The sequence below is a fragment of the Takifugu flavidus genome, chromosome 7 (assembly GCF_003711565.1).
Source record: "Takifugu flavidus isolate HTHZ2018 chromosome 7, ASM371156v2, whole genome shotgun sequence".
Classification (NCBI taxonomy): Eukaryota; Metazoa; Chordata; class Actinopteri; order Tetraodontiformes; family Tetraodontidae; genus Takifugu; species Takifugu flavidus.
In genome coordinates this window covers 3,254,245-3,496,239 of record NC_079526.1, presented here as the reverse complement: position 1 = coordinate 3,496,239, position 241,995 = coordinate 3,254,245, and the positions used below count along the sequence as shown (strand labels likewise).

The 241,995-nt window shown below is 44.5% G+C and overlaps 27 protein-coding genes and 1 long non-coding RNA gene across 51 annotated transcripts in view; 11 read left to right on the top strand and 17 right to left on the bottom strand.

The window, feature by feature from the left end:
• The first annotated feature begins 1,150 nt into the window (after positions 1–1,150).
• Positions 1,151–22,466, top strand: wwc3 (WWC family member 3). 3 transcript variants are annotated; one of them, XM_057038006.1, is made up of 24 exons: positions 1,151–1,698; positions 9,584–9,693; positions 9,846–10,046; positions 10,408–10,484; positions 11,781–11,860; positions 14,110–14,239; positions 14,459–14,608; positions 14,736–14,809; positions 16,218–16,466; positions 16,540–16,629; positions 16,721–17,226; positions 17,257–17,280; positions 17,366–17,486; positions 17,581–17,661; positions 17,980–18,066; positions 18,271–18,466; positions 18,590–18,760; positions 19,403–19,521; positions 19,591–19,738; positions 19,813–19,977; positions 20,306–20,398; positions 20,478–20,708; positions 20,783–20,910; positions 21,714–22,466. In XM_057038006.1, the coding sequence occupies exons 1-24, from the start codon at positions 1,553–1,555 to the stop codon at positions 21,778–21,780; spliced, it is 3,444 nt and encodes a 1,147-aa protein (XP_056893986.1). In that variant the 5' UTR covers positions 1,151–1,552; the 3' UTR covers positions 21,781–22,466. The 3 variants fall into 3 exon arrangements, with proteins under 3 accessions (XP_056893986.1, XP_056893985.1, XP_056893987.1); XM_057038005.1 differs by having other exon boundaries at positions 1,153–1,698; positions 16,721–17,280; XM_057038007.1 differs by lacking the exon at positions 1,151–1,698 and adding an exon at positions 2,414–2,529 and having other exon boundaries at positions 16,721–17,280.
• Positions 22,467–23,013: 547 nt separating this feature from the next.
• On the bottom strand, positions 23,014–27,408 carry traf3ip2l (TRAF3 interacting protein 2-like). The gene is made up of 10 exons (XM_057038015.1): positions 27,273–27,408; positions 26,546–26,638; positions 25,445–26,088; positions 25,308–25,350; positions 25,162–25,226; positions 24,987–25,084; positions 24,838–24,906; positions 24,646–24,759; positions 24,494–24,568; positions 23,014–24,381 (listed from the first exon to the last, which is right to left on the bottom strand). Exons 2-10 carry the CDS (start codon positions 26,587–26,589, stop codon positions 24,235–24,237), a joined length of 1,299 nt encoding a protein of 432 aa, XP_056893995.1. The 5' UTR covers positions 26,590–26,638; positions 27,273–27,408; the 3' UTR covers positions 23,014–24,234.
• Positions 27,409–27,451: 43 nt separating this feature from the next.
• On the bottom strand, positions 27,452–40,222 carry LOC130528522 (chromodomain-helicase-DNA-binding protein 1-like). 6 transcript variants are annotated; one of them, XM_057038010.1, is made up of 22 exons: positions 40,110–40,222; positions 36,521–36,623; positions 36,240–36,352; positions 35,801–35,904; positions 35,576–35,687; positions 35,454–35,485; positions 35,291–35,372; positions 35,036–35,198; positions 34,721–34,876; positions 34,522–34,614; positions 34,340–34,436; positions 34,178–34,251; positions 33,883–33,993; positions 33,392–33,506; positions 33,086–33,239; positions 32,812–32,992; positions 32,573–32,715; positions 31,663–31,754; positions 28,846–29,153; positions 28,538–28,615; positions 28,106–28,454; positions 27,452–28,004 (listed from the first exon to the last, which is right to left on the bottom strand). In XM_057038010.1, the coding sequence occupies exons 2-19, from the start codon at positions 36,558–36,560 to the stop codon at positions 29,084–29,086; spliced, it is 1,932 nt and encodes a 643-aa protein (XP_056893990.1). In that variant the 5' UTR covers positions 36,561–36,623; positions 40,110–40,222; the 3' UTR covers positions 27,452–28,004; positions 28,106–28,454; positions 28,538–28,615; positions 28,846–29,083. The 6 variants fall into 6 exon arrangements, with proteins under 6 accessions (XP_056893990.1, XP_056893992.1, XP_056893989.1 ...); XM_057038012.1 differs by having other exon boundaries at positions 28,846–28,995; XM_057038009.1 differs by having other exon boundaries at positions 28,538–29,153.
• LOC130528524 (chromodomain-helicase-DNA-binding protein 1-like) lies at positions 39,494–42,196 on the bottom strand. The gene is made up of 7 exons (XM_057038016.1): positions 42,042–42,196; positions 41,677–41,787; positions 41,189–41,300; positions 40,883–41,036; positions 40,609–40,789; positions 40,370–40,512; positions 39,494–40,222 (listed from the first exon to the last, which is right to left on the bottom strand). Exons 1-7 carry the CDS (start codon positions 42,085–42,087, stop codon positions 40,106–40,108), a joined length of 864 nt encoding a protein of 287 aa, XP_056893996.1. The 5' UTR covers positions 42,088–42,196; the 3' UTR covers positions 39,494–40,105.
• Positions 42,197–42,245: 49 nt separating this feature from the next.
• Positions 42,246–44,409, bottom strand: LOC130529052 (chromodomain-helicase-DNA-binding protein 1-like). The gene is made up of 8 exons (XM_057038948.1): positions 44,386–44,409; positions 43,845–43,948; positions 43,621–43,732; positions 43,499–43,530; positions 43,342–43,423; positions 43,087–43,249; positions 42,771–42,926; positions 42,246–42,491 (listed from the first exon to the last, which is right to left on the bottom strand). The coding sequence occupies exons 1-8, from the start codon at positions 44,407–44,409 to the stop codon at positions 42,343–42,345; spliced, it is 822 nt and encodes a 273-aa protein (XP_056894928.1). The 3' UTR covers positions 42,246–42,342.
• A 1,827-nt stretch (positions 44,410–46,236) lies between these two features.
• Positions 46,237–49,397, bottom strand: sft2d2a (SFT2 domain containing 2a). Its single transcript, XM_057038916.1, has 8 exons — positions 49,197–49,397; positions 49,030–49,119; positions 48,754–48,839; positions 48,572–48,653; positions 46,926–46,961; positions 46,781–46,839; positions 46,675–46,704; positions 46,237–46,586 (listed from the first exon to the last, which is right to left on the bottom strand). Exons 1-8 carry the CDS (start codon positions 49,260–49,262, stop codon positions 46,547–46,549), a joined length of 489 nt encoding a protein of 162 aa, XP_056894896.1. The 5' UTR covers positions 49,263–49,397; the 3' UTR covers positions 46,237–46,546.
• Positions 49,398–49,918: 521 nt separating this feature from the next.
• tmem45a (transmembrane protein 45a) lies at positions 49,919–53,922 on the bottom strand. The gene is made up of 7 exons (XM_057038915.1): positions 53,705–53,922; positions 51,779–51,982; positions 51,480–51,689; positions 51,196–51,380; positions 50,975–51,117; positions 50,775–50,876; positions 49,919–50,605 (listed from the first exon to the last, which is right to left on the bottom strand). The coding sequence occupies exons 2-6, from the start codon at positions 51,972–51,974 to the stop codon at positions 50,780–50,782; spliced, it is 831 nt and encodes a 276-aa protein (XP_056894895.1). The 5' UTR covers positions 51,975–51,982; positions 53,705–53,922; the 3' UTR covers positions 49,919–50,605; positions 50,775–50,779.
• A 1,294-nt stretch (positions 53,923–55,216) lies between these two features.
• On the bottom strand, positions 55,217–59,340 carry lnp1 (leukemia NUP98 fusion partner 1). 4 transcript variants are annotated; one of them, XR_008951544.1, is made up of 5 exons: positions 59,059–59,340; positions 57,706–57,951; positions 56,374–56,472; positions 55,519–56,171; positions 55,217–55,413 (listed from the first exon to the last, which is right to left on the bottom strand). XR_008951544.1 is itself a non-coding variant. In XM_057039397.1 (4 exons), exons 1-4 carry the CDS (start codon positions 59,242–59,244, stop codon positions 56,004–56,006), a joined length of 699 nt encoding a protein of 232 aa, XP_056895377.1. In that variant the 5' UTR covers positions 59,245–59,340; the 3' UTR covers positions 55,217–56,003. The 4 variants fall into 4 exon arrangements, 2 of the variants coding, with proteins under 2 accessions (XP_056895377.1, XP_056895378.1); XR_008951545.1 differs by having other exon boundaries at positions 55,519–55,788; XM_057039397.1 differs by having other exon boundaries at positions 55,217–56,171.
• Positions 59,341–61,304: 1,964 nt separating this feature from the next.
• On the top strand, positions 61,305–68,987 carry tomm70a (translocase of outer mitochondrial membrane 70 homolog A (S. cerevisiae)). Its single transcript, XM_057038579.1, has 12 exons — positions 61,305–61,611; positions 62,458–62,631; positions 63,952–64,078; positions 64,178–64,287; positions 64,366–64,514; positions 66,060–66,267; positions 66,359–66,493; positions 66,597–66,704; positions 66,782–66,898; positions 67,064–67,161; positions 67,243–67,365; positions 67,437–68,987. Exons 1-12 carry the CDS (start codon positions 61,378–61,380, stop codon positions 67,588–67,590), a joined length of 1,737 nt encoding a protein of 578 aa, XP_056894559.1. The 5' UTR covers positions 61,305–61,377; the 3' UTR covers positions 67,591–68,987.
• A 355-nt stretch (positions 68,988–69,342) lies between these two features.
• On the top strand, positions 69,343–77,023 carry tbc1d23 (TBC1 domain family, member 23). Its single transcript, XM_057038773.1, is given in 20 exon segments — positions 69,343–69,411; positions 70,173–70,284; positions 70,632–70,737; positions 70,996–71,121; positions 71,124–71,199; positions 71,282–71,405; positions 71,496–71,620; positions 71,816–71,862; positions 71,937–72,040; positions 72,113–72,229; positions 72,311–72,403; positions 72,501–72,671; positions 72,748–72,790; positions 72,872–72,978; positions 73,082–73,224; positions 73,526–73,570; positions 74,171–74,259; positions 74,326–74,461; positions 74,541–74,735; positions 75,227–77,023. Coding segments are annotated over 20 exon segments (2,082 nt in total). The 5' UTR covers positions 69,343–69,373; the 3' UTR covers positions 75,312–77,023.
• Positions 77,024–77,437: 414 nt separating this feature from the next.
• Positions 77,438–80,806, top strand: nit2 (nitrilase family, member 2). Its single transcript, XM_057038782.1, has 10 exons — positions 77,438–77,558; positions 77,673–77,791; positions 78,243–78,363; positions 78,753–78,841; positions 78,918–79,011; positions 79,087–79,161; positions 79,236–79,314; positions 79,528–79,626; positions 80,020–80,075; positions 80,180–80,806. The coding sequence occupies exons 1-10, from the start codon at positions 77,531–77,533 to the stop codon at positions 80,281–80,283; spliced, it is 864 nt and encodes a 287-aa protein (XP_056894762.1). The 5' UTR covers positions 77,438–77,530; the 3' UTR covers positions 80,284–80,806.
• On the bottom strand, positions 79,342–82,845 carry LOC130528943 (ICOS ligand-like). Its single transcript, XM_057038779.1, has 5 exons — positions 82,283–82,845; positions 81,871–82,194; positions 81,187–81,474; positions 80,934–81,110; positions 79,342–80,682 (listed from the first exon to the last, which is right to left on the bottom strand). Exons 1-5 carry the CDS (start codon positions 82,425–82,427, stop codon positions 80,594–80,596), a joined length of 1,023 nt encoding a protein of 340 aa, XP_056894759.1. The 5' UTR covers positions 82,428–82,845; the 3' UTR covers positions 79,342–80,593.
• Positions 82,846–83,579: 734 nt separating this feature from the next.
• gtpbp6 (GTP binding protein 6 (putative)) lies at positions 83,580–86,572 on the top strand. Its single transcript, XM_057038774.1, has 10 exons — positions 83,580–84,222; positions 84,397–84,534; positions 84,612–84,682; positions 84,760–84,890; positions 84,991–85,061; positions 85,181–85,339; positions 85,421–85,629; positions 85,708–85,856; positions 85,928–86,080; positions 86,153–86,572. Exons 1-10 carry the CDS (start codon positions 83,886–83,888, stop codon positions 86,277–86,279), a joined length of 1,545 nt encoding a protein of 514 aa, XP_056894754.1. The 5' UTR covers positions 83,580–83,885; the 3' UTR covers positions 86,280–86,572.
• Positions 86,573–86,658: 86 nt separating this feature from the next.
• On the bottom strand, positions 86,659–89,010 carry si:dkey-66a8.7 (PI-PLC X domain-containing protein 1). Its single transcript, XM_057038781.1, has 6 exons — positions 88,783–89,010; positions 88,401–88,537; positions 88,003–88,131; positions 87,778–87,933; positions 87,514–87,697; positions 86,659–87,439 (listed from the first exon to the last, which is right to left on the bottom strand). Exons 1-6 carry the CDS (start codon positions 88,862–88,864, stop codon positions 87,189–87,191), a joined length of 939 nt encoding a protein of 312 aa, XP_056894761.1. The 5' UTR covers positions 88,865–89,010; the 3' UTR covers positions 86,659–87,188.
• Positions 88,548–89,454, top strand: LOC130528947 (uncharacterized). Its single transcript, XR_008951462.1, has 2 exons — positions 88,548–88,869; positions 88,985–89,454. It is a non-coding gene; the product is annotated as an uncharacterized LOC130528947 (long non-coding RNA).
• A 309-nt stretch (positions 89,455–89,763) lies between these two features.
• Positions 89,764–93,424, bottom strand: plcxd1 (phosphatidylinositol-specific phospholipase C, X domain containing 1). The gene is made up of 7 exons (XM_057038780.1): positions 93,069–93,424; positions 92,809–92,938; positions 92,247–92,389; positions 92,043–92,171; positions 91,234–91,389; positions 90,586–90,766; positions 89,764–90,437 (listed from the first exon to the last, which is right to left on the bottom strand). The coding sequence occupies exons 2-7, from the start codon at positions 92,924–92,926 to the stop codon at positions 90,193–90,195; spliced, it is 972 nt and encodes a 323-aa protein (XP_056894760.1). The 5' UTR covers positions 92,927–92,938; positions 93,069–93,424; the 3' UTR covers positions 89,764–90,192.
• A 1,516-nt stretch (positions 93,425–94,940) lies between these two features.
• On the bottom strand, positions 94,941–101,511 carry jade3 (jade family PHD finger 3). 2 transcript variants are annotated; one of them, XM_057038768.1, is made up of 11 exons: positions 101,319–101,511; positions 99,464–99,523; positions 99,305–99,387; positions 98,995–99,152; positions 98,713–98,903; positions 98,392–98,603; positions 98,128–98,295; positions 97,951–98,067; positions 97,310–97,768; positions 96,085–96,202; positions 94,941–96,013 (listed from the first exon to the last, which is right to left on the bottom strand). In XM_057038768.1, exons 2-11 carry the CDS (start codon positions 99,510–99,512, stop codon positions 95,196–95,198), a joined length of 2,373 nt encoding a protein of 790 aa, XP_056894748.1. In that variant the 5' UTR covers positions 99,513–99,523; positions 101,319–101,511; the 3' UTR covers positions 94,941–95,195. The 2 variants fall into 2 exon arrangements, with proteins under 2 accessions (XP_056894748.1, XP_056894749.1); XM_057038769.1 differs by lacking the exon at positions 101,319–101,511 and adding an exon at positions 100,801–100,824.
• Positions 101,512–101,671: 160 nt separating this feature from the next.
• Positions 101,672–106,002, bottom strand: rp2 (RP2 activator of ARL3 GTPase). 2 transcript variants are annotated; one of them, XM_057038777.1, is made up of 5 exons: positions 105,882–106,002; positions 103,783–104,451; positions 103,181–103,295; positions 102,812–102,897; positions 101,672–102,733 (listed from the first exon to the last, which is right to left on the bottom strand). In XM_057038777.1, the coding sequence occupies exons 2-5, from the start codon at positions 104,431–104,433 to the stop codon at positions 102,650–102,652; spliced, it is 936 nt and encodes a 311-aa protein (XP_056894757.1). In that variant the 5' UTR covers positions 104,434–104,451; positions 105,882–106,002; the 3' UTR covers positions 101,672–102,649. The 2 variants fall into 2 exon arrangements, with proteins under 2 accessions (XP_056894757.1, XP_056894756.1); XM_057038776.1 differs by having other exon boundaries at positions 105,640–105,959.
• On the top strand, positions 105,985–122,500 carry slc9a7 (solute carrier family 9 member 7). Of its 2 annotated transcripts, XM_057038770.1 has the most exons (18): positions 105,985–105,999; positions 107,153–107,572; positions 108,667–108,869; positions 108,949–109,026; positions 110,434–110,510; positions 110,585–110,697; positions 110,792–110,897; positions 111,140–111,281; positions 111,871–111,976; positions 112,572–112,660; positions 112,996–113,109; positions 113,302–113,413; positions 114,105–114,258; positions 115,449–115,511; positions 117,135–117,198; positions 117,948–118,030; positions 118,727–118,832; positions 120,352–122,500. In XM_057038770.1, exons 2-18 carry the CDS (start codon positions 107,314–107,316, stop codon positions 120,589–120,591), a joined length of 2,109 nt encoding a protein of 702 aa, XP_056894750.1. In that variant the 5' UTR covers positions 105,985–105,999; positions 107,153–107,313; the 3' UTR covers positions 120,592–122,500. The 2 variants fall into 2 exon arrangements, with proteins under 2 accessions (XP_056894750.1, XP_056894752.1); XM_057038772.1 differs by lacking the exons at positions 105,985–105,999; positions 115,449–115,511 and having other exon boundaries at positions 107,002–107,572.
• On the bottom strand, positions 115,817–126,944 carry chst7 (carbohydrate (N-acetylglucosamine 6-O) sulfotransferase 7). 4 transcript variants are annotated; one of them, XR_008951459.1, is made up of 3 exons: positions 125,527–126,944; positions 117,093–117,296; positions 115,817–116,104 (listed from the first exon to the last, which is right to left on the bottom strand). XR_008951459.1 is itself a non-coding variant. In XM_057038775.1 (2 exons), the coding sequence occupies exon 1, from the start codon at positions 126,821–126,823 to the stop codon at positions 125,558–125,560; it is 1,266 nt and encodes a 421-aa protein (XP_056894755.1). In that variant the 5' UTR covers positions 126,824–126,943; the 3' UTR covers positions 122,755–124,022; positions 125,527–125,557. The 4 variants fall into 4 exon arrangements, 1 of the variants encoding a protein (XP_056894755.1); XR_008951460.1 differs by having other exon boundaries at positions 117,093–117,293; XR_008951458.1 differs by lacking the exons at positions 115,817–116,104; positions 117,093–117,296 and adding an exon at positions 122,755–124,022 and having other exon boundaries at positions 125,319–126,944.
• Positions 126,945–127,002: 58 nt separating this feature from the next.
• Positions 127,003–134,607, top strand: tubgcp5 (tubulin, gamma complex associated protein 5). Of its 3 annotated transcripts, XM_057038766.1 has the most exons (24): positions 127,003–127,221; positions 127,520–127,736; positions 127,836–127,889; positions 128,101–128,209; positions 128,313–128,409; positions 128,491–128,570; positions 128,873–129,008; positions 129,122–129,239; positions 129,343–129,432; positions 129,515–129,608; positions 129,704–129,962; positions 130,133–130,335; positions 130,437–130,552; positions 130,995–131,263; positions 131,340–131,538; positions 131,646–131,834; positions 131,903–132,085; positions 132,150–132,234; positions 132,312–132,432; positions 132,520–132,671; positions 133,460–133,585; positions 133,703–133,791; positions 133,916–134,016; positions 134,156–134,607. In XM_057038766.1, the coding sequence occupies exons 2-24, from the start codon at positions 127,603–127,605 to the stop codon at positions 134,200–134,202; spliced, it is 3,051 nt and encodes a 1,016-aa protein (XP_056894746.1). In that variant the 5' UTR covers positions 127,003–127,221; positions 127,520–127,602; the 3' UTR covers positions 134,203–134,607. The 3 variants fall into 3 exon arrangements, with proteins under 3 accessions (XP_056894746.1, XP_056894745.1, XP_056894747.1); XM_057038765.1 differs by lacking the exon at positions 127,003–127,221 and having other exon boundaries at positions 127,387–127,736; XM_057038767.1 differs by lacking the exons at positions 127,003–127,221; positions 127,520–127,736; positions 127,836–127,889 and having other exon boundaries at positions 128,297–128,409.
• A 1,722-nt stretch (positions 134,608–136,329) lies between these two features.
• On the top strand, positions 136,330–152,455 carry cyfip1 (cytoplasmic FMR1 interacting protein 1). The gene is made up of 31 exons (XM_057039418.1): positions 136,330–136,567; positions 139,823–139,943; positions 140,115–140,204; positions 140,501–140,578; positions 140,666–140,767; positions 140,859–141,040; positions 141,286–141,382; positions 141,532–141,660; positions 141,777–141,881; positions 142,185–142,276; positions 142,460–142,577; positions 142,800–142,922; positions 143,007–143,132; positions 143,205–143,371; positions 143,981–144,128; positions 144,582–144,735; positions 144,955–145,111; positions 145,240–145,336; positions 145,512–145,588; positions 145,750–145,858; positions 145,936–146,055; positions 146,152–146,351; positions 146,651–146,738; positions 149,842–149,985; positions 150,096–150,186; positions 150,486–150,616; positions 150,692–150,764; positions 150,851–150,945; positions 151,056–151,294; positions 151,358–151,505; positions 151,829–152,455. Exons 2-31 carry the CDS (start codon positions 139,827–139,829, stop codon positions 151,991–151,993), a joined length of 3,762 nt encoding a protein of 1,253 aa, XP_056895398.1. The 5' UTR covers positions 136,330–136,567; positions 139,823–139,826; the 3' UTR covers positions 151,994–152,455.
• On the bottom strand, positions 147,161–149,319 carry LOC130529326 (fibronectin type III domain-containing protein 9). Of its 2 annotated transcripts, none has more exons than XM_057039423.1 (2): positions 148,844–149,319; positions 147,161–148,078 (listed from the first exon to the last, which is right to left on the bottom strand). In XM_057039423.1, the coding sequence occupies exon 2, from the start codon at positions 148,005–148,007 to the stop codon at positions 147,393–147,395; it is 615 nt and encodes a 204-aa protein (XP_056895403.1). In that variant the 5' UTR covers positions 148,008–148,078; positions 148,844–149,319; the 3' UTR covers positions 147,161–147,392. The 2 variants fall into 2 exon arrangements, with proteins under 2 accessions (XP_056895403.1, XP_056895402.1); XM_057039422.1 differs by having other exon boundaries at positions 149,135–149,319.
• On the bottom strand, positions 152,372–155,900 carry nipa2 (NIPA magnesium transporter 2). Of its 2 annotated transcripts, none has more exons than XM_057039420.1 (6): positions 155,629–155,900; positions 154,786–155,019; positions 154,388–154,444; positions 153,985–154,075; positions 153,608–153,768; positions 152,372–153,528 (listed from the first exon to the last, which is right to left on the bottom strand). In XM_057039420.1, exons 2-6 carry the CDS (start codon positions 154,922–154,924, stop codon positions 152,876–152,878), a joined length of 1,101 nt encoding a protein of 366 aa, XP_056895400.1. In that variant the 5' UTR covers positions 154,925–155,019; positions 155,629–155,900; the 3' UTR covers positions 152,372–152,875. The 2 variants fall into 2 exon arrangements, with proteins under 2 accessions (XP_056895400.1, XP_056895399.1); XM_057039419.1 differs by lacking the exon at positions 155,629–155,900 and adding an exon at positions 155,102–155,256.
• A 156-nt stretch (positions 155,901–156,056) lies between these two features.
• On the bottom strand, positions 156,057–158,235 carry nipa1 (NIPA magnesium transporter 1). The gene is made up of 5 exons (XM_057039421.1): positions 158,006–158,235; positions 157,850–157,897; positions 157,649–157,739; positions 157,372–157,532; positions 156,057–157,297 (listed from the first exon to the last, which is right to left on the bottom strand). The coding sequence occupies exons 1-5, from the start codon at positions 158,124–158,126 to the stop codon at positions 156,804–156,806; spliced, it is 915 nt and encodes a 304-aa protein (XP_056895401.1). The 5' UTR covers positions 158,127–158,235; the 3' UTR covers positions 156,057–156,803.
• Positions 158,236–158,994: 759 nt separating this feature from the next.
• herc2 (HECT and RLD domain containing E3 ubiquitin protein ligase 2) lies at positions 158,995–193,626 on the top strand. 2 transcript variants are annotated; one of them, XM_057039417.1, is made up of 91 exons: positions 158,995–159,231; positions 159,995–160,102; positions 160,884–160,977; positions 161,062–161,193; positions 162,276–162,498; positions 162,634–162,734; positions 163,334–163,475; positions 163,578–163,682; positions 163,769–163,940; positions 164,063–164,236; positions 164,462–164,650; positions 164,758–164,909; positions 165,104–165,261; positions 165,362–165,475; positions 165,553–165,804; positions 166,494–166,687; positions 166,821–167,021; positions 167,216–167,444; positions 167,565–167,689; positions 167,756–167,934; positions 168,082–168,266; positions 168,363–168,518; positions 168,616–168,801; positions 168,925–169,095; positions 169,213–169,316; positions 169,555–169,705; positions 169,811–170,025; positions 170,114–170,246; positions 170,413–170,540; positions 170,633–170,828; positions 170,899–171,032; positions 171,209–171,382; positions 171,478–171,614; positions 171,721–171,872; positions 171,966–172,157; positions 172,242–172,429; positions 172,539–172,731; positions 172,834–173,013; positions 173,101–173,285; positions 173,464–173,611; positions 173,811–174,007; positions 174,098–174,328; positions 174,656–174,794; positions 174,942–175,088; positions 175,242–175,384; positions 175,481–175,748; positions 175,830–175,972; positions 176,198–176,296; positions 176,371–176,539; positions 176,631–176,756; positions 176,875–176,983; positions 177,405–177,544; positions 177,631–177,821; positions 177,916–178,021; positions 178,148–178,239; positions 178,318–178,493; positions 178,748–178,859; positions 179,298–179,379; positions 179,491–179,725; positions 179,886–180,063; positions 180,215–180,296; positions 180,418–180,589; positions 180,665–180,809; positions 181,334–181,559; positions 182,040–182,211; positions 182,510–182,696; positions 183,604–183,747; positions 183,827–184,018; positions 184,491–184,644; positions 184,739–184,846; positions 184,932–185,063; positions 185,237–185,395; positions 185,590–185,708; positions 186,019–186,144; positions 186,249–186,404; positions 186,506–186,820; positions 186,954–187,168; positions 187,304–187,481; positions 187,607–187,768; positions 188,207–188,298; positions 188,385–188,524; positions 188,622–188,809; positions 188,894–189,091; positions 189,197–189,280; positions 189,566–189,707; positions 189,783–189,977; positions 190,203–190,315; positions 191,621–191,811; positions 191,892–191,997; positions 192,070–192,282; positions 192,442–193,626. In XM_057039417.1, exons 2-91 carry the CDS (start codon positions 160,031–160,033, stop codon positions 192,712–192,714), a joined length of 14,478 nt encoding a protein of 4,825 aa, XP_056895397.1. In that variant the 5' UTR covers positions 158,995–159,231; positions 159,995–160,030; the 3' UTR covers positions 192,715–193,626. The 2 variants fall into 2 exon arrangements, with proteins under 2 accessions (XP_056895397.1, XP_056895396.1); XM_057039416.1 differs by having other exon boundaries at positions 171,206–171,382.
• A 2,187-nt stretch (positions 193,627–195,813) lies between these two features.
• On the top strand, positions 195,814–222,562 carry oca2 (oculocutaneous albinism II). Of its 2 annotated transcripts, XM_057037766.1 has the most exons (24): positions 195,814–196,552; positions 197,512–197,763; positions 200,199–200,294; positions 201,174–201,359; positions 201,484–201,541; positions 202,048–202,120; positions 202,200–202,357; positions 202,437–202,519; positions 202,865–203,018; positions 205,473–205,544; positions 205,652–205,717; positions 206,027–206,083; positions 207,089–207,213; positions 208,290–208,428; positions 211,099–211,231; positions 212,314–212,461; positions 212,590–212,647; positions 212,728–212,836; positions 214,818–214,945; positions 215,259–215,318; positions 215,861–215,965; positions 217,073–217,166; positions 217,876–217,969; positions 221,726–222,562. In XM_057037766.1, exons 2-24 carry the CDS (start codon positions 197,522–197,524, stop codon positions 221,811–221,813), a joined length of 2,526 nt encoding a protein of 841 aa, XP_056893746.1. In that variant the 5' UTR covers positions 195,814–196,552; positions 197,512–197,521; the 3' UTR covers positions 221,814–222,562. The 2 variants fall into 2 exon arrangements, with proteins under 2 accessions (XP_056893746.1, XP_056893747.1); XM_057037767.1 differs by lacking the exons at positions 195,814–196,552; positions 197,512–197,763 and adding an exon at positions 199,877–200,078.
• An 8,481-nt stretch (positions 222,563–231,043) lies between these two features.
• The window catches only part of LOC130528429 (gamma-aminobutyric acid receptor subunit gamma-3), a 33,158-nt gene continuing 22,206 nt past the window's right edge, over positions 231,044–241,995 (bottom strand). The window contains exons 4-9 of one of the 2 annotated variants that reach the window (XM_057037779.1): positions 241,745–241,965; positions 240,003–240,085; positions 237,909–238,046; positions 237,664–237,816; positions 236,057–236,256; positions 231,044–235,362 (exon numbers count right to left, since the gene is read on the bottom strand). In XM_057037779.1, the coding sequence (XP_056893759.1) occupies positions 235,084–235,362; positions 236,057–236,256; positions 237,664–237,816; positions 237,909–238,046; positions 240,003–240,085; positions 241,745–241,965 (1,074 nt within the window). In that variant the 3' untranslated portion in view covers positions 231,044–235,083. Of the gene's footprint in view, positions 235,363–236,056; positions 236,257–237,432; positions 237,456–237,663; positions 237,817–237,908; positions 238,047–240,002; positions 240,086–241,744; positions 241,966–241,995 lie in introns of those variants that run through there. The other variant, XM_057037780.1, reaches the window with a different exon arrangement.

Below are 241,995 nucleotides of genomic sequence, written 5' to 3'. Positions count from 1 at the left end.
CACGCACGCATGCACACACACACACACACATACTGGTAATACTACTAATTTAGTCATTTGATTTTTGCCCTAATGCTAGAGAAGTGTATAGTATAGTACAGTACAGTATAGTATAGTATAGTACAGTACAGTACAGTATAGTACAGTACAGTATAGTATAGTATAGTATAGTATAGTATAGTATAGTACAGTATAGTATAATATAGTATAGTATAGTATAGCTCAAATTTGAGGAAAATTATGAAGGAAAAGTGAATCTTTGAAAGACTGTTGTAGTTTCTATTAATGACCGATAAAGGCGCCAATGCTCCTGTAAAGACTGAAAAAATATTTCAATTAAATATTTAGATATACAAAAAAGTATGACACTTATATATATAATAATAAGACTCAGTCATATATGTTTAACACACTCCTCGATGTGTTCTAAGAGAAACGAGAGCGTTTGAATAGTGTCTACTTGTTTTATAGAAATTAGACCAAAATACTTGCAAAAAGACTCAAAACTACAGAATCACACAGGGTAGGTGGGTCAGTCACGTGATGTGATGAGAGACAGGGATGGTCAGACCGTTTTTCAGACTACACAAGCTTTATTCTTGTATTTGAAAGTTTTTTTTTTTTTTAACTATTTAATAAAGTATTCAAATATTAAATAATCCCAGCACAGCATGGCGGTGCCCGTGTTAATCCAGACCTGCGACACATGCTCAGTAATCTGTCAGTAATCTGCGGGCTATTCCTTTCAAATGTAACCATTTGCACCTGTGGATCCGCTGCTTGTTCCAGATCAGAATGTAAACAAAGAGCGGATGGTTCAGATTATTGCTGCAGTTCCCATAGCTCCCGCTGGGTGGCGCTGCACCACTAACATAAACCCACACTAAAGCACCAAACCGGTTTGACTCCGCTAAAGGGATTTAAATCACAGTTGAAACGGCTCGAACCGAATTCCGATTCATTCCTAGCACGTAAAATAGCACCGCGGGCACATTTTACTGTGCTCATAATCAAATACGTTAGGTTAACCAAGAGTTTGTTTGAAATGACTAACTTGACCTGTCCCCCCCCCGCCCCCGCCTGTCCACCATTATTGCCGACTGAATTGTTGCAGACTGTTTTATAGCGTTTGTTTCTAGCAGGACGGCGAACTTTAATGACAGAGTCGGGCTCCGAACTCTTCCTATTGGGCAGCAGCTCGCTCAGTCGTGCGTCCGACCGTTTATGCAAATGCGCCGTAGCCGAATATGGACACGGAGGAATGAAATATGGTGGAGGAGGCGAACATGGAGGACCGAGCACCGTGAGTGCGTCGCGGCCGTGTGTGCGTGTGTTGTGTTTTTTTTTTTTTTTTAAGGGGGGGGGACAGCGAGATCGAACGTGGATGTACCTCCAGCGGGACGTTTTCAGCCGGTGGAAAGTTTTGGATTCGGTTCTCCAGCGCGCCGAAGTCGAGTTAGTTGTAATGCTGTGAGGAGCGACTGTATTTTTTTTCCGGGGGGGGGATAAAAAGCAGGGCAGAGGGCTCCAGCCCTCTCAACATCCCGACACGATGCCGTGGGTCAGCGGCAGTAAGCGGAGGGAGAGCTCGGAGCTGCCGCTGCCCGCGGGCTGGGAGGAAGCTCGGGATTACGATGGCAGAGTCTTTTATATCGACCACAACACCCGGCAAACTTCGTGGATTGACCCCAGAGATAGGTATGCTCGAGGCCTGGGGGACGCTGGGAACACTGGGATCGCACTCACACGAACTGGTTTAATTCAAGCTAAACTTGTTTTTGCTGGCAGATGTCAAATGAAGCCAGTTGTGTTTGTGTTCTGGGGGCCGGGGGAGTCCCCCCCCCACCCCCTGCACCATGACACTGCGGGGATTCTGGGTGTCAGGATGGATCAGATGGGACCTGGCAGCAGTGGGGGGCCTCCCCGCCTCCCCAGGCTGTTCCCATGAATGCAGGGGATGGATTCGGCCATGGTCACCTAGGGTGCAGCCGCTGCATCACGTTTTCCACTAACATCTTTCCTTAACCGTCTGATATTGTCGCGGCGGCGGGGCCGGCGTTCTGGTGCGGGTCATTATCGTTTCAGCTTGCCTTTAAAAAGTCAACCTGATGTCTGTCTCCAGCCTCTCAGTGTGGCTCCGCAGATTTATGACTTCCAGTGACCTGAAACATTCCTGGTTCGTGCACATAACACAGCGAGCTATTGTTATCCAGCGCTTTTCTTTTTCATACTAAGACACGTCCAGTCCTGTAGTGTGTGTGTCTGTGTCATTTAATGTTGCAGTTCATTCCATGGTGACCTTTTTAAGCGTGTGTGTGTGTGGTTTTTTTTTTTTTTTTTACTGCACTTGATAATGCAGTTGAAAACTCCAACTCCCAGAAATCTTTGTGAAACTATGTCAGGAATGCTAGTTGGGCCACTGGGAAAGCTGCAAGGATGTGCTTTTTGTGGGGACTGGGATTTCACCAGCCCAGGAGCAGGCTCAACCAGGCATTCACGGCAGACTTTGTGAGATTACTGGGAATTATGGTAAGTATTTAAACTGGGCTGCTTGATGGAAAAACAGCTCGGCGTGTTTGTGGCGCTGTGCGAAGCGCACTCGTCTTGAGCAGATAGCGACAGTAGCCGAGTGTAATCTAGATAAGACATTACACCCCCGCCCCCTCCGGGGGACTTGATTAACCATTGTTGTGTGAGCTGATACAAAACTCATAAGAATACCCTTCTGAAAACACAGCTGGGTGATTTATTAGATCTCTCAGTCAGAGGAATGTGTCCTGTCACCACCTGATACAAACCGTCCCAATAAATCGCATCCCAAAGTTGAGCTTGTCCTGTCCTACAACGAGGACGTGAAAATGGTCAGCTGGTGCGTCCTTAAACAAGCGATTTCTCCCCGCCTTCAGATAAACGGACTGTTTGGTGCAGCTCAGGCCCGACGTAGATGGCGGGAGCAGTGATGACAGGTCTTCCATACACGTCCCACTGTTTGACAGATGTCCTACGCTTGAGTCAAAGAGGGGTAATTTCGGGATTGTTGCTGGGTCTCCAGCGCATGTTGTTGCAGGCCTTCATTGTGGTGGCTGACATGCGTGTAGGCATACTCCAACCACGAGCTGCACGAGATTTAAGAGATACGGTGATTGTCATCGGATTCTTGAGACGCTTTTGTGCGGAATCGGCGAAAGGAGCCTCCGCTAGAGAGAGATAACCGGTTAAACGGATCCAGTTATTAATTTGGGTCGTTGGCTGACAGAAATTCTGGGAACACACGTAGCTTTCAGGAATGACACAAAAAAAACGAGGACATCCTGTATTGAAGAGCTCTTTTCAAACTTTCTTTACGCCTGAATTTGCTCGATTTCCTGATGGGACGCCGCTGATGAAGTCCACTGATGTTAACGTTTGACATCCCCCTAAGTGATTCAAATTCTTGACCTTCGCTGTTGTGATTCACAGAGACGGAGGACGGTGTCTAATTGATCGCCAGATCTCTGAGACGTGAACTTGCTGAGCACAAAGGTGATTGTCAGTGCCGCTCTGCCATGGAGCTGCGCAGCAGCATAGTTATGCCCCTCAGCTTCAAGCCTTTTGACGGCGAGGACCGCCGACGTGTCCCGGCCCCGAGGGCGTCCCTGCCGCCTCCTGGGAGAGCTGAAGTGTTCAGCGGGGCTGTTTTGTTACAGCGGTATGAGCGTTATGTTAGGCATGGCCACGCTAATGCCCGGGGGCCCTAACTCGCTGGCGGCCCCAGACGGAGCAGCAGAACAGAGGCAGTTCCCACGTGTCTGCCTCCTCCTCTCCATCACGGGCCCTGCAGGCCTCCTTTATTAGCTCTGTTATGCAACAGCCACGGCCGGCCTGCCGCTCAGCAAAGGGAGGCCTTTATATTTGGTCACAAAGCACACCAAATTCAATTATTCTGGAAAGGGTGAGCTGTGTTTCCAGCACCGAAAGGTTATTCACATGCGCTGAACCCCGCTGTTATTTTGCTTCCCCCAGTGTTTTCATTATGACGGCTCTTTTTTGTCTTTTGGGTGATGATGGGGGGGAAGGTCACCGGCACGCTATCGCTCCGTCCAGTGTCATTTTGCCCTGATGTCGTTTCTGTGTCCTTATTCTTCCATTCCCAGTATGCCTTTGCCCCCCTGTAAACACCTTTACCACGACGCTCTGCAGCATTAACTAATTACCTGATTGGCAGTTGGGGCCGCGGGTCGGCTCTCACGCAGCTCCGTCCAGCTGACAGAATGTAGGTTGGCTTGCGTGTGTTTTTGTATATATATTGTGAAGAATGCTGCCTAAACAGGACATGCCATACTCAGTGGAACCACCTCCAGCCCTGGACCACCATTGTGTTTTTTCCCCTTCTAAACATCGGCCAATTCTTATTTGAAAAGAAAGAAAAATACGTCACTAACTCTACACATTTGTATGGGTTTTTTTTTTTTTTTTTAACGTGAGCCATCCAAAAACAGCCCAGAATTGTCACGAGTTACCAGTCAAACCAGTCTGCAGCGTCTGTTTGGAGGAAAAAAGATATTTTATGACGTGGTTTCAACGGGACATTCTCATGGATATTAACTTAAAAAGACTTGGTGCTGCTGTGGAGGATTTAATCTGAAAAGAAAACAAATTAATTATGAATTTTGGTCATTTGTTCAGTTCCTTCCAACATTCTTAGCTGGGAAAAGACGGAAGAAAAAAGGAATTTCACTAATCAGTGTTGGGAACGAGGAGCAGTGATATGACCCGAGTGGTCGGAGCTGCAGGAACAACTGTCAGCGCCTTTAAAATTCAAGTTATTATGGGATTCTTAGTGTTGCTGCCAACGCTGACGCTGGATCTTCATTTGTGATCTGTGAAAATCTTTGCAGTAGAAACTATCGCGGTCACATCTGGACTTCAACCGCTTCTCACATGAGTATTTTTTCAACCATATTTCCGTCGCTACGAAGCCGTTCGGCCCCAGTCGGTGGCTAAATGAAGGCGACGCCTCGATGTTTTTAAAAGACGCCTCCCCGCTTATGTTGTTTTGAGCGTTCATCGGGGACATTTGGTGATTTAACATCGTGGTAATGTGTCCACCGAGGTAGATTAGTTTTATTAAAACATTTTAAAAAAATGGCGAGGGAATGACATAAGCTCCATTCACACGTGCACCCGGGAGGATTTGTAAGAGAGTTTTTCCAAAGCTGTCTGTTTACACTGGCAGCATCGGGCGAGACTTGATGTAAAACATGGATGTAAATATGGGAGAGTCTGGGGGGCTGGATGGAGAGGTGGGATTGAGTGGAGAACTCGCACAAAAACCCTCCACTTGGCCTTGATGGATCAGCTCAGCATTGAAGGGGCTCCCAGGAGCTGGGAGGAGGGAGCCAGTGTGATTGAATCAGGATTTAAAATGCTGTTCACATAGAACTCAGGATTACTGTGCATGTGTGAAAAGGCTGCTAATGGGCCCCTTCAGCTTTAGACGATGTCCTCCAAACCTGATCAGATGCACGAGGAGTCTCATTGGGCATTTCTATTAAAATGCATCCTGATGCTGCACATGTGTGAATGGTCCTCATAGCTGTGCGCCCCAGCTCCGCCCTGATCACAAATACAGCACTTCCCATGTGTCCAGATGCCATCTAAATGTACCCAGAGCTGTCTGTCTACTTTTAGGAGACCTATTTCTATAAGAATCGTCACATATCGGGAGACGCTGGGCTGGTGTCCGTCTGTCTGCTGCTCTGATGCTGCGGAGCGTCGGAGAGGCTGGACATGAATGACATTCCTCCTTAAGTTGTTTTTACGTTTCAATTTTAACACAGCGGAATTTGGAGACGTCCGGCACCCCTCTGCAGAAGAGCTAACAGTCGGAGCAGGTGGCGTTGGCGGCGCTTTCCAGAGTTAAAACGGGAAAGTGCAGAATGGCTTCAGAAGTGACGACGCTGCTGAAACGCGGAGTCGATTCCTTCGCTTTTTGGGTCGCTCAGGTTCTCATGTCCAGATTTCTCCCAGTTTAACTTGACGGAGCGTCGCTGTTGCCCCTTCTGCGCTTTGCTGCCCAAGAGACGAGGCTGAGGTCGTCGCGGGAGGCTTTTTGACCCCAGCTTTGGCTGAATTCAGGAATGTGGCAGACGCTCTGTTTACCCTAGCGAACCATACCATAGCGGACAGAGACGTTGAGGAGCTGGTTGATGACCACACCAGACTGGGACCAGTGGCCCAGACTCCAGTTGCGCATGCCATTCCCCTGAAGCGGCCCGTCAAGCGGGCACGGACGGATATGGCGCAGATAGAAATATCTTGTGGGACAGCCCAGAATGTCAAAGATTATTCCAGAATTAGCAAATGTCTTTGACAACTAAATATATTTGGCCGCGGAGCTGCGCGACGCGACAGGGCGCTGCAGCATTGCAGCCCCCCACAGCTGAACATGCTTGTCATTCTGTCGGCCTCTTTTTCTGCTTCCTCCGCCACTAAAACCGGATCTCAGCGAATGTGTAAAATATTTCACTTTGCCTGTCCCCAACTTTAATGTGAGTATTTATACCAAAATTAAAATAGCCCCTTTTACCGAAGATATATTTAAATCTGAATATTCGGGCAGCTGCTGGAACGAAAGGCACAGACGGAGCTTCACCATTAAGACACTTGAGAAAGTCCATTTATAGCAGAGTTCTGTCTTATCAAACTCAACCATATTAAAGGCATTTATTGTGCTTTTTACTCCTTTTAAAACAGTGTCTCAAAATAATGAACTCTTGGTCAAAATGAATGTGATTTAATAATGTTAATCTTAATTCTTTAAAGTTCAGGGTTGAATAACGACAATAAGAACAGGATGCGAAGTTGTCATGGTGACCAATGCTAACATCAGTAGGAGATTTGGAGAAAATGGGCCCCAAATGCCAACCTCGAGAGCAGAAAACGTAAAATAGCAAAGTATGAAGTATGAAATCTGGCGCGATAACCGGGCGCAGCAGTCACACCGACGCTCGGCGACATGACGAAACAAGTTCAGACTCTTTCGCTGGAGCGTTTTATTGACTTTAAACAAACAAACAAATTCAGGTCATTAAACCTCAACAGGCTAAATCACATTTGAGAGTCAAATCAATAGTTTTAGCTATTTTAAAGGGTAAAGTCCTGAAAAACCCAAGAGTTCACAAGCAACCCCCATCCACACACACACACACACACACACACACACACACACACACACACACCCGACTGGACTGGACTAAGCCTTTCAGGTGAAGATGCCCCTGTTCACTCAGGATCACCACGGGAATCAGCCAGTCACCTGACTGTGAGAAAGCCCAGATTGATCAGACCTTTATCAAAAAGCCATGTTGTTTCGAAGAACCCACCGTGTCCATCAGTGCTATTACCTCACGTTTTATCTTTGGTACCGGGCGGTTCTGGGTCACCAGACTGCTGATGTGTGCTGCTCTGGCTCAGCACGCCGATTGTATTCTGAGCCTCCAGAGCTGAGACACGACTCCAAAAAAGCAGCGGCCGTTGTCACAAGACAGCGTAACAAACCAAACAGTCAGGTCTTCAAATTCAGATTGTCCAGACAGGCTTCTCCTCTCACAGGGGCAACGGGAGGGCAGTTGCTGACGGCGCCGACGCCAGGCTTCACTCCTCGTCATCACCCAGTTTCCTTCTTATCGTACATCAAAAGGTCTGCGGTGTTACACGGGTTAACTCTGTTGTCTCAGAGCTAATCTGTGCTCTCAGTGTCTTTACGTTCGCATATCTTCAACAAACACTTAAAGCAGTCGGGACTATGCCTCTGTTTGCTTTGTCCTTGTGTTTGGCTGCATGAACAAGGCTGGTGTGAGAATCTCTTTTCCACGCTGTCACCACGCCACTCTTGGTGCAGTTAAGCCGTCTAGACGGCCCCTTTTTCTGGATTATGTGTGACTTTATTGCAGAGCTGGAACGATACAATGATTGATTCATCCAGTGGCTTTCAAGCGGAGCTCTCTAGCAGGGTCACAAGATGAGTCTGAGGTCAGGAGATGATCAACGTTTTTTAAAGGGAAAGAATGGAAGCAGTCTGCTCGTAAATTCTGTCTGCTGTTTCGGACGGTTTGTTCTTTCAAATACCTTCATGCCTGTAAAATCCAAGAAGTTCTTGTGGTGGAAGAACTGGCTGTTTTTGTTAAATGGCAGTTTATTTTTAACTATCATTTTTAATGTAATTGCACTCTCGCAAAGTGGATTTTATCGTGGCTATATAGCGTCCCATCCCAGCCCCCTACAGACTGAAGCACAGAGTTGCGTTAAGCTGATTTGCTCTCTGTGATTCTCCATCTGCTAGTTCTAAATATGACACACCTCTGATGAAGTTTTGGGTTCATCATATGAGCCTGGTCCTGCTCAAGGTTTCTTCCTGTTAAAAGGGAGTTTTTCCTGGCCACTGTTGCTTGGGGGGGGGGGGCAGGATCTGGGTTTCGGTAAAGCACCTCGAGACAATTCTGATACCAACAGACGTTATAACATTAACTAAAGATGAGCTGAATTGGGAAAAGTCTAAATGAAGGGATGTGTTTTGTGCTTAATATTTAATATAAGTTTTATTGCACTTGAAATCAAAATGAACGCAGCAAATTTGTGGCTAAATCTATGATTCATTAATGAATCTTAAGTACATGACCCATAATTCTGTAACACAAAGCAGCGTGTTAGTGGGGCAATCTACTAAAAATGTGTAAAATACAGAAGGAGTTCATAGATTTCTTTTTTTAATTATTTTTTTCTCTTCTTTCATCATCATTCAGTCAGTCAGTCTTTGGCAGCGTTCCTTTCAGAAAGATCCCATTTAATTTCATATGACAATAGACTGTTGATGTCCCTCTTAGCTGTGGTCGGAAGGCTCAGAGTCCTTGTACAACCTATGAGAATTTCCCTGACTAAATTGGGTCAGAATGTGTCTCGGTGCCTCCGTCGCCTGAGGAATGTGGTGCAGAATGCAACAACAACTCAGTAGGTCGTCTTTAAGCCGCCTGCATGCGTACGTCTGTGGACGCGGGCCTCCTGTCTGCATTGTGGGCATACTGAGGGGCAAAGGTCACTGCCACGGGGCCCAGTTTAGTCTCTGCCGACTGATGGTAATCAGGGAGGTGTACCCGGCTGTCATCAGAGCCAGTTTCCCAGTTCCCACGTAGCGTATCTATAGAATAATCTGGCATTATCTGCTTTTTGAGTAAATGAATCTTTTTGAAGGCGGACTCGGTCACATATTCCTTCACTGGCCAAGAACCAGTGACCTTATGGTGTCGCCTATATGACACACGCGGAGCAGATGTTATCCTGTTGTATTAATGTCTGCTTACGTGCGTTTTAAAAGCTGTCGAACACCACAGACCACGTATTTGTGCTTGGTTGATTTCCTCTTTTATTACTTTTTCAATTGGGGAATTAACACAGAGAAACTAAAGTTTGGGAACGAAAGCATCTTTGTAAAAAATGCACACAGATGACCAAACATGTTCGTTGGGTTCCGGGTTCTTCCTCCTCCGTTAACGCTGCGTCACCGCGATCAGTGTTGGATCTGCTAATGACCTTTAAATGGTTTCAGGATCACCAAGCCGCTGACCTTTGCAGACTGCGTTGGCGATGAACTCCCCCTGGGCTGGGAGGAAGTTTATGACCAGCAGGTTGGAGTTTACTACATCGACCACATCAACAGTGAGTACAGCTCCACCTGTTCGTAAGACCAGTCAAGAGACCGCTTGATCGTCCATCCAGACCTTAGTTAGCCGAAGCTATGCTGCGTTTAAACATATTTTTTTATTTGAAATGAGATTGAGAGGATGGATGGATGGATCTCCCCTTCACAGAGACAACCCAGATCGAGAACCCGCGCACTCAGTGGCGGCAGGAGCAGGAGCGGATGCTGAAGGAGTACCTCGTGGTGGCCCAGGAGGCCCTTGAAGCCAAGAAGGAGATGTACCTGGTGAAGCAGCAGCGTTTGGAGCTGGCTCAGAAGGAAATGTTGCTCTTCCACGAGCTCTCTGAGGACAATCGCTCCGTCAGCAGCGGTAGGTCACGCCGACGCTGTCCAGCTGTGTCTCACAGCAAGGTTTAAGGATGAGAACAGTCTGAACCGTGAGGCCCCGGGACCAGTTAAGGTGACCTCAGCTGAACTTATTACCTGCACTATACTATTGGTGTGCTTTTAAGAACTGGTGTGGGGGGGCATTTCTGGGGGGGGCTCCATTCCCCTTGTTGTCACCCCACCCTGTCTTTCATGCACCTCCACCCAGTTTACCCTCTGACTCCAGCCAGCTGTTACGCTAGTGTCCAGGGGGTGTCCACGACACCGGACACCCTCTGACCTCACTGTAAAATCACCAACTCGCTGCTGATCCCTCCGTGTCCTGTGTTTTCGTTTCTTCACAGCACTCTCTGGCTCATCCACGAACGCGAAATATGACCCCGACCAAATCAAAGTGGAAATAGCTTGTAGACGAGAGCGGGTAAGTCATTACCAGAGGAGAACAATGGGCTGCAGAGAGGGGCCCTTTAGGATAGAAAAAGGACTTGGGTGTGGCCCCTACAGGATACTGTGGCTCTGGCTCAGGGGCTTTGAGAGGATGAGGATGAGATCAGCATCAAAGGGTCAGGCAGAGGCTAGGTCACTGCCTCACAGGGGCCACGGTGGACGTTATTCGTCCCAACGACCGCGTGAATGAGGCTGTTTCCATCATGAAGTCTGAGAAGCTGACCTTGAGGTTACAGCACATCTGATGAATCCATGCTTCTCGGACGAGTCGTTCAAATTTTTGGGATTTAAATTCACCGCTAAGAGCCACAACAGCCATAAATGTGGGCGTAATTACGGCTCGGTGGCATTCGCAGGGCCCAGACCTTGGATTTTAAACTGTTTGATCCAGTTAAATCTCCCCAAAATCCCCGCGAGAGATTTTAAATCGAACATTTCCTCCAGCCAAACAATGCGTTTGATTCCACTGGGAACGCCGCGGCACAGTTCAGAAGTATCTGCTGAGAACACAATCCTTCTCTATTTTTAACATCGTTGTTCACAATCAAGCCAGACAGGAAGTCGGACACAGAAATCGGGTGCATTTTCAAAATAAAACGCACCTTACACTGACAGATTTAACCAGCCAACTACCTATTCATACTGAAAGATGTATTAAAAATAGTTTTTCAAAGACCCACTCTGGATATTGGCGTCACCGATGGTTACGCCTCTTGGATTAATGTATTTGCTAAGAATTCCCAGACCGTATTTTCCTCGCTCCCAACAGCTCCTCCAGAAGGAGACATGGGGAAGCTGAAGCGTCCACAGTCCTGCTTCAGCTTTGCGGATGCATCAGCGCCCGTCTGTCCCCTCTCACTCTCATCATTTATTAAAAAGCTCCTTTGAGATTTGAAATTGCAGCAGCAGCGCTTCTAATGGCTGCTTGATTATTGCTCTGAAAATGACCAAAGATATTATTCCACTCAGTCGCGTCCTTTAGTTTGGCCTCTTTTCAACTCTCGGGGTGGCTCACGGCTTCCAGAAATATTAGAACATCTCATCGCAGACATTAAAGCGTCCGCGTGTTTCAATGCAAACGCCGGCGCGTTTCTGGCCCGCTGCACAGATTTTATGCTCCGTCTGCGACGCCATAAAGATGCTTGTTGTGCCCCGGTGTAACCGTAGCCAAGCATTCCTGCACAGTCATGACTAAGCGCTTTTGGCAGGTAGTGGTGAGAGAAGCCCATTGTGCGCCATGGTAACCTGCTGCTCGGCCTTGTGTCCACAGCTCTCCAGACTGAAGCAGGAGCTGGCCCAGGTGAAGCAGGAGCTGCATTACAAGGAAATGGGGGTGGAGACCCTGCAAGAGTGAGTGTTCCTCTACTTCCCTAACCTCGGCCCACCCTTCCTCACACGGGCACCCTCTCTTTCCTAAAACACCCAGCTCTGCGGCTCCCCGCCCAGCAGCCTTTTCCCTTCTTCTTCTGTCTTTCCCACAGGATTTGATGTCATCCTCAATCTTTAATTCTCTCTGGTTGCGTCTTATTGTCCCAAACAAAGTTAAATCTGGAATCATTCACTTCAGAGGTTTGAAACACCGATTAATCTTTAGTTTTGTACTGCAGAAGTGACGTCTGATTTTACCGTAGCTCGCGTTGTTATTGTAGCACACAGCTGGGGGGGGGATAACAGAATGGTTCTAAAATTCATGTTGGAATTACAAGCTCCACCTTTTGGAAAGGGGAAAAAAGTAAGCGTTTCAGAAAAGAAATGGGAGGTTTTTTTTTGTATGGAAAAGGGGGGCTCCACCTCAGGAAGAGGATGCACCAGTGGAGTGCAGGGAGCCAAAGCTCAGCCTGCAGAGGAAGTTGCTCCACGCGAGGGGAGGGGGGGGGGGGTGGGCCTGAGAGCAAGTTTCAAAAACACAGAGATATCTGGCAGCAAATTCCTTTGCACTTCCTGAGTCCTGCCGAAGAGTCCCTTATCTCTTAGATAATATACAACTCTAGTGATTCCCAGAATAGCCGGCAGAATATACAGCTTGCAGAAAACATGGCCGCATCCTCCCCTGTGTGTGTGTGTGTGTGTGTGTGTGTGTGTGTGTGTGTGTGTGTGTGTGTGTGTGTGTTGTGTGTGTGTGTGTGTTGTGTGTGGTGTGTGTGGTGTGTGTGTGTGTGTGTCCTATTGTTTTCTCTGTTGGCCTGTAGATCTGAAGCCAGAAAGGACCCAACGGCTGTTGTTTTTCCAAACTCAGCAATATAGCCGATTGACCGGGTCAGATCGGTTAAAGCGGCCAAAATTGTCACCGTGTAACTTAAAAAAAAGAACAAGTGAGGGAATTTTGTGTGGGTGTGTGTCCACAAATGTCTGCTCAGGTCTGACCGTCACACACGTCCAAACATTTGCTTCTGTGTATCTATTTCTTGTGTGAATTGGGAATTTAAAGAATACAGGCGACATCAGACCTGGGTGCTGGGGAAGGGGGGGTGTGGGTGGGGGGGGTTGGGAAGCATCTAAATTGCCAGGCTGTGCCAATGGGTGGGGCGGGACAAAGCAGACCTTGTTTTGGGAGGAAAAGGCAGGGTCGGGTGGATGAACAGTACCTGCTGTTGTAGGAGAGTGAAGGAAGTGGGCTGCGGTGAGAGCGGGGGCCACGTGCCAGGCCCCGCGATGGAGGAGGCACCATGCCGCCCCCCCGTCCCACCCCCCCACCACACACACGCACCCACCCAATCCCCTCCTCATACCTTAATACCCACAATGATGTTAATGATGTTTGTTCTAATCTAAAGAGACAATCAAATAATCTGAGGGGGGGGACTTTTTTTCCCAGTCTTTCCACATTTAAATACCGGCGGCTCCATTTACTGGGCTCTTACATGCAGTGGCAGTATTTTATAACTGACTGCAGATGAGAAAATACCACACGAGCAGCTCTTGATCGTTACCTCCCACACACAAATACTTCAGACGTTCCTCTGATGCTCGACCGTGTGACTTATTTCCTGCTGACCTGGTCCCAATATAACGCCCCCACCCTCTTACCAGTTAAGTGAGCAAGAAATGTCCTCTTTCGATTCCGGAGTCATGCGCAAACTATAAATGGATGAATGCATTTTTAGGCAGCACCCAAATAAAATCCTTTTTCTGAATAAGACGAGGTATTTTAGCACTCAAATGTTGTCTGGGGGGGGGGGGGGCACACAAAAAAAACAACCTAATTTTGATGTGTTATTGTAGCAGCAAGCAGATGCTTGTCCTGTCATGGTTGGTATTGTTGGTGTAATATAAGTTTAGGTTTATATCCTTTCCCTACCTAAGAAAAGCGAGGGGAGTTAAATTACCGCACAACACTTTACGTGCTCAGGGGGATTTTTAAATGTCTTTAATTAGTTTAAAACTCTGATTAAACAGAAAGGAGGGAAGCCAAGTAAAGGGAATCACGAGAGAACATCCCACACAAACTCATTTGTACTATAATTCTATGTAATTGACGCTCACGAGAGCCCCGGAAGACTCAAGTCCCATATAATAACCAGCATTTGTGCCTGTTTCACTTTAATTACCCTTTCATTTTGATTGATGGGGATTGGTCAGGCGTGTGTTTGTGGTTGCAGGATCGACAGGAAGATGTCCTGCAGCCAGACGAACTACAAGCTGGACGAAGCTCAGGCCATCTGCAGCGAGCTGTGCAGCATCAAGAAGGCCATCAGCACCGGCGAGAAGGAGAGGCAGGACCTCATCCAGGTACGGGCCACCTCACCTGACTCCTCAGACACTCTCTGCTGACCTCTAGTGCCAGTTCACCTCTGCAGATGCTGCTGTGTCACAACAAAACACATTTGCGTTGTGGACTCTGACACAAGTGATGACTGACTCTGCACTTTTAGAGCCATTTCACACTTGAACTAACTTCTTTGGCTCTCAAGGATTGTTGGTTTATTTTATGGCGACTGTGTCCCGCAGAGCCTTGCGAAGCTGACGGTGAACTTCCAGAGCAGCTTGTCTATCTGCGACTCGGCCAGCGAGGTGGCGAACAGCACTGGAAGCGCTGGGGACTCGTGCAATCTGCAGCAATACTGTGACACTGGGTGTCAGACTGACATCATGGGAGAGGTAGGAGGCGCTGCTGCAGCCCCTCGCCGGAGAGGAGCTAAGCCACGTCGCTATATTACCTCCATCCTTGCAGATTTTAGTCCTCCTAAACATCCCTCACTGACTTCTTTTGGTTCGTCTCTTTCAGTACGGTCCCCAAGATTCCTCACATTTGTTAGACAAAGTGAAAGTCAACTGGCAATATGAAGAAGCTAAGAAAAAGTAAGTTCTGCTGGTCATCCTCGGCCGTAGAGCTGTGTCAGCAGGCGTGACCCACTCCCGAGTCCTGCCCGCCCCGGCAGGAAGGCGCGTTATGTGTAGTATTGGCGCCGGCGGCCGTGGCTGCCGAGTGATGTCTGGCCAGGAATGACCTGGGTGGTCACATTCTTCCCTGGCCACACTGATGCTGCTGCTGCTGACTGTGCTGCCTTTGTGCGAGCAGCCAGAGAACCTGCCGCCCGCCGCCCGCCTCCATGCACGACCCGATTCTCCCCAAGGCGGTTGAACGCAAACACGCCCCGGTTAAATATATCCTCACTCGCACTAAAGTGCCGCTTGAATCGAAGAGAGGCCGGAGTCCTCGTCAATAACTCTAGGCGAGTGTGCGCTCCAGCTGCGAAGAGTCGCCCTGATATTATCCAGGACCGAGCTGCTGCATCACCAGTGCATGACATCAGGGTGGGAAGAGACCTGTGGAAACTCGCATTCTCTGTCCCTGAGTCACATAAACAGAGTTAGTTAATCAGAGCCGAGGCCTGGCTTCAACTGCCACGCTGACTCAGCAGCCGCAGGTCGCTGCAGCGAGCCGCCGCTATCAGAGCCGCCGCTATCAGAGCCGCTGCGTCGAGCGTCTGATTGGCTCGGATGCGCGGCGTTGCGTCGAGCGGATTCTGCCGTGTTGCTGCAAACGCCGAGGCCGTGGTTAACAGGATCCCGAGCGAAGACTCGGCAAGACACAAACACGTTGTCAACAGGTCTGTTTATAGACTGATACAGTCACATCATTAGTTAGTGCCTCAGAATTCTATTTACCAAGAAGTGCCAAGACAACATTCCAATAACATCATGGCCCCCCAAAAAGTTTAAATTGAAGTTAGAAAAATGTGAATATTGGGATTTTTTATTTTTTTTTGTGATGCATCAATTTGGTCTTATTTACACATAAATGTAAGAAACTTTTTTCTTTATTAGGTTCTATATAATAATGTTGATATGTAATTTGTTGCTTATAACTATGGGTAAAAACAAATTTGGGATATTGAACACAGCTTGAGAGGACAGTCTGAGTGGCTACAGACATCTGTGTTTAATGTTGAAGTTGTGTAACTTCAAAAAAACGAAATCTAAACACATCCTTTGCTGCGGCGGCGTTCTCTCCTTTCTATACCAAAATCGAACCAGACTCATCGGCATCCTTAGGTTCTCCCTATCCCCCCCCCCAGCCTGATGCCATCACCTGCTACCCACGAACCGCTGGAACGATGGCGTCTTGTGTTTGGGAGCTTAAGCAGAACATTTCCTGGTCTACCTGCATAACATCAGGATGCCGAGACACATTTTCTATGGTCAAAAACCTCTTTTAGTCTTGTTTTACCGAACCTCGATTGTCCGTTCTTTGCCGTCCCCGTAGAGTGCAGAGTATCCAACATCAGCTTGCACAGCTGGATAGCGAGAGTTGGTCAGGACGGGCCGAGGCGGATCGGGATCGAGACTTCATGCAGCTCCTGCGGGAAAAGGAGGCCCTCCTGCAGGACATCATCCTGGTCAGCAAACAGCAGCACTGTCCGCAGACGCTGCTGCAGCTGGAGGAGGAGCGCTCCAGGCTGGAGGAGGAGGTCCAGAGGGCCCACAGCTCCCAGAGCCAGGGGGCCAATCAGAGGTGAGGACCACGACAATATGTCTGGCTAAGGCTTTCTGAGGGTCACACCAAGCACCGGTGCGTCTCATGACAGGATCCTGCAGCAGGAGAAGAGGAGAGTGTTGCTGAGGCAGCTGGAGGAGGCCACTCGCATCACCACGTACCTTCACACCCAGCTGAGGAGGTGCTGCTCTGGCTCCGGCTTCTAAATGTCCATTTCTGTTCTCCACTGTGCCTGTATCTTCTCTGAAGCACGTTTGCTCCTGTTTCTGCAGTCTGTCAGCCAGTTCTCTGACTGTATCCTCCAGCAGCAGTCGTGGATCTCTGGCCTCCAGCAGGGGGTCGCTGGCGTCCAGCAGAGGCTCTCTCAGCTCCATCAGCTTCAGTGATATTTATGGCGTGCCCCAGTACGAACGCCACGACCCCGTCGGGGAGCCGCTGGACCCCCACCTGCGTTATCTTCTGCCACTGGAAACCATGTCCAGAGACAGCTCTGTGTTCAACCCTGAGCCCCTGAACCACGGCAAAACCAAGCGTTCTCACGACACGCCGCAGTCCCTGGCCTCCCTCTCCTCCCGTTCGTCCCTGTCCTCCCTCTCGCCCCCCAGCTCTCCCATGGACACGCCCTACCACTCTGCCCCCCCGGACTGCCCTCTCACACAGATGACAGAGGAGTACATGGAGCAGGCAGCCCGGGGCCTGTTGGAGGGGCTGCGGGTCCAATCGCAGACGCTGTCCCACGGCGCCATGCTGAGCGACGGCACGGTAAACGTGCATCAGCTAGACAACAAGAGTCACCGAGACAGCGGGCCCTCCGGGACCTTCACCTCTGCAGGCAAGTGGCGTCCAGCGGAGGCTTTTGCTCATGGATGAAAGGATCTGCTGACTAATGGTGCGTGTGCACTGTGTGTTTGACTCAGGAGTCACTCTGAGGTGCAACAGTGGGAACAGGAGTGGCAGGAGAGCCAGGAGGGTCTCAACAGGCGTGTCTGAAGACGCTCTGGCCACGGACAGTGGGGTCTTCGAGGCCTGGGGCAGAAGGTGAGAGGAGGGCTGCTCCGATGGCTGCACCCAACACACCGAAGAAAGGCAAATGAACCCAGAACGCGACTGTTCGTTTTCTTTTTCCCACCAGAGCTGAAGAGTCTGATGAGGTGTCCTACATGAAAGAGTTGACCTCTGTGAGTGAGCCCACCCAGATCCAGCTGGGGCTGCTGTAAGTTACTTACAGACTCTGTACAACTGCTAACAGGTTGAACAGCATGTTCACACCCATGCATGCATGACAAAGACAGCTTATCAAACTCATCCCAATTTAGGTTTGCATTAGATTGGCTGAAGGGTGGAAAAGAACCAGAACTAACGAATGACGCTGCTTCCTGAAAACTGACAGAATGTGTGTAGGAGGAGTTATTCACTAGTGATAAGAGACGGATGTCTTATCAGATTTTAGATTGCAAATGAGTAGCTCTTCTTCTTTCCATTAAAATATTGGGGGGGTGAAACCAGTAAGATGACTTTGTGTATCTTCCAGGTGGGAGTCCGGCTCGCAGTCTCTGCGACTACATCTGCTGCAGCTGAAAGGTTTAAGCAGGTCTAATGTGAGGGACGGCCATAAAGTGTGAGTTTCTCCACAAGGGTGAATTAAGGCTGCGTTTCTGCAGACACACACAAGTTCCCCTGTGTAGCTAAAGACAAAACTCATAGATTTCCAAAAGAAATAAATTAACCATACTGAGGAATTGGGGTTCCGAACCCAACGCTTTGTTTTGCTTGTTGCTCCGCCTGTAAAACGAGGTACCGCGACTGTTCCCTGCCTGTGCAGGTACGTGAAGGTACACCTGCTTCCACTGGACGCCAGCAGGGCCTGTGCGTTTTACTGCTGCACAGCGTTGGAGCCACAGAGCCAGATGAGTTTCAATGAGGGCTTCTGCATTCCTGTCCCAGCTAACACCCTGGCGGTGTGCGCTCTGCAGCTCTCTGTCTGCTCGCTGGGACCTCAGGCTCAGGAGGAGCTACTGGTAGGTCCGACAGCCTGGCCGTGCAGGCCTTTGGGGCAGCAATTTGGACAGAACAGGACTGTTCTTGGACAGCCCGGATGAAGTTTTTCCCTGCATATAGTGACTCTTTCTGTGTTTGTGAAGGGTACAGCCCAGGTGAGCCTGGCAGACTGTGAGGGAAGCGTGGAGATGGTTTACCACTGGCTGCGAGTGCAGATGCTGAGTGGGCCGGAGTTTCCCAAATATGAACAGAAGAATCTGAGCCACCGCAGACACCATGACAGCCAGGAGGATGAGCAAAGGCCCAGAACGATGGTAAACAAATACACCGAACTCATGATGATAGTCGGAAGGTTGTGTTGAAATAAGGCCGCGTATCATCATCATCATTGTGATGAAAATGGATGTTGCAGGTTTACAGTAACAAAAAAATTTCAGTTTTTCTATTGCGTGCGTCAACGCCCTCACAGTTAAGTACAAATACCAACACAGGCATTAGTCACCTGAGAGCTGGGATCTGATCCCAGCAGGCTGAACTAACCCAACTGGTCCTGTTGTGTAAATAACAGTGCTGTTTATCACGCCGAGCGTTGTCAGCGTTCCTCTCTCATACCCGACATTCTGGTGCATCACACGAACTTACTCGCAGTCAAAGCTGCTAGCATCTACCGCCCTGTTAGAGGGGTTTATTTTCAAGGTCTTAAACCCAAAGAGCTTTTAATTTGTGTAATATTTTCTGGAAGTAAAAGTACGGTACAGATTTCTTCTCACGTTTATATTTTGCTATTGGAATATCTCCCCTCCTGTAGAAATGGGCCGCAGTGGATAAAAATGCTTTGTGAAACACAACCAGTTGTTGTAGAACTTGTGAGACTTGGTTAAAGTTAAATGTTGATTAAAACTACTAAAAGTACTGATCAGAGGGGAGGAATTCAAGCTTCCTCTGTGATGTCACAGGACACTGTATGCAGTCTGATGTCGCGCGCCACCGCCACCCACATAGAGGAGCGAGAGTCGGAGCTGGAGCTGCAGAGGCTGGACAGGAAGGACGAGCCAGGGGAGAGGTCATCGGAGAGGTGCCAACACCCACCTGAGCGCAGGTCCTGCCGTCTCGTGCACACAGTTGATAACAGGGTGTTTTCCAGGAGCTGGCAGGCAGAGTCGGTGGACAGCGGCTGCAGCAACAGCACGGCGTTCGCAGGTGCGTGCTCCGAAGGTCTGTGCGGAGAGGGCCTCTGCATCGCCACTGGGGGGCGCTGTAACCGGAGCGTCGGCAAACTGTCCGCGATGAAGGTAACAGTCGGCAGCGCACATCTGAAAACACGCCAGCGGCCACACGCGTGAGGGCGTCCATCTTTGGGTTGCAGGTGGAGAAGGCCACCATGACGGAGGGTTTGTTCCCAGAGCCGGTCCGAGTCCGGCACAAAGAGAGGGGGGGGCGCTGGGGTCATGCCTCGCCCTTCATGCGTGGCAGCACCATCGTCCGCTCTCAGACCTTTTCTCCCGGTGCGCGCAGTCAGTATGTCTGCAGGGTGAGTTATTAGTGTAGCTTTGCAGGCTTTTCATGCATTTTCCTGCGTCCTATCTTCTTTTATGGTCTGGATGAGGTCTTGTATTGAAAATGAACTGTTTCTGATCATTTTGCGGCAGATAGTAGTCATGTGGAAGTGCACCTAAGCTAAAGCACAAAGCAAAAAGGGCGCAAATCCATCAGTGAACAGCAGATTCTGAATTTAGTGATTCAGCTCAAAGACTGTCTCAATAGGCTGAACATTATTTAACAGTGTGAGGCTTAAAATGAATCTGCCTTATTACAGTTCAGCGTTTCTGTCCAGGATTAAGGTGCATTTTGTCTTTCAGTTGTACCGCAGTGACAGCGACAGCTCGACTCTCCCCAAGAAATCGCCTTTTGTCAGGAACACTTTGGAAAGAAGAACGTTGAGATATAAACAGGTTCAGTCTTTTATTTAGTCTCACATTTGTTTCGGGAAGTGGTAAAAATCCAGTTTCTGATGTATTTGTGTGCGAGCAGCAGTCCTACCGCTCCTCCCTGGCTGAGCAGCCGACCCGTACCTCCCTGGACCTGGAGCTGGATCTCCAGGCCTGCAGGACACGTCAGAGGCAACTGATGGAGGAGCTGAACACTCTGAGGGAGCTCAAGCTGCGACTGGAGGAACCACAAGCCAGGGAGGGGCCCGAGCTCCCCCACTGGGCCCTGAGGGACGAGCGATTTCGCTGCCTCCTCAGAGAGGCCCAGAGACAGGTGAGTTTGCAGGTATTTTACAAGATGTCCGCCTCAGCCTGCAGCACTAACGCTCTGGTCCCCCCGGCTGACAGGCCAGCCAAAGCAAGCAGGAGCAACGGCAGGAGGAGGCGGCAGAGAGGAGGCTGAGGAAGGCCTCCAAGGAGGTTCTGCAGATGAGGGGGCAGAGCCAGAAAGAGCCTCTGCCGGTGCAAACGTTCAGGTGGGGCTTTCGATGTTTTTGATCAGTGTGAGGGAATAACTTCTGTTATCACAGCGGGGAGCCGTGACGTGGCCCAGAGCTGCGTGGGTTCAGGAGATGACCACAAAATTAGCACCCACTCGCAAATCCTATGGTTGATAATACGATGGTGGCTAAATTGCACCAAATACAAAGTTCAGCTAAAGGTACCACGTTGAAAATCTGTTAGCCTTGTGAATCAAAGTAATTGTTCTGTTTAGACCTGCAGACATGTAGCGCATCATCCCAGCCAATCTGCAGTGTTCATATCTCCTAATCGGGGTCATAAAAATATAATCAGATATAAATGTTTGACTTAAAGGTCAAATTTTGAAAGAAAACAGTGAATAGCTTATTTATAGCCCTCACAAAGACACACACTTGTCCTTATATCTTTCTGAGGACTTTCATAGACACAATGCGTTCCCCAGCTCCCTACCCTTACTCTAACCCTCCCAACTAACCCCCCAACCCTGACCTAAACCTAAACTCAAATCCAATTCTAACCTTTAAACCAACTCCTAACCATCAGTCGGTGCTTTGAAGTTGTGAGGACCAATCAAAATGTCCTGACTTTTGCTAGAAGGATGAGTATTTTTTATCAGATGTAGTTTGAGCTATTTCACTGCTGCTTCGAATGACCTTGAAGTCACATATGAGGGTTGAGAGGTATTTGAAGATCAATGTAAGACGGAAGGAAGTAAGAATAACGTCTAAAAACTTGCATTTGAAAGCCTTTCAGTGTTTGAGGCTTCAGAGGATGTTGTTGTTTTCCTGGTCTGCAGAGAGAAGATGGCGTTTTTCACCAGACCAAGGTTCAACATACCTCCTCTCCCCGCCGATGATGTTTGAGAGCTCGTCTCTGTATGATCACACATGAAGTAAACGTCAAAGTGTTGGAGCTGATGAAGTACAAAGTTGTTTCCACCGAGGACACAAGCAGGGCGACCCAGATGTTGTCGATGATTAGCAAGGTTTCCACGCGTTCAGAGGTTTGAGCGCGGCCCTTCCGGAGATGAACGCGCAGATATCGGCTGTTGGTTTCCTTTGTGAGGAAGACGCTCTTGCCAGGAAGCGCTTCTCTTTACTCCTCTGAGTCGCTCCTGTTGTTTGTGCTTAAAGAAAAACCACGCGCTGGAGGACGGGAACAAGAGTTTGGATAAATTCACCGTACTGTAACTTATTTTATAGTACCTTTCCTTGAAGGAAATAAAACGATAACGCTTTCTGCTTTTCGTGTATTTTGTAGCTTTGAACAAATAGCACTTGCAATGTTTTTACATACAGTTAAATGGAATTATTGTCCTTTTTCCCCCCCTTTACCTAATTCTTAAGAGTTATTTACATAAAAGGTCACTTTGTAATCCACTTTTATTACAGATGTCTTTTGTTATGTTATTAAAATTAATATTATTTCATGTACTTTTCAATATGTGGATGAATATATGAAACACTGTATTCAGATTTTTTTTTTTTAATGATGTCTGTATGAACATCTGCAGTGTTACCTCTCGTGAAGATAAAGATCATTAAACCACGCCGTGATGGTGCTTGTTTTAATTGCCTCGGGCATCAGCAGCCGTTCACTCAGGATTTATTTCGCTCTTCACGCGAATGACCACTTCCTGCACTTGCAGACCTTTTCTGCCGGTTGCAGCCTCAGATGTGATGTTTCCACCAGCCAGGAACGTGATGACCCATTTCAGTCAGTTCTTGAGAAGTTGCCGTGCTCGGCAGACGCACGTCAGCTAATACGACATCCTGTTTGAGGTTTTCACTTGCACACAAGCCGCCAGTATCTGGAGACTCGCTCCTTCTCAGAATGCTCGTTTACAGCGTTGGTGGTTAATCAACCTCGAGAAGCAACTTTCAATACACGGAGTCATCGCGTGGATTTAAGCTAAACTGTTATTACAACCTGTTATTGTGGTGACCAGATCAACTGATTGTGTACCTGTAGCGTTCTGAATCCCCCACAATGTGCATTCTGGTCATATGACCCCATATGACATTAATGATTCAGTGAAAAACATGTACTTTAATTGCATTGTGTTTTGTTTTTCTTCATTAACTGGTGCCAGCCTGTTCTATTATATTTGGATGTTTATTTCTCAATTTGATATTAAGTCAATTTAGGTGGCAGGAAATTTTTAACAAAGTAACAAGATAAACAGGCTAAGAAATAAGAAAATACCCCACTGAGGGCAAATACACAAATGTGAATAAATCATGTTTGTTTTTTTTACATAAATTACTGTAATGTCTAAACCTGTCCATTCTCCCTCATAAAAATGTTGCGTGAAAGCCATTGCCTGAAGGTCTCCAGGTGAACCGGTCCCAGGTCTCTGCTTGTCTCAGTTTAACTGTCATATTTCACTTCTCAGAAAGCGCGCTCAAACACACCTCAGTCATACCCACGGAACACACCAACACAATAGCAACAGGTGACGAGCTGCATCTGGGCAGAGCTCAGCTACAATGAGTAATGGTTCATGTGTCATACTGTAACTATCATAATTTTGCTCTGAGGCCAACAGGCCTCACAGGAAACCAGTGCGAGGGGGTGTGACGCCAAACGCTGCAGCACATTTTCCTGGGTCACACAAATTAATGATCCATGTAAAATCAGAATTACAAACTAGTTACTGGACTTTGAGCCTGATGTAATCGGGCTAAAGTAACCGCCCCTTAGTTTTAAACAGTTCCCGTAATTACATGTTTTATTAGGCGTCATGAAAACCCGCGCAGACAGCTTAAATAAGATAATCAGTAAAAGCTGGATTTGCATTCAGACACAAGCTTTGTTCACCAGAGAAGCCGAACATCAAATATAATTCTCTCTATAGCAGAAACGTACAACATGGACAGCTGCGTTGGGCTAGTCTAACGTTGATGACACAGCATCTCAAAGCAGCTGTGCACCTGTGTACATAAGCTGATCTCCTTATTGACAAAGATGAATGAGTCCGTGCCAGTGTTTGCCAAAGCCACCAGCGGAGATTGCACTCCAGCCAATTACAGACCAGCGTACAGCCGCTATAAAACATGTGTACATGAGTAAAAACACTGATGTGTCCAACCTTTCATTAAAAAAAAAAGAAAAAAAAGACAGACAGTCTGCAGACACTGGTTTTCTGAGAGGAATGTTTACAGTGCGGCAAAAAAAAAAAGGGACAGTTTTACTTGTTTTACACCCTAAAGCATCAGTGGATGAGCGATGCCAGTCACAGTATTTTATATTCATGTCATAAATCAGATTCCTCGCACCACTTTATCGCGTTTCTTTTTGGTTCAGGTCAGATATCTTTAGATGGGAATGGAGATGATGGTTGGGAGCGGACCAATAGGGGGCGGGTTGTACTTCTCAACCCTCATCAGCCGCCGCAGAATATCCTCCCGGTCTCGGGGCCACCTGTAGATGTGCGTGTTCTGAAGCCAGCTGGGGACGTGGCACTGAGGAGCACAGGACGAGTGTGAGGGCATCGTTGTGAAACAGCTAGCAGCGAAGGGAGGACCGCCACCTCTGCATGTCCCCCCCTCTCCTGCGGTGGAGCTCAAAGCTTACCTTCGTAGCCCCGGGGAACAGGATGGGAATGAACCTGAAATTCTTGCTCCCATTCTGGATGAACTCATTCTGGAGCTGCATCACACAGACGTGCAAAAAATAAACAGAGGGCAGACGGAAAGGTGCACAATTCAGCCTCCATGGCTACAAACCTGTTTATGTATATAGACAGTGTTAAAAGTCCTCTCGTCGTTGGCCAGAAGAGGCGAGGCGGTCACCGTTTCATAGTACTTGGGGCTGATGATGATGATGATCAGATACCCCTTCTGTGTGAAGTACACAACACCCTTGTTACTACCGACGGCCCTCGTTTGCTGCCGTTTACCAGCGTTTGATGTTTTCACCTCGCTGAGGAAGCGCTCCATGAAGTCGATCTTGCTGATGCTCCTCAGCTGCTGCTCAAAAACATCAATCTGGAGACAAATGAAGGTTCCGGTCAGAAAACTGTAGACCTACATCATTAAAACAAACAAACAACCAAACATATCCATACATGCGTGTCAAAGCCGTTGTGTCGGAGCAGAGCGGCGAAGTTGATGACATCATTCACATGTTTTTCGTTGTCCGCCTCGTAGGTGATGAAAACCCGCCCTGGATTCCAACAAAGTCAATGAATGATGTTGATGGTATTCAGCGGTTCAGTAAATGATCCAACGATTAACTCTTACTCTGCTCCAGTGACAGCGGCGTGCTGTACGCGTGGTTGTTCTGCTTGGACGGAGATTTGTGACCCCTGCATGAGGTTAAAGTTCACATTTAGTCCGAGGGACCTGTGATGTCATCCAAGAGGCTCAAGTATGATCAAGATACTCACATTTGGGTGCATCCCAGTCCAGGAAGTAGGAAGTTACCTGGATCTAAAAGAGAAAAAAGAAACTAATATCTTATGTGTCCTAATTCCAGTTAGCTGTAAAGGTGGGCGTCCTGTTGGCTAAATCGCAGCAGACTTACAGCACGTATCGTTCGCTGGGTGGTGCTGCGGCCACGGGGGTTTGTTGGGCGCCGCTCTCCTGGAGAAGGCCTCTGCAGGGCACTGTGCACAGCAGCCAGCACCTTGAGGCGGGCACGAATATGGAGGCAAGTTGTGATGGCGCAGGTTTGCTGAAGGTGGGTTGGAGCACAGGGACAGAGGCTGTTCTAGGCTGCTCGTGTTCGTGCTGCCAGGCAGGGACAGAGACCTGCACCCCGACAGGCAGTCGCTTCCAGCAGAGCTGGGAAAATCCATCTGGCTCAAATAGGAAGGCAAGCTTTTGGGGTACCCCGACCAGCTGCTGGCAAAGCTCGGGTGGAGCCGGGAGCTGTTGGCCTGGCTGGGAAACGGAGTGGGTTGGCCGTAAGCAACAGCAAAGCTGTGGGAGGAGGGGTACGAGAAGTAGCTCGGGCCAGGCGGCTGGAGATTGAGGTAGTGACCGCGTTCCGCATCCTGGACCATCCCGAAGGACGAGTCATCTGCGAGGGTGGGATGTTCTGGATGGATGCTGTGGTCTGTCGGAATAAAGGTGGGGGCTGGCCTGCAGACATTGCTGGCTTCTTGCCCCAGAGTGCTCATGGTCTCGTCATGCTCTTCGGGCAGGTTGTAGTGACTTTCCAGGTACCTGCTCCAAGAAAAGCTCAGTCAAACACACGAGTCCAAGTAGGCTGGTTAGCAGAAGAGCTGCCAGAACAACTCCAGCGCACTGTGAGAGTGCCCTTGAGCAAGGCCCCTGTCCGGGGCTCACTCTGACACCTCAAAGACTGCATGTGCATTTGTTCTTCGCAAGTTCATGAACTAGTGTTTGTTTAAAAAACAGCAGTTTTCCCATCCTGGGGGATATAAATGTAGCATTATTCCTCCTCTGAATCCCGGGACACATGTCCTCTAACTTAGGGACATCTAGAAAAGCCGAATTGTGCGGCGTGACCATATCGACTTCCTACCCAGCAGCCCAAACATGAGCAGATCTCAACTCTCAACACCCATCAATTTAGAATTAAAACTAATATTAAACGCTTGTTTTACTGCTGTCTTCCACCAGAAAGCAGGGTCCGGAAGACAAAGGGCCGTTTTCTCACCTCTCTGGCGCTGAAGGAGCGGAGACCGACGTCGTCATCATCATGGGGCCCCTCCGACATCCATGTGTGTCCGCTGTGAGTGGCACCAAATATCTGCGGTGGACACATCAAAGTCTCAACAATATCATCCCAGAATTTACGCCTGCCCACGTTGCTGTCGCTGTGCTTTTTGATTCACACAGGAAGCCATTTAAAAACACGATAAAGTGTCTCCCACACAGGGGACTTTCCTTCAGCAGTTGACATTCTCACCCTCCTGAACGAAGTATATATTTATATATATAGTGTGTGAGAGAGAGAGATTTAAAACTACACTTTTTAACGCCATCAGTGGGAAAAAAGTTGCGTTTTACGCATTAGACACAAACATTCACCATCTCGTAGTTTGACACAAAATGGGACGCGTCATATTCAAATGTAATATGAAGTGAGGGCTGTAAAAGATTAGTTTGCCTTCCATAAAAGCCCTGTAAAGTTTTTTGTAAAGCCCTGTAAAGAAACGTAGCTTTCCGTGTATAACCTCTACACACAGCATTTATGACGTACACAACCACGATACAGTGATCCACGCCACTGAATTCAACTATACGCGTCATTTCGTGTTTAAAAATGAGATTACATGTTGATTATTGTCGCTAGTCCGTCTGTGAACAGATTACGTGCTGATTATTGTCGCTAGTCCGTCTGTGAACATGTCAATTTAAAAAGGTTTAAAACAAACACAAACCTCCAACAGGTGACGCAGCTTCTTCCGCGTCGTCAAATTTACTGTCACTCGTCCTAAACACGGCAGAGAAATGTTGCAACTCAGCTGTCGATCTTTTTAATGGCGACCGAAGCGCCTCCTCTGTTCAAACTCCACCTTTACGTTTTACTTTACACATCACGTCACTCACACGCAGTGAATTTCTAAGGGAATTCAAGCTGGTTTATTTTTGACACAGATCGAAGTCACCGTTTCAATTTTCAACCTTCCTCCCTCTGAAGTTATTGAAAGTCCCCTCACAACAACGTTCTGCGTCAAAATCAATGAGGCTGAGGGACTTTTCCTGGTTCTTCCTGATCCACCCATCACAGGTGACACTTTGCCCTGAATCGCCATTTCAGGCTAGCGGAATGAAGTTGACCAGTTGCCCCTCGCCTGCAGCTGGAGCTTACCCGCTTTGTCCAAATTTGGTTTTGAAGCAGCCCACATATTGCACAATCACATATTCTAACATAAAAGTTAACCAGGCACTGATTTCAATGGAGTCTTCTTAAAATTTAGAAAATAAGTGGTTAAAATCCTTGTCAGGTTCTTTAAAATGTCACACAATAGGATCACAGAAGACAGTGTTTACTAAAGAAAAAGTAGGAATTGTCCAGTGTGGACGTTTCGTTGCTTGAAGAAGCAGACTTCCAACCAGGCCGTCGTCATGGCGCCAGCGTGTGGGTAACGCCGCACCAAATCCTTTAGTTCCTGTTAATGCAAATCAAAACAGATTAAAAAAAATAAAAGCTGCTACCGGGCTCTTCATTCATACGAAAACAGAAAGACCCACAGGAAACATCAAAGCTTACCTGCGTGTGGACACTGTTGTCCACTGTGTGCGTGACCTCAGGAGCTCCTCCACGTCTCCATCAGAAGTGCTGCAGCTAAGGCGTCAAACACTTGATGCATGGGAGGCGAAGCATGAAAAAGATATGTGATAAGATAGCGGGCCGGTCGCTTCCTCTCTGATGCTAGCAGGTTGTAGAAAAACACGTGGACTCCTCTCATGAAACTGGGCAGCTTTGCGGAGCCCCGAGGAACAGGCCAGCAGCCAGATGCCGCCTCTTGTGTGTCCTCACTCACGCTGCTTGAGCTCTGCGTGTGTGGCGATGCCGAGGTGGTTCCCTGGTGTGTTTTGCCGTCCTGCTGTGATCGTATCTGCCAGCTGAGTTAAGATCAAACCTGCACCCTTCAGAAAACAACAGCTCTCGCTATCCTTAGCAGACAAATAGCAAAGATACATGAAGGTGGGGATGCCTCTGGAAGCCAGGTGCTTCCTGATGAGCCTCTGTGTCCGATCTGAGGGAGATGCACACTCGCTTTGGGAAGGGGGAGGGAGAGAGAGAACTGAGAGGCTTAAAATATTAGAAATATTAGCTCATTTTTTTGCTGCCTGGAATGAATCATGAACGCCTGTAAATCCTTCCAACAGCTTTTCAGCAACTGCTTGTGCCTCCAGTTAAGCCACGCCCACCACGACGCAGTCTCCCTGTTTACCGACTGCACAGGGAGGTCTACACACTCCGGGTTGTGAGCTTGAGTTTCGTACCTTTGCTCTCCTTAGATGCCACGTTAATCGTCTTCAGACCTTTGTCCAGAGCGCTCAGATGAATCCCAGACCGACTTACGTGATCTTGGCCATCTGATCTGGACTGTTTGTCATCTATGGGGAAGAACAACACATTCCCTACATCCAAATCTGAAAGAGACATTAAGTTGGCACATTAGGGGGCTTCACAGGTGTATGATGTATAACTGATAACAAACCTTTCACCTAGCCTGCCAGTTCATACTGCTAACGTGGTTCGTCGGATCTCATTTCCAGGGCTGTAAACAAGCCTCCATTGCCCCAACAGCCTGAGTTGTCAACAAAATAAACCCCAACATAAATTCCCAAAGCAGTATTTGTGACCACGCTGCCTGTAATAATATAAGCCCGTGCAGATCTGCATAGCAACACAGTGGATGATGATGGCGTCCCCCTCAGTGCTGTGAGGATGAGTGACATCCCCCAGGACGTAATGGATGCCCAATTCTGTCGAGCCCACATTGCCTAACCTTTCTTCTGTTTCTGCTTCTTCTTCACTGTCCGCAGGTGGCAGTGACTGTGTTCTGTAGCCACATGACTCCCAGCATGCCATTCTGCATGATAAGAAGATATGCTCTCAGGATCTACGGCTCAGTGAGATCCTCCTGAAATTGGTCTGTTCTGGGAAGTTTTGAAAGCCTGCAAACCTCACGTCTTAAGGGGCGAGACGTGCACAGTGAGAAAGATGAAGGTGGGAGTGGTGCAACTGGGAAGAGTGACCAACATGAGCCCAAGCGGCGATTGCTAACAGAGTTTTGTGCTAACCAAGCCTTTTAATAGGAAGTGGTCCATAAGACCTTAAGTACCACCAGTGGGGCATATTAGAATGATCCTCAGTTTATCTACTGTTGAACTACCGGTACTGTGGGGGAACCTTCTGAGGGACAGCCTACATCTAGCCCTCATGAAAGTCACCAACGACATCCTCCTCTCCTCAGACTCTGGCCTCCTCATAGCTTCACCACGCTTGACGTTACTGCAGCCATAACGATTTTCTGATGGTTGCTTTGTGTTCTAGGTACCTCACAAAAGGTTCTCTTTACTTCGATTAAGGAAGGTCTCCTGAAAAGCACTATACAAATAAAATGTACTACTAATATCCTCCCTAATATTAGAGTCCTGCCCTCACAAAAAGGTCTGGCACAAAAATGTGAAGAAAAAAAAACTTTATCTCTCAAGTTTTTTGTTTTTTTTTAAATTTATTTTATTTGTTTTTTAGTATTCTTACACCACAAACTAGAAAATCTTGAAAACATGATAAAAATTTACACTACTCTCAAAGAAACATGACAAAAACGTACCCTGTTACGTTGACGTTTAGCTTATAGCTGCGCATAATAAAAGTACCACAGTGATGCCAATTGGGCTTCCGCTGCTCATACTGACGTGTTGAGTTCGTCTGAAAACTGCCACTGTTCTCTCCAGACTTCATCATCAATAATGACACTTGAGGTGGGCGGGGAGGCGCATTAAGCGGACACTGCAAGGCCTCATCTGGATCCTCTCTACTTTTGTTTTCTTTGCTTGAAAACTAAAAGGACCTAAGCTGGCTTCCTCATAGCTTCGTCTGCAGGAATCATAAACAGGAGTATTTAAAAACAATGACAATAACGGACACACAGTATCTAAAGACGGCAGAATTCATTTCCTAAAACTGGGGTTTTATTACGCCGCTGCTTTATTAAAGCTACGTCAGCCCTATAAAACACCAGGCACGTTTGCTTTGTCTGTGCTCTAGAAGGATGGCGGAGACAATATCAGCTCCGACTCCGCCACAGCTCCGGCATTCTGGAGCACAGCGCAGCACGTGCACAGAATGGACCCGCACTTTTAAAATATATTTGCATGTAAAATAAACCCAACACACAATAAATAATCCATCAGCTTGACATTTGTATTGAAATAAAGGAATCGCAAATAGTGGAGGCACACAGACTCAACGGGAACAGATTATTCGTAATAATGCCTCCTTCTGTGGCTCCTTTATACACTACAAAGTGGTAATGTTGAGCGATTCTGTGTGAATTATTAAAGCACCCCGACACGTTCTTCCCGTCTTTAGTGAATGCAGAACAGTAGCAGAATAGTAACCTTAACTGTTCAATGAATTTTAAGCCCATTGACTTGGTAACGCAGACCCCAGATTCTATCTGCTGCTGGTGGAGGTCAACCACATTGACGCACTCGTCGTATGCACAACGTTCCTTGCAGAAGTCGGTGCGTTTCAAGTGTATCAAGTGAATATCACAATAACACAATATTGATATCATGATAGCAGCTTCCTTCATCTTTCTTCCCTGCAGTACATGAACATGACCCCAAACACAATTGGGTTTTGTGTAGAATGGTCAATATTTGCATCCCGCTACCACAACAACCCAACATGTCCTTTCAATTAGACACCGGATCAAATGAAAAAACCTTTCTAAAAGGGGCGAATTTGTAATTGAGTCCTAATTCCTTATGTATAGCCCACCGTCTCAGTATGGTAAAGATATGTAATAAATATTAACTCATCACACTAATCTGGAATTTTAAACTGGGAGAAATAGATGAGATGTGAAACCCATTCAGTTTTCACTCTTAACTGACGTTATCATTGATCATCCAGTGTCCATTCGACACAAAGCACCTTGCATTTATAAGTTCTACACTGAAAAGGTTGCTACTGTTGAGACTGTGTGTCAGCTTTAGAGACTAAGACCACATGAGATCCCTTTGGTGGATCTTACACAAATGATCAAAAATAGAGAACAGGGTAAGAGAAAATAAGCCTACTTTTTGTTGTTTATCTTCTTCTGCACATTACGCCTCTTTGCTGTTGGCTCATCTCTTTCTTGAGACTCCACATATTTCCTCTTCTTGGGATTCTTTATAGTTAAAGAGTGTACAACAAAAGGAGAAACAAAAGGAAAACTTTAAACATCTATAATTTTCTTCTATATTCTCTAAAACAGGGGTGCTCAATACACCAATCATCCGTCCCGTCACTTGATTGATATACAGGGCAGCCAGTCAGATGGTATCTGAATTCTTTTGACACTTATGTCACTGGGCATGCACAAACAATGGCTCTAAGTGCAGCAAAGCTAACAAGCTAGTCAGTTTGTTACCACTAATTTTTCGTTTTCGTTATTTTCTCTCAAACTTCAGAAAGGCTATAAAAATGAGCAGGGGAGCTGGACCAATTAAGAAGAATCAAACTTTGTTACAGAATGGGAGGAGGACTTTTTTTCACAATGACATTTTCAAAGTGCGTTTGCCTCATCTGCCAGTCTACCATCGCAATACAAAAGGAGGTAAATGTGGGGCGGCATTTTCGGACTGTTCATGGAAAATACACCAAATTCCTGCCGAAAAGCGAGCTGAGAAAGAGAAAGGGGAAGGAACTAAAGCCCCAGTTTTAGGGACAGCAGTCATTTATCACAATGGAAAAAATGTACAGAGTTAATTATGTTGTGTTGTGCAACATATGTGGTTATGCAACGTACATCAATATAAATTGTAGGAATCCTCAATATATTTCTAAAAAAATATAATAGGTTCATCATTTTGGTCATTTCATAAGTAGCTGAAAAAGTGTGAGCACCCCTGCTCTAAAAGAACAAATGGTTGAGCCCAGACAATACTTTACACGATCAAATAAAGGCAGCAGCAATAATGTGCTGAGGATAAAGACGACACTTACAACAGTCCTCTGGCGCAGAGTTCGACTCCCTTTTGATTCAAGGAACTCAGCCATCCATTCTTTCATTACCATTTGAAACAGCACTTTGTCTGCAGCACTGGGAACCTTACTATAATCTTTCCCTTCAAAGTAGTACAAGTGATCTGAAAGATGAGACAACAGAGAAGAGTAAACAAAGGAAGTCCATTAGCTAGTCGGGACAGGGGGAAATGGTGTAAACCAAAAACAAGAAAACATACTCTGCCCAGAGCTGGAGCATTCCTCTTCCTCTGAGGAGGATGACAACCGCCTGGTTAAATCCTCATCCACCCACTGACCATCACGGGATGGTCCCAAGATCTTCTCCAGGTTGAGTTTTTGTACAGAGCTCTGTTCTGATGACAAGAGCTTATCCAGACCAAACGTCAAGATCTCGCTGAGCTGAAGAGGATCAGACGCATTAAAAGTCACAACTGAGCTCCCTGTAATCATCAACGTGTTGAATTCAGTGAATAATTGTGTGAATTCATCAACCTGCAATCCAGCAGAAGCTGACTCAGCCTGCTCCAGCAAAGAGAACCGTCCATCCTCGATGACCGTTTTGGTGAGGTTCAACTTGGACACAGCTCTGCAGTACATTATTTCCTCCACAGTGTCTCTCCCGATAAGGCGGATAATTTTTACAGGTCTAGAATTTGTTACAGTTTTGATATTTTAGACTTTAGATTGTGAGAGTAGATTTTAATAAAATGCTCCATGTCAGGCTGAGGTCTAGCCGGGGTTGACAAACTATTTAGATACAACTATGTATCTCTAACTATTGTTAGTCATGAGCGTCACCTGTTCTGTCCAATCCTGTGGCAGCGTGCAGCCGCCTGCAGGTCATTGTGAGGGTTGAAGTCACTGTCTATGAAGACGACCGTATCGGCAGCTGTGAGATTCAGGCCCACTCCCCCTGCAAAAGACTTTTTTTCTTAATAAGGCATTTAAAAACTCTTCAACTGCTCTTTGTTCAAGATTTCCACACCAACAATTACAATCTCCGGCATGTAATCCGGTTTGTCTCTGTAAAGGCTGTTGGTCTTATTTACACAAGAGTATCAAACGGCTCTAATCTCATCCCCCATCTCTCAACTACTGGTGCGGCCTCTGCTCTTACATTTAAAAATTCACAGCACTTTACAGGAGTTATGATGACTCAAAACAGTAGAGTATGCTCAAAATATGAAAGATGGATGATGTATACTGTATAATAAGGTTAGGATTTCACTCTAAATGTGGTACAAATTCATTCAAATGTATTGTATGACTCAGTTTAGGATTTAATTTACCTGCTTTGGTGCTGAGCAGAAATGCAAAGATGTCATTGTTGCTGAAGTTTTTCACTGCTTGGTCTCGATCCTCCCCACGGATGGACCCATCCAGACGCTCATAGCTGTAATCTGTGATAAACACAAAGTTGTAAGAGGGGAAAAAACAGAGAACCGAGAAGCTGGAGTTTGTTCAAGTTAAAAAATAAATACAGATTAACCAGAACCAGTAGTATAGTTTAGTCTGGGATGCATAACATCCCTCCTTGGCGGAGATAACAAAATTTGAATCAAAAACCTGAGCTTTCCTTTTTACCTTTGTACTCCATGTAATCCTCAACTATGTCCAGCATCCTCGTCATCTGAGAGAACAGAAGGACTCGGTGGCCTCTTCAACAGCAAAAATGAAAAGGAAAAAAAAAATTAGCTCAGAATATCACCAGGGGGAGCCAAATCACACGCAGATGAGTGAACTAACTTTTTGTGAAGGACACTCAGGATGTTGTTCAAAAGGGAAAGTTTACCGCTGGCTTCAATGAGATGCTCCCCCATCTCAAAAGGTTCTGGTTCCACCCCTAAAAACACATCAGAGAACGATAACATCTCAGCATGGTTTCAGCATTGCCTCTAGTTGCACTGGGAACCTACAATGTGTCTCACCGTCAAACAAGTAGGGATGGTTTACGCATTTTCTCAAGTTTATCAAGATGTTCAGAAGCCGGTTCTTGTGGCCATGATCATTTTGAAATGCCTCTAAAAACAAAAATGCAATATGATCTCATAAATTTATATAAATATTTTACTCCCACCATAAGACAGCCTGTATAGACCACAGTACAGGAGAGTGAACACATCTCACCCAGATCTTTCATCAGAACGGCCTTGTAGTATTTCTTCTGAAGTGCAGTCATGCCATGATAGATCACCAGCTCCATCTTATTTGGTACTTCAACGTCCACTTCTCCCTTGACTCTACGAAGCAGAAAAGGCTCCAGGCGCTCCTGCAGCTCAGCAGCTGCATACAGAGTAACAGGTACATGCCAAGTCAGGGGTAATTGTACTTATCAAACTTTGTATACAATAAAAAAACTACATACATTAAACTATACCATCTCTCTCTTTGTACTCAAAGTCTTAAAGTAATGTAGAATATCCATTATTTCAGTCAGCTTACCAAGAGCAGGCTGGTGTTGTAGATTAGAGTACGATGTGATGAAATTATCTGTGTTATCTGCTTTAAAGGTTGTGGGCTGAATGAAGTTCAGTAAGGAGTAGAGCTCCTGCAGGTTGTTCTGAATGGGTGTCCCGGTCAACAGGAGCCTGAACTTCACTGAGAACTGCACGGATGTAAAACAGAGAGGAAGGTTTGAAAACTCTTTAAAGATACAAAGACATAAAGAAGTTTCAGTTTTAAGATGCAGCTCATCACCGCTTTTAAGGATTGGTGCAGTTTTGAAAACTGATTCTTCAGCCGGTGTGCTTCGTCTACAACAAGCACTGCCCACGTGAACCTGAGGAGCAGAAAAGACAAGTAGGTTTAAATGTTGTTATAGCTTCAGAATAATTCACAAAGTTTAATTGCCACAACACACCTTCTCAAGAACGAAGCATCCTTGAGACAAAGCTGTGAATCAAACATACATACTGATAAAAGTCTATTTCAATATTCTGTAAATTATAAGATTAAACTTTTATCATTGCATAAACCACTGACCTCATATGTAGTGAGCAGAACGTCAAACCTCTGTGAGTCCATTTCTGTCTGAAGTTCAGCCCGTCTCGCTTTGTCACCTTTGTAACACAGTACCTTCAGGGAGGGGGCAAATCTGGAATCAAACACATCACAATTAAGGTTTTATACCTGTAGTCCAGAGCGTGAGATAAATATCAACAGAGCAGATTATGGGAAAAAAAACAACATATGTGAATGTAACCCTACTTGAACTCCTTTCTCCAGTTCTCTAGAACAGACAGTGGACTCAGCACCAAGAACGGACCCTTGTTCCGAAGTGCTCCAGACACATATAGCAACAGAGAGACCGCCTGTTGATAGATTATAATGTGTTACCATGTATGACAACGTTATAGGCAGAAGCTAACACATTTGATAACTGATAACACCAAACACCTGAGGAAAAAACAATGTTATTGGATTTTATAAAATTTCACAGACAAGAGAAAAATCAGTGATTACAGTACAAACAACAATATCAGTAATAATAATAGTTGTAGTAACAAGATGTGGCCAGTAGTCGGTCAGAAACGGAAAGGAGAGCTCATCTGATTGGTGGTAGGTTTAGTGGACGTTATTAAAAGCTACATATGCCTAAAACATTGTTCTTGAGGTGAAAAAATAAATACTTCGTCAGAGATCATACCTGGCATGTCTTGCCTAAACCCATCTCATCCGCTAAAATGCATCCCCGCTGTTTCTGGAAACACTTTGATAACCACTGGACACCATCCAGTTGGTAAGACTTCAGCTGGATCCCTGTGAGGAGAATAATATTTGCACTTATATTGTAAATGCAATTTTAAACTAACTACGGGCTACTACGGAATTTTGACAGACAAAAAAACCAACTTTTTAATTAAGTTTAGCACTGTCTGCGGCCTTATTAAAAAAATGAAGTCATAAGTCAAAAGAGCAGCTCCTTACCCCTTAAACCCCACCTCTCCAAGGCGCTCTGATTGAACATTTCGTTTCACTTCCGGAACGTGTCACGTGAGTGTCACGTCACAGGGCCGCGCGGTCTTCAAATCTACAAATAGATATAAACAAACGCATTTATCGATATATCGCAAGCAAAATAGGTTCCTTATAAAATGTTCACATGTTAAATTGAAGGATGTAGTTAATACTGTATCTGTATGCTCACGATTGGTTCGCCAAGATGTAGTGAATAAAATATCGATATTCGGTGACGGAGTTCGATATCGGCTTCGAATCACAAACTAGTTGCTCTAGAAGGGGGGCCACGCAGCAACGTTCTCTTTTGCAATTTTGAATTATTTTAAATTAGATTAATACTTTATCTCTCTCTGTGCGACGCAGCCACTACTGTTTCAACGAAGCATATATTGCTTATGGCCTCAATGATCTTTCTTTGATCATTTCTCCTTCATCTAATGGCTTTGATCCCACGTAAGAACAGGCTTTTATGTTGCTCAAAGTAACGAGAACGTTAAAGTAAATACACCTATGTGCTTTTGCATATTTTGTTTGTATTTAGTAAAACATAATGTTTATCTGTACATATCATAAATTTCTATTAAAATATCCCAAAGTTCTATTGTGTATGCTGCCAATGAATTGACCACATTGTAGTGAATAAAATACAATACCGATATTCGGTGACGGAGTTCGATAGCGGCTTCGAATCACAAACTAGTTGCTCTAGAAGGGGGGACCATGCAACAACGTTCTCTTTTGCAATTTTGAATTATTTTAAATAAGATTAATTCTTTATCTCTCTGTGCGACGCAGCCACTGCTGTTTCAACGAAGCATATATTGCTTATGGCCTCAATGATCTTTCTTTGATCATTTCTCCTTCATCTAATGGCTTTGATCCCACATAAGAACAGGCTTTTAGGTTGCTCAAAGCAACGAGAACATTAAAGTAAATATGCCTGTGTTTTTGCATATTTTGTTTGTATTTAGTAAAACATAATGTTTATCTGTACGTATCATAAATTTCTATTAAAATATCCCAAAGTTCTATTGTGTATGCTGCCAATGAATTGTCCAGATTAAGGCTTTTTGTAATTTATTGGTAGTTTTCTTTGACTGATGATGACCTCAGTACTTTTGCTGAACATATAGACACAAAATGACCTACTTGACCACAGAGAATACATAAAATCCACTGCTGATGATTCCAATGCTCCCTTGGTGTAAGTCAAATGCTGCCCGCTCTTATGGGTTTCAGAATGTCCCTGCTTGGCTATAGTGACTGACTTGTCAAAGTTGGGCAGTTGACTGGGTTTTATTGTAGTGCTGCCCCTCTAAGCAACAAGGAAGAAGACGCCTCTGATTTGCCACCAGCCAACCACATCATCACTGCCGTAATCATCCATGTATCAGCTCTCAGCTTCTCAAAAGAGAGTTTTTACTCACTGAAGAAACAGTGACATCCCTGTTGTGTGTTGCTTAAGAATCCCTTTGATTCTTCCAAAATGCCATAATTCAGAGGCAAACTTGCACTGCATCCGCAGCTTGGCTAGACCATACCCTCACTGGTAGAAACTCGACCCAGATGCAGCACACTAACAGTGGAGGTGTAATTGATACAAAATTTTATTGAACAAATGTCCAGTTCACAGAAAGATGTAAAAGTAATTCCAAAAGAATCCTCTTTTCGACAGGGAGAATATATCCGAAGTTGGGAAAATCATGTAGACAGAACCAGGAGCAGGAGAGATTAGGTCAGGCAAAAAACAAAGTGGTATACTTGGGCAGAGACCAGACTGGCAAGGCCAGAAACAGGCAGGGTTGTTACTGGGAATTGAATCCAAAAATCAATGTTCGAAAATCAGAGATCGAGCCTCAAATAACCTGGCCAAAAGAGTGTTGAATTCTGGGGCTAGATGGGCTGAAGACTGGGGGAGAGTCACACGTGTGCTAGATTGCCTTGATTAAAGAGGAGCAGACTGACAGGTGATGATGAGTATGATGAAAAACCAGAATCCACTGAAAAACGGATCATTAAAAATTGACATTTGCATCAGCCTGCTGAAGAAAATTTCTCAGCATATTGATGCCAAACTTTCCTAGATTAAGTAATAAGTTACTGTGTGACATTATACCAAGAGAGGACATTAAATAGATTAGTTCTTCATGTTCACATAGTCTTTACATGGTTCCTATGTTAATCGGGCTCTTGTTTTAAGATTAAAAATTAATTTTGTGTAGACAATTTAAGTTTATTTTATACAATTTGTTATTTGTTGTAAAAGTAAATATAAATAGTATATTACAACAAAGAATCATTCTAGATTAAGCTCAAGTTTCTGCACATTTTTGTTTAAGATAATTTTTTTGTCAATGCTTTTTAGTATTAAAAGAATGCAAGTGCCTAGTTTTGATCTGACCCCTAGGAATACTATTGCCTATCCCTATTGCACTTTTTTGTTTCCATTTGTCTTATCCCCTCTGATGGAGAGAGGTCTGATGGTTCATCGGTTAATGGTAATTTTAATAACTGATATTGTTGCAATTAAAACAAGACAAATTATATCATAATGTGTCTGTGGTTTTTTTTCTTTGTGCAACTCAGTCATTTTCATTGGTCCAAATGAAGTGCACTAACTCAGTGAACACAATATCAAGGACCTGTCCCAATAACTGCCCAACCCTAATGGTCAGACTATTACTTGTGGTGGGTATTTATGCACTGTGAAGTAACCATAAAAATAACCTTCCACCCGTAACTTCAGATGTGGCCTTTAGACAAACTCAACCCCATAAACCAATTCCAAAGGGAACTTGCACAGACATTGGATCACAACTACAGGGTGATCCCCGATTTTTCACTGCCTGGTTCATAAACTGTGACAAAAAGAGAGGGAGGGGAGTTCAAGTATTCTAAAACAATTTAATTACAAAACATGAGCAAACCAATTGTGTGACGAATCAGTAGTGTGCATGTGTGCAATATGGCAGCAAAAAACACAACAGCCGTGCCAATGACAATGCCAATGAGGATTTTTTCAAAGTTATTATCCCTGCAACCACAACGGATGAAAATGACCATGAACACAATTTGGGTTTTTTTCATATAACTATCAATATTTGCATCCCACTACCACAACAACCAAACATGTCCTTTCAAATAGCCACTGGATCATATTAAAAAAAACTTTTGAAATGGAAAAAATATGTAATTGAGCCCTAATTCTTTAGGTATATCCCACTGTCTTGGTATAGTAAACATGTAACAAATATAAACTCCACTAATTTGTAGTTTTTCACAGGGAGAAATACATGAGATTTGTAACCCATTCAGTTTTTACCCATTAATGACATTGTGATCAGCAAGTGTCTACTCAACACAAAACACCATGCATGTAGGAGGTTCTACACACTTAAAGGGCTACTACTGTTGTGACTGTTTGTGTGTTGACGGAGGCTAAATACCAGTGTCAGATAAAGTGGCTCAATATTTTCTGTTCTCATTTTTGGGCTCCTTGGGGGATCTAACATAAATTACCAGAAATAGATAATAGGATAAGAGAATTAAAGCCTACATTGTGTGGTATTTCTTCTTCTTCTTCTTCACTTCAGGCCTCTTGGCTGTTGGCTTATGTTTTGTTTGAAACTGCACATATTTCTTCCGACTGGGAATTGTCAAAGTTAAAGACTGTGAAACAAAAGAAAAAACAAAAGGAAAAATGTAACCATGTACAATTTTCTTTTATATTCTTTTAACGACAAATGATTGACAATACTTTACACGATCAAATAAAGGCAGCAGTAATAATGTGCTGAGGATCAAGACGACACTTACAACAGTCTTCTGGCGCAGAGTTCGACTCCCTGTTGCTTCAACGAACTCAGCCTTTTGTTCTTTCATTACCTTTTGAAACACCACTTTGTCTGCAGCACTGGGAACCTTACTATAATCTTTCCCTTCAAAGTAGTACAAGTGATCTGAAAGATGAGACAACAGAGAAGAGTAAACAAAGGAAGTCCTTTAGCTTGTTGGGACAGGGGGAAATGGTGTAAACCAAAAACAAGAAAACATACTCTGCACAGAGCTGGAGCATTCCTCTTCCTCTGAGGAGGATGACAACCGCCTGGTTAAATCCTCATCCACCCACTGACCATCACGGGATGGTCCCAAGATCTTCTCCAGGTTGAGTTTTTGTACAGAGCTCTGTTCTGATGACAAGAGCTTATCCAGACCAAACGTCAAGATCTCGCTGAGCTGAAGAGGATCAGACGCATTAAAAGTCACAACTGAGCTCCCTGTAATCATCAACGTGTTGAGTTCAGTGAATAATTGTGTGAATTCATCAACCTGCAATCCAGCAGAAGCTGACTCAGCCTGCTCCAGCAAAGAGAACCGTCCATCCTCGATGACCGTTTTGGTGAGGTTCAACTTGGACACAGCTCTGCAGTACATTATTTCCTCCACAGTGTCTCTCCCGATAAGGCGGATAATTTTTACAGGTCTAGAATTTGTTACAGTTTTGATATTGTAGACTTTAGATTGTGAGAGTAGATTTTAATAAAATGCTCCATGTCAGGCTGAGGTCTAGCCGGGGTTGACAAACTATTTAGATACAACTATGTATCTCTAACTATTGTTAGTCATGAGCGTCACCTGTTCTGTCCAATCCTGTGGCAGCGTGCAGCCGCCTGCAGGTCATTGTGAGGGTTGAAGTCACTGTCTATGACGACCGTATCGGCAGCTGTGAGATTCAGGCCCACTCCCCCTGCAAAAGACTTTTTTTCTTAATAAGGCATTTAAAAACTCTTCAACTGCTCTTTGTTCAAGATTTCCACACCAACAATTACAATCTCCGGCATGTAATCCGGTTTGTCTCTGTAAAGGCTGTTGGTCTTATTTACACAAGAGTATCAAACGGCTCTAATCTCATCCCCCATCTCTCAACTACTGGTGCGGCCTCTGCTCTTACATTTAAAAATTCACAGCACTTTACAGGAGTTATGATGACTCAAAACAGTAGAGTATGCTCAAAATATGAAAGATGGATGATGTGATGTATATAATAAGGTTAGGATTTCACTCTAAATGTGGTAAAAATTCATTAAAATGTATTGTATGACTCAGTTTAGGATTTAATTTACCTGCTTTGGTGCTGAGCAGAAATATAAAGATGTCATTGCTGCTGAAGTTTTTCACTGCTCGGTCTCGATCCTCCCCACGGATGGACCCATCCAGACGCTCATAGCTGTAATCTGCATGATAATCACAAGAGCAAAGTTGTAAGAGTAAAAAACAGTGATTAAACTTTTGAATGCCAAAAGTTAAAACTTTTGGAATGCCAAAAAGTTTGCCAAAAGTTTAATTGGAGTATTTTGGAATCATAACTTTTTTTCTTTTTTTTTTTTTTAAAAAAAGCACTGCTACTTGCTCCTTTATGAACAGTACAAAAATACTCTCAAGGTCAGTAAAGCTTTTGTGATAAAAATCTGATCTTTGTTTTTTTCACCCATGTACTCCATGTAATCCTGAACTATGTCCAGCATCCTTGTCATCTGAGAGTACAGGAGGACCCGATGACCACTTCACGAGCAAACATGAAGAGAAAACGAGAAAGAGAGAAAGAAAATTGACTCAAACTGCCACTAAGTAGAGCCAAATCACACGCAGATGAATAAAGTAACTTTTTGTGAAGGACACTCAGGATGTTGTTCAAAAGGGAAAGTTTCCCACTAGCTTCAATGAACCGCTTCCCCGTTTCAAAAGGTTCTGGTTCCACCCCTAAAAACACATCAGAGAACGATAACATCTCAGCATGGTTTCAGCATTGCCTCTAGTTGCACTGGGAACCTACAATGTGTCTCACCGTCAAACAAGTAGGGATGGTTTACACATTTTCTCAAGTTTATCAAGATGTTCAGAAGCCGGTTCTTGTGGCCATGATCATTTTGAAATGCCTCTAAAAACAAAAATGCGATATGAAGAACTCAACCTCAAATTAGTTGATGCTTCTATGGTGGAATCTGAGATGTTGGGATTCACTGCTGAACTCTTTGGAGGTGCAGTTAGGGATATCACCATCAAGTCCTACACAACCAATCTTAATTTATTTTATACATTATATCATAATCTTTATTTTCCAAAATTAATAATGATCTCTAGAAATGATTTAAGCAGTTTACTCCCACCATAAGACAGCCTGTATAGACCACAGTACAGGAGAGTGAACACATCTCACCCAGATCTTTCATCAGAGCCGCCTTGTAGTATTTCTTCTGAAGTGCAGTCATGCCATGATAGATCACCAGCTCCATCTTATTTGGTACTTCAATGTCCACTTCTCCCTTGACTCTACGAAGCAGAAAAGGCTCCAGGCGCTCCTGCAGCTCAGCAGCTGCATATAGAGTAACAGGTACATGCCAAGTCAGGGGGAATTGTACTTATCAAACTTTGTATACAATAAAAAAAACTATGTACATTAAACTATACCATCTCTCTCTTTGTACTCAAAGTCTTAAAGTAATGTAGAATATCCATTATTTCAGTCAGCTTACCAAGAGCAGGCTGGTGTTGTAGGTTACAGTACGATGTGATGAAATTATCTGTGTTATCTGCTTTAAAGGTCGTGGGCTGAATGAAGTTCAGTAAGGAGTAGAGCTCCTGCAGGTTGTTCTGAATGGGTGTCCCGGTCAACAGGAGCCTGAACTTCACTGAGAACTGCACGGATGTAAAACAGAGAGGAAGGTTTGAAAACTCTTTAAAGATAGAAAGAAATAAAAAAGGTTCAATTTTAAGATGCAGCTCATCACCGCTTTTAAAGATTGGTGCAGTTTTGAAAACTGATTCTTCAGCCGGTGTGCTTCGTCTACAACAAGCACTGCCCACGTGAACCTGAGAAAAGACAAGTAGGTTTAAATGTTGTTATAGCTTCAGAATAATTCACAAAGTTTAATTGCCACAACACACCTTCTCAAGAACGAAGCATCCTTGAGACAAAGCTGTGAATCAAACATACATATTGATAAAAGTCTATTTCAATATTCTGTAAATTATAAGATTAAACTTTTATCATTGCATAAACCACTGACCTCATATGTAGTGAGCAGAACGTCGAACCCCTGTGAGTCTATTTCTGTCTGAAGTTCAGCCCGTCTCGCTTTGTCACCTTTGTAACACAGGACCTTCAGGGAGGGGGCAAATCTGGAATCAAACACATCACAATTAAGGTTTTATACCTGTAGTCAAGAGCGTGAGATAAATATCAACAGAGCAGATTATGGAAAATGAACCACATATGTGAATGTAACCCTACTTGAACTCCTTTCTCCAGTTCTCTAGAACAGACAGTGGACTCAGCACCAAGAACGGACCCTTGTTCCGAAGTGCTCTAGACACATATAGCAACAGAGAGATCGCCTGTTGATAGATTATAATGTGTTACTATGACAACGTTATAGGCAGAAGCTAACACATTAGTTTTGAGAGGCTCCAGTTAACAATAAATCTCGAAATCTAAGTGAAGAATAAAAAACACTTTAAAAAAAACAATGTTATACAGAAGTTTCAGAGAATTTCCCAGATAACGAGAAAGATACGTGATTATTGTACGACCAACAATAACAGTAATAATAGTAGTATTAACAGGATGTGGCCAGTAGTTGGTCAGAAACACATTTAGGAAGAAAGGAGAGCTCATCTGATTGGTGGTAAGTTTAGTGGACCTTATTAAAAGCTACATATGCCTAAAACATTGTTGTTAAGGGGTTTTTCTGTTTTTTTCAAACCATGCTACCATCCATCTACAGTATGTTGAGCATAAAACTATAAAAATGAAAAATCGACAGAGATCATACCTGACAGGTCTTGCCTAAACCCATCTCATCCCCCAAGATGCATCCCTGCTGTTTATTAAAACACTTAGATAACCAGTGGACACCATTCAGCTGGTAAGACTTCAGCTGGATCCCTGTGAGGAGAATAATTGTACTTTTATTGTAAATAGAATTTTACATTATCTTCAGACAAATACAGAATTCTGACAGGACAGGGGGGAAAAAAACCTGAATTAACTAAATATTGTTTTGTTTCCTGATTTGAAATAATTCAACTAATAGAGGCCTTGCAGAGTTAACAGTGAGTTAAACAATAAGACGTAAGAAGCAGCTACCTCTTAAACCCCATTTCTCTATGTCTCTATGAGTGAAGATCTTATAGTTCATCTTATTTTCCTCGTTAACGTTGACAAAAAGTCATATTTCAACATCCAAAAATGCAGTCAACTGGTTCTGGAACATAAACACATTAGTACAAGTCAGAATGAAGCCTCATCACAAAGTTCTGTGTCATGTGAATGGGACGTCACACAGCCTTCAAATTTAGCAACAAACGTGTTTATAAAAATATCACCAGCAACATGGATTCCTATTTAATCCTTCACATGCTAGCTTGAACGCGGTTAAGGTGAATATTTAGGTTGTATGTTCATGGTCGGTCGAGAAACCGAATAAATTGTTTTAGTTATTTTAAACATCCAATTTAAACATCGTACTTAAGAGCTTTAGAACAGGTCTAAATTCCCTGGATTGGAGCTCAGGAACTTGGCGGGAATAAATTAGCTTTGCAACAACGTTCTTGTTTAAGTAAGAATTTTTTGTAGGTTAAGAATAATCCTCTTAATGTAAATTACCTTCTACGCTATGGGTTATAGGTTTAAGAAAGCTATTTATAATGAGTCTGCTGCATGGATTGTTGCTTTAGCTTTTGCATTTTTTCATCATCTTTGTTATTTAGTCTTGCATGTAATGGCTTTGATCAGATGCACTGCAGTCGGTTATTTTGCTAATAGTAATGAAAAAGTTAAAATAACTCCGTATGTTTTTTAAAATCTTTTGCTTCCTCCTTAACTGATTTCTGGGTCATGGGTAGGGTCCACCGCTGGATGAGTTGCCAGTTCATTACATGGCCCTCTATGTAGGTTTGGCACCTTGCTCAAGGGTACCTCAGCAGTGCTCTGAAGGTGTTCTGGCACATCCCCCTGCTACCAGAGGATCTTCCATGTTTGGGGCTCAAACCAAGAACCCTCTGCTTCATAGCCCAGGTCCAAACAGACCACCACCCATTCTGCCTATACTCTGTAATAAATAGGCTGTTATCTGTATCATACATTAGTAATATATGACATACACTTGCAATGCATTCAAAAATGCTGTCTGTTTCAATTCTGGACTTGTTCGTATTAAGGCTTTTTGTCATTTTAATTATTTTTTAAATTTAATGAAATTTTCAGAACATTTTAACGAGTCAAGTAAAAGATGATACAATTTTGGTGATTTCCCAAATTCCACAGACCACTGATCTTCCAAAGATCAAAGCAACCTACTGTTATGTCACGTTGTATTACTATGGCCCATATGCTGTATATACTATAATACAGGTATGGGTCACAATATGTGGGGAAATGACCTGCTTGACATAGATTGTAGCAGTATATGAATAAACGATCTTTACTGAGACACCTGTGACTGAGAGTCTTCGTTGGTTCTGACAAGTGGCTGTTGAGTCCACTTATAAAAGTAGAATGGGTAGCCGAGCCTTGAGCCATCACGTCCCCCCTAATGTCGATTAAGCATAATTATCTATAGGTACTAAGCAGGACCAACTAACTGACGTGAAAATGTTAAATTAGCAGGTCAAATAACTGCATACTTGTCCAGTTGTTTTTATTTTGCTACATTTACTAAATCATCACGAGTATTTACAAAACCATAAACACAATCATTTATTACAAATATTTACACATTTTCAGTGAGGCATTCGCTCATTAAGATTAAAAGAAGTCATGAATATGTTGGGGTTTTTTTTTCTTTTTTAAATCAGTCGGGTCAATGTATGAAGCGTAGAAGGTTGAATAAGTTCTGAGATAAACAAAGCATGTGTAAATATGCAGCAGGCAGTCTCAGACTCCAGAAACTTCAATAAGGTGTGTATTCTTTTCTAAAACTCTTCAAGACAGTCTCATTTCAAGATAACTGCCACCAACTTGAGGATGGCCTCCCTAGAAAGCAGATGACAGAGATTAAACATGGCCACAGGGTACAAAGAGGAATTTTTAAATAATTTCTTTAGTGTATTAAAGTACAAACCTGACAAATGGGATGTATGAAAGACTGTACCTGTAAATAAAGCACAGGATTGCATTAAATTTCAATTTGAACAAAAATGATTCCACAACAGAATGCTGGGACTCACCAGGTAAATGACAAGACTTGCAAGATACAAAATAACAAAGCAAGCCCGAAGTTCTTCCACTGTTAAGAAAGATATTCCTGATATTTAAAAAAAGGTGAGACTCCAGTGTTATCTATCGCTGGAAATTAGCAAAATGTTTACTCACCCAAAAGGCAGCACAAAGGGTCAATACCAGGCACGTCTGCAGGGACAAAGGGAACAAATGTAAATGACTAAAAGCAGGGGTGGCCAAACTTTTTTCACCGAGGGCCAAATACATAAAAATATAGGAGGGGCTGGGCCACTTACTAGAAATTAGGTATATAGCCTTAACTTTAGTGTATTAAAGTCAGAAAAATCAATTAAAAGTGGTCAAATATGTTATATTGTTGAATATAATTAAAGACTGCCTTCATCACAGCTTTCCATAAATGCATCTTTATTGAGTTATTCAGAAAAAGCTTTGGTAGCTCATTCCCAGAACAGCAGCCTCAGATTTCTTCTTAGAAGATTTACAGTACAGAGAAAAAACAATAAAGGGGAAAATGGAACTGGTAGATTTCAAGCTTGTTATTTAAGTTATTAGGCTTAGGAGCACACCTAATAACGTTCACTTGAAATGGTTATCAACATTAACAGACTGAACTGGACGTGCATATAAATTTAGTAAATTATTCTGGTGAGTATCAGCTGGGTATGTAAATCGGGCCATCAAGCTGTGGTCCTGATCTGACGCCACTCGTGCCAAAAATCTGGACAAATGTCACTTGATCAAGGAGCAAATCTGCATCAGATGAGATGAGCTGCTTTTGCGTGTGCAGTGTGTGCGCTGTACACGGCGGTGTGTACTCTGTGTGTTAACAAGAAAAACGCTTATTACAAATTGATGCGCAAAAGCAGGGTTTTCCTTTTTGGTGGAGTAACTGCCTTGATGCCAACAGTAGCTTCCCCTGGTGTTAAAACTAAGAAGTCCAATACACTCAAGCAAAAGTTGAAGTACGGGCCATATTCTATTCTATTTATAAAATGTCTTGCGGGCCAATTAAAAATGGACGAAGGGCCACAGTTGGCCCGCGGGCCGTAGTTTGGACACCCCTGACTAAAAGCATCTCTGAAATTAAAAATGTAGCAAGTTTAGTTTATAAGGCCTCTTCTACAGATGTAAGTGGCTGTCTTTGTCTTCAGACATGAATGTCACTGCTAATATTGTGGTTTAAAAGGTGTGAGCCTTAATCTGTGATGAAAGACAGCACATTCAGTGTAGACTGAGCTTTTCACAGACGTTAACTTCAATCACAACCCATTCCAAATAATGGAATAATAATAACACAACTGCTGGTACAAGCCGTGATCTTCCCGACCGAATACTGCAGTGGGTGTGCCGATGTGGTCCAGAATGCTACTGTCTGATCTTCATCCAACTGAAGCAGGCCCAGATTGGGCTCCTCTTCAGTCCTGTTTGAACCCATGCTACCTCACGCGTGTTGTGTTCCGCACATGAGCACCATCTGGTAAAGCCTTTACAGGCACGGCAATCCAGACTATTCCAATACCTTGTTCCCCAATGGTGAAATACCCTCCAGACCTCTGTCAGGGCAGGGGGGCACACTCTCTTTAAAAAGCTCTTGAAGACAACTCTTCCAAAAGCACTTGCTCTCCTCACAGCACTTATCTTTCTCCGGCTATTGTGTCTCACCTCTCCTGTTTATATCCCTCTCCACTGCCCTGCTCTGTTGGTAGTTGTGCATGTACTAGATAGCTGCGGACTGTAATTATATCAGTCAAAATAAATATACATTTTGGTGTACTTACAATCATAATTGTAGTGGCCAGTGCTCTTGTTTTGTCACACATTCGTTTCAACTGCTTCACAGGACCCATCAGAAACATGGTGCTGTACAACAGGTCAGCATTTAATACTTTCAAATATCACTTTATGTTCATTACATCTCTGCTACAACTTGTATGTGTAATGGGAGAGTTGACCTGCTGACCTGGACAGAGCACAGACGTTTCCAAAAGTGTAAAACACGATGAAGAGAGTCAGGCCAATCCTGGGGAGGAAGAGCACGCCAACACCCTGCAGGACACAGACACACACCAATACGTCTGGCTTTCTACTTAAACTACAGCTGGTATTGAAAGTCATGTCGGTCCCAACATTCCTCAGAGCAAGAAGAACCCGTAGAGCCACATCACCTGTGCGCGTCTCTTCCTTGTGGTGGCCAACGCAACAGGTTAGCCATGACAGCAAATATCCCAAACCTTACCAAAATTGTGCAGCCGACCCCCACCACGAAGCAGCCGATAAATCCCTTCACACGTGTGCCCCATCCTAATGTGGTTGCTTCGTTGACAGTCTGCACAAACAAAGTTTTATGACTTTAATGGCCTTCGGTCGTAGCCTCAACGATGACGCGTGCCGCCGCCGTTTTACCTCCAGAACGGTTCGGTCATCTCTGCCTCGCTCTTCGCCACTTAGTACCGTTTTTAACTTATCCATGCCGTGGATCCCTGAAGAGTTGGCCCGATTTGATAAAACTATCGGCTTTTTTTCGTGGAGCGACGCCGAAATTTCCGTGTATGCGGAGTGATGGACAACAACGTCACAGGTGGCAACCTGAGGAGGAGTCAGGTAAATGTACCTGGAGAAGGTGCAGCTCAGACGTCTCACTCTCACTTTTATTTTCACAATCGAGCAGAAAGGACGTTTAAAGGAATATTAAGGGGAAATCACGATTCCGAGAGAAACCCCATTGCTGTGCTTCGTCTCCATTATTAATCAAATCCGACATATCGATTAGGTTTTTCACAACTCGAAATATCGCATAATTTTTCAGCTTTGCTTAGTAAACTAGTAAACTCAACGTGAGCAAAATGTTACAAACTGTTGTTTCAACAATCCATACAAAACTGAAATAAGCGTTTATTAGCATGTTAGACTGTTTTATTAGGGAACGAGTGATAGTTGCTGGTCGCTCTTTACAGCAAAGTGATTGGTCCTCTTGGAATATATGATCTTTGTTAACGCGTTGAAAGCATGTTATATCTGATGTTACCGTTTCGAATTTACCATCGAACAAATAAAACACGATTTGGAAGTGTATTGAAGTGTCATCCCAATTCCTACACAGGAGGAAAATAATGTTTAAAGACACGTTAGGGAGGATGAGTTTACTCTGATTGGCCATTTTAAAAACATGATGACAGTACCGGTATTGTAGAGCAAAATTACAAGAAAAGCTCACGAAAGTCAAATTGAATGCAATCAATGACAACAATTATAATAATGTTTGTCCCTTAATAGTTTACTCACCTAAACTACGTGTGCAAAATAAGACAGAGAAACAGTTATGGGTGTAAGAAATAAATATAGTAAGGCAGAGGTAGACATGTACATTGCTTTAAAAATAGTTCAACTTTTACAATATCAGTCTGTCTACTTTGGAAGCACAAATGATTAATCAATTAACTGCTTCTGATGTGATGTAAAACACACATGTCGTCTTTCTTCCTATTTGCTTCTTTTCTAATTTATTGTCTCTGATACTGCACACTGATACTACACGAGGTACCACCACAACATGACAGATCCACATTGCATTTACAGTTACATAAAGGGTCGATGTCTCCGAACTCAGAGAGAAAAACAGGTTTACCCTTAACAGATGAGTCTGGAGACAGTTGATTCCAGCATTATAGCTTCTAGAGTTGTTGAGGGAAGGTCACAGGAGAAATACTGCTGGTAATTGCTTGTCACAACGGTACTCTGATTGCTTGCTCCTGATTGGCGTCCTCTGAAGGTCTGCTGGTTCACGCCTCATGTAATCAGGGAGTGAGCAGTTCCTGAATGACAAAGGAGTGGATGAATACTCGACTTCAGGTAGAGGATGGCCATACACACCATCTTAAGCTATGATAAATATTCTTATAGTGGATCATTCCATGATGATTCCATTTTCATTTGATTTAAATAATGGGATTATGATGATAATAATAATAAGGAGTACGCTACCATCCTCATAAAATCTCATCTTCTGACTCGGGCTCTCTCTCTCTGGGCTTCAGAAGTCCCATTTCCATTGGAGGAGTCCTCTTCAGCCTGGAGCGAACCACACTACGCAGAAAGTGCAAACACCAGAGTCGCAGTCTAAAAGAAGTCCAGGACATTGTGCAGCAGCGGAGAGGATGGTCTATGGAGAGCAATGTTCTTACCAGCTGACGGTGCAATAAACCATGCTCACAGCAAGCAAGGCGAAGGCGAGGTGCCACGAGTAGCACATTGTGATGAACATCATGTTGTTATGATCCTTTAGGTCCCACTCTGGACCATGAGGAGGATACAGCACAAAACCGATCTGAGGCCAATGAGCAGATACAGAGGAAGTTGTCACAGCGTGCTCTACAACCTTTTATTTGTAGGTTTTTAGGTTTACCTGCCAGAACCAGCTTCCTTGCAACATGGTGAGTGTGCAGCGCAGCATCTCCATGAGGATGTTGCCTCTGTGGAAGACCTCCAGGAAGGCAACAGCTGCACTTCCAAAGACGGCGTAGAGAAGTAGCTGATGCACATGGACGTCCAGCATTGTCCTGCCATGGAGGTGGTAGAGGAAAAGAAATCCTGCCAAAATCGAGTATGTGTGAGTGTAAAGGGGCAAACGTATTCGCAACCCTCTTGAGTGAACGCGACTGTACATTTGGCACAGCATGTTTTTCTTACCTTCATTGAAGAAAGCCACAGCCAGCATCAGCCTATCCAGGGCCAGGGGCGCAACATCTGTGGTGTGAACGATCAGAGAGACGATCCCCGCCAGGCCAAAGAAGAGGTACATGGTGGAGTGTTGCCAGTTCATTACATCTTCCCAGTGCTTCTCTGCGGCGTTGTACAACTGGAGTCTTGGCCCGTCAGCAAACTGCTCGGCCAAAATCCCTGGAGTGCACAGCACACGCTGCTTATTTACACTGTCGTGAGCGGAAAACTGTCCATGTCAATATCAAATTTATTTAAGTTCAACCTACCCACAAAAGAGAAAAAGACTACGATGGAGCTCTCGATGAGCTCCAGCCGGCGTTGCGAGGCTCTACTGGCCACTCGACCGGAGCCCAGATTCTTGTTCCTGCGGGTAACGTGCCAGAGCGAATGCTTTCCGGTCCACCAGAGTCCGGCCACCAGGAAGAAGCTTCCAGGGAGTGCATGGCCCTTGAAGCTTCCCATGACTTACACTGCATACAAGAAGGTTAATCAATCAATACATGTTGGTGGACGACTGCAGAAGCCTCAGTGCAGTGCACAAATTCATGAAAACATCTATTGGTTAAATGATAAATGGATTTTGTGTATGTGTTATTTTTCTAAAATCTTTTTTCTCCCTCCCTTGTCAGTAAAGTATTTTAAAGAGTGGGCAACAGCAAAGGGAAAAGTGACAAAGTACCAGCAATTTACACACACAGCATAACTGCACATAATTAGTGTGTGTGGCAACAGTCAGTTAAGTGTCTACAGGCAGAAGGCACAAAGTCACACCTATATACTTGTGACCGCTTTACTGCTTTACACAAAGTTCTTTGTGAGTGGCTTATACACAAAGATCACCCCAGGATGTGCTAGTGATTGTGTCGTGCTCTGCTTGGTAATGATTGTCCATAATCTCCTGGAGTATTATTTAAACAAAACTGCCCCTGATGTACCTGCGTGTACTGTCATTTAATCTCTCATAAGAAATGCAAACATTAGCTTAGATAAATCCACAGGAAATCAATTGGAAGTCCATCATAATCATGCAACTTGTTGCTTGTATCTTAAATAGGCTAAAGTAGAATTTGACTGATTATTTCAGTGATGTAAATTAGAGCTGGGTCCAGGCTTTTTATGGCCCTCTCCCCAGCAACAAGGAAAACCTTTTGAAGGTGCCCCTCTTCAAAAACAGGGTGTTTGAGATGCTAAACTGAGGTCATCTGGGTGAGATGGCCCACAGCAACCTCTCCACAATAAAACAAACACTGCAGTCGCCATGGCAATCTTGTCAGTCGAGAGATGCTCGAGGATTCTTTAGATTTTAATCAATGTTATTCTCTATATCAAATTCATATTCCCTGACAATGTTTGCAGTTTTACTGGCTCCCGGTTTATTTGTCAGTGTTTACCAGCATAAGTGAGATTTTATTTAGAATCTTTATTTCTTTATTTTTATTTTTATTTAGAATCCTGCAATTTTGAACAGTATTACACTCATGAATGGCTGAAAAACAGGCTGTTTTGTTCCCAATTACAATAATTTGGCAGCAGGTCTTAGGACATTTGACCTGCAGCCATTGTGACAAGTGAAGTGGAACAAATGTAGTCATCATCATTTAGCTTGGATTGAAGATATTAAACACTATATTCACTGTAGCTTGGTGTTGATCGCACATTTAAACAATAGTTGTTCTATTTAATGACAACGTCGAAGCTGTCCTTGATGTTACTTTGTGGTTAAATCAGTCTACAATTTAAACACACAGCTATAACTCATAATTGTAGCCTATGAGATATTTTTAGCGAGACCTCCATCACCCCTCCAATAATTAGCCTTGTTTAAAAAAATAGAATTTTGAGTTTTAATGGAATTAGAGCACGAGAATTGGAACCAAATCCAGATTGTTATCTAACTTTTGCTGAGATTTCTAAGATGATTGGAGGCTTAAGCAAAATCATTTGGTGCTGCAACTGCAAATGAAATTTTCCAACTATCTAACTTCTGTAATAGAAGTAAGGTTTTAAAGTTGAGGGTAGGCTCGACTTTATAGAAAAAGATGCCTACGCTGTTGGACTAAAGAGACCAAAGTAATAAACACGAACAGAAACCGTGAATAAAGTTTATTGGCGAGGGAAAAAAAATAAACACTTTAAAGCTTCTTTACATAGTTGCCTGCAGTAGAAACGAAGTAGGGAGAGGGGGGTCTTACCAAAGTATGTTTTTCCAGTAGGTTAAAAAAAAAAAAGTTGCTAATAATTTCAATCAAAAAAAGATCAAAATACTCCCATTTTCAGATTACACAAGTGTTTTTTCCAGTGTCCGTGCAGACACACATTCCTTTGTTGCCCGTGAAGACATGAAGCAGACATAAACATCTCCGTCCTCCTGCCCCGCTCCTCTCTCTGCCACTTCCCTCATATCTCCAGAAGAAACAGTTGAGCTTCAGTTTACAACCAAGAAGGAACCCTATTGGTCCGCAGCCATGCGTTTGCGTCACCTACTGGCGCGTTCATTGGCTGAGCGGCGCGTCAATTTCAGGTGTCCACGTGTACACTTTTACTCCGCCTGCTCGTGCCGGCGCGGGTCCCTCCCCGCTGAGGGGATCCGCTATTTCCCATCCGCCCAACTGTGACGAGAACTCCGGCACGTACGCGGCTGGAAGCCTGTCAACGTCAAAAACCACAAATTGCTATTTACACGATTTTCTTTTAAGAAAAAAAAGTGCTTACACGTCTTCAAGTATTTTAAGCATTCTACTAAATTGCAGTTTTTAAAGATAACTACAGAAGAAAAGTGCCTTTTCTAGAAGGCAGGGAAAATAGCCTCCTCCTGTCAACACGAATCTGTGATTACAATACAACCATGTCAAATGTATGCGTCACTGCACCACTCCTGAGAGGAGGGCCCCGCCCTGCTGGAGGCCGCCCAGCGTACCCCTCACCTGGACCCACTCCACCAGCTGACTGAGGAAAACGTTCACACACTGGTTGAACCATCCCCATGTTGGAAGCAGTTCAGGGTAACAAAGACCAAAACAAACAGAGTGAGGAACAACTTCTGCCTCAGAGCTGTGGCCTCCATTACACCTGCCCCCCCACCCCCCCCCCCCCCACCCCCCCACACATGCACACACACACACACACACACACACACACACACACACACACACACATCACAACACTGCAGAATGGGGCCACACAAGACACAAAGGTCTGTAAACACAGAAGCAAATGTGTGTAATATGCACTATTTTGGACTTTGCATAGTTGCAAGTTTCTTCTACAAATCTCTTTTTAACTAATTTTTTAAAAGCTTTTGTTTTATATTTCTTGTCCTGTAATTTTAAAAGGGAGAAAGACACCATAAGTTTCATTGTAGATTGTGCATAATGACTAAAACCTTTATTATCTGTCTGGTCATGAGAATCACTTTCTGACACCATCTGACAATTAAATTAAACGTAGGAGAGAAAAGTACAATATTCTCAGTGGAATTCATTTCATTAGAAAAATCACTTTAATTTCTTTAGAAAATGAAGCTAAATATGTCACAGTATCAGTAAAAGAGATCGTTTTAAGTACTCCCACTAAAATCAGCGCATTTCAGGCACGAGTCAATGCTTAAAGTTTAAGCTCAGACTCATTCCTGTAGAGAACAGCTGCCGCCTGTAGCAAAAGTTTGCTATGAATTCTTCATTTGTACCTTTAAAAAGTGAGACGAATGATTTACAATAGTGTTTATTTAAGATACCACAGTTGAATATGATGTGTCTCATATAAAGTAAAAAAAAACAGCTATATAGAAAGAAAGTGGAGTAAATACATCTAAGAATTGGATATACATCTAGGAGGCTCCAGATAAATATGCAAACAGTCAAACAGCAACAAAGACAATCTGAAGGGTTGTAAGAAGAAATTGCTAAAAAGAGAGAGAGCAATGGACAGTAAATAGTTAGAATCAACGCAGTTCTGCCTGCCTATAATATTTGCTAGTATAGGTATAATTCCAGAAGTGTGAACCTACTTTCAAAGTGACATTGTTATTTTCATGCTGCTGTTTAGTTTAGTTGAGCCTGGTTAGTGCAGGTAAACTGAGGGGTGAAGGTTCTTCATGCTGAAAGCCTAAGGCGTGGAGCAGGTTTGAGGGGTCAGTCATGCAGGTGCAGGAGGTGTTGATGCGGGGGCGTTATGGGACTTTGGTGCGGGACGAGGACCAGTAAAGAGGCTGTAGCATGGACACATGGACACGGCATGTGAGACACATCTGTTTCTTCCACAGCCACTGATCCATGCACTGAAACACAGAATACACATTCAATAACCCTGTAATAAGCGTTTATTACACACAAACACTAAAAACACACACTTAAAGGAAATAAGGTCATTTTACCAACATTCCACCAGTTCTTCCTCATAACAGTTTGCAGGGTTTTTAATGACAGATTATATAGCGTGTCTCCCAGATCATCCTATTTTCTTCTGGTGTGAAACTTTTATCATGGACTGATATCAGCGATGTCTCCGCAGGGAGCTTTGGCGTTGGGGTGTGCGCAGCTCCTTTTCCATGGAAATATTTCCATCTGCTGACTTCCTCCTCTCGTCCGAGAGCCTACCCGCCTGGAAAACTGCTGCTTCGCTGCCGCTGCGGGGCCGAGAGTGCTGTAACCTACGAACCACCTTTGGCCCCCACAAAACGGAGACATCAGAATCATTTAGCATCGAGTCCTCAGACCAGCAGGACCCTTCAGAGTGCTCCACCAGCCAGAGTTCAGGCTGACTTGGAGTTCCAAATTCACATATTTCAGAAATGAATCCTCAAGCACCGCGACTCTGACATGCTCCAAAAAAGGTAAAGATTCAAGTGCAGATAATGTTTTACCTCCTTGTGCAAGTGATGCATAAACTGCAGCTTCTGAACTCCTCCTCCATTCTTCCGTATGTCCTCATGACAGATCAGGCACGATTTCTTGTCATCATTCTGTGAAACACAAACAAGACTTGTATTGAAATCCTTGCTTTATTCACTATCTACACATGTAGTCCATCCATCCATCCATCCATCCATCCATCCATCCATCCATCCATCCATCCATCCATCCATCCATCCATCCATCCATCCATCCACCATCCATCCATCCATCCATCCATCCATCCATCCATAGCTTTGTCACCAGGGTACTGTAAAGCTTCAGACATGGAGGTGCTGACACTCATTCCAGCAACATTCCAGCACTTAGATGTGCACCACACCTCCTGCACAATGCAGCAAAGTAATTGTGACGTTTATGATCCCATTTCATTAAATTTGAGTTCTCAGCTTGTTTGAGGTCACGCAGCAATGCTTGGCAGTTCACAGTCTAATAACGAGGCACGTGATTAGAGGTCAAATATGTAGGCCGTCCCTCAGTGGTAAAACAGACTCTGCATACCTCCTCATAACAAGGTCCTTACCCATGACGTGCCGCTGGTCTGTTACGCACCGACAGGACAATAAAAGAATGACACTGATAACGCAGTGTCGTATTTATACACCACGGATTGCCATGAAGCTCCTCGCCTATGCAAAGGTCAAGTATTGGTGTGTGGTGTGCAGACTCCACTGACTTAATATGAAGGCTGGCAAACTATCAGGCTGAGACTCTGTCTGTTGCTGGTCTGGGTCCCTAACATGAGGTTCAGGAGCTCCCCGAGGACACGTTACTGACCTGCTCTGAGTGGTGAGAGTCCAGAATTCGGATCAGACCATGTTCAGAATACGACCTGGTTGTGGCCACATAAAGAGCTTCAATTTAAATTTAATAATGATCGTTCACAATTTTATGATCTGTTATTTTGCTCGTCCTTTCATGTTTATCTTTTGCTGCTGCAACACTGTAAATGTCCGCAGTATGGAAATGATTATTTCATCTTATCATAAACACAAAGGACTACTTAAGATGAGATAAGAACTTGTCTCTTATTATAAAAGATGAACAAAGTCAAACCTTACTTCCACTGTGATTAACGTTCTGATTTTATGCATTCACTTCGCCTGATGCTGGTGTTTAAACATTTGTGTCCTTGACCTTCGCCTGACTTACACCACATGAAAGTTACTGAAACATTAACTTTTTTAATGTGACCAGTATGTTACTATACCATAATGTACAACCTTAGTAATCACAAAAAAAGGCCATAACGATCTAGTAAAGACAAGAGTGAAGAAACCCACCAGCGCTGCGGTCTTCTTATCATGGAGACAAAGTCTCTTCTCAAACGACTCTGTGATCTCTGGGATGGTGGTGATGCGGTTCTCCTGAATCGCCGACTTGGATTGAGTGTTGTCGGCTGAGGAGACCCGACGCGCTCGCTGGTGGGTCCTGACCTCCACCTTCTCCTCTCTTGGTCTGATGTGGCTCGGCGAGGGCGCCGTCGTGGCTGCGTGGAGCCTGTTCAACTTCATGGCATCTAACTGTGACTGTAGAGAAAAGGGGAACACCCTGAGATAGATAGATAGATAGATAGATAGATAGATAGATAGATAGATAGATAGATTAGATAGATAGATAGATAGATAGATAGATAGATAGATAGATAGATAGATAGATAGATATAGATAGATAGATAGATAGATAGATAGATAGATAGATAGATAGATAGATAGATGGATGGATGGATGGATGATGGCTGCTGGATGAGTGGATGAAAGGCTAAGGATTTTAAGTGTCTGATATAACTATCACAATGACAGGCTTAAATTGAACGGAGGTAATTGGGGTTAATCACTCCTGATAGTCTTAAGTAACAGAAAACACCCTCCTAATTACAGCTATTATAGTTAAGAATAGTCTGTTCACTTGATATTTACAAAACAGCCATAATCAAATAGTAATTCTTAATTATTGCAAAATACAAGGACAGTGGTGCTATACTTAGTACAATTTAAAGAATATTTATTACAGAAACAAATGTTTAGCAGTCAAAAGCAAAACATTTTCTATATTTTTGTTTTTTCAGCACCAACATCCATTCAACATAAAAATAAGCCCTAATATGTTATGATATGATTAACGTAAATAATTCAAAATTGAACCGAAGAAATGATTAATGCTGTTCTATTTTGGTCATCGTTATAATCATCTGTATATACTGCGATTACTAGTAGTAGTAGTCACTATGACTCCTAAAATTGTTTTCTTTTGGTTGAAATCATTCACGTTATCTCCCGGAGTCAAAATAATATTGTTCCTCATTCAGACAAACATTTAAATTGTCAGTATCTCCTGAATCATGCTGGGAAATGAAGGTTTGGTCTCTGATGGTTGTGGGACCAGATGTAGTAAAAATCTATCCATTCATGAAAATCAAATCAAAGTAAAAGATTAAATCAAGTTTAACTTTGTGATCTGACTGCTCTAACAAAAATATCATGGTGTGAAAGGAGGAATTACAGCAGATCACACAAATAATAAATCAGTTGTCCTGACTGCATCATATTTAGTTGGTCCAGTTGGGGGGTTGTTTTTGTAATGTTGTAAGAAGCTTAATTCTGTTGCATTCTCTCTCTCCAAATGCAGGGTCTCACCACTGTTGGGAGCGAAGCCCTTCTGTCATGATGGGTTTTTGCAGATCTCCTGAAACTGCGTTTTCGCTCTCTGTTTGGTCCGACTTCTGCTCCGTGGCCCCAGTAGCTGCTCATCCATTTTGTGAAATTGCCATCGTCGTCGTCGTCGTTATCCATGCCAAAAGCAGGCAGGAGCCTGAGGGACATGGCGGGAACGTCCTGGGAGCCTCTTCGTGCTGCAAATGTCAGACGTCTGCTCGTGGATGAGCGGCCCAGAGGATGAGGACGATGCCGGGTGACCCACTGAGGCTCTGACGGACAGATGGTTTCACTCCACCAGACAGAGACTGGTCTAAATTCGATTCCTCTGAAGCCTTTAACACGGCTGCTTAGACGATCCAAAAATAAGTGAAAGCTTATTTTGCTTCAGTCTTTAAATAAGTAAATCCCTGCTAATCTTGTTAGTGGGACTGGTAGAAAGTAAAAATGACAGTGGTGAGAATCAACAAAGAGGCGAGGCTGGTATTCTGGCTCTGGATGGGATCAGTGCTTTTATTCTTTCCATTACAGTCACGAGCCTGGGGGTAGACAATTGAGGCTCCAATTCTCCTATACTTTCCACTCACTGAGTACATCAAACCTGTCAATAATTATGGAGTGCGGGCTACCCTGTCTACTGCTGTGGGCTGAGAGCCTCTGACCCATTTTATATGGGACAAAGAAAGTAAACATTTCATATCACACTATAGTAACCTCCCCGATCACATTTATGGCTTTCTCCAAACTTTATTTATGTTGCAGTGTACACCTCTGATCGGACAACCACATTTGGCACATTTGAAAAGGATCTGTGCATTAACTCCTAAAAAAAAAATTAGTTAACATCATCCATTAAACTGCACATCAGCTACACAGATGCCTTTTATTTCATGATACAAATTTTTAAAACAAATTAAAGTCAAAGTTAAATCTTGCAAAGACCAGGAAAAGTAGAAACAAGGTATTAACAGGTAAAGTAGGAACTCACATGGTAAAGCCACCTTAACATGGTCATTGTTAATGGAGACTGGGTGGCACTTGGATGCCCAGTGAAACTGCAGGATGGATACTGAATGTGCTATTTATGTATAACAAATCCTGTTTTATTCCTTTAGTGACAACTTAAATCCACCACGATGCAGAAAAAATGATACTTGCATTAATTAACAAATCTATTTTAAGCATTTTTGTGAAGCTTTAAATGTATTGTATAATGTATGTATTAATAATACTAAAATAATATTTTTTTTTAAAAACAATTCTTTTTACTCATTTCAACTTATACTTGTTTACAGGCTGTAACTTTCGGAGCAAACCGTATCTTTTGCTCATATGCACTTCTGCTAAATACTGTTGGCTTTGAAAAGTGTTCATAGCTGAACACTGAGGACAGATGGCCCTGGGCATCAACAGAACAGTAAACTACAGCCAAACAGTTCAGCACAAAGGTTTATAAAGACACACAATGTTGGGAATGGTGACATAACGCCATCAAATGCTGAGTATCGATACTGCAGAACAAACACAACAAAACACACCAAATCGAAAAAAAGATGTAGTCCGTGCACGTGTAAGGAATAGTAATTGCTGGATGAAAACAATGGATTGTTAATTACTAAGATGACAACAATACGATGATATGATCAGATTTGATGGTGTTGATTTATTAAAAGGTAAAATAGCGAATGAACATAGAGAATTGTGCGCCTGAAATCAGCAGCATCGCCACCTTGTGTTTTCAGTAAGAACCTGTTCATTGGTCAACGAAAATCATCATACCAAACATTAAAAAATGTATTTTGATTCCAGATTATCTCTATTTTTCCCCACTTTGATCAGCTTTTTTTCTCTTTGATTTTTGGATCGAAGGAGGAACTGGTTCAATTTTGGTGACGTTGGTGACTCCTTTAAAGATCAAAGTCATTTCAAGCTTTTATCTTAAAGCAAAAAAAAAAAAAACTACGATACAACCTCCTGTAAACCTAAGACTGTATAGGAAAAGATTACAACCTGTATCTGCTTCTCTGCTTTCTTAGTATTGTTATATTGAATTTAAAGTCTAATTAATTAATTAATTAAACTAATTCATTTCACTTCCATAATTAAAAAAAGAGGGGTTGTTAGACTGGGAGAGCGTCTCTGCTTCGTGTAGGCTGTTAAACTTCCGGACTACAATTCCATCCATCCACAATTCCGTTTCCCGTGATGCTTCAGCGTGACCTCGCGGACAACACAGGAAGAGGAATTTGTGCTTTCGCTCACGCTGCTCGCTGTTTGCTAACTATCAGGCGGTTGGAGATCATGGCTGCTTCTAAATTAGTGGAGCTGGAGGCCGGGACCGGGCTGCCCCGCTGGCAGCTGGCACTACTAATAGGGGCTCCTATAGCGCTGGGTGTGGGGGCGATTTATCTCTGGAATCGTAGCAGGAAGAAGAAAAGTAAAGCCGCCGGCGAACGGAAAACACCAGAAGGCAGCGCCAGTCCAGTGCAGGGCCAAGACGGCGCAGCACGAACCAACCAGGAGGAGGATAACAGGGTAATGTTACCTGTGCTTTTAGCATTTACGGTTCCCCCCAGTGTGTACATAACGTTCTGTGCCCGGTTTGACACCGCTTGTTTAATCACAATGCGCGCAGTTTTTGGTATAATTATGTCAATGCCATGAAAGAGTTCTCAAGGACACTTGACGTTGCAACCAGAAAGTGACAGCTAACGTGGCTTCATAAGCGAGGCCATTGCGGGCAGTCAGCGCTGCAGGATTAGCATCTAATTACAGCCTTTATTCAAAACACCATAGGCCAACGGTGTTTATATCATTTGTTGGGTTAATTAGAACACCGGAAACGTTCTACCTGTGCTACCCAGTAAAGAGGACCTCAAAGTGGCGCACAGAAATTAAAGCCCTGGCCAAAATGATGGGATTATGTTTAGAATTCGTTTTACGAGTACGCTAACGAGCATCTGTGTTTGTTGTTTCATGCACTTTGCCGTCATCTCAACGAGACATTTTAAATGTAAAACAACCTATGGTTTAATAGCCAGCATGATCCAAAGTGGTAATGGGATTGTGTTAGATTAGATTAGATTAGATTAGATTCAACTTTATTGTTATTGCACATGTACAGGTACAGAGCAACAAAATGCAGTTTAGCATCTAACCAGAAGTGCAAAAGAAGCAGCAAGTGAGGATAATAACTTAATAAATACAGTATGTGCGGTTATTTTTACAGTCGTTTACCAGGTTGTGCTATAAACATAACCCATAAAATGTTAACCCTGTAGGTTATGTGCACTCAGTGATGGTATATGTGTACAGTCAGTGTATGTTACAAGGAAACATTTTGTCATTTAAGGGATTTCTTCAAAATGTCCTCTCTTTTAGAGCCCGTTGGAGCGTGCTCAAGCAGCGAAAAATAAGGGCAACAAGTACTTCAAGGCCGGCAAGTATGAAAACGCCATCCAATGTTACACAGAGGCCATCGGTCTGTGTCCCAATGAGCAGAAGACGGACTTATCAACGTTTTATCAGAACAGAGCAGCTGCCTATGAACAGCAGGTTGGCAACAAACTCTTTGAGAGATCTTTCTAATCAAACTTATGACTTCTGTGGGATGAAAACATTAATGTGTGCATCCTTTAAGCCCAGAACCAGTCAGCTGCTATTTGAACAATGTTTGGTATCTTTTCAGTAGCTTCCATAGGGATTACAAACCTGACTGGGTCCACCGCCAGCAGTCATTTATTTCATCTTTCAGACTTGTTCACACTATCACCATTGTCCAGTTTTATTACCTTATTATTGTGGATGATTATGCACGATTGTTTTTTCCCTCCCGGGTGGCTTATTTGGTGTAAAGAGTTAATCTTGCCCTAATAGCTGACATCTAGAAGTAGCCTTCTTGGTGTATAATTATTGATGTTATCAGCCAGAACAATACAACAGATTTCATTATTAAATCCTTTTTAAGATATCCCGGATCCAGATCCAATCATTAGATTTAGTGCTACTCTTCTACTTTGTGCTTATCCTGGTTGTTTATTTATTTTATATTGGAAAGTTGCTGTTTCACTGAAATTAGTACCTAGTGAGCAGAGCTGATCATTCCAGCTGTGCTGAACCCTGTTTGACCGTGTATTGGACTATTTCTCATGCATGTAGACAAATATTGTTGGAGAAAAAAAATTTAAGTGGCTTCGTTGGAGATGAGAATGATCTCCGATTGAGATGCTGTGGCATGGCCAGAAAAAGGCCGCTCATGCTTGAAACCCTCCAGTGTGGCTGATTAAATAGAATATTGGAAAGAGGACCAAGCCAAAATTCCTCCACAGCGATGTGAGACATCAAAAACGCATGATTGAAAGTGTTATTGCTGCCAAGCGTTATTAGCTTAAGGGGGCCAGTGCGTTTTCTCATGAGTGAGGCTTTTGAATAACTCTTTGCTTCAATGAATTGGAATAAACAACGGAATGGAATAAGCATTGAGAAAGCTAGGTTGTGTTTCTCATAAAAGTAAGCAGAAAACAGAAGAAATCAGTTGGCGTTGTCGTTGAAAGGGGTCGTCCGTTTTTCCACGTGACAGTTTCACATCTGCTCCTCTTAGGTCATGATGCAGAAGATTCCGTCCAATCATTAACATTCCCAAACCTTTCCACAATTGTGTTTGAAATAAACAACCAGGATTCACTCATTCAGTTACCTCTTCAGACAAATTGTAAGAGTCTATTTTATGACACTGCATCTCATACTTTTTATGAGTTATCTAAGCAATAGCCACTGCAAAGCTACGATTGTTTTTACCTATGAGCCTTATCTGATTAAACCATTGGATTTTCATGCATTTACATTTTAGAGTTGACATTTACAATCTAATTCCAGTTGAAATGGACAGAAGTAGTACAGGACTGCTCTAATGCCGTCGAACTGAATCCACGCTACATAAAGGCGCTGTTCAGACGAGCCAAAGCTCTGGAAAGGTTGGACAACAAGAAGGAATGCCTAGAGGGTACAACCACGTTATTTTTAAAAGAACTGTTTGTTTTACAGTCGGATCTTTAAAAGTTTTTGTTGTTTCCCCATTGGCTTTGTTATATTTTCTATGTAGACGTCACAGCTGTGTGTATTCTCGAGGCCTTCCAGAACCAACTGAGCATGTTGCTGGCAGACAGGGTGCTGAAGCAGCTGGGAAAAGAGAAGGCTAAGGAAAAATACAAGGTACATGTCAACTCGGGGAGCTCCTTTATTTGACTGCCGCAAAGAAATGTCACACTAAACCTTGTTTCTTTTGCTCAGAACCGCGAGCCAATGATGCCCTCTCCTCAGTTCATAAAGTCTTATTTTAGCTCATTCACTGATGACATCATCTCAAAGCCCCTGCAGAAGGGGGAGAAGAAAGACGAAGATAAAGACAACGAGGGTGAAGCAGCGGAGGTCACTGAGAGGTGAGTGAATATTTACCCAGGAGCCACTGAATGGTACAGTAACTCCGGTTTTAACAGGAGAGAACAGGATAACTTGTTGAAAAGACACCATGTTCACTAACTTTTTTGGGGGCTGGTGGAATAAAAACACAACACAAATGCATGATTAATCTCATTAAAGCCTAATATAAGCACATAATTAAACAGAGTTGGGCATACTATGTTGTCTTTACCCTTGTCAGTGGTTTAAAAAATGTATTGTCGCGTGTAGTCAACCCACTGTTGCAAAATAATGCACCACAAAATAACAAAAAGTGCATTATTTTGACTGATGTAGAAATAGTTATCTGTTATCCTGAAGATTTTTATCAGTTTTATTTTAAAATGAAAAGTAGCTGCTTTATCAGGATGTATTTATTCCAGCGCTTCCTAAAGAAATCCAGTTAAATGATTGGTCTGGACCATTACATCTGGGTTCCAGCTGTTCCTTTAACCTTTGCCTCTGCCTTTATGCCAAATGAACCATGAAACGGGTCACTCAACAAATCTAGCCAGTCGAGCAAAGTGTCAGAAAACAAAACTGTGGTTTTAGAAGCAAAAATAAATAAGCTGAAGGTATATGTTGGCAGACTGTTTACTGTTGAATGATGCTTATTAATGATGGAGGCTGTTGTCCCTCCAGGCTGCTGTGCTAGTTCAAATAGTGCAGATGCTTGTGAATTTTTTTTTCGAAAGAATTTGCCCTGCAGTGACTTGCGCTGGCTTGGTTGCGTGGTATTTTTGCACATTGTATACTCTGCCTTGTGGCATTTGGGGAATTCACAGGAGCCAAACTGCTTTTTAAGTGAACCTGTGGGAGATTTGGGCTGATAACCTGACATTTGGTTTCACAGTCTGGCCAGAGAACTTGTCTTCTATGCCCCTTGAACCCCAAAGTCATCAGAATTTAAAAGCACCACCTTCGCCGTGTACATCGGGTGTTTTTGGTAACTTGTTTACTCATGTGATCACAAGTTTTGCAAATTTCCTAGAGCATTGCAGAAGTGAGTTGACTAAACATCTTATCACAATCATCAGGATGTGTAGCTTCGCCCCAGTGCCGTTGTTTATATGCGAAGGTCTCGTGAAGTAATAGCGTGCGTTTGTACCACGGCCTCCCCTGCTTCCTGATTGACGTCCTAAAATGACAGTTGTTCACTTTTGCATTGATAAACACAGATGAAACGTTCCAGTGGCACATGGCACATCGAGCTAATGTGGGCTGTTCAGGTATTGAGCTTTTTAGATCATTGTCAGTTCATTGCATTCTGGCCCAGGAACAACACAGGGCCGCCAGCTACAGTCGTGCGTCAGGGGAGTGCAATGATTGGGAAACTATTTTGATGGGTCAAATTGTTCCTGGAGTGACTGAATATTAAGCAATCACTTGGTTAGTAGGCCTTCTCATGAATGACGAACCAATAATTTAATCAGAATTCACTCTTTATTAGCTGAAAACCAGGCAATATATTTTTTAAAAGTCATTTTTCTTGCTAATTCTTATTCATAATGCTGTTTTTCCCCCAGATCTGGCTACCTGAAGGCAAAGCAGTACATGGAAGAGGAGAACTACGACAAAATTATTAGTGAATGCACCAAGGAAATAGATTCGGCGGGCCGATACATGGGCGAGGCCCTGCTGCTGCGAGCCACGTTCTACCTGCTGATTGGAAATGCCACTGCGGCCCAGCCCGATCTGGACCGCGTGATCAACATGCCCCATGCCAATGTGAAGGTAGAGACCATTCTTTGACCAGACTGGAGCTGATTATTGCACCAAATATAACCTGAAGTCCCCCCCCCATGTTTTTATGTGCATTTTGCAGCTAAGAGCCAATGCTTTGATCAAGCGTGGAAGCATGTACATGCAGCAGCAGCAGCCCATGCTCTCTACACAAGATTTCAACATGGCCGCAGAGATTGATCCAGGCAACCCAGATGTTTTCCACCACAGGGGTCAGGTACTGACCAAACTGGTTTCTCGACGCTGTTTTGATCTCATAAGAGAAAGGGCTCTGGTAACTTGTTCCGTCTTCATTGTTTATTCCTCCCCCGCCCCCGTAGCTGAAAATTCTGCTGGATCAGGTGGACGAGGCCGTTGGAGACTTTGATGAATGCATTCGGCTGAGGCCCGACTCTGCGCTAGCTCAAGCACAGAAATGCTTTGCTCTGGTAAGTGATCGCACCAATAATGACTAATGATTCCAACTTCAACGTGGCTGAGTTGTGTTTTCATTCATGTTCCACAGTACCGACAGGCGTATACTGGAAACAACCAATCACAAGTTCAGATTGCCATTGATGGCTTTCAGGATGTTATCAGAAGGTTCCCTCAATGTGCCGAAGGCTACGCTCTTTATGCTCAGGTACAAAATAAACAGCCATTATTCTGCTCATTGTACACATTCGCTGTATGAGAGGGTCCCTCCAAAGCAGCATAAAACATGCTCCCGTCTGAGAGTAACAGTAACAGTAGGCAGGATAAACACAAGAATGTTTTAACGTGAACACATTTATGCTGTTTTTTTCAGGCTTTGACGGATCAGCAGCAGTTTGGAAAGGCGGACGAGATGTATGATAGGTGTATTGAACTGGAGCCAGACAATGCCACCACATATGTTCACAAAGGGTATGTTGACATGTAAATATATATACTTAAAAAAGTCTGACTCGGATCATAGCTGTCGCTCATTGATCTGCGGCTGTCCAGTTTGTTACAGCTTCAATGGAGACAAGACCTTGACATCGGTTTAGACCTCATCAATAAGGCCATTGAGATCGACAATAAATGTGACTTTGCCTATGAAACGATGGGAACCATCGAGGTTCAAAGGTAGGATTAACAGACGGTTGCCAGCCGGCACAGAGGCAGTGCCCAGAATAACCACTGACTTGTCCTTTCAGGGGCAATCTGGACAAGGCTATAGAAATGTTCAACAAGGCCATTAACCTAGCCAAGTCTGAGATGGAGATGGCCCACTTGTACTCGTTGTGTGATGCAGCCTACGCCCAGACTGAAGTGGCGAGGAAGTACGGACTGAAGCCACCGACACTGTAACCCCTCCACAGTTTATTGCCAAAATGATCATTACTCAACACAACTCTATTAAAACTGCAATTGTCTGACCTAGTTTTGATTTGAGTACTGGATTGTGTGGGGGAGGGGGAGAATACCCCCACAATCTTTTGTGTTTACATCATATTCAGAGGGTTTTGCTATCACGGAACAGGTTTCACTTCATAGATCAGCCGAGGCCCGGATTTAATGCATCTTTAATAACTTGCGTCTTTTTGGGTGAGAAAACAGCTTCTACATTGTTCAACCAGTAAACCATGCAGAATGACAAAGAATCACAATGAAAATACACAGATGGCCATGTAAATCTGTTTAAATTAAAAGAAAATAAAGGTAAAAATGAAGGCAGTTGAGTTAAATGCAGTCTGTTGAACCTTTTGCTGACTTTGGGATGTTTGTGAATTAAGTCTACAAAAGGTGCTGTGAGTGTTTCTTATAGATCCAGTGGACTGTTGGCATATTGGTCTGTCTTGTTTCAGCTCCTTACATGTTGTAATGTAAATCTTCAGTTTAGAATGCAAGATTAAAATGAATATGGTTCAGGAGTGTAATGTCTATGTTTGTAATGCTGCATTTGTTCTGACGGACACAGCAGCAGAGGGATTAGTTTAGCATCCTGACTTTTTTTTTTTAATGACATTGCCTGTTATCATTTTTATATAAGTTGTGCAGCATGTTCACTGTTGATGTAATGCAATGCTCGTGCTGTCTTGAATGCTAGAAAAACTTAAACTGTCAGAGACTTTAGGCAAAACACTTGTGATTAGGAGGAACTTCACTTTGTGTTTAGTTTTGAGGTTTTTTATTTGCCTCGGATGGCATCACAATGGACTACTTGTTTTTGTAGTTCACTTTAAAAAAACATTTTTTTATTTTTTCATACTACATCAGCTCTACCAGACATTTACTTCCCTCCCTTTCAAAGTATAATCAAGTAACCTGTCTGATTGTTTCCAAGTAACATCCAACCCATTCCCATGTACACTGTATGATTTGGTTCTCATACATTTTTTTTTATTTTTTACCCAACACAGGGAAATTAGCCAACACTGTGGAATGTATGCAGGATTTTACATTTTTTAGTGAAACCCCAAAGGCTGATGGGATTTTCATCTGAAAGAAGTGTTGGCTAATTTTGTTAAATGTGACAGTTATCCGGAATCCAATCACATTCCAAGCTGCAGCCAGTAAACACTACATCACAACAATCTTCAATTTACTGCAAGAGCTGAGCCCAGAACTTATGGAGGCTCATATTGATCTCAGCAGGCCATTTAAACTTTGGCTGTTTGGTATAAAGTATGTGACTTTCTTCATCCTCTAGGGGTGAGACCAAAGTGAAAATATGAATCCCAATAAAGTAATTCCTGAAATGAGAATTGGAGCTGTCTTTCTTGCTCACGGTCACCGTAATCCACAAAAATCTAGTAGTGTATTTGATGTTTACAACAAATGTTTGTACAGTTCAGTTGCTATTTGGATCTGTGTTAAGATGAAACGTGTAAATACTGCCACCTACAGGTGTAGTTCGTGTATTCCTCCACACTGTTACAATATAACCAAAACAATCGACGTGTTCACAAGTTTCAAAACACTTTGTATTTTATATTATGGTCAGAAAGTCTTCACACAATGCATTCCGCATTTTCAATAATAATTCGAAATAAACGTAATAAAACAAAAACAAAACTCCTTCAGCCTTGTTGCTTCCGTCCCAGCTGATATGACGTCATGACGCCATTGACGTGTCGCCGTCAACACAACAATGGCGGATGAGGTGGAGGAAGCTATCCGGGGCGTCTGGTGAGACAATTCACAAACAGGACCATTGGAGAGTCATTTCCCTCGAATTTTAAATTGGTTTCGATATCGTTTGATAACACTCAAGCTTATTTCTTTTAAATAGGCTTTGGGGTCGCTCGCCAGTTCTGCTGACGAGCGATGCTAATTTAAACCCCGGAGCTAGCCAGCTAGTGTTCGTTAGCCAAGTTGTTCCCGATTCATTATCAGCGGCCCTTTAAACGGGAAAGAAATGACCGAAATGCTTTTAATAATTCCTAATATATCTACCATTTATTATATTTGTTTTGACTAATGTATAATATTCTCCAGCCAACCCGCTGTCAGTAAAGAGGCAGCGGAGGTAGCCGGTGTTCTGTCTGCTCTTGTTCCGGTTTCCTCGGCTCAAAACTTGGGTCAGACTGTGTCGCTCCTTCATTTGCTCGTCTACGTCTCGTCATTCCAGAGATTCATTAAATGAATATTGGACCCGTCGGTAAAGTAATAAAGCTGTTAAGCCCTGACAAAAGTGGGTCTTTGTGCGGTCATTTGGCTGCATTTGAAAACAATATGTGACGTAATCTCTGATAATGCGAAGTAAGTGATAAACTTTCTCAATTCTAACTCATCTCTTTGAGCAGTTGCAGTCCATAATATTCTAATGCTTTGTGTAAAATGTTAAAATGTGCTAAAGTTGCAATTGCTGTTTCATATGAATCAGATAGTTTTGCTGCCTGTCTGCCATTCTTGTCATGTTTTGATGCCCCGATTGTCCTTTTCAACAGGGACCAGGACTTAGCAGAGCCTCTGGACTCTGAAGGCTCTGACACGGAGATGGAGAGAGGGATTGTGCAGGTCCAGCAGCATTCAGCTCAACATCGAGCCAAAATGTGGAAGGTAGAATCAGTCGTGAGAAAAACTGCTAAAAGAAAACGATGTCTGCTACAAAATAAATGCTGCTTCGTTTCCTAATAATGCTCATTTCAATTGCTAAGACATATGCAGCTGGTTTTTGAGCACATTTGTGAATGAAATGAAGGAAGAAACATTTTGTGCATCAGGAGATGACAGGATAAACCAGCACACAAGGCTTGGCTAATGTGAAATCTGTGTTTGAGTGAAAGCTTTCATTGTTGCATTATTTATTTTTTTAATTTTAGTTATTGAATTTTAGCCCTCAAAAATTACACACTGACAAAGTTGGGGCCAGCGTGGCTCAGTAGCTGTTTCTTCTTTTTTGCCAGATTGCTCTAAATGTCTCTGGAAAAGGAGACAGCCTGTCCTCATGGGATGGTGTCCTTGATTTACCAGAGCAAACTCTCATTCACCACCGGAGTCAGCAGCTGATTGGTGAGTGTGTTCCCTGATCAAATATTCCCTTTAAAAAAGGCATATAAAGCATCAGAACAAAAACTGTATGTGTCTGGGCAGATCCAGCCCTCTCGGTGAATACTGTTCCTCAAAACACTCAACAAAGCAGGACTTTTTATTATCCATTTGTGGTTCGCCGATGCATCTATGGCTATTTTCCTACCGTATTGCTCTTCTCTAATGGAGTGCTCTTTTATTGTGTTAATTATTGTGTGCAAATTTTGTTCCGACATTTAGACCAGTTGGAAATGTCAGAAGATGAGAGAGCCGATGTGGTGTCGGATGTTGAGTCAGTCATCACTTTTTACTGCAAGTCCCGGAACATCTCCTTCAGCCCGGAGCTGAGCTGGCCACACCTGCTCAAACGCTGCTGGGGCTTCAGCTTCCTCGCAGCGACCTGTACAACTGCTTCTATGCTTTCATGAACAAGTACATCCCCAGGTCTGAGTCGGCTGTCATTAAATCAATTCGGTGTGCTGAGAGGTGACTTGAGTCTAACAGGTGTCACACATGTTTGTTTCAGGGACTGCGTGGCAAACGGGCGACCTTTTCACCTATACAGGCTGCTGCTGCAGTATCACGAACCAGAACTTTGCTCCTTTTTGGACACCAAGAAGATCACCCCCGACTCCTACGCCATCAACTGGGTGCGTGTTTCTGTTTCAAAGTATTCACCTTTGTAGCTGACATGAGGAATAAACCTGACTGTTCAGTGTGTGTTTACATTTCCTCCAAAGCTGGGCAGTCTCTTTTCCAGCCACTGCCTTCCTGACGTTACCCAGGCCATGTGGGACTTCTACCTCCAGCAGGCTGACCCCTTTCTGGTCTTCTTCCTCATGCTCATCATCCTTGTCAATGCCAAGTAAGCAGCTGCTAGTAAAAGCCACACAAGCGCTATTGCCCCAAACAGATTCAGCAGATTTAAATGCTGTTACTGTTGCTTTTAGGTGTCTATTGAAGGGACGTGTTGAAATTATGTTTGTGTATTTTTCTAGTCTGACCCGGAAGTTGGACTGACAAACAGCCGTTTGAAAAATGTCTTTCTCTTTTGATTTAGAGAGTCCATCCTTGCACAAGAAGGAGACAGCAAAGAGGACATCATCAGTGAGTTTGGCTTGCTGACACTTTAATGCTGTGTGATGTTGAACATGTTCCTAAAAGCACCTTCTGTCTTACAGAAATGCTGGAATCATCTCCTTCACTTTTGGAAGCTGAGGACATTGAAGATTTGTTCTTACTGGCACAGTATTACCAGAGCAAGACTCCCCTGTCATTCCGAAAGGTGAGGCTCTGTCTTTTACCACTAACAGAAGCAGACGAGCTGTCCTTCATGCTTTTGGTTTGTTTGTGCTAGATGAACCAGAATCTCTTTGGAAGCAGCTTGGTGGCTTTGAAAGAGGAGGACACTGACCTGAGTCAAGCCCTGTGTATGCCTGTGTCTGTCCCTGAGATTCTTCAGGCCAACCAGCAGGTCATTAATAATCAAAGACTCATCCCTGGTGAGTTTCACCGCACGCATGAGGGTCATTTAAATAATGGATTTCTCTTCCAGGACGGGGTCCGATTCTTTGTGGTGGATTGTCGGCCTGCAGAACAGTACAATTCCGGGCACCTGTCCACAGCCTTTCATCTGGACTCTGACCTGGTGAGACCAAACATACACATTCCAAGTCATGGTGCAAACTCAAACTCAGCGAGTCTACAGCTCTTACGTGACGGGGTTTCTTTCCTCCCGCACGCAGATGCTCCAGAACCCCTCCGAGTTCGCTCTGTCTGTCAAGTCTCTCCTGGAGGCACAGAAGCAGTCTTTGGAGTCAGGCTCCATCGCCAGCGGGGAGCACCTGTGCTTCATGGGAAGTGGGAGGGAGGAGGAGGACATGTATATGAACATGGTGCTGGCACATTTCCTGCAGGTGTGTGAACCGCGAGCGACGGGAGGGACGGCGTGTTGTTGCTCCTCCTTTGCTAACCGAAGCTGTTCTGTTGCAGAAAAACAAAGAATATGTCAGCATCGCTAAAGGAGGCTTCATGGGTGAGTGGCTGCTGTTTAAAAGGTGGAGTGGCGTTTCTCCACAGCACTTGGGACACTAAACTGGAGACCGTGTGTTTTTAGCTCTTCAGAAACACCTGGTGGACATGAATGTGGAAGGTCTGGACTCTTCGTACATCCACTGGATCGTCAGCACCTCAGGATCTCACAGCAGCCTCAGCTCCGCCGATGTAGGTGGAAGCGAGTCTCTAGACTTGATACCACCTTAAATGAGCGGTGAATGGTGTCAGCAGAGTTGCTTTATCAAACACGCGTCTGCCCTTGTGCATTCAGGGAGAGTCGCTGAGCAGCTCCGCAGACGGCAAAGGCGTCAAGTCTTTGGTCAACAAAATGACTTTTGCTCTCAAGTCCAAGTCGGTGAACGTGAAGGAGAAGATGATCAGTTTCATCGAGAACACGTCCACCCCAGTAGAAAGGTGAGCTCAGGATTCCCGATAAATTCACTCCCAACATGCTTTTCAGACAGGAGAACTCTGAAATTCCATCTCATTGTCGTTTACACATGATCAGGATCATTGTGAGAGTGTTGTTTTTCCATCCATTAGCCGATTCTGCAGCGTTCTTTCCTGGGCTCATCCATGAGTGCTTGTGACTCGGGTGTAAACGTTTGATGCCTGACATCTGTACATCAGCTCGCGCCGGTCCGCTGTAACAAACTTTAACGGAGTATTGTTTGTATTTTGCATTCACACGACCTTTTGCCTTATTCCATGTTAGAATGTCATTCAATCTCCCCTGGCCAGAGAAGGTGACTCCAGACCGGTAAGAGCTCCCTGCCCCTGAGCTGCTCATCACCAGCATGTCCACTGGCTGTAAACCCTGCGGCCTGCCGGGTTCACCCAGACTTAGTCGAATGTCACTTAGACGCATGCTTGGTAGCAGCATCTCTGCCCGCACCGCCCAATCACTGCGCCCCCAGCAGGGGGGCCGGCGGCATACGTAATGTCTCGTGCTTTCACTAACAACGTTCAGACCTTTCAGGAGGCCGGGCTTCGCACCCACAACTCGCTGACGCTGCCATCCCTTTCTCATCTGAACATACAAAGACCTTCTGCATCACTGCCGTTTGCTTGATGACGCTCTAACAGTCCGTCATTCCATTTCATTGTGTTCGATGATAACCAGGGCTGCGCACAAACAGGAATAAAACCCCCCTTTGACACTGATAGCCCTGGATATCATCCATAGACTAACCTGTAGCTCCTTGACTGTCTGCAAGACTCATTCTTTCTTTGTTTCTAACAGCATAAACTGACAGTAGTGGGTTAAGCGGTTCTACTGCAGCCCCTGGCTCTGCGTGCTGGTTGTGTTGATACCTCCCTGATGATGCCTCACTTTTGCCTTCTTGCTTTCTGCCTGCAGACACGTGAGCAGCAGCGACCGCGTGGGTAAAGCGTACCGCGGAGTGAAGCCTGTGTTCAGCATCGCTGATGAAGAAGAGTACGACACAGGTAAACGTCCTCAGCCGGTTCTACGTCCATAAAGCCGCTACATCTGCCCCTTGTCTCCCCTCCTAGACGAGATCGACAGCTCGTCTATGTCGGACGACGACAGGAAGGAGATCGTCAACATCCAGACGTGGATGAACAAACCGGATGTAAAGCATCGCATTCCGTGCAACGAGGTGAAGGAAACTGGTCACATGTTTCCCAGGTAAGTTAACGCCTGGATCACTCAAGGAAACTTGCAAAGATCACGACCACCTGTAACCCCGACTCTCGGCTTTTGCCAGCCACCTGCTGATCACAGCCACTCACATGTACTGTCTGCGTGAGATCGCCTCAAGGAGGGGCTTCGCCTACATCCAGTCCAGACAAGCCTTGAACTCCGTGGTGAAGATCACCTCCAAGAAGAAGCATCCAGAGCTGATCACGTTCAAGTTTGGCAGCAACTCCTCGGCTGGAGGCGAGATCACGGCGGTCGAGAGGTGACGGCGCGCGGTTAAAACAGTGGTTCTTGTTATTTCAATCATCTGTAGATTATGAAAAGCCTTGAATGGAGAATATCTCATCCCATCGCATCTTTAATGGCAAACCCACGAAGAAGAACGGGGGCAATGCTTTCTTCAATGCTGTCCCCATTCTGCTGTTATTAATAAAGCAAAAAGATAAAATGCTGGTGTAAATACTAGCCAAACATCCTCTAATGTGTATAAGTCTTTGCAATAACACAAGCAGAATGCTTTACATTAGTCCTATAATTGGAGGGACGATGCCTGAGCTGCATTCTCATGTTCAAATGGACATATATACACCATAATTAAAAGTTGCCAGTTCATAGGGAAAGAAGGAGACTGTGGTGGCTGATTAAGTCACATGTTTAATTCTGCATAATTTAATTGTCCTAGAGAGAACCGTACATCAGCTCACTTGCCGTAATTCATTTTCCTGTTGTACTTTTTTCCCCTTCTCCACTCAGATATTTGATACCCAATGCAGGCGACGCCACCAAGGTCATCAAGCAGCAGATCATGAAGGTGCTAGATGCTCTGGAAAGCTCATAATTGGAAAAGCTGGGTGGGGAAATGACCAGACTGTAGATGTGTCTATCCGCTCCTCCTGCTGGACAAAACCAGAACAACGTTGACTGTGAAGCACTGCGTTGTCTGTGTTTGGGACATGGAGGACACACAGCTGACTGAAGACCTTCTGTGACACATCTGGTGTGATGTAACTCTTAGGTGCTCAGCAGTCACCCAGCCACCTCTCTTATGCTAAGTTAACGAAATTAACCGTAAGAGTTTCTCTTTTGTTGAGTTAAGGGGTTCCCGGTCCAGTGCAGTTCCATGCTGACAGCTTTCCTCTGGCCTTAACGTAGCGTTTACGACATGACTGACCTTGACCTCCCTCTCAGCTGTGGTCTGTTCTGTGTCTCTGTTCGGTCTCTGTCTCTGGAAATTTACTTTAAAAGAGTCGTTTTAATCATCTGGGCATGAAGCAAGCGTGAGTGAGCCAGTTCCAGCAGCCATTTGAGGGCGATTGGTTCACGTAACAAAGGGTTTTGATAGCATTTATTTCCAGCCCGACGGTGTTCAATAGGATTTATTTGCGGACGTGATGAATATGTATAAATTGTTTAAGCGGTTCTGCTCAGTTTAGTTCTGAGCACATTTACTATCGCTTAGAATATGCAGCGAAGCCTCGCTGGCTTCTATTGCAGCTCTGCTTTCTTTCTTGAGTAAGATTTACTTAATTCTGAGTTTTTACATTCATCTAGACTCTGTAGCACTCAGAAAGCAGCTGCCAGCCTCTCTGAACTACATCGGTATTACAGCGGGAGCGTCCCAGTATTTTACCATCCTTCTCATATGGTGCGTGACCTTTATTTTACTGGTTTCACCTTGTTCACACATCCAGGTGAAATGATTGGCCTGTGGACGCAGGCAACTGTATTTGGAATGGAGCAGTAGTTGCATATTTCCAGGTGATGGTAGTAAGATGGTCTGTCCTTTAGACAGAGGTAGAGAAAGGAATACATTTTAAAAAATGACTATAATTAGTTTGCAAAACACTGTACTTTGTTTGCCTAGCCCTCATGCCTGTGATACTGGCAACGTATCACAGTATCCTGCTGCTGCTTTACTGCTTCGCTCATTTAAAACTGTTTTGCTCTCCAACTTCATGATTCAAACTTGATGTTAGTTTATAACACCTGGATTAAAGTGACAGAGCCCATGTTAAGGTCATCACCAGAAAGGTTTTTTTTTTAAATTATTTAATTGAAATGAAGGGAGGGGCTGAACCTGAAACATATGGCACATTATGGGCTACAAAAACCAAAATGTCAACCAAAGGCCCAGTAATATTTAGTCTCTACGCCAGTCTTTGAATGCATTCCTTGATATTGATTCAGTACCTTGTAATATTGTTCAGTATTGACGTGATCATACCCAGGAGTCTTCGTTACTCTGCGACATCGGAGGTGAAAAGAATGCTACCACTATTCGAAATGTCTCAAATGTAATTTGCACCTTACTGTACCGCCGTTTATTTTCTAAGCGTTTTTGTTTTTAATAAATGGAGCTCGAGTGCACCCTCGCAAGAGTAATCGCAGGTTGAGCATCCTTGTGTTTAAACAAGAGGAATTATCTCTGATTTGGGATGGAACTGGGATGAGAACCCTTTAACTTTGGTGGTGGATCCAGGAGTTTGAACTGCAATTAATACATGCCTGCACTTTTTGTTGAAATAAAAAGGATTTAGTGTTGGTACCTTACAGGAATAAGTCCTGTTTTTCCACATGAAAAGTAGCTTCTTAAATATGAACTGACAGCGAAGCAAACATTTGCTTATTAATAGAACATTATATGAAAACCAGCATTGGGCTATTACGAGTATTATACAAAATCTTCCCCTCTTTCTTTTCCTCTAGTAATTCAAAATAACATATTTTACTGCCCTTCTGAGGGAAAACGCACGGTCGGCAGGAAGACGCCCATTTTAAAGCGTCACGTCCTATTTCAAAATAAAGGCCGCAACTTTTCAGAATTTCAACATGTATGATTGATTGACATTAAATTTAAATAAAAACACCTGCCTGAGTTCAATTTGATATGTTGAAACAAGGATATTTTTTCACCCATTACCTGTAATCTGATATTTTTGGTCAAAGAATTTTTAGCGTTTTAATTTGAAATCTTCACAGCATATCGGAATCACGTGACTTTTCTGCGCCGTTTCTTCTCCGTGGACTCCGTTTTAACCTCAAGTCAAATATATATATATGTCTTCTTTAGCCAAAGTCATGTCAAGTAAGTTCTACCTTGTATTTTAGGCTCAGCCAAATGACGACGCAGATATTAAACATTGGATACGCCTTTGTGTCATATGCATGTTGTGCAAGTTCTAAAACAACTTGGTTGCAGAATTCCGGCTCGCTGTGGTCCAGCTGCAGGTGTCAAGCGTCAAAGCGGACAACCTGAGCAGAGCCCGGACTCTGGTGAAGGAAGCTGCGGGGCAAGGCAGCAAGATGGTTCTGCTCCCGGTGAGTGTCGCTTTGAGTGGGTCCCAATTAAAACTCCCAGTCTTCAGCTCGCGGTCAAAGTCCAACCTTCATGGCTGTGGTCCAAACTTTGAAAATTGGCAATGTCTAAGTGATATTTAAGTTAAACTTTAAACCAAATGTAATGTGTTTCGGCTCTCAGCTGGACTGAAGTCCTCTGAAAACATATAAACATTAATCTTTGCAACTAACAGACATAGAAAATAAAAGCAGCCACTTAGTTTAAATCCCAGTATATCCCAGTTGAGTTGGGAGTTGTGCTAGACCACTAAAAGAAAGAAAACATAACCTTCAGCCATGGTCACAGTTGAACACATCTTAAAACTGGGGACTTGGTCTCATGAGGTCCAAGCTCAGGCTAGAAAACTGTCCAGGATGTGGGAAGAGTCACATTCTGCCATTTGGCTAAATATTCCTATTGTCACTGTTCCAGGAATGTTTCAATTCTCCTTACGGAACCAGCTTCTTCTCTACGTATGCCGAGAAGATGCCCGGAGAGTCGACTCGGGTGCTGTCAGAGGTTGCAAAGGAGAACGAGATTTATCTCGTCGGAGGTAAGACGACCTGTGTGGGTGTAGAAAGACACAGAGCAGCACCTTTGTATCTTACGGCGGTGTGTTGAAATAAGAAAACAAAACTGGCCTGAACCGTCTACACATTATCTGTTACTGAAAAGAGTAACGGCAAACATAAAAATGCAGGCTTTTATTTCAGGAAAAGCCCTCTTTGATCCAGACGCATAACAGCCGGAGCAGCATTAGATGGATTATGTCTTCAGAATATAAACATCTGCTTTAATTAGATGTTATTCTGAGAATTAGAACCTGGAGGGTCGTTTCATCCTTAAAGTGCTGAATCCCGTACGTGTGCGAGCAAACTCGGGTCCAAAACACAGGAAGTGATGCAAAGCAGCCTGAGGACCACGTGTCATTGTGCCATTCAGGGTCGATCCCTGAAGAGGAGGACGGGAAGCTGTACAACACCTGTGCAGTGTTTGGGCCTGACGGAGAGATGATCCTTAAGCACAGGAAGGTAACCGCACGTCGGCATGGAACGCTGAAGGAACTCGTGTTTAAAGTGGATGGATGACACCCCTTCCTTTTCCCAGATTCACCTCTTCGACATCGACGTTCCGGGGAAAATCCGCTTCCAGGAGTCCGAGACTCTGAGCCCGGGCGACAGTTTGTCGGTGTTCGAAACCCGTAAGCGGCGTCTCCTGAGCCTCTAATGCCGGGCGACGCCGTCCTGACTGTCCTTGTTTGTCCCTCCTCCCGCAGCCTTCTGTAAAGTGGGTGTGGGGATTTGCTACGACATCAGATTTGCAGAACTGGCACAGCTCTACAGCAGGACAGGTGCGTTTCTGTCCAGTGGTCCGTTGTGGTTTCGGCGCGCGGTCCAGCTGACGAGGCCGTGCTTCTGCCTCCAGGTGCTCAGCTGCTGGTCTACCCCGGAGCCTTCAACATGACGACCGGCCCGGCTCACTGGGAGCTACTGCAGAGGGCGAGGTCGAACAAACGCACCCAGGAACAAACTAAAGCTTAAACACATTTATTAACCAAACATATACACACATATACATTACAGCATGGTACCGATGCTTCGGACAGTGGAAGAACATCGTGTATTTACAGTGATGTGCAGAGGAGCACGGTCCATGTGTCTTTAATACGTTTTAAAACTACACCTGTACATATAATTGTATGTTCTACCCTCGGCAGGGCCGTCGATAACCAAGTATACGTGGCCACGGCGTCTCCTGCCAGAGATGAAAGTGCTTCCTACATCAGCTGGGGCCACAGCACGGTTGTTAACCCATGGTGGGTCTCACCCCCCCCACCAAAAAAGAAAAATAGACTTCCCCTCTCATCAACATGAATGCAGATTACTAAGTGACGTTATCAACACAGTACATTCGTATTAAATATCCTTACATAGCTGATAAACACAGGACTAATGTCACTATTACTTAGGAAAGCATCTTATAGTCGGATAAATGAACCTTTGGTCATTTGTAAACGTGTCTAGGCGATAAAAATAATGTCTCCCATTAGAAAGTGAAGTTGTAGTTGCTCAGAAAGTAGATGGAAAGTAACTAAAACTGTACAGTGTCACACTTGGTAGGTTTGCCTTAGCAACAGTTGTCTGGTTTGAACCTTTACATTTCCAGTTGGTCTGGAGTGACTTTGTGACTGCTGAGATCTTTGTTCCAGGGGTGAGGTCGTGTCGAAGGCTGGGCCAGAGGAGGCCATCATCTATGCTGACATTGGTGAGTGAGAAGAGCCCCTTTGCCTTCTACTCAGGGCAACTGATAAAGCTTTCTACGCGACTGTGGGAGATGGAGCAGGCTAACCGTCTCCCAACCCGTTGCAGATCTGCAGTATTTAGCCGAAATTCGGAAGCAGATCCCGATTACAACGCAGCGCCGGCACGACCTCTACACGGTGATGTCAGCGCAGGGAGGATCGTCCGGCTGACCGCAGCGACGTGGAGCACCACAGCTGCGAGCCAGCACGAACCGCGGGAGCGTTGTGTGCTACAAAGGGGGTCGGGATTATTAAACCTTGGGTCAAAAATAAATCGGTGATTTAGTCGCAAACTGCTCGATAACTGTACAGGCTGATGCGTGTGGAGGTTTTAAAAGGTAGAAAACATTCAGCTCTTCATTAGAAGCAAAAAGTCGTCAACATGCAGAAGAAGGTCGGAGGCTTTTTTTACGTGAGCGTCTGGTTACATAAAAACCGGCCTGTTTGGGCCCCGTGGTGTCGGTTCATGGCGTGAGAACGTTTACACGTTGCTCTCCTTCGACTCCACCATCGTGACCTCGGTCTCCACTATGCTCTCGGCATCATCCGTTAATCGGCTTCTTTTGTAACCTGATGACAGCAAACAATCAAAGTTTTCCAGTAATGAAACCTTTTTCACAGAAATATCTAATCTTCTGCTGAAGAAGCTTACTTTCCATTGAATTGCCAAATAAAACAACCATGTTGGAGCAAATAGTTGTGATCATTTGTTAAAATCAGGCAACAGAAATGTACTTGACCAGACTGGGCACCCCGGGGGTCAAAGGTCACCCTAAGTCCACTACAACAGACGATTGGCGGAGGTTTATTCAGCGGCCTACCTCTTTTATTTTGCTGGTATTGGAACTCGAGCTTCTTCCTCTTACTGACCCGGTCCAGGTGAATCTGATAACCCACTCCAGCAGCCACCATGACCCCAACCACGGCGGAGAGACCCGTGCTGAAGATCCACATGGCCTCCGACGCTCGACCTGCCACCTTACTGGGCGGCGTTCCATCTAAACAGGAATCAGCGAGCTGCTGGTGACACATTACTGCGATTGACACCTGCTGACTAAAGGATCTGTCACTCACAGCTGGTGGAGGTGAAGGTTTCGTTGAGGAGTGCGTTCTCTACGCCGCACGATACGCTTAACGCTTTGGAAATGTTGACCTTCAGGTAGCTGGTGATGTTGTACAGGTAGGAGTCTGGGAGCAGCGCCGCCACCGTTCTCACCGAGCCTTCGGGGGGCTCGGCGGTGTGGTTGATGAGCCAGTGGACCCGAGGTTCAGGAAAGCCGCCCGCGGAGTGACAGTAGAAGCTGGTGTCGTTGCCCCGATCGGCTGCCTCCTCCCTCCTCACCAACGGCCTGCTGAAGCTGGCTGCAAACAGCCACAAGTCAATTCCTTTAACGGATGAATCCAGCCTCACACGAGTTCCCCAGGGTCACGTTCTGACTCCTTTACTGCAGCACTTGGCGTTTTCTAACGTTTTCTAACTTCTTGTTCTCTGGGTTCTTGGTCACTTCCCTGATGAAGGTCCCCCTGCAACTTTAGGAACAACCTAGTGGTTCTGAACTTCTTCCACCTACAGGTGATGGAGGCCATTATGGGGTAAATCTGTACCATTCAATCTGGACCAAACAGGAAGCACCTGGGCTCAGTTCTGAGCTACTTACGTACATGTGACATGTAAATTTGCAAAACAATAGTTTACTGGTGCTGTGGACCATATGTTTTGAAAGAAAGTTGGTTTCTGTTGCATCTGCGTACACTGACCTGCTATCCTGAGACACACCGTGCACAGCGCATCACTTTGATTCGCTTCCGAGATGAGGAACAGCCCATAATTCCTTTTATCCTCTGCCGGGTCGACTGCTGGCAGCTCCAGAGAGAAGTCTCCAGCCTCCGTAGCGTTTGAGGACAGCGTGCCGCCGTCAGCACTCAGCTCTTCGATGTTGCGGCTGTTTTCGAACACCGATCTGAGCACCACCTTGTCGTCTTTTCTCCACTCGATGGAGAAATCCTTGAAGGTCAGGAGTTGAGGGTAAAAGCAGGGCAGTGAGACAGGGCGTCCCACTACACCAAGGACACATTCTTCTTCTGTGGAGAAAACAGGAGTCTTGTCTTGTGTTTAAAGGAAAGACGGGTGTAGCTGTGCCTAAAATGATGAAGCAAAGAGGAATCTTACCCAGACAAGTGCAGATGTGGAGGAAACTGAGCAGCAGCCCTGTGCGCCACAGCGCCACCGCCTGCTGAGGCCACCGCTGCGCAAAGAAAACGCAAAGAAGTTTGAAGAAAGTTTCCCTTTTCAAGATGGAAAACGGAAAGTCCATGGTGAGAATCGACCATCTATTTGTCCCACTCTCTTCTGGTCCTCGTTTCCTGTGTCTAACTTTTCCGACTCCAAGTCAGACACATGAGGAAATCTTCGAAAGGCATGTCCTGGCCTGTTGGGCCATACCTGCTCGTTTATTCATTCAGCAATCGACACTAAATAAAATACGAAAATACGAACTGTCGAGTTCAATTAAGTCCGAAATGGGAATTCTGTCGCTTCCAAAGAAGATTCATTTGGTTGGAATGGGAGGTCATATAATGGAGATTGGTCCAACCTGTTTGACTTCTTGTGAGACACACACCCACAAGCTGTCGGGGTGGGAGTAAACCACCGTGTTTCCCCTAAAGAAACACATAGATTCTATATGTTTACTGCAATATTTCCGACCAGTAAAACACAGCACTCAAACTGTGAGTTCAGTTCTTGTCACAATTATGCAGAGCAATAGTGAACGTTACAATATGCGTTAGTTTGATCTGATTTCGGCATTAAAAAAATCTAGTATGTATTTTTTTTTAAAAATCATATCGCTTAAATAAAAACTGAAATGTGGAAAGCACACTTTCTCAGTCTCAATTTACTTAAGATAATTTGTGAATCGATTGTAATAATTTCAGTTACGTGTGGTACAGCAATTACCTGTAAAAAGGAAATTACCAAATTAATATAAATCTAGAGTGCCTTGACATAGTTGAATAGCGAGGCCTGAGCGAGAATAAATCGAGTTTGTATCATTAAAATCAAAGAAAGGAATGTGAAATTAAAACTATTACGCTCCAGCAGTACCGTAAGGATCCACGAGGAGAAAACGAAAATGTGTAATGTATGTTTAAATCTTTTATTCGTTTTAATACTTGCTTGTTTGCGAACCAACTACTTTTTGGGTTGTCTCATTTATACAATTTTCTTTAAATTGTTATATTAATGAGTTAAATATTAACCGGAAATGACGTAATATGACGAGCACTACGACATGGTGTGTATCCTTCGTATTGACTCGCAGGTAGTCTCTTCTTCGAGCCTTTATAAAAATAATGTTAATTAAAAAAAAACTTACCCCAGTTTAAGATAAGAAAAAAATGTTCCATCTTTATGGATTGAAATTTTTAAAATGGTTAGTTTTTAATACAACCTGAGGCTAAACATGAAAGACTGGCCTGAAAGACAAAAATGTGGGAAAATGCGGAAGTTATTTCATGCCTAAAAACAAAACAGCGTTAAGACGACAGGAAAAATAAATTGTTTCATTTCGCCTTTAAAAGTCATTGGCGCGTATTTCAGCTACAAGGAGATGACAAGTGCAGCTAAGTTACATACATTATTGTTATAACACACATCACTGTGCGCTTTCCAGTTGTTTATAGTACTTTTTGACAGGAATGCTTCTCCCATAGAATGACAGGGTCTCACATTCAGTGATGGTCAAACCACAGCTGGTTAAACTTGCAAAAACATGGCAGCACTGAGGACAATTCAGAGGTGGTTACCGGCCCTGCAACGGTCCTGCACCGCTATCTGCCCCCTCCATCGCCCCACAACAGCGCGTTTTCTGCCGGTCAGGCCGTTTGTCCTGTCTGCAGCGAGAGGGAGAAACACTGATGAGGTCAGCAAAGGTCGATACACAGCATCTACCGAGGAGGAGGAGGAGGAGGAAGATTTTATTGATGACAGCGAGGTGGAGGAGCTGTTTCAGCAGCAAGACATTGCAGAAGTTGGACAGGGTCAACACAGGCTGTTCATCGTCCACCCTGACGTCAAGTGGGGAAGCAGGAAGCAGCACCTGACCACAGGTGAGGAGCCCGTTCAGTCCAGCTCTGTCCACAGGTTGCAAATACCTAACCCCACCACCTAGTGGATGGAAGTATAGTAACGTATGGAAACATTAAGGATCAACAAGGAGGAGCATTATGGTGAGAGGTCAAATTTCTGGTTTGGTCAGTGACGTGATGGACTTTTGCCTGCAGCTGAGCTGATGTTGGCTGAGGCTGTGGGACTTGTGAACACTTTGGACAACTGGACAGTGGTGGACAGCATTATCCTTTCCACCAAGACGCCGGAGAAGAAGAGGATATTTGGCAAAGGCAACTTTCAGTCTCTTACAGGTATCGTTGGTATAATTCACTGGGTTTCGGTGAGAAACTGGAGCGCTTGAGCGTGTTTTTGCTGTCTCCTCCATCAGAGAAAATTCGGCAAACGGCAGGAATCACAGCTGTGTTTGTCAACGTCGAGCGCCTGTCTCCTTTGTCCGTGGTGGGTTTCTGTGTCATGTTCCCTCTGGCTGCATACAGAAAGCATTTCTCCACCAACTGACTCTTTTACCTGTACAGAAGGAGCTGAAGGAAGCCTGGGGGGTCAGTGTTTTTGACAGATACTCAGTGGTCCTCCACATTTTCCGCCGCAATGCACAAACTAAAGAGGCCAAACTACAGATTTCTCTTGCAGAGATCCCCTTGTTAAGGTAAATTACCCATTAAGATTACTGATAATTTTACTCCATTTGAGTTCAAATTACTTTTACTAACCGGTTTCCTGTTTGTGCATTTATTTAACAACGGAAGATCGCGCCTGAGAAATGACGTTGCCAACTTGGATCAGCAAGGTGGACGATCAAAATATATCGGAGGTTCAGGTAACGTCCAGATGCTGTTTTGTTTTTCCAGACGTTCCTGTCATAGAAAATCAAAATACCTCATCGTAAGTTACAGTGCTTGAGTAAATGTACTTAGTTACCTGACTGGTTCCTCACAGGGGAGACCCTGCTGGAGGTCCAACAGAGATTGCTGAGGGAACGTGAGCTCAAGATTCGATCAGCACTTGAAAAACTGCGCAGAAAGCGGCACCTTCTTCGATCTCAGCGCAAACATAAGGAGTTTCCTGTCGTCTCTGTGTTGGGGTATACCAACTGTGGTGAGGGACGGGGGAGCCGGGTGCTAATTTCTTGGCTACTTCTCAGGAAACAACTGGTTTAATTTATTTTTTTCTGCGCAGGAAAAACAACTCTGATTAAATCACTGACTGGTGACAGTGGTCTTCAACCCAAAAACCAACTTTTCGCCACCCTGGATGTCACGGTCCATGCAGGCCAGTTGCCTAATCACATGACGGTTCTGTATGTGGACACCATAGGTTTCTTGTCCCAGTTGCCTCACCAGCTCATTGATTCCTTCTCTGCCACTCTGGAAGACATCAAACATTCGGTGCGTAACAAAGTTTCCCAAATCTTCAGTTTTGTGCAGCACGTTTCCTGACGTTCGCTTGTTTCTGCGGACTTACAGGATTTGCTGGTTCACGTCAGAGACATCAGTCATCCAGAGACGGTGAATCAGAAGGTCAACGTACTGAATGTTCTCAAGAATCTACAAATCCCCGAGAGGCTGATGGGCTCCATGATAGAAGTCCACAATAAAATCGATCTCATTGACAAGTAAGGCCTGAAATCACCAGCGTGGTTTTGAGGTAAGAAAATAAAGTTCAAATCATTTTCTGCCCCCTCAGTTATCAGTTTATGGACCCTCACGTGCTGCCCATATCTGCCTTGGATGGACGCGGCCTGGATGAGCTGAAGATGGCGGTGGAAGCAGAGATCATCGCCTCGACAGGGAAACACATTTTAGACCTCAGAGTTGATCTCAGCAGTCCCCAGTTGAGGTGGGCGCATGATTTCCCAGTAACATGACCAACACGAAAGTGTTTGCAGTAAATGTGCATCTTTATCTTTAGTTGGCTGTACAAGGAGGCTACTGTTCAGGACGTGGAGGTGGATGCAAATGACGGCTCTGCTATCGTCAAGGTCGTCATCAGCACTGCTGCTTACGGACGCTACAAGAAGCTGTTTTCAGTGAAGTAGTGCCACTGTATCCACACCAAATGTAAAGGAAGCTTCAATAAAAATGCAACTAGTAATTTATAGAAGAATGATGTGTTAATCCAATATGCAAAAATATATATATATATATATTATATATTCGAACCCCTGAGTTACAGATTAAAGTGACTTGGCTGTTTCTCCAGTTCCTATTTTTTGCCAAAGGACTGATTTAACTTTTTCAGTGAAAATAAATGATACTTGTCTGCCTCACAGATCTAAGTGGAATGTTCCTCCAGAGCCTCTTGAAATAAAACATATGCTTGGAATGCTAATGTTAGCAAATGTTAACTCTCTTGGGGAAGTGGCTGATTTGATCAACATTGCAGAACAGCAGTAGATATCTAATATAACAGCTATAACGGGTTCATTACACTTTATTTTGACATGTAATCCGAATCAGACGCTGGGTCTCATTCTCAAGAAAATATACAGAACGGTTTTATATAAAGAGAAATCCAGGTACAAACAGACTGAGGAATAGATTCTGACAAAGTTCAGAACATCATCCATTTTTAAAATCATCACTCCTGGCCTGTTGTGAATAAGAGGTAGAGTAAGACATGCAGGACACCCTAGTCCTGAGCCTTGAGGAATGCCCCTGTGAATAGCCCCTGAGTAGCAGACTTAAATCTTTGCTTGAAAATCTTTTGGGTTAGTCTGAATTTTTCAAGGCGAGTTAGTAGTGAATGCAAACTATATAATAGCATTGAAAATGTTCACAATTGTGCTGTGGAAAGTAGACTTTCACAGTTCTGATAAATGCAGCTCAGCGCTCGCATGGGTTTTAGTGTGAAAGTTACAGCATTACAGCAGTTTAGTGTAAAAGCATGAGATGGATTGGGTCACCTCTTCTGAGACCTCAAGCAATTAAAAATGCACCTATTCGTTTTAATTAACGATATTCTTTCGTAGAAGTTTTAGGTTGAGTGCAATAACCAGAGAACAAAGAGGAAGAGGGCCCACAAAGTCTCCTGCGATGATGTTCAGGCTCTCATGGCCTCCTCCAGGATTCTGCTCCTCCAGCCACTCGCTCAAACACTTCCAGTTAGTAAAGGTCAGCGTCCGCAGGGACTGCTTCGAATTCTTGGTGATGAAGCACCTATCAGCCGTCAGGTTCAGTCCGCAAACGAAAAAGCCCTCTGAGGAAAATAAATGTTTTAAATATTAGTAGACTCCTGAAAATGCATCAAAATCCTGAGATATGACTGTAAACCTGGTCGTCCAGAGTGTTTCTTGCAGTCCATGTAACTCATCACTCCATCAGCCGTGCGCTTGTTGGCCCACCAATATGGGATTTCAGGCCAGAGCTCCTTATATTCTAATGCCTCCTGGGACTCGTATGACAAAATGACCTGGTAGCCAGAGGCCCACAGGTGCCGCAGCGTCAGGTTGGACTCCTGCAGAGGCCATAATGGCTCGTTTATGTCATCGTAGCGATTTCAGACTGTTCAACCTGCTGCCTGATGAGGTAACCAACCGTTTTAGGACAGAGCTTTGAGCCAAACATCCTCTTCAGGGAGAAAATAAAGGACTGGTGGAGCCTCTCATTCATTCCCTCAAAATGGCTACAAGCAAGGATAACAATCTCCTTTGGATGAGACCTCAGCCAGGTGGCAACACACAGCAGTACTTCCTGCAAAGAACTTCCTTTTAAAAAAAAAAAAAGTCCCAACAAACTTTAAAATGAGATGCTTATCCTCACCACAACGGTTAAATGTGTGTATATGACGTGTGTGAAGTAAAGGTCACTGGATGAGTCCTTGGGTTTGTGTGCGACGCGGAGATCAAAGAAGCGAATCCCCACGGACAGCTGCTCCTCTATGCTTTTGTCCTGCAAGGAATAGTGATTTGTAAAGTGTTTGCTGTCAGGATCCATCAGGGATTTTTACAAACATATGCACAAGTTAAATGTCTACGACAACGGACCCAATAGCTGCGTACAACAAACATCCTGGTTTTCTACAGTTTTGGGCTCATAATTTTCTCTTTGAATAGTGCTTGTCATACTTAAATCTGGTTACCATTGTTAATAACAAAGAAGATCCAGAATAATATTGTGGCTGACCTCCCCACCCCCAATATGTGTCTCTATCATATTACCTGTGTGGTGGCCCATTTAAAAATGGTGGGTCTGGTAAAGCAGCAGCAGAGTCTGTCCAGCAGCCGAAAAGAGTCCGATTCTGACTCCACCAGAGGAGAGTTAATGTCCAGGCAGTAACTCATGGCATCATGGCTCCCTGGATACATTGTGTGAAGAAACACAATAAAAATCACACAAACTTTGCTCTGTTTTTCCCACAACTAAAACAACACGAATGTGCCTTTACCGGAAACACCTGATATTTACATAACAATACAAACAACTAAACAGCAATCGGTCCACAGATTTGTCCTATAGAACAGACGATGCGTTGTTTTCTGTTTTCCAACGCTTCCGAAGCTGTGTGTGTGGAGAAAAGCTTTAAAAATGAATCAAATATACCGGGTATCGCCAGATGTGTGAGCGGGACGTCCCACAGCTCTTCGGGTAAAGCTGCCATCCAGTCTTCGCCGTTCAGCTCCATGTCGAGTCAGTCACACTTGTGATTAATTTTTAAACTAAAAACACATCTGACCTACATTTGAAAAAAAGGCGTGTCGACTAATCGATCTTCTTTTTTTTTATCATATCGATGGACTCGAAGAAAGGAGGAGGGAGATAACTACATTTCCTCATTCTTTCGCCGTTGACTTTAGCCTTCGGTGGATGGAAACTATTTAAAAAATTCAATGCACATTTTGTATTAATGTGAAATCTAAAAAATAGTGAAACATATAATTCATCACGGTGTTTGTAACTAGAAAAATCTAAAAAATAAAATAAAATAAAAAGATACCGGTACCATAAATCGTAACGAGTGTATTTCCGGTTTGTATATGACGTCACCACGCCCCAATGGTTAAACAGGCTTGTGAAGAACCCGACTTCATTCATCGTGATGGCATAAACAGTGTCAGGTTTTATTTTATCATATAACACTGTATGTTTGTAATTCCTAATGTCTTAATTTTAAAAGTTTCTCTGAGCACACTAAGTGTCAATAAAACCTCAGCCATTGATGCTTATGACAGATTTTCATGCCACCCTAATAGTAGCCTATAACTTGTGCATCACCTCACGTTTTCGACACATTTAAGAGCTTTGTGTAAGCGATTTGTTTTTCCATCACGTAAACGAGTAAGGGTGAAATGTTCACACCAAGCCGATCCAGGCTGACAAATGATGCAAAACAGGCTATTGTGAATGCATCCAAAGGCTTTGAAAAGAAGACTGCAGGGGAATACAAAAGGGGTTTTCCCACTCATGGCCTGTTATGGCCTGAAAACAGTAGAGTGTGAGCAGAGATTGTGCTTTTTCAGTGCAGGTACCCTGGAGGAAATATTAATACCAGTTTTTATGTGACAAAAAGGCACAACTGCCATGTTGAAAATGATCAGGTTTATTGTAAAAGCTCATTTCAACAGGCACAATGGTGCAAGTTGGAATCATGCAAATACTTTTACATGCATTTTGCATAAGTGTTTAGTCATCTCTACACTACAGATACGTGTCTCATCCAAATGTGCCCATCGAATACATTGTGCTTCAAACGCGGTCATGAATTAGATCAATCAGTATTGCTTTGGTTTAAAACTAGTGGTTTTGCTGACTCATGAAAACAAACACAATATAATGAATAAATAGTGAACTGAATGTAAATAAAATGCATATCAAAATGCTAAAAACAGTTTTATAGTTTCACTGCCTTAAAAAGGTGCATTCATTCAAGTAAATATACATATGTGTGTCACCAACTTACCAAGTGTGTATATTTTAGGCATTTCTTGTCAAACAATGCAAATTTGCGAAAGGTTAAGAGGAGCTCTTGAGTAGTTTCTCATTCAGCGTAACCACGGTGGGTGCAAACTGTCTCTCTGTCACAAAGTCTCCGGCGATGATGTTGACGGAGCCCACTCGAGATCCGGGGGTCTGCTCCTTGACCCAGCCCAGCAGCATGGAGTACGTGGACATCACCAGGTCCTTCAGGGACTCGGACGGGTGCGTGCAGATGTACTTCAAGTCGACCGTGAGGTTAATTCCAGTCACAAACAAACCACCTGAAACACAAAACAAGCAGGTTTTGGACGTGTAAAAGACACTCAGTTTAACGTTTTGCCAGAGTTGGATGGATGGATGGATGGATGGATGGGTGGATGGATGGATGGATGGATGGATGGATGGATGGATGGATGGATGGATAGATACCCGGCCTGTCGTGCTTTTTTCTGTGTTCGAAGGCCTCGATCAGAGTCTCAGCCTTGCATTTGTTGGCCCACCAGTACGGAATGTGCGGCCACAGATCGCCGTGGCAACTCGCAATGCTGTGTTCATAGGTGGCTATCACCGAGCAGCCGCGGGACCACAGGTTTCGAAGAGTTAACACTTCCTGAAATCAGCACAACAGTCCTAATGTCATCAGAGGATAAGACGCAGATTATTGTCACTGTAAAATTTAAATCTTCATCCCCTTCTTGTGACGTTCTCACTTCATGTGACATCACTTCAACATCGGTTTCCTCTACATTTATGACACAAAGCAGGTGTATGTCTCACGCACAAGTTCAAACAAAAAACCCGTTTAAATAATTAATGATGTGAAAAAACACCTAACATGCACATTATTACAATCCAAAGCTATTCAGGTAATGAAGATGGAGGAAACAAATCAGTTACGTAGTCACAACAATGAGCTAAATAGACAGATTCCACAAACACAATTAAAAAATGAAATATGGTGAACTACAATTGTAGATGTACAATAACTGAACATGATTAAAAATTCTCAAAATGGCTGACCCCCTAAAGTTTTAAAGAAAATAAGTAAAATTCAATGTTCCATAACAGAACCGCTACCGTTTTGGGACAGAGTCTGGAGCAGAATATCTTGCGTATGGTTGTGATCAGCAGTGCGTGGAGCTCCTGGCTCAGGCCGAGGAAATGACTGAAGGAGAGGATGACCACCTCCTTGGGATGAGCATCCAGCCACTCTCGTATCTCCACGAGAACGCTCTGCAGGAGAACACAAGCTTTTAGTCCGCCGGGGTCTTTTGTGTCACAACATTAAGGAGAAATAAAAGCCTTTATGTGGGTGTGATGATGGAAAATAACCTTCAGGTCATTTGAGTTCCCACCATCTGCTGCCTCTGCTGGAGCAGACGCCAGCGAAGACGAGCCTACAGAGTTTTCTGCTCTATTCTGAGGAATGTTGCTATTCACAAGACAAACAACTACTTTTATAAAGGTGTTTTATCCTTGATTATTTAACGCCGTTAATATCTACTGTTGCAGGTTCAGTTGACCCTCATTGTTAAATGAAAAGAGTAAATAAACAAATAAATATGGACATTGCAGCACCTTAACAGTGCTCCGGAAAAGTGCTGATGCTCACACAAAATCGGTTGCCATGGCGAATACAGCAGGGTGTGCTGTATTTGGAGACGCAGACCTGCAGGGTCCACGCCAGCACAACCGGGAAGAAAACCTTGCCGACACATAAAGGTGTCATGAACACAGCAAGGAAAATATGGAGAAATGCACGCCGCTGCAGGACAGTCATAGTAGTGTGTGTGTGTGTGTGTGTGTGTGTGTTTGAATATCCACACAACCACAAGAAAGCAAAAGATTGTGTGCAGTCACTGCATCACATTGGCACATTACTTCACCTCCACGGTGACGGTGGTGTAGACTCCGTGGTAGAAGTACAGATCAGTGGAGCTGTCATTGGGCCTGTGTGCGATCCTCAGGTCACAGTACCTGACCCCGCAGTCCAGCTGCTGCTTCATGGAATACTCCTACGGCAATGCACACAAACAAAACCAGCGTTGTGGGATTACCGTGGAAACGAGTGGCTGAAACAGGTCATTCACCTGGGTTATGGCCCACTTGTACACAAACGGACGAATGAGGGGCTTCATGTATTTGTCCAGCTTTTGAAGCATGTCTGGTTGGGTGAGATCGACTGGAGATCTGTCGTTCATATCCAGGCAGTAGGTTATGGCGTTGTGGCTGCCTGCATGTGGAAATAAAGAGGGATTTGTTAAATGGAGGGAGACACACGATTGTCCTGTACAATGGCTCCATGGTCTGATGAGAAAAGTCACATTACAACCACTGCTGTTGTTTCATAATCTTTCAGTGTTTCATAATTAATTTTCAATGTTTCATAATTATGTAGATAATTGAATTGATAAAAGCCCAAATCCCAAGACTTTAGCCTCCTCTCATCAACATTTGATTTGAATCAATGAATGTTGCACAAAAGTCTTGGCCACATGGACAGAAAAAGACATTCCAGGCGGTGCTCCCCATAATCTTTCACCATTGTGGCCCAACCCAGTAAGAAGCAACAATATAAGAATAACAGGATCAATTAAAGCGGATTGAGATCCATCCATCCATAGGACACTACTGGTTGCCAGAGGAGCCTACCTGGGATGGCCAGGTGGGACAGGGGAATGTCCCACAGAGCGCAGGGCAGGTGAGACATCCAGCTCTCCATGGGCAGCTCCCCCAGGCTCGGTTCGCTCCACCCGCACACAGAGGACATCCTGAGCTCCGGCTGAGGGAGTGAGCGCACATTTCACACCACACGCACTAAAAAGATCCTGTCATCACATCTCCTTGCCGATGACAACTTGGCGTCCGCTATCAGGATGCGTCTGAACTGTAAATCCTGTTGGCGCACTTACGCGATCAGACCTCCGCGATCACCCGACCAGCCGAACCGGTCCCACCTCCACAAAGGACGAAGACGAGGACTAAAAGTGCAGGCGTGCACCACGGGCGGCCGTTCATCCCAGCGCGTTCCAAAATGTCATGATGAACATTAAACATGCATGATGACACGCGGAGACCAACTCTTCCACACCTGCGCGGTCCAGCCCAGTCAGGCAGGTGGATCCGGCGCATTTCAGCCTCGCTTAGCGTTTCCCCATCACTAAATAGCTGCACCTAACCTGCTGGATGGTTCAAGTGCAGCGACGGTGTGTGTGTGTTTGTTCACCTGGCGTGTGTGTGTGTGAGAGAGAGAGAGAGAGAGGGAGGCGGCACCGAGCCTGCAGATGACAGATCAGCAGATGCAGGGAGCCTCTCCCCTTAAAGAGCCCACTGGAATATGGCCGCTCCACACCTCCAGACACGTCACACACCATTCTTGTCATCCATCCTTGATCCATCTACACATGTGCCGTCTTTGCTGGATCTACGGCTGCACACGGAATGAAAAGAATGCAACACAAACACTCATGGCTATCATAGGTTGGAAAATAATCGTGAGGGAGGAACTGGATGGGCAGTGAACATAAAGTGTGTTTTTAGACTGGAAACTGGTGTCCCCAGAGGAAACCCACACAGGCACTGGGAGGACTTGGTATAAAACCAGAATTGGACCTCAAACCTGTGACTCCTCTGAAGGAGTAATAGGTTTTAAAGATGGTCAGTTTCAGTTTATTTGGATTGGTGCTGATTTACCTGAAACAAACAAACATAAACGTGTTATTTCTGATTTTCAAAAACAAAACAAAACAAAAAACCCAGATCCATCAGCCAAACCGATGGAATATTTATCATAAATAGGAACTGGAACACACCGCTTCACCAGATTAGCAGGATTCAGTCAAAACCTTATTGATCCTTTGAACTTTAGACTTGTTTGATTATACTTCATTTGGGAATCGACAAATCAACACGTCATATATTTGATTGATCGCATTGTCAGTTGCCCACAACACTACAGCACTGACCTTTGCTTTTAGATACGCTTCCCAAGAGGAAATTGATTGTCTTAATTGAGATAATGTGGTTTGTCAGGTCCTCCTCAGCTTTTTCTCCCCCCAGTAGGTCAATAAAGGCTGAAACTGCACTACCCAGAGCAGTGAAGGAAACTACAGCTCGCAACACTTTTGAGCTCTTCTAAGTGGTGCCTATTGTAAATAACACCAGCCAGAGGATATACATCTCTGGGATGGACATATTTTCATTTGTAACAATGCGGAAATAAAAGATAAAGAATAAAAGTCAAAGAGCTAAAATTGGGATATTTCCCCCAAACCTAATTTTCAAAATCTGATTAGCTGGTCCTTTAAAACTTTAATGGAGAAAAGTATCCAAGAGGGTAGATAAAACTAAAGTAGAAATTAAATTGTATATTATTGAGTTTACTTGAGATTTTTTATTTTACCATAGCAACTGATTCTCATCTGTCCATATTATTTAAGAGAATTTGCTTCCTGTCCACAGAAGTGTGCCACCTTGTGTTCACTCACAGAACTGCAGCAACTCGTACGGTATCTTAGATGGGACAAATTTCAGCGATAGGCAGTTTCGCCTTTCGTAAGAATTTAAAATTGCAAACTAATTACATATTTGACAATACTAACACCGCTAATTCAAAATTTGAATTTTTAAGTTTGTCAAAGCTGAAATAACCCAAAATAAAGGCATTTAATGGGATATTTAATCAGTCTCCATCCATCCAGCATGGAAAGGTCCCCAGTCAGCTCATTAAGGTGTTCATAACATTGGATCATGCGTCGCTAAACATCAAAGTCAAACACAACATCTGTGAGTTGGGAGCAAAACTGTTTAATACAAAGTCGAGTACAAAATTCCATTCTCACCACAATCATTGTAATCTCAGAACAACCGACACTAAAAATGAGGGCGGTTTGCTTAAAGAGCCTCTGGAAGATGTTCTTGAAGACTAATTATGCATTATTAATGTCCACGGCGCTGTGCGCTGCTGTGTCTCCCTGACGGAGACGTATTCCCAGAGGTCCTGTTGCTCAGAGACAACAGCTGCTGTGTCTCAGCTAATGTCACCTTTGCATGGCGTGTCTGGAACCCAGTGTCTTTTTCCCGTGACTAATCCCTTTCCTGGGAGGGTCCAGGTGAGCCCGTTCGACCTGCTGCCCTCGTCGCCCTTTGGCCTCAGGCTCGGAGTCACTGAGCTCCAGATCGGGACAATATCCGTCGCTGTCCTGGTACGATCGGCTGCTTTTGACTTTGTGCTCAGGCACTGGTTTGGTCCACAGTCTGTCCTTGGCTGCAGTGTCCCTAGACAGCTTGTCAGAGGCCAGCCGGTCCTCTGTGGTCCTCACTAAGCTAATGGTGGCATCTTTGAAAGGCCTGCCAAAGTGCTCCATGGCAGACTTGTGAAAGCTGCTCTTACTCACACCTTTTTTGGAAGCGTACTGATCACAGGGGGGTTCGCTTGATTTGTTCTTCTGAGAAACAATCTTCTCGTAAAGCCCGTTGGATTTAGACACGCGGGGGCGTTCCTGGTCCGGTTTCCTCCTGCCTTTGGAGGAGTGGCCATGGAGAGCAGCGTGTAGAGCTAAGGGTTTGCCTGTGAACCTCACGGCGGACGCAGAGTTGCTGGAGGAGGAGAGCTGCCCGTTGTTGGGACGCTCTTCTCCCCGGCCATTTTCATGTAGCTGGGGCTTCCCCTGACCCAGACCTCCACCGGGCTGATCTGCTACATTACCACTATTGTCCGGACAGAGCGGCCCGTTACCAGATTTGAAAGCGGGGTTTCCGTTTCCAACACTTGAGGATTTGGGCATTTTCAGCTTCAGGGTTATTCTGGGAGCAGGGTGGAACAACATACTCTCCATGAGGCATGAGGGCTGCAGACCTGGGGGGGTGGGGGGGTTTAAGTCTCAGCTCTGATAGATATTCTGACAGCAAGAGCGATGAATGACTCACCAGCAGAGAGTTCCTGATTGACGAGTGCCACGTGCAAGTTGAACATCTGCTCTTGTGCTTTGCTCTGCAGCAGCTTCAGCTTTTCCCGGCGACTCACCATGTAACACAGGTTCCTCACCTGCACCACAAAACAAATATATTCGCAGCGTTGAGTCCGTTTCATTCAATCAGCCTTCGTTAAATGACCGCTCATGCTGCCCTGTCACTTTCACATAAGGCATCATATTAATATTCACATAAATATTCAGAGCGATTCTACATATGTGGACATTGAGGCATATCTGTGCTCAGACTATTATGAGCAGGTCTGCACAAACATTAGCACCATCAAAACGTTTCCACATAGGAAATTCAAATAATGCAAACATCTATATCATACATATACACACTCGCCAGCCACTTTATTAGGTACAAATGTTCATTGGCTTGTCAACACAAATAGCTAAGCAGCCAATCACGCAGACACAGCTCCATTCATTCACGTCGTCACGACAACATGCTGAAGTTCAAACGTCACCAGGACGGGGAAGAAAGGAAATTTAGCGGCTCTAATCTTGTCCTGGTTGTTGGTGGCAGGCAGGCTGGTCAACTGTTGGACTACTGGTCAACTACTGGGAGCTTCGTGCACGATATCATGAGCGGCAGTTGTTTCAGAGGTCAGAGGAGGATGGGCAGACTGCTACAGATGACACAAAGGCAGCAGCAACTCACAGAACCACTGGTTACAACCAAGAAAGGCAGAACACCATCTCTGAATGGACAACACATCCAACCTTGAAGCCGATTACAGCGAGACACCAGACCGGCGCCACTCCTGTCAAACACCGCTGGTCTGAGGAGTCTCGATTTCAGCGACAACACTCAGCGGGTCGGGTCAGAATGTGGCACGTCCAACCCTCTATGACCACAGTGGACCATCTTCTGATGGCAACAGCCACCAGCATAATGCACCCTTGCACAAAGCTCAGATTAAACTGATTTCTGGACCTTCACTCTACTCCTGTGGCCCCCACAGTCACCAGATCTAAATCCAATAGATCACCTTTGGGATGTGGTGGAAAGGGAGATTGAGATCATAGATGCCATCATGTCAAAAGGGGGTCCAACCTTTTACTAGCATGTTGTACCTAATAATGTGGCCGGTGAGTGTAAAATACCATGTGATGATTATAATTAGAAAAAAGATAACAAAAACAAATCTTTGAAAAAGTGAAAATGAGCTCACCCTCTCTAGATCCTGTCGCAGGTGCATGAACATCCGCATTCGTGTGTGAATGCTGTCCTCCTGCGGCTGGAGCACCACGTTCTCCTCTTCCTCTTTAGGGGGCAGCAGAGCTTTGTTAAAGTTGGCTTTCCTCTTCAGCTTCCAGTACTGAAAGATGAAGTCTGCGGGACGCTCGGGGAGGCCGAGCTCCTGGGACACCTCCCCCGGCTGGACCAGCGCGCAAAAGTCCTCCTCCAGCTCCTGCAGCCTCTGCGCCCGCAGCCCCACCTTCACAGCCTCGGCGGGGGGTTTCGAACGGGCGGGGCTCAGGCCAGCCTCCCCGGTTTTACCCTGGCTGTGCTTGAGGCAGTAGGACTTGAACTTGACTTCATCCCCTTCGTCCAAGATGGTCTTCAGCTCCAGGTTGTGCTCAAAGGCGCAGGTGACGTGGAAAGGAGTGGTGCAGTTCTTCACGGAACACTGAGAAAAGCGACGTATTATTCTCCTCACGTTGATTTTAACGCTAAAATAACTAAGAGCCTTGAGAAATTCCGGCCGCCACAATGTAAAAGGAACATTTAAATAAAAAAGGACAGCCAAATTATGATCTTTACAAAAACAATAACGCAAATACCAGTGCAAGAGGGCACGGAGGAGCTCACCTGGATACACGCGCCTGTTTTCAGCTTGCACAGGCTGCAGATGAGGGACCAGCGGCTGGGAGGGATGTGGGAGACTTTGGTGATGGGTTCCATCCTCTCAGGACAAGCGATGCTCACCTACAATAGCGAGAACGTGTCACCGGGGACCCGATCCACAGCCAGCTGTTTGAATCTCACCTCTGGTATCCACAGAGCGCAGCTGACGTGTGCCCATTTCGTGGCTGCGCGTGTGGCCTTCATGGCGCCGCCCTTCTTTGGACACAGCAAGCACTGGGGGGTGATGCCGAGGACGCAAGTCCTGCACAGCCAGTTCCCAAAAGGGACTTTTACAATGCCGTAACAGGCCTGGGGGAGGGCAGAGTAAAAGGGTTTCATCTTTTCAGAGGATCCAGAGCAGCGCAGACCAATCTAACTCCTGGGTAGGGGGGGGGGGCTGGTTACCTGGTGCACACAGATGTTGCACTTGTCACAGAACACCATGTCGTTGCCTTCTTCACTGTCAGGGGAGCGACACACGTCGCAGATGACATCTTCGTCGTACTCGATCCCCAGACCCTCCACCGTCTCGATGGCGTGGTTTATGTTGTCGTGGCAGTGCCTCTCCAGAGCCTCTATGGTGCGTTCCATTGTCAGCTCATCTATAGGCTCCTCCCCTTGAAGAGAACAAACTCTTGGTGAGACACTTGATTCGCCCCAAACACAAGACCCTTCCAGGATTAGCAACTTCACAGTCCAACAATCGGCATGATTTAGTGGAATTACCCATTCTTTCAAGCTCTTTGTTGAGCATGTTCAGCCAGTAAAGGTCTACATCGTCCAGATCGTAGCGACACATGGCCTCTGCCAGCTCTCTGATGTTGACATAACCCGGTTCTGTCGATTCTTGGTTGGAGCTCTGGATGTACTTCCTCTGGTGGCTGTAAAGCACCTCCGTTGGCCTCTCTGCAATAACTCTGCACGCAAAGACCACCATGACAACCTGCCCACCGCTGCTCCGCTACACTGGTCTGCCCACAGCGCCACCTCTGGCCGGTGCTGCCTTACCTGGCTGATGGTTCTGGGATGGTATCGGGACTCGCAAGCACCTGGACTCCTTTCTCCCACTCCTGCCGCCAAGTGTCAGCCAGGAGGTAGTAGTCCTCCGGGGGGACGTGGTGGGAGTCCGGCAGCTTCATGGCACTGATCAGGTCTTTTCTAAACACCTTCAGGAGACGTGACAGAACTTCAGCCCATTTAAAGACTTGGGCAGCTGTTTTTAAATTAGCTTCTTGCACATTTGAGGCTTGCATTGTGCATATTTTGGCATCCAGCACCCCCCCTTTCTGCTCAGCAAACATCCAAAACAAGAACTTACTTCAGCTGGTTTTTTCGGGTTGGAGGCAGGCGTTCCAGGTTTGCCGCCATTCTTGTTAGAGGAGCAAAAGGAGGTGGACGGACCTGAACAAAGGCACATTTCAGTGAATCTAAAGGCCGACAAAGCGGAACAGGTGAGGTTCCTCTTAACAAGACTCACTTTCATTGTCAGAACTGTCACTGCTGCTAGAGGACCTGAGCCGTTTCATCCTGTAACATCCTGCACACAACAAGAGCGACATAACAAATGACATAAGATGCATTCATAAAAGCACGTAGCAAATGAACAACTAGGAAGCTGGTGTTTGAAGAAAGCTACCAATAAAAAATCCCCTCATAATCCTCCAACATCAGAAATATGTGATGTTACTGCTTATTAACAACTCAAAGCTGTTCGTCAGCTTCATTTGCAACGACAAAATCATAACATTTTGGAGTGTATTTTCATCTTGCAACCGTGTCGCAGCATTTAGCACGCTGCTTTTGTTGGCTCTTGGAATTATCTGCCTTGATCTTCAACCGCTTGCTAGTAAAAATGAAGTTAAGCGAAACAAGACAGGCCGACGTTGTTGTTGCCGAGACCCCTAAAAAGGTTTCTAAATACTGCACAAGCTAAAACCACAGTAGCCCCAAATGTACTAGCACAGTATTCCAACAGGCAGGACATGCCTCACATTCCCCATGAAGACAGGAGGGGACACGGAGCCAACTCTCCTCCAGCCACCAGGGCCCAAACATGTGAGGGTACCGGTTCTACAGGCCTGGAGATAAGAAGAACCTGGACCCAGGAAAAAAAGCTTTAAAAAGATCTTGGCTAAAAGGTGGCGGGTGAAAACCATAAAGATATGTTTAAATCCATGTAAAATACAGGAACACAAAGCCAGATCAGCAATTCTCTGCTGCAAAGGCAGCATCTGCTGCTGGCAGGAGCACAAAATGAGGGCCGTCCTGTTTTAGTATAAAGTCTGACTGGGAGGTTATGTAAAATATTGACTTATGGGATGGTTTCGACTTTATTTGGAGACCCATCAAGTAGAGCAGGCCTTGTCCCCTCAACAATACAATGCATTTTAATTGCCTACATGTTTGTAGCTAATTTGTGAGGAACTGAATTCTTACATGTGGATCATACAGAAATAATCACCCAGAGAAGTTTTTTATACCATGAAAATGACATTAAAACGTATAAAAATGGCGTCAACCGAATCCAATTTTTGTGTTTGAGATGAACCGTGTGACGTCACACATGAACGTGACGTTGCCGATATTTTCTAAGGGATGTGATCAATTTCTGGCTTTAAAAGCTGCACAACAGCCAAATCGTGCCCTACCTTAAGCAATTTAAGTGTTTTTTTGCTGTTTTATCCCCAAACTAATGCAATAGATCCCACATTAAGGCTCCTGTCAACCGTGGAGAACCTGATGTTTGGTGGATTTGGGGTCAGAACTGGACTCTGGACAGTTTTATAAGCTTTATAAATCCATTCCAGCACAAACCTCCACAGAACTAAACGAAACCCACAGCTTCCTGCCTTGTTTCCTCACAGAAACTGGTTGGGATCACCCAAACTCCGGACTAATGTTCACCGGGAAAACCCCCCAATTACTCGGGGTTTGTGGCTTGTTTACATGACCTCCCCACGCTGCCGTGTCTCCGGACGTCCTGGCAAAAGGGGACAAAAGAGGGGACAGAAAGCAGAATCCGCGTCCCGGAGAACCATGTTGGCGCCAAACTGGCAGACGCAGCCGGGCCCGTCGCCCTGCGGGCTGGGGAGGAATCAAACATGGGCGCCACAGGACACAAAGATGTCACTTCCTAGAGCAATTAAAGCGGCGCTTACAGAGGGTAACAGGTCCACATCCGTCCACACTAGAACTATTCAAATTAAATCCAGCAGGAAACAGGAAGAATCCTATTTTTTTTTAAATCCAGGAGCAGGCCTCGTTGGCCCGGATCAACCATTCAGATCAAGCCTGGCACACTGTCCATATTGTTCACATTCCCCCCCGCTTACCTTCAGCTTCTGCTCTGCTGTCCGCTTTATTTCAGCCTCCTATCGGTCCGGATAAACCTTCCCCCAGCTTCCACCAAGAAAAACGGGGGCTCTGGTTCTGAATGCGGGGATAAATGTAGTATTTTGTACCCCACCAGAGGGAACCTCCAGGGCTGCAATCCTTCCACCACCACGGCACAACAGCTCTATTGTACCGCGCGTCCCGCCGGGTCCTAAACCCCGCCGGATTCCACCCCCTCCCCTCGAGCCTGCGTGCGCTCGATTTGTTCACGGGCGTCTCTCACCACATTTTCCATGAAGAGCGATAATAAATAAATCGGGAAGGGGAATAAAAACTGTCGGTCACACGTGTGTTATTGGTACGAGCTTTAATGTGACGATGCAGTTTCAGCGTGCAAACAACACATTACAGAAACATGTACAATTGTGGCATTAAAGCGTATCCTGGAATATAAAAGATTTACCAGTACAAAACGTAGCCACATAAGGTGTACTCATGGGAAGCTATAAAAATAATTTAAAAGACAGGGCTCAATTCATGTTATCGTAGCCAGAAATATGTGTCAAAGAGCAAAATATGAGTAACACAAATTCTTTTATTGCAGCTCAAAATAAATTTTGGAGCTCCACATATTTTGCTGATATTATGAATGCCTGGAACAAAGCAGGATTATTGGCTACAGCTTGTTCCCCAACCACAGACTGATTCCCAATACACCAATTTCAATTGATAATAAACACAAACGTAGATTATATTGACACAATAACACAAACACAAACAAACTGAACTAATCTGCCTACATCAAAAGCAACGTTTTACCAACTGAGTCAATTTCACAACTAAACTTTGGCTTAAAAGACATGAATAACAACGACCATGTGTACAGCATATCTGAATTATTCACATTTTTAACAGCTTTTATCTACACAACATACACAAATTAAGAAAAAATAAAAAAATAATCACTGGTATAAAAAAATTCCCCTGTGGATTTTTGTGCTTGTGGTACTTTTATAATCTCAAATTAATTTAAGAATGAATAACATTTACAGCAAAACGGTTACATTCACAATCGACGACAGCAACATAACAGGTTACATTCATAGAAATATAAATATTCACAGGGCGCTTAGCATGTGGAGGACGTTCTCTGCTTACAGCTACTGTGGTCAGCTGACCCGGCCCAGGATTAATCAAACGCAAGATTTCGACAGTTTTCTATCTTAGTGAATGTTTGATGACCAAACTAATCAACATCACACCGAAGAGTGTTGGATTCTAAAATGTCTTGTTTTACCTCTAATGCGCCGTTTATTCTCTGGCACTGGTTTCACAAGCCCATCTGCATGTCGGCAAAGTTGAAGAAATTGTCCACGTCTCTGGCAGACGTGTTTTTGTTGTCGGAAACGAAAATCTGCGAGAAATAAAACATAATGTAGAGCTTGAGAACTGACAGGTGTCAAAACCAAAACAGGCGACATAGCTGCTGTACCTTGGTCCCGCTGAAGACTTCTTTAGCAATGTTGTTGCAGGCTTCCACAACTCCGTCACCACTCAGCTCCAGAGCTATAACTGGACCTTTAAACAGCAGGAGATTGGTGTTCACACTCACACACACACACACACACACACACTGAACTGCTGCAGCATTACTAAATACAGCTCTTCCACCAGGAAACGCTGACATTGAGACACGGGTTCTGTTGCAACATTACATCAGTTTCCTCCTAAAAAAAGGTTGAGCAACACTTTTGACACCTACAAACCTGGTAAGACGAACCAGCACATCAGCCAAGGAAGCAGACGATGGTGATACACTACAAACGTTCCAGAGACATCTGAACACTAAAGCTAGTCGTACCTTTGCTGATCCACTCAACAAGATCATCCGCATTGTTTTGAAAGACTCTCTTCACATCTTCAGGGCGCATCGAGACTTCTTTTGTCTGGATCAGCACGAAACCTTTGGCAGTTGCCTTTGTGAATGAAATAGAGACTATATTAAAAAAATAATTTAAATAGTGATCGGTGGGAGAACAATATTAGACTGTCTCATATCTTAGGTCATACTTAAATGGTAACACATGTATGCTAATAGATTAGCAAAGATATCAGAAGTTGTATGAAGAATATTAAGAGAAGAAAAACAAGTCTTTAGTAATTCATGAACTAACCAACCAGTCAGGAAATGTTGAGGCTTTTTCCCAGTTAATGCACAGTGTGATGATTCTGACAATTCAGCTCATTTAATTTACAACTGGGTGCCTAATTTAGACGACCGGCTTCGTGCTTTCATCGTGTTAATCTTCATCTATTAGCAGCTCCTTTGAACGTTACTTCTAAACAAAGCTGTGATAATCCACTGGTTGGTTTGTTTCTCTCTCTTGGTAAAAGCAGGATTGACTGTGAACTCTTGTATAACAGAAGACTGTTCTGTCAGCTCCCGCCCGTGTTTTTACATACCTCATCTATCATTTTTCGTGCGTTTGCAGTGGTATACTCTCCTGCAAAGAAAACAAAGAGGCACGACTCTTCGCTGTCCTTGCGCCTCCCCCCCTTCGTTAAAGGGACAATGCTGCGTGCCGGATCAGCAGAGACTCTGACCGCCTTGAAGTCAGACTCTGTGTCCGGGGCCGGGACGAAATCCAGAACGGACGAAGTCTCCGGCAATAAGCTCCAGTTATTCTGTTCAGACACTGGGGTGAAATCGTGAATGTTGCTCCAGTTGTTGTTGAAGATGCTGAGTCCAGCGTCCTTAAAGTGGAACGCTAGTTCAGGGTAGTAGTACTGGAAGCAGGCGAACTTCATGCCCGTAGACGACTCGATGATGGGCTGAGTGGCACAGCACAGGAACACATCCATCTTTTTACAGTCCCGCGTTCGAAACTGCTGACAGGCCACCACGCACTTGATGTCCTTACAGTCTCTGAAAAACACGCTGCCTTTGACAGGTCCCAGCACGATGCGACAGTTGACGCAGTCGTCGATGGTGATCGTCGCTGAGTGGTCAAACACAAAAATGTTGCAGTTCTCGCACTCCTGGATGACAAACTGTTGCCCATTTAGTTTTCCAGGCAGGCGGCCAACGGTGGCATCTTTGAGGCCTGTCAGCATGTAGTCTTTGGGATCAACCTGCACCAAAGGAAAGGTGACAGCATGAGAAAGAAAAACAGAACAAAGTTTCACATATATATGACACAGTAACAACAGAGACACAACAACAGTGTGACGTTTTAGTTTCGTTCAGCTGCTTCAGGGTCAGATACTGTTGTACCCGTACAACTATCTTTCAATAATAAACAGACTACACTGGTAAACATGTCACAGCTCTCTGCACATTACTATTCAAAGTATAGAGCAAGATTTGATGTCCATCCCCATCAGAACGTCAATTATCTCTACTTAAAATTATAATAGCAGATCAAATTCTTCTTTGGGACCACACAAAATGATTTTTATTCACCCTTCTGCATTTGAAAAGTAAAGATGAATGCGGGCTGCACTCTGTTGTGTTAACACAGTCAACCAAGCTTAAATGGCACATTGTGAATTTACAAAGACAAAGAACTGGTCCTTTAATGCTCATCTACGCAGGCACATCCTGTTACCTGCTGCACAACACATGCTTACATGTGTTGTGCAGCAGGTAACAGCAGGCAGCCACTCGCCATCCATTTTTGACCAGGAAAAGAGCAACAAGTTGAGTTTGACTTGCGTTTGCCTGGTTAACATTAACGTGTGCGATCGCAGAGGTGCACCTGGTTATTTACCGGGGCGGCAGCTGCACGATGCGGTTAAACACAGATTAATATCCGGAGTCAAAGCGGAAGTGGGCGAACGCCTGTTCACCAGGGGAAAAGTGAACTACAAAGTGCAGAGTTGTAATCCGATAATGAGATAAGGCTTCATGCATGAGCTGTTGTTCCGAGAACTTCCCTGTTATATGTTACTTTTCTGTTCCCTGTTACACTGCAATGGGATCATGTAAACTATGGTAAACACATAAACCAAAAATTGTATTGTATATTAATGGCAAGCCCAGTATTACTGATCAATCCCAGCAGGTCCATTTCGATGAGGCAAAATCACTTTAAATGCCATTCACAAATTAAATGTCGACAATAATCTGAGCCTTTTTGGTCTCATTCCTTTTAGAATAGTAACGCAACATGTTGCTAACCACGCCTTAAAATGATGGGCATCTGCGTTAGCTACAGTCAGGCAGCAAAACTCAGATTTTAAACTGTATGTTTGGCTAAGTTGTAGAACTTTATGGGTCATTGATTTGGGCTGTTCTGACCCGGGGGTCCAGCGGGTTACCTTCTCTCTCTTATCCCAGCTGTACTGCTTCGGAGCCTCGTCGGTGCTGTTGCCAAGGGGAACCGCGTTGCCTGTCGTCGTCTCGACAGTCGCCGTAAGATCCTCTTTTTCGGGTGACTTTCGTTTGGATTTTTTCGAAAAACAGCACCCCATTTTGGCGTTTCAGTGGCCACCGGACGAGGCGACGTTTTTAATCACAATGTTTGGTTCGAGCGCAGGAAAAAGGTAAAGAAGAAGCTTACGTGCACTTAAGTTGACAAGATTTCACGCCCCCTTTGGTCGTCATCGTCCTCCGCCTCCTCTTCTGCTTCTTCTTCTTCTACGTTTTCACCGTCAGGTGGTTACGAACCGGATTAGTGTGTTACCGCCACCTTTGGGTCGGGAATAGCAACTGATCAATGTCGTTAGCTAAATACAATAAATAAAGAACGAAAACGGATTTAAACCCCTGTAATATTTCTTTCTTCAGTTAATCCAATTTCTCCTCAAAAAACAAAATAAATACTTGTTTGTTTTTTAGATTTAATTAATCAAAAGATGGATTTATTTATTTCTGAAGTACCTAAAAATGAAATTAATCATTCAAATCACTAGATATCTTTAGATATATAAGCATAACCGTACTGATTTGAGCATATTTTATTTTTAAGAAGAGAAAACGGAATAGATAATTACAAGACAGTGGCAGAAGGATTATCGGGAGACTCCTGGGATGGAAATAATCAAAGACTCAGTGTTGAAGTAGACTGTTTTTGCACACCATCCAAGAAAACTTCTTTAAAAGCGCATAAACATGAGCAATAAAGTGGAACCAATATGTCCGAACTCCCCAGCCACAGCTCAGCGTGCATGTGAAGTCTGCAGGCTTTGGTAATGTGTAATCTTCTATCACGCCTCTGTGACGAGAGGATGGTCCAAACCAGATCACGAGTGTGTTTCAGTTCACCAGACTTTCTTTATGTACACTCTTCTCACTTCAACAATTTACAGAGTTTCCTCCTTTAAGTGCAGACACCATATTGTGCTTTTACCCGATGGCAGAGCTGGAAGAACCTGTTGATGGGCCCCAGGCTGCTGATGGCATCTTTATTTTTAAACCATCTGTGACTTGATTTTCCAAATTCCAAACAGAAACGCTGTGGCTAAATATTACCAATGTCACATATCCAATGAGTCTTCACATCTATATTTCAGATGTTCTATTCATACCTGATTAACAGATCCAACTCTTATTTGATCTACTGGGAATGACTAAATGTTGAATGGTGCGACTGTCCCCCCCCCGTCCCCCGCCTCTGTCAGGATTCGTTATACTCGAGGATATTTGCTTGTACGTTTCCTTCAGCCTGTTAGGATTTCCTGTTTTACCACCGAAGTGCAGACTCATCAAAATCCCAAAAAACAGTGACGCGGTACTGCTGTTGAGCAGCAGATTTGGTTTGAGGTGTAGACGGGGGGGTCTTCGGTGCGCCAACCTCCCTGCAGCCTGCACGGCGCGTTGTACCTTTAAAAGGTTGAACTCCCCGGTCTGCAAACGCTGGGTGGTTTCTAGCCTCGGCCCGGCTCAGCTGTTGGTTCCTCGGAGCGGTGTCATGGCATAGAGGCGGTCTGCTGTCAGCAGCAGCAGCAGCAGCAGCAGCAGCATCATCCTGCACGGAGCTCCGCCGACGGCCGATGCGCTGCGGAGAGGCCGGCGCGCCGAGCACCATGCTGCTGCTTTGGATACTGCTTGACGCGGCGTCGGTACTGAAGGCGGAGGGCGACGGAATGGAGGAACTTGCCACGGAGAAGGAGGCTGAAGAAAGTCACCGACAGGACAGCGTCAATTTGCTGACGTTCATTTTACTCCTGACACTAACCATCCTCACCATATGGCTCTTCAAGCACAGGCGGGTCAGGTTCCTCCACGAAACCGGACTGGCCATGATTTACGGTGAGCTTTGCTGGACACACACACACACACACACACACACACACACACACACACACACACACACACACACACACACACACACACACACACACAGAGTGTGTACAGAAGCATCGGGACCAAGGTCATGAACACAAACCTGAAAAACCCTGAAGTTCCAGTAAATGTAGAGACTCCTGTATTCCCAGTGGCTTCTGGAAGGTGCTGTCTGCATGTCTGCATGTCTGCATGTCTGCATGTCTGCATGTCTGCATGTCTGCATGTCTGCATGTGCAGCTTCACTCCCGGCTGACCAGGAATCGGCACCCTTCATCAGTTCCACGACATTTCTGAGGCCACGTATGCAGTATCTGCTGTGGAGGGAACTCCAGTGCACTGGTCTTAACGTGCTGTTGGCTTTGTTTGGTGCCAGAAAATTTGATGATTAAAAACCAAGGGCACAGAATCACATAAATGAGAGGAGATCTCATCAGAGAACACACTTCAGGGACGTGCTCACCAACACAGAACTGGAAATGTTCCATCCTAAATGCAAACGTGTGTTTGGGGTATAAAATGGGAACATTCTGCTGCTGAGGCAACAGAAAGGAAGCCTGTTTTCTGTTATCTGGCTAATATGAGTGCACTGGGGGGCAGCGTATTGGGTTGTAATGTCAGACCACAGCCGAAGACTCCACATCTGCATTTGGTTTCTAAAGCACGTCGCCTGCACACATCATTCATTAACCAGTGTTTTCATAAAAACAACAGACTTTGACTCCTGCAAATGCCCCCAAAAGTATCGAGGCTTTTACTGAACAGGTCCCGAACCACTAATAGAACTACATCTGCCTGGTTTTACAGGAATCGCAGATCAAAACCAGAATATGTCACGCTTTACACTCTCACGTCATTTAAAAGAGGATAGTGGGTTTCAACCTCTCCTGCTATAACAGTTGGAAAGGACCTAGGCTTTTGGGAGCCTTTGTTTCACCCTTGTTTGTAGATGCATCTGTGCTTCCAGGGGAACTCCAGTCTATCAAGTCACTGTGCCTTTACTTTTTCAGGCTGTTTAATGTTCTATTTTGCCTGCCTTGCTTTGAATTTGGCTTCCTCAGGTCTGCTGGTAGGGGTGGTCCTGCGTTACGGCATCCCTGCCACCAGCTACCACAACAAGACCCCGGTGAGCTGCGCCATGAATGTGAGGCCCGCCAGCACCCTCTTGCTCAACGTCAGCGGCAAGTTCTTCGAGTACACCCTCAAAGGGGAGATCAACTCCAGAGAGATCCACAATGTGGAGCAGAATGACATGCTACGCAAGGTAAAGGCAGCACGCACATGCACGCGCGCGTGCCGGATTTAGCCCTGGTATTTATTTAGATTTCTCATTTCATTCCCAGGTGACCTTTGATCCTGAGGTGTTCTTCAACATTTTGCTGCCTCCAATCATTTTCCATGCTGGGTACAGTCTGAAGAAGGTGAGTCTGGCTGTGTTGTGGCTTCTCTCTGAAAACCCCTCGCTGGCCACACGGGGAAGTCCAGCCTTCTCTAGAAGTGATCCGGTGGATGGGGAAGTCCAGCTGATGTCTTTAGTTTCCTGTGCCCTCTCTGCAGATTAAGACAGAAACGGCTGACAGCAGCAAAATCAGCCGTTTCCGCTTTTCATCGACATGTTTTCTTGAAGCCGGTGTAACTATTAGGTCCTCAGAAGAATGGAATATCATTGCTTTAGCGGAATGACCTTTGCTTTCTGATATCAGATTCATGAGAGCGCAGCTCCACCTTTCACGCCCGATCAATGATGTGGAGAGAAGAATGTCAAATGACTGAAAATATCCTTCTGTAATCTGCTTTTAGGCAGCATGACTACAGGGATTATTGAGTAAATCTACCGGTAGTTGTTCTGAACTGTAATTGTGAGCTCAACACTGAAAGGAGAAAGACTTCAGTGAAGTTGAACTTCTTGCCTTCATCATTTGGTCCAGCTGTAATTTGATCATCAAATTCAAAAGGCTACGAAGGTCTAAATAGTTTCGGATTGGAAATCACTTTTACGCTGAAACGCACTACATTTGATCATTGTTGCTAATTTAGATAGATCATAAAGTTTAGGATGTTATTTTTAAAATAAATATATTTTTAGATATATTAGATATTTTATTTGAGATCTTTTATCATTATTAACAATACAATAAAAATGTAAATGAGGGAAAAGTGAGGGAAATTTATAATTTTGGAAACTACCTGGAAAAAAACAACTTATTGAAAATATTTTAGCTAATTTCTTTCTGTAGACCAGCTGATACATTTTTCTAAAGTAACTTGCAAAACCTTATTAGGTTATGTTGTTGTAGGTGTTTATTTTGTTCCAACTGTTGCGCAACAACTACCTCAGCTCTGTAGTTAGGTTTCATAAAGCAAATTAGTTACAAGTAAGTTAGTAAATGTCGCACATCAAAACTGCAATATTTAGAACATAAACAGCATGTGAACTTGTTAGCTCTAAATTAGCTTACAATTGTTTTACAGACCCATCTGTATAGTTTTGATCTTTAAAAAAAAAGCCTGTATTGTAATTTGCTGTAGCTACAGTACATTTAGCAGAAATGAATATTCTGGATAAGCTAACCAGTCTGGCCGGCCCGAGTTTTCCTGAACTGTTGACAGTGTGTTTGTTTTAGAGGCAGGAACACTAACTGGCGGACTTCTGTTTGTTTCTGTTTTAACTTGGAATTAATCTCAATCTTAAGGGATAATCAGTCTGATGTTTACTCTAAATATTTAGAAATCTCTTGAAAGGCCATGTGCATATAGACATTTTCTCAGATGGGAGTAGAAATGTCAACTCTAATGACAGTTCTGGCCTCATTTCTGCCCCCTTTCAGAGACTCTTTTTCAGTAATCTGGGCTCTATTATAACCTACGCTTTTCTGGGCACGGCCATCTCCTGCTTCATTATTGGGTGAGTGTTTTCTTGCTGCCATTCATCACGTGTGTCGCCTGTGGATGAAAACACGTGGCGCCGTTTGACATTAGGAACCTGATGTACGGCGTGGTCAAACTGATGGAGGCGGTCGGACAGCTGACGGACAAGTTCTACTACACCGACTGCCTCTTCTTTGGCGCCATCATCTCTGCTACGGACCCGGGTATGACGCAGAGCCTCTCGCACGGTGGTGCTGCATATGTGTGAGGACATGCTGTTGAGGGCTTGTGTGTGTGTGTGTGTGTGTGTGTGTGCAGTGACGGTGTTGGCCATTTTCAACGAGCTCCACGCAGACGGGGATCTCTACGCTCTGCTGTTCGGAGAGAGCGTCATGAACGACGCCGTGGCCATCGTGCTTTCGTCGTAAGGAAGATGCAATTCTTTTGCGAGGTTGTGTTCCTCCCAGGAGGAGGTGGAAATGCAGATGTGAGGCAGCTGCAGACTCCACAGAGACGCAGCACCACCTGGTGGTCGATGCGATATTGCACCTAATATCAAAGCGTGTTCAGTGCAACATCCCAGGCTTCTCTGTAGTTCACCACGAGCAGCTTGCTGTGCGTTTTCACCATTTCTGTAAGGCTGTTGTGGTTTTCTTGATGTTTCAGGTCTATTGTGGCCTACCAGCCCAGAGGGGCGAACACACACATGTTCGATGCCTCGGCCTTTTTCACGTCGGTTGGGGTTTTCCTGGGGATCTTCAGCGGCTCCTTCGCGATGGGCGCCGTCACCGGGGTCGTCACTGCTCTCATATCCTTTTAGTGGAAACAACTTTAAAGACTACAGGAGGACAAACGCACACGACGCTAGGACCAGTGACCTTACTGGTGTCATTGCGCTGGTGGTACACAAATTAAATTGGTTGTTTGGGGTTATTTTTGAGTTATTTCTCCTGAAAGACGAAGAAAATAAACTTCAAGTAATTTAAAAGCTTTGTAATCAGATTTTAGTTTTGATTATTTTGTTTGAGTCTTTCAGATATCCATAAAATAGAAAGTATATTTGATGTAAAAATATGTGGGAAAGGTATAAAATATAATGTAATAAAATACAGAGTCAGAAGTTGAAAAGCACAAGGCACTAAATAGTAACTGAAGTGTTGATTGTGATTAATAATTCTAATTAATAATAATTAATTATTAAAGTTAGGCAGATGGTAACTAACTAATAGAATAGAATAACCTTGCCAACACAATGAATGCCCAAAAAAGTTGATGGTTTGTTTTAGTGCTGTGCGGAGATTTAAGGTTTTATGAACTCCACAGATCTGAAGTCCACAGCGAGCGTTTTATTTTGTCAGCCCTTGTGACGGTTGTGCCGCCTTTAACCCAATTGTCACGTCACCAAGTTCACCAAGCTGCACTGCTTCCCTCTGCTGGAGACGGCCCTCTTCTTCCTCATGTCCTGGAGCACCTTCCTCTTGGCTGAGGCCTGCGGCTTCACGGGTGAGTTCAGCTGCATGCTGGGAGGGTGCAGCACACAGCTGGGCTCATGATGAAGGAGAGTCTATTCTGCATTTATGCTGTCATCAGAGGCTGCATGCTACTCTCTCCAACGAGTGTGATTGCTTTTAGCTTCACGTTTAAGATATCAGCTGTGAAAGCTAAAATCACATCCTGGTTAGATCAGTATCAATACCAAGTCGACACTTGCTTCATTTTAGACTTCACCATGACCAGATGCAGCTCTGCTAACGTTATCATGGCCGCTCCGTCTCACAACAACTTATCATTATTTTAGATTCTAAATAAATGGCTAATCAGGAGAAAGGCTTTAAGCCCCCCAAACATAAATAACTGGTGGACAATGAATGAATAATCCGACTGCTGTCATCGTCAGCAGTTTGAGTGTTGCTAAAGCCTTTAGCGACTGTAATCTGTTATATTAATCTGGCGTGACGGGGGCTTACATGCAGAAGCTGTGGCAGCTGCAGCAGATAACATGAACAGTAGCAAAGCATGTGCGATATTCTGATACACAGTAAGAGGGATAAAAGCGACCCTTTCCCTCGGCTGCCCGTGTCCTCTCTGTGACCTACAGGCGTCGTCTCTGTGCTGTTCTGTGGCATCGCCCAGGCCCACTACACCCACAACAACCTGTCGGAAGAATCCACCAAACGCACCAAGCAGGTAGCGTCTCCCGTCGTCATTTTCAAAGCCTCCTGTACCCTCGCCGAGCCGCCAGATGGCTCGGCCGCCGGCCCGCTGTGACCTTAATCGGGGTTGTCTGAGGATGGCCCTCCCAACGCGACTGTTTGCGTTCCCCTTCCGGTGGTGAGGGTGCAGATTAGTGTTGTGGCTCACTCTGGGATTTTCTGGCTTCAGAGAAATGAAGATTGTCACAAATGTGTCCCTGACCAAGCTCTTCCTGCTCAAAAACACAACCGCCGCCTGCACATTTACACGTGTTTGACCTTGTGTTTGACCTCTCTCCCTTCACCGTGGGTGTTTTGTTTTCTCCGCAGCTGTTTGAGGTGCTCCACTTCCTGGCGGAAAACTTCATCTTCTCCTACATGGGTCTGGCTTTGTTCACATTCCAGAATCACATTTTTAGCCCCATCTTCATCTTAGGAGCTTTTGTATCCTTTTTTTGGGGGAGGGGCATGACAAACAAGGATTCTCCTATTTTCGCTTTGGGACAAGAATTAGGCCACCGTTTATTTTGGCGGATTTGTGCACTTAAAAAACATAAATCAGAACTTGTTTGCTGCCGTGCTTTTGAAGTTCTGCGTCATTTTGTGCTGTTTAAGCCTCCTTGATGTTTCTGTCAGATCGCCATATTCATTGGAAGAGCATTAAACATCTACCCCCTCTCCTTCCTCCTCAACCTCGGCAGGAGACACAAGATCAAGGGCAACTTCCAACACATGATGATGTTCGCCGGTATGAAAGAGCCCGTTTGTCCCGTCTCTCCCCACGCTGCGTTTACCCGCCGCTCAAAGCTCAGTTTGTTGTCAGTGACGTCCATTTAAAGAGCAACTGGTTTTCTTCCGCCATGACAGCAAAGATGGGATGTTTTTCAAGATTTTTCAAACTTTGCAACATCTGATCTATGTTCGTGGGAGGGTCCTCTAAAGGCTCTAAATTGTCCCTAGACGTGGGTGTGTGAGGGCATGGTGGGTCCTGCCTCTGTCACCCTGATTAGGATTAAAAGGCAATTAACAGGAAATGACGGATGGATGGAATACGACAATTTTTTTCTGTTTCTGACCTTAAACGCGTCATAAATCGGAACAAACAAGGCAGAAACAACAGCAGTCAAAGCCCTGGAGTTGTTCCACTGTCCAGCAAGTTATCCCATGTCCCCATCTGCTGTCTCTTCTCATCCCCCGAGTCACTGTCCATGTCAGAGCTGCTGTAAATCACCTCTGCACGGGCCTCCAGCAGCCTCCGCGGCTCGGTCTGTTCCCAGATTGGTTTGCCAGCTTTGAGGCGGTTGAGGCGCTGATGACGCTGCACTCAGCGTCTCTCCTCGTGCTCCAAGGTCACCGTCCAGCCAGGCCGAAACAAGCTATATCTTTATAATGGGCGTAGATTTTCTTTCAGGCGACGCTCATCGCTGTGTCCTCTGCAGGGCTGCGGGGAGCCATGGCGTTCGCCTTGGCGATACGAGACACGGCCACCTACGCCCGCCAGATGATGTTCACCACCACGCTCCTCGTCGTCTTCTTCACCGTGTGGGTGTTTGGTGGCGGAACGACGCCGATGCTCTCCTGGCTTCACATCAGGTACAGCAGCCGGGCGCCTCCTCCAGTCCCTCATACAGTGACCCAGAAAAAGAATCCCCAGTTTTCCCATTTCTTTTCACGCTGTTCATGTCTTTGTTCCCCCCAACCGACTTTAATTTTCACACCAAACCCATTTTTGGTTTGTCCAGGAGGTGGGGCCAGAGGTCTCTTTCCACCCTGCTGACTCTTTTAGCCGGTTCTTTCCTTCTTAAAATCAGAATCTGTTGATCATACGACTGTTTCAACTTCCGCCCTGCGGCTGGATGAGCAAACCAAGCTGTGCCAGCAGCTGTCTGTGTGTTTGTGAGCCAGCATCTCTCATTTCAGTCTGATCGCAATGCTCTCAGAGCTTTTATCTGTCATGACGGAGCGGATTATGTTCTGGTGATGTGTGTGTGTGTGTGTGTGCGTGTGTGTGTGTGTGTGTGTGTGTGTGTGTGTGTGGTGTGTGTGTGTGTGTGTGTGACAGAACTCTCTTTAATACCAGTAATGCCTCTTCGGGTGGAGCAGCAGCTATTGTGTTTGGTGGTTTAGAACTTTGCCAAAATCTCTTCCATGAACCCGTTGCCACGGTAACGGGTACATGCGGTTCAGGGTAGGCATATAATAGCCCCGATCCCATGTGCATAAATTTACACATTTTTAAATCTGGGACTCAAAGTTGGGAGGGCAGTACAGGGCGTTCTGGGTAACCAGATTGCATTTTCAGTTCTAGTTATATTTGTCATCTTTTTGGTCCTGGGTTTTGGATCAGGAATCAAAAACCTGAACAGAACTGCCAGAAATCAAGATGATTTTTAAAAAATCCCCCAATTAAATAATATTTGTTGTATTATTCACTATTAGGGCTGCCAATTATACACAATTTGTCACTGAAATGTATCATTTTACTGTGATTAATACGTTGTATTTATATGAACTATAAAATTAGCCTTGAAGTCATGGAGGGTTTATGGGATTTATATACTGTATCTCATAGCAGCAATCTTCTGCCAACACCAAATACAGCACAAGATTCTGATATAAATGAAAATAATCAATCAATATTTTCCATTGTTCTTAACTAAGCTTCAAGCCAACAACAACCATTAAATAAATCTGATATTACCTTTACATTCAGAATTATCACTACATCTTTTATTAGGTCTGTATGATACTTATTTTAACCCCGAGTGTTCGTGATGTGACAGCTTTGGAGTCAGCTCGGGTTTGCAGGAAGAGCGACGCCACCATGGAAAGTGGGAGTACTTCAGGTGCCGTACCTGCACGTTACAACTCCTCCGTGGTAACTGGTGTTGGGGAGGCATGTGTGATTGTTTCAGCTGGGACTCTTGGGGCCTGTCGGGTCGGCGGGGACGTTTCAGCTCCAGCTGACATGAAACGGATTCCTTGTGTGTGTGTTGGGGAGCTGCTGCATGGCGCTGACCTTTCTCTGGGGTGTGTGAGAGCCTGGGTGTGTGTGTGTGTCTCTGGCTGTGGCTGGTTTTTCACACCGCGCTGTAAAGGATCACACCGCCCGCCGCCGACAAACCTTTGAATACTTGACTGGTTATTTTAGTATCCTGGGTTCTTTTTATTTGGAGGCCATTTTCAGGATTACCTTGTTTATCAAGGGAGCCCTTGCGAAGCCTTTTATGAGCATGTGTTAGCATATAAACAGTTCTTATCAGAGGAAAAGTATGCTGGGCTGTTCCTCTCTACTGCTAGACAGGAACCCCCCTCATCACTTGTGCGTTCAACTCTCAGCCCCCCCGCGTCTCTGCTTTGGCGGGTTCTCTGACCTCTGCACAACCTCCGACCCTGATTTTCCTGTTGGTGGTACAGTCGTGTGAGGGAATTCCTGCTCCTGGAAAGCAAGAAGAAATGTATTTCTATAGAATGAATGTCTCATGAAATCATCTGAGGTTAAATATAACCCCCCGCTCTAAATTTACCCCACATCGGCCCATAAAACGCTCCTCTGGCTTGGCCGCCGTCCTCAAGGATTAGAGTCGACCGTGCCAGAGCTTATGTGAGTTAAAAGTGTCCCTCTTAAAATCTGCCAGTGTTTAGTTTAATCCACGTCGGTAAGAGAACTGCTTCGTGTCCAGCTGCCGAGGTTAAAATGAGCTGTGCTGCAGAGGAAGTGGGATTCATTTCAGGAAATCCAAAGCGTATGTCCTCGGTGCTGCAAAGATCCTGCCAGCAGCTAAGCTGTCCTCTCAGACTGGGTCAGGAGAGCCAGTTTGGGTTGTGGGAAGGTGAATGAGTGGGGGAGAAAAGCACTTTTCTTTTTTATTTAATGAGGGGGAAATCATGTACAAACACACACAGAGTACTTCTATTTTTCTGAGGACTTAAATAGGAATATTACATTACCCAAATCCTTAGCATAACCCAACCATCCCAACTAATCATAACCCAAACCATAACCTGAACCCAGTTCTAACCTCAACCTTAAAACCAGGTCTTAACCATCAAACAGTCCTTTGGAGTTGTGAGGAGTTTGGAGTCCTCACTTTGTTGGTAGAATGAGTATTTTAGTACTCATTATGTCGCAAGTACACATCCACACCCACACACACACCCACACACACACACCCCCCACCCCCCCACATACACACACACACACACACACACACACACACACACACACATTAGCTTTTGATGGACATCTTCTTCCTGTTTGTTTGCAATTGTGGTTTTGAACATTTTTTTAATTCTTCAGCATTTTATCCATTTCTGTTCAAAGCAGAACATGGGGGGAAAAAAACAACCATCAAACAAACCAAAAAAGACGCATCAAAAAGGTGTCGTCAGGAGTTAAGCAACTTCCTTAATTCATGAGTTGGTACCTCAGTTCATGCTTTGTCTTCCTTTGCCTTCTTCCTTCCCAGAGTGGGTGTGGACTTGGATGAGGAGCTGGAACTCGGGGGAGGCAGCTTCCAGGTCCTTCACGGGGTGAGGAGGCAAACTAACTCTGGCTATTGAAACTCTTCTACTTCTGCAATTTTACCTCAGCATAGAACAAACTCAGCAAGTCTGAAGACGAGAATCTGCTGAAAGAGACAGAACGTTCTCAGTACTCTTCAGGCGGTGAATTTTGCTTAATGTGGTTAAAACCAGAAACAAAAAGACGGTGGACATTTTAAAGTTTAGTTGAATTTCTTTAGATTGACCAGTGAGAACTGAAAATGGCAACAATATTTGATATTTTGAATCTACTTTACAGATTAGTGAGCCATCACATTTTCTTGTTAGTAAAAGTAGCAAAATATTCTCATTACAATGATTCTGTAAATTGAATGTGACAGTAATCTGTGCTTTAGAAATGCTACATAATTAATCACACCATTTATTATTTACAGCTTAACTTGGTTATATTTATATGCATGCACTGTACACATTCTAGTTTAAATTCTTCTCTATTGGATTACATTTTATACAGATTTTAGATAAACTGATTCAAAATCTATATTTAGGTTGTAAAATCTCAATTCTGAGAGTTTAAATCTGAATATAATTCCTTGTGTTTTGTCTAATTGATTGATTTGTTCAATCTATTTTTAAATCCCACTGTAGTTATTTTTTTTTTAAAAATTATAAATATAGGAGCAACTTTACATGCGTGCAGCAGAATCATTTATTCCTGATTTTGTGTGTGCATGAGAAAAATCCCAGTCTCTCCTTCGGTTGGCGTGTTTCTGCAGGACGGCGTCCAGGAGGAACCACACGGTAAAACCAAACAGGAGAGTGCGTGGCTCTTCAGACTGTGGTACACCTTTGACCACAAGTATCCTTTCTATTCCCGCCTGCACAACACCAAAAGGTCTTTTTATCTCTCATTTCAATGCCACCGGGTCAGGAAAGTGTTCCAGCAGCTGTTTCCATGCCAGTCAGATGTGACGTCTGTGGGGGCTTGGGACCAGAACCACATGCACGGATCAATTAAACGTCCTTGCTTGTAACAACACATTGTGAATAGGAAGCGTGGTGACGGGCCATCCTCCCATTTCCTGCCACTCGGCCCAACAATCGGCTCCCCGAGTGCTCGATTGTCTCCGTGGGTGGGCAGCTGCATTTGGACGGTGGACACTTTCTCCCCTGGCGACACGTGCGGGGGCGAACACCTCATGAGACTGCGTCAGGACAGCTGTTGGCCTCTGTGCTGGGCTGTGGTTGATCCCTGCTCACATGTCCATATCTATTACGTTTATTTAACCCTAACCCATCCTAAGTTACAACAACACCCCCCCACCCCCCCTTCCCAACTCTTCCTGCCAGGCATCGCAGACTTATTTCCTCTTGGTAGATCACGAAATTCTAATGGGGGGGTTTATTTTGCTGCGTTCAGGGAGGTGTTTCTTTGGGATCAGTTAAAAGTAGTGTGTTTTTTGGGTAACTTTCAGGTAGTTCCTCCATTAGAATGTGGAATATTAAATTGACCAACTGTTTTACTGCCTGTTTGTTCCCCTTAACAAACGTTCAGTTACCTTAAACCCATTCTGACACACAGCGGCCCACCTCTGACCTCCACTCTGCCGGCCTGCTGCGGCCCACTGGCGAGCTGTCTGACCAGCCCCCGGGCCTACGAGGTGAGGCAGGCTTCCTTCACACGCTGTGAATCATGCTGTCGCGCTACAGAAACGTTCAGTAAAGGACCGCGTCCAGAATAATATTGAGATCAATTCTCCGCCTCGCAGCTTTTTTTCCCTACTTGAAAGAGGAAACGTGTGGAAAGTATTTCATTCATCATGTTTTTGCGCTTTCTGTCTTTTGAAAGGCGACAAACGCGGTCCGTGAAATCAGATTTAGGATTTTATTTTTTACTGGGGCCTTGGGAGCGGCTCTCACTCTGAGTATTGTCAGTGGCTGCCCCAGAAAACAAATAAAGCACAGAGAAAATGAAGGCCTTTTCTGCATTCAGAGGGCATAAAAGAGCCCTTTCAGCACCGTTTCAATAAAGACGGCTGCAGCACTGGCTCCAGGCAGGGATTTAGAATGCCAGAACCCACTGTCGACCGCTGATTTACACTGGATAATTCCATCTTTCACTTCTTTTGAGGCATTTTCCAGCAATCTAAAAATGTCAGTGCCTAGTTAGAAAATCAAAAACTAAACATTATTTCATTGTATTTAAAGACCAGCAGTCATCACTTCCTGTGATGGATAAGTTGGGATTTCAGAGTCATTTCTGGCTCCTTGTCACCAAGTGCTGAAATTAAAATGTGCTCTGGTTCCTGATTGATATTAAAAAGTCAGGAAATCCTCTGCAGAAATTAGTTTCTAGCTCCTTTTAATGTCCTTTATTGAAATATAACAGTGTTCTGGGCTTAAATGTGCCTATCCTTACTGAGAGTCAAGAAACGAGTGCCTGCCAGCTCCATGTCAGCCCCACCGTGTCTCCTTTATAAAACACAAAAGATAAAACAGCCGGAAGCTAATTCACATTTGTCCGCACTGATGGTGGGGGTCATTTCATGTTATTAATTTTATCTCCTTATGGTGAGATTAGAAGAGATTGATGCTAATGGAATCACTTTATATTCTCCCCTGTTGACCCAACATGACGACCTCTGGTTATTCCCGGGGCCGTGAGCAGATTATTGACCGTCAGCTAGTCAATTAAAGCCGGACATCATGTTACAGCTTTACAACCGTCGATAACGTTCCAAGAATAAACCCAGGTGCTTTTAAACAGCCACTTTTCTATTTATAGAAATAAAAGAAGAGATGTTCTGCCAAAGGAAAACGGGGCTTTTGAGAGGCTTTAAATATTCTCCCAATACTTAAGTCAACGCTGTCATCGTGTGATCAGTTTAGACTGCTGGTCCCTTCAGGCTCAAACACACATACTGTACTGGTTTGTGAAAGTGATGGTAAATCTGCCTCTGAGGAGATTATGGTGAGGGTTAGGAGGGTGAATGTATAGGGTGATGGGGTAAGTGAGGTTAATCTTTCATGTGGTGGGTTGGTTTGTGTGATGTTCTGCAGCTTGTGGTTTTCTGCGTTTGGTTAAATGTGATGTTGCAGCACAGGGAGCTCAAAGTGCTGCAGCATTGATATGACTGTGGCAGCCATCACACCTCCATCTTCTCCCTCCCTCATTTTCAGAACCAGGAGCAGCTGAAGGATCAAGACTCCGACTTCCTCTGTGACGACAGTGACCTGACTCTGACGTTTGGCGACGCGGCCCTGACGGCCAACGGGGCGTCGGGCGGCGCGGCGGCGGCGAATGGCAAAAGGATCGGCAGCACCTCCGAGGAGGCCTTGGAGCGAGAGATGGACTCTCGGGAACAGGAACTGTTGAGCCGTGGAACCCGATTGGTTTTTCCCATCGAGGATCACATCTGAGTTGCCATATCGAAGTTTTCCCCCCTCTCACTTTGGTCTGACCTGTCCCCGTGAAGACATGTCTCCCTGGGGCCCTCAAAGATGACTGGGAAACAAGGGAGGCGACAAATCTTGTGAGGTCTCTCTCTGTCCAGGAGAACGGCCGAAGGAGCATTGACAGAGCTGCATTTTATCCTTGGATACACGAGGAAATGACTTTTTGTTTCCTTTAAAATAAATAAATGGGAAGTTTTTCCTGCGGGACATTGAGGCGGCGTCCTCATCCTCTCTTACGTCACCGTGCCACAAGGGTTCTGTAATAAATGTGCAAACTGGTGTGTGTTTGTGAAAATATGATGTCCCACATCAGCATCTGTGTAAAGAGGCTGGCGTGAGCACGAAGAAGGACGGTGGATTATACAGGCTCAGCCTTTCATGGATGAAGGAACACGGGAGAAGAATGTGAACAAGTCAAGGCCGACAATACTCAGCTTTGTTCCTCTTTGTTGAGGCTGCTTTTTTCCCCCCAGTGCCACTTGGACTGTTCTTTACACATACCGGCCTGTTTCTTACGCGAAACATAACAAGAGGAAGTGCATTCATACTTAATACATTTCACACAGTAAAGCTAGTCACACCTAGCCCTTAACTGTAACATTAAAAACACTTCAAATGAAACATAACTCAGAGAAACCACATAACAGTCACCACACTTATACTGTAACCACAGTTTACTGATGGTTTAGTGACATGCAGAATGCCAAAAATATAAAAAAGAAAAGAAAAAGAATAATATGATAATACAGCTAGGCTAGCTAGCTAGGCTGCTCCCCCCAACTTTTGTGTTTTTGCTATGCTAACAGATTGCTTCACATTTGCATTTATTAATTTTGCTCAAAAGTAGTACAAATATTCTAAATAAACTAACCTTTACAAGTTGAAATTATGGTTTTACATGTGGTGGTGACACGATTTTGATTACACGAAATGACAGCCGAGGGAAGTGGTTAGCACAGTCCCCTTTAAGCAAGATGCCACAGGGTTTGATGAAAGGCAAAGGACACAACTCTGTGTCCCTTTTCAAGATGTTACAAATACCACAAAAAAGCTCCTTACCAACAAGTCGAACCCTTTGATTTAGATATTTGGTTTTTCCCGTCTACATCAGGACAGCTGGGGCCGATCCTTCACTTGGATTTGATGTTTTAGTTGCGCAAGATCAATTTTAGGGGACCCCCCCCTCCCCATCATGTTCTTTTTATGACTCAGGGAGGAGCTCGGAGAGGAAGTGAATCTGGTTACATAAGCAGCGAGCCTCGTGTACCCTGGGTTGGTTAAAATCGAGCTGCAGTGATAAGTAACGCGTCTGTGAAAGTCACTTATTTGACCTTTTGTCTGGTGAAGCAACCTCTCCTTGGAATAGTACCTGAACACTTTGAGACAGCCTGACGACACCCCTCACATGCAACAATGTCCCTGCAGTACTTGTGGCTTTTTTTCTATAACGAGCTCTGTTGGGATTGTCTTTAACTGCTGATTCATTGACATTAGCAGAGGGAAATAACTTGCAGCTGTTTACGCGTTCCAAACAAACAGAATAGAAATTGCAGCATTTTGACATCGACGCTGAAGTAACTGGAGACCGCAGGTCAAATAGAAGCCCCACGCTTCCCTTAAGCCTGCTGCGCTCATGTGCTGTCACCTGTTTCACCAACTATATTTACACGGTGTGTGTGATTGAACTTCATGAGGCGCACCGCAGCACCGTTGTCACTATGTGTCCATGTTCTTACACCGTCTGGCTGCCAAGGTTTGCATGTCGACATGTAACACAAGAGCTACAGTTATATGGATTGTAGTCTGGGGTACCCTCAACACGAGTTTGATTTCCAATATGCAATTTAGTAAATAAATAAAGGCTGCATGTGCAGATTGTTTGCATGTGCTGTGTTGCAAAGATAATTCATGAAGGCAACTACAGACTTCATGATGAAAACGAACCCCGTCAGATGCAGATCGACCCCATCTGTGAAATAACTTGCTTATCATGATCACAGAGTACATGAGACTCTATCATATCCCAGCCTAATATGAGCGGGTAGTTTGAGGTGTTCTTAGGAAATACAAAGGAAAGAAAATGCAAATTTACTCAAAAAATGCCAAATGTTGACCCAACTATGTCAATCACTTGCAAAAATACTTTATTTATTTAAGTATTCTGCACTAAACTGTTCTCAACATTTGCAATCTGGTTTAAAAGTATAAATCGAGTCCATAGTCAGAAAGAAAAACATGCATAAAACAGTTGGGTAGAACGACATTAAAACTTTTAATTTAGCATTTTATGGAAAACTACTTTATCTTTTGCTGTAAACGTTGGTCGTAAACCACAAAACATACACACAAGCACAAAATAATGTCAAAATAATGTCACGTCGAAACATGAAAGGTTTGTTAGCAACAATACAGAACTTACACAAATTCCTACGTTAAACTTAAAAAAAATCACTTCAACACCCACATTCACACACTTTATTAAGGCTCTTCTGGTTTTTAAATTACTCTTTACTGAAGTCAGTTTAAATAGTCTCAAAGTTATTTCCTTCTTTGATGTGAGAACATCGCTCAGGCATTAAACCCAAAGTTATAATAGGACCAACTTCTAAAGTTGAACAATTGGATGCTGGTAAACATTTGAACCCCTCCTCCACCCGCCTGGAGCCAGAGAGATTTCATGTCACAGTATTTTACAGTATTTCAGGTTAGCAAGAGTGCCGAACGTGCTAAAATCGGTACCGTTTCGTGTTTTCCATGTTTAAAAAAACAGTTAACCAGGAGAGGACGGAGGCGTATCCCCAAGGCGACTCTTGGGGGAAATTCACACTGTCGTGATGGTTTTGTCATTAGTGCGGCCGCAGCTGTTCAGCTTCCTTGGAGACCGGGGGTGTGGAACAACAGTTTCTCAGTCAGACAGTAAATACTGTAATTTCTCCACTGGAAGAATCTACATTGTTAGTGAAGCAGCTACGCTTTAGTATCAGTCACGCTCCAGTTTGGTGCCCATTCTTGGATGGAGAAGTCGAGCAGGTAAACTGGCAGCGGCCAGCCTGGCAGGCGTCTCCCCAGATGGTCCCGGCTGGGTTAAAAGAGGGATTAGTGCTACTAAAAGGACAGAAGGATATGAGCCAGTGTCTCGTCCGTCTCTTCTACTTTACACCCTCGCACAAAACGATCCTGGATGTGAACATCTGCCGCTGGTGTTGAACAGGCGAGAGTGGCAACAAAAGCTGCCTTCACGCCTCTGTGAACGGAGGCTTTCCACTTCGATTCTCTCCAGTTCGTCGGCCTCGGTTTGAGGGGAAAAGACTCAAGAAGCGGGCCCAGCTCCCAGCGGACAGCATTCCAGCTGCTAGTTTTGTTACTCCACCTTTGCCCCCCCACATACCAGACCCCTGGAAGAGAAGGCAGAAAAGCTTAGGAATGATAGAAATCCCTTAACCGCACGCTCAGCATGGTGCGGAGCAGAAAGACTAACATGTGATCAGCTTTATAATCAGAGCCGAGGCGGCAGGGTAAGAGACCCCCCCTCTGCCTCCACCCTGGTGGCTTGCGGGGGGCCCATCTCTGAAAGCTCTCTCATGAGAGCTGGTGGTGTCAGGCTGCCGGTAGCCCAGAGTGCTGTTCAGAAACAGAGAGGGGCCTACACAATGACCCCCTTCTCGGCAGTCTGAGGCCCCGAGACTCACCGCCAGCACCCCCGTCATACACCAGAGGAGCCAGCATTGCCAGGAGCAGAACAATGAGGCCTCTATTAAACAAAATATCAGTTAGTCAGACAAGAGGGGGAACTATTCCTGACCACTGTCCTCTGGTATCAAGGTGACCTGTTCCAGGGGCGTTCAACACCACAAAAATGCTGTTTATCCGCAATTGTTCCTAGAAGGCAGCCACAGGCCCTGGGAAAACTGCGCCAGGTTTTTGTGAAGGAGGGAGCAGCGTTTGACACGTCTCAGGAGCCAAACTCCCGACGGCGGCGCAGCACTCGCTCGGCGTCGGTGACACTGTTATTACCAAGGTAATAACCATTAGAGTTTCATCCGAGAATCAGCGATCGGCACAACAGACTGCTGGGTTTCAAACCAGAGTCCTTTGGTTGCCAGATTGAGCCTGAAAAATCCCACAGCACACATGCTGAGACCGCCTCGCTGCTCCATGAATCATTTTTAGCACGTTTTTCTAACCGTATTAATACGGTTGCAAAAGCCTTTTAAAATGATTAACTTGGATTAGCAAACATGAGACTGGAACACCGGACTGAGGAATGCTCAGAATGGGCCTCTGCCATCAATGTAATTCAGGAAAAATCCTGCTTAGTGTTACCTGCCTTGAATTTTTAAGCCATACGACCCTTTGGTGAAGGCTGAAACAGGAACAAAGCTACCTCCAACCATTAAATTGCAGGTTCAAGTGCAGAACACAACAGGATGTGAACGTGTCTGAATTTGACTTTTTGGCATTTCAATCTGCTAAGAATTTCCACACAGACAGGAAGGAAGAAACGTGTAACCGGCTGCCAAAATGAACAAATCCAAATCTCTCCCCCACTTTCTGTGCCCTGATGTTTCTGAATGACGCTACGGGGTTACACGTGCCTGGCCTGCACACTGTGTGTGGGAGGGCTTTAGTGGCTCAAATGAAAGCCTGTTGCATTTCTGGAATGTAAAGTGAAGAAGAAGGCCGTCCCTTACTTATCTCCATATGGCAGCTGTGTTTTTAATTTGCTTCACAAAAGGTGAGGTCGTGGGTCGCGGATCTGCCTCACAGCACGGCAGCAGACCTGGATCCGTTTTGTCAAACCACTGACATCCTGTGCTGACGCATGAGTGCGTCACTTGCTCATTTCAGCCCCCAGAAGCAGTTAGTGCATTTCTAGCGAGGCTTGTATGGTTTCAGTACCTGAATCGGGTGATTCCTCTCTGGCGCAGCCTCATGTTGTTTTGTCCACGCTGTGCTTCTGATACCCCAGCTGCCTCATGACTTCGCTGCAGTAGGCCTCCACCTGGTTGATCTGCTCAACGTTGAGCCGCTCTCTCCAGGCATATATGGCCTCTTTTGCATCCCTGGATGATATCAGGAAGGGCCTGTCTGAAGAATACCCCTGGCCGTGGGTCATGTTCAGTGCAAACTTCTCCAGAGCTGGAAAACTTGAGAGGTTGGCGAAGCGGAACATTCTCTGGAGCTCCTCCATGGGATGCAGGACTAAGTCCTCGTAGCGGACACGGTGGTAATTCCTCCTCAGCCAGGGAGGCGCGTTCATCACCAGTAACATATCACTGAGCCAGTTATCACAAATGAGCTCCATGGCGCTGGAGACGTAAATCTCGGCCCGGTTCACTTTGCTGCTCGGCACCAGCAGCCGCTTGTACTTGTCGTTTTGCTTCTTGCTCCGGAGGACCTGAATGCTCTCCTTCACCAGAGCCTGTTTGGACTTTAAGCGGGAATTGTGCACAGCCCTGGGATCTCTGAAGAGCTGAACAATCTGCAGGTTTATCGCCGGGTCTTTAACCAGAGGAACCAACGTGCTCAGGTCCAAAACGCGGACGCCTTTGATGACCATTACTGGGTACTTTTTACATTCCCTCTCCAGCTCCCTAATGTCTCGTTTTTGGCATTTTGCGCACCGGTCCTCTTTCACCATCCCAATTTCGTGGCGCTTGTGCGCGTCGCACAGCGGCTCCGAACATATTACTTTGTTGGTTTTCCAGCCGAATATGAACGAGGTGGTGATGTTCTGCGACCCTGCGTAAAGTTTGAGGACGGAGAAATCGCAACGGTACAGCGCGTTCATCATGTCGCGCACGGCGCCCTGGAGACTCCCCGCATCTCCCGGGTACAAAGCTTGCCAAATGTGCCACATCGGCTCGTAAAGGTAAAAAACATCGGGGTGCTGATTGAACAACTCCCCTAGAAATGAAGAGCCAGTCCTCCATGTGGCGTGCAGGTAGATGTGCGTCCTAGATTGGCTCCTGTTGGCGGCGTGCTCCGTCGCCTCACTGCCGTTAACTTTGTATCCGTTATCCCACAACAGCGCCACCGTGTTCTCCAAATCAGGGCATCTGGGCTGTTGCGACAGTCCATTTCTTGCTTGTTGCGCGGATTTATCACGGTAATCTAACACGTAGGGGATCAGAAGAAGCAAACCCGAGTATGCGAGGATCAAAATCAAGTATTTCTTGTGTAGCCTCCTCTTCATTTCCTTTCCCGGGGACGGGGCTCCGTGGTTCTCGAGGTGTGCACGGCGCGTTATGTGCAGCGGGGGTTGCTTCGGTGAAGTTATGCGTCCGAGAGGAAGGACCGTGCGTGTGTATGTTTGTGTGCCTACACAAGGGGGGGGGGGGGGGTGTTAACCACGCCCCATTTACGATCGAATCTTTCCCTTTTTTACAGAAATACTAGCGGGCAGGGGTATTAGTTGTTTTTCCCATTTGTAACCTGTCAGATTTATGCATTTTATCAATTCTGATACAAATACATCAGAGGAGCGATGGTAGATTAAATTGTGATCTCAAAGAGTCTTGATGCGAAGATATTTCAGAGACACGCAGAAACACGCTAAAACGCAAGGAATCATGGGAGATTGCAAGAATTAAGGTGAATATTGCTGTTTCCTTCGTTCCCGTCAGCAAGTTATTGTCGTCATTGGTCTGAGAACAGCGATGCTAGCCAACTCGATATTTATAAACACGAAAGACTCCCATTCGGGTCAAACCAACCGTTAATTTATATCAGTTTTAAAACCTCCGGGTAAGTAGGCGCATGCGCACTTTGCTGTGGGAGCCAAACTGCGCGGCAGTCAATGAATGGAGAGCTAGCTGTAGCTGTAGCTGTAACTGTTTGTCTCTCCTTGCACCACATTGAACTTCATTTTCTTAACGCATTCGCTGCACAGTCGCCTGCACAATACGACACCAACAAGCTACATGGAGATCGTGTAACATCAAGATAACTGCGGCGCTTAAAGACAACATCGCCATGGCGCACTGGACCGAATTCGAGAAGGAGACGGAGAAAGAAACCAAGAAACTGATAAGATGTATCAGTGGGGTCGAGGATGAGGGTGACCAGAATTTTCAGCTGGCAGTGAAATTCGCTTGGTCGAATTTTAGGTAATTTGCCCGTTGGAGAGGGTATAAGCTACATAGCCCGTCAGCTGCTAACATGTAAACAAATGGTAGCCGAGTAACGGTGGCGCGTTTGCTTGACAGGTTTCATCGTTTTCTGGATGTTGACAGCCATAAAGTACAACGCAGTATAAATGGGTGAGTAAGGTAGCCTTTTTCCATGCATTTGAACAGAATCACAACAATGTCAGTTATTTCAGCATAAAGACCGTCATCATTTGTTGCATTCGTTTGTGGAGACAGTGGGTAATCAATACATGTTAGTTGATGTCTAAATAAGGCTTTAAAACAACATAATATGCCTTTTTCACGACATATCAACGTCTTTATGTCATGTCATGTGCTTCAGAATCTATGATAAACTTATGATCCATTCGGACCTGAGTAAAGCTGAAAGCTGGGCGAGGTTAACTAATGAGTTCCTGAACTCACCTTTACCTAACACAAATGGAACAAAGGTACAGATGCCTCAAATATGATCTAAATCTCTCAAAAAACCCCAAGTGTTCTGTAAAAATCTTGTATCACACCGTGTTGCATCACAGTTTTGGCTCCTTACAGACTGAAGTGCACTACAGTGTGCTGTCGCTGCTGCTCTTCTTATCGGGATCCCCCTCAAATACAGACTTTACCGAGAGACCCAGGGTGAAAGAGGCCGGTGAGGAAAGCAAACACACATTGGGCCACACAAATGCGGATTTTGGCCTAATTTAAATCAGTTTACTTCCTGCATTTGCAGACCAAGAGGACACCTTTGACTGGATGAAGTACCTGATGGAGGGTGAGGACTTTGACACAGGGCCATACCCAGACACCCCTGTGAGTCAATCTTTTCCTCATCCCTGCCTTTACAGTAAATCTGTATAGTAATGATATGAACAGAATAAAATGCCTCTTTTGCCATGTGTTCTGTGAGTTATGGTATTTAATCATTTTTGCTGAGCCAAACAATATTTCACCTTCTAAAGATAGTTAGACCCAGAATTTAGTTGACAGTACAAAAATCACTCAAATGGATTCCATACGTTTCTTTGTGAAGGTGAGCCATACTCATTATTACGTCATGAGTTGAAGAGCTTTTAGTATGTAGCAGAAATAATTCAATTTTAACTGACTTTCAGGAGTGGTCAGAGGAGGAGAGTGAGGAAGATGACAGCCAACAGCCGATCAGCAGAGAGGACTCTGGGATCCAGCTGGACAGAACACCACAGGAGGACCAGGACAACAGCAACAAGACAATGCCAGTGACATGGACAGGTGTGAAAAATAACACAACAGCAAAATAATACAATCTCTGTAGCGTTTGTTGCATGTGTCCACATTTAAGCTCTTTCTAATTTGAAAAACCCCTTCATATTGTGTTATTCCAGTGGGTGAGCCTGATGCCCGGGCATGGCTTGAACAGCATATAGTGACACCATACTGGGTGACCCAATCTCCTCGTTTCCCTCACAGCTTGCATTTACATTCTAACCTGCTCAATGTGTGGTAAGATTCTAAACTGATTAGCAATTTATTTACTTTACACCATCTTCCAATTTTTAAAAGTATGTTTTAAATAATCTGTTAAAATGGGTATTTCTGTTGTCAGGGACCAGCACTTGTACAACACAGATCCATTGTATCTGCCAGAGGAAAAGGCCTTTGTCACAGAAACCCAAGTGATACGAGAGACATTGTGGTAAGATGCAGCTATGTTTTATTGACACATTTAATGTCTCGTTATGATGATGTTGATTTTTATGAATTGTGTGGTTTTTTAGGCTATTTTCTGGTGTCAAGAAACATTTTATATTCCAGCAACATGATGGGAAGATTTCAGTAAGGAACAATGTAGTGGTCACTCATCTGACCAGTGTAAGTTAGAAATCTGGACATATTTTTTTTTCCTGTAATGAAAGGTAGCTTTTTTCACGATTGTAATCATCTACTTTTTTCCGTCTGTGCTGCAGAATTGCCTACACTCAGTACTGGAGCACATTGCTGTGTACGGGCAGGCAGTCTTTAGGCTGCAGAGGTTCATAGATGAGGTGACCGGATACAGCTCGGAACCATGCCCGCCAAGCTCAGGCTCGTCCTGCAGTTCCAGAAAGGGTTCTGAATATGAGCCACCGTTCAGGACATACCAGGCATTTGTGTGGGCGCTCAACAAGTATTTCACCAGCTTTAAAGAGGAGCTTACCACAATTGAAAGAGAGCTCGTATGTAATGGTAAATCCAAGGATTATTCAAAGAACTTGGCTGTATTTTGCTAGTCTTTAGGGGATCTCCAATGAACATGATATGAAAGAAGAAGTGGATTGTTTGGCAAACAGACATTTACAGGCCACCAGGCAGATAAGTGTATAAACCAGGGATTGATCTGCTGACCTGTTTTGCAGATGAGACCATTACTCTGTCTGCAGTTCTCGAGCGACTCAACCCTCACTTGGCACAAATCAAAGTGCTCCACCGGGTCTTCTGTACTGGGGTTGCAGAGGTCCCACCTGAGACACCAAACGTGGTGCGGGCCTCTCACTTGCTCAACACCCTCTACAAAGCCATCATTGAGTATGACAGTGCCGGGGAAGCATCCGAGCAAGTTGTAAGTTTGTCTTGACTGTGACAGGAAGCAAAGTTATGGATCTTATCAAGCAACGTAGATGTACAGGTACACTAACTCTTGTTTGTTGTCTTCATTACTAGGTTGCCTTGTTATTTTCTCTGTGGACAGAGACAGTCAGGCCATACCTGGAGATTGTTGATGAATGGATTGTTCATGGCCACTTGTTTGACCCTGCAAAGGAGTTCATTATCCAGAGGTGCTGTATGCTACAGATGTTGTGTCTTGTTTCTTTTCTTTTTTAGATGTAGTGCATATTCAGATATTTTCTTTAAAATCAGGGAATTTTTTCCCCAGTCACCATCAAAGCTTTGTACGATTTTGATCTCTAAGTGACTTGTAGCCGTGAAAATGCAAAAATGCGACGTTTTACATTTTTCAAAAGTAACACTAACTGTAGCAGAGAGATTTTGCCCTTGGCAAGGCAAATACATTGGATTATATGCAATGTTGGGGTCAAACGATAATTATTTGTCCATCAGAAAGTACATTAGAGAGTCAATGTTTTTCGTTATTTTTATAGTAGTACTTAATTCCTGTTGTCCTGAATCTGGATACCACAAGATGTTTCTCTTTCAAGCATTGGAACATTTTCATTTCTTATAAAATAACAGCAACCATCACTAATCCTATTTCCCCAGAAACAAGGATGTCCCAGTAAACCACAGGGACTTTTGGTATGCCACCTACACGCTTTACAGCATATCTGAAACCGTGGAGAATGAAGAGAAGCTAAACGATGCAGCCAGCGGCAGCTCTGGAGGGGATCAGGGCTGCAGCAACAGGCAGCTCACCATGGTGTCCTTCCTCAAACCTGTCCTCAAGCAGATCATCATGGCTGGGAAATCCATGCAGCTCCTCAAGAATCTGGACAGCAAAGACTCTGAACAGTCTGAGAGATCATCTAGGGGTCAGTGTTTGCTTTTTGTGCATTTTCTAGATCTCGCGATCTAGATCTTTTATTATCAGCATTTGTTGTGTTGCAGATGCAGAGAGAAAGAGCTTGTACACACTGTTTCTGGAATCAGTGCAGTCACGACTGTGTAGCCAGGAGGGGTCTCCAGCAGACACCATTCATCAGCAGCAGGCCACTACCAGGAGCCTCATAAAGATGCAGTCAATCATAGCACAACACCTAGAGATTGACAACATTCACGACCCATTATTGGCCATCAACTTTGCCAGGTAGACTACAAGCACATTTCAATGAAATCTGGAGTAACAAAAAAACAAATTCAAAGTATTCATCAGTACATTTAATGAGGATTTCTATTTCTGTTGTTGGTGTTCAGGTTGTACTTGGAACAGAGGGACTTCCATGAGCGTTTTTCTGGAGGCGATTTCATTGTGGACCGCTCATCTCAGTCTGTAACCTGCCAAACATTTGAACTCACCCTGCGCTCTTGTCTCTACCCTCACATTGAAAAGCGCTACATTGAGTGTTGTGGGAACCTAATGAAGACTCTGAAAAAAGACTACAAGTAAGTGTCACAGGCCAACGTCTGAAGACCTCATTCCAGAATATTTGAGTTCTGTGGTGTTCCTCCAGGATACTAGAATATCTACAAGCTATGAGGAACTATTTCCTGCTGGAAGCTGGGGACACCATGTATGACTTCTACACAGCCATTTTTGACAAAGTTCAAGAGAAGGAAAGCTGGCAGCAGCTCTCTTTTCTTAGTGTTCAATTACAAGAGGCAGTGGGACAGCGCCACTCTGAGGACAGCAGCAGGTACAACTTATTAACAATATTGCATGTTGATACAATATAAATATATTAAAACATCAACCTGCAGGTTGTCTGTCTTCTTGGAGGCCATCGACCCTTCCAGAAAAAAACATCCTGTTAACAATCTAGAGGTGCTGACTCTAAGTTACAAGGTAGGCAGCATGAATGCAATGGTGTAGTTACTGTTGTTTTAAATGTGCAGCATTGACTCATTGTCTTTTTTCTAAAGGTGCCCTGGCCTGTGGACATTGTGATTAGCTCTGAGTGTCAGAAGATCTACAATCAAGTGTTTCTGCTTCTTCTGCAGATCAAATGGGCCAAATATAGTTTGGATACAGTTAGGTTCAGTGGTACGCGTTGGCAGCACTAAAAGGCAAAATATAGACAGTGTACGCTACAGGATTTCTTGTTTATATTGTAAGGTATTTTTCTTTCAGATTTAACAGATGCCACCAGGAAAGTGGAGGAAGGTTCAGCCGAAGACGTTAAAGGCAAAGAGCCAATCAAAGAGCAGGTTCACCGAATGTGCCTGCTGAGGGTAAAACTCATGCACTTCGTCAACAGTCTTCATAATTACATCATGACCAGGGTGAGTTGAATGGGAGAACAGAAGACATAAGTGATGATATATATGCTTTAGCAGAAGCATACTGTGTGAATGATATCTCTTGTATTGGCATGATAGCCAAATATATGGTCACTGCAAGTAATTAATGAAGCAAAAGAAAAATAATCAAGCTTTCTTCGAGCATGACTTATTGAAATATGTTCTATTGAAAGGGTTCATTGCAGTAATAACAATCTGAAGAGTGACACATTGGTTGCATTATCAAATGGTTGTTATAAACTTTAGTCTTAACAAATGTTGCTTTCTAGTGTGTACCACAAGGACCAGACAAGTAATCTTACTATTATTTCTAGTTATTGTACATTGGAAAAGTCTTTTAATCTGGTCTGAAGTATGCAGTTTTAACAATATTTTTATGGCAGTTTCACAATAGTGGTGCTTTTAAGGACAGTGAGAAAGACAGTAAAATTCCTTCACACATTCCATCAGGAGGCCTGTGTTTAGTGGAATATTCAGTCTAGCATTGCACACACACACTGGACAACATCAGGATCGACACTGCGAGCCCGGATGAAGGAAATTATGATACATTATGATAGCAACACATAATTCCAAGGTCTTCTCAGTGGGACAGTTAGAATACTACTGTGGGTGTGCTTCAGCATATCTATTGGTGGCAAAATTCCAAGTCACATTCTTTAAAGATCTTCTGGCATGGATATATGCAACCTAATGTATTGCAGGTTGCAGTCTATAAAATGTGAGAATCTGTCTCCAGCTTTTAATGTGTCTGCATCATCGGTTGACAGATTCTTCACAGCACAGGACTGGAGTTTCAGCACCAAGTGCAGGAGGCGAAGGACCTTGACCAGTTAATCAAGATCCATTACAGATATTTGGCAACAATTCACGACCGCTGCTTGCTGAGGGAGAAGGTAAAGAACACAGCTCTTTAAACCTTTTGATTACATGGATCAGAAATATGTGAGCGATCGTACATTTTTCTCCTGCATGTGTTCAAGCTATTGGACTGCTGTCTTTTGTTTTCTCAGGTCAGTTTTGTGAAGGAGGCCATAATGAAGGTTCTTAATCTAGTCCTCATCTTCTCTGACCGATGGCAAGCTGGATTTGGGGCCTGGAAGTAAGAAGATTTGTCTAATATAAAGGATCATTTTGGGATGTTACTAGTAATGTACTTCAAAGAAGAGAAAACAGCTAATTATAGCTAATGTGATTAAGAGTATGAAATGATCTTTTTCTTTCAGGATTGAGTCCATTGACAAAATGGAATCTGATTTCAAAAACTGCCACATGTTTCTTGTGACGATCCTGAATAAAGCTGTGTGTCGAGGCTCCTTCCCTCATTGTGAGTAAATCGGTTCTTCTCTTGAATTCTTTCCAGTAAACTAAATGCCGTGTTGATGTTGGGCTGATAATGTTCTTGCCTGTAGCCATCTTTAACTGATAAAGTTCTTCATTATTCTTGTCTGCTTGTCTTGATGCAGTGGAGTCTCTGGCCCTCTCGCTGATGGCAGGCTTCGAGCAGTGCTGAGGAAACGTGCACGTCCTTGTTTAAATGTGATGGACTGACTTCTGTTGGGTGGCCCTTGGTCTTTTATCTGCCGTCTCACTGCTGCCATTGTTCATGAGAATGTGCAACATATTTCCTGAGGGAGGTGTTTGAGGAATCAGACCTTTATCAGTGTCTGTATGAAAATACAACAAATGTATGTTTTGTAATCAGATGTTTTTCTATGAGATGTTATTGCCTATTTAAAATGTGTATAATAGTGCATATAGCAGCTTAATACATGTTTATAACATTGCCTAATGTTTATATGCACAAATGTCCTTTTTGTCCTTTTCAGTTTTAAAATAAATCTGTACAGAATTGAGTGTAAAATTGAACTCATTTCAGTTTTCACTTTACTAGTGAATAAATATTCATTAAGAGAAACTGTTGCTCTGTAATCACATTACAGCTATCTGTTGCTGTAGAGTGCATGCTGTTTCTGGGCATTAGCCGCATGTGGTGTTCTACAGTAACCCAGTATAAACGGATTTCAAAAAGACATCTATTTAAGTACTGTTTCAATCGGGCCTCATTAGGAAAATCTGCACAAGGACAGATCTCAGAGAAGCTGCACCTGCTCCACTTGGGACCACAAGGACAGCCTTGGGTACATTTGTGGTTTGTCCAATTCATTCAGGGTTTTTTTTCTGTCCATTTACATTCATCTGGTTAGTTATGTCTAAAAAGGATTAGACTTATCCTCTTACTCTGATTTATCTTGGAGTGCAGTCATCCTCCTTGTTTCAGCAGTAGGCAGTTTTTAAGCTCCTGGGATGACATTTGCATGTGTTCAGTTTTTATTTCACTGTTAAACATTTTAATGGAATTCATGGCCATGGCTGTGAATGATTCATTTAGCAGTTTTAAATTAAGTTTTAAAAATGTTGGCATTTAAGAGTATTTTACATTGTCCAAAAAACATGTACTTGAATATTTATATTTCTACTTAATTTACACATTAACCCTAACATTGCATTTAAAGGCAAGACGATCTCCATTACATTTTTAAAAAATGTAATTCTATTTTTCATTTACTTGTTGCGAAATTAATGTATTTTTAAAAGTAAAATACAAAAATGCTCAAACGTCAAAAGGTGAGAGGGCAACATTGAACAAACCATTCAGTCCGGACGGTGAATGTTCTGTCATCAAGAGTGAAGAGAATCTTGGCTTAAGACACAGGTGTCAAACTCTGGCCCACCGGTATTATCGCTTAAAGAGATAGATATGTAAAAGACGGACCTGTCTGTCTGGTATGTGGAGCCAATGCGCATTACAAGGAGAGCAACAACAGATGACACTATAAAACGCAACACCAAGACAAGCACAAGCACCTGGAAATGACTCAAAGGTGCCAGAAAGTAGTAGAGATGAAAAGGCATTACATTTACATGACATTAACTTACAATGGCAAAAGATTACTGTTGAAATTTAAGAGAAGAAATGAATGCCAGTGATGTTTTTTTTTATTTGAATTTCGATTTTGCATGTGTGCAATAATAAATTATATATTGTATTGTCTTAAGCTTTGCTTGTTCCATGTTAAGTTGTTGAGCAAAACTAGTTTGGGTCCATACCAAAAGGTTCCGTGTTATAGCCGGAGGAAGAGTTTTTCAATAAATATCAACGTTGGCCAGTGACTTTATCCCAGTTTTGAATTTTGGCCCACTGGGTATTTGAGTTTGACACCTCTGGCTTAAGAGAACTCAACTACGATGCAAATGACCACCAACGACCACTAACGACAGCATTCAGTAAATTCAGTAAAGTACATGTTTCTGGGATTAATTTTGCGAAAGATGAAACGTCTTTGTCCAGTTGAATTCTTTCAAGCCAAAATCAAAAGTTTCTTTTTAAAATCGGAGAAAACAACAGTAAAAACAGCAATAAGTGTATATTTTTCAGGGTTTTTTTTGGGTGAGTGTGTTTCGATTGTCCCTGCTCAGCCTCCATAGCTCAGCGTCCACTCTACTGTACATTCCTGGCACCGCTTTTATCCCACTCTCGTGCCCCTCTTTTATTCCGCCCTCGCGCCCCTCTTTTATCCCGCTCTCGCGGTCCTCCTGCGCTCGTGCCCAGGCGGAGCAGCCCAGCACCGCCCCTCTGAGCGGAGCTTCCTGTTGAGTTTCCCTGTTTGAGGGACAGGAACTCCCTGTTCGGCTTCTCTCCCCCGCCCATGATAATACCAGCCGAGGAAAGATTCCTCTGGTCGACGACGAGCGAAAAAAAAGGCTTTTTCGTCTTCTAAGCCTCGACCTGTTCGCCCGGGGGTTCCTGCTTCACATGGGGCTGAAATTCGTGGTGTAACCGCATAAGTTTTCCTTCCAAGCAGCGCAAACTCCGGGTGAGTACAGGCGACTGATCGCGGAGTTTTCACCCCCCCCCACGACAAAGTTGGCCACGGGAAGAAACTTGTCCGACTGAGACTGTCTGGTGTAGGCATTTCTTCGAGTGGCGAAGTTATTTTCTCCCCCCAGAAGACAAATCAAAACGCTTTATTGTCCAATGTAGGTGGCGGTAATTAGCTTGTGGAGGTGAACGGCTTGTCGCAGTCTAAAGTGAATGTCCTGGCTTGCAGGCCCGGGATCTGCCTAATCCCAGGCCACGACACGGAGCACGGATACAGCTATTCGGACTACCAGCAGGGTTTTCGCTGGTTTTAGGAACCACACTCACCGATTATTGTGAATAAATGACACTTCTATGTATATTGCAGGTGTGAAAGTACTGCGTCTAAACGCGTCAACAAAGCTGCAAGATCTTGTATCATGTAAGATCTAAAAGTTTTAGATCTTGTTGGGTGTTAGACTAAAACCCATTAGATTCCTTCCCGTCTTATGCGATCACTTCTTTGGTAAGTGTCCTAGAAGGATTTCGAGAATCACCCCCTTCCTGTTCCCACCCTCCAGATGTTGCATTGACTGGTTCACCATTATTCACCATCAGCTGCAAACGTGAACTGGCATTGAAGCATTATTGAAAATTTGAAAGGGGGGGGGGGGGGGGGGGGTTTCTGAGGTCATATTGGGTGGTTTCATACTGTCCCCCTGCCTTTGGTTTGATTTTCTTCTGCATTGCTTTGAGTTTACAGGACACACCTTGGATAAAAATACGTGTATTTTGGCAGCATGAGGAAAACCACTGAAACTTAATCGATGGTTTCTATTTCCTTAGTTATGTGCTTTTAGCTTTGACACAACTGACACTGTACAGCAGCACAAATGATCAAGATGTGACTGAGTTTGTAAAGGGTTTGCCTTTAACTTTTATCAAGTTCAGGTAACGTTCACTATTGATTGGCTTCATTTTCACAGTGAAAGGTTCCCGCTTTACAAGAAGATTACAAAAAAGAGAGTAGCCTACGGAATAAAATGCCATCATTTGGCTGAAAAACAAGATAAATCACAGAGCAGTTGGGATCTTTAAAAAGTACCCAAACAGCAATGTGTTACTTTTTTTAAAAGAGAGTATTTAGTGCTAAGACATTCCAGGACTGACACTCGAGTGGCAAAGACACTATGTAATTGACAGCAAACAGCTGGTTACTTTTAAGAACAGGATGCTCAGATTAGAATTTGTGACAATATCTTAAAAAAACAACAACTTTCTCACGTTCTGGAATCTGATAAACTAGTATCGGAAGAAAAAAAAGAAGACGCTGACCCCGTTGTGTCCAACATGGAGGCAGAGCTATGATCTAAACATTTATACTTGTTAATGGAACAAATTTAACATTCATTTATTAATGATCTGACTGCCTACAGAAGTGAAGTATCTGCATCTGTATCTGTATCTGTGTGTGTCTGCCACATCCTGACAGAACTGTGTGAGAATGATCAAAAACAAGAGAGTCCAGAACTATCTGAAGCCGCCAGAAATATATATATTTTTAAAAATCAAGAGTCGATCACGGTAGCATCAGTCGGCGTTGCAGCTTTCAGAATAAGCACGTGGCTGGAAATTGTGGCTGTTTTCACACCACTGAAGAAATCATTACAGCTTCTTTGTCACATATAAACTAGCACATTTTAAATGAAGGAAGGCTCAACTCCAGAGAGGGGGTTATCAGATTTGGTTTGCACAGTGTAGAACAGCTGTAATTTCAGGTGGTAACACGCTTCAGAGGGAACGTTCTGCTTCTCCGAGCATGCTTGAGGCTGTTGTGGTGGGTTCAGGGCATGTGGGTAACTATTATCAGCCGCAAGGTTTTAAACTAGAGTTTTGTAAACAATGATAAGTGATGGGGCTGTAAACATGGGAGTCTCGGGGGGTGACGGGGGGGGGGGGGGGGGGGGGGGGGGGGGGGCTAGTGCAGCGATGGTAGGCAGACAGGGTAACGTTGCCCTCAGGCTGAGGTGACGGTGTGTTGCCAAGGGTGACTAACACATGAAGGGAAAAAAAGAGGTGTTTATTGTAGAAGAGTTTGCTGCAAGCTGACAGGAAGTTCCTGGTTTTAGAGACCCAGACCTTTTCTGAAAAGTAAGATATTAAGCAGCCTTGTACCTTGAGTAAGTTTGGCTATAGAAAGTGATTCTCAATGGCACTCTAATAAGGATACAATAATAGCTCAAATAATGAGCCGTCCAATATGGCTTCCACTGTCCTCATCAGTCTACTGCTTCACAAGCCACCACCAACATAGCTGAGCTGTGAAAAGACAGCAAAATGAGGAATCATTAAACTCCCACCCCCCCCCGCTCAGACATTTGGCTCCACCATTAAGCAAGATCTGAAAAGTGCTTGACTTGTTACTTCCCCTTTTGGTTCCTCTACTGTCAAACTCTCATTCACAAGCAGCACCCAAACTAATTAATAGTCACTTGTACCGTTGTCAAGCTTTGTTGTGTATTGGTACTCGATGAATGTAAATACAAGTAATAGAAACTGGACTAGTTGGCACCTTTTTTGATGCACAGTTGCGTGTTGGCCATTTAGATCATGTACTGAAACCTGCTGATGTGTTTGAAGCTCCGTTTATTCCCCTTAATGCCTGCGAGTTGCAGAACAGTCCCTTTTGTTTCTGTTATGAAACGAGCAGTTGTAACGAGGCGCCGCAGACCATCGCTCTGCAAATGTGCGTTATGTGGAGCGCTCGTATCAGCCAGGCTGCTCCTCTGTTTGTACCGAAGCTGGTTAAATATTCCTAAATCCAGTGGGCTGCAAGGTTTGCTTCCTTTCAAACTCGCACCTAAGGTTTTATTTAATCAAAAGAAAGGGGTTTGTTATCGGCGTCAGAGCTCTGCTTTTCTGTTCTCCAGAGCAGGAGGCGAGTGAACTCTCCTGATCTGCTCCTCTCTGCCCTGCGAGCCTTTTGTGACGCTGGTTTTCACAGCAGATTTTTTTTGACCCACTGTCAGTCCTGATTGCAGTGGGTTTTTTGATTGTTCAGCCAGTGTCGGTGCCATTGAAAAGCCAGCAGTCAGCAGCAGTCTGAGACTGGGAAACGCACCCCACGTGACTCCACCATACACCAACACATTTAATATCACAGTGGGTGTTGGTTGGGTTTTCTAGCTGCGCCATGGTTTTATTGCTGTGAAGTGGGCGAAATTCTAAAGGTTTCTATCTAACTCTGACTGGTCTCTTACATACTTGCCAGCACCATGACATCGGCAGTGACCTTAGAGGATGCGCTCTCCAATGTGGACCTGCTGGAGGAGCTGCCTCTGCCAGATCAGCAGCCATGCATCGAACCCCTTCCCTCTTCTGTCATGTATCAGGTCAGTGCTGAAGGGACAAACCTCTAGTTATTCGCTAGATAAAAAGTCCACGTGCAACGAAACAAATCGGGCCGTTTTGCAGTGGTAATTGGCAGCCTTTTAAGATAGCGAGGCATCCTGCAGCTGCGTTAGTGGCACTATCTCTAATCGGGATTTTCCATCTCTCCACAGCCCAACTTCAACACCAACTTTGAGGACAGAAACGCCTTCGTGACTGGCATCGCTCGATACATCGAGCAGGCTACTGTTCACTCTAGCATGGTACGTGTGTGTGTGTGTGGGGGGGTGTCCTATATAGGTATACCTTAATCAAAGGTCTGTCACAAACAGGACTTGGTAAGAGTCTCGGTCTCACCACTGCATGTGGACAGAGCCAGAAACAGTTGACAGGAAATGAGCAGATGATTAGTTGTTTCATTTTATGAGAACAGTCTTTTCATTTAACGCACTTCCCTTTCACAGAAAGATTTCTAATTGTACCTGATGTGCAACCCTGTTATCAATTCTGCTGATTTATTTTTGAATATGTCTGATTTCATTTCTGTTTGTTGAATTAGAATGAGATGTTGGAGGAAGGGCATGAGTATGCTATCATGCTTTACACATGGAGGAGCTGCTCACGCGCAATCCCACAGGTAACTATTTTATACAAAATTGTACATTTTGCAAATTGAATAGTCTCATTTCAATAAAGAAAATCACCAAGTGCCATTTTGTCTCAGGTGAAATGCAATGAGCAGCCCAATAGAGTGGAGATCTATGAAAAGACAGTGGAGGTCCTGGAACCAGAAGTCACCAAGCTGATGAATTTCATGCATTTTCAGGTACGTGAAAATCCCACAATCAGTGGGGATTTTGTTTTCTTCTGAATAAAAGCCGTCCTGACTGAAAGGTCTAACGGCGCCCCTCTTTCAGCGGACAGCGATCGACCGCTTCTGTGGGGAAGTCCGTCGTCTGTGCCACACAGAGCGCAGGAAGGACTTTGTCTCGGAGGCATATCTGCTGACTCTGGGGAAGTTCATCAACATGTTTGCTGTGCTCGATGAGCTGAAGAACATGAAGTGCAGCGTCAAAAATGACCACTCTGCCTATAAACGGTATTCTGAAACACGGAAGGTTTTTATGTTTCATTAGCTTCCCAGTTGTTCGGTCAGACGCTAGGGGGCAACAGTGTTCAGGAGCTTTGTGTCATAGGTAGTGCTGTGCATCAAGCTGGTTGTCATGTCAGTGAAAACCTTTTTTGTTTGTTAAGATCTAAAGTATTGTGTTCAATATCATATGGATACTTTTACCTGTACTTTGCTGTCTGGAAATGTCCTAATTTAATGCGTCCTTTGCTCAGAGCTGCCCAGTTTCTCAGAAAGATGTCCGAGCCTTCATCCATACAGGAGTCTCAGAATCTGTCCATGTTCCTGGCAAACCACAACAAGATCACTCAGGTTAGCCAAAAATATGTTTTTTAAACAACAGTTATTGTAAAAGCCACTACGATGCCCTCTTTTTGTCCACTGTCAGATCCTGTCTGCTGAATTTATGGCATGATCAATAGTATTTAACTCCCTTTCTGCCCATCTTCATCACCTGCCAGTCTTTGCAGCAGCAGCTAGAAGTGATAAACGGCTACGAGGAGCTGCTGGCTGACATTGTCAACCTGTGTGTCGACTACTATGAGAACAAGATGTACCTCACACCCAGCGAGAAACACATGCTGCTCAAAGTAGGTGAAAACCTGCTGTCGTGAAATACCTGAATCTACAAGTGTGATTAATCTGCTCATTTGTTTGATTTTATTATTGGCAATAGACATCCAACACATATTATACTATGTCTTAGGTCATGGGGTTTGGCCTGTACCTTATGGATGGAAACAGCAGCAATATTTACAAACTTGATGCCAAGAAGAGAATTAATTTGACCAAGATTGACAAGTTTTTCAAGGTACGGAGGTCCCTGCATGTGCAATACAGTTAACACTATTTCACTTTAGGTAATGTGCTAATTAACGTTGTAATTACATGAATCGATTTATCTGTGATGTGATTAATGATGGTGGACATGTGGAAAGCCACACATTACTTTCAAATAGAAATCAATTAAAACAATATTGCTTTAGATAATCTGTTCATTAACGGGCCTGTTCCCCCTGAATATTACTGTATTTATTCACGCGTTAAACTGGGGTTATCCACACTCGGTTTAACCTGAAATTAACATTAACACAATGCTTTTTGGCACTTGCAGCAACTCCAGGTGGTTCCTCTGTTTGGTGACATGCAGATTGAGTTGTCTCGCTACATCAAGACGAGTGCTCACTTTGAAGAGAACAAGTCCAGGTAGAGGAAAATGTTCCATATTCTGGGTCTTGCAATGCTGACAGCCAATCCTGGTGCATTAGATTGGATTCTAAAATATTGTTAGTCAAAGCATTAAAGTAACTAAAAGTGTGTTCTGCCCGCACTTTATTTTTGTGGTGCTAAGCGAAGCAGGAGTCTTTATCTGTTCTTCTTGCACCATAGGTGGACCTGCACATCCATATCTAGCAGCCCCCAGTACAACATCTGTGAACAAATGATCCAGATCCGTGAGGATCACATGCGCTTTATCTCGGAGCTTGCTCGCTATAGCAACAGTGAGGTTGGTACAAGCATAAAGGGATTGACAGTCAGCCACCAGGCTGGGCAGGTCTGAGGTTCTATTGAGTCGATTGTCTCTGATTAGAGGCTCAATACAGTTCCTCAATATTATTCAGGTCCATATTTACACGGCCTCTCTAAAAATGTGTTTTATTTTGGTCAGAGGCGAGGGGGTGGGTAGTTTTGGATGGTGTTACATTGTGCTCCACCTGTGTCTATGAAGGTGGTGACTGGATCGGGTCGTCAGGAGAGTCAGAAGACGGACATTGAGTACAGGAAGCTGTTTGACCTGTCCCTGCAGGGCATGCAGTTGCTCTCTCAGTGGAGCGCACACGTCATGGAAGTGGTGGGCAGATATAAATAAAGCAAGAAGTTACAGTAAAGTGTCACATCTTTGGGTTGCTTTTCATCCTTGTGACATCCTCTACAGTATTCGTGGAAGCTGGTTCATCCAACGGACAAGTACTCCAACAAGGAGTGTCCCGACAATGCCGAGGAGTACGAAAGAGCCACCAGATACAACTACACCAGCGAGGAGAAGTTCGCCCTGGTGGAGGTCAGCAATGGCGTCACCACTCCATCGTGAAGTTTCGGATCTGTCGCTGACTAAATCGCTTATTTCTGGCAGGTGATGGCAATGATCAAAGGACTGCAGGTGCTGATGGGACGCATGGAGAGCGTGTTCAATCACGCCATCCGCCACACCATCTACTCAGCCCTGCAGGACTTTGCTCAGGTCACTCTGAGAGACCCCCTTCGACAGGCCATCAAGAAGAAGAAAAATGTCATCCAGAGGTACCAACCTCATTTATTTTCTAGGACTTGTAAAATGCACTTTGAAGTAGCTAACGGGGCAGTGTAATAAGTCATTAATTAGCTGCTCGGACCTGTGCTTTTTCTAAAAATAGTCCATGGATTGATGTTTTCCTAACACCAAACAAATTTAATCTAGATTTGAGTTTGGAAAAGAAAATGGAGCAAATAACAATGTGCCTTTCACGGCTCTATATCGACTGATATGGCTAAAAATTAATTTTCGTGGATGCATTTCATTTGCGAATAATTATTTTTTGGTCCTCTTGTTTATTTATTTATGCTGTCTGCTCCTCGAACCACCCATGTTGCTTCCTTGCATTCATACTGAGTCGTTTATACTGTAGGTTGCTGCTGTTTGGCTGATATTTGTCATTTTTATTTGTCAGCAGTAAACAACAAACATTTTCTGTTAAAAGAAATCAGATTTCTCTAAGATGCCTGTGCAGAGATGCTGCGTCTTATGTGTCTGATAATCCTAATTGAAACACCTACTGAGTTGCTTTTGTTGCATCAGAGGTTTTTTCTAACATAAACATGCATTTATGTCTGTAAGTACCCCCTCAAAATTGAATTGTCCCTTTGCTGCAGTGTCCTCCAGGCAATTAGGAAGACAATATGTGACTGGGAGACTGGTCGCGAGCCACACAATGACCCTGCCCTCCGGGGAGAAAAAGACCCCAAGGGTGGCTTTGACATCAAGGTTCCTCGACGTGCGGTGGGGCCGTCCAGCACGCAGGTGTTTGACCATTCCACCTTTGCTGTTTTCCCTTACTGTGTCTTTCTCAGGGTGACCCTAAGTCATTTTCTGGGTTAATAAATCGCTTTTTTCCAATGTGTATTAGGATGATAACCAGCTATGCAAAGATTTGTGGCACGTTTTTTTGCGTGGGCCCCATTGATGGAGATTTATCAGCTTAAAGCTCAGTTCCTAGAATTAATCTGCTTTCAGAATCATGTAACAAGTGATATAGATCTGAGAAGAACCCAAGAATATTTTCGTGTTGATATAAAAGGAAGTGCACTGGTGCCTGGGTGCTAAAGCAAGTGTAAAAGACCAGGGACATTTCTATTCCCTGATGTACTCATGTACTCATTTGAGCTTATTCATGCCTGTAAACACAAAAGGACATTAATATTTATAGAATTCAAGGTGCTATTTGTATGGCTTATGCTGCTTTTCTGTCTGCAGCTGTACATGGTGAGGACTATGCTCGAGTCTCTCGTTGCGGATAAAAGCGGCTCAAAGAAGACTCTGCGTAGCAGCCTGGAAGGGCCAACAATCCTTGACATTGAGAAGTTTCACCGCGAATCTTTTTTTTACACCCACTTGTTGAACTTCAGTGGTAAGAAGAGCCTCTTCTATTCCCATACAGGTGTTTTAACAGCTGTACTTTAACATTTAAAAGCTGGATATCTTTGGTAAATGCTGGTATCACACGTGTTTCTTTACTGCATCACACTGGGGAGGGAATTAAGCACACGTGACCTGCTGGTATCCAAAAAGAACTGGTCTCATTGTTGAAGTTCCTGCATCTTATAACTGCTTGTGCTCCTTGGTGCAGAGACCCTGCAGCATTGTTGCGACCTGTCACAGCTGTGGTTCAGGGAGTTTTTCCTGGAACTCACCATGGGGCGCAGGATCCAGTTCCCCATCGAGATGTCAATGCCGTGGATCCTTACTGACCACATACTGGAGACAAAGGAGGCATCCATGATGGAGTAAGAATAGCACGCAGCATCTTTCAGTAGCAAAGCAGGATTTCAGAAAAAAACTGGTTCGACCTTAGAAGACGAAGCGCTTGCTCGAGCGTGTTTACAGCTGCATCGTAACCATCTGTCACTTTCAGGTATGTGCTGTACCCACTGGATCTGTACAACGACAGTGCACACTATGCCCTCATCACCTTCAAAAAGCAGTTCCTGTATGATGAAATAGAGGCTGAGGTGAGTACATATGCTCTGCTGTTAAAGTGGCATAGAAGCAACACAATCAGTAGATCTTTTAATCTGCAATCTTACTACACTGCATCGCTGTAACTGTACCACATCCTGGAGTCTTGCAATGCATGTTAAAAGCCTATTATCCGAGCATTTATTTTGAGCTCTTTTATTATTTTAGGTGAACCTGTGCTTCGATCAGTTTGTGTACAAGTTGGCTGATCAGATATTTGCTTACTACAAGATTCTAGCGGGAAGGTACGTGACATAGATATATTGGTGGTAATGTCTTGGCTTTACCTTTTGAGCCGATAACCACACAGTTTTAAATGTAAGGTTTGTTCAAATGACACATGGATCATGAAAAAACAGCATATCCTTGTTTTTAGAAACCAATTCTTTTCTTTTGAATCCATCAGTCTTTTGCTTGACAAGCGTTTAAGGGCGGAGTGCAAGAATCAGGGGGCCAACATTCCCTGGCCGTCCTCCAATCGTTACGAGACCCTTCTGAAGCAACGCCACGTCCAGGTGTATATCTTTGTACTGTGGTTTCATTATAGAGGCACCATATTGTGCCGGCCTCACTGACGGCGTGTAAACCTCAGCTTCTAGGCCGCTCCATTGATCTGAACCGGCTCATCACTCAGAGGGTTTCAGCTGCCCTTTACAAGTCTTTGGAACTGGCCATTAACAGATTTGAGAGCGAGGACCTCACCTCAATCATGGTATCGTCATTTTACCCTTTTAAAACTGGAACAAGTGTCCCGAGTTCCTTCATCTCTGTTTCACCACGGCTTGTTTTGCGATGTGCTCGGTTACAGGAGCTGGAAGGACTTCTCGACATCAACCGAATGACTCACAAGCTCCTCAGTAAGTTCTTGACCCTGGATAGCTTCAACGCCATGTTCCGGGAGGCTAACCACAACGTGTCGGCCCCCTACGGCCGCATAACGCTGCACGTTTTCTGGGAGCTTAATTACGACTTCCTGCCCAACTACTGCTACAATGGCTCCACTAACAGGTGTGTCAGCTCACAGCATTGTGGAGAATTAACGCAGGCTTTTGTTCATTTACACACCAACTAACTGTTTTATAACTCGAGTTCCAAGCTGTTTGCTACCGTTACAATGATGTTTATTTGTTGGCACAGTTGTGGGTCATACTGGACACCACCTGCTGTGGTCCAAAGGAGTACCTTGATAAAGACGAGACGTGCTAAACGTCACTGAAATTTCAATATCAGTGGTTGTTGTTGATGTTTTGAAGCTTTAGAGTTCTCTCTGCTGAAGATGTTTATTGTTTTGTGTCTGTCCTGATTAGGTTTGTGCGCACTGTCCTGCCCTTCTCTCAGGAGTTCCAGAGGGACAAGCCCCCCAATGCTCAGCCCCATTACTTGTATGGGTCAAAGGTCAGAGGAGTTTATGTGGTCTTTCCACATTACTTTTGATATTTGTACCGATTGTTCTGACTGTCTCATGGTAAAGTCAACCATTTAGCACATCCTAGTTTTCCTGTTGTGAGTGAAATAATTACCAGACTGACACCTTTCTAGGCTCGTACCCTGGGAGAAGAGACAGAATATGAATGATATATGACATGATGATGAGGTCAAATCAGTTTGCAGAGGGATGGGAGGCAGACTAACGTGTCTCTTCAGTTTATTCTCTTTTCTCTTAATTAGATATTTGTTTTAAAAGTGTCCCAGAGGAGGAACTGGTGAAAGCATCAAACATCTAGATACATAAAGAGTATGTTGAGCTGATGAAGTGGATAAAAACGCCTGTTCCTACTGGATGGCTGCTCTTAAGAGAATGTAACAAGGTCAAAATATTAACATAAGCCATATAATGTTTTTATTTTATCGCATGAAAAGAAACTCCCATGATGCTTGACTACGTATTCTCTTCACAAAGAAATTCACTCACCAACAATAACATAATTATGCCTCAACCCGGCTTAGATTAGATGAAACATTTCCTGGATATTACATCAGTGGACGGTCACAGCCGATGCCTTTCAGGCCCAGGCAGGACACGGCGGCAATGTCCTCGATCCAGTTGACTCACACTGGCTCGGGGCCAGCCAGGCCAGCCCGTGTCCCCAGCTCATAGTCCTGGTTCATTATGCGGCTGGTGATCTGCGTTGTAAGGAGCGGACGTTGCATGTTGGTGGCGTGTTTGCTGCTGTCATGGCGTCCGGATCCAGACACCTCTTGATAGGTTGAGTTAGTGGCCACATGGCAGCCATCTGCACCCTGGCCGGGAATGGAGCAGATGGTCCGGAGACACCCCCACAACAGAACACCGGCAATGACCAGGAGCAAGATGCAGCCGGTCAGCCAGACGCCCATCGCCAGCTCCCAGCCGGCTCTGTGGTGACCTTCGCCGCTCTCGCTCAGAGTGCTGAACACCTGGCACTGCTCCCGCACCGGGTTCGCCGCCTGACACGTCACACACAGGAAATACGCCGTCTGGGGGAGGAGGTTGGCGAGGTGCGCGCTGGTGTGACTGACGGGGATGCGTTCTTCGTGCAGGAAGCTCTTGCGTTTGAAGCCCATCAGGACGCTGTTCCAGTTCGGATCGTACATGACGCTGTAGAACGTGTCCCGGCACCCGGGGGCCGACGGCCAACTCACTCTGGCCGAGGTGGAGGAGATGTTGTAGACTGTGATTCCCATGTTGCTCGAAGCAGGCGGTCTCTGGAGCTGGGGGGGGGGGTGGATTCGCTCTTTCCAAATCAAAGGCTAAGCTTTTCATTTGAGACGACAGGAACACGACAGTGAGGGGAGAAATTGAAAGTTTATGGTTTCCATGCAACACTTTCCCACATTTATAACAAAATACCCTCTCTATCCTCCCCTGGTACATAATGGAAGAATATATCCAAAATATATGACAAAGATGGGTTGGATCAAAATAATTAGTTGAAAGGGAGGTCACTAAAATAAAGGATCTGCTTTGATAGGAAATAAACTCTTAATTATGAAAAAGGATCAAAATCACATGAACTATTTAGTTTGAGACATTTGAAATGAAATTAAAATTCTGATTCAGGTTTTTTTTTCTCCTAAAAATGTGTTTTAAGTCTGAGAAAATAACTTGAGATGATATAAGGTCAGCATTAGTTCTGAATTGGGACACTAGTGAGCTACTGTACATTCTACTCAATGCAAATGTCAATGTTTATTTTAAAAGGGTCTTGAAAAGGTTGAGAGCAAAACGCTCGGCCCGCCCCCGTCCACACCATATGTCAAGCCTAAAAATTGAAAGGACAATAATCAAAGGATAATAAGAGGAAGGTTGAAGGATTATCTAGAACAATGTGCAAAGAATGGAGGGAGATTAGCATATGCACAGATGTCCAGTAAATTATGTAATGCATAGCGATAACAAAGGTTTTTATTAGTATTCAGAATTTGAAAACTATATCTGATTTTTTTTTTTTTTTTTAATGAAAAAAGGATTTATTCAACTCATGCTATTGCTAAAATAAGATGTGAAATAGATGAATCACCTGTATGTATCCACTCTTCCTCCCACTGATGGATCTAATGCTGAGCGGGTGCTCACTGGGAATATTACTCAGATCCAGCCTGCTAGACATTTCTACAGTAACTGCATTTTAGAGACATTCTTTACAACAAAGTCATTCAAGTTAAAGACGCCGTTCAGCAGGTGGGCGTAAAAACCAGAAAATGCCCGACTGTTGTTTCTTTCCTGGTGGTGGACCATGTCGACAACACAACCTACAGTCGCTGATGATGTCGGGCACGAATTAGCCTCATGTTGCACGTGTTGAACGTACCGATCTGGTTCTGATGAGGGATCCTGTGGTCCTGCTGCTCCGTCATCTTAGGATGTCGTCCGTCTGCTCTCGCGGAGCTCCTGACCCCCGTCTGCGGGCGTTCACCGGCGGGATTGGAGCAGATATCAGTGCGTGTCTCAGCGCTGCCACAGTAGTGAGTGTGCAGCTGGATTACAGCAGCAGGAGCGTGGCCGCGGCTGTCGGGGTGGGGGGGGGGGAGAGAGCTGGAGCTGCATGCAATAGTTCTCTATTCATTCTTCAGGTTTACTTTTCAAAAGTGTGATTTTTTTATTTGTTTTTGTACGCCCCCACTATTGCGAGGTTGCAGGGGTGAATCACTAAACCCTGCGAGAGTCTGACTTTGACTGGGCATGGTCACATGTGGTTTGGCACGCACCAACACAAAAATTCCCCAATTCAAATAAGAAAGCATTTCAATTGACCTATTTACAAAAGCTACACCACAGGTTTTAACTAGTTCATAACGCCATATCTTAGACCAGAGGGGGGGTGCTCTCTGTGGGGGAGGGGCATCAGAGGGGATGCACTCCTTGCATCTGCTGACCTTCAGTAGAGGCAGAAGATCAACATAAATAGATGTTACATTCAGCAACTATATTAGTTTCTTGTTTTGAGGAGTGTAATGAATTTAATCAGTTACCATTTTTGTCTTTTTACAGTATTTCCCATCCTGTTTTTAATTGCAGACCTTGAACCTGGCCTACAGCAGCATATATGGTTCCTACAGGAACTTCCTGGGTCCCCCTCACATCAAGGTCATGTGTAGACTGCTGGGCTATCAGGGCATCGCCGTGGTAATGGAGGAGCTGCTGAAGGTTGTCAAAAGCCTGGTGAGTAAAGCGGAGTCAGCGTTGCGCTTGGGGAGGCGTCATTCCGATTAGACAAAAAGCAACGAGCAACATTTGGACAACATTTCTGCCTCTGTTCTGCCTCTGCACAGCTTCAGGGCACCATAATGCAGTATGTGAAGACTCTAATGGAGGTGATGCCCAAGATCTGCCGGCTCCCTCGCCATGAATACGGCTCCCCAGGTAAATGAGCCCACCTCCGACTTCTGTTCAGATACTTCTTGTCATTTGGACTTGAGCCTGTACGTGTATGAACTTCCATCCTTGCTCTTTAAACACACAACCCTCTGGATGTGAGAGAACCAACGCTGTTTAATAAGCTGACATTAAACCTCTAAGAAGTTGAGCCTAATGGTCAAATTTCTGACATGTCGAAGCAGTAAAATAGGACCGAAGAGAGAGAAGCAACCACTCATTTCACTCTCCGTGGGCTTCAGAAAGGCCTGATGAGCAGGGAGTGAGCATCTCGCGTCTCTTCACAGGAATCTTGGAATTCTTTCACCACCAGCTGAAAGACATCATCGAATATGCAGAGCTGAAGACGGTTTGTTTCCAGAACCTGAGGGAAGTGGGCAATGCCCTGCTGTTCTGTCTGCTGAGCGAGCAGAGCCTGGTACAGGAAACGACCCAGCACAACGTGCGCGCCCGCTTCTCAGACGCGTGTTTTTGACGTGCCCTTGTGTCTCAGTCACAGGAGGAAGTTTGCGACCTGCTGCACGCCGCACCTTTTCAGAACATTCTCCCCAGAGTCCACGTTAAAGGTAACCGCCTCCCTTCTGAAGCCCGCCCCCAATGTGGTGCTAACACATGGTGTAAACAATGAAGGAATCGTTTGTTCCTCCCACAGAGGGGGAACGCCTCGATGCGAAGATGAAGCGTCTGGAAGCCAAATACACGGCCCTGCACATGGTTCCCCTGGTGGAGCGCCTCGGTACCCCACAGGTACGGCCGCCCCGGCAGTTTTTAGTGTTTGCCGCTGAACTCGGCGTTTGCGATACAAATGAAGCTGCTAATCTTCGTGCGTCCGACCTAATTTCGCCTGCCTCCGTCAGCAAATCGCCATTGCACGGGAGGGCGACCTGCTGACCAAAGAGAGGCTGTGCTGCGGTCTGTCCATGTTTGAGGTCATCCTAACCCGCGTGCGCGCTTTCTTGGACGACCCCATCTGGCGCGGGCCGCTGCCCAGCAACGGCGTGATGCACGTCGACGAGTGTGTGGAGTTCCACCGCCTCTGGAGTGCCATGCAGTTCGTGTACTGCATACCTGTGGGAGCGCACGAGTTTACAGTGGAGTGAGTACATCAGCGGAGCGGCGCGCCACGTTTGAGACGCCACTGACCCCGTTTGCTCTGCAGGCAGTGCTTCGGAGACGGCCTCCACTGGGCCGGCTGCATGATCATTGTGCTCCTTGGACAACAGAGGAGATTTGACATCCTGGACTTCAGCTACCACCTCCTGAAGGTGCAGAAGCACGACGGCAAGGACGAGGTCATCAAGAGTGTGGTGCGTTTGACTGAGGACAGCTTTGAAATGCTGTCATATGAGATTGTTTTTGTCCTTATATCACATTAAAATGTTTAGCAAATGCGTACGCTAGAAATGAGTTTTGAAGGGAATTTCAACATTTACAAGAATTAGACATGACAGGACATTAGTCCTGTGTTGAGCTAGCATCGCCCTCTAGTGGAGATGTGGAGTAACACGCACAGAAGCGTGTCTTACCTTATAAATGGACTAGAACTCTTTACCAAAAAGCGTGTGAGGGACGATTTAATCAACTCTGACCACATCAGACTTCACGTATGTTCCTTTTTACTCCACCACAGCCGCTGAAGAAGATGGTGGACAGAATCCGTAAGTTCCAAGTCATCAACAACGAGATCTTCGCCATCCTGAACAAGTACCTGAAGTCCGGCGACGGGGAGAACATGCCGGTGGAACACGTCCGCTGCTTCCAGCCTCCCATCCACCAGTCTCTCGCCAGCAGCTGAGGAGCCAGAACCAAGTTCCGGATCCCGTCTCCGCGACCAGACAATCCAATATTAAATATGCAATTCCTCATTTATTTTAGAGCTTTAGGAGCAGAGGACCATTAGTGTAACAAAGATGGGCCACTTTTTCTTTTGTATTCACTTGTGCCTTATCAAAAATGAAAGTATATTTCACCTTTGTGGAAGAATTGTTTTATACTTGTGGCTGAACGATTGATCGGGGAAGGGAAATTAGTTTTATGGGCTGAGTATTTAAGGGATTGCAGTGGTGCGTAATTAAAGGTGAACAGCATATTTTAAGTGGGGGTGGATCTAATTTTGTATTTACTACTGTCAGACTTGTGGCTGCATGCAAAACATTTTAACAGAAGCGAAATGTAACAAGTTGACGCTGAGCATTTATTCTGTGCCTTATTTCTAGTGTTTTAATCATTTTAAGTCAATAAATATGTAACAAATCTGTTCATTTCACGAGCTTTTCATGTAAATACTACAAAAAAAGTTCCAAATGACGTCCGACAAACTGTCGTCGCCTTCAAGTTATTTTGGGACAACTTGAAGAGGGGGTCGGTTTGTGTCGTCGTGGGCAGCAGGTTCAGATGGAGTATAAGATAAAACTTTGATTTGTAGAAAGTAAGTCAGTGCATGAATAGATGCGTACATAGGTCAACACTTCTTAGAAAACTCATTTACAGTGCTACACAGGAATGGAATCACGTCCCAACTGAATACGAGGTCATTCTCTCAGAAAAGTAAGGCAAATAAAACTGTTAAGTACAATCCATTGGTCAGTGCTCAGCCTGATCCCTGTACAGCTGATTGTCTCACTGGCAGGTTCCATAATCAACACAAAGGTCGGCCAGTCAGGGCGGGGACCGGGCCTCAATGATCCAGAGACGTCATGGCGCCGTTTCGTCTGGAGACGCTGTCGAAGGACGAACCCATGTCTCTGTCCTCCATGTCCTCGTTGGACTCGTGCAGCATTTCGTAGGTGCTGTGGGAGCCCAGGCCGTTGGCCGTGGGGAAGGCCCGTTCCTCCTTCCTCATGGACACGGCCAGGTTGGCCAGACTGACGCTGATGTCTTTAAAGGCGTGGAGCAGGAAGATGCCGATGATGATGGTGGAGAAGCCGCTCAGCGTGCCGATCACGTCGTCCGAGCCCATGTGGCCCCACTCCTTGAAGAGGATGGCGGAGCACGTGAGCACCGACGTGGTGAAGAACACGTAGTAGATGGGAGTGACCAAAGAGGTGTTGAAGATGTCCAGAGCTTTGTTCAAGTAGTTGATCTGAGTGCTCACGCAGGCCACCAGGCCCAGAAGCAAGATCCACGCTAGCGGGTTTCCCACCACGTTTTTTCCTGCGATGGCTTCTTTGATGGCGATGCCCAACCCTTTGACGCAGGACACCGACAGGGCCCCGATCACCGAGCAGATGGTGATGTAGACCAGGATGTTGGTCTGACCGTGGCGGGGCGCCACCACAAATATGAAGATGAGGGCCACGATGATGACCAACGTGGCAAACACACAAAACCCTGGAGAGACAGACGGGATCCAGTAAGCCGGGAGATCAGTTACCACCACAACTAACGGTCCGGTCCAGCCGCTCGCTACCTGGATCCACCAGCTTCTCTGCCATGTCTTCCAGGCTGGTGATCTCCTCCTCTTGCGGAGCGTGGATCACCATGGTGGTGGAGCCCAGTATGCTGAGCAGACAGCCGAGCTTCCCGTGCAGGTTCAAGCGCTCAGTCAGGAAGTACGACGACAGCACAGCACTGCAGTGACATTTACAGTCAGCCACGTTCACATTGTTTGATTTAGAAATGTGTTTTCCTCCGGCAGAGATCAGCTAACGTCACCTCTGCTTCAAACACAACGCTGTTGTCAGGCTGTTAAATGTGTAGATGCACATTACCTTTAACAAAATGGCGCTCTATTACAGAAAGAAGGTAAAGGGACATTTCTGGGGAAGGTTTTGATGAGCAGAGTACCTGACGAGCACGCTGAGAGCTCCCAGGGGTGTGACCAGGGTTGCTGGTGCAAAGGCATACGCCGCAAAGTTGGCCGCTTCTCCCGCCCCCACTGTAAAGACAAATAATGTTGGGAAACGCCGCACAAAACAACGGGTCTTGCAACGGAGGCAAATGCTCATTAAAATACTGTGGAGCTTGTTTGGGCAGTAAACATAAAACCTCCCAGTATGAACACGGATCAGGTAATCTGCAGGCCAAATAACAAATTCATCAGAATCAAGGCTGAATTCAAGCTGGTTGGGATGTTTTAAATAACCACACGAGCCACAACGGACCAAAAAAACCACACACACATCAAATACGTGCAGACACGTGATGCTCAGCCTCATGAACCTCACACACATATAATTAGATGACTTACTTGACAGCAGCCCAGCCCACCACAGCCACTCTTTCAGATAAGCATGGCCGCCCTGGCCTGAAGGGAGGGAACACATGTCAGGGTGCAATCCCCTTACTTCAACAACATTTGCACATTGAACAGAATCGGACTTGTACAATCATGGCGAGTGCAGCGCCAGCAGCCTGGGAGCATCTGCGCAGGAGGACGTGGGAAATAAAAGTTAATGATTGCGCTGCGACTTTCAAGGCACAATCACGTGAGCGAGCTTCAACTGCCTAACAGCTTTTGTCGGGCACACTGGTTTGTCGACTCTCGGTGTTGAAAAACTAGCCCAGGGAGTTCCTGGGTTTGGCTGGCAACCGCTTCCTTGTTCAGCGATTCGGGATTAAGCAGAAAAGGGGTTGAGGGTTGAATACCTGCCCGCATCGACCCCTTTCTCGCCAGTCTCAGGAGTCCTTTCTTCTTGAGGATGAAGCTGCCCCCGATGAAGATGCTGGAGCTGACGGCCAACGCCAAACCGACGTAAAAGTCGTACTTCCCCCGGTCCTGACCCATCGTGATGGTGGATGTGTTGTAATGCTCTGTCACATTTACCAGCTGACAATACAGTTGCTGACCAGGAATAGTGCAGTTGTGGCCAGCCCAGGCACCTGCAAGAAAAGGACACAGAAACCCCAAAAACATGTCAACCACCTGCTGAGAGACAAGCACAACTGTAAAACAATGACCTACCGTCAACACAGGTGACATTATGAGCTTGGAAACCATAATAAGATGCAGGCAAATTAGCCATCAGAACAGCACTAGCAGCAGCAACAAATCTGCAGTGGCTTAAAAGGGACTTGTGGTGGCTCGTGGACACCAAACCGGTCTTGTAACATCAGAAAAGCCTTGTGAGATTGGCTGCTTGGTAAACATAATTATGTGAGTGAAGAGGAATCCAGGAAGTCTTGCGCCAGTTCACCTGCGCGCACAGGGTGTAGCTCGTTAACCTGCGAGCGGCTCTTATCAACCTCGAAAATAGCTCATAACCCGAAAAATACGCGTGGCACTCATATTCTCAATCGCAAGGACACTTAAAACGGCCACGTTAAACTGCAAGTGTCTCATTTTAGAGGAAACAGTAAGCCACGCTAGCTTCATGTAGCAAAGCGGCTAGCTGGTGGCTAACGGCTAAATCGCCAGCGTTGTACTGCAATTTGGTTGACAAGTGTAAGAGCCGCAAGCTAGCAATAAGTAGCCATTTAAAGAATAAATACCTGTCGAAGTTGATCGTTTCGACGGTACCAAGATGATAGCCACCGGAGGTTAGCTGGTAGCTAGCCTGTTTCCTGGTTCTGCGGATAACCAGCGCATAGTGTCCACTCCCGGGAAGCCAACGAGCATGACGACTGTCTCGCGCAGCGCACGCGAGGCTCGTCTTCCGCGTGTGAGCTCGGAGCCTCGTGCCCTCCTCAGGCTGAAGTCCATCCAGCAGCAGGAGCGGGTCCACGCACCTGATCCCACCCAGACTGGATCTCCTAACAGATCTCCTTCAGTTGGTTCATGATCTGCCATCAAAGCTGATCAACTTCCGTAGACTCGATTTGCCTCCGTCCACCGAAAACCGAATGTCGGACATCGCAACTGTTGTGAAGGCGAAGTTGGAGAAACGCACTCGTGAGAGTGACCACAACCGAGGCCCATCTTTATTTTAGAAAAGTTGGTGTTTATTTTCCGAACTTTGTAAAATAAAACGCCTTTTAAACAAGCCAAACACACGAACGACACGCTTGCTTTAAAATATCTGTGAATGGAACTTTACCATTCTAGTTAAATCGATTAAAAGCGATTTTCTAGCTAATTTACTGGTTAAAGCGGGAAAATCAGATAAAAAATAAACAAACAAATAAATACAGACGTATATAAACTTTAACCTTAAAAATAAAAATAAATGACCTTTCTTCACAAATTCAGAGAGCACACGTGACGGTGGCTACAGGATAAACTGTCTCTGAGGTTTACACACTTAAAACTCAAACTTTGTCACAAGTGCTCAACACAACAGGAGCAAGAAAGAGACTTCAGAATTGACACTGAATAATTCAGCCCGTCAGTGTTCACCCTGATCTGCAGGAGCACTCGGAGCACAGTTCAGGCTTACTAAAGCATCGAAACCTTTGCTTCACCTCCAACTTAACAATCAGTGGCACTTCGAAGCCTCTTTGTTACTAATTGACATACAGAAATCAAAGCAGATTATATGGTATGAAAATAAAATTTCTATTTTACTATAACATGTTACATAAGAGGCATAAAAACAATTCCAAGAGTCTTGTCAAATGTTCAGTTTAAGTATTTGGCATCATTAGTGGAGCTTGTATTGTGTAAATTGGAGGTAGAACAGGACTAATAAGTGTTTTAAGTATGATAATAAAGTTAGAAAGTCATCTCATTAGTCTGTCTTTATTTTCCATGTAATTAAAGCCTCTTGAGAAATGCGGAGTAAAACGACTCCGACACAGGTGGTCGCCAAACCACAGACCATGGAGAGACAGCCGGCGACGTTCAGAGCCGTCCACTCTTTGAAAAGCAGAGCAGAAGCCAGAATGACGCTGGACGTGAACGTCACGTAGTAAATGGCCTCGAACGTGTTGGAGCTGAAGCGCTCCAAAGCTTTGTTGATGAAGAGGAACTGCGTCAGGATGCTGGCCACCAGCACGGCCAGCAGGGCCAGGAAGAGAGCCAGAGCTCTGCTGCTCGGGGGCCCCTCCGCCAAGACGTCCTTCGCCACGAGGCCAAGTCCTTTGCTGCTCGGAACGGTGAAGCTTCCCAAGAGGGAGCATATGCAGATGTACACCATGATGTTCGACGAACCGTGAGCTGGGGCGACCCACACGATTAATACGAGGAGTAGGAGCAGCACCAGGAGGGCGTACGCCACAAACACTGCAGGGTGGGAAAACAGAGGGTGAAATATCACCATGCTGCAACTTTCCTGTTGTGTTCAGGCTCAAACTGACCTGGGTCCAGCAGTCTTTCCTCAAACTCTGTCCTTGATGTCACAGCCTCTGCTCTGGGCGCATGAACGACAAGCATAACAGAACCCGAGCAGCACAGCACGCAGCCCAGTTTACCGAGCAAATTTAAATGCTCCTTTAAAATCCAAGAAGCCAGCAGAGCTCTGCGTGTCAACAACAGGACAATTTCATATTACACAGTGACCCACAGGGTCGATGTGCTGGCTACGTGACAGAGATTGTGTAATTACAAACATTTTATGGAATGTCTAAGACCTACCCAAATAGGACTCCCAGTGCTCCCAGTGGCGTCACTATGACGGCAGGAGCAACGTTGTAAGCCAGGAAATTCCCGATTTGACCTACAACCACTGTTTTATGCACAGAGACGCAGAATCACGTCAAAAAGAGGAAATCAACAAAAACAGTGGCTTCTAATTTCAAAAATCTCGTTCTGTCCGCTAGATGGCGCTGTACTCACTGGACAACGTTCCCGTCCACCAGAACACATCAGTGAGGTACGAACGTCCTGTGGAAAACACATTCAACCTTAACTATGTGAGATTCATAATGTCCCTTTGAGCAATGTTGCCATGGAGATATATATATATACCACAAGCGTACTTATGTGCTCTACCTTTTTCACGGGAACGTAATATTCCCTTTCTCTGAAGAACAAAAGTCGACCCATTGATGAAACTCGCAACTACTGCTATCAGTATTCCAGTAAGGGGTAAAGGAATGCCACCTGGGGCCATAACTCGGACTACTGTGTTTAATTTGAGTAGCTAAATGACTTCAAGTCTCCACTTCTGCTGATGATCTGAATTCGGAAGTGACTTAGTGCGCATGCGCAGTTGCCGGTCGCTGCTGTTACGCGCATCCTGGTACCGACACAGACGCTTCATTTATTAATGCAGTTTACCAATTTTATCAAATGTTACCAACAAAAGTATAATTGAAATCCAATTCTAGCAACCTGCGTATTTGTAGAATGGTCGCTCTTTAAGAGGAATTAGGAACTCCTCCAAACACCGACGCTTAGCAGAATAATGCATAAACACAATAAGTCAATAAGACATTGGGTGTAAATATGAACAACATCCTATTGTACCATGCTCACTGAGTGTCTTCTGTTCCATGTAAAAGATAACGAGAACCACATTTATCTTATATCATAAGATCTTCCCGAAATGATCATTAGAGGAGCATCCGGATTAAAAAGGAAATCACCAGATCACCATCAGATCCACTACCACAGACAGGTTCCCCACCCCGATATTGAGGCATCGCAATGATTACATCAATTATTTAAAAAAACGGATTTAAAAAAAATGTAATACAAGTGCCGTTCTCGAATCATTTTTGTTTGGTGATTGATTGATTGATTCTAGTACTCACGTGCAGCTCTTAATGAACAAACATGCTGTTAATGAATAAACATGAATCATCATTTTAAAATAACTTGTTGCTCAATAAATGATCTGTAATTACCGCCTTCACTATTAGGGAGAAACAGCGCCACCTACCGCACAGTTGAAACACGAGGCCGGTTATTGTGGATCTACCCCGCCCCTTATATGTCCCGCCTTTAAACCAAAGGAAGCGTTCGTTTTTAAACACCAGCCAGCACAAGCGGGCGGATTAACGTCGAATGCGAAATTAATCATCTGCATTTGGCGATCCCACCTCAGCGGGCGGTTCGAGTGGAATTCATTACTTTAAATCTCCCGAGTTACAACTACGTAATTTGTTTCCATGCCTCATACTCCAGTCTGCGAACTGTCAATCAAGCCCATTATGAATGTCTTACTGCTGCAAAGCAGCTGAGCAGCCGAGAAAAGCTTTGAGGAAACATCGCAGGTAAGAAATCGGTTTAAAAGGTTGACAGGTTCCACCCTGCACCGGTGAATTCACCGGAAAGCTATGGCTGAGAGCTCCCAGGGAAACGACGACATAGATGCTTCTTAATGGGGAGAGCTAGTTTAGCCTAAGGTAGCTAACGCTGTGTTAGTATTAGCTAGCTGCTTTGCCATCTGTTAGCCTTAGCGGCCAAGCTAACGTGAACGTTACACAGCAATAAGTATTACGTTTTGAGTGAAATTACGCTGTGTCAGTGCATAATATTATCTGTCAGTCAATCGCTTATTGTTATGAGAAAATAATCAGGGTCTAAAAACCTTAGAAATGTTAACCGAGCCTGCCCTTAATATCATTTCATGTTGCTCTATTCTAATTTTCATCTTAAGTGTCATGTAATGATAGTTCTGGATATATTTTAGGCCTTTTACTTTTAACTCTAGTAAACAAGACAATCTCGACTCAGATAGATATGGAAACGTTTCAACCACATTATTATGTCTAACCTTATTTATAGAGACATTCACAATAATAGCTGCAATATTCAGGCGTGACCTACTTGCTGTCTTATGATAGTTTTAATATAAATGTCCCATAAGCTAAAACAAAAGGGACCCTTTTCCACCTTAAATCATTATATGGCCTTTGGCCTCCCATTCTTTACATTTGAGGATCATGGTTAGTCCATGTTAGGGTCACAAATATTTTTTTAAGTTGATTTTACATCATGCGTTATGCTTTTTTGGTAACTTGCATGGTTCTGCAGGTCGGCTGCATTTGCAGCCAAAGAGGGGAAGGAAAGATGCCTTCTCCATCTTTCACCCTCGATGCTCAGCTAAGATTCCATGACAAATGGCTGAAGATAGATTTACAGGTATGCAGTCTAAAAATTCTGTACTGTTACTGTTTACTTTTCTGTTTTGCAGCATGATATTTTGTGAGCCTCGTGAAACTGGGGTTGGATGGATGTTATTAGTTTCAGTTTGAAGTTTTATGAGTTGTTTTTTCCCCAAATCTTATATTCCTGACATGGGTCATTATATGTTCATGCACATTGTTGTAAGGTTGATCATGGTACAATGTTTTTGTTCAACGATTATTGCACGTTAAGATACTTCAGTCTCAATCAGATTAATCAGCCCCAACATGCACAATACTGCTTTGATCCGATTTAATCAATAGAAGCATCATTCGTTGTAAACCCTTGCCACCTGTGTTCACCAAAAATCTTTCCCTGGTTTTTGCCTCCATCATGTTCCTTGCCTTGGTGATTATCACTGTGCCTTAATGTCTGGAATCTCTTATCTGATGATGCCGATCCTCTCCCTAATGACAATGAACCTCATCTTTTTTTCTCCCTGTCAAAGTGTCAGAATGGCCATGAAACGATTGAAGTAGGTTAAAATATTTGAGTCGTTCAAGGGTACTTTCAAAATGAGCATTGGGCAATTTTCACATCGTATTTTTAGTAAGAGGAACATGTTTTTGTCCCTGGAAATTCCAGTGGACACAAAATGTCCAGATATTGGGATTTGTAACCAAAAAAATGTCATCATATCTGTACTTTCATCCCCTGTTCTCCTGTTAGAATAGATTCAGAGTTGCAGTTAAGCTCTTTGTTTGATGAGAGTGTGAATTTTCACTTGCTCTGGCAGCGTGCATTCTCTCCGGAAGGACTGAGTGAGATGTGGAATGAAATGGTTATAGATGAAGAGATAACCTTCAACAGAGAAGAGTCAGCACACACAGGTAAAGTGGTACACCCTGAACACTGCAGCAGTCTGAGTGGGACGAGTGGACAACAAGTCACAGCCTCCTGTGTTGTTTTTACAGAGGATTGCACCGATTGTTTTGGATCTCAGAAAAAAGATGAAACCAATGACAAAGAAAAGAAAGAAGACGAGGACCTGTTGACATCCGTGCATCACTCCATCATTGAGACATGGGACTGGGGGCGGCAGCCAGGTGAGAGGGGCTTCCTGAGAGCCGCCGAGGCGCATTAGAATGTGCTTATTTTACACCACTCTGTTTTTGTGTGAGTAATAAATACCCCCGCTGACAGCAGAGGGTTTCGCAAGGCCTAAATGTCGACGAGATGCAATGACACCGACCATTTCAACACACGGCCAACGTTATTTATCTCCTCGCCAGGCTTGTTGACGCGTGCACGCTTTTTCTGGCTTGTCAGGCGCGAAGTCTCAGTGTTTAAATGGTTACTTTTTATTTACTGGTATTTTTATTTGGTGGATGAATGGGGCCTCTGATTGCAGCGACTTCTGTCACATGCATCTGTGTTTACTGGTATAACTGGGTGGGACAGCACTGTTGAAAGATAAGCCTTAAGTGGGGGATGGGGAGAAAATAGTGAATTCAGACTTTTCTGTTTTGTACTTCTGTTTCCCTTTTGTTCCACTTGTTGCACTGACTGGGCAGACTGGACATTATCTGGACGTTGTGACTGGAATGCCCCGTGGACCAGTGCTCTGACATTGATGCTTAAAGCTCGTACAGCACACTTCCTGCTGGTCTGTCGATTGGACGGATATCTGTATCATGTTGATCTTCACAGTCAGTATAGCTTGGCTCCTGTTTTGGAACAAGCCAAAGGAGCCGCCTTACAGATGTACTCTTTTTTTTTTACTTTTGCAGAGGATGTTCCTGTTTTATATGGATTTTAAGAACCGTGTATAATAAATAGACAGCTGGACCGATACATGTGTGTCTTGACAGCTGAGCCAGCTGACCGTAGTGTGGATCATACGACCTCAGGCCAGTCAGGCTTACATAAAGCTTAAGTGGATTTCAGACTTGCTATTTTGGCTCATCATATCTACCCTCCAGGCCACTGTGTAAATATATAATAATGTATTTTCTCTTCTCAGTGATAAAGGATATTTGTGACTAAGTCCAGCCGGGTCAATATTATCTGATTTAACTACAAGTATTAAAGGGTTTGAATACAGAAGATTGAATTTGTCTCTTTTTCTGCAAGAAAGATGTTTTACCACAGCAAGTTATTCAGTTTTCTTGCACTTTTCTTTGCATAGATGAGTCGGAATTGAAGGAGTGTTTGGCAGTCCTAGTTGAAGACCAGCAGAAGCTCTCAGGTTTGATGGCCAAAAGTACCCTGTCTGCCCAGCGTCTGCGGCAGCGCCTGGTGATCCTGGAGCGCTACCTCATCTCCCTCACCCACAGCATGTTGGAGGAGAAGTACAAAATTCGTTATAAGTCTCCCCCGAGCCCACCACTGCCTACTGCTGACAATAAGAGGTAATAATAATAAGAACTGGAGAATGACTGTACAGGCTTGCTTTACTTTAAACACCCATAAACACAGTTTATTCATACCAAATGCATGAAATTAGTTTTTAACCATCTGGCAATCTTTTCTGTTTTTTTCCCCAGTTCTCGCCCAGTCAGTAAAGGTGTTGAAGGTTTGGCCAGGGTTGGCTCCAGAGCAGCACTTTCCTTTGCCTTTGCTTTCCTGCGAAGAGCCTGGAGGTCAGGTAAGAATGCCCCTGAATGTTGATAATGCAGACAAAAGCTTGTCTCTTGTTTTTTGAGAAAAGATAAACCTGAGTATAGCTGTAAATTGACCATTAACTGTAGGTTTTGACCTACAATTTTTACCTAATGATATTTGGAGGATTCTGTCATTCATTCCAACTTGATTTTTAATGTGCTTCACCAGTTCTTTAGCAGGTAAAGATTCTATTTTCCTGGCGCGTAGTGATGTGAGCCTCAGAGCTTTCTGCTCAGAGGGACAGGGTGGGAACAACGAGGTCTGCCTCCTGCCTGTAACATGAGCAGCGTGCAGTTAAGCCTTCTCAGCCTGAGTCTAGCAATATTCCTGGAACACACAGTTAGGTCAACAGAACCAGGCTCTGTCAGCTGTTACCTGTTAGGGGTTTGTTCATTTTAAGGCATTAAAAGTCCAGGTTGAGGACCACCTACCGTAAATCTGTGTTATTTTAATGAGAACGCAGTGAATTTGCAAGTGTAATCTTGGATATTAAGGAGTTCTATTGTAAACTTAAACAGCATTCTTCATACTGGAGTAGGTGTTTTATACATGATGTGTTGTTGCTGTATTTGTGATTTACAGGAGATGATGCAGATCTTTGCAGCGAGCTGCTGCAGGAGTCTCTGGACGCGCTACGTGCTCTGCCAGAGGCCACTCTTTTTGATGAGGGAACAGTTTCATCCGTGTGGCTGGAAGTTGTCGAGAGAGCCACCAAGTTTCTGAGGTTCATCTGTTGTTGTTATTAATTGTGAAAGAGCCCTGTACGTTTGGGCTGCGTGTTATCATGAATCGCCTTGGCTGACTCGCCATAACGCAATATTTTCAGTGACATACATGGGAGCGCCAGCACCAAAGGCAACATTCCTCTTCAAGACCAGCACCTGGCCTTGGCCATCCTCCTGGAACTCGCTGTCCAGAGGGGAACTCTGAGGTAAATAACACTAACTGGATCCTCTTAATACCTGTCTTTTTCCCCGCCTTTTTTCACTTGGTTTGTTTGACGTTTCACACGTCCAGTCAGCTGCTGTCTGCTGTTCTGCTGCTGTTGCGCCTTTGGGAAAGTGGCACCAGAGAGATGGACAACGAGCGCTCCACGCAGGGAACCAGCGCCCCTCTGCTGCCCCTCCTGCAGCGCTTTCAGAACATACACAGCAGCAAGGAGGAGCCCGTTACTGAAGAGGAAGCTGAGGTGACCGTCTTTCACAGAATAACGCCGGACTAGGACCCTTTTCAAACAAAAGTCTTCTGATGATGTTCTCTAGTCTCATCCTGGTTGACCTTTTAGCTAATAAATGCTGCTGTGATTTTCAGATTCTCACAGCCCCCCTGAGTCCAAATGAAAGCTTCTTGCGCTACCTGATCTTGCCTCAGGATAATGACCTAGCTATTGATCTCCGCCAAACAGCTGTAGTGATCATGGCTCACCTGGACCGCCTTGCTTCTCCATACAGTCCTCCAAACTGCAACTCCCCGACATCACACAAGGTAATAAACCTTTTAGCAACCACATGTGTTGTAATGTTTGACACGACTCCCTCTTGTCCTTTGATTATTGTGCCTAATTTCATTCCAATTTCATCCCTCTGCTAATGTTTAAAATGAATGCCAGCTTTCCACATTTGATTGTATTTTATTCATATCGGCCGCAGGAGAATTCCAGGCTCATTCAGTTACCATGGTTTTTGTTTGTCTGCTCTACTTCATTCAAAGGGAACCTTGCAGGAGGTGATTGCCTGGGGTCTGTTGGGCTGGAAGCTTTATGCCAATGTTAATGGACCCATTCACTGCAAATCCCTTTCAAGCCTTGGAGTCACACAAATCGTCTGCTCAGAGAAAGGATTTCTCATCCTGTCCAGTAGTGGAGCTGTTTATACACAAAACTACAAGAGCACAACTCTGGTCAGTTCTGCAGATTATTTCTTGTGGAAATAAAGTGATCTGTTATACAATAAAAATGATTGCTGAAGTAATGATGGATGAATTGATAATTAAGTATCCTCCTGCAGGCTCCTATGTTAATCCATAGTCTGAGCTCCAGAAAGATAGTGAAACTAGCAGGTCATCCTGACGGGCAACACTACCTGGCTCTGTCCTCCAACGGGGAGGTCTTCTCCTGGGGCTGCGGAGACGGAGGCCGCCTTGGACACGGAGACGCCACGTTAGTAATCTTTCAGAATTCAGATGAATCAACGATGTGCCAAAGTTGTAAATTTACTAGATCGCCACATGGCGTTCCAAGATTCCTGCTTGTATCCAATATAAAGAGGCCCTTATAAATGCCTTGATAGCTAAGCTATGAATGATAACTTTCCATAATACTTACTCATACCTGTTGTATGTCTCTTTATTCAGGTATTTAGAGGAGCCTACAATGATTGCAGCCTTCAATGGGAAGCAGGCAGGAAAGCATGTGGTGCATATTGCTTGCGGGAGCACGTACAGCGCCGTCATTACTATTGATGGTGAACTCTACACCTGGGGCCGAGGGAACTACGGTCGCCTGGGCCACGGTAAACTTCTATTGGTGTTGTACTGTATTTCAGCTTTAACATAAAGGTGTCTCTTGTCGGTTTTGGTGCTAAAAAAGTGATGTCCATTGGTTTGTTGTAGGCTCCAGTGAGGATCAGACAACACCCATGCTGGTGACAGCGCTGAAGGGGCTGAAGGTGGTGGATGTGGCCTGTGGAAGTGGTGATGCACAGACACTGGCTGTGACAGAAAATGGTGTGAAAGGATCTGTCTGCACGTCCAACCATTGGTTCTGTTACCCTCTTAACTCTTGTTCATATTCATTTCTCCAGGTCAGGTGTGGTCCTGGGGGGATGGAGATTATGGTAAACTGGGCCGAGGAGGCAGCGACGGTTGTAAGACCCCCAAACTTGTGGAGAAATTACAGGACTTGGACATAGTAAAGGTGTGCTGTGGCAGCCAGTTCTCAGTGGCCCTCACCAAAGATGGACAGGTGTATACCTGGGGAAAGGGTGACAACCAGCGCCTCGGTCACGGCACAGACGAACACGTGCGCTTCCCAAAGTTGCTCGACACGCTTCAGGGTGAGTAGATGCGATATAATGCTTATGGGCAAGTTCACAATTTAGATTTAGAAAATTCTAGATTACACCCTTTTAATTGATGTCCTTTCATTCCAGCAACTGAAAAGCGATATTATACTTTAATATAGTTTACAAGATATAATACCGTATTTTTAAAAGAATTGAATCCTTATGGATTGTTAAAGATAGCACATCAGATGCAGTTCTGTCAGTTTTTTAGCATCAGAATACTTTTTCTTTTATCATCAATAAACAACATTTAGTCTGTTTCATTACCATTATTTGTTGGTTCAATGTCAACTCTGTCTCCACTAAGTTTGTTACTGCTTTCAAGATGGTTTCATCAGATGGTTCCACTTCTCTTTTTTACTACAAAAAATCAAGTCTGTCATCACCTATTGTAGTTTTCTTCAGTAGTTGTGCAAAATATTTGGTGTGAGGTTTTACAAATGCATTCAATGATGAAATCAAGTCCCCGACTGGCCCAGGGAAGTCATGAAATGAGAGTTTGAATTACAGAATTACTGGATCATCCTGCAAATGGCACATTTGTTAGATCTGTTGAAGATTACAGAGGGAAAATTGTTCAAAAAAAGATCAAATCTCACGTGCTTGCAGATAGGACTTTATTTGGCATAATAAGTTATCATAACACTCATATTGCATCAACCTTTTCTGTTTATAATCAGGTAAGAAGGTCGTGGATGTGGCTGTGGGATCGACACACTGCCTTGCCCTGACCGATGATGGAGAGGTGCACAGCTGGGGCAGCAATGACAAGCTGCAGCACTTTGATACCCTCTTCTCCAATAAAAAGCAGCCTAAGGCTCTTCCAGGGCTCAACTCGAAGCACATTGTTGGAATCTCCTGTGGCCCAGGACAGGTAATTTCAGGTGTAACAAGCCGGTCAATGCTAAATTCAGTTTATTTGAGAATCCAAGTCTCAGTCTTGTAAGAGATTATCATTAATATTGTGGTAGTGTATGTATTGATTTCTTTTAATTTGGTTGTTTCAGAGTTTTGCATGGTCCTCTTGCTCCGAGTGGTCAGTTGGGCTGCGTGTGCCATTCGTGGTGGACGTTTGCCCCATGACGTTCGAGCAGCTGGATCTGCTCCTGCGACAGGTCAGTGAGGGGATGGATGGAACCTCAGACTGGCCTCCCCCGCAGGAAAAGGAGTGCATGGTGGTTGCCACACTAAATCTGCTTCGGCTTCAGGTAATCTACCAACCGCAAACACTTTGTGTTTTATTATTTAGGGTTTATTAACTCTTTGCGAGAGTTATAGGGTTTTTTTTCCTTTGTTTTTAATTTACAACTCTTATTTTGAACCTAATTTTCTTATTTTGTCATTTTTCTGATGCGAGTTTATTTTTCTGAGCTTTTGTAATGTGTCACACGTTCCTCCTCAGCTCCATGCAGCCATCAGTAATCAGGTAGATCCAGACAGGCTTGGACTCGGGCTTGGCAGCGTCCTGCTAAACAACCTTAAACAGACAATAGTGGTGCTTGCCAGCAATGCTGGGGTGCTCAATACTGTTCAGGCAGCTGCCCAAGCAGTGCTCCAGAGTGGCTGGTCTGTGTTGCTGCCCACTGCCGAGGAAAGAGCAAGGGCATTGTCTTCACTTCTACCTAATACTGGTGAGTGCAAGACAAGAAGTCTTTCACCATCTGTTGTATCATATTTTATAAAAAATGTTAAAAATAGGTCAGAATGGCGACATCCAGGCTTTCATTATGTTCTTTTTTTTTTTTTTCCAGCATCAGGAAATGAAATGAGCGTGAGCCCAGGACGTCGGTTCATGATCGACCTTTTAGTCAGCAGCTTAATGGCTGATGGAGGGTTGGAATCTGCGCTGAATGCAGCCATCACTGCTGAGATACAGGTCAGTGTGTTAAGTGTACTTGTTACTCTTAATCATGAGGTGCTTCAAACCGGTGTTTTTAAACAGGACATTGAAGCCAAGAAGGAGGCTCAGAAAGAGAAGGAAATAGATGAGCAGGAAGCCAACGCTTCCACCATGCATCGCTGTCGCACCATGTTGGACAAAGACCTTATCAACACGGGCATTTATGAGTCAGCTGGGAAGCAGAGCCTGCCTCTGGTGCAGCTTGTACAGCAGCTATTGAGGTACCTGCTAGTGTCAGACCATTTCATTGTGCACACCAACTGTCAAACCTCTATGAAATGATATGTTTCAGCTTACTTTGTGGTTTTTACATGTTTAAAACCTCACTACATGCTAAAAGATTTCCTGCCCTGGATCAATTTTTGCAGGAACATTGCCTCCCAGACCATTGCAAGGCTGAAGGATGTTGCTCGGCGTATCTCGAACTATTTAGAGGCTGAGAATGTCAACAAGGAACGCTCCGCCTCTCTTGACCTGTTACTGCGCTTCCAGAGGCTGCTGGTTAGCAAGCTTTACATGCGTGCCAATGGCACGGAGACTGTGAATGGATACAGTAAGTCATGTATTTGGAGCTAAAGGTTCCCTGGCGTTTAGGCTTTTTTGTGTTTTTGATACGTACCGGTAAATACTTTTTTCTTTTACTTTGCAGACCCTGAACTCCTTGGTGTTGGTTCGCTGTTAAAGAAATATATTGCACTACTGTGTACACACATTGGAGACATTCTACCAGTAGCAACAAGCATTGCCTCAACTGGTTGCCGCCACTTTGCTGAAGTCTCCCGTGTTATTGAAGGAGATTTAACTGGTAATGGCTTTCTTATCGTGCGGTGTAATTGACATATAACTTAACGTAATGTGACATTTTGGGGTGGACTTCTTTTTATTGCTATTGTATTTTACAGGAGTTCTCCTGCCAGAGTTGGTTGTGTCCATCATCCTCCTCCTCACTATTGATGCTGGACTAATGCAGGAAACTGGTTCTATCCCACTCCTGGCTGGACTGCTCGAACACCTTGACCGTTTCAACCATTTGGCTCCTGGACATGAGAGGGATGATAATGAGGATCTAGCTTGGCCAGGAATTATGGGTACAATACCTCTTGTTGTCTTCCACTTTTGAGGATTTAAAATGATTATTAAAAAAGGATCTGTGTTTTTGAGGTGATTGACCAAAATCAATTTTCACACTGCTCTTTATTCCCCGTGCGCAGGTTCCTTTTTCGCAGGCCAAAGTATCAAAAACAACGAGGAAGTTTCTCTTATTCGCAAGGCAGATCTGGAGAACCACAACAAGGATGGTGGCTTCTGGACAGTCATTGATGGAAAAGTTTATGACATCAAGGACTTCCAGGCTCAGTCATTAACGGGAAACAGTATCCTGGGTAAGATTTTAACGATCAATCTAGAACAGTATGAACTTTCTTTCGTATAAGTTATTTAAAGATTAACCAACTGGTAAACAAGGCAAAGAAGATTTGATTGTTTTTCTCTGCTTACAGCCCAATTTGCTGGAGAAGACCCAGTGGTTGCTTTGGAGGCAGCTCTGCAGTTTGAAGACACCAGGGAGTCGATGCAGGCCTTCTGTGTTGGGCAGTACATGGAGGTACCCACTATTTGAACACATGCCCTTATTTCTGGTCATAATCTCTTATATGTGTAGCCTGAATGTAGACATTTTCAAACATATCCTATTTATAGTCTTTACCAGTCTTTATTGGATGATCCTTCTTCTTTGTCTCCTGCTTCTCCATAGCTAAGGATTGTACTGTTAACAGTCTGGTTTTGGGAGCTTGTTGCATATTGACTTGATTAACTTTGATTTTAATTGTGGTTATTTATAGCCAAACCAGGAGACAGTCACTACTCCAGACCTCAGCAGTCTCTCGTCTCCACTGATTGACACTGAAAGGAATCTGGGGCTGCTTCTGGGCCTCCACGCCTCCTACTTGGCCAAGAGCACCCCCCTGTCCCCAATGGAGATTGAATGTGCAAGTGGGTTCATGACATCATATCTGCTGATTTTGAAAAGCTAGAGATAATAATTTGCCAGGCTCATTTTCTCCTGACTTTTACTGCAGTTTAATTCTATTCCTGCAGAGTGGCTCCAGTCTCCTATTTTTTCTGGGGGTCTGCAGACCAGTCAGATCCATTACAATTACAATGAAGAGAAGGACGAAGACCACTGCAGCTCCTTGGGTACAACTACTCCAGACAAGGCCAAACTCTATTCCCAAAGAATAACCCTCAGTGACCACGCCCAGCCTTTCCTGCAGGCCATTGCAGACAATAACACACAAGACCACACAGTGAAGGTAACATCGGCGAAGCGATGATCTGAGAACAAACAGTATAGTCATGATGCTAAAGGAAGCACTCATACTTTTGTCTTTTATTTGTCAGGACTTCCTGTGCCAAATAGAGCGTAGCTGCAAGCAGTACCATCTTATTACACCCATCACATTTCCCCCTGAACATCCTGTGGAAGAAGTCGGCCGCCTGCTGCTCTGCTGCCTACTCAAACACCAAGACCTCGGTAACCTAGCAACTGTGCTCAGGCCGAATGTATATGGAAGAAATAGGAGCTAATTTTAAATTATTTTATACTAAAGTAGGCCTGTTGGTATCCTTTTGCAGTGGATTATTTTGTGTGTCATTCTGAACTTGAACTGAGCATCATTTTAATGTAAATGCTGTTCCAGGTCACATTGCCCTTTCACTGGTCAGTCAATGTGCCTTGGGTTTGGACCAAGGGAAACAAAGGTCTCTCCCAAAAGCTGTAATTGATGTGTGCCGCATGGTCTACCAGGCAAAATGTTCTTTAATTAAGGTACGGTTACTAATTTATGGATTACAACAAATGCTAAAATCAAAAAATATTGATTTGATTTGTCTTATTTGTCCTTGTCCTGTTGATTTTAGACTCATCAGGAACAAGGTCGCTCTTACAAAGAGGTGTGCGCTCCTGTAATCGAGCGTTTACGCTTTTTGTTTAATGAGCTGCGTCCGGCAGTGAGTAACGATCTGTCCATAGTGTCTAAACTGAAGCTTTTAAGCTCTCAGCCACGCTGGAGGAGAATAACCCAGAAACTCATTAGGGACCGCAGGAAAAAAAGAGGTAGCTTTTTTTGTGTGTGTGTGTCTTAACACAGAAAGTGTATATCTCACTTTAAATGTATATTTTACAGTGCCTAAGAAGTCCGAATCTACTGATATTGAAGAACCAAAGCTGGAGAATGAAGGGACCATTGAAGAAGAACTCAATGTCCATATTAGCCCCACCCCACTAGAAAGAAAATCCCCAACTAGCAGGATATCAAAGGTGGATTATTTTGTTTTAGTGAAACATTTTAGCAGATTAGTGATATAGGGTCTTATATTAATGTACACAGTTATCTTTCTTAATCTTTTCCAGTCACCAACAAACATGCATTGTGGTGTTGATACCAAATAGAAGACAGTTTGACATTTCTTTACTGTTCTCTTTCTTTACAGCAGGACAAGTGGCATCCACTCCTGAGCACTGTGACCAATGTTCAAAAGTATCGATGGCTGAAACACAGTGTTCAAGGCACCTTTTTCCAGTGCAGTCTCATGGCCACCATAGTAGAATTTGCACTAAAAGAGGAGCCCTTAGACGTGGAGAAGATGAGGAAGTGCCTTCTTAAACAGGTGATGTCTGATCACTGTTGACTTTATCTGCTAAAAAGTAGAGTATTGACTTTTATTTACTCTATACCTTACAAATGTTGTGTTTGTGGTGGTAGTTGGAGAGGGCTGAGGTGAGACTTGAAGGAATCGAGACGATGTTGAAGTTGGCATCCAAAAGCTTCCTCCTGCCATCTGTCCAGTATGCAATGCTTTGTGGGTGGCAGAGGGTCATACCAGAAAGAACCAGCATTGGGTAATTCAAAGAGTTTGGATGCAACTAAAGAAACAAAAACTATGTGGTGTGTATGATATCACCTTTATCAAAAGTTGGCTTTTAATATATTAATTCCCCACTTCAGAGAGCCCTTGTTTGACTGCCTGAAGGATGTGGATCTTATCCCTCCTTTCAATCGCATGCTTTTGGAAGTGACCTTTGGAAAGTTATATTCCTGGGCCGTTCACAATATCCGTGACATTTTGCTCGAGGCCAGCGTTCGCTTCAAAGAGCTTGGTGAGTTGCTTGTTCACATGTTCCTGCCGGTGTGATATCAACAGAAATGTCACACACATTTGCTAACTTGTTGCCCAACTGTGTTTGAACCAGGTGTACAGCCTGTCCCTCTACAGACGATCACCAATGAAAACCCAGCAGGCCCAAGTCTCGGTACCATTCCACAAGCACGCTTCCTTCTGTCCATGATACACATGTTGTCTCTGAAACATGGGTCCAACAGCCTCAGCCTTCTGCTCAATTCTGGCATACTGGCACTCACCCAGAGTATACTTCGCCTGATCGGTGAATATTGTCCACTTTATTTAGAGAACTACATCTGTAAACATTTATCAATGCAAGGTTTCACTGTCTTCTTTGCCTTTCCAGGCCCCAGTACTGACAGCACCGAAGAGGATCTGGGCTTATGTGGACTAGGAGGTTCAGCCACAGTTCTTGAGGAGTCCAGGAAAGAGGCTACTCCTGCTCCCCTGCCTGCTTCTGGTCCTGAGCTGGCTGCCATGATGAAGATAGGCACCAGGGTCATGAGGGGAGTGGACTGGAAATGGGGAGATCAGGTACCTATATGATTTTATATAAGCATATTATTGGAATGTCATTCAGAATGACCTAAGAACCATAGAAAAGCATTGTGTTTAGTATGTGAAACTTTAATGATCTGTCCAGGATGGACCTGCACCTGGCTTAGGTCGGGTCATTGGAGAACTTGGTGAGGATGGCTGGATCAGGGTTCAGTGGGACACAAGCAGCACAAACTCTTACAGGATGGGCAAGGAAGGCAAATACGACCTCAAACTTGCAGAACCACCACCGCCTGCTCAACCCCCCACGGAGGACTCAGACACAGAGGATGATACAGGTCTGTTTACAAATCGACTCAATCCAAATTCGAGTGCCTCAATAGAATACATGTACACTTAGAGCTTCAAAAGAAACATGAGAACTCTCTTCACTGTTACAGAAACAGAGCTAATGGAGAAAAGCAGTCACCCTACGGCAATGATGCTCACCAGCACAGTCAACCTGCTGAAGACTCTGTCTCTGTCATCGGGGATCTATGCAGAGGTGTTACAAACAGATGCAACTCGGACCCTCTGCGGGCTGCTGAGGATGCTTGTAGAAAGTGGAGCAAATGACAAAGGTGAGGCTGCCACAGTGATGAACATCCACTTGTAATTGTTGAAATAAGATATTTTCTGATTCTAAGCAAAGCCTTCTTTGTTCTTAGGGTCTCACACTCACAGGCTAGTTTCCCGGGAGCAGCATAGGAGCTGGTGCACGCTGGGGTTTATACGCAGCATCGCACTCATGCCCCAGATGTGCAGCACTCTCAGCACCTCTGCATGGATCAGCCTGCTCATTCGAATTGTTGAGGGACACCAGTCCTTCAATGCCATTACTTTGCAAAGACAGGTGATAATTGGATCACACAAATATAAATAACTTGCTTTATATTTAATGTGCCACACATTTCAGAAGTGATTCTACTTTAGGTACATAGCATCTTCTACAATCAGCAATGTCTCTGGGCACTTGGCAGAGCAGAATGAAGACAATGTGTAACTCTTGTCTTGTGTCCCTTGTTTTTAAGATCCTGGCGCTGCGTCTGCTCCAGGCGGTTTTGCCTTCATGGGACAAGATGGAGCGTTGTCATGACATGAAGTTCCTGGTAGAGAAGCTGTTCAGCTTTTTGGGAAGTCTTTTAAGCACCTGCTCCTCAGACTTGCCGCTTCTCAGAGGTCTGTTTTTTTAGCACTTAATTTAGGTGCCCACAGAAGTTCTTAGCATGTGTTTAATGTGCTGTAGTATGTTATAAGTACCGGTATTACCTTCAGCTTCCAAGAAATAGTTTAGTCTTGACAGACCACTATTGTAAAAGCTTGTTAATAGTTATTTTTTTCTTTTTTAAATGGATGCATTTTAACAATCTCCACACAGAGGGTTCCCTGCGAAAGCGGAAATCTCGGCCTCAGGCATCTCTCACAGCCACTCACAGCAGCACGCTGGCTGAGGAAATTGTATCTGTCCTGCGGATTCTGCACTCTCTTGTCCAGTGGAACAGCTTGATAAATGATTATATCAACGCGCAGCTGAGCTCTATTGGAGATGTTATGGCAGGATGCCAGTCTGAAGCAGTAAGATCTGTTGATTGTTGGCAATGAAATGTTAAAAGAAACGTTTTGACAAAGCTGTGATGTGAAAAAATTCCCATTTTATTGTTTCAGTGCTTGCTTGAGGAGTATTTTCCTGATTCGGAGGGCTTTCAAGTGGGAAGTGTGATGGCAGTGCTGGCAGTCATTGGAGGAATTGATGGGCGACTCAGATTAGGAGGCCAAGTAATTCATGACGAGTACGGAGAAGGAACAGTCACTCGCATCACTCCAAAAGGGCGCATCACTGTCCAGTTTCATGAAATGAGAACCTGTAGGGTTTGCTTGCTCAGCCATCTCAAATCGGTACGTTTTCATACTCTTCCCCTTAAACAGACTCAGTTACAGATTACAGAGGTGATAAATTTATGGTTGCTAAGGTTGCATACATACAAGTGTGTACACAAGTTATAGCCGTAGGCTGATATATTGTAAGTATATATCGCTGTGACTAAGGTAAGGTACAGTCATAAACAGTGGTTAAACAAAGGGTAGATGTTGCCTAGGGATCCAAAGCCCCCTGGCTTCGGTCCCTTGAGTATCAAGGGGCATGGTCATGCGAGTCAGCTGCTGGACCTCAACCGGTGGGGCTTTGTACAGCCCTGGCATTCATTTTTTTTGTCATATCCTCAGCTGCCAGCAGTCAACTTTAGTGTGCAAAACCTGCCCTTTACCGAGCCCATGCTAGGAGTCTGGGCCCAGCTGGTCAGTCTAGCAGGAAGCAAACTGGAGAAACAACGCATGAAAAAGTCTGCTAGTCGAGGGCTTACAGGTACTGAGACAGACTTCACATGTATGTGGTGTAGACATGTGTTTATCATGTAAAATTAATGCCCACATTGTGTAAATAATGACTTTAGATTTAGTGTGCAGATAGAGTCTAGTCTTGTCGACTAAATCAAACTTGACATTTTTCCAGCTGACCAGGTGGACATTCACTTGCTTCGGTGCCAGCAGCTGAGGCTTTACATTTTGAAGGCAGCGCGGGCTTTACTCTCTCATCAGGACAAACTCAGGCAGATTCTTTGCCAACCAGCAGTTGTGGACATTGCCACAAACACTGGGGGTATGGTTTCTTCTGGACAGAGTTACTGGCCAGATTTATTTCTCAAAGTTTCATTATAGACAAAAGATTTTTACAAATCATACAGCATATATTTAATTTGTGTGTGTGTGTTTGTTTTGTTTTTTTTAATTTTTTTATTATGACACTTTACAGAGGACCAAGTGGTGACATCTCCTGACGTGGGGGACTTATCCCCTGAGGGCCCGTTGCCTCCACTGATCCTGCTGCAGCAGCTGCTCTTGGCTGCCACCCAGCCATCTCCAATCAAAGCTATTTTCGACAGGCAAGAAATGGAGGTCGGTTACTACGTATTTCTTCCATCATCCAAATGTCAGGATGTTCATTTAAAATTCTGTATTCAGTTTGACCCCATTGAATTGCCATACACACAGGCTGCAGCTCTCGCAGTGTGTCAATATCTGGCTTTGGAATCTACCCACCCATCATCACCACTGTTTGAAGAAAGCAGCTCCAGTGAGGCCACCACGCCTGTCACCATACAACATGTCCGGCCTCCCAAACAGAAGAAACAGAAAACCTCACCTGTCCCTCCATTACCGATCGTCATCCAACTTATGGAAATGGGATTTCCTCGGAAAAACATTGAGTTTGCCTTAAAGTCACTTTCAGGAACTACAAGCAGTGCCTCTGGTGTCCCAGGTACTGCTCAACTGAGCATCTCCTGCCATTCCCCCAGTTGTGGAGCTGGAGCTGTGGTTGAAAGTGTATTTCCCCTTTCAGGCGTTGAGTCTCTTGTGGGCTGGTTGCTGGACCATCCAGACATTCAGGTCACCGAGCTGTCAGATGCGGACACGGTCTCGGATGAATATTCTGAGGAGGAGGTGTTGGAGGAACTGGAAGAGACCGAGCCAACATTCCCTGTGGTACATTATTGTATTGACACTATATAGTTTTTAGTTGCTCTCAAAACTATTGTATGGCGAGAGCAGTAGAGCTGTTGTGGAACCTTAACTAATTAAAACAAAATCAATGTATCTTATCTTGACTGTTGGCAGAAGCTTTGTCAGACTGACCACGTGAGCGCTCCTTTACAAACCAGGTGTCTTATTATGTGGTATTTTGCTGACCATGGTTTTTGATAATTCTAGCCTTCAGGTGCAGTGGTAACTGAAAGCCAGACATTTAAGAAGCGATCCGATTTCCAAACCAACGACGATTATGCCATCTACGTGAGGGAGAACATTCAGGTGAAGTCACAGTTCCTTCAACCGCCTTAAAGGAAAAGTGTGGAAGTCAGACTGATCACTGACTGCTTTTGCAGGTGGGAATGATGGTTAAGTGCTGCAGAACATATGAGGAAGTGTATGATGGGGATGTTGGGAAAGTGATCAAGCTGGACAGGGATGGGCTTCATGATTTAAATGTGCAGAGTGACTGGCAGCAGAAAGGAGGCACATACTGGGTCCGTTACATCCACATAGAGCTTCTTGGTAAGATGTCATCACTATAGTATAAGATGAAAGCAGGTGTGTGTTGGTTATATGCAGCCTTTGGAATTATTTAATTGCTTTTTGTTTGCAGGATTTCCACCCCAGAGTTCTCTTTCACATATAAAGATTGGTGACAAAGTGAGGGTGAAGCCCACAGTTACCACTCCGAAGTATAAATGGGGTTCTGTGACTCACAGAAGTGTTGGGGTTGTGAAAGGTAAACCACGCTGGCCAGCATTATCTCTGATTTGATCTTCATATACAGTCTAAACAAATGTCTCACTTCAACATGCTGCATCTTTAATGCACTAATGGAGATAAATGCTTTGTTTTAGCTTTCAGTGCCAATGGAAAGGACGTGATAGTAGACTTCCCTCAGCAGTCCCACTGGACTGGCTTGTTGTCTGAAATGGAACTGGTGCCTAGTATTCATCCTGGAGTCAGGTATGTTTCAGCACTTTCAACACAGTCATTCTTTTCTCTGTGTTGCTGCGGGATGAGATACGGTAAACAAATTTGAATATTTTTTGCAGAAAGTAATTACAGGTTAATAGAGTTTGAGTTTTTTCTTTAAAATAGTTTAGATTTGAACAAACGAGAAATGTTCTGTGTATAGAAAATGTGTTTCAGTTGAGAAACTGAAAGATAGATTAATTTCTCTGATTGTAGATGAGTGAAGCCACGAGTGCATTAAGAACTGCTAAAAATGACTGAAACCATGTTTGTTAAATCACACATTAATGAAATGATCACAGCTTCATGCATCATGGCCGCAGTACTCGCTAAATGAAACCTGACTGTCAGTACAGCTCCATATTTCAGTATTTTTGGTCATATAATGAACCTGTTTTCCTTTTATTTTTAGGTGTGATGGATGCCAAATGTTCCCCATCAATGGTGCCAGGTTCAAGTGCAGGAACTGCGATGACTTTGACTTCTGTGAAAACTGCTTTAAAACTCGCAAACACAACACCAGACATTCGTTTGGCAGAATAAATGAGCCCGGTTGGTCATATATTCAAACGTGGTTTTACAGGTGCTGTTGGTTCCACGCATGTGTGAACTCTTAATTCTTCCCCTCCCTAAAACAGGCCAGTCCTCGGCGTTCTGTGGCCGCTCTGGAAAGCAGCTGAAGAAACATCACAGCAGTCAGAGAGGGATGCTAATCGACGAATGGTCTCGCGCCGTCAAGAGCCTTAACGTCTCCTCTTCCATCCATCAGGCTTCAAGGCTCATAGACTGCAGCGACCAGTGTTGGCAGTCCTCCGGCTCCCAGGGAAAGGTACGACATTGACTTGACTCTTGTAACGTGAAAGACGACAGCACACTAAACTTTATAGCATCTCCTGACAGTTTTTTTTCATGCTCCTCTGCAGCACTGGATTCGTCTGGAACTCTTTCCAGATGTTCTTGTGCACAGGCTAAAAATGACTGTGGACCCAGCAGACAGCAGCTATATGCCTTCATTAGTTGTGGTGTCAGGTAAGATAACATTGTTTATTCAATTTACCATCATGCATATTCTCCAGTTTTTCTTGCCATTTATGTTCTTGCTCTTCAAACTACACGTCCAAACAAAAGACATCTATTCATCTCATTTTTACATAGGTGGAAGCTCTTTAAACAACTTAATTGAGCTGAAAGCAATTAACATCAACCCCACAGACACGAATGCCTTACTCCTTAATGACTGCACTGAGGTTGGTTGCCTTCCCACATCTATTATTATATAATCTATTTTCTTGCATTACAGTAATTAAATGATGTAATTTCCACAGTATCACAGGTACATTGAGATTGCAGTCAAACAGTGTCGCAGCTCTGGCATAGACTGCAAGGTTCATGGACTCAGTATCATTGGACGCATCAGAGCAGAGGACGAAGACGTGGCCACTGTCCCATTCCTGGCATCTGACAATGAAGAAGAGGATGATGACAAAACTGCTACTGGAAGGTATTTGCCTCTGGCATATTCCTGTGGGGGAATGTGATGTGTTTTTGTCAGATTTTGTACCAATTTTGGTGAGAAGGTCCCCCCCCCCCCCCAGTAATCTGTAGTATAAGAGGCGTTTCATAAAATACTGAAAAGCAACTAACAGATACTAAAGCTAATTTAATATCTTGATGTTGACATTTTTACAAAATGAACATTTTGAAGCGTTGCCTTCTATGTGATTTCATTGTGCGTTTGCTTATTCTGATATTTAGTCTTGCTCGGAAGAAGTCCTCAGGACTGGAGTCTGCAGGCACCATCAGGACCAAAGTTTTTGTCTGGGGGCTGAATGACAAGGACCAGCTGGGAGGACTCAAGGGCTCTAAGGTACAAATGAAAATGTTTTCGTAATAGACAAATGTGTTGTATGTCAGTATTAGTGTCTCCTTTTTAATTAAGATTTCTGCTTATCTGGAGTGACAATACAAATATGCAATATAGTATAGGACATGTCAGGATTGGAAGGGGTTAGTAGTACTTTTATATATTTGCACTAGTAGTTTTTGTTCCCTTCTGTCACTTGTGCCATTCTAAGTGGTTCTAGTGTTGTTTCTGAGCCTTATAATTCCTCTCTATGTTTTATCTCACTGTAAATAAACACTGTAGTTAAATGACACTGACATTCTACACAAAGTCTACATATTGGATGTTTATCACATTTGAGGATTGGTTAAACACTGCTGGACAGCAATGAAGTGCCCCAGGTGAACTATTGGTGGTAAACACAGCAGCTGATCCAGACTGATTACTTTAATTGCTTCACAGATCAAGGTGCCTTCTTTCTCCGAAACGCTGTCTGCACTCAATGTTGTGCAAGTGGCTGGTGGTTCCAAAAGCCTTTTTGCAGGTGGGTGACGAGAGGAGGTTTTTTTTTTTTTTCCACAATTGATTTCATAATTGAATGGAAAAATGCAGGAAGAGTCAGAGTAATAAATATCTACTCTTGTCATTCTTACAGTGACAGTCGAGGGGAAGATCTATGCATGTGGAGAGGCTACTAATGGCCGGTTGGGCCTGGGTCTGTCCAGCGGGACCATTCCAATCCCCCGCCAGATCACTGCACTTAGCAACTATGTTGTGAAGAAGGTCGCCGTGCATTCTGGGGGACGCCATGCCATGGCTTTGACCGTGGACGGGAAGGTCTTCTCCTGGGGAGAGGGAGATGATGGCAAACTTGGACACTTCAGCAGAATGTATGCAAATTTCTGAGAGAAAACATTTATCTTTCCATCTAACTCCCATTCCTCACAACAGTCCTAAAAGTTATTGTATCTATCATCTCTATGATGAACTGTAGTTTTCACGAATGGCCTTGTGGATGAGGCTATAAGATTATGTAATTTTCTGCTTTAGGAACTGTGACAAACCCCGGTTGATTGAAGCACTTAAGACAAAGCGCATCCGTGACATTGCCTGTGGCAGCTCTCACAGTGCGGCTATAACCTCCAGTGGGGAGCTGTACAGTTGGGGTTTAGGAGAGTATGGCCGCCTTGGTCATGGGGACAACGCAACTCAGCTGAGGCCTAAACTGGTATGTTCACTTCACTTAATCCCAGTTACCCCACAGTGAAGGGTAGGGTTATTTACACCCTCGAGTTTCCTGCATACTGTACATTTTGATGTTTTGCCTCCATAAATCATTAGGACTTGGTGATAAAGATTGCTGTGTGTTTGTATTCAAGGTTAAAGTGCTTCTGGGTCACCGTGTTATCCAAGTGGCTTGTGGGAGTAGGGATGCCCAAACTCTAGCTCTCACTGATGAAGGTACAATGTCTAACCTTTGCTCTTTAAGGCCAAGGAGGAAAAGCCCATATATATTTTTATAATTTTTTAACTATCCTCATTTCAGTATGCAGTTTGTTATATACGGCATGTGTTTTCTCAGGACTGGTGTTCTCATGGGGCGATGGGGATTTTGGGAAGCTTGGTCGTGGAGGCAGTGAGGGCTGCAACATCCCCCAAAATATAGAGAGGCTGAACGGGCAGGGTGTCTGCCAGATTGAATGTGGAGCGCAGTTCTCTTTAGCTCTGACTAAATCTGGGGTTGTCTGGACCTGGTAAGATGGAGAGATGAGATGGAAATGCACTAATTTATTTTTGCCTCCAAGACTCACTTTTTCCTTTCCAAACAGGGGAAAAGGAGACTATTTCCGATTGGGCCACGGTACCGATGTACATGTGCGAAAACCCCAGATGGTAGAGGGGCTAAGAGGGAAAAAGATTGTCCACGTTGCTGTTGGTGCATTACACTGTTTGGCTGTCACAGACACAGGACAGGTGTGTACTGACCATCACCTTTAAATCACATAGATCAGGCACTCTCAGCTGTTACCATGGTAATACTCTGGGTGTTTGAATTAATATTTTAAATAACTTTTTTCAGCACCTGTGACCTTCACTGACAGCTAGCTAATTTCATCTTGTTTGTCACTGCCCCTCAGGAAAAATGCATCAATATTATCCCTTCAAATAATTTAATACAAGTGGTAAATGTTTAAAGATAATTAAGTTTCGCAACTTTGTCTTCTCAATTAGTGTGATTAGTCGTAAATAAGTTAGCTGTGTCTTATTACCTTAAAAAACCTTGTTCAGCACAGGTTTTTATTCACAATTTTTTTTTATTCTGACTGCATTTTGTCTTTGCCGTCACTGATCACTAGTGGCCTACTAATAGCAGCAGCTGGCCCTACACTAACAATGTTTAGTAGATTAATGACACCAGAATGGTGGCAATCACAGTTGATTTAAATGGTTTTGTCTTATTTTACATGTTGTCTCTTTTGATGTTACTTCTTAATCAGGTGTATGCATGGGGTGACAATGACCATGGGCAGCAAGGCAATGGCACAACCACCGTTAACAGGAAGCCAACACTGGTGCAGGGTTTGGAGGGACAGAAGATAACACGAGTGGCCTGTGGCTCCTCTCACAGTGTAGCTTGGACCACTGTGGACGTAACCACACCCTCGGTTCACGAACCCGTGCTTTTCCAGACAGCCAGGGACTCCCTCGGAGCATCTTATTTAGGTAACCCTCCTCTACTTCTTGCAGGCTACTAACATTGCTTGAAATGCCCTTGCCATTAGTTTTGACTAATGCGTTTGGAAAGAACCGCTCTGAAAATTGCTTTTGTTTTATTCACAAACAAATGTACCAAAGACGGTGGTGTCGCGGTTAGCAGTGTCACCTTACAGCAAGGTCCCGTATGCAAAATTCAACTGGGACTAGGGCTTTTCTGAGTTTGCATGTTTTCCCCGTGCCTGCATGGTTTCTCTCCTGGTCAACTGGTTTCCCCCCACTGTTCAAAGATATGCATTTAGGGGATAGGTCCTTTGACAACGCTAGGTGTTCAGAGTTTGTCCACAAGGTGGAGCTGTTCATTTGAAAATATTGATGTCACTGCATAAACAATAAGTGTGATAACACTGCAATTGTGTAACTGCCCGGTAAAAGCTGGAGTTTATGTTGCATCAGTGACAGTGTCTGTTGTGCTGCTGTATGCAACAGGTGTCCAGTCAGACAGTGACTCATCAGCAGTGAATAACAAAATGTGTGGGCAGAGCAGCACAAAGCCCAATCGACCGTCTTTGGCCAAGATCCTCCTCAGTCTGGATGGGAACTTAGCCAAACAGCAAGCTCTGTCTCATGTGCTCTCAGCCCTGCAGATCATGTATGCAAGGTAAGTTTCCACACATCCTCCAGTAGTCAATCAGCATCCTGCAGGTCCTGTGGCTGCCACCAGTATAGGTTATCTATCATTTCTTTGTCCCACTTTGAAGTACATTGTAAGCCCTCAAAAATATAATGTATAAACACTGATAATGGTAAATTGACAAAATATTTGTTGAGGTGCATTGAGCCTTCTGATCAGGATAAGCAGAATGTACATACGGCCTTTAATTAATTCAACCGCTGTCTGTTAATGGTGTGACTAAATCCATATTTCTGCTGACTGGACATGTTTATTGATTGTCCAGGGATGCAGTGGTTGATGCTCTGATGCCAGCGAGCATGATTTTACCAGCAGAGCGTCCATCCAGCTCACCTGTTCCCCCATCAGAGTCCTCATCCTCTTCCAGTGTGAGTGATGAGGAATGTCCTCCCATCCCACCTGAAGCTGAAGAACGGGTCAACCCCAGTCTCTGGCAGGACAAGAAGGGAGAGGTGAGAAATGCTTTGAGTGCTTTTTGGACACTGACAAAAACAAAAACCCAGCATCTGAAAAGTGACCATCGCTGCTATATAGTGAAAAATTGTAAATGACAATAGAAATAAGATGGACATAATTTTACATATAAATACCGTATATTAGATCAGAGCAGCCAATCCTCCTCTACTGCTCAACATGTTTTTTCACACTGCTGTCTGTCACTAGCTGGGCCAAATTAAGAGGCAGCACTCATATTGCTTCCACACGCATTGGTCTCCCCACACCTAAACTCACAACCGAGCACTAGGTCCATCACACCCTTTGCAACATCAATAGAACAGTTCATCACACACCCACTCAACCAACACCTCATCCCACTACCCTCGGAGTGCAGATACAGAATTCTAAAATTCAGGAAAGCTCGCCAGGCGTATCTGCAAAAGATGCCTTTAATGTCTGTTTAGTTTCCTGGTTGGGTTTCTGTCCAGTTTGAGCTCCCTGTGATGTGTTTTTGTCTGAGATGTTCAATGATTTCTGTGAAAATATCCTGTTGATGAAACACTGTCACTTCTAAACACTGTCTGAACTTAACTGGACGGTATCTAAATATATTTTGTTTATATATTGTCACAATACATATATAAAAAAAAAAGCTTACTGATCTCCAGTCAGTGACTTTTCACGTAACATTCAGGAAAAGTTAAAAAAAATAATATATAACAGCTTTTTTTCATATTGCGATGTCACAAATGCAATTAATCATTCAGCCATAGTCTATGTATACAGTGTGTGTGTGTGTGTGTGTGTATATATATATATATATATTATATATATATATATATATATATATACATACATATATATATACATACGTATGCTACTGTTATAATATGTCACATCTGTGTTTGTTACTTCCAAAAGGTTCCCTCATCAGACGAAGCTGTCACACCTTCATCAGCTATGACTCCGTCTGCCTCTGGCGCCTCATCACGCCCTTTCATTCCTGTCACCGATGACCCCGGAGCAGCCAGCATCATAGCTGAAACGATGACCAAGACAAAGGAGGTCAATCTCTTAAACTCACTGCTTGTTTGCCATGTACCTGCCCGACTCTGCCATATTCTTAAACCGCGTTATTTTTCAGGACTCTGAGTGTCAGAGTAAAGTAATTGGACCGGAGCCACAGTACCTCGACGAGTTCACAAGCCTGCTTGTTCCCGACGATACTCGCGTGATGGTGGATCTGCTCAAATTGGCAGTGTCCTGTCGCTCTGGTGAGAAGGGCAGGGAGGTGCTGTCTGCTGTGCTGTCTGGCATGGGTACAGCTTATCCACAGGTGATTACCTCCTTTCTCCATTTTTTTTTTAAATATACCAACCACATGTGCATATTTGTTCTCAAACTGATAACCTGCAGTAGCTGGCAGTTGGGTCTACTGGGTCAGTGTGTTTCCTTTCCCATTTGGTCAGATTGCTATAGTATGGCCATTTCCTGCCAATTATAGAGATAGTGACAGAACTTTAAGCTCTGTTGACTATACGCTCTTTGTCTGCTGCTTTTATACAGTTAAACTGGATTTAAATCTCTGCTTCCATTCACTGGTGTCGTTTGTTTAGTCTATTTTTACCAATCGAGCAATGTGCTGCAGCGTTACTGACTTCATCTTTACATTGATAAACACCCCCAGGCTCATGTGATATCGTCGTATAGTGTGGACAGTGATCTTTGCTACAAAGAGGTGGAAACGCATGCAGAGACTGATTACAATCATTTTAAACCTCCAGCATTTTTGGTTGTCTGGTGCGCAGGTTGCTGATATGCTGCTGGAGTTGTGCGTCACTGAGCTGGAGGATGTTGCCACAGATTCCCAGAGCGGACGTCTGTCCTCCCAGCCAGTAGTTGTCGAGAGCAGTCATCCATATACAGACGACACCTCTACAAGTGGTACTGTGAAGATCCCAGGTAAGGGGGGGATTACAACAAGGGTAAATGTTTTTAACATGACGTGTTAAGACACTTTTAATGTTGCTCATCAAGACTATTGAATATCCTAAAGGTGCTGAGGGTCTTAGGATAGAGTTTGACAGACAGTGTTCAACGGAGAGACGCCATGACCCACTGACCATCATGGACGGAGCCAATCGGATCGTCTCTGTCAGATCAGGTAATTAAAGCAAAGACAAATGAAAGTGCGGCGTGCTTGTCAGCAAGTCAGAAATGAATGTGCGTGTCTCCTGTGTGGCTTTCAGGTCGGGAATGGTCTGACTGGTCCAGTGAGTTAAGGATCCCAGGAGATGAACTTAAGTGGAAATTTACCAGTGATGGCTCAGTCAATGGGTGGGGCTGGCGTTTCACTGTGTACCCCATAATGCCAGCTGCTGGTGAGATATTGTCAAATGAATTAATTTCTGATTCCATTCATATTCATGACAGTGCAGTGACAAAAAACAAACTATATCATTACAGTAATTTATTTCATTTGACAACATGAGACCTTGCTGCAATTTCACTGCTTCACTGAGGCCTTTATCAGTGTTCTTGTGTCCTTTCCCAGGTCCCAAAGACTTGCTCTCAGACCGCTGTATCTTGTCCTGCCCCTCCATGGACTTGGTCACCTGTCTTCTGGACTTCAGGCTCAACTTTGCGTCTAACAGGAGTATTGTCCCTCGGCTGGCTGCTTCCCTTGCTGCTTGCGCTCAGCTTAGTGCACTAGGTACACAAAAGCCTCTGCTAAGCACGTTGTTCACACCATATTATTATTTCATTCCCCACTAATGTATTGTCACATGGCCGTATGGGCAAAGTTCTACTAAGAGTTTTGAGATTGTCAGTTCAGGTGGAGCAACATGTACAACTTTGACATTTGTGTGATATGCATTTAAGTATTAAATATGTTATTCCGTTCAGCTGCAGGACACAGAATGTGGGCTCTCCAGAGACTCCGAAAGCTCCTCACCACAGAATACGGTCAGTCCATCAACATAAACCGACTGCTGGGTGAGAGTGAAGGCGAGGCGCGCTCTGTGGTGAGTGAACTGCCTAAAGTGATTGGGGATTTATAGCCTGGAGAGGGTAAATTATAATTATTCATGTGAAACTTAGCTACTTCTACCTTGGTTTTTCATTATTTTCTACCTGGCAGGTTTGTATTCACTTTCCAGAAAGTTGAAAATGTTGTTTTTGGCGATAAACTCTGCTGTCGAGTACCTGCGATCTTAATGTAATGCATGTCATCGTACATTGCAACGTACATGAACCATCGCTCACCAGCTCATTGAGATACAGCATCAATCTTTGAGAAGTGATGTACTTAATTATTTCACCTTATTCCTCCAGAGTTTTACAGGCAGTGCGCTGGCTGCTCTCGTGAAGGGCCTCCCAGAGGCTTTGCAGAGACAGTACGAGTACGAGGACCCCATTGTGAGGGGGGGGAAGCAACTGCTTCACAGCCCATTTTTCAAGGCGTGTGAATATATAACATATATAGCAATACAAACACATACTGTATATAACATGGATATTTTATGCTTTATATGCAATTTGTTGCTAACGCTAACATTTTTTAGGTGTTGGTAGCTCTAGCCTGCGATCTAGAGCTTGATACCCTACCATGCTGTGCTGAGACCCATAAATGGGCCTGGTTCCGTCGTTATTGTACTGCCTCCAGAGTTGCCATAGCCCTCGACCAAAGAACCTCTCTACCCAGACCATTCCTCGAAGAAGTGAGTGTGTCAGGCCGTAACGTCAGCAGCAACACTGATCTAAGATTTTAATCCATGCTACGTTTTAAATCAAACCCAAATCATTCCTGACCTTCTTGTAGGTTACAAAGAAAATTCGGGAGCTCATGGCCGATCACGAAAGCATGAACAGCCTTCATGAAAGCCACGACCTGTTCAAGCGCGAACACGACGAACAGCTTGTGCAGTGGATGAACAGGAGACCGGATGACTGGACGCTCTCAGCAGGAGGAAGTGGCACAATCTACGGCTGGGGCCACAACCACCGCGGTCAGCTGGGTGGCATCGAGGGAGCCAAAGTAAAAGTACCAACTCCAACTGAAGCACTTGCTACGCTGAGACCAGTTCAGCTTATCGGTGGGGAACAGACTCTGTTTGCTGTCACTGCTGATGGAAAGGTATTTAATGAAACCCATGTAGGCAGCATCCATTCTGGCTACTGCACATGGCAGCTGCATCATTGCATCAGAAATAACAATCTTAGATGGACAAGGAAATTATAATATGTTGTACTGTTGTCTGGATCCTTAGCTATATGCAACAGGATATGGAGCTGGGGGCCGATTGGGTATTGGAGGCACAGAGTCTGTGTCCACCCCCACTCTGCTGGAGTCTATCCAACACGTCTTCATCAGGAAAGTGGCTGTAAATTCTGGAGGAAAGCACTGCTTGGCACTGTCATCTGAGGGAGAAGTCTACTCGTGGGGAGAGGCCGAGGATGGGAAACTTGGCCATGGGAACAGAAGGTTGACATGAAATCAAATATCCCACATCCCACTCACAATGTTTTAGTGAATAACTAATTTCACATACAAGTTTATATCACAGCAATAATTCAATGTGCTGACACTGTGAGTTATTCATTTCTTTATTGTCTTCAGTCCCTGCGATCGCCCTCGTGTAATAGAGTCTCTCCGGGGTGTGGAAGTTGTGGACATTGCTGCTGGAGGGGCCCATAGTGCCTGTATTACTGCTAGTGGTGAGCTCTTCACCTGGGGCAAAGGTCGCTACGGACGATTAGGTCATGGAGACAGCGAAGATCAACTCAAACCCAAGCTGGTTGGTGAACTTTGTCTCGCTTTCCCACAGCCCAGTAATGTGTATCGTGTACTCAGTGTGTACTTGAACAAATTGCAGTGACATTGAAACGGCATAAAGCTGGTTGGTGTCTGTGTTTGTTCCAGGTGGATGCTCTGCAGGGTCACAGGGTCATTGATGTAGCCTGTGGCAGCGGGGATGCCCAAACACTGTGTCTAACAGATGATGACATGGTCTGGTCCTGGGGAGACGGGGACTACGGCAAATTGGGCCGGGGAGGCAGCGACGGCTGTAAAATCCCCATGAAGGTGAGGCAATTTTTCTGTGGAGTCATATAAGAAGCTTGAAGCCTCTTTTTGTCACGTTATTTCAGATAAAACAGGCTGAAAAGGAGATGTGTCATCAGTGTCCCCTTTTCCTTTCTGGATTTTCAGCCATCACCACTATCACGTTTCAAATCTGCCATTTTGAGTGCTTAGAATCACCAGATGGATCTTGTGTCTTGAACATTTTGAGAATGAATTTGAACAATCAATAAAAATACTTCTATCCAATATTTCTATCCAAGCACTTGGCTCATGTATAATCTATTCTTCTAGTTTAAATTAGAATGACTGTCAAGCAATAGGTATTTGTGTACCGTTTGTTTTTTAATAGCTTTTCTAGGGTATTTTCTGTCCTTGATAACGTGTGGGGAGACAAGGGACAAATGTGATATTTAATTATTTGTTTTTTTCCATTTTCAGATCGACTCACTCACTGGACTTGGAGTAACAAAAGTTGAATGCGGTTCTCAGTTTTCGGTGGCTTTAACGAAGTCCGGGGCAGTGTACACCTGGTGCGGGAAGCGCAGCAACACTCTCATGCTCTCAACAATGCTGCGCCGAGGCAGCTGGTTGTAAATGACCGTTGTGTCATCCGCAGGGGAAAGGGCGACTATCACCGTCTGGGTCATGGCTCCGATGACCACGTCCGGCGGCCGAGACAAGTTCAGGGTCTGCAAGGGAAGAAAGTCATCGCCATTGCAACGGGGTCGCTCCACTGTGTGTGCTGCACAGAGGACGGTGAGATGAAAGGTCTCCTGTAGGACCTCCCCTGTCATGTTGCATCAGCCTCCTGGGTCATATACAAGAAATGGGACCGCTGTGCTCTTGTGTTCAGGTGAGGTGTACACGTGGGGCGACAACGATGAGGGCCAACTTGGAGACGGAACCACTAACGCCATCCAGAGGCCTCGGCTGGTGGCTGCACTACAGGGCAAGAAAATCAACAGGGTGGCCTGTGGCTCCGCTCACACTCTGGCCTGGTCTACAAGCAAACCCACTAATGCTGGCAAACTACCTGCACAGGTAAGTCAGAAAAGTCGAGGTTCATGTTGTTTGTTGTTCCAATAAACTGCGATAAAGCTCATCAGCTTATTTGGTTTCTTTCAGGTTCCCATGGAGTACAACCACCTGCAGGAAATCTCCATCATGGCTCTGAGGAACCGGCTGCTGCTGCTGCACCACATCTCTGAGCTTTTCTGTCCGTGTATACCCATGTTTGACCTGGAGGGCCGCCTGGGGCAGACTGGACACGGCCCTTCAGTCGGATTCGACACACTGAGGGGCATCCTCATCTCACAGGGCAAAGTAAGACGGCATCGGGTCTCAAAAAATACACAGCAGCTGAGTTTGTCTGGATTTTACAACAGTGATCCACTTAACACTCCAACTTTTTACTGTTCTGTTCTTCAGGAAGCAGCTTTCAGGAAGGTGGTCCAGGCCACCATGGTGAGGGACAGACAGCATGGACCCGTGGTGGAGCTGAACAGAATACAGGTAGATCAGATATGCGCAGTTTCACAATCTCTTCTTTTTTTTAATGTCCTCCCCCTCTTTCACTGGGAGGGTGTGTTCCAAACATGTGATCTTTCATGAGGGGATTTTTCTGCTCTGAGAGTTTAGTGTGCACCAGCCTGCCCGTAGGAGGTCCTAGACTTGGCTCGTAGTTCTGTCAAGAGATGCCACGTTTAGGAATTCATGGCTGTCGGCGCTTTTATCGACTTGGCAGGAAGTTATTTAAGACAAAACATACCCCTAATGTCGAGCCGTTGTCGCCTGCAGGTGAAGCGTTCACGCAGCAAAGGAGGCCTGGCAGGTCCCGATGGAACAAAGTCTGTGTTTGGTCAAATGTGTGCCAAAATGAGCTCCTTCAGCCCAGACAGTCTGCTGCTTCCTCATCGAGTGTGGAAGGTCAAATTTGTCGGTAGGTCATCCACCGTCGGACCTCTTCCTGTGCCGAATGTTTGAATTTACGGACATTTTCTTTTCCCTTCCTCAGGCGAGTCTGTGGACGACTGCGGCGGCGGCTACAGCGAATCAATTGCAGAAATGTGCGAGGAGCTGCAAAATGGTCTCACGCCACTGCTCATCGTCACTCCCAATGGGCGCGACGAGTCGGGCGCCAACAGGGACTGCTTCCTCCTCAACCCCGCAGCCAAGTCCCCTCTTCACATGAGCATGTTCCGCTTCCTAGGTATAATCCTCCTCCTCTGCCAGTCGGGCCTCCCGGGGTGTTAATCCCAGATAAACAAAAACTGAAAATATGCATGTTTTTGTTTGTTTGTTTACCATTCACACTGTGGTTTCACTCAAGGACAGCCGAGCACGCTTCAATTCATACGCTTTTCAAAGGTTTTGTGAAGGACAGAAATAAATAGTTCGATGGTGGTATAAGACGCTCTGCCTTGTGTGTCTGCAGGAGTGCTCCTGGGCATCGCCATCCGGACTGGAAGCCCTCTTAGTCTCAATCTGGCGGAGCCGGTGTGGAAGCAGCTGGCAGGCATGAACCTGACGATCGCCGACCTCAGTGAGGTACGTACGCAGCCCTGCTCCTGGGGCCTTCCAGTGCCCGTCACTGTGTGTTGATGATAACCGGCTTTGCAATTATAACTTGTATTTATGTACAAAAACTGGAGTTCACCCATAAACCTGACTGTCGTCAGTGGAGCGCCCGGAAGTCAGTCAGTTCATTATGCGGAGGCCGCTGCGTTTAGAGAAAGCTAAAGGAGATTAGCCACTCTTTCCTGTGGGAGTGGAATGGACCAGCAGGTGGCCCCTCACATGTAGCTCCATCCACATACGTGTTCACAGCACCACAACACTGGTCACACGGTGTCTAGACCAAAGGGGCACATCTAGCGCCTTGCACTTAATACTGACCACACGTGATCAGAGCAGAGCAAAGACCAAGAGAAAACCGTCTCCATAGTTTCCCCTGTAGCATTTGATGTTATTCATAGTCGTCGTCCAAGATCAAAAACAGACACTGATCCGTCAATTAGAAATCTCAATCAGTTCCATCCACAGTTGAACTTAACAGGAAGCAGAATAGGAACCTGAAATGGTCTTAAAACTGCTCTTATTTTTGTATATCAGGGATTATCTGATGTACAACCTTGGGTTGCTTGTCCACTAGCTTTAACATGCATCGCATTACTGTATAATGTTACATGCTAGTCAACATAACTAGTCTAATCTGGATTGTGCTGTTACCTGCACCCTCATTCAGTACCGGTTCTGTCTTTAACCTCCATAAAACATCTCATTTGTAACATATGTTATACAATACGTCAAAGCCTCGTGACATGTATTATGTCCTGCAAGTGGGAACATTCCTGTACGTTACTTCAGATTAGGTCTTAAGCCCGTCGGCTGCGTGCTCCGCAGAGTTCTACCGTCAGAACCGCTCCTGCAGAATGCACGTACCTGTTGGTCTGAAGGATTAAAACATTCGTTCCTTTTAAGCAAAATGGGTCACGAGCCACAGTCTCGGCTTTTGTTTGCAAGGGGAAAGGTTACGTTCCGCCTGGTCCTCACACTGTGATCATGAGCTGCTGAGCCAGCGTAATCGTTAGCGTAACACGAGTGAAGGGGAAAAAGGCAGCCTTTTTTCTTCCACAAAGCCGCTCTTATGTGGTTTTGCCCTGAGGTCCGATGTAAAACGAATCCAACACAAGACTCGTACGAGGGCAGAGCTCACCGGACCTGTATTGTGAGCACCGGCGCCTACGTGCGCAATCAACTTCAAAATATTTAGAGGACGTCTCTGTTCACGGGACAAACGTTTCAACGTTAACATATGAATAAAACAAGCAAACATTCCGATTCACTTTGCAGGTCGATAAAGATTTCATTCCCAGTTTGATGTACATCCGGGACAACGAGGCCACGGCCGAGGAGTTCGAGGCCATGACTTTGCCCTTCACGGTGCCCAACGCCAGCGGCCAGGACATCCAGCTCAGCTCCAAATACTCCCACATCACTCTGGAGAACCGCGCAGAATATGTCCGCCTGGCCATCAACTACAGGTCGGAGAACCATCCGATGAGATGGAATCTGTGTTTTCAGAATTCCAGCGTCTTTAAATGAAGCCTTCTCTGCCGTTCAGGCTGCATGAGTTTGACGAGCAGGTCTCCGCTGTGCGCGAGGGGATGGCTCGTGTCGTTCCAGTGCCCTTACTTTCACTTTTCACTGGTTATGAACTGGAAACTATGGTAAGTGAGAGCGCACTCTGAGCCAGGGCGGGGGGGCGGGCGGAGCCACGTTGACAGCGTTCATGTCCTCAGGTTTGTGGAAGCCCAGACATCCCTCTGCACCTGCTGAAATCAGTGGCCACGTACAAGGGAGTGGAGCCGACCTCGGCCCTGATCCAGTGGTTCTGGGAGGTGATGGAGTCCTTCTCCAACACGGAGAGGTCCCTTTTCCTGAGGTTCGTCTGGGGTCGTACTCGGCTTCCACGCACCATCGCTGACTTCCGTGGTCGGGATTTCGTCGTGCAGGTAAGACGTTTTAAACATGAGCAATGAATTATGTAGAGGCAAAACATTTAACTGTGACTCGCTTGAGACAGCTGCTGTTCCAGGAAGCTGCTGCAGCTCCAGTAGTGTCCAGTTGCAGGCTGATATCAGTTTGATGACCGATTCCTCGTCTGTCCTCAGGTGTTGGACAAGTACAACCCTCCTGACCACTTCCTGCCAGAGTCCTACACGTGTTTCTTCCTCCTGAAGCTGCCCAGATACTCGTGTAAGCAAGTGCTGGAAGAGAAGCTGAAGTACGCCATCCACTTCTGCAAGTCCATCGACACCGACGACTACGCCCGCATCGCCCTCTCTGGGGAGCCCGCTGCCGACGACAGCAGCGAAGATTCTGACAATGAGGACGCCGACTCCTTCGCCTCCGACTCCACCCAAGACTACCTAACAGGCCACTGATGTTTGTGGAAGGGTGATTCATTTCTGATAAACAGACTCTCCATCAGGTGCTCCACGATGACACGTCTGTAGGGGGAAAACGTGCAATGAGCTTTAAAAGCTAACGCAAAGAACTTTATTTAGTTTCTTTAAAATACAGTGGCGTGATCAGCTGAACTTGTTATGGATGTGAGAAATACATGTTATTTAAATGACTGGCTTCAGCCTAGCACTGTGGTAGATTTCTCCCCCTGGTTTTGTGTGAATTACATTTCCTTAGTTTGTATATAAAATAATATGCGACAAAACAGTAGGACAATAATTTGTTTATTGATGTTTCTTTTTACATATATAAACATTTTTAATGTAAAAACAGGTCAGTATTTCTCACATGGCTTAGCCGGAGCCAACAGAAGGTCATTTTAGAGTTCTTATATTTGTGCTTCTCTCAACCACGTCTGCATACGTCGCCCTGGAGGGACAGCGCGCCCCAAACCTGAGCACTCGCAACAGCCTGGATGGAGCCGACGGGGGCAGTTCCTCCGTTCACAAACCCCTTTTGGTGATTTTTGCATGCTAGCATACACTACCTGTGCCGCCACTCCAGCTGGATGGAAGACGGAATCAGAAGATTGTGGCTTAATGTTGGCCCACATTCATGTTCCCACAAGAGCAACAAAAGGTCACCTGGGGTCAACTAGTTCCCACGTATCATCAATGAACATGTGCCAGCTAGCGGGATGTTTGGGTGGTGTATAAATATGGTGCCACAGATTTGAAAGTCAGTTTTACAGACTCCAGTCAATTTTCATTTCTTTCGGTGATCTCTGGTTAAAGGCTGTATATGTATGTGCCATGTATTCACAGAAGGTCCCGTAGCCGCGTAATAAATGTCGATACACTTCTGTTAATAAACTAAAATGGGAAACTTCACCGCTTCTTCAGGTGCTTTCAAAATATTGTTTTAGGAAACGTAAAAAAAAGAGACGAGCTGCGTTTTTGTGTGTTTGTGTCCCATAAATCTGACAGTGGGGTCAAAAAATGTTGGACTTGAAACTCCTGAAAGAGTTAACGCTGCAAAAGTCGGTCAGAGGATCACGTGGGATTTCTTTCCACCAGACGTGGAACAGGAACCCGCTCTCCTCCCGATTTCTCTGACAAACAGTCCAATTTTGGGGGGGTCGGAGTGTTTTGTTGACATCACCGTTAACCCCGTAGCTGTATGGAATTAGGTAAATCTCCCATAATCACCTCTAAGGTGATCTATCAGCTGTGCACCCTCACATGATTGGAAAAACCTCATCCAGTGTGAAGGTATCACTGAGCATTCCTCAGTGTCTTATTGTAGCCTCCACTGGTGTTAGTGCGTGCATGCGTGCGTGTGTGTGTGTGTGTGTGTTACAGGTCCACCTCTCATGCAGTAAAAGTAGTTCAAAGGCACTAGGGGTGAAATTCTTTGTTTTATGATTTTGATTTGGCTTATAATTATTAGCATTCCTTGCAGACTTACGCCTCTTCCTGTAATTCTGCATTATTCTGGTGGGACTGGGAGTCAGGTGCTTGGAGGAGAGTCCGGTGGAACACCATTTATGGCTCTGTTACAGCGCGGCTTACATAAATCTATCAGCAACCACGCAGGAAAACACTTAAGCAAAACCGATAAAAGCCATCAAAATATACTTCCTTCCTCTTTTCACTGTAGAGAAAAGAAAATCCCTGAGAAACGTCGCTGCTGCTGCGCTCTGACGCTGTGGAGTTAAAAATACTTCCAAGGGAAAAGTCTTGAATGTGGAGAGAACGGAGCAGAAATTAGAGCAGCGGGGTTCAACAAAAGCAATATGGAGCTTAAGTGGGTGGGTGGGTGGGTGGGGGGGGGTGGGGACAGTGAGCAAATAGTCCTAACATTCTTTTACTTCACCAATGTTTAAAATGAAAGAACCATATATATATTTATATATATTAAGCAGTCTGTATCTATTTATAGTCACGTCAGTGTCAGGGAAGACTCAACATTAATTAATTTAATGGAAAGTGTTCTTTCCTAAATAGGAGCTCAGTTTAGGGAGAAGTCACGCTGGTCCGGGACAGAGCCATGAGTCATGAGTTTGGATCAGCATGAGGAACGGGAAGAGCCAACTGAAGCTGAGCGTTTCCTAGAAGGAGAGGAAGTAAATGAGTGTGTGTTTAAGGACGAGGCTGCGGTCGTCAGTCAGGAATCGGACCCGAGTTTAGTTAGTTTGGTGTCTTTTCCGTAGAGATGAAAAACTGCTGAACGTTAACGGGCTGGAGATCAGCAGGATCTGCACAGCAGCCCAGGAAGCGGTGTTCATCATTCCTCCCTCCCCTCTCTGATGTTCAAGCTCCACTTATTTATTCAACAAAAGCTCAACTTCTCCATTAAAAACCCAGAATTCTCAACTTCTTCCCTTTTCTTTCCGGCTCTTTTCCCATTCTTGCATCATTTCAACATGTGTCCCATCGGAAAAGCGGTGTTTTAAATCCTGCCAGTGAAGATCACGAGTACCAACTGTCCTCGTTAGCTGCTCTGAGCAAATAACTGCAATTAAATGTCACTTTCTTCAACAGGCCAACACCAGCAGGCGTCGTTAGTGTTTGCAGAATGTTCCGGTTGTGTGGGTTCAGGTTCAGGCTCTGGGATATAAGTGGGAATAAGACTGATAAATACTTAAAGTATCCACCTATAAACCACGAGGAGGCTTCAGTTATTGTCTTTTTCTGTCCCACTGTCTGCTGTTATAACAGATAACCTCGTGAATCTCCCCTGTCCCGTCTGCTCGGTGCACATGTGATTCATCAGCCCTCACGTGACCCGTCGGTTCTCACTACTGCAGCCCACAAGACCAGTGTGCTGCGTCCCCCTCCGGGCACCAGTTCCTCCACCGATACTCCCAGTTCCTCTGGGAACCTGGGAGATCCTGCACAGCTTTCAGTGGGGAGCGGAGCAGATCCCTCTGTCAGGAGAGTTCCTCTTAGTCAGCCAGAAATCCTGATCTAATCACAGCCAAAACTGTTGAATTGTTGATTTAAAGACCTGCTGCCTGGTCGGAAGAATCACTGTTATTCACGCTCAATAATAATAATCCGGTTTATTAAAAGAGGACCTTGTTGTTGCTCTTGTTTTCCCTTGTCTTAGATTTTCATACAATTTATTTAAAGTGCCCTGTTTGACCCTTTGACCCCTTTTGTTAAGGCTTCTGGCCTAAGTGGCCACACATCAGGTACTCGAGTAAAAAAGATTCTGACTCGGTGATAGTCGATGCAAAAATCCTCCAAAAAAGTGAAAACAAACCCATTTCTTTTCTTGTTTTTTTTTTTTTTTTTAAAACTTTTTTCTCACTGATCTTTATGACCTGGCTCCGCCTAAAATCTGCAGCCGACCCCCCCAGTTGGAACGCGTCAGGATCAGAGGAGCTTTCAAATGTGAAAAAAGAGATCAGAGATTTCCACACACTTCTGATTATTTCCAAATGTATTCCTGTTTTATTTTATTTTCTTTAAAGGAATTGTACCTGGAGCCCGTGCTGCATTTCCTGGTGGGTTCAGGTGGAGAGGCTGGAAGTGGCGCTGGCGTGGAGCTTGTGTCCGCTGCTGGTGTGGTGTGACCCAGTAGACGCCTCCTCCTCCTCCTCCTCAGCTCCTGCTGGCTGTTCTTCACCTTCTCCCTTCTTTCCTGCTCGGCTGGAGAGTGCAGGGAAGAGAAGAAGAGCTTCTCCCTCGCTCCTTCCGGATCACTACCGGGCTGCTGGCTTTTTATTTGCTTTTTCGGATCGCCAACTTCCCAAACTTTGTCGTCATCGTTGTGGTTTCGGGGTTCTTGTCGTCACCTGAACTTGAACAGGTAAGTCTGATCACACCTGCGTCTAGAGTTTTCCTTACGCTGTGAGTTTGCTGCTGGTTTAAATAAAAAAACTACATAGAATTCAGATAATACTGATAAAGAATAGTAACAATTTTATATTAAATTCCAATAATTCTAATGATGTAATTAATATAATAGTTTTTGATTGAAAAAAAATCACACCTATAGACGGACAAAACAAAACCTATTTATAAAACGAAATAAGGCACAATTTCAGCTTGTACTGTCGAACCTAACTAGCAAAAAAAAAGGGATTATCAAGAACAACAAAACCCAAAAGCATAAACACAAACAACTCTTTTGTTGTACTGTGGTTACAGTGGGGCTGTTTTTTTTCTAAACGATTAGTTCTTGTTTAAATTGGTGTGAATAATTGTAGAAAAATAGAGAAAGTGGTTTGTGCCCACCAACACTCTCTCTCTCTCTCTCTCTCTCTCTCTCTCTCTCTCTCTCTCTCTCTCTCTCTCTCTCTCTCTCTCTCTCTCTCTCTCTCTCTCTCTCTCTCTCTCACACACACACACACACGCAGGACGCTGGATGAAAGGCGTCATTCTTCTCTGCAATGAGGATTTGGACAAGGGTGTTATGCGTTAAAAAGCCAGTCTAAACATTAGTCTGAGCGTGTTAAAAATAGACGTTTGAACGCATCAGTCAGTGAAGTGCTAATAATAATAAATAATAATAATAAAAAACTCATAATAAACACCTCACTCTTCACTCTGAGTAGAACTTTTATCCTGTTCAAGTGTGCCAGGATCACTTATCCAGGCCTGTGCAGCCTCCTGACAGGACTGGATTCCTTCTGTGATCCTTCAAAGCTGAACTGTTACACATGAGTTGATGTAGCCCCCATGTGAGCAATAATCTCAACATGCAGCCTTTCTGGGCTGAAGATGAGCTTCTGGATTCTGTGTCTTACACTCCCGTCTCTCTCTCAGCTGTCCCATCATGTACTTGGAGAACAAAAGCAATCTGGAGATGGAGATGTCTCAGACATCGGCCCAAAGCCACCAGGGCAGGAACAGCCTGAGGTCGCCGGAGGCCGTCGCAGGGAACTTCGGGGAACTGCGTCTCCTCCAGGACATCTCGGAGAGCCGAGACACGCAGAAGCTCCAGCAGTCCGCGGGTCTTCCCGCAGGGCAGTGCGTCATCCACGCCGAGGCCTTGGTCCCCGTTCGACAGGAGGACGGGTACGCACGCTTCAGCTCTCACGCAGTACAGACGAGCCGCTTAAGGAGACGCAAAGGCTTGTATGGTAGCCGCGAGGCTAAAGACGAACTTTGTTTACAACTGCTACAGGGAGAGTAAAATAGAAGCTTTGTTTATTTTGAGTTAACAGTGAAAATCCATATCCAGGGAGGTGTGTGTGTGTGTGTGTGTGTGTGTGTGTGTGTGTTCAGGTTTAGAAAGAGATTAGTGCTCATTCACTCCTCTCACTCGCATTTGTAGAGTAAAAAGAATGTCGACCACATGCAGAATCCCATTATTTATGCTCTAGTGATTAAATCTTCAGCGGTGTTAAGACGAGGCAAAGAAGGCCACGTTTATTTTTACAGCAGTGTTCATACGAAACACACTTCAAAGTGTTTAACAAAGGCACGGAAGTGCTACAATATCACGATTGATACAGGAGAGGACTTGACCTGGGGGGTCTGGATGCATCACGTGGTGCAACGAACCCAAAAGCTTCAGTTTGGTCCAAGTGCTTGAAAGAGCAGCAGTAAGATCTGGCCAGGGGAGGGAGGCTCAGGCTCCAGGCCCCTGATGGTAGCGAGGTCTGGACCGGCGTTCTGGACCAGCGTTCTGGACCAGCTGTCCCTGCCTGACTGAGCTCTTCGGGGTCTTCTTTTGATTTTAGGCCGACTTTGTAACTGCTTTAAAGTGGTTGTTGAAATTCAGGTAATCTTCCTGCCTTGATTGGTAACTTTCACTGACACTGAATCCAAGTGACCGCTGACCTTTGACCTTACATTTTTGGGGCCAAATGCAATCACTTCTGACTTGTCAGGAGAAAACTTCCACTCACTGATCTGATGAAAACACTCAGATCAGACTTTGAATTTGAAAATCCATGTTTGGAGCACTGATCCCCCACAAATGTCTGGAAATTCTCCGCTTTAAAACATTGGACATTTTTTTGCCTGGTCATTCTTGATTGCTCTCCTCTCACCATCCTCCTGGGAGCTCCGACTCCACGGTCTCTCCGGTCCCCGGATGGGGTCTGCTGTTCATTCCCAGTAGCAGATCATCATCAGGGAATGAGGAAGGACGGAGGTGCTTCTCTGATGCTGAATTATTGATGCAGTGCTGTCTGACAGGATTGTAGTCATGTGACGACATTGAAATATATAGTTGTGTGTCGTCTGCATAGCTTTGGGATGAGACATTGTGGTATTGTATCAGCTGAGGCAGCACATAGGTATTTTATGATAAAAGAGGCCTGAGAATAGACCCCTGAGGAATCCCACACGTGCCCTTTGCTCAGACTTGCAGGTAGACCGAGACAAAGTAGTTCCTGTCTTATCTCTCATCTGGATGCTGAGACTTGCTTAAAAGATACTTGACCACTTTCAAGGTTGGACCAAACTATGCAGGAGGACTTAAAACTTTGAGTAAAACATATTCAGGGTCTCCCATTGATTGAGAGGAGCTGATCTCAGGTCAGTGGCTTTGACATCATTGAGATTGAACTGAAATATTCAAACTCAATAAAGTATGAGCAAGATCCGTATGTTGGTCCTAATAACAGGATCTGACCAAGATCTCATGACCCCTGTCTTTGTCATGGATTAAAGAATATCATTTCTTATTTATTGGCCATGTTGGGAATCTTTAACATCTTAATGTTGAAGACTCAATGTCACCATATGAGAGCGGGGGGGCGGAGAGCATTTGGAGACACGTGGTAAATCTCTTTATAGTTGTATAAGAGTGAGTAAGAGGATTAATGTGCCAGACTCTTTTAATGTAATCTACTCTTTTATCCAACACCCTTCTGACAGTCATTGATTCACGGCCCACAGCTGCGTGTTGGCGCTCGGCGGGCACGGCCAAACGTACGCCATGTTCGTACTCAACAGCCTGCTGACGCAAACTTTCTGTCAGCGCCGTCACGGATAAATGTCGATTGCCAGAAGATCCCATTTGAGTTTGCCTGCTCTTCCCAGAAACAGTTTTGTGACCCTGAGTGGGTGTTTCCTTACATAACAACTCTGATGACATCTGCTGTTGTCAGAGCGATGCCACACGTGGCTGCAGGCTTGATGAAACAGTAGATGGGACTTGTTGTTTCTTTCATATCATTCGTCATCGTCCAGAGGAAGGAACAGCGCCGGACAGGAACAGCGCTGCAGTCGTGCTTGTGTGTGTTGTGTTGAGCATTTTAAACGTGACACTCTGGGGGCAGCTTCCTGCGGGAGCGTCAGGCGGGGAGAAAGCAGATGATTTAATGATCTCCTCGGGGCAGAAGACGCCAGCTGCTCGCCCACCTTTCCCACACCCGCAGGTTCTAGTCTTCAGTAGGCCGCAGCCGACTGACAGCTGAGAGCTGCTCTAATGAAGTCAAGGTTCAGCTTCTCTCTAAGCACTGATTGATGCTCTTCTTTGGCTCTCCTCTTCCTCTCAGGCACAGTTTCAGCGTGGTGAATATTCTCCGGGGGAAAAACAGTTCAGCCTCCATCACAGAGAGGTCACCTCTGCTGAGATTCTCTCAGGACGACAGGTGAGCAAACCCTCTCCAGGTGTTCGCCACATCAGATGCGTGATTTAGTCCCTGCTGTTGCAGAGGAGGGAAATGACAGTGAGTTATTATCGCATTTGCTCTTATATTTCTATTTGTTGTCAACGATACTGCATTCAGATCCCAAAGTCTGGAACATTTGGATTTGCTAACAAGTTTTGCTAATTGATTTGCTGCACAAATTTGATGAAATGGCTTTTATACTATGATCTCCGAGGGACGGAGGAGAAATGCTAGGCTATTTTGATAATCATTCGATTTCCATAGTTTTTTGCGGGAAAAAAATTCTTTGAATATTAACAAATGATAGCTAACTCCTGAAAGAACAATTGGTAACGCCCATCCTTTTAACTTTAGAACAACGAGGCTCATGAGGGCTCCAACACAACTATGTCTTAGAAAACCTCACAGAATTTGTCTCTTCCAAAAGCCGGCAGCGGAGATGATGGCTGGAGGAAAGCGTCACATTTTTAAAACATACTTTAGCGTGTAACGAAATCCCTTCGTGCTGAAACTCTGCCCTTACCACCCCTTCAGAGAAGGAGGTGACCTAGTACAGACAGAGCTCTAAACAGGCTGTTCTGGCAACGGTGCAATCTACCGTGTCACCACTTCTGTCTCAGATTCAGGTTTTAATGCTACTATTGCCATGACAACCACAGATGTTACAAATAAAGCTGTCGAACTGACTCACTTCTGTCCGTCCCTCTTTATTGATTTGTCAAAGAAATTCAACACAGCTGGACAGTTTGCAACTTGTGGGTTCTTCCTCAGACTATTGCAATGGTTAAGGGTGTCCCACAAGGTCATGTCCTGGGTCCATTATTCTTCACTCTTGTTTATTGCTTTTTCTTCCTCCAGCCTAACCTACATGACCATACACGAGCGCAGCTTTGCCAGAGGGGAAGAGCACTTGGGCAACGGCTCCCTGGACCAGGAGAGGAGGTTTCGGCTGGGCAGCGAGGTCAACAGCTTGTCCCTGTCCCACTGCAGCTCCTCAGATAAGAACGATCCTCTGGAGAACTTCAGACTCACCAGTAACATCAAGTGAGAGTCCTCAGCCAGCCCCCAGACAGTTTCGGCTGTTTAGTCGTCCATTACAATTCAAACGAGTGGACACGAATCACTGATACGACTACATACGATCACATTTTTTTCGCCTGCTTCCCAGATGCTGCATGACGATCTCCAGAGTCGCAACGATGTTCACCATCGTGGTTCTCTGCAGTGTGAGTAGACCTGATACTATCAGCAAACTAAAAGTCCCTGATGTCATGTCTTCTCCACTCCTTTTCACCTGGGTTTTATTCCTCCAGTGAAGATCTCACATAAAATACACATCTAAACACACATCGTACTTGCACAAGTGTTTTTTTAAAGTCTGTCCTTCATATGTAATCCCAACTAAACTTGTTTTGAACTGATATTCACGTGTGGAGCTAAATAAATCACGCACACACTCAAATCCCGCCTCACACAGCCTCCTGTTTCTACTTTTTGGAGACCTCCATACACATAAAGCATTAGCCAGGTCCCTTCCCCAACCCTAACCACCCAAACTAACTAACTTTAAACCATGTCTTAACGCTCAAACAGGCCTTTAAAATGACATTTTGCTACTGGCTTTGCTAGTAGAATGAGCATTTTGCTACTATGTAGCAATGTAATATGCAGCAAATATGAAGGAGACACACAAAGACAGAATGAGTTAACAATGAGCAGGACTGTGTTTCAGCTCTTCTTCAGCATGTATCCAGACCGAGACAACCCCTGGAGGATGCTGGCTGTCTCCTCCACGGACGCTTTCTGTATCCTTCATCCTCCATCACAATGACTTCCACCCAACGAGGGTCTCGGGTTTTCTCTTGACCCTCCACCGTTTCGCAGCGATGAACCTGACAGACTTTGGTGACAACGCTCTGCTGAAGCTGCAGGTGGGCGGGCCTTTCGCTGGGGGCATGATTGACATCAACTCCCAGGAGTACATCCTGATCCAGGTGGAACAGACGGAGCCTCCGGGCCAGCGGAGGAGGAGAGCTCAGCAGGTGAGGGGATCAACCGCTGCGTTTAGTGGGAGTTACAGAGACGTGACAGGTGAACTCACTGATCGTCTGGCTTAAACAGGTGATCCACAACTGGACCATTCCTCTGCATGCACAACGGAGTGAGCAGATACTTGTGACGAGAACATTTGAGATGGTCAGCAGGTACTCAGAACTGTCTCCATTTTAACGTGTTTATATCATCATTTTTTGATTTATATATCAAAATATGAAGTTAAATACAGACAATTGACTAAACCTTGAGGTGATTCCAGCTCTAAAGGAATGAATATTTGAGTTCTGTCTGACATTTCTGACCAATTTTAGCACCAAAAAAGGTGGAGACTGAGCTTGTTTAGATGATTCCTTTAAAATCTAAAGACATAGAATATTAACAGGTTCCTTTAAACCCCTGTAAACACTTTAGTTTATGTATCTCTGACTGTATCTTTTAGAAGTATTGGCATCATTATTAATAATAATAAATAATCTGTGTGTTTTTGCTCCCAGTGACCCCATCACCATCACAGTTCAGACTTTCCTTCAGGATAATGAGGTGGTGCCGCTCTCCATGACCCACCAGTCCCTCTATGTCAACGTGGAGACACAGGTGGCCATCGCAGGAGTCATTCTGGCTGGCGTTTATGTTCTCATCATCTTTGAGGTAAATTGCATCGCCGTTCTGCTGTTGAGGACGCTTCCTGTTCCCTCTCTGCTGCCTCCTAGTAAATAACTGTTGATAAGGGAGCTCTTGTATTTCTGCACCTCTGGTGATTAAGTGAAGCACGCTGAGGGTGCAGACAGCTGGATAAACGTCCACAGCTGCGAGAGAAGGCGTCACCGTGGCGCTGAGCTGAGTATAATAATACCGTAGTTACTACTGTACTCTACCCTCAAAGCAGCTGAAGATCAAGTCATGTTATCCTCTTCCTACATCCAAAAATTTAAGCGGGAAGCAGAATAGGAATTTTACACACCATTGTCACTGTGCACATTTCTCAGTGATGGGAGCTGGGAGCGAGCGCGGTGATGAATACTTTGTTTTTACGGGGCAGTGGACGACCAAATGCAGCTTCGGGAGGTTTGGCTCATCTGGAGTTGTTAAAACAGACAATTTGTGTGGTCTTTTTTTGCATATATAAACATATAAAACATGTATCTAAAAAATATATTATGAAGTCATGCTGCAAAAAGTGCATTAAAATGTTTAATAAAAATGAAATAACAATAGTAAATCTATCACCATTTAAATGTACTTGCAGTTTAGTCTTTAAATTAGAGATATGAGAATTGTTTGAATATGAAATAGTCATGTCTCAATGAATCTATGTTCAAGACCCTTAAATAGAATTTTTTTAGTTATTATTATAGTAGTAATAGTAGTAATTAATAATAATAATAGTGCAATATGCTATTCTGCCATGAGTCAAGCATTTGCCTGTAATCAAAGTCATTACTTATCCAGCAGTCAACACTATTTGTGATTTATTTTTGTTAATATGCAATTAAATGACTTTAATGTCATTTTATTACGAAATATTCTCATTAATCTTAACGTGCTTAGATGCCGTCATATTTATCTTGTGCAGCAGGGGGCGCACTATGGCCTCCAGCGCCTGCTTCCTCGGGCTGTAATTGAAAGTGACTCCTCAACAGATAGTAGGAGAGCAACCGTGTGGTTACTGAGACATCTGCTAAATGCCACCTATCTCAGCTCTGTCAGGCCTCCATTTGCAAATATCTCCGCTGGTTTTCAGGGATTCGTTCTTCTCCATTAAACTTCTGTTTAATCAGCATCACACACACTTTCGCTCAGATCAATTAACAACATTTGGGCTCGGAGAAGTCAGAACACATCCTGCGCTCTGACACTGAGGAAGAAGAAAGGGGTGTTTATGTTCCTTTCTCACTTCCTTTATCCTTTATTGGAGCAGACATATTGAGTTTCTCATCTGCAGGCCGTCTGAGTCTCTGTTTATCCTGACTGACAGGATCTAATTCAGTGCTGAGTATAGTGATCAAAATTAATATAAATTGAGTGCAATCGCTGACTGAAAACAGACGACAACAGGATTCTTCATCAGAAAAACCCATATTCCAGCACAAAGCTTCCTCCAGGGAGCAGTAATATAGATCCAGACCCGCGACCTACGACCTGTCCTTCACGTCTGAATCATGTCAGAAATGTGCAGCCACGATACTGATAATCCTCCGACCAACGGACTGCTGCCGCTCCCCCGTCACCAAACGTCTGCAGCATTGTGAGATGTAACAGTGCAGCGCTTCGTTTAGGCTGGACACCTCGGGGAACTGTCAGGAATGACGACGGTTCCGTGGGGGGCAGTGACGTCGGCACTGGAGGGGAGAATTGCCTTCACGTCTTTTTTGACTCCTTCATCCCTTTTCATGCGGAGCAAATATATCCCAGCCTATCCAAAAATGGGAGCATTTTTGGGGTTGGTACCTTGCTCAAGGGTACCTCGGCAATGCTCTACATGTTTTGTCCCCATTGGGGCTTGAACCAGGGGCCCTCCAGCCCCCTACAGACTGAGCTGCCACCGCCCCAAAATCAGCCTTCATGGCGGGAAAATCTCCTCATAGTGACAAAAACGTCAGCTGACCTGGATTTGACGTGGTCAGAAATGTGCTGAACGTGCACGAGAAACATCTTCATCGAAAGTGATGGATGTGGGGGTGGGGGTGGGGGTGGGGGTGCAAGTGAAGAGACGTGGTGGACAAGTGTGGCGAATACGGACTGACTGAATTTCCAACACAGGTGATGGTGGAGCCTGATAGCCTGGCTCCTCATAAGGCTTTAATAATGGGATGTAACAGAGGGGGTGGGGAGCGAGGGGGTGGCTCTCCAGATCACAGGGAGATCTGATTATGCATTCCTTCATGTTATTTAGGGGTAAAACGGGGATGAGACACAACACAATTTTATGCTCTTACTGGGAATCAAAATATCCTGCATCAGTCAAATGCTTAAGAAGCAGAAAAATAATGATGACATACACCCATCACACTTAAACCTGAATTCATATTAGTGCAATTTCAGCCAGAAATGCATGTTTAGCTCCATTAGTGGTGGTTTAAGTGTTAAACCTCATATTTTCAGATAGTTCATCGCACTCTGGCTGCCATGCTGGGATCGTTGGCGGCTTTATCTGCCCTGGCCATCATTGGTGATGTAAGTCACATATTTCTTTTGAAAAAAAAAAAAAGAAAATCAATGCACGAGCAGTTTTACAGTCTAAAAACTGCAACCTTAAACAGTTCTCCCCCTCTCTTCCTCAGAGGCCCAGTTTGGTTACAGTGGTGGAATGGATCGACTACGAGACTCTGGCTCTTCTCTTTGGCATGGTTAGACCTGATCTAGAAAATTATTCCCAAACATCCTCAAGGATCGGTCACAAAATCTGTGAAATCAACACATGCGTAAACGATGGAATCCTTCCTGTTGCGTAGTGACTCTAGATTAGTCTCCATTTGTGCAGAGGGAAGAGCAGTAGGGAATATAACAGCTGGCAGTTAAAAATAATCCTCTCATACTTTATTGTGCATAAAGAGTGAGATTTCTCAGTCCTGAAAGTGGAGCAGCGCTATCAGGGTGACAGATAATCTCGTTATCTAATGAAAAATGATTTCAAATGGGTCCTGTTTTTCTTCCAGATGGTACTGGTGGCCATTTTTTCCGAGACGGGCTTCTTTGATTACTGCGCTGTGAAGGTAAATGATATATTAACAATGCTGGTGCACAAAAGCAAAAATCAATACAGGTGTTCCAGACTTACAGAGTGCAGTTCAGGACTGAAAAGGAGACTTGGGGTTTGTCAGATGTCTGAATTGATAAAGAGATCTAGAGAATTATTGGTCCAAACACTTTTTGCTGCTGTTCCTTGGCTGACAATAGGAGTCAAATCTGTGATTTGATGTGATATAACTACACTACATGTACATGTACATGTACACTTTACATGAAATATTCATGTAAAGTAACCTGAGTTTAAACATGGCTGTGTTTTACATTAAAAATTGCATTTTAAAAGCAGCACACAGTGAATATTTAGCAGATTGTGGGTGGTTTTGGCAGCTAATAGGTGTTGAAATTACAGCCAAAAGCATAAAATTGTGGGTTAGCGGGACGTGTCAGATGGGAGAAACGCACAAAAATTGGATATCGATCTCCAAACTTAATCCACGTTTCTTCAGCAGCATTTTAGTAGAACCATAAACTGTTCATTTTGTCCTAAAGCTGCTTTTTGAGTATTTTATTGAAGGGAAAATAACACTTAATACACTGTGTTGCTGGAGACCTTCGTTCCCTCACCACAAAGTCAAGGATCCGTCCCATCATAGAGGGGCTACGGGAGGCTCAGCTTTAATTCCAAATCTTCATCATTCAGACACTTCACATTAATGGAGGCTGTGACACACGTGGACTTTGGCTTTTGGTGATAGCATTAACATCTGTATAATACAATAATACACTGGGACTTTTAGGGCGCCGTGCACGGCTCCACCTCACAATGTGGCGTGTTTTGTGCTTTCATCTGTGATGTTGTGACGTGTCGCCGGCGCCGCCCCGTCACCTCTGACACCCTGTTTATTGATACGCCAGGAACACATCCCAGACATGCCAGATGTGGCCCTTGGCAACACCGCGTCACGGTTACCGGCCCCGTGCTCTCACGCTGAAATAATCCCGTTCTCGTGCTGATGTTTCCAACGCAGGCTTATCAGCTGTCCAGGGGGAGAGTGTGGCCCATGATCATCATCCTGTGTCTCATCGCTTCCATCCTCTCTGCGTTTCTGGACAACGTGACCACTATGATGCTGTTCACGCCCGTCACAATCAGGTACAGTAGCACCTCCAACAGCAGCTGGTCTCTGGGGGCTGAGAAGTGGAGGGTTCCTGGTTCAAGTCCCGGTGCGGACAACATTTGGGAGATGTTCTGGTAGCAGGGGGAGGTGACAGGACGCCTTAAGAGCACCTCCGTGGTACCATTAGGCAAGATCCCGAACCCCCAAATGCTCACTTCGGGCCTTGGATGAGCTGCCATCTCATTCAAGTGCATCCTGCCTTCACCCGTATGCAGCTGGGAGAGGATCCAGCCCCCTCTGCATGACCCTGAAAGGGATGAAGTGGCTCAGAGCTGTGAGTGCAGGCTCTGCTCCTCACAGCGTAGGTGTGACTTCGCCGTTACACCACGTTCCAGTTTCCTAACAAGTCTCTGGGATGTATTCAGGTCATTTAGGACAGAATGAATTAAGAATTAATCTAGTGTCAGGTGGATTTCACACAGTCGGCGTGTTTTGGGACTTGGTATTTTTTATTTTTAGATATACTTTCTCAGCATGCAGGAACATTTCCCTGCCTGAACTACTAATGTAAAAGCAAAACAGATTTTTTTTCCCATTTTTTTTGTATGATTTTGAGTACTACACTTCCTCTTGGAGGCTACAAGATCATTTCAGATCTTTTACACATCTTTTGAAGCATAAGGACATGCATGACATCATATTTTACATAGGATATGAGGTAGGAGCTGTTATTGTATCATAATCCTCCAGCGGTATCAGGTACTCAAATGATTTGTCTTCATTCTCCTGTATTTGCTGCGACTTTTCATCTTATATCATAAATTCTAACCATGGAAGGAAAATGTCACCAGCCGGCAGCAAAGATTCCTTTTCCTTTTCAACAATAAACATTTTGTAAAGCCAGATCTTTTGTCTCCCTCAGGGTCATTTCTGATCCTACAGTGTAGTTTGACACAAACAGGATGTCTCACTCTCACCCGTCAAAAGGGCAGATCTCCGCTCAACAGCTCCGGTCTTCTTTCATACCCCAATGTCTTTTTTTTATATTCCGTCCACCTGTCACAATTTAATCGAGGCTAAAGGTTTTTTTTTGTCTCTGTCTGATTTGCAGGTTGTGCGAGGTGCTTAATCTGGACCCCAGACATGTCCTGATTGCAGAAGTAATCTTCACCAATATCGGAGGGGCCGCCACAGCTGTCGGAGATCCGCCCAATGTGATTATAGTGTCCAATCAGAACCTGCGCAGAGAAGTAGGCATTTTTATTTGGGTCTTTCTGTTAATCCTAAACTACAACAACTAGCAACACCTCGGTGAGCTGACGCAAGAGCCAGACACTGAAGCCGACACTGTTCTCTTTAACTTGTTCACTCTGCAGATGGTAAATTAGTGATCGTGCTGACGGATGGAGGCCCTGGTTGTAACTTCTTTAGTAGTACCGTTCCACAATGTTGAATTCATAAATGAAGTGCAGCTATACAAACTGAGCAGACTATATAACATAACCTGGCCAGCTTTTGTTGCATGGTGGCGAGTTGTCCTTACAAACCCAAATGCAGCACAGAAGAGAATAATTCCTACACATCTACTGAAACCGATGCAAGGAACTCATTTGTAAGCAGCGCATTTTGTTCTTTGGGCAGTTTGAATAACAGGTTTCTGCATGTTCAGACTCGCTGTGGGATTACAGTCAAAAACAGCCCCCCCCCACAATCTGGGAGCGCTCGCAGATTCAGGTGTAAAACTGTGAAAGTGTCCAGCTCCCTGATTACACTCAGTCCCCGTTTTGAAGGTTTGAAGGTTGCCGCTGTGCCCCAGGGTAAAAGAGATCTGACGGTGTTTGATTTCAGAATGTATTTGAACCCTGACAGGACAGAGACAGGAGACTTTGTGGGTCCTCTTTCAGAGGTGGTCTTTGGGTCCACTCATCCGTTTCATCGTTCGCTGGTGTCCATTAAAAGATTCAAAAAGCGTCTGTCAGCGCTTCTGTGTTTGGGGACGCAATATTGTGCATAATATTTCAAAAATCCACAATGATGTCTTAGAAATTAAAGCCTTGAAGCAAAGATTGGTTTGGAAATTTCATCTTTTTCAGATGACAGTTTGGTAACAGATAATAAATCCATTTTTAAATCCATTTTCTGGAGTCGGCCAGCAGCCTTTAGTCGTCTGAAAATGGCAGCACTGGATCTGTCTCTAACCTCCTCGTAGGGAGGGGGGCACAAACATAAAGCTCTCTTCCTGCTAGCTGCTGCATGTGGCATCTGGTGAGTAGCTGCGACATTTTAACCTTTGCAGATTGAGCAGTATGTGGTCGGCTTGGGCTTACAGGGGCCCCCTCCGCAGCGCAACTTGCCGTCCGGTTTGTCTTGGCCGGGTTTCCCTGGTGACAGAACTGCAGGGACACTTTCAGTCATGTCTGGCCCCTGATAAGCACAGCTTGTGTGTGCACGCACGGTTTGTCTGCCTGCCGGTTTGTTTGCATGCCTGCTTGTTTGTGGGGGGAGTGGGGGGAGGAGGAGGGTGGGGTTGGGAGGAATCCAGGGACAGAACAAGCAGCACAGCTGTGAAGTGTGTGTTTGGTGATTCTGGCCTTGGTCAGAGTGTCCTTGCAGTTTATTTGATATAAAGAAGACCAGATCTCGAGAATCATTGAGACTGAAGTCGAAACAGAGTTGTTTATAGTTTAGTAAAGGAGGAAAAACATCATCACGCCTTTTAGTTCATGAAACGGAAACAATATACCTGAGTGATTTTGCTGAGGTTGGTGAAATCACATGTGGCGTCTGATCTCTTCCATCTGGGGCGACCGTGACACCTGCTGCTTTCCAGCCTGTACATATTTCTCTTTTTTTATTTTTTGCCAAGTCTGCACCGTTCCCTCGCCATGATTCCCAGTTGGAAGGTGACCCGACGTGACTTCCTACCTGAGGTGACAATGCCAACAACTTGGTGTCCCACAGGAGGAGCTCGCGCTTACGTCCCCTTTAAATGAGTGGGAAATGTCTTGAATATGGAGTTGACCTTTGACTCCTTTGCAAAAGGCAACAGAGGAGGGCTCAATCTCTGGTTCCTGTCACGCGCTGGTGTGAGCTGCTGCCCCCGGCCTCCGAGGGTCACGCCAGAGCAGGTCTTTTTGGAGACATTAATAAGAAACAGTGCAGGACGCTGAGGGACGGTGATTCAGTGATGAAATTAGATTCTAGGACAGGAGGAGAACTGATCTATTGTGCAGGGATGTGAGGTTAAACACTTCATATATATGTTGAAATTTGACTGATGGGTGATCTTGTTATCCCGGAGTGTCACAGTACATCATCTCTTATCTTTGGTCTTCAGGTATTTTAACGATGTTAAACAGTAAATCCTGTAGGGGTCGCTATTAACCACTTTTATGACGTATTGCCATCGTCCCAGTATGAGGGATGAAGACCATATCAATTACTTACTGCCCAAATTACACACTTTAAGCAGTGCGAAGAGGATTTGTTGTGATAGAAAAACATAACCCAGAATGTATTTTTCCAGTGATATCTCCTCAGCGTTGATGCTCGACCTCAGGCAGACTTGTTTCTCACGCAGGAAGTAAAATGTTCTCTTCTCCCACCTGCAGTACGGGATGAGAAGAAGCAAAAAAAACCAACAAAAAATCCCTCCAGGTTCCAATTTTCACTGCTCCTTTCATAAGCCAATCGATTTATTACTTGATGTTCATGTCATGGCTGCAGGCTCCTCTCAAATCTAAACCTGCTTTGCTTGTTCTGCTGCTGGATTATTTATCAGGGAAACAGTAAGAATCACTGCTTGAACACGCGTGAGGGGCTTAAAGTTTCTCTCCAGTGATGAATAATGTCTCAATTTTGGTTCGTGGCGTTCAGATCATCATCGCAACCATGTTTCTCTCTGTGTTTCTGCCTCACAGGGGATTGATTTCGCTAGTTTCACTGGCTACATGTTCCTCGGAATTTGCCTCGTCCTCTTCACCTCCTTCCCATTTCTGCGGATGCTCTACTGGAACAAGAAGCTCTACAACAAGGAGTCCATCGAAATAGTTGGTGAGCTCATCTGCATGTTCTGTGAAAATCAATATGCCATTGGCAGAAAATCCCTTATATTAGCATGCAGTTAATATTAAAAAGAACTTTCACTAAAAAGAACTTTAGAAATTAGCCAAAGCAACCAAAAGTGTGTTCATGCTGCTCTCGTTATCAAACCTAAAGTCTGCTGACTGCAGGGGGAGGCCACGTAATAAATGGTTTTCTTCAGTTTTCCTCTCAGCAGTCTGACTGTGTCTGTTCTGCTGTTCAGCATCGGTCCTGATGTTGGACTACAGCAGCTTCCTCGTGCAGGGGGCAGAGGAGGTCACCTTATCTCCCCCCAAATGTGCTATTGCTTAAACTATTCAGCCCCTCTGATACAGATCATTCCTCTTAAATACAGATCCCAATAAGGGGGGATGATATCTGGTTGTTCTTCAAGATTAAAATGGACATTGTGCTATAGTAGGGTGAGATAAACGAAGGGCGTCTCCACTTTGGACAGAGGATGCCCCCCATCCTCGAACCCATCAGCTGTATCTTTGGTTAAAAGGACCCAGGGGATGTAGATCCTGGGTCAAATGATAACACGGGGCTAATTTCTGCACAACTTCCACCACAGAAGCCTCATTAAAACCAACCCACCATGTTTGAATAAAGGACGGGGAAGTTTGACAGCGTCTTCTCCGGGAGATTAAACTCAACCTCTGCGGGGACCCGTCTGTAAATCCCACCAACCCGCCCTCTCTGTGACAGCCGGCCGCTGTACCAGCAGCCTCCCGCCACAAACGGGAACTCCAAAGATTCGATTACAGCCAGACAGATCACCTAGCAACCTTTGCCAGAAAAGCACGGCCCCTATATCTGCACAGGCGTCCAGCAGGCTCTGATTGTATCTGCACTTCTGTTCCAGTGCTGGTCAATATGTCCTCTCCCTTTATGTTACATTAGTCCAATTATGGGAGATCACAGCGTCTTTATGTTCTCTGTCAGCCTCAGCTCAAAGTCCCACCGTGCCCATCCTATAATGTCCGCTTCGCTGGGGTATTTGCGTGGTTAAGATGCATTAAACAGCAGCGTTTTTGCCCCCGCTCTTCCAGAACTCAAGCATGAGATCCTGGTGTGGAGGCAGACAGCTCAGCGCATTAACCCCGCCAGCCGAGAGGAGACCGCGGTGAAATGCCTCCTGATGCAGAAGGTCCTCAACCTGGAAAATCTGCTGCGCAAGATGATGAAAACCTTCCAAAGGTTAAAAAGCAAAAACACAAACTCGCCGCGCGTTCCTGCTTCAAACGATTCGATGCCCTTCTCGATTTTTACGGAGTAAAAAACGATTCAAACCGTTAGTTCATTTCATTTTTATGGTTTTCTGACAGACAAATTTCTCAGGAGGATAAAAACTGGGAGCAGAACATTCAAGAACTGCAGAAGAAGGTCAGCCTTAACTCCAGTCCCTCACAAGCTACGCGACAACGAGCAACATCGCCGCTTATTTTCTGCTTTCCCCTCGACAGCACCGAATAAGTGACAAGGCTCTCCTGGTGAAGTGTGTGTCCGTCCTTGGTGTGGTGATCTTCATGTTCTTTGTCAACTCCTTTGTTCCCAGCATTCATCTGGATCTCGGTGAGCGCGGCTCCGTACAAATAACCACCCGTTTTGCTCTGTGTTGTGTACTCACACAGCACAGCTTCCTGCATTTGAAACGAGTCCTAATAACAGAGCGACTAATAAGCAGCCGCAATAAATTGCAGCTGCTTGCGCAGCTGTCGAGGACACACATGCACATGAGGTCACATGTTCGGCACCTGAATATGGGCCTCTTTTCTAGCTCTTCTTTTGCAGCAGCTAGTTTTTTTGCTTTTTAAAGCAGGGCCATTGCTGGAATTTCCATCCTTATCGAGGTGCAATGAGGTTGCGTTCAGGTTAAACTCCCTCTGCACGGCGGCCCGCTGCAGCGGTATGCGTCATTAAATAGAAAGAAGCTTAATGGACTTCATTTTAAGGTCAATTAATAGTTATAAACTATCCAAACTATCGCCCCTCTCCACTCAAACTTTAGTGGGTGAATGTGGATTTCTAGTTTCGTGGTTCGTCTCTCTGGCACGTCCGCCCGCGAAGCCTCTCATGTGATGACCTTAACAGCATCTCATTAATGCCCGCGCCGTCTCTGAATGGAGACAGGCGTCACACACGCCCTGTCATCAGGCCCTTTGCTGCTAAGGCCACCAAGTTGCCAAACATGCGCAGTTAATTACAGGCAGCGCACCAAGTTACCTCCGTGTGACATTTATTAAATGGGAATGACCCTACAGCAGTGTGTTCCGCGTCCCTGCGGAGGGACAGAAGCCTGTCCGGACTCTCATTAATGCTTGCATGTCACATCCTGTGTTTACCACCACAGAAATCTTTTTAAAAAAAAATTCTTATTATTTTTACGTTAACTCTCTCTTTATTGCGGGGCCATTTGATCCGTCTAAGTCTTGTTCATGGAAGTCAGAAAACTGATGGACCAACACAGGTGAACTAGAAAGAGCTGTTCTACTTTTGGAATGGTTGTATTCTCAGAATAATACCTGAAACTGTGTCCTCTAGCAGCATACAAACGAAGCCCGAGCCATTATATCTTTTGGCTTTTGGCCTTGTGTTCGTTTACAGTGTTCGGTTTGCCTTCGGGAAAAGTGCAGCGAGCCATTTCTCACCGTGCCCCCCCCCCCATTCCGTCTCAGACACTGTTGTCTCACCCGTGATAGATGAGTCCCTCGTAAACCACTCAGACTTGCCTAAAAGCTCTTTTTAATTGGAGACCTCTTTGGGTTCCTTGCCTGCTTCCTCCCGCGGCCAATCTGTGTGTGTGTGTGTGTGTGGTGTGTGTGTGTGTGTGTGTGTGTGTGTGTGTGTGTGTGTGTGTGTGTGTGGAAATCGGGTGTCACATTTTAGTAGTAAGCCTCGGGATGGTGCTTAAAGAGAATTCACAGTGACTCTTCTGCGTGATAATCCAGATTTGAGTCCAAACAGCAGAACTAACCCTTCAGATAGTGCTGCTGCAGCAGGTCCCACATGTAAACAACATCCAGGTGAAGCCTGTGAGACTCCTTTTCAGACGAAAGCCACTTTTGATTCTCTTCAGTCCTCTTTCCTTTACTTGCTAGCCCAGGTGGATAAGAACATTGTGCCCTTTGAGACTATAAGCTAGTGTCAATGAAGTAGCAGTTCAATAGACGTTATATTGGGCCTGAGTGGTAAATCTAATCCTTAGATACAAATAAGTGATAAAAATGGTTCTTACTGCTGAACAGCAAAAATCAGACTTTTATTGATTTTATTTTATTAGTTTCCTCGAGATCTATAGTTGGAACAGCTTAAAAGTAAACCTTTTGGAACTTTACTTCCTGTCCCGGTCACATAATTGACCCCTGATTGCCAAAACAGGATATTTTTTATGCCTCATTTAGGGGCTAGAACACAAGTTAAGACATTGGTTCTAATGGAATTCATTGAAATCCTCTCCAGAATTGCCATTATATCCTGTATGACATGCCAGTGGCTTGTTTCTGCCCATCAGGGTGTTTTAGGGAAACTCAGGTGATATCTTCTGTTCTCTCAGGTTGGATCGCCATCCTGGGCGCTCTGTGGCTTTTGGTTCTGGCTGACCTGCAAGACTTTGAGATCATCCTGCACCGGGTGGAGTGGGCCACCTTACTCTTCTTTGCAGCACTTTTTGTTTTGATGGAGGTGCGTAAAGGTTTTACAGGCGGAATCGGTTGTCTGCTAAGTTGCTAATTATAACATGGGTTTCAGCAAATCTCTCCTTTGACAAATATCTCAATAAATGCTTGAGAAAACCCGGATCAGCGCTGAGCTCCATTGATCCCACACTGGACAGAGACCGAAAGTCAATCACCTCAGAGTTTGAAGCATAATTATCTACGTCTTTAGCCAGAAGACTCTCTAGGAAAGGGTGAAATGAAAATGTGGGGTTAGCGTGATGCTGCTAACATCTGTTCTGATGTCACATCCTCATATCGTCTTCCTTCTCCATTTTCAGGCTCTCGCCCAGCTGCAGCTTATCGACTACATCGGAGAACAGACGGCACTGCTTATAAAAGTGAGCTTCCCCTCTCCTTCTCTGCTCCCTCATTATCTTTTACGGCTTTTCACCATTTACAATCAGACTCAGGTGAGACCGTATTACGTCCCTCATCCATTTGTTCTGCAGACTCTGATTTCAGCGGCCGTCCTTGCATCTGACTCCACTCAGCTTTCTCAGATGGTTTTCCGCCTGTGTCTTTCGTGCAGGCCCGCTACAGTAATAGATGTGTCAGCCCGAGTTTCAACTGTGAACCTTTATGGGCCTGATAATCACACATGACAGGTGGCGTGTTAGTCTTGGTTTCTGACTTGCTCATGCTCACCACACAATGGACAACGCTCAGGCCCAAGAAGGCGTTTCTAGAAGGTAGAAGGCAATTAAAAGGAGCCCTTCAGGGGGGGGCAAACAGCCCGTGATCACACCAAGAGTGCAATCCATGAAGAAAATTGGCACGTTTGGTTTAAATCCGTGGCCGGCGGTGCAGGAGGTTGGCCAGTTGCATCTGAGTGGTAATAAAGGTGGCAGTTACCTGTTCCTCTCCTTCTCCTCCCTCTCAGTCCGTTCCGGAAGACCAGCGCTTGGCTATAGCCATCATCTTAGTGATGTGGATTTCGGCTCTGGCCTCCTCTCTCATCGACAACATCCCCTTCACCGCCACCATGGTAAGAGGCATCACGGGCGATTACAGCCATGAAACACAGATCACATTCACCAGACCAAAAACATTATTAATCTTAAAAAACAATCATCTGCCTGTGTTCTATTTGCTGTTTCCTACCAACAGAATGTCCTCTGCAACAGGAATCCTTCTTGTTTTCCGTCTTTTCATCTCAATTCATCTTTCAAATGCCAGAATAAATTAAGATTTTGTACAATTCTATGTTCTATACACTTTTTATATTAGGCTCCCCTCATTTTAGGCTCTACCTCTGGTTGTCAGTCATGGACTCATGAATGATTGCAGGAGGTTTCGGCTGTTTGTCCTCAGCTGCCTTTTTAGTTTTGTTTTATGGAAAATTAATAGATCATTCAGCGGAGACACCAGCACGCTCAATTAAAATGACAGTGAGGAACGGGGGAGCACCATGTTACTCTGCCCAATTAAAGTGTCACATGTTTGTTTTGCATAGTGAATCCTCGAGCTTTGAGTCTGTCCTTCCATCTTGTTACTTTCCTTATTTTTAGACTTCTGCTGATAAACCAGTGTAAAAAAGCGTTTCTGTAAAGTTCTGCTCGACACAAACGCACACAGACACATGTCACAGGATTTAATCTACAGGATATAAGAGGGGAAGAGCTCAAAGAGCTCCATGTCCAAACATGTCAGTAAAGCTGAAGCGGGGCTGACGTACACGTCAGGCATTAGAAACCAGAGGAAGGCCAAGTTAACAACACATTTGAAGCAAATGTGGGTTTGCTTCCAGTTAAAAAATGCTCGTCTCCCCAGTGGAAGACATTTTGGGCTCTCAGCCCTCAACATTGCAATCTGCCCAGCTGCTTTGGAACGAGATCTACAGACCCGTCCTCAGAAATGTGACCTTCTCCTCCAGGTTGCAAAGGAATGATTGAATGCTTCAGTTCCTTTTAGAAAAGCGTCATACCAGCATATCAGAGTCCTTCAAAACTTAGACCAATTTTCAAGCACTTTCTTGCCGTCGCAGTGTTTGGAGCTTCTCTGTCTGCACCTGTCTTCATTAGCATGTACTAGTAGTAGTAGTACTACTAGTAGTACTGCATTCCTCCATCACTTTCATTGTTCTCTCTCTCAGATTCCAGTTCTCATCAACCTGAGTCAGGACGCAGACGTGAACCTGCCAGTGAAACCTCTCATCTTTGCCTTGGCCATGGGGGCCTGTCTCGGAGGTGTGTGTTGGTAGCAGCGTTTTGCCTCCATCTAAAAAGCCAAACTGTTTTGTGTTAGAAACATGCGCTGGGTCACCGGGGACTCGTAGCTGATCTGAGATGGAAAAGTGCGGCTCTTTATTGATGGCCTCGGCCTGAAGGAGCCATCACACGCTTGAGATGACGGTGCATTGTGGTGCAGCTCCCGGGGGAGCTCAGGCTGTGCTTTTTGTGCAGGCAAGGCCGTCCTTGTCCAGACTGAAAAAAGCAGTAAGTGCTCGGCCCCTCGGCAGTGCCTCGGCTCCGTCTGAGTAGGCAGGACACACACAGAGAGACAGAGAGAGTTAGAAAGCTGTCAGAATGTCTCACTTTAATCAACTGCAATGTGACGGATCCACATCGATCGGAGGGATGATGTCGCGGCCACACAGGCCTCCCCCCACACTGACATCTTTTATAAAGTGGGCAGTATCGAACGTCCAGATAGATGGTGTCAAAATTCTGCCTGACAGCTTCCCAATAATGTGTTTATGATGGCTGCTCTAAGAAAACGCTAAAAACGACTATCTCAGATTCAGAAGAATCAACGAGTCTTCGTATTGTCATGTTATCATTGCAGTCAAAAAAACAAAACGTGTCTCGGTCGCCGTAAATACCGATGGGTCCTTTGGGTTGGCTCTCATGTGATAAGAGACCTGCAGCTAATGCGTATGTCCTCCTGTCCCTTCAGGAAATGGCACATTAATAGGCGCCTCAGCCAATGTTGTGTGTGCAGGCATCGCTGAGCAGCACGGCTATGGATTTTCCTTCATGGAGTTCTTCAGGTAAGCTCAAAATAACAATTAATAACCCCCCACCCCCCACCCCCGGGATTGGTGTTATTGTTTTTACCCCTTAGATGGAGAAACTGAAAAAAAAAAAAGCAGATTGGAGTAAATGCTGCATGCTGCATGTGCGATGGGCGGCACTATTACTGACCTTTGTGTGGAGAGCTCAATTTGAACACACTGGTGGCTCAATAAACAACTATAACCAGGGATGGAAAGGCTGCCTGATTACTAATCATTTAAATTGCAGAGCCAATAGAGCTCAAACTACTTCTCTTGTTGGATGAGTACAAGACTTTAGACCCATAATGACTCAATCAAGCCTAATGTATAAATGCTTATAACGTGCGCGTTGTTAAGCGCACGTTCAAAAGATTTGTACCTATTCCTATTAATTAAAAAAAAAAAGTGGATGTCTGCATCATCAATGTTGATTTATAGAGCCTGAGCTCTGTTTCGGGTCGCTGTGGTCTGGTGACGGATGCAAAGGGGCTAAATGTATCGATCAGCTCGGCTGGACTGACGGGGACAATAACAGCAGCCGTCTGTCAGCTGAGCTGGTTCTAGTTAGCAGACGGCGGCGCTGCTCTCGGCTGAGACGCTGCCTGGAATTGGCTGTCAGTGGCGAGAGTCACAGCTGGCGTGAGCGACAGGTGAGCAGGAGAGACGCGTGTCTGTGGCTCCAGACAGCTGAGACCGACCTGGGCTTCATTGGCTTGCTTACATTCAAGGTTCAAAGGAGTCCTCGAGAAGACAGGTGCCTTTTTCATAAACCTTGACAAAGGGTTAGCTTTAGGGTTCCACTTCAGTCAGCATCGTCTCTATCATGGGAAGCGTCACGGCCGACATCAGAGCTGAGAGGGAGCAGGCGCAGCGTTGACACGATTGGTGCGGAAACCAAATGTAGCAATTTCTGAGTCTCATCACTGAATCAATAAATGGAGAATATTTGTTCCAGTTGCTGGTTATTTGATGACCTGGAAATGAGAATGATCAATCCTACTAAATTATTAACTGCCCCAGCACCAGAATAAATGAAGCTTTGCTGTTTTGGTTCCCCCCCTTTTCCCGAAACAGTATTGAACTTTTGATAAACCAGGCTGAAAACAATGAAATGCTTTTCAAGTATACTTTATTGTATTTACCCTGTTATTATATACCCTCATAATGACGTCAGGAATCCTAAATTTAGTACAGCTTTAATCGAGCTGTTTAAATTATGAGCAACAACAATGATTTTAGCACAGAGAAAATTACTCCACTGAACAATTTATAGGTTAATTTGGTTAATGATTCGAAACTTGGAGACATTAGTGTGTGGGATAAAAATGATAGACAAGACAATAAAAACTGAAAAAATTGCTCTATCTGGGATGTTAGTGAATTTAAATCTGAGACATCGTGTCTGTCTGGCAGCAGTTAATGTAATGGTTAAAAGCCTTTTAATGTTTTAAGGCTTCTAAATGGTAAAAACCTCATTTGTTACATTGACAAACACCAAATGGCCTCTTCCACCTTCACACATGTATGAACTTGAGCGACAGCCCAGTCTTGATCCGTAGGGTTTAACATGGTGCGGGCTCGACCTTTGCAGCTATAACAGCTTCAGCTCTTCTGTTCACAAGGTTTCAGAGTGCAAATTTTTGCTAATTCTTCTAGAAGCACATTTGTGAGGTCTAATTTCTCCTCTAATTCATCCCAAAGCGGTTCTACAGGTTGAGATTGTGTCTCTGTGCTTGATTAGTTAATCGGTCATGTTGGAAGGAGGGGTTCATCCCCAAACTGCCCCCTAGGTTGCCTGGACACTGTCCAAAATGCCTCAGAATGCTGAAGCATCAAGAGTTCCTCTCACTGGAACTAATGGGTCGAGTCCAACAACAACCCCACCCCATAGTCCCTGCTGCAACACACCCAAACTCACAAATCGGAGCAGGAAAACCATTCAAACGCCATGATGTCCTTTCACCTTATCAATCACTCGGTCCCTCGAACCATGGAGAAATTTGAATTCAATGTTTAGCATCTCATGCTAATGGACCTTGAGTAACAGTGAGCTCGTGGTTAAAAATAGGGATGAGAACATCTTGATGCATTAGGGCTTCATTTTATCGTATTTTAGCAGCATGGGGTGACCCTGAACATCATCTGCTGATGCAGTATTAAAGCACACTGAGCACAAACACACACTTTCCACCTGCCGCTTGGTTACTTGAATAGACTCTAGAGTCATACATGCAATGTAAAAGTACAGCAACAACATGTTTTTAAGCTAATTCCCCCAAACCGCACAAGAAAAAACACATAAAATGTTTCATTTTCAAATAGACCAATTGGGAGTTATTTCAGCTCTGGGTACCGCGGTCTCGTGGATGTGCTATTTCCTTTTACAAGAATCGGAAGCAGACAATAACTGCAGGGGAAATAACTGAAAGGCTCTTGAGAAAAAAAAGGAAATTGACAGATTGTCTCTACGTCCTGTTTTTAACCGAACAGCACGGGTCAAGCATTGTCAGAGGGACACACAGCTCACTTAAATAAAGTAAGTTTCTGTGGTTTAATCGAGCCACTCAAAGAGCCCCCATCATGTTCAATTACGCTGCTCTGTAAAGATCATAAAGTCGGACAGGAAGTCCTCCTCAAGGTGAACCTTGTTCCTGTCTTCTGTGTTCTAGCTGCGTTTTCTGCCGTCCAGCCGTGCTGTGTGTGAGAGGTGAAGTGTCCTCAGCAGGATAAGACTGGACAGCAGAGGTGACCTCAGACGGTCAATTATAATTAGACTTGAGAGGGTCTTCCCCTCTCCGCCCCCCTTCATCACGCAGAGATAAATGTCACAAAACTCTGATTTTGATGAGCATTTCAGAATCTCGACCTTGGATGTGAAGCGGACAGTGGGAACCAGACTACATCCCAGAACTTGGAATTAAATCCAAGACGTTTTAGGGATGACGGGAGTTCCTTCCATGTGTCTAGACGGGTTGTGATGGATGATGTTTATTCAGCGGGAGTTTTCACAGACACATCATCACTTTAATCCGTCACAGTGAAAAATAAAAGTCTCATCTGCGTCTGGAAACACATTTGTACCAAACTGAATATGAAACTTTGATTTAATGCTGATAAATAAGCAAACAATCAGCCCGTTTCCTGACCGCTCTCCTAATTCATCATCATAACAAATATCCACACACTTCTTCTTCTTCTTGCTGTTCTTCTTCTTCTTCTTCTACTCATACTTCTCCATTACCAGAGTCGCAGCAACATTTGCTCTAAACGATATTTTAATGATCGGCTTTCTGCTGTCTTGTAAATAATTTGTTTTCTGCTTTGGGGAAACTGAAACGATGCCCTCTTTTGGATTTGGTGGCCGCCTGTGTCACAGACTGGGGAACAAACGGCCTGTTTACCCTCAGAGCAGCCGTATGCCCATATAGGACATGGTAGACGTCCAATCAACACAACGGTTCTGGAGTCATCTGAGGCTTTGCTGCAAATTTAATGAAAAACTCTGAATTTACTCAGTTTGCGTGTTGGCTGGATGATTTTGTGGCCTTGTTATCATTGTTTATTATGACTAGTGTTGAGAGATTGAGGGTGACTGGACAGTGCAGATGGATTAATGACAATTTTACTGCGATTCCCAACTCAGATGCAGGATATTCAACCTTTACATGCTTATTTTGATTCATAATAAGCCATCAAAGCCCTTCTTTAGCCTGTCATATCATGACCGTTGCCTCTCGTATTGTCTTGCAGGTTAGGCTTCCCCATGATGATAATGACGTGCATGATCGGCATGTGCTACCTGCTGGCCACCCAAGTCGGGCTGGGATGGAACATGTGATGCACGATTGCCTCACAGAGCCGCAGAGACTGTGTGTGCGTGCGTGCGTGTGTGTGTGTGTGTGTGAAAAAGAGAGAGAGAGAGAGAGTTGTGTGGCTGGTCTTTAATTACAGGCACTATATGAGGCACTGCAGCTACACTTTCAGCAGGTTCTTTGAACAGAACCTCGGCTCTGAAGGTTTAACGGATCGCCGTCCGTCCATGGTGCTACTGCCTCAACAGGTCTAACTGGCGTCGGTGATTCCATCTGTGGCCTCTCCAGTAAAACACCCATCACACAGATTAGCTTTTAAAGATGCTGATCGACTTTTGGACTCATTTTCTTCTCCCACAGTCTCCCAAGCTTATATGAAAAGGAGCCACAGTACCCAGCGAAAGGGATTTCAGAATTATCAGCTGCCCATATTTAAGACCTGATGCATCAATGTGGTATTCTGTCATACTTGGAGGAATAATCCCACATAAAGATCCAAGCAATGCATGACCAAAATAACCTCCCCATCAGTCAAATAACAGACTGATTATAGATTTTATATTATCCGCTGTACAAATAATTTGATATATACACTGTGAAATTAGTTGCATTAAGCATATTTAACAAATAGAATGTAGAACCATGTAAAAGTCCTCGTCTGGGATGGACGGAACTATCAGAAACTGACTCGTATTTATTGTACAGTCTGACAATAGCGAGCAACTTTCAGAAACTGTTGCCAACAATAAAGGTTCAAATCTTTTCATTTGGCCCATTTTGAGTTCGGCTTTTTTTTTATTAAAATGTGTATTTTGAATTGAATTGAAGCAATGTTTCTATTATACATTTATCTTCATGCACAGTTATCACATTTAAACGGGTGATATGAGTCATAAACATGTGTGAACGGACCTCATGAGACCTGGAGTCTAACCACAGTCCCAGGTAGTTTATATCTCAGTAAAAATCTGATTTACCCCCCACATTTTTCATTTAATATTAACTAGCTGTTCAACAGAGTGAAGCGTTATGACTGGCAGCTGGACTTTAATCATGATTTAATCAGGATGCTCCGCTTCCTGATGTCACTGCTCCAGATCAACTGGCATCAGCACTGTCATAGGAGGGAATGCCAGTATTTACTTAGCACCAACAAGTCAAAGTCACAAGTCACAGAGGAAGACTTTAGCAGATGGAGTCATTTTATTGCCTAATATTATTATCCTCAAGACAAGTTAGACAAGATGGAAAACTTGTTGAGGTCGATGGCTTCGAATGAATGACAAATTTCTTTCATAATTACTGGATTTGATTTGAAATCGTTTGTGCTGTTCATGCAAGAAGAGTTTGCCTGTGCTTTTCTGACATTACTGTAATTGCTCTTCCACCCACACTTTCCCACTGGAGTCGTCTCCTCATCCTAAAAATGCCATAAAATGTTCAGTGCGAGGAAGAGGACGGAGAACGATCCATCAAAATAAACAACAGTGCTGCCTTGAACCCGTCTTACACTGCAGTCTGTGCAGAGCAGAACAGGGCAGAACAGAGAAGGGCAGAACAGGACAGAACAGGACTCTCTGAGGTCTTTCATGCTGTTTCCTCTTGCACTGCAGCTCGGCTCCCAATGTGTTTAATGACAACAACTGAGAGTTAAACTGACTTTCATGTTGTCTTTAATGAGCCAAGCTCCAGGGTGACTAAAACCCAACTCCACAGATCAATGTGAGAAGCCTCCAGAGGGCTCTTGTTTCACATTAAACCTCCCAGGGGTGGACAAGTAAGGAAACCCTCTGTTTGTTACAGGAAGCAGTGCTGTGGTGCTCCTGTTACTGGCAACAGTACTCTGCAACACAGCCTTTATTAGCATCAGTTAGATCAATCGAAGGCACCTTTGGTTAAAGCTTTTAACTGCTGCAATACAGTGAACAGCATCACTCAAAAAAAGCAAATGAATCAACTCTAATGTGTTGGAAAATGTAGGTCATTAATGCAATTATGCATAATCATACTGAAAAGTTCACTTTGCGTGGAAGGTTCCTCCATATTTAGCATGCTAACCTAGTTAGCAAGGGTGGTGATTAGTGAAATAATGGAGTCAATTATTTAGTCCCGTTTCACATTTTTCCACTCTTGGTTGTCTCAGTTCTGTCTGAAATATCCAGGGTGACATGATGGAAAAGTGGCAATCTATTGTTTCATAGCAAGAAGGCTCTGAGTCCATCTTGGCCCTTTCTAAGTGGCGTTTGCATGTTTTAACCTGGTGTTGTCACCTGCCACAGTCCAATAACATCTCTCCACACTGTCCCTAGGCACAGGTGTGTGTTTGAATGGTGTGTTTGTGTCCTGTGGGGACCTGCCCAGATGTGGACCCAGCTGCCGTGGACCTGATTAGGAAGGAGGTTGATGTAAAGAATCAGAAACCAGCAAATAATTTAAATTTCATTTTGCACGAGAGCAGATTCATTGACCCGCACGACACATTGAGGTTTGATTTTCCTCGACCCAGAACAACACAGAGCTAAACACACCTTTTAAATTAGATGTAACAAAATGACTTCAAAGCCGCGCCATCTTTTCAGAAGACAAACATGGGAGGATGACTCTGTTGTGACAGTTGGCTTCCTGACATCAGCAGCAATGACCAGGTTTTCAACTGTAATATACACTGTTCCAGTTAGCCAGCAAGATTCTGGGCTGTTTCTTAATGCAGGAGTGAGAGAGGCCGCTGTCTCGGCCCAGAAGAGGCAGCTTGATCATGAAAAACAGCTCTGCGCCTCTGTGAATCATGACATCTGTGAATAAAAGGAAATGGCAACACAACCATTAATGAATATTGCAGATTCCCAGTGAGAAGACCCCTTGATCACATGTACAGGATATTCCATCTCCATACTGGTCTTCTGCCCCCCCAAGGAAGTTTAGTAGTAACTAAAGCAGTATTAAATTTAAGGAGGAAACTATTTAAGGAGGAAAATACTCCACCTCTTGGGCCACTATCACAACCAACAACCTGCGTCGGTGCTGAGCCTGGTAAATTGTTTCCATCTTCCATCACCCATGTTTGAAGAAGACAATTGCTGAAGTTTTATTTATGTTTATTGTTTACATAACCTGGGCAATCTTTAAAAGTGTACAAATCAGAAAATGTAAAAAGCATCCTGACAGCACGCAATGATCAGGCCTCACTTGTTATACAAAGAACCAGGAGAGCGTTTCAGGCCAGCAAACAATAAATTATTCTTGCAAGACCAACTCTAAAACGAATTATTGGTGCTGTTGCAAAATTGTTTGCCAGCAACAAAGAGAAGAAAAAGTTTCCATGCGTCAAATGATGACATGAACTGTCCTTTTGTGGCGTGAATATTATCAAGCAATTATAGTTTCTGTTTGTGGATCCACAGTGAAGCCACGAAACCTTCTGTGAAAATCCATCAATGCATCCGGAGAGAGCCAAACCGAATGGATTTAGTTTATCATGACATCAGCGCGCGGCATCAGACGCTTTTCCACTTGGCCGCACAGTTTCGTCTCTCCACGGTTCGACTGGACACGTATCATGAATTCCTGTCTTTTCTCTGAAGCTTCTGGTATAAAACGAACAGTAAAAACCAACATCTATTGGACAAGAGTAAAAAAAGAGTTGTGTTTACATGCTGACGGCGTCACCACAGTTTCAGGACCCCCCATGTCGAAGCGGTACCATGTCAGATGGAAAACCAACACGGCCGCACCGTGTAGAGTCGAACCGCGTGGAGCCAAAACTGTGTAGCCTGGTGGAAAAGCGCCTTATGTCGCATGCTGATGTCATGATAAACTAAATCCATTCGGTTTGGCTCTCTCCGGATGCATTGATGGATTTTCACGGGAGGTTTTGTGGCTTCTGTGTGGATCCACAAACAACAATAATAGCTTCTTGATAATATTCACTGGACAACAAGAAAAAAACATATTCAATTTACGTAGAATGTTAAACACTAGCCTTGTGTTAATTAATAACACATTGGTGTAACATACACACATCTACTTTTCTGTCCCGCAGTCTTCAATCGTGCCAACTTTCTTAAAACGGCGCTGTGAACATCTCCTGTCACTTCCTGTCACCTTCTGTTAAATTTGTTCAAATTGTTCATTTGTTTGACAGCTGCCAAAAGAGTTCTGCCACAAGTTTGTCCAGTTTCGTTCATTAAAGGTAAATTAGTTTTGTAATTTAGACTCATACACTGCATGTGTTTTTGAAGTGTAACTTTGTTTCAAACTGTAAAAATGTTTCATGACTGTTACTTCTCAGCCGCCATAGCTGTGTATATCGAGGTCTGTGGAATTTAGAGGCCAATTCAGCATCCCAAACTGGTCTTTGTGGTCTTCCCACCATCCTTGGTCCATTTCTCCTCTGTGGCAGCTCACATTATCCTGCTGAAAGAGGCCACAGCCATCAGGGGATGTCATTTCCGTGGAAGTGTGTACACAGTGCACAACAGCGCAGGGTACATGTCAAAGGAGCACAGCAGGACCCGACGTGTCTGAGCAGAACATGCACATAGCATCACGCTAACTCTGGCCTCTTGCTTTCTTCCCATAGTGCATCCTGGTACCATGTGTACTTCACATAAATGACCAGGTCACCTTCTTCTGTCGCTCTGTGGTCCAGCTCTGATGCTAGCATACCCATGGTCGGTGCTGTCAGCGGTGGCCAGGGGGCCAGCATGGCCACCCTGACTGGTCTGCAGCTCCATTAGCAACCAACTGTGTTGCCCTGAGTGATCTGGCAACTTTCTATCAGAAGCAAAATTAAATCCTTTAGCAGCATGAGCTAAAGTACCCTCAGTTGGACCACACCCAGCCATCACCTGCCAGTGTCAGACGAGTAGAGAAGTTGCACCCACACAGAAGCGATATGATGATCACTTCCTGTGGAGTTACCATAGCGATGTTAATTAAAGTCTTTAGTCCCAACAAAAAGCTTCTTTGCATTTATACGGCTGCCTGTGAAGGTATTTATCGTTTACTTACAAATAATATCATGGTCAACGCCCACGTTTGTTTGCTATATTATTGAACTGTGACAGCTGACAGGAAGTCGGACTCGGTCGAACAGTCGAATTTCACCGTAAAAGTTTCTCATCTTGTCATGTCTTTTAGAAAGTAACAGGATAATAATGATGCTGGTAGGTGTTGGGTACACTCAATACTTTGTTTGTTGCTATAGGGGATTTCTATTCCATTTTAATTAGATGTGACACCTTTGTTCCTCCTACAATATAAAATTATTCATTAAATCAGTTCATTGTGAATGGATTTGATTTCCTTCTCTGCCCCAGCCGAGGCTAATGCTCTTATTCATTAAGAAGGGATTAAATGAGTGATGCTCTCTGTAATTAAGGACTGAAGTGAGGAAGCTTAAGAGGATTCGTGAAAAAAAGGCTATTTTTTAGAACAAAGACTGATCCGCTTCTCACAGGACGAGATTGAAATAAACACTTCCTGCTTTGATCACGTCAACATTGAGAACTGACCCCATTCATTCCTGTAAAGGAAACGGCACTGTGCATTTAAAGAATACATTTCTTTGTCCTGAAGGTTGTGGATTATTCAGAGGTTGTGATTTGTATTGGCCAAAACAGATGAAAGCAGACCAACTGCTTCATTCTGCGGTCTTGATTATGGATGAGAGCGATCGATGTTGGTCAACAAAGCAGATCGTCACCATTGTGTGATTTCTGATGCTGGATTCTAACAGGACACAGACCGTGGAGTTAAATGAGATGATCCTTTTACAGAATAATTGGATGTCTGACAGATGTCAGAATCATGTCACGTGTGTCAACAGAATATTGATTTCATTGAATTTAATGGCTGATCTGGTTCTTCCCGTCAGTTCTACATCTGCTATGATGCCTCCTTCACTGGATCTGCTCCTGACCCATTCTGGATGTCCCGGCCACCTCAGCTGGCTGATGAGCCCCTATAGTGTCTCTATGGAGGAGCCCAGCTGGCGTCTGTATTCTGACCTGTAAACGGAGAGCGTTACCTTCCACCTCAGCCCTCTCTTCACCACGCCAGGCTGGTACCACGTTCACAGTTGTCTACACTTGAAATCAAGAACCGGGCCGGCCATCCTACTGCTGCTGGGAACCCTGCTCTCAGACTCGATGCTAATTTCTGCTTGTTTTAGTTATCTCGACTTCACCTTTCGGTTCATGTGTCATCATCAGATCATCCGCAAACAGGGACGCAATACTCAGGTAAGCGAACTTTAAACTCTTTGTCATTACGAACAAAACCAGTGACCGATGGACAGTCTGGTGGAGTCCAGCTGGTACTGGCCTTCCAGAACGACACTCGACAATTCAGTTGAACGTAGAGTTTCCTCTTTGTATCGCTTTTCTCAATTTCATTGGCCTCAAATTGCAACTTTAGTCGCACAAACAATGGAGGAAAAAAGACAAAGGTAAATCAATTGCGTGGAATTGGTGGTTCGTTGCTGACTGATTGCACAGAGGGTCAGTGACACGGCCTTTATTCTCTGCAACAAGGAGTTAAAGCAGCTCTTTTCACTGATTACAAAGTTTACTCCGACGTGAAAAGGTAATCAGACGGATCGGCGGGTCAACTGTACGGTGGCAGGGGAACGTTTTAAGTCTTTTGAACTTTTCGGTCCCTTAACGGTTCGCCGCTATCTTCAAATTACGAGCGATAATCATCTGCCCGGCACACACCAGTCAAACAGGACTCATCAGACAACCATTGTGTCCTTGTCAACGAGACAGACAAGAGGTGTGACAGGCGAAGCCACGGCGTCTCTTCCTGGCTGAATCGCAGCTGCGAACCCAACTGATCAAGTCACCCGGCTTGTTACTCCTCTCTCTTTTTAATAATAGTGCATTTGCATATGTATGCCAAAAATATATTACACATTCAATGGATTATTGTTTATAGACATGTAGAAGAAGACTGCAGAAATGGGAGAATCAGATTGTCTAGCATCAACTTAATTGGATTCCTTATCGGGGCATTGTGTGTATGACGAGGCAGAGTACGAGTGTGTGGACTGAAGTCACGGCCCACAAAGAGTCTAAAGGTTAAAAATGTTCCTCAGAATGTCAATGTCTTTCGGTATTCAAAAAAAGGGAAGATTACAGGAAAGTATGTGGGTAAAGGGAACATAGAGCTTGTCGCTTTAGTCCTATCTGACCTACTGAAAAGCTAGTGAAACCATGAATGTACATTTTGGATTGATATTTAATATATATCAAATATATGCACCCAGCAGTAAGCTGCAGGGGGCGTGGCTTCAGTAACCTATAGTAACAGAATCCAATAAAGAAACGAAATTTGCATAAATCTGATTCTTTAACCTCTTCCATTCCTTTTATTACAATTGCAGATCTGAATGATCAAACCCAGTGGATGAATTGGATTTATTGGTGGAAATAAACAGAACTCTTGCATATTTCAGCCATAATGTGTCGCACTGATCAGGTCAAACTCAAAATGACTGTTGCCACGCGTCTCCCATGAGCTCTGGTCAGGTTTGAAAGTTTCACAGCACATATTTTGTACGCAGTACATATAAGAAGAGCTCAGTAAGGGTCGTCTGCCTTGTTATTGCATTTTTGTTACGCGAGACTCAATTTACAGTCCGAGTATGCAGCAATTCCAGACAATGTTGAATTTCTTCAAGTCCAGATATAAAAAGACATGCTATGAGAGAGAGAGAGAGAAAGAGAGAGAGAGTTTGGCCAAATGATCTCAATATTCAAGCATTCCTTTTCATTGTGCATCATTAAGCCAGCTTCATCTTGTACTTAAGGAGATAAAGGTCCCTATTAAGACAAGGGGTGGAGTGGGAGCAGGGAAAGAAATGAGTTTTAAAGGCCAATTCCTAATGCTGAAATTTCAATACTTGTTTCCTGGACATGCCACACCCAAATCCATCATTTCCTCTTACTCTAAACCAAATAATGCTTTACACCCCCCCCCCCCCCTCCCCCCCCACAGTTCATGATTGGCAAGAAAAATTCTGCATTAGTTACTGTTAATCTGACCGCAGAGATGCACAACTGTAATTACCTGCAGGGTCCTCTTCAGTGAATGCAACACCTGAAAACTGCTAGATTTAAAGATGTTTCCCTTCATATCAACCTAAACCATCTAGACTGGTGATGAGTGATGGGATAGATGTCTTTGGTTTTATTGCCAAGCATATTAAATAAATATTTTAAAACATGGCTGCATGCTGACGTCCCCTCTGCTTCTACACAATGATCACAAAAATATTAATAGACATAATAAAGGTGAGTTTTTGGCCGCTTTACAAAATGGCCGCTTTACAAAATGTTTTTAGATGAGTCAGATTCCCATTTCTGCTTGAGCAGATCTGCAATTATCAGAAAGCACAAAGTTACCATGGCAACAAGTAATTCGTAGCGCAGAGCGGGCTTGATGACCAATGCAAGGCTGAAATTGAAATGAGAGAGACTCTTTCGCTGAGATGCTCCTGTGCAGATCCAGACACACACAGTGACACCCCCCCTCCCGGTTTTGAACTGTTTGGATGCCACAGGCTCAACTTTGACCCCTGACTTCCTGCAGACCCATTTCCCTTCTCTGTATTGACCACCTGTTGATGGTGCATGTTTGAGGGCACAGCTCGCAGACACTCACATTCGAGGAGGGGCTGTTGTATGAAAAAATGAGTAAAATCTAGAATTGAAGAGGTTGTAATAAAGACTTATGCTGAGATATACACCTAGCCCTTTATAAAAAATATTAAATATCTAATTCTCTAAATTATTCCATCTAACATCTGCCTATAAATGTACTTCTGACATTATTAACTTTATGGCATTAAATGTACAGATCAGATGGAAATTAATACATCTTTAATTTAATATCAGGAAGGAGCACAACTATTGTCAAGAAAAGGAGTTTTTGTAAATACATACATAATCCAACACCGAGATTATCTTTGTTTCAAAATAAAAAGCAGGGCCAATAGTAATAATAATTAAAAAACGATGTGATTCGTATGCTCAGTATCTGTAAACATGTTTGCTCTGAATGATTCTTATAAACCACATCTGAAATGATAAAAATTGACCTGCAGGAAAGACCGACTCTAAATAGTAATGATTTAATTATAGGCATGAAGTTTTGGGAGGAGAATCTCTACTTTCCACGTGATTTAAATGTTCTGCTGGGGTGGAAAATGAGAATAATTTAGAATTTAGTTTAGAATAATTTCATCACATTGTAATGACCTTTTTCTGAATAAACACTTTAATGTCAATTTATTAAAAAAAGATAGGATAGTCCATTTGTTTTATAGTTCCTTTTAATCCACATGGCTGATAGAAAAAGAACCATGAGTCTGAAAAACAGCACAGCCAACAGAAAAGAGGCGAGAAATGAAAAACAAGCCCACCACCGTGACCCCCCCACCAAGGAACACGACCCCAACACGTGACTGAGAACTGCATGATGCTGAAGCCGTCGATGTGAAAACACAGAGCAGGGAAACTTGCAGCCGCGTGCGCACGTGTGTCCTACAGGACTCAACATAAGGGAAACCAAAGACAATATTTCACTGTTCAACAACACTAGAGGTAACATTAATCAGAGCCGGCGTACAAACCATCTCTACACACTCAAAACCATCTTAAGCAACAGCAATGGATCAGATTTCTACCTTAAATAATCAGGAATTCGTAAACAACAATCTCAGAACACCAGGGAGGCTGCAGCCCAATCAAAAGTCATTACAATAAACTTTTCAAAGGTAAAATCCAGGAAAAAAAGAAAAACAGAGAAGAAAAACTTATTTTAACCACAGTCTGATGAGAAATGTCTTTGGCTTCCTCCAACGCTAACCCACCACATGCGGTCTGGAGTTTGTTGCTGTTGATGGCATCAAACTGTCCATTTTTATTTCACAATCCTTCCAAAAATGCTGCAACTTTCTTGGCGAGAGATTTCTGTAACAGAGGAGCGCCGGGCAAACGCGTCTGGAGTCTTCATATCAGCCCCCTTCACATGCGCCGTCTCTGCCAATGCAGTTCTGATGCTGCCTGAAGCTCCTGTTCACACAAGCTTACACTGGCCTGGGATCAGATCTCAGCCGGACTCCTCTGTTTACAGTGTTTATGGTGCGATGTTTGCACCCCCCCACTCTCCCACCATCTGGCAATTAAATAATACTGAAGAGTTTCAGCGGAAAATTGTGCTTCTCTGTGTTTTTTTGGTCTCATTTTTGTAGGAAAGGAATATCAAAATATGGAAAAGAATCCAGGCAAATGGAATAAACGCACATTGCAAAGGGAAAACAACAAATTAAAGGCACTGAAATTGTTTTGTTTTAATCAGTTCAATGCCAGTCTTTAATATGCCTCTAATAATCTTCAAAATAATCCCAATCTGAGGATAAATCAGCGCTTTCCTGACTTCTGCGGACAGTTTCGAGGTTTATTCAGCCTTGATCCTCAAAGGAGTTCAGTCCCTAAGAAGTCAGATGTCCCTCTCGCTGCTCCGTTGCCTCACATCTGACACCGACCGTAATGTTCTCTGTGACTGTGACAGACAGGACCCAGATACTGGTTCCAGTGACCCCGTCTGGGCAGGGGTCAGCTGTGTCGTCTGTGGATAACGGTTTTACACAGAAACATGTCGGAACGTGTTTCTGGATCTATCAAACAACCCCCCCTCCCCATAAAAACAGACGTAGCACCAATCTGAACATCTTATTGCATCTCCCTCCATCTGGGTGAGAACTGCTCTCAATTCAAACATGGACCATAAATGTCCTAATTTGTCTTGACATTATGGCTGATGAAATGTTATTGTTGTTAAGCGTGACCGCATCTTTTAATAATTCCAAAAAGGCAGAGAGACGGCTGGAATAGTGGAGCCTGCTCATCTACTGTCAGAGACTTTGAGAACTCAATTACCATCGTCAAGGAGACCGTTTACCTGCATCCATGACTACACAGCACGACAGCGAAGCACGTGGAAGATGGTCAAATTTGGAAAAGCAAATGGTTCTTTACTCGGCCCCAAGTAGCAAATAAAAGAATTCAAATGAATACCTCAAAGTGGGATCTCAAACCAAGTCCTCTCGTGGTTACGACTGTGAAGAATCAGCTTTTATTGGAGGTAAAAATGGATACATTATTGCCATCTCAGGACTAGGTGGGCTGCTCTAAGGCAAGTGGTTAATGGCACATCTAACGACACAGAAAATGAAATTATCATATAAATAGCTGAATATTAAAACCATAATTCTGCCTGAGAACACATTATGGTCTCTTTGACTGTAGTTTTTATTTGTAATCACGGAGAACAAAAACAGGAGATCCCAGTTTATCTGCTGCCTTGAGTCATGGACAAATGACAGCCGTTCTCTTTTACTGGCTGCTTCACCATCTGTGCTCGGAGAACAGAAAGCAGCATCGCAGCGAATTAAATGGCCAGAAGAAGAAGCAACTGCCTGACCATTTTTCTGGAGCTGTGCCGCGTCATGTTGTGTCTTCCCTGCAACACTTGAGCTACACGCGTGGCTGCAGTTGTTGCCGCCGACTTCCCCTCAGCAGACGCTCAAACCCCATAAATAAGGAGCCACGTCCAGAACATATTGTATAAAACATATTTGAAGGGAACATTGTGCGCATAAAAGCTGATGGATGCGTACGAACGACTGATTGCACACTGAATCTGTGCTAACACAATAGCATTAAAACTGTAAACAGCAATCCTCGCTTGTAATTACAGTAATTAACACTCGGTACCGTCTTCCTTAACTCTACACGAGAAGCCAAATGGCCTGTAGGCAAAATGATCTGCTCCATTATTGCATTGTTTATACAGATCTAAAAGGGATGTGAAATACAAGCTATAAGGAGAGATGGTGCTGTTATTAAGGACTAGAATGAAGAGTAGCCTTCAATAACAGCGGATCCAAATGAAAGCAAAAGATTCAAAGGCTGAAAAGGAAACAATGCAAAGTCAAGATGTTTACATTAGTCTGTAAGCATAAGAGGTTAAGGTAAAAGAAAAGGTTCCATCCATCATCCACCCACCCACCCGCCCACTCATCCACCCACCCACTCATCCATCCAACCATCCATCCATCCATCATCCACATTCATACCTGAGCACAACACACCCAGACTTCTGTTGCTATGAGGCTACCGTGCTAACCACTATGCTACAGTGACGTATAAATATATAGATACAGCATATTAACTTGGCTATCTCGACTGTCTCTGGAATGTATTTGTATGTTCACCATATTAAAATCTCATTTTTCTGATATATTTATTAGAGCAGATGTAGGATGTCGGCACCATGAGCTACAGAGTTTGCTGTGGTTTGATTTCAACTGCAAATGCGATGTGTGTTCAGGTTATCTGTAATCCTACAGTTATATATATATTTTTTTTTAAATTCCCAAAATATTTTACAAATCATTCTGAAAATCATCCCTAAAAGTGATTAAAAAGTCTAACGTATGGACGTTATTATTTTTATTATTATTATGGATGTATTTGCAGCTCTTTCCTGCCTCGCTGTATGTGTGGTTGACACATTAATCTGATAAACGCATATCTAGTCATAAAGCCGGGTTCTTCTGGTGTGGTAGCGTTTGTTCTGCCGGCAGTTGGCAAAGGAGCCTTCACGTTATTTTATTTATTTTCAAGCTCCAAAGCCAGTCGAATTCACTGACGCCAACAGTGACGTCAAATCTTGTAATGTAAATGAAAAATTCTTCAGTAAATTACATGTTATTGCCTGTGATGCTCCGGTTCCTCTTCTTCCCTAGAAACCAGTTCCTGTCGTGGGGCACTCAGGAGAAATGAGTCGAGTAAACGTGACTTGAAGTGATAAAAAAACAACAACACGTGGTTGTTTCAACAGACGTGTAACTCCCCCAACAAGAAGAGCAATGATCAGCCAAAACCAGCTTCTTGATGTTTTTATAAATCATTTTCCCTGATTATTGTAGCAGACTGAGTCCACCCCCCAGAGGAAGGCACTGTGAGTGGTCCTTGGGTTTTTATTAACCGGTTCTGACGTGTCGGTCTGATCCCTTCATCACAAGTTTTCCTCCCGTTGGGGAAGTGTCGGTGTGGCTTCTTCTTCGTGGTTTCTCAGTTCCTCCTCCTGTGTATCGGAGGGAGGAGATGTTGTGTCGTAGTCTGGAGGGTCTTTCTTCAGGAAACAGCTGGATGTACCGCAGCCAAGAGTCTGTTCTGGTTTATCAAACCGGTCCAGCTTTCCTGTGTGGCCAGGTCCAGCACTGTGCTAAAGGTAGAGGTAGCCTACCCAGTAGACGATGTTAAACAGCAGGAAGGAGGTGGGGAAGAAGACGCGTGAGTACGCGTCCAGCTCCAGTAAGTCTATGTGGACGCGTCCTCTCCTCCACGCGCCTCCTTTACACTCCTCGAAGCAGCAGAAGAAGCTCTGGCAGTCTTTCCCATCCAGACACTCGTACACGCACGTTTCCTCAAAGTCCTGCCAGTACATGGAGTTGTTCAACGTGACGATGCTGTGAGGAGGCTGGACGTCCAGGACAGAATAGGTCTGAGGAGGAGGAGGAGGAGGAGGAGGAGGAGGAGGAGGAAGAGGAGGAGGAGAAGAGGTTTCTGAGTGGTCCTTCACTACACACTGATATATTCAACATATACATAGTCTCATCTAATTAGAAAAAAAATGTCAAAATGTGTATAATCCATTACTTTGATATTCTAATTTTTATTTAAATTTTGGCCTTTAAAGATGCAATGCTGCTATTTCCTTTGGTTTCATCGTTTCACCTTTTAAAACTTTAAATCAGCACAAATCCTACATTGTCAGCTTAAGGATGCTCTTGTTATTGAGTCTTGGGTGTAGTTCACCACTTGTGTCAGGAATTAACACAATTTCCTAGTTTGGTTCATGCACCAATCAGCAAGTCGACGGCTTTAATCTCAAAGGTGTTGCGTAATCCCCTATTCCAGCCCAACATTTACATTCAACTTATGTAAAGTGTTTCTGCAGAGAACACAAGGCCTGTCTGCTATCTTGGACGCTGGTTGTGTTGAGTGCAGGGTCTGGAAATAGCAACAGTCTTATCAGAAGAGCTTCTAAAGGGCAGTGGCACGTCATTTTAAGACTGACATCGCAACAGGAGAACGGCTTTTGGCCAAAAGAACTTACTTGCACACGTGCCTTAATTACAAATGAGATGCAGCTTTTTGCCCTTTTTTTTAAAATATAAGGTGCGTCTTCAACTCACCAGACGTTTGTGTTGCATGCAGCTGGGTCTTCGCGTGCTGTACGAGTAGTAGTTTAACGTTGCATACTCCATCAGGGCGGCAAACACAAACAGGAAGCAGACGGTCACAAACAGGTCCATGGCGGTGACGTAAGACACTCTGGGCAGCGACGTCCTGGCGACGCTACTGAGCGTCGTCATGGTCAGCACGGTCGTTATGCCTACAGGCCGCATATACACACAAAAAGCAGGCTGAGTGCTAACGATCTGTGGACCCAACCCTCTCATTGGGGCTGTAATTCAATCTGATGATCTAATAAAAGTGGCTAACTGTATAAACAATATGTCAACTGGCCATGTGGAATGGACCGGAGGCATGCGCCGAACTGATGTCATGGTACACAACAACCATTAGAAACACATCACCTTCCTGGCATTGCTGTGTTTGGGCCTTACAGTAAACCGTCTGGAACATGCTGCCCGACCCGCCGGTAACGAAGAAACAAATCGGTGCCTTATTTGTGGTACAATCACAATTTCTCCTTGCGCACGTGAGGGTTTCACTCCGCAAGGCACCACAATGCCGACGCGCACTCGAAAAGCCACAAACTGTTTCACTCGGGTTTCCATGGTAACAAGTTTGCCTCATCTATTTCAGGGAGACAATTCAGCCTTTTCTGTTAGCCTCTGCTCGCCACGGTGATTACACCTGCGAACGGTCGGTGCGTTATGCTGCGCAGACAGCAGAGGGTCGGCTGGTAAGAAAGAAAGAAAAAAGTAGCGGGTTCAAAAAGTGGACATTTAAAATAATTGGCTGAAGGGTTGCTATGTACTCTCTCCATCCATCTCCGTCCATTCTAAGATTACTTTTAAGGTGCTTCACATCTTTAACCCTTCCTGCAGCCCAATGCCTCAGCTCCTATACAGTAGTGGCCACAGTGGTTAGGAGCTCCAAAAAGTTGCATTCATTAGTCAGAAGGAGCTTTATTTTAATGGCCAATGCAGGAAAAACAGCCAAAACCAAATTTTATTAAATTAAATGTAATATTAATTCTGTCCAAGTCTATAAATATTCAATATAAATGGAACCTGTGAAACATGGAGCTTAACCATCATCATATAAACAACAACAATCAACATATTGTGTTCTACGCATGTAGTAAAAGGATTTCTATCAAACTGTGCAGTGAAAAGATAAAATGTACTTAGCAAATGTGCAACTATTGAATTTTGAAAAACCAAAAAGCTGATCATGCGAACACTAGAAATGACAGGATTTAATATTCTGGGACTTAAACTAAATGCAGACACTGAGAAACATGTGAAGAATCAACCGAATGTAAACGGAGATTGAAAAAACAAGACAAACCAAAAGAAAAATGGATGTAATCAATTACCTTCAGTGAAATGATCCACAGGACTGCACAAGAACAAATAGAGAGCGTGTGCAAAAGAGGGGAAAAAGCATAATAAAACACACAAAAGCAGGTGGAGTGACTCGAGTTAAGCGGCAGACAAATATCCATGCGGCTTAGCTAACAGCATGTACAGACAAAACATATTCACTGATATGGTTAAAAAGCAGGACGTGTCCTGATGTGGACAGTTCTGGACCAGCGGGGCCGTACCTAAAGCTGTCCTGGCTGGCGTGGCGTCTTTTTTGATCCAGAAGGACACCCAGGAGAGGACCACGGTAAGGATGCAGGGGATGTAGGTCTGGATGGTGAAGTAGCCCATCCTTCTGCTCAGGTCAAAGTAAACGGTCATTAGCACGTAGTCACCTGTGGGGGGACATGAAAAAAAATGAACAAATTCCATCTGATGTCACAAAGTGCAGCAGCGTTATGAGCTGTGTGCCACCGACGGCCCCCACCTGATGTCGTCTTAATTATGTCTGTCGTATTTCTCAGGCCCATGAAATCAAACTGGTAGAGGCGCCAGGACTTCTGGTCAGCTGCCTCCACAGAGTTCTTCCTCCACTTGTAAATCATCTCATCTCGTGGGTACCCATCTGCAATTACAGACAGCGTGTGTGTCTGATTGTTGTGAGACCCTCGGTGCACATCATAATGATGGATTTTCCACGCAGGCAGCCCTTAACGCTAGCAGCAGTAAAATGTGTCTTTTGTTGGAGGCTAGCTAATGAAAAGAGGGTCTGAGAGGGAGACAGAGGCAGAATCACAGCGGATTAAATGAAAGCTTAAGTTCAGCGAGTCACTGATTCCATCTTGATGTCGGGCCTGACCTTCACACGATGCCTTCGGAGACTGGATGTGCTCTTAAAAATTGATCACGTCGGGTTAATGACGACTTAATAACGGCGCCGCGCACCTCGCTGCAGCACTGGCTTTGGTAAATGTTGTCCTAAACAGCCACATAATCATTTATACAGAAAAGCTAACAAATTTATTATGGTGGCTGATAGCAATTTTATGTAATAGGCTTTCAATTAAGAAAAACATTAACTGTGAGGGAAGAGGTTCTCTGAATGGCTAATTGTTTTCAAACATGCTTGATGAATGGCTTCCATTAACATTTGCCACATTCTCTCATTTGATACTAATGATGTCATTAAAGATTTAGCAGTCGGACTGAAGGAGTTCAACAAATAACAGCTCACAATTGCAGATACCAACTTTTAATCAAATGAAGGGCTGAGAAGCAGAGGGTTCTCGGTTCAAGACCCCGAGTAGATGTGCTGGTAGCAGGTGGCAGCAGGTGGAGGTGCCAGGACCCCCCCAGGGTATACTTGAACCCCCAAAATGTTCACATAGTGCCTTGTGATCTTGACGCTTTTATCTCTTTTGGATGAAGGCACAGGGATGGTGCTGGAGGCCATTCTAGCACGGTTGGGTGCACCGCTGGATGAGTGAGCAATTGAGGGTTTGGTACCTTGCTCAAAGGTACCTTGGCATTTCTCTGAAGAACACCTTCCATGCTTTGTCGCACCCGGTCTTGAACCGAGAACCCTCAGCTTCTCAGGCCAGTCCTCAACAACTATCCAACCAACTATCTGTCAGCATGTCTGTCTATCTATCTAACTATCCATCCATCCTTATAGATAGATAGATAGATAGATAGATAGATAGATAGATAGATAGATAGATAGATAGATAGATAGATAGATAGATAGATAGATAGATAGATAGATAGATAGATAGATAGATACTGTACTGTACTGTACTGTACTATACTATACTATACTATACTATGGACGATAGTCACAATATGCATCAAAATGACCTGGCAGAGGCCTGAGCTCAACCACTGTTACATTGATTTACCATCTAAATTTGGTTATTTTATAGATTTAGTTTTGCGTATAATATAATGCTTCCATGTGAATTCAGTAATGAGCAACCAGACGCTCATCCAACACTGGAACTTAAATAACTGCATCTCTTTCAAGTGCTGGAGAACAATGACTTGACATAGTTGTTGGACATAGGCATAATATCCAGCGGATCCTGACAGCACATCGTTGTTTATGGCAACAGAAACATGTAACAAACAAACAAATAAACAAAAGGCTCAAATTTGCATATTTATAATTGCATTGATGAGAAGCTTGACTGAAACGTGAGATTAAAAAATGGGCTTTGATTGCAAGATAAGAAAATATTAAAATGTCGAAAGAAAGAAATCAAGTTTTTATTTGTGTCCAACGGCGTAGTATGTACACTTCCTATAGCACATCTGAGTCTGCGCTTTCAATTCCATATCTTCACTGTGCATTTAATTATTCTGCTCCCTCAGAAAACTAATTTCGGATGATAAGGAGCTCTTACTTAATCAGAAAACCAGATAGGTTGCCGTGGAAACCAACTTCCTGTCCGATGACGTCCTTAGGTGAAGGGATGGGTTTGATTGACAGAAGGCGCGCTGCTTATTATGCTTAACTGTTCTGGGATCCATTCACTCACACCTCAGATTAAACACGGCAGCATGATTCGTTCTATACACTCACAGCTGGAGAAGACCAGAGGACACGAGTGCTCGTCCATCGGAAAGTTGTGCAGCTGCAGCTGGCACTCGGCATTGATGGTCAGCCTGGAGAGTCCAATCACACAAAAACACACACTCCTGTCAGCGCCTGTTGGCTCTGTGGGATTCAAGGGAGTTTTTGAGGTGAAAATAATCTGTACACGGAGGGAAAAGGGTTATTAGCCAATTATTCATTTTTTCACGAGCGCTTCCACCCAACATAGGGACCACGAAGAATTTACCCTTTAAACATTTTTATACAGTTTCATTTTTATGCCGTTACCTTCGCAGCAGATTTAACCGGACAGAAAACAGCTATTCCATCTGTTTCTTGAGTCTTTAGCCTCAAACCCAGACATAAAAACAATAAATATCAATAAGACGACCTTATGTCCTAAACTAAAGCTAAATCCTAAGCTTGCTGCCACGAACACTGTCCAATATCAGCTGGTGAGGAGGTGATTATTGAAAGGTGAAAGCGTCCTGCTGATGGATCGGACACGAACCCAACAGTAAAACCTTTGGATGCTTGTACGACTGGTGACGCACCGTAAAGGCCGCTGAGACAAACAAAGATAAACGGCCACTTTCTCACACTGGACAAGAGTGAAGCCGGTAAAGTGCAGGAGTGTTTGTGACGGTAGCGTGTGTGTGACAGCCCTGAAGTGCCACGGACGACAGATGTGAGACAAATTCACATAATTAATGGATGTTGCCCCTCTTCGCTGCCGGCAGGGATACGGACGCTTGGCTGTAGCAAAGGTCAGGCTTCCGAGGGTGTAGTGGAGCCAACAGGAGCATCACAATGAAGGTAGGAAACAGCCGTGCAGGACATGTGGGCAGTGGAGGAGAACCCCCATGAGGAAGAAGAGATATTTGGGCCGTAGGTGAGATGATTCATTGCAACCGTTCTCTGCTAGTTAGCCCCTGTCACTCGCCACCTACCAGGAAAAACTTATACAACAACTCAAGGAGCTCATAATGTAGCAACCTTGCGGCATCAGTATAAGTATCATATACTCAGCAGGCCAGTGAAGAGCCGGTCTGTGATGTCATCATTATCTACAGCTCTATTTCACCATCAGGACAGGAACGACAGAGTCTGGCAGATGACAGGTGAGTCTGGGTCTCCTCAGGTAAGCACTAGCAGCCTCTGGGCGAAGGTAAACCACGCATGACGACGTATTACTAGCACAATCTTCAAAGCTCGTTAAAGCACTGAAAGGGGACAATATGATGCACGAAGGAGGGGCCCGATATCACAAAATGTCATCTCTGTTTACTGCAGCCAAGTCATTGCACAATTAATACCAGCTGGCATTTGATTGTCTCTCTGCCGGGCCATAAACGGATATTACTCCTCAAAGTTTGCACGTTCCCGAGCGCTGGAAGTCAACACAAGCGGCTGAGGGAGCATCCAAACGGGGTTTGTTTGGAAGTTGACTCGCTCGCAGGAAACAGGGAGTGCGGGTCGTCACGTTTCCGCGTCAACGCGCTACAGACTTTTAAACCAGTTTCCAAAAAACAAACCATTGAGTCGAGTAAAACGAGAGATACCTCATCAATTTCTACAGGAAGGAGACATTTATATTAATGAACAGGCAATTTGTGTGAAGACATAAATTAATTATATCAACAAAATATCCATTCAGTGACTGCATGCTAACTTTTCTCTGCTGAATCCATGATTCTTTTGGCTTAGAGTGGAAAAGCAGTTGAATTTACCTCAAGGTGTAAAGAATCTTCCCATCGTTCCATATTCTCAGCAGCTGGTTGGGCATTGTAATCCAGTGGGAATCTGCTGTCTTGGAGTTCCTGAAGATGGTGTCAGGCAGCCAAATCAGTCCAACCATGTTGCTGTTCAGAGTTAGTAGCTTCATGGTGCTGTTGTATCTGAGACGGCTGTCTGTCCACGTCTGGGCGAAGATGATGTCAATTTGATATTCCTGAAAGACACAATTCCAATGATTGATTTT

Bases quoted from the DNA above. Each gene is read 5' to 3' on its own strand.
- oca2 (XM_057037766.1), top strand. From the start codon at position 197,522: ATGTACTTGGAGAACAAAAGCAATCTGGAGATGGAGATGTCTCAGACA. The intron at 205,718-206,026 runs GTTAGACCTGAT...TTTTTCTTCCAG, and splicing joins TGGCTCTTCTCTTTGGCATG to ATGGTACTGGTGGCCATTTT. The intron at 217,970-221,725 runs GTAAGCTCAAAA...ATTGTCTTGCAG, and splicing joins TCCTTCATGGAGTTCTTCAG to GTTAGGCTTCCCCATGATGA.
- cyfip1 (XM_057039418.1), top strand. From the start codon at position 139,827: ATGACATCGGCAGTGACCTTAGAGGATGCGCTCTCCAATGTGGACCTG. The intron at 140,579-140,665 runs GTAACTATTTTA...ATTTTGTCTCAG, and splicing joins GCTCACGCGCAATCCCACAG to GTGAAATGCAATGAGCAGCC. The intron at 145,859-145,935 runs GTGTATATCTTT...TGTAAACCTCAG, and splicing joins TGAAGCAACGCCACGTCCAG to CTTCTAGGCCGCTCCATTGA.
- LOC130529326 (XM_057039423.1), bottom strand. From the start codon at position 148,007: ATGGGAATCACAGTCTACAACATCTCCTCCACCTCGGCCAGAGTGAGT.
- LOC130528524 (XM_057038016.1), bottom strand. From the start codon at position 42,087: ATGACAAGGATGCTGGACATAGTTCAGGATTACATGGAGTACATGG. The intron at 40,513-40,608 runs GTATGTTTTCTT...CTCATCTTTCAG, and splicing joins ATGCTCCAGCTCTGTGCAGA to ATCACTTGTACTACTTTGAA. The intron at 40,223-40,369 runs GTAAGTGTCGTC...TTTGTTTCACAG, and splicing joins CTCTGCGCCAGAAGACTGTT to TCTTTAACTTTGACAATTCC.
- traf3ip2l (XM_057038015.1), bottom strand. From the start codon at position 26,589: ATGATGATGACGACGTCGGTCTCCGCTCCTTCAGCGCCAGAGAG. The intron at 24,907-24,986 runs GTATGGATATGT...ATTTGTCTCCAG, and splicing joins ACAACGGCTTTGACACGCAT to ATTGATGTTTTTGAGCAGCA. The intron at 24,382-24,493 runs GTAAGCTTTGAG...TGTGCTCCTCAG, and splicing joins TGTTCCCCGGGGCTACGAAG to TGCCACGTCCCCAGCTGGCT.
- wwc3 (XM_057038005.1), top strand. From the start codon at position 1,553: ATGCCGTGGGTCAGCGGCAGTAAGCGGAGGGAGAGCTCGGAGCTGCCG. The intron at 9,694-9,845 runs GTGAGTACAGCT...TCCCCTTCACAG, and splicing joins CTACATCGACCACATCAACA to AGACAACCCAGATCGAGAAC. The intron at 20,399-20,477 runs GTTCAGTCTTTT...GTGTGCGAGCAG, and splicing joins GAACGTTGAGATATAAACAG to CAGTCCTACCGCTCCTCCCT.
- tomm70a (XM_057038579.1), top strand. From the start codon at position 61,378: ATGGCTGCTTCTAAATTAGTGGAGCTGGAGGCCGGGACCGGGCTGCCC. The intron at 64,288-64,365 runs GTACATGTCAAC...TCTTTTGCTCAG, and splicing joins AGGCTAAGGAAAAATACAAG to AACCGCGAGCCAATGATGCC. The intron at 66,705-66,781 runs GTAAGTGATCGC...CATGTTCCACAG, and splicing joins CACAGAAATGCTTTGCTCTG to TACCGACAGGCGTATACTGG.
- slc9a7 (XM_057038770.1), top strand. From the start codon at position 107,314: ATGCGCTGCGGAGAGGCCGGCGCGCCGAGCACCATGCTGCTGCTTTGG. The intron at 110,698-110,791 runs GTATGACGCAGA...GTGTGTGTGCAG, and splicing joins CATCTCTGCTACGGACCCGG to TGACGGTGTTGGCCATTTTC. The intron at 112,661-112,995 runs GTAGCGTCTCCC...TTTTCTCCGCAG, and splicing joins CCACCAAACGCACCAAGCAG to CTGTTTGAGGTGCTCCACTT.
- LOC130528522 (XM_057038008.1), bottom strand. From the start codon at position 36,560: ATGTTCAATCAGAGCGCCTTGGAGAGGTGGGGTTTAAGGG. The intron at 35,486-35,575 runs GTCAGTGGTTTA...TTTGATTCACAG, and splicing joins TTCTGCTCACTACATATGAG to CTTTGTCTCAAGGATGCTTC. The intron at 35,373-35,453 runs GTGTGTTGTGGC...TCTGCTCCTCAG, and splicing joins GATGCTTCGTTCTTGAGAAG to GTTCACGTGGGCAGTGCTTG.
- sft2d2a (XM_057038916.1), bottom strand. From the start codon at position 49,262: ATGGATAAGTTAAAAACGGTACTAAGTGGCGAAGAGCGAGGCAGAGAT. The intron at 48,840-49,029 runs GTAAGGTTTGGG...TGTGTCCTGCAG, and splicing joins GGGTCGGCTGCACAATTTTG to GGTGTTGGCGTGCTCTTCCT. The intron at 46,962-48,571 runs GTAAGTACACCA...TTGTCCCTGCAG, and splicing joins TGGCCACTACAATTATGATT to ACGTGCCTGGTATTGACCCT.
- tmem45a (XM_057038915.1), bottom strand. From the start codon at position 51,974: ATGGGAAGCTTCAAGGGCCATGCACTCCCTGGAAGCTTCTTCCTGGTG. The intron at 51,118-51,195 runs GTAAACCTAAAA...CATTGGCCTCAG, and splicing joins AAGGAAGCTGGTTCTGGCAG to ATCGGTTTTGTGCTGTATCC. The intron at 50,877-50,974 runs GTAAGAACATTG...CTTTCTGCGTAG, and splicing joins GTTTATTGCACCGTCAGCTG to TGTGGTTCGCTCCAGGCTGA.
- lnp1 (XM_057039397.1), bottom strand. From the start codon at position 59,244: ATGTCCCTCAGGCTCCTGCCTGCTTTTGGCATGGATAACGACGACGAC. The intron at 57,952-59,058 runs GTGAGACCCTGC...TTTTCTCTACAG, and splicing joins GGGCTTCGCTCCCAACAGTG to TCACAGTTAGATGCCATGAA. The intron at 56,172-56,373 runs GTAAAACATTAT...TGGGGGCCAAAG, and splicing joins TGCATCACTTGCACAAGGAG to GTGGTTCGTAGGTTACAGCA.
- rp2 (XM_057038776.1), bottom strand. From the start codon at position 105,792: ATGGGGTGCTGTTTTTCGAAAAAATCCAAACGAAAGTCACCCGAAAAA. The intron at 103,296-103,782 runs GTATGTAAAAAC...TCATTCACAAAG, and splicing joins CACGAAAAATGATAGATGAG to GCAACTGCCAAAGGTTTCGT. The intron at 102,734-102,811 runs GTACAGCAGCTA...TATTTCTCGCAG, and splicing joins AAGTCTTCAGCGGGACCAAG to ATTTTCGTTTCCGACAACAA.
- gtpbp6 (XM_057038774.1), top strand. From the start codon at position 83,886: ATGGCAGCACTGAGGACAATTCAGAGGTGGTTACCGGCCCTGCAACGG. The intron at 84,223-84,396 runs GTGAGGAGCCCG...TTTTGCCTGCAG, and splicing joins GAAGCAGCACCTGACCACAG to CTGAGCTGATGTTGGCTGAG. The intron at 85,340-85,420 runs GTGAGGGACGGG...TTTTCTGCGCAG, and splicing joins GTTGGGGTATACCAACTGTG to GAAAAACAACTCTGATTAAA.
- nit2 (XM_057038782.1), top strand. From the start codon at position 77,531: ATGTCTTCTTTAGCCAAAGTCATGTCAA. The intron at 78,842-78,917 runs GTAACCGCACGT...TCCTTTTCCCAG, and splicing joins TGATCCTTAAGCACAGGAAG to ATTCACCTCTTCGACATCGA. The intron at 79,627-80,019 runs GTGGGTCTCACC...TCTTTGTTCCAG, and splicing joins AGCACGGTTGTTAACCCATG to GGGTGAGGTCGTGTCGAAGG.
- herc2 (XM_057039416.1), top strand. From the start codon at position 160,031: ATGCCTTCTCCATCTTTCACCCTCGATGCTCAGCTAAGATTCCATGAC. The intron at 177,822-177,915 runs GTACGACATTGA...GCTCCTCTGCAG, and splicing joins CCTCCGGCTCCCAGGGAAAG to CACTGGATTCGTCTGGAACT. The intron at 186,145-186,248 runs GCGTGTGAATAT...AACATTTTTTAG, and splicing joins TTCACAGCCCATTTTTCAAG to GTGTTGGTAGCTCTAGCCTG.
- LOC130529052 (XM_057038948.1), bottom strand. From the start codon at position 44,409: ATGGGTTTAGGCAAGACCTGTCAG. The intron at 43,733-43,844 runs GTAGGGTTACAT...GTTTGATTCCAG, and splicing joins AACTGGAGAAAGGAGTTCAA to ATTTGCCCCCTCCCTGAAGG. The intron at 42,492-42,770 runs GTGAGATGTGTT...TTTTGTTTTTAG, and splicing joins GGCTCTGATGAAAGATCTGG to AGGCATTTCAAAATGATCAT.
- chst7 (XM_057038775.1), bottom strand. From the start codon at position 126,823: ATGAAGAGGAGGCTACACAAGAAATACTTGATTTTGATCCTCGCATAC.
- si:dkey-66a8.7 (XM_057038781.1), bottom strand. From the start codon at position 88,864: ATGGAGCTGAACGGCGAAGACTGGATGGCAGCTTTACCCGAAGAGCTG. The intron at 88,132-88,400 runs GTAATATGATAG...TATTCCTTGCAG, and splicing joins TTAAATGGGCCACCACACAG to GACAAAAGCATAGAGGAGCA. The intron at 87,698-87,777 runs GTTGGTTACCTC...TGGCCTCTGCAG, and splicing joins CAAAGCTCTGTCCTAAAACG to GAGTCCAACCTGACGCTGCG.
- nipa1 (XM_057039421.1), bottom strand. From the start codon at position 158,126: ATGGCCCCAGGTGGCATTCCTTTACCCCTTACTGGAATACTGATAGCA. The intron at 157,898-158,005 runs GTAGAGCACATA...TGTTTTCCACAG, and splicing joins ATTACGTTCCCGTGAAAAAG to GACGTTCGTACCTCACTGAT. The intron at 157,298-157,371 runs GTCAGTTTGAGC...CCCACCCTGCAG, and splicing joins GGAAAGACTGCTGGACCCAG to TGTTTGTGGCGTACGCCCTC.
- nipa2 (XM_057039419.1), bottom strand. From the start codon at position 155,162: ATGGCTAATTTGCCTGCATCTTATTATGGTTTCCAAGCTCATAATGTC. The intron at 154,445-154,785 runs GTATTCAACCCT...CCCTCCCTTCAG, and splicing joins AAAGGGGTCGATGCGGGCAG to GCCAGGGCGGCCATGCTTAT. The intron at 154,076-154,387 runs GTAAGTCATCTA...TTGTCTTTACAG, and splicing joins GTGGGCTGGGCTGCTGTCAA to TGGGGGCGGGAGAAGCGGCC.
- tubgcp5 (XM_057038766.1), top strand. From the start codon at position 127,603: ATGGCGCACTGGACCGAATTCGAGAAGGAGACGGAGAAAGAAACCAAG. The intron at 132,672-133,459 runs GTGAGTTGAATG...ATCGGTTGACAG, and splicing joins ATAATTACATCATGACCAGG to ATTCTTCACAGCACAGGACT. The intron at 133,792-133,915 runs GTAAGAAGATTT...TTTTTCTTTCAG, and splicing joins GCTGGATTTGGGGCCTGGAA to GATTGAGTCCATTGACAAAA.
- LOC130528943 (XM_057038779.1), bottom strand. From the start codon at position 82,427: ATGGACTTTCCGTTTTCCATCTTGAAAAGGGAAACTTTCTTCAAACTT. The intron at 82,195-82,282 runs GTAAGATTCCTC...TTTTCTCCACAG, and splicing joins CCACATCTGCACTTGTCTGG to AAGAAGAATGTGTCCTTGGT. The intron at 81,111-81,186 runs GTGAGTGACAGA...ATTCCTGTTTAG, and splicing joins AACCTTCACCTCCACCAGCT to ATGGAACGCCGCCCAGTAAG.
- plcxd1 (XM_057038780.1), bottom strand. From the start codon at position 92,926: ATGTCCTCTGTGTGCGGGTGGAGCGAACCGAGCCTGGGGGAGCTGCCC. The intron at 90,767-91,233 runs GTAGCGGTTCTG...TGCTGATTTCAG, and splicing joins CCAGACTCTGTCCCAAAACG to GAAGTGTTAACTCTTCGAAA. The intron at 90,438-90,585 runs GTATCTATCCAT...TTTGTGTTTCAG, and splicing joins AAAAAAGCACGACAGGCCGG to GTGGTTTGTTTGTGACTGGA.
- jade3 (XM_057038768.1), bottom strand. From the start codon at position 99,512: ATGAAACGGCTCAGGTCCTCTAGCAGCAGTGACAGTTCTGACAATGAA. The intron at 97,769-97,950 runs GTGAGCTCCTCC...CGCTTTTCTCAG, and splicing joins AAACAGGCGCGTGTATCCAG to TGTTCCGTGAAGAACTGCAC. The intron at 96,203-97,309 runs GTGAGCTCATTT...TTTGTGGTGCAG, and splicing joins TGCGACAGGATCTAGAGAGG to GTGAGGAACCTGTGTTACAT.